Source organism: Phyllobates terribilis, unplaced genomic scaffold (assembly GCF_046119375.1).
Source record: "Phyllobates terribilis strain yellow unplaced genomic scaffold, ASM4611937v1 Scaffold_7__3_contigs__length_470593459, whole genome shotgun sequence".
Classification (NCBI taxonomy): domain Eukaryota; kingdom Metazoa; phylum Chordata; class Amphibia; order Anura; family Dendrobatidae; genus Phyllobates; species Phyllobates terribilis.
The window spans coordinates 112,637,987-112,926,344 of NW_027362767.1; the positions used below are offsets into that span (position 1 = coordinate 112,637,987).

Below are 288,358 nucleotides of genomic sequence, written 5' to 3' on the forward strand. Positions count from 1 at the left end.
TTAGTTGGCATTTTTTGTGCCAAATTCAACATAATGGCACACTTGATTCATTAATTTGGCGCAAAGTAAAAAAGTTCAAGTAATTTAAAGGGATAGCGCCCCCTTACTATAGCCATCATTTAAAGGGATAGCACCTACTTAGTATAAGCCTCATTTAAAGGGATAATGCCCTCTTAGCAAAGGGATAGCATCAACCTAGTATAAACATCACTTAAAGGGATAGTGCTCACCTAGTATAATCATCATTTAACTTAGTGGCCTTATAGTATAGCCATCATTTAAAGTGATAGCATCTGCTTAGTAGTTATTTGAAGAAATCGTGCCTACTTAAAATGAACCTTACATACGATACATGTTGCCCAATCTGTAGGCAGCATGTATCAGGTATTGACAACATCAGCCAGATATGTTTTACTCTGAAACGTTATGAGGTCACAAGCTGTCTATGGATTGAGCAACATGTATCAGGCGTCACGTTTACTTTAATATAAACATCATTTAATGGGATAGCACTAGTGATGAGCGAGCACTAAAATGCTCGGGTGCTCATTGCTCGAGTCGAGCAAATCGTAATGCTCAGGTGCTCGACCCGAGCAACGAGCCCAATGTACAGTACAGACCAAAAGTTTGGACACACCTTCTCATTTAAAGATTTTTCTGTATTTTCATGACTATGAAAATTGTACATTCACACTGAAGGCATCAAAACTATGAATTAACACATGTGGAATTATATACTTAACAAAAAAGCGTGAAACAACTGAAAATATGTCTTATATTCTAGGTTCTTCAAAGTAGCCACCTTTTGCTTTGATCACTGCTTTGCACACTCTTGGCATTCTGTTTCTGAAAAACATTTACCCCTGGAGGGTATACATGAACATACTGTATAATATACAGATTGTTAGAGGTAGGCCTCTATAAAAATTTCCTATGGGCATCATAAACACCCTTAAAATAAATTATGTGGGTGTTCCATCACGGTGTCACGGGTGTGTCAGGTGTAGTAGACAGTCGCTTTGGATCTGGCTGTAGAAGGTCACTGCGCTTGGCATTACAGACGCCTTCTTCCTTCCTTTAGGACCCAGCGGTGACCTGCCTTCTGCTGCTGATTGACACACCCTGGCCTGGGAGTTAAAAACACTCAGTTTGCTCCAGGGGGTGGGTAACATACAATGACTTGCGAAAGTATTCACCCCCTGTTGGAATTTTTCATGTTTTGCTACCTCACAGCCTGGAATTTCACAGTTTTTTTTGTTGGGTTTGCATCTGTTCATGTAAAGAACATGACTGCAACTGTGAACATTTGGTTTTCATTTTATTTTGAAGCAAACAACAAAATCTACAAAATAAATGAAAACTTTAGTGTGCACCCCCTCAAGTCAGTACTTTTTAGAGACTCCTTTTGTGGCCATTACAGCTATCAGTCGCTTTGGATAGGTCTCTATGAGCTTTCCACATCTTGCCAATGAGATTTTTGCTCATTCCTCAAGGCAAAACTGCTCCAGCTCATTTAAGTTAGACGGTTTATTCTGGTTAACAGTAATCTTCAAGTCTCACCCCAGATTCTCAATTGGATGAAAGTCTGGACTTTGACTAGGTCACTCCAAAACATTTACACATTTCCCCTTCAACCACTCGAGTGTTGCTTTAGCAGTATGCTTTAGGTCATTGTCTTGTTGGAAGGTGAATCTCTGTCCCAGTCTCAAATCCCTGACAGACTGAAGCAGGTTTTCCTCAAGAATATCTCTGTATTTCGCACCATCCATCTTCCCCTCGACTCTGACCATTTTCCCTGTCCTTGCTGCCGAAAAACATCCCCACAGCATGATGCTGCCACCATCATGTTTCACTGTGGGGATGGTGTTCTTGGGGTGATGAGCTGTGTTGGTTTGGTGCCAGACATAGCGTTTACCTTGGTGGCCAAAAAGTTAAATTTTGGTCTCATCTGACCACAGCACCTTCTTGCGTACATTTTGGGAGTCTCCCACATGTCTTTTGGTAAACTCAAAATGAGCTTTACAGTTTTTGTGTGTAAGTATAGGCTTTTTTCTGCCCACTCTTCCATGAAAGCCACCTCTATGGAGTGTATGGCTCATTGTTGTTGTATGGACAGATACTCCAGTCTCTACTTGGGAACTCTGAAGCTCCTTCAGGGTTACCTTTGGTCTCTGTGCTGCTTCTCTGATTATTGCCCTCCTTGACAGGCTGAGAGTTTTGGTGGGCGGCCCTCTCTTGGCAGGTTTCTTGTGGTACCATGTTCTTTCCATTTGAAGATAATGGATTTGATGGTGCTCTGGCGGATCATCAGAGATTGGCATATTTTTTTTTTCAGAACCCACCCCTGACTTGTACTTCTCAACAACTTTTTTTCTAACTTGTTTGGAGATCTCCTTGGTCTTCATGGTGTTTGGTTAGTGGTGCCTCTTGCCTAATGCTGTTGCAGCCTCTGTGGCCTTTCAAAAAAATATGTATATACTTACAGACATGTGACACTTAGGTCACACAGGTGGACTTCCTTTCACTAAGCATGTGACTTATGAAGATAATTGCTTGCACCAGAAATTTTTAGAGGCTACATTGGAAAAGTGGTGAATACATATGCACATGACAATTTTTACTTATTTATGCCTATATTTTTCTCACTTTTGATTATTTAGTGCTGATGCATCCCACACAAGCCGAATTACTAAAGTATTTAAACACAGTTTGTAATGTAACAAAATAGGTAAAAAGCCAAGAAGGGGGATTGAATACTTTTGCAACCAACTGTACATCAAAGGAGACACTGGGGGCACGTTGCAGGAAGGGCTGGGGGCATATACCTGGCAGGAGGGGCTGGGGGTATATACCTGGCAGGAGGGGCTGGGGGCATATACCTGGCAGGAGGGGCTGGGGGTATATACGTCACAGGAGGGTTAGTGGTGCCTCTTGCTTAATAGTGTTGCAGCCTCTGTGGCCTTTCAGGAAAGATGTGTATATACTGACAAACCATGTGACACTTAGATTGCACACAGGTGGTCTCCCTTCCACTAAGCATGTGCTTGTACCAGAAATTTTTAGGGGGCTTCATTGCAAAAGGGGTGAATAGATATGCACATGCCAATTTTTAGTTATTTATGCCTATATTTTTCTCATTTCACTTCATCAACTTAGACTATTTAGTGCTCATGCATCACACACAAATCGGATTAAAAAAATATTTAAACACAGGTTGGAATGTAACAAAATAGGTAAAAAGCCAAGGGGTGAATATTTTCACAATAAACTGTATATACAGTACCAGGATGGAGGACATTATATATACTAGGACGGGGACCTTACTAAATAATTGGGGGGGGGGGAGGCAACTCGTATGTCCTTATAGGATTTAGAACACTATAAGGCCCATACATCTGATGAACATACGGGGGGCGGGAGGGGGGTGGTTGTGTGTGTGGGGGGGGGGAGGTGTCCAAATTTTGCATCGGGGCCAATTGGACTTTAGTTACACCACTGGATAGCATCATCCATCTGCCCGACATTAAGTTGGAGGTGTAATGCCAGCCTTACAGTGCTGTGAGTTAATGCGTTATGTTTGTCACTTCGCCATGACATTGAAAATATATCCCTTATAATTATCGAATCAATACAAACCTCAATATTCATCACTGACCACTGGCTCCAAAGTGTCTGAGATAATTCCTTTTGAACAGAGGGAGCCCCTGCCTCTGGAATTGTGCTTCTCCAACTCTGAGTATACGAATGCTAGAGTTGGTGGCTGGCTGTCAGCAAATCCCCTGCTGTAATTACCTATTCATTGCAGGAGATCCTACTTCAATGGAGGTTGAAGTGTCATCTCTCTGTCTCACTTCCCCAGTTATAATTAATCCCATGTGTTCAATGTGAGGGTGATATGTCCACTCTCTGAAAATGTCTTTTTGGTTTTACAATTTTTCTCTACGACAATATGTAATTTTTACTTGCATAGAAATGTCATTGTCATTTGAGATAGTGTCTATTATAATTGTAATAATGTAAAAATTCATCATATGCATATTGATTTGGGAGGGTGGGGACTGTTAGTCGATAGTTTTGAATAATTTAATCAATAAAAATGGTCAAAATTTGTCTTCTAAACGGAGTTTTGTTTTCTTTACCTTTTAGTTCATGTTCCATTTGAGAAGATCGCCTTTTCTGCAGGTGTTTAACAACAGTCCAGATGAGAGTACCTACTATAGACATCACTTCATGTGTCAAGATCTTACCCAGCCCCTTATAATGATGCAGCCCATCCTTTATTCGTACTCTTTCAGTGGTCCTCCAGAGGTATGTCCAGGCATAGCTGATAACTACCATGTATTTTTTTCAGTTTATGTCATAGTGGCATTGGTATAAACCATGTTCAAATATGCAAATTCACAGTGATGGGGAAAAAAAGACACATCAAAGGCTTAAATCGCCTTGTGGGACTAAAACATGATAAATACAACATAAAAATACAGAAAGGTGTAGTTAAAACTTCATTCTAAATGATATATATTTACTGTATATTTATGTAAAGGATATGGAATGATGGAAATTAACTATGAAGTTAACTATACATTATAAATACTACATAAACCCATACATTACACATATAATTTGAATGGGTTTCAATGGGAAGATACTATACGGTTGCATCCATCATACATAGGGTCCCAGCATATAAATACCTATATCTTTACATGATTTTTTTTTAACCATGTACTGTTGAATGGAAAAGCGTAGTCTACTTAGCAATTCCATGTCTGCTGTGCTAATGAAATCCTAAGGGCATGTTTAGCGAGTATGTTATAACCTTTCCCAGTATATACGCTTCTAGTATAACAAATAGGAGGTGTGAACATAACCTTAACATGTTTCTTAACCTCTTCCCAACATTGGTCATTATGGGGTCTGCATGTAAGGAGTGGGGTCAGGACCTAAGCCCAGAGGTGTATTTAGGTCTTCTAGCACCCGGGGAAGAATTCAGTTTGGGGTCCCTCCCCGCTCCTTCCCCAGCACATGTGCGATTTGCACACTAAGGCCACCGCCCCACTATCAGTATTTTTTCTCAGGAGTGGGAGACAAAACCAGGAGTGGGTGATAATGCAGAATTGGTGACTTGTTTCTATTATACCTTTTCTCTGATTGTTCCTCACCTGGTTTTGTCTCCCACTCCCGAGATAAAATACTGACCGAATACTGTCCAAATACTGATAGTGGGGCCGTGGCCTTAGTGCCAACGAGCTGCTCTTCCTAATCCTCTCTGAGAGAAGCAGGAAGAGAAGCTCGTTGTCACATGAGTGAAGTGGCCGTGTGATGACTGATGGAACCTGCAAGCAGAGCTGAATCCCGACAGTGAGTATATTACACGCTGTCAGGATTGGCTACAGGGCTTCATTTTATAATTAATGGGCTTGTCCAGGTTTGAGATGAAAGTCACTCTATGTGACTGCAGGCTTCTGAATTCTCACAGCGCATGTGACTCGCCCCCTGGGCCGTGGGCACTCGGGACCGGGCTTCAGGGCAATGCTGGGAGTAGTGGTGGCGACCCGGTCCCGTGGCTCAGGGTGGTCAGACCAGTGGTAGTCTGCTATGTGCTGTAGGTAATGTCCGACTACGCCACCCATGGATTGCGGCTATTATGAACCGCCGCTGCAAGGCAGAACGCTGAGGCTGATGGTGTTTGCAGCTGAGGTAGTGTTACTCCCCACGAGAAGAGTGCAGCCCCAGGGCAGTGTAATGGATGGTGGGGGTGATGGTGCCGGGAGTCCCAGTACCGTTAGTGCTGGCGAAGCAAAAAGCACAAAGACAACGTGTTGCAGTCCAGGGTCTTTTACTCACAGTTCGTATATTCCCAGTCACTTCTGTCAGCAATGACCGCCCGAGCCGTGCTGCGTCCACCAGGTGAGGGGCTCGGTCAACCCCTAGGCAGTTCAGGAATATGGCACAGGACCCCCTTCCATCCTTTCTCTGGCCTGCCCCACCAGTGACCAACTTTTGTCCAGCTACCGCGGATCTGCGCGGGTAAACGTGGGCCCCGTTCCCCGCTGTCCTATATGGTGCCTTCCTAGCAGGTTTGGTGAGGTGTCGCACCAATAAATGATCACGACCTCCGGTCTTTGGCTGAGGGTAGTTTCTCCTCCACTAACTTGGGATCAGGTACCCTTAATCTGCCTGACCCTTCATCCGGTATTCTCATGGGCTCTTAGGATCCCTTCTGCCTTCTTGTTTCTGAGCCCTTCTACACTTTGGGGACTTCTCTTTTCTTTGCGGTTCCTTTCTGTTCCTTTCTGTTTCTGTTCCTTTCTTCTGGCTCTGGCCTTCACCCTAGGCCTGCCTCGTGGAGCTGGGCCCAGACTGAGCCACAGCCCCCTGTCAACCCTCTCTGGCTGAACTCCTTCTCTCACTTCTCTGACTGACCTTCTCCCAGAAGTAAGATGGTGCCCACCTTATATACCTTCCCCTAGTGTGTGAGCTCAGGTGACCAGCAACCAATGAGCTCCTACCTATGCTCCAGAAACCGTCCCCTCCTGCTCCTACATCACTGGGTTTTCCTCCCCCCTCTGTTATGATCTGCTACAGGGACTAAGGAAAGACAGGAGAACTGTACCTACAATAGAATTAAACTAGATCCCTACGATGTAACGGGGAACCTGATCCTGCGATCAGACCCGCTAAAGTCCTCGGCTAGTCTGAACGAAGACCTATAGATGTGAGGGAGGGATCCCTACAAGAACTAGGGACTGGGATAAGTTGGACACCTCCTAGCAGAAATAGTAGCAGTCAAAGACAAACACACAACAAAAAGCATAGAGGTCAGAAGACCTAGCAAAACTAACAGAGAACGGCAACAGAGCACCAAGCTAGCTCAAGAGTAGTAAATACAATGAAGTCCAGCAAGACCAGGAGGGCGGAGCCGGATTAAATAGGCAAAAATGGTCATGTGACCAGCAAACTAAAAAAAACCTAACAGGAGAGTTCTAACAGTACCCCCTCTTCTAAGAGGATCCTCCGGATCCCCTAGGCCCAGGCTTACCAGGAAACCTCCTGTGAAACGCTCTGACAAGTCTGGAAGCAGAAACATCATCCGCCCTCACCCATGAGTTATCCTCAGGTCCGAAACCCTTCCAAGCGACGAGATACTGCAAACTCCCTCTATACCGTCTAGAATTTAGGATGCGGGAAATTTCATATTCCCCGTCCTCCACCACCGGAGGAACAGTGGCAGAGGCGTCACCATCAGACACATCAGCTTTTTTCAACAGAGAAACATGAAACACCGGGTTAATCTTCCAGGACGTAGGAACCTCCAACCTAACAGCAGATTGGTTAACTATCTGAAGCACCTTAAAGGGCCCTACGAACTTGGGACCCAATTTTTTAGAAGGAATCCTCAATCGCAGATTCTTAGAGGACAACCAAACCATGTCACCAACAGCAAACAAAACCTCTTGCTGTTTCCTATCAAAGTACCTCTTAGATTTTTTGTTAGCCTCCTGAAGATTACCACGCACATCCGTCCAAACTCTCTCCAAATCACCGGAAAAACTCTCCTCCTCAGGCACAGCCGAAACCAATTTGGAGAATGACCCAAAAGACGGATGTCTCCCAGAGCAACAAAAAAAAGGCGAACACCCAGCAGAAGAGGATGTATGGTTGTTAAGAGCAAATTCAGCAAGTGGCAGAAACTCAGACCACCCCTCTTGATTGTCTGCCACAAAACAACGCAAGAACTGCTCAACATCCTGGTTCTTCCTTTCTGTCTGGCCATTAGACTCAGGATGATATCCAGATGAAAACGACAAATGAACTCCCAACCTGTCACAAAAGGCACGCCAAAAACGAGCCACGAACTGAGGTCCCCTATCAGAAACAATGTCAGTAGGAACACCATGTAGTCTGACAATTTCCTTCACAAAGGCCTTAGCGAGTGTCTTAGCGCAAGGCAGTTTGATGAAGGGAACCAAGTGACACATCTTGCTAAAACGGTCCACGACCACCCAGATGACCGTGAAACCTTCAGAGGGGGGAAGGTCAGTAATAAAGTCCATACCCAGATGTGTCCAAGGTGCACTAGGAACCTCCAGAGGGCAAAGCAACCCCGCAGCAGGAGCATGCGAAGACTTGGATCTAGCACACACAGTACATTGGCGCACCCACTTAATGACTTCCTTATGCCATCCAGGCCACCAAAAACTGCGACCCACAAGTCTCTTGGTCTCAGAAATTCCTGGATGACCTGCCAACCGAGACTCATGACACTCAACAAACAAATCTCTCCTAAAGGTCCTAGGCACAAACAACCTCCCATGGGGAGTGTTAGATGGGGCATTCTCCTGAGCTTTAAGAATCTCATCCTCCAAAACGGAGTCCAAAGCAGCAATCACAATACCTTCTTGTAAAATGTTCTCCTCTTCCTCCTCAACACCGACCATGGGAGAAAAGCTGCGAGACAAAGCATCCGCTTTAACATTCTTGGTACCCGGGATGTAAGTAACGGAAAAATTAAACCGCGAGAAAAAAAGTGCCCACCTAGCCTGACGGGCATTCAAGCGCTTGGCAGCATCAAGATAGATCAGATTTTTATGATCAGTGAAAACCTGAATGGGAAATTCAGCACCTTCCAAGAGGTGACGCCAGTGTTCAAATGCGAGTTTAATCGCCAGCAATTCCCGATTACCAATATCGTAATTAAGTTCAGTCTCAGAAAATTTTTTTGAAAAAAAGGCACAGGGATGTACTCCATCCTTGTTTTCCTGAGACAACACCGCACCGACCCCCACCGAAGAAGCATCAACCTCAACCAAAAACGGCTTAGTCACATCAGGCTGCATAAGGATGGGAGCAGAGGTGAACCTCTCCTTTAGAAACACAAAAGCTTCAATGGCCTCAGAAGTCCACTGAACCGCATTAGCACCTTTCCTGGTGAGATCGGTCAGCGGTTTGACAATAATAGAAATTTTTTTTATGAATTTTCTGTAATAATTGGCAAAACCCAAAAACCTCTGTATCAATTTCAAACCAATAGGCCTAGGCCATTCCTGCACAGCTTGAACTTTAACCGGGTCCATCTCAAAACCTTCACTGGAGATAATGTAGCCCAAAAAACTAATTCTCTGTACAGTGAACTCACATTTCTCCAGCTTAGCAAAAAGTGAATTGTCCATTAATAACTGTAATACCTCACGTACGCTCCACCAATGAGACTCCAGATCAGGCGAATAAATCAGAATGTCATCCAAATACACAACCACATTTTTGCCGATTAAAGATCTAAGGATGTCATTAATAAGATTCTGAAAAAATGCTGGAGCATTGGTAAGACCAAAAGGCATAACCAGATTCTCAAAATGACCCACAGGATTGTTAAAAGCAGTCTTCCATTCATCACCCTCCTTCATGCGCAACAAATTGTATGCCCCCCGGAGATCAATTTTAGAGAACCACTTGGCCCCCACTAACTGGTTAAATAAATCAGGAATCAATGGCAGTGGGTAAGGATTGCGTACAGTAATTTTATTAATCTCACGAAAGTCCAGACAAGGACGTAAACCGCCATCTTTTTTTTTTACAAAAAAAAATCCAACAGCCACAGGAGACTTGGAAGGCCTAATGTGACCGGCGGCCAAGCTTGTCTGTATGTATTCCTCCAAAGCCTTTCTCTCAGGAATAGTAAGATTAAATAAACGACTTTTAGGAAGAGTCGCTCCAGGGACAAATTCAATGGTACAATCATAGTCTCTATGGGGAGGCAAAATTTGTGACTCCTCCTCAGAAAAAACTCTCCAAAAATCCTGAATAGGTACAGGCAATTCCCCTCTATCCACAGCAGCAATACGTCCGTTACAACACTTGTCTTAACACTTAGGGCTCCAGGACTTAATTTCATTGGTAGACCAATCCAGTACAGGATTGTGCAATTTTAACCAGGGTAACCCCAATATTACTGGAGAAGGCAAATTATCCAATACTACCAAATCCAAATTTTCTTGGTGAATACCATTAATAGTGAGGGGAAATTCACAGACCTTATGAGTAACACTCTTCAAGGGAGAGCCATCAACAGAAACCACAGCAATAGGGGATGACAAAGTTTTAGGTTCTAATCTAAGTTTTTCCAAGAATCCCCCATCAATCACATTGAGAGTAGAACCACAATCCACAAATACCCGAAATTCAATTAATTCATCCTGAGCAGCAGTAGTGGCAGATAGGAATACTCCCTTAGAATTTAAACAGGCAATACGGGCATAACTGACCATTTTTTTTTTCTTTCTTCAAACGAAGCACACAGTTCTTAATAAAATGACCAGAATTTCCGCAATAGAAGCACAAGCCTTCAGAAAGCCTGCGATCTTTTTCCTGAGAGCGGGGTGTCATCGCTCCAATCTCCATCGGCTCTCCATTGTCAGCACAGACCCTCTCAAGACTCGGAGCTGACATAGCAGAGGATTTGCTCTCATTAACCCTTGCACGCAGTCTCCTGTCCACCCGTATAGCTAATTGCATAGCCTCCTGCAAGTTTCCAGGTGTGGGATAAGCAATCAGTAAATCCTTAACCCTTTTACCTAGCCCTGCAAGAAACAAGCTTTTCAAAGCTGAATCGTTCCACCCCACCTGGGCAGACCACCGACGGAAGTGAGAACAATATTTTTCCACATTACCTGATCCCTGCCTCAAACGTCTCAATTCAGACTCAGCAGATGAGACACGATCAGGATCATCATACAACAAACCCAAAGCAGAAAAAAAACTATCCACTGATCTAAAGCACGGATCACTAGGTTGGAGAGAGAAGGCCATCCCTGAGGATCTTTGCGCAAAAGTGACATTATGAACCCTATGCGCTGTGATTCATCACCAGAGGATCCGGGTCTCAAACGAAAATACAATAAACAAGCATTTTTAAAAGAAAAAAAATCTTGTTGTTCGCCAAAAAATAAATCAGGCAGACGTACCTTTGGTTCCACAAAATGTGCTCCAGAACAGCTACTCACGTGTTGTTGGAGCTTGGCCACCTCCAGAGAGAGTCCCTGCAAGCGTTGAGCCAAATCTTGAACCGAGACCATGATGGAAAACTGGAGGTCTTTTTTTTTCATTTAGGGCTGGACTTACTGTTATGATCTGCTACAGGGACTAAGGAAAGACAGGAGAACTGTCCCTACAATAGAACTAAACTAGATCCCTACGATGTAACGGGGAACCTGATCCTGCGATCAGACTCGCTAAAGTCCTCGGCTAGTCTGAACGAAGACCTATAGATGTGAGGGAGGGATCCCTACAAGAACTAGGGACTGGGATAAGTTGGACACCTCCTAGCAGAAATAGTAGCAGTCAAAGACAAACACACAACAAAAAGCATAGAGGTCAGAAGACCTAGCAAAACTAACAGAGAACGGCAACAGAGCACCAAGCTAGCTCAAGAGTAGTAAATACAATGAAGTCCAGCAAGACCAGGAGGGCGGAGCCGGATTAAATAGGCAAAAATGGTCATGTGACCAGCAAACTAAAAAAAACTAACAGGAGAGTTCTAACACCCTCCCCACTCCAGTCAGGGACATGGTCTGTCGTGCCTACATTACTGTACTAATGGGAGCACCGTTGAGCTGTCCCCCGGAAATGGGGTGTGTGTGATGCATTCAGCTAACTGGGCCCTGGTCCATACTCCATCCTTACCCAGGAGTGGAATATCACACCTCTGGCAGAGGTGCAATACCCCTGTAGCGGCCGAACCCTCGGGGCGCTACACATGCAGTGCACACATTTAGGATTCTCCATTGCCATGGCAAGAGTGGACAGTCATGTCACCACAAGTATGCGATTTGTATATGACGCGCCCCCTGGGCCGGGTGTGCAAGTGTGTGGGTTACCCGGAGCCGGGTCTCTGGGGTTTGTAGTCTCCGTGGCGGCGACCCGGTCCCGTGGCTCAGGGTGGTCAAACCAGTGGCAGTCCTTTATAGGAACATTCTAGCTTGAATGAGCTATAATTCTCAGGGTTTCTCTCTGTGGGCCGTAGTTTTCGGCTGGCGTAAGCGATTACCCGTTCTTTCCCCTGCTGGATCTGGGACAGTACGGCTCCTAGCCTGATGTTGCTCGCGTCCGTGTGGAGGATAAAGGGCTGGCTGTAGTCAGGGTACGCCAGGATTTCATCCCCCGTGAGGGCCATCTTCAGCTGGCGGAAGGACTCTTCTTCCAGCTTTTCCCACCTGAAGGGCGGCTTCTGTTTTTTGGCCTTCCTGGATTGACCTATCAGGAGGTCCTGCATATGAGCTGCCATTTTGGTGAAACCGGGAATGAATCTTCGGTAGTAGCCTACCAACCCGAGAAACTGCCGCACTTCCTTTATGCTGGAGGGTCTTGGCCAGTCTTTAATCACGGTGATCTTATCGGGGTCGGGAGCCACTCCGTCAGCACTCACCACGTGTCCCAGGTACTGCACCTTTGGTTTCAGCAGGTGACACTTGGAGGGTTTCACCTTTAGGCCGTAGCTTGCCAGGGCGTCAAACACTTCTGCCAGGTGTTTCAAATGGTCCTCGTAGGTCTTGGAATAAATGATGACATTGTCCAGGTATAACAAGACCGTCTCGAAATTCCGGTGTCCCAGACAGCATTCCATCAACCGCTGGAAGGTTCCTGGTGCGTTGCAGAGCCCGAACGGCATACAGTTGAATTCGCTGAGAGCCATCGGGGTGGTGAATGCAGTCTTCTCCTTGACTGCCTCTGCTACAGGAACCTGCCAGTACCCGCTAGTAAGATCCAAAGTGGAGAAGAAGTTAGCAGATTTTAATGCAGCTAAAGATTCTTCTATTCTAGGTAACGGGTACGCATCTTTGTGTGTGATACGTTTGACCTTTCTGTAGTCTACACACATTCTCATTGTGTTGTCCTTCTTTTTCACTAGAACTAGTGGAGCTGCCCAGGGGCTACAGCTGTCCCTGATTACCCCAGCCTCCTTCATGTCCCGCAACATCGCCTTTGCATGCTGATAGAGTGCAGGGGATACAGGTCGGTATCTTTCCTTTATGGGTGGATGGTCTCCTGTGGGGATGTGATGCTCTACCCCCTTTACTCGCCCAAAGTCTAGCAGGTGTTTACTAAAGACTCTTTCATACTCCTGAATCACCCGGTAGACTCCCTGTTTTTGGTGTGAGGGAGTGGAGTCAGTACCCAAATGCAGTTGCTGACACCAGCCCTCCATTTGTTTCTTAGAGCCGTTACCTTCCTCTGGTTGAGGTGGAGGCAAGGGTTCTACGGCCTTTACAGAATTTTGGTTTATGGTGAACAATTTGGCTAGCGTGGCATATCGGGGCAGGTGTACTTCTCTCTCCCCGATATTTACGATGCGGACAGGTACCCTCCCATGGCGTACATCGACAACTCCCCGTGCTGTCAAAATGGTGGGCCTACTGTCTGAGTAGACGGGCTCTACCATTGCTTGGTAGTCTCTACCTCTTAGACCAATAGCTGCCCGGCACCATATCATCATCTCACTTTTCGGGGGCATGGCAATAGGGAACGGGTCACACATTCTCACGCTACCAATCTCACCACCAGATAATTCCACCTGTTGCCGTTTCATCAGTGCCCGGATTTCTTTTTGGAGGACACGCTGCTGGCTGGAACTGGCGTTCTTGGCAACCTGCTGTAAAATGCACCTCTGCAAGACAATTTTCAATCACGTTAGTTCCCAAGGTTATTCTAGGGTGACTCTCATGACGGTCAATGTCCACAATAATCAGTCCTTGTGCCGCCAGTTCTACCTTACCGACCTTAATGGTCACCTCTTTGAACCCCACCTGCGGCATGGGCTGACCATTGCTGGCGATGATACTCAGGTCGTCATCTGGGTAGCGGGTTATGTCCGAGTCATTCCAGTACCGCTTAAAGAGCACGTACCGGATGGTAGTCACCTGTGACCCAGTGTCTAGTAGGGCACTCATAGGAATGCCATCCAGTACCACAGGCAAGACCGGACGTCCCCCTACGTATTTATTACGCCAGTTCGATGGGCCTGATGATCTTATGTCTGCGGGTTGGCCCTCTGCCCCAGGTTGTGCCCGTTTAAATGACAGTACCTTGCCATATGTCCGGGTTGATTGCAGCGGCTGCAGATGGGTTGTCCGTCCTCGTTGTATCTGTCGCTGGGTCTTCCTCTGGACGATGGGATCCTCCTCTGTCGGTGCCACGGGACGTCCTCCGGACTGGTGGCCAGCTTGATCCTTCCTGGAGGAGAGACCTGTAAAGACTGTACAGTTCGGGTTAGCGCGGCTACGCTTTTAGTTAGCTCTTGGACCTGATGGTGCAGGTCTGTAGCCGTGCTGTTGTCCAAAGCCTGCGCACCAGCTCTGCAGACAAGGGCGCCGCCTCCTGGTGATAGGTAATAGCAGGGCGCCGGTGGGTTGCAGCGCTACCCGGTGCCGGTTCTCTGAGCACCCGGATGGCCCTGTCTTTGAACTTTGCAAAGTCTAAACCAGGGTTCTGGAAGGCCATTGCACGTAACTGGGTTCGGTGGGCGTTGGACAGCAGACCCTCAATGAATTGCTCAGTTAACAGTTCATCTGCATTCCGTACACTGTCAGGGTCTGCCTGTTTAATGGCTCCCAGGGCCTCTTGCAAACTCAAAGCATAGTCTCTTATACTGTCTTGGGCCCACTGCTTGCACCCATAAAATCTCATTTTGATCTCGGCTGAGGTGCGGGTATCAAAAGTGTCCTTCAGACGGGCCAAGATCTTCTTTACGGTCTCCTTGTCCCAGTCTGACCAAGACTTTACTTCACGCTGGGCTGCGCCGATTAGCTGGCCTATCACTTTCTGGCCCTCCGTCAGGGGGTATACCTTAAATAGGCTATACAGTCTCTCTTTAAAGTCGCTTAGGGTATGCGACTCCCCTGAGTATTGGGGCAGCCAGGCCGCTCCGGGGATGTAAGGCATTGTAAATGGCATTACTGCGGCAGTGGCCGCACTGGTGGTAGAGGGTCCCTCCGTGTACGTCATCTTCCTCCCCCCTAGTTAAGTGTGGCCTACCTTCTGACGATCCTCTTCTGTAGGCCGCGGCTCCGCTGGTGCTGCTCCGGACGAGGACCTTGCGTCGCGTCCTGGTGACGTCAGCGTCGCTCTCTCTCCCTTCCATGACCTTGCGCAGCGTCGATGCGTGGGGCGGAGCTTCAGGTCTCGCGCGCTTTCGGCATCCACGCCCCTCTTCTTCCCACGCGGCGTCCCGAAGATGGCGTCCGATGGCGGGAAAACGACTGCGGATGGTGGGAAAACAGCTGCGGATGGCGGGAAACTTCTGAAGATGGCGGGAAACGGCTCCGGATGGCGGGAACCTTCACCACGGCAGGTATGACAGTCTTTTGAAGGCACGCAGTACCCGATGGTTGCGGGCACGAAATCCTGCCGACTACGCCAAAGTTGACGCGCCCCCTGGACCGGGTGTGCAAGTGTGTGGAGACCGGAGCCGGGTCTCTGGGAGTTGTAGTCTCCGTGGCGGTGACCCGGTCCCGTGGCTCAGGGTGGTCAAACCAGTGGCAGTCCTTTATAGGCTTTTAGGTTAATTGTCCGACTACGCCACCCATGGATTGCGGTCAGGGTGTACCGCCGCTGCGAGGCAGACCGCTGAGGCTGGTGTTGTATGCGCAGCAGAGAATGGGATGACTCCCCACGGGAGGAGTATAGCCTCAGGGCAATGAGTATGAATGATGGGAGTGATGGTGCACGAGCGCAGCAGGAACAACTCAGAGGCTTTACAGTGCAGTTCAGGGTCTTTACTGGTGATGATAAGGCAGACCCTCCCGGGAGTACTGGCTAGCATAAGAGGCTTGGTCAGTCTGTGAGCAAGCAGGAGTTCCCCTGGCCAGGTGGAGTTGTAGGCCTCCCCGTCTATCTGCACTCTTCCTGGCTACCTTGCTGTAAGCGAGTGGAAGTAGCCCATGTCCCTGAGTATACCGTGTGGTGCTCACCCATATGGCTGGTGACTTGGGACCTTCTGATAGCCTCCACTCCTCGATGGCGGTGCTGGTCCCTTCCTTGTGACTGAGCCTCTGGGCTTCTATGGCCAGAGGACCTGGAATCCCCTGCCGGCTGGTTTCTGCTGCTGGACTTAGAGGTTCCCACAGCCTCGGACTCCGTTGTCCGGTCATAGTCTCTTCAGCCAGGATGAGCAATATCTGCTTCCAGTCCCTGGCACTCAGCTCCTGCTCCTACAGAGCTCCTAGCTGATTCTCGCCCTGTGTCTGAAACTTCACTCCAGGCTCTGTCTGTCTAACCCCGCCCCAGACCCAGTTTATATAGGGCAGATTCCTCCCCTCCCAGGTCTGGGCAGGAGGTGTTGCATGCTTAAGGGCTCCTGACCAGGAAACCTCCCACTTGCTCTCAGACGTAATATTTCTATTACTGTGGTAACCAGACCCCTGGGGTGCCACATATACTTCTGGCCACATTCCGACTAGACGTGCCCGGCCTCGCTCAATTCATTTTCATTGAGTGAGGCCACGCATGTTTAGTCAGCACGTGACTGCATGTATACAAATCGCCAGCATGAGAGAATTCTGACAGCGTGCAGTGTGCACTGTGAGAATTCAGAAGTCTGCAGTCACATAGAATGACTGCAGACTCATCATAAATGTGGACAACATCTTTAATGCTACTAACATAAATAAAAAAAAAAAATGTCAGCATCATAAAAAACATTTACATCCAGGTACCTTATAGATGATGTCGCTGGAGGCATTCTCTTTCTTTTCTTCCTTTTGTTCAGATGCCATGATGACTTTTCTCATCCACAGCCGTCTCTGTAGACTTCCATCTTCTCCAGTCTTCTGCAGCACATCCCAACACGATGCCCTTAAAGATAGCAGTGTCATTAAAATGCCCCTGAATAAAAAATATCCGCCCTATGCTGAGCCCCTGAATAAATAACTGCCCCTCCCTATATTACCTGTACAAAATTTCACCCCCAAACTGTCCCTCTTATGGTACATGCTCTCTACACCACCCTTTCCTTTCCATACTGGGCCTCCTCTTCACACTGTCCTCACACTGTGTCCCGCCTATAGGGCTCAGTCTCTATACTGTGCCCCCTCATCACACTCACCCTCCTTAGCATACTGTTCTCTCCTGGCTGTGATCTTACACTATCCCCCCATGCTATTGCCCAACCACTACTCAGTCTCTATTGTGTGCCCACTCACACTTTTCTTCCCCCATACTGTGTCCTCACACTATTCCTCTCAATAGTCTTCTTACACGTTTCCCCCTACCTCCTAATATTTCCACCTCACACATCCCCCCCCAAATCCCCATACTGTGTCCGCACACATCCCATCACCCTTGCTTCCCATACTGTGTCCGCACACATCCCATCACCCTCGCTTCCCATACTGTGTCCGCACAAATCCCATCACCCTCGCTTTCCATACTGTGTCCGCACACATCTCATCACCGTCGCTTCCCATACTGTGTCCGCACACATCCCATCACCCTCGCTTCCCATACTGTGTCCGCACACATCCCATCACCCTCGCTTCCCATACTGTGTCCGCACACATCCCATCACCCTCGCTTCCCATACTGTGTCCGCACACATCCCATCACCCTCGCTTCCCATACTGTGTCCGCACACATCCCATCACCCTCGCTTCCCATACTGTGTCCGCACACATCCCATCACCCTCGCTTCCCATACTTTGTCCGCATACATCCCATCACCCTCGCTTTCCATACTGTGTCCGCACACATCCCATCACCCTCGCTTCCCATACTGTGTCTGCACACATCCCATAACTCTCGCTTCCCATACTGTGTCCTCACACATCCCATCACTCTCGCTTCCCATACTGTGTCCGAACACACCCCATCACCCTCGCTTCCCATACTGTGTTCGCACACATTGCAGGCGTAGGAATGTCTCAACCCGGCGGAGGACCAGGATCAAGAAGGCCCAGGAGCTTTAGAATGTGGCTCCCTAGCAAATGGGTCCCGGGGAGGATGCAGACGGAGCGGAGTACGCCACCTGTCCTCGCCTACCTGATCTATTCAGAGGGATTCCGGCTGCGAGAAGGGTACCGGCCCCCGACACCCGACCTCGCACTCTACGTCCAGGATGGGAAAGCCCGGTTAGGCCCTGAGGATCCCGCCGGGCGTCGGATGGAGAGGAATTGCCACCCGACCCCTACACCTGAGAGGAGCTCAGAGGGAGACCCGGCCTATCCACACACGCACAGACGGGAAAGGGTGAAGTCTGTAGTGCAGGAACACTCTGTTGTAGGGTCACTACCGAACACTGGACTTCCTCGGAGGTAGTCGAACCCCTGTCCCTGGTGGCCGCAGGACTCCGCGAGGAGCAGGGAGTCGCCTTCCCGCTAACAACTCTGAGTGAGTAAAGCCTTGGAAGTTCACCCCTATGGCCTACGGACTGTTCATTACGCGCCATACCACGCGACGCGGTGCCCGTACTCCCCGCGCTACTGCTACCCCCCTTCATCCTGTCTTGCCTGCCCTGAGGCCTTGCTCCGCCTGTGGGGAGCAATGAGAACTTTAACCGCCATGACACCAGGCCTCAGCGGACTGTAGCGGCGCTGGTGGCCCTTCACCAGACACCACTGGTGGCGTAGTCGTTAATCAGCCACTCAACCCGAAATAGCCCATACCATCTCTTTCTAATGTGACGGCCCTGAGCACGGGTCGGGCCCGGGCCACGGCTGCATCCCTTCTCTTCAACACAGGGCCCGACACCGAGTCCCCCAACACCCAGGGTAAAACACAGGCTTTCTGAGTAGAGGCGTCACAACCTGGCGTAGTCGGCAGGATCTCGTGCCCGCAGCAACGGAGAAGAGTGCCCATTGCTATCGGGTACTGTGGGCCTTACACCTTGAACTGTTGTTTTACACTTAAAATGGCGCCTGCCCAAGAAGAACAGGTGCCATAATGCTGTGAAAAGACTGTCTTTGAACGCCTCCCATCGTGGGCTGGGCTCCCGCTTGGCGCCAAAAATGTGGACTGCCCCTTCCATCAGAGACTGTTTTTCGGGGTAAGGCCCGTCAAACTGGATGGGCTGAATGAAAGCGGGCCTGTCAGCATTCCGCCCAGGAACCGCCCTGAAAGAGGAGGAAGAATAAAAGCAACAAGGTGCGGCCATAGCAGTCGGAGCTTGGCAGTCAACAGAGGCAGACATGGATGCCTCTGGGGAACAAGACCATGCGTCTGCTGAACCCGTTTCAGGCCCTTCACCCGGCAGAGAGCAAGGCGGCCGCGTATTGACCCAGGGAGATATTGAATTTCTCCATCGAGAAGCTCCGGAACTCGTAAGGAGGCAGAAAGAGGCCCAGGAGGCGGCGACGGCTGAGTAGCGGGAGGAGATGCTGCTGCGTATCCGAGACCGCCGCCAAGGAGCTGAGGTTCCAGGACCAGTCGACTCAGTGACAGAGGTCGAGGGTGACCTCGCGGCGGGTGAGTGTGCAACCCCTGCCCCGGCTGCAGAGCCAACAGAGACTATTCTGGACCTCATGGCGGAGTACTTAGTTCCCCACGCGGTCACCTGGGAGCAAGCGTTGGCTCCTGAGCTGCAATCGGCAGTCATCGGTGGGGACCTGCGATGCCACCCACATCCTGAAACGGAGGTGCCGGAAGCTGCGGAGGAGGCTACCGGCTCCAACCCGGACTGGTCCGCATCAATCGAGGACTCACAGCAACCCGTCCTCACCCTGCTACCTGCACCGGCAGTAACCTGGCCCGAGGCCGAGGAGTGGGCCTGGGAAAACCAGGGGGGCGACCTAATAAGCTTCCCTCGGGAGACCCGATCTGACGCGCGAAGGAGGAGCCAGTGGTGCAGCGACCAGATCTTTCAGCTTGCAAGGGAGCAACGTCAGCGGGAGCAGCACTACGAGCGCCTCGAGGTCAGGACCAAGGCTGCAAAGACTCAGGCGCGTCAAGAGGAGGCCACCCGTCCCAGCCCCCGGTACGAAGGCCAAGTCATCCGCTTTCATCATGAGGCGAGGTGGGGGTTCATCCGGTGTCCCCTGTTCCAGGACGATGTGTTCGTCAGTCGGCGGGACGCCTCAAGAAGGGACACCCCGGCCGGAACCTCCTCCCGGGCGACACAGTGACTTTCTCTCGCCACCAGGGGGAGCATGGGTGGTACGCCCTGTATTTCCACAAAGTGTCTGGGAGCGACGCCACCCCGTCCCCAGCCTCAGGTGACCGGCTAGCCTCCGTCGGGAGGAATGAGCCTTTTCCTAGACGGGAACCCGAAGTCTAAAGCAGCCCCCGGCTGCTGCAGTTGTTGTTAAAGTTTAGATGAATGCTGCTATTTTTGTGTTTTCCCTGTTTACAGAGACTTTGGTCCCTGCGGACTATGGCAGGCGGCGGACTGTGTGTATATAGTTATGCATCTATTTAGGTGCTTCCTATTGGTTTTATGCAAAACCGTGCCTCTTCTTCTACCTCAGACCTAAGAAGCAAAACCTATCTGGAGTGGCTTTTGTGGAGGTCCAACTCCGGATCTTCATGCCCTGCAGCCACCCCAGGGCCCACGTAGAGGGTTTAGGGCAGGTCCCTCTTGCTACTGAACTGACTGTCGCTACTTCTAAACAGTCTGCTGCCATTGTCAAAAGTCTCTTGTCCTAATTTATGGTTTATACTTTTATAATTTTATACTTTTGCACTTTTATACTTTTATACCTTGTTACGCAACGTTCAAGAAATGTGCCTCCCATAAAGGGATGATAGTTTTATTATTATAAAAAGAAAATTTCCTGGGTGTTACTTCCTTTGCAGCCCGCGGACGTGCTGTGTTTTACCAGGGGGGAATGTGGCGCCCCTGAGGGTTCGACCGCCACAGGAATGCTGCACTTCTTCAATGGAGTGTGGTGTTCCTCCTCTGAGGTAAGGCCAGTGTGATGGTAGTGATCTAGCCTTTTGCATCAAACACCACATTTCCACCAGAGGGAGCTAGTATGCACTAGGTGCTGCTCCCCTGGCTACAGGGAGACTGGGGAACACAAAGTGGTAGGAACCAGTTAGTGGGTGTGGGTGGAGGAACAGTTAGTCAGTTACACTTCTAATTTGATATTTAATAGAATGCCATCTTTGATCTTGGTTCTTCTGCTGGTTCGTTGGTCCTTTAGTTCTTCTGTGGTCTTTGGTGCATCTTGGCACACCCTGGCTAGTCGGCCTTGGTTGCTGTGTGCTGTCAAACTACTGTGTGTAATGTGACTTCCCTCCGGGAGCGCAGATCCTGTGTGGGCCTGCACCGGCAAGGGACACAGCCCTCGTACCCTGATCGTGGGATGAGAGGGAGGTTGCAGGCGTAGGAATGTCTCAACCCGGCCGAGGACCAGGATCAAGAAGGCCCGGGAGCTTTAGAGTGTGGCTCCCTAGCAAATGGGTCCCGGGGAGGATGCAGACGGAGCGGAGTACGCCACTTGTCCTCGCCTACCTGATCTATTCAGAGGGATTCCGGCTGCGAGAGGGGTACCGGCCCCCGACACCCGACCTCGTACTCTACGTCCAGGACGGGAAAACCCGGTTAGGCCCTGAGGATCCCGCCGGGCGTCGGATGGAGAGGAATTGCCACCTGACCCCTACACCTGAGAGGAGCTCAGAGGGAGACCCGGCCTATCCACACACGCACAGACGGGAAAGGGTGAAGTCTGTAGTGCAGGAACACTCTGGTGTAGGGTCGCTACCGAACACTGGACTTCCTCGGAGGTAGTCGAACCCCCGTCCCTGGTGGCCGCAGGACTCCGCGAGGAGCAGGGAGTCGCCTTCCCGCTAACAACTCTGAGTGAGTAAAGCCTTGGAAGTTCACTCCTATGGCCTCCGGACTGTTCATTACGAGCCATACCACGCGACGCGGTGCCCGTACTCCCCGCGCTACTGCTACCCCCCTTCATCCTGCCTTGCCTGCCCTGAGGCCTTGCTCCGCCTGTGGGGAGCAGTGAGAACTTTAGCCGCCATGACACCAGGCCTCAGCGGACCGTAGCGGCGCTGGTGGCCCTTCACCAGACACCACAGGTGGCGTAGTCGTTAATCAGCCACTCAACCCGAAATAGCCCACACCATCTCTTTCTAATGTGACGGCCCTGAGCACGGGTCGGGCCCGGGCCACGGCTACATCCCATCTCTTCAACACAGGGCCCGACACCGAGTCCCCCAACACCTAGGGTAAAACACGGGCTTTCTGAGTAGAGGCGTCACACCCATCACCCTCGCTTCCCATACTGTGTCCGCACACATCCCATCACCCTCGCTTCCCATACTGTGTGCGCACACATCCCATCACTCTCGCTTCCCATACTGTGTCCGCACACATCCCATCACCCTCGCTTTCCATACTGTGTCCGCACACATCCCATCACCCTCGCTTCCCATACTGTGTCTGCACACATCCCATAACTCTTGCTTCCCATACTGTGTCCGCACACATCCCATCACCCTCGCTTCCCACACTGTGTCCGCACACATATTCCCCCTCGCTAAATAAATATGCCCCCCCGTACAATTAATAAATATGCCCCTTGCACAATTAATAAATATGCCCCAAGCACAATTAATAAATAGCCCCCTGCACAATAGATACCCCCCTGCACAATTAATAACTAAGCCCCCCTGCACAATAAATACCCCCCTGCACAATTAATAACTGTGCCCCCACAAAATAAATACCCCCCTGCACCATAAATCAATACCCCCTGCACAATTAATAACTATGCCCACCGCACAATAAATACCCCCCTGCACAATTAATAAATATGACCCCCCGGTCTGAATCTTCAGTGTCTTCAGCTCCACAGGAGCACTTACCACCGTTGCTCTTCCCTTCTGTGGGCGCCGGCGAGTGACATCAGCAGCGGGATCACATGACCTGATCACACTGGTGACGTCGCTCTAAGCCGAAGGTCAGAGCTTCAATTGTACCTGTGTCTGCAAGACGCAAGTACAATCACTGGGAGCCGGCATGCTGCAGCTTCTCTGAGCGGGCTGTCTGTTTGATGCCCGCTCAGAGAACGGCCGAATGCCGGTCCGGGGGAGGCAAAATGCAGCCGCCAGGGGGAGGGGGGGGGACACCTCGGACCGCTGCATTAGGTGGCCCCACAGCGCCCCCCTGCCGCCCCTAGATACGCCCCTGCCTAAGCCTGCTCTATATCTGGCAGATGGTGGCTGTGGGCTTCCATCAGAATTGACCTAAGAGCACAACTAATAATGGAGCCTGCAGCTTAGTTTGACCCAACACAGGAAACTTGGGCGAGTCATGGAGAGGACTGACAAATGGAAATGACTCGCCCCCTGGGCCGTGGGGCACTCGGATCCGGGCAGTAGGGAACGAAGGGGGTAGTAGTGGCAACCCGGTTCCGTGGCTCAGGGTGGTCAGACCAATGGTAGTCTGCTACGTGCTGTTGGTATGTTCGACTACGCCACCCATGGATTGCGGTCAGTGCGGACCGCCGCTGCCAGGCAGACCGCTGGGGCTGATGATGTATGCAGCTGGGATAGTGTGACTCCCCACAGGAAGAGTGCGGCCCCAGGGCAGTATGATGGAAGATGGGGGTGATGGTGACGAGAGTCCCTGTGCCGTTAGTGCTGGAGGAGCAAGGAGCACACAGACAACAGGTTGCAGTCCAGGGTCTTTACTAGAACAGGTAAACTGACCCACAAACAGTCCCGGCTAGGAGGGGACCTGGATGTCTGAGAGCAATTGGGAAATTGGCCCTTGTCAGGGTGAGGGTGTAGGCCTATCGTGCTTTCTGCGCTCCTTCTGGCTATCTCCTCCTTATAGGGTAACAGCCCACGTTTCCGAGCTCTCCGTGTATTCTCGCATGTATGGCCTGCAACGTGGGTTCCTTTCTGCTCCCGGCCTGGTACAGCTTTGCTGGTCCCTTCTGTTGTGGCAGAGCCTCCAGGCTTCTTAGGCCAAGGAATATACTGTCCCCTGCGGACTGGTTATCTGCTGTAGGATGTGGAATCCTCCCAGCCTCAGACACCAAAGTCTGGTAGATTAAGTCCTTTATCTGCCAAGACAGGCTCACTTCGCCTCTTGTCTCTGGCTTGTGGCTCTCCTACTGCCACACTTCCTCTTAGGGTGCAATACAACTTTCTGTCCCTGCTCTTCTCTGGGACAAGTCTCAGTCCTGAGACAGGTCGTCGAGTTCTCCCTAACCCTGCCCCCAGTTCCAGCTTTTATAGGGGCAGCCGGCTCCCCCTACTGGCCTGAGACAGTAGGTATTGCATGCTAATGTTCCCCTGACTAGAGAACCTCCCCCTTGCTCTCAGACACAGCTTTATTACACTTGTGGCATCCAGGCCAGGGTGACACATTCCCCGCTAGTAAAATTTAGTACTCTGGGACTAAACAACAAACAAAGATAATATGCATGACTATAAAACATTAATAGACAAACGACGCACAGATTGAGTCCTTAAGGTCACAGTGTGGTCTGTGACTGGGTGTCCATATCACCAATACAATTGGGAGCCTTAACCAGGTGGGGGTCTGTCTTAGCCCCAAGTCCTTTACAGTCTTAGTTCATTCCTGGGTTAGGCTCCGAACGCAGTCCATACAAGGTCCCGGTTATAAAAAGTCCATAACATTTGAGTCCGTACGGTAACTGCAAGAAACTGAAACACGCTATTAATAATCATGCAGGTAACTTGGCAAACATTTCAACATTTGGCAACAGGGTTATTTACAATTTTAGTGCACCCTATATTCTCCAGCGAGCAGGTATCTGCCCCTTTGTGCTCCTGGTTGACCTCCTTAACCCACTGTCTGGTGGTGGACCGACTTGGCTTTCCCCACTAGCGTTAGGGGTACAGCTACCAGCTGGGTGTACAGGTAGGGCAGGCAGCTGTCTGCGGGTCCTTTGGCTTACCGCAGGCATGGCAGGCTCACTGTCAGCAGAGGGTTGACTCTCCTGGGCTGCTGGTACAGGCTCTTCTGCCTCTGGAACTGCTTGCTCCTCTTCACCTTCTGGCTCTGGTGTTGGTTGTTGCTGTGCCGGTTGCAGGAAATGCAGGACGGGTACCACTATGGCATTGTTTATTCGAGTCCAGGACTGAGGGAACTCTCTGAGAACGGTGCTGATCATTTCTTCCTTGTCCTCTGCGGGTTCAAGGTCACTCTGATCCTCTTCTGCACTACGGAGTTGCTCGGGGCACCTTTTGAGGTGGTCTCTGGAGATGGTACTAGTGGTTTCTCCTCCGTCCTTGGTGATCACGCACACCTTCGGGTTGTCGTGATCAGACTGCAGTACGGTGTAGGGTTCCCTTTCCCACTGGTCATCCAACTTATGTAGCCTTCTCTTCCGCTTCAGGACCTGCTCACCAGGTTCTAGGGGACCAGCAGGGGCGTGTTGGTTGAAGAGTCTTTCTTGCTGTTCTCTCACCTGGGCCAGGCTCCTCTCCACACTCTCCTGTACCTTCTTGTACTGCAGTTGCCTCTCCGCATCCCAGTCTGCATCCGGGGACGTGTCCTCAGGCGTTAGGACTCCCATCTCCAGGTCTACGGGCAGCTTACCTGGTCTGGCTCGCATCAGGTAAGCTGGGGTGCAGTTGGTAGCATTCACCGGGATATGGTTGTATAAGTCTATTAGATCCAGCAGTTTTTCTGGCCACAGGCTGCGTTCCTCCAGGGGCAACGTCTTCAGGAGATCAATGATTATATTGTTCATCTTCTCACACATCCCGTTGGTTTGTGGGTGGTAAGGCGTTGTCCGAATCTTCTTACAGCCATAGAGGTTGCAGAACTCTTGGAAGATTTCAGCCTCGAACGCTGGACCCTGGTCTGTCAGGACCTGTTCCGGATACCCGTGTGGACAGCAGAAGTATTGCTGGAAGGCTCTGGCCGCTGTTTGGGCTGTCAAACCCTTTACCGGGACCACCACTAGAAAACGGGAATAGTGGTCCACGATTGTCAGGGCATAGATGTATCCTGTCCGGCTGGGAGCCAATTTGACGTGGTCCAGAGCTACCAGCTCAAGAGGCTGCGTGGTGACGATGGGCCTCAAGGGTGTCTTCTGGCTGGCACGGTCCTTCCTCCTTAGGTGACAAGGGCCACAGTCTCTGCACCACTTCTCTACAGCCCCTCTCATGCCGACCCAAAATAACCGTCCTGTTAGCAGGAACTCCAGTTTCTTCCAACCGAAGTTCCCCGCTCTGTCATGGTAAGCCCCCAGGACCATAGCTGCATCCCGCCTTGGGACCACGACTTGCCAGGTCAGCTCGTGCATCCGGTGGTTGACAATCCTTCTGCACAGCTTGCCTTCGTAGAGGAACAGCTTGCTCTTCTCTTTCCATAGCTGCTTGGCTTCCTCTGGAGCATCCGGATCTATGCAGGCATCTTCCTGGGTCAGCAGATCTTTCACCAGGCGGATGGCAGGGTCACTATCTTGGGTCTCGGCCCAACTGTGGTGAGGTAGGGGATTGATCATCACGGTTGTTAGATCCTCCTCCATCACTCGGTGGGAGTATTGAGCGGCTCCATACCGGTGAAACGCGGGGAGTTCTACCTCCTCCAAGTCTTCTGGGTCTTCGTCACCTTCAGGTAAGTGAGGCATTCTCGATAGGGCGTCAGCGTTGGCATTGGTTTTGCCTGCCTGGTACTTGATCACGAAGTCATAGTTGGAGAGACGGGCCATCCAACGCTGTTCCAGGGCACCCAGTCTCGCATTGTCCAGGTGTGTCAACGGGTTGTTGTCCGTGTACACGGTGAACTTTGCAGAGGCCAGGTAATGCTTGAAGCGTTCCGTCACGGCCCACACCACCGCCAAGAATTCTAGCTTGAAGGAGCTGTAATTCTCCGGGTTCCTCTCGGTGGGCCTCAGCTTCCGGCTGGCGTACGCGATCACCCTTTCTCTGCCCTGTTGGTTTTGGGACAGTACGGCTCCCAGTCTCACATTACTGGCGTCTGTGTGGAGAATGAAAGGCTGACCATAATCAGGGTAGGCCAGGATCTCATCCCCTGTGAGGGCCATCTTTAGCTGGCGGAAGGACTCCTCTTCCGGTTTATCCCACTTGAAGGGTGGCTTTTGACTTCTGGACTTAGACTGTCCGATCAGGAGGTCCTACATAGGAGCTGCCATCTTAGTGAACCCAGGGATGAACCTTCGGTAGTAGCCTACCAACCCGAGAAACTGTCTCACCTCTTTGATGTTCGAGGGGCTTGGCCAGCTCTTGATTGCTGTGACCTTGTCAGGGTCGGGGGCCACTCCTTCCACGCTTACCACGTGCCCTAGGTACTGGACCTTTGGTTTCAACAGGTGACACTTCGATGGTTTCACCTTCAGGCCATAGCCTGCCAGGGCTTCGAGCACCTCGGCCAAGTGCTTTAGATGGTCCTCGTAGGTCTTCGAATAGACGATCACGTCGTCCAGGTAAAGGAGGACCGTCTCGAAGTTTCGGTGCCCTAGACAGCATTCCATCAGCCGCTGGAAGGTCCCTGGCGCGTTGCAGAGCCCGAAAGGCATACAGTTGAATTCGCTCAGTCCCATCGGGGTGGTGAAGGCGGTCTTCTCCTTGTCAGCCTCTGCCACAGGAACCTGCCAATACCCGCTAGTAAGCTCCAAAGTAGAAAAGAAGTTAGCGGATTCTAGTGCGGCTAAAGACTACTCTATTCTAGGCAGCGGATATGCGTCTTTATGGGTGATACGGTTGATTTGTCTATAGTCCACGCACATTCTCATGGTGCCATCTTTCTTTTTTACCAGAACCAAGGGGGCTGCCCAGGGGCTACAGCTATCTCTAATGACCCCAGCTTCTTTCATTTCCGGCAGCATACCCTTGGCGTTCTGATAATGTGCAGGGGGTACAGGTCTGTGTCTCTCTTTTATTGGTGGGTGGCTCCCTGTGGGGATGTGGTGTTCTATCCGTTTTACCCTGCCGAAGTCTAGCGGGTGCTTACTAAAGACTCTCTCGTACTCCTGTACCACCTGGTAGACTCCTTCTTTTTGGTGCAGGGGAGTGGAGTCAGCACTCACATGGAGTTTCTGGCACCAGTCCTCCTTTTGTTTCTGGGAGCCATTACCCTCTGCCTGTGGAGATGGAGGCAAGGGTTCCACGGCCCTGATAGCTTTGTGTTCGATAACAAACAGTTTGGCGAGTGTAGCGTACCTGGGTAAGTGTACTTCCCTCTCCCCAATGTTAAGGATGCGGACGGGCACCCTCCCATGACGGACATCAACCACCCCCCGGGCTGTCAAAATGGTGGGCCTGCTGTCCGAGTACACGGGTTCTACCATGGCTTGGTAGTCTCTACCTCTCAACCCGATTGCAGTCCGACACCAGATCATCATTTCACTTTTGGGAGGCATGGAAATGGGGAATGGGTCACTCAGTCTTACGCTACGGATCTCACCACCAGACAGTTCTACCTGCTGCCATCTCATCAGGGCTTTTATCTCCTTGTTGAGGACTCTCTGTTGGCTGGAACTAGCATTCACCGCCACCTGTTGTAGAATTACAATTACCTCTGAAAGACAATTTTCAATCACGTTAGTACCCACAGTTATTTTAGGGTGACTTTCACGACGGTCAATGTCCACAATAATCACTCCCTGTGCCGGCAGTTCAACTTTACCAATTTTAATGGTCATCTCCTTGAACCCCATCTGCGGCACGGGTAAGCCATTACTGGCGATGATGCTCAAGTTACTGTCTGGATACCGTGTGATATCAGCATCAGTCCAATACTGCTTAAAAAGTACATAAGGGATAGTGGTTACTTGCAACCCAGTATCCAGCAAGGTGCTCATGGGGATACCGTCCAGCACCACGGGTAAAACTGGGCGCCCCCCACGTACTTATCACGCCAATTATAAGGTCCTGGTGATCTTATACCTGGGGGTCGGCCCTCTGCCCCAGGTTGGACCCGTTTAAATTACAGTACCTGGAAATGTGTCCGGGCTGGTTGCATCGACGGCAAATGGGCTGTCCATCCTCTGCGTAGCGGTCTGTGGGCCTCCCTCGGAATGACGGGATCCTCCTCTGTCGACGCCACGGGACATCCTCCGGACTTGAAGCCAACTCGATGGGTCTTGACGGGTCCACTTGTAACGCCTGGACGGTCCTGGTCAACGCCGCGACGCTCCTGATCAGCTCCTGGACTTGGTGGTGCAGATCCTTCGACGGGGCTTGGTTCAGGGACTGTGCTTCAGCCCCCACAGAGTCCATAGGGGAGGGCGCTGCCTCCTGGTGGTAGGTGAGAGCAGGACGCCGGGGATTTATAGCGCCACTGGTTGCGGGTTCACGGAGCACCCTTATGGCCCTGTCCTTAAATTGGGCAAAGGTCAGATCAGGGTTCTGAAAGAACATGAGGCGCAGTTGGGCCCTGTGGGCGCTAGACAGCAGACCTTCTATGAATTGTTCTGTTAGTAGCTTATCCGTTTCCTGCACACTGCCAGGGTCAGTTTGTTGGATAGCCCTCAAGGCTTCCTGCAGATTTAGGGCATAGTCTCTGATGCTGTCCTGTGCCCGCTGCCTACATCCATAGAACCTCATTTTAATTTCAGCGGAGGTACGTGTGTCAAAGGTACCCCGCAGCCGGGCCAGAATACCCTTCATGGTCCTTTTCTCCTCAGTGGGCCATGACTTTACCTCCCTTTGGGCTGCACCAGTTAACTGCCCTGTTAGTATGCTGACCTTCCTTTCCTCTGTCAGGGGGTAGACTTGGAACAAACTGTACAGCCTTTCCTTAAAGTCAGTTAGGGCATGGAGCTCCCCTGAATACTTAGGCAGCCAGGCCGCTCCAGGGATGTAGGGCAGGGAAAATGGCATCACCGCTGCTGCAGCCGCGTTGGTGGTAGTGGGCGCCTCTGTGTCCGACATCTTCCTCCCCCCTAGTTAAGCGTGGCCTACCTTCCGACGATCCTCTTCTGTAGGCCGCGGCTCCGCTGATGCTGCTCCGGACGAGGACCTTGCGTCGCGTCCTGGTGACATCAGCGTCGCTCTCTCTCGCTTCCAGGACCTTGCGCAGCGTCGGTGCGTGGGGCGGAGCTTCGGTTCTCGCGCGGTTTGGACGTCCACGCCCCTCTTCTTCCCGCGCGGCGTCCTGAAGATGGCGCCCGATAGCGGGAAACCGGCTGAAGATGGCGGGAACCGGCGGAAGATGGCCGGAGATGGCTGGAAATGGCGGGAAATGGCCCCGGATGGCGGGAAACCTCTTTTCAGGTACGTGTACAGTCTCTTTCAGGAACGCAATACCCGTTTGTGGCGGGTTGGTTACAATCCTGCCGACTACGCCAAAGCTGACTCGCCCCCTGGGCCGCGGGGCACTCGAATCCGGGCAGTAGGGAACGATGGGGGTAGTAGTGCAACCCGGTTCCGTGGCTCAGGGTGGTCAGACCAATGGTAGTCTGCTTCGTGCTGTTGGTATGTTCGACTACGCCACCCGTGGATTGCGGTCAGTGCGGACCGCCGCTGCCAGGCAGACCGCTGGGGCTGATGATGTATGCAGCTGGGATAGTGTGACTCCCCACAGGAAGAGTGCGGCCCCAGGGCAGTATGATGGAAGATGGGGGTGATGGTGACGAGAGTCCCAGTGCCGTTAGTGCTGGAGGAGCAAGGAGCACACAGACAATAGGTTGCAGTCCAGGGTCTTTACTAGAACAGGTAAACTGACCCACAAACAGTCCCGGCTAGGAGGGGACCTGGATGTCTGAGAGCAATTGGGAAATTGGCCCTTGTCAGGGTGAGGGTGTAGGCCTACCGTGCTTTCTGCGCTCCTTCTGGCTATCTCCTCCTTATAGGGTAACAGCCCACGTTTCCGAGCTCTCCGTGTATTCTCGCATGTATGGCCTGCAACGTGGGTTCCTTTCTGCTCCCGGCCTGATACGGCTTTGCTGGTCCCTTCTGTTGTGGCAGAGCCTCCAGGCTTCTTAGGCCAAGGAATATACAGTCCCCTGCGGACTGGTTATCTGCTGTAGGATGTGGAATCCTCCCAGCCTCAGACACCAAAGTCTGGTAGATTAAGTTCTTTATCTGCCAAGACAGGCTCACTTCGCCTCTTGTCTCTGGCTTGTGGCTCTCCTACTGCCACACTTCCTCTTAGGGTGCAATACAACTTTCTGTCCCTGCTCTTCTCTGGGACAAGTCTCAGTCCTGAGACAGGTCGTCCAGTTCTCCCTAACCCTGCCCCCAGTTCCAGCTTTTATAGGGGCAGCCGGCTCCCCCTACTGGCCTGAGACAGGAGGTATTGCATGCTAATGTTCCCCTGACTAGAGAACCTCCCCCTTGCTCTCAGACAGCTTTATTACACTTGTGGCATCCAGGCCAGGGTGACACAGAAAGCTCAGCTCTGATTGCTGCTGTTAATCATTGACAGCAGCATTTCAATGACAATGATGTGAGCTCTGCATGCTGATGGGTTGACACAGCAGCCAGGGACTTTCTGAAGGCCACCATGGCTTCCATCTTAGTCCTCCTTCGAAGCCTAGCCCAGTGTATTCTTAAGATAATAATTTAGGTTATTAATGGAATGGGTAGACTGCAGTACCAAGACAGTACTTGTGTTAAACATCTGTCTCAGCCATCCCGGGCTTTGCTCCCTTCTCCCGGGTTCGCTGCCCTCTGTTGTGCTCCACGTCAGGTTTTGTAAGTTGCCCGGTGTGGATCAGTAACATCATCTCCATAGATCTATTTAAGGCCCATTGATACACACACACCTGTGTCTTGGGATTGAGTCTGAAGACTTTTGTTTGGTGTACTCGAGCTTCTGTGCTTTACCTTGCTTCCATCGCTGCTGGGTTCCATTGCATCTGTCCTACTACTCTCAAGATTCTTGTATATCCTAAGTCCTTGCTTCCCACATGCCTTCCTGCTTGCCGCACCCACACACCGGGGTCCTTGTGCCCACCCGGACCTGCGGCTTTGAGCGTCCATCTCACCTGTTGAGCCTAAACAACTTGGTGTTATTCAGTTTGAAACAGTGAAGGCTTAAGGGTGATCTTATTACAGTGTACAACGGTCAGCCGCAGCTGTCACTGCCTATTAATTACTTAACCATACGAAGGCGACGCCAGCTCTGATTGGGTGCCGGGCTCACGTGTGATAACAACCGCATGAGAGCCCCGGGACCACGAGTGACGACACTCCTGGAACGGCGCCAGCACTGGAGGTGAGTATAGGCTTTTTACTTAATTGGTGCCAAACATTTAGATCAAGAAGGGGTTATCCTAGTAGTGGACAACCCCTTAAAACTTAGAAACTTTATATGTGGTTGCCTAAGGATATGTGGAAACACATTTTGTAGGTTTTCAAAAACCGTGAGTCTTTCAAGAAAAACTGCTTCAGGAAACTCTCCTTATTTATATATTTTTTTAGAGGTTTATGAAGGAGTTTTTTTTGCAAAAAATCTTTGAAGAGTATTTTACCTGAAGCATTTGTTTGCTGCCTTTTGATGGCACAGTGCCCAGCTCAGCGAGGTTTCTTTCATACTTAAAGAAGTGATATGCACTTTTTTTCTTCCACCAGGCGTTTTCAAACCCTCTGAAGTAAAAAGGAGGATAAAAAATTCCTTATATGAATGCTCCAAAAACAGTGTGTGCCATTGCGCTGCCTGCTGGATTTAAAGTAACAGAAAGAACATAATGCAATACAAAGTATTCCAGTATATTATATAAGCACGCTGAGGATTTCCTCTTCACGTCAGCTAAAAATCCAAGTAGATTATCAATTTTTTTTTTCTTGTGCAACTTTCTTTTTTTCTGATAAAACGATAAAAAAGGAACCTAATTGGCATCGCTGCTTAAGTACCTTATTGTGATCTTTGGGAGGCAGAATGAACAAAGCACAGCAGTTCAAGACTTGCTTTCATTTTTATTTTTTTTACGCCATTCACCATACGGTAGAAGTGACAATTGTTTTTTGTTTTGTTTTTTACACTGTTCACCTTGTGGAAAAACTGATGTCAGCTTTGTTCTTTGGGTCATTATGATTACAGAGACACCACGTTTATATCATTTTGTTACATTTTGCTGCTTTTTCACACTAAAAACAATTTTATAGAAAAAATATTTTTTTTGCATCACCGTAGTCTTGAGAGGCATAGGTTTTTTTATTTTTCCACTGATAGAGCTGAGTGGAGGGTTACTTTTTGTGGGAGAAGATCTGCAACTTTATGATCCCATATTATTTCACTTTTTGTTTGATGGTAAAACATAATTTTTCCCAGCTTTTTTATTTATTTTTTTACAGTGTTCACTGTAGAAGTTAAAGTGTTACAGTGATCTAATTAAGGTTGTTTTGAACGCAGTGATCCCAAATATGTGTAGTTTTTACATAAAAATGCGCATTTATCATTGTAAGATTTTTTCATGATTTTTTTTCCATTCTTTATTTTGTGTTTACTTTTAATGTTTTTTATATTTCTTTTTACTTAGTCCCACTATGGGACTTTAACTTCTCTGATCACTGGTCTCATGCATTGCAGTGCCCATATATTGCAATGCATGAGACCTGTCAGATAACACTGGCAGAACACCTGTTAGATCCTGCTTCTGGCTGGATCTAACAGGCCACCGTAGCTGGCAGACTCGGAGGTCAATATTTGACCCCCGGTTGACAAGACTACTATCAGGTTCCCTCAATCATGTTGTGGGGATGTCAATGGGGTAAGAGAGTGAGCCCACTCCCTCTTAATACCTTGTAATCATTATTGCTCGCTGTAACATACCTGGCGGCGTCCTTGCATAGTGGTCCATCTCCCACTGTGCAAGAGCGCGCACTTGATCTCCAGTCCAGAATGTCTCTCTGGCTTCCCTCCATGCTGTCTGTTTGTGTCTGTTTCTGCTGCTTAAGGGCGGCGCCCGATCACTTCCTGCTTTTTGTACCTGCTGTGGGTCACACCCCTTGTGCGTCCTCAGCTATTGCTGTCTGTCACCTGGTATTTAACCCAGCTGCCCCAATCAATCCCTGCCTGAGCATTGTGTTTCATTCAGTGTGTGCTTGCACTCTGAAGGTGCCAGGTCCCGTTCTGTGTTCTCTTGTCTGCCTATCCTGGAGGCTGTATTTCCAGGCCTGTCTGAACACGCTCCTAGCCTGTTCCTCCCGCCTTCTAGGGGCCGATTACCTAGACCCGCTCCTGTATCTTGTCTGTCCTGTCTGAACTCGCTCCTAGCCTGTTCCTCCCGCCATCTAGGGGCCGATTACCTAGACCCGCTCCTGTATCTTGTCTGTCCTGTCTGAACACGCTCCTTGCCTGTTCGTCCCGCCTCTCTGGGGGCCGTATTCCCAGACCCGCTCCTGTATCCCGCTGCAGTGTCGGTCTCTTCCGTACACTCAGTTCCAGTCTGAACTCTCTCCTATCCTTTACCTGTTTTGCCTCTATGTCCGTTCCTTTCCTTTTTCTGCAGAGTCTGAACTCGTACCTAACTCCTGCTTGTTGTCTCTGTACTCCCGTTTGTGTGTTTGTGGTCCACTCGCTACTTCGCTGCAAGTTCCTTGTGGGTATCTGGCTCTGCCTTTCCCTTCCTGTCTGTTCCGTGTGAACAGAGCCCTGTTCCCCCTGCTCAGTCTCGCTCTGCTCCAGGCGGCCTCGTCCTGCTCTGACTCCTTGCTCACTGCTCCGGCAGTCTCGCTCAGCTCTGACCCTTTGCTCACCGCTCCTGGCGATCTCGTCCTGCTCTGCTCTTGCTCACCTCTCCAGGCGGTCTCGTCCTGCTCTGCTCTTGCTCACCGCTCCAGGCGGTCTCGTCCTGCTCTGCTCTTGCTCACCGCTCCAGGCGGTCTCGTCCTGCTCTGCTCTTGCTCACCGCTCCAGGCGGTCTCGTCCTGCTCTGCTCTTGCTCACCGCTCCAGGCGGTCTCGTCCTGCTCTGCTCTTGCTCACCGCTCCAGGCGGTCTCGTCCTGCTCTGCTCTTGCTCACCGCTCCAGGCGGTCTCGTCCTGCTCTGCTTTTGCTCACCGCTCCAGGCGGTCTCGTCCTGCTCTGCTTTTGCTCACCGCTCCAGGCGGTCTCGTCCTGCCCTGCTCTTGCTCACCGCTCCAGGCGGTCTCGTCCTGCCCTGCTCTTGCTCACCGCTCCAGGCGGTCTCGTCCTGCCCTGCTCTTGCTCACCGCTCCAGGCGGTCTCGTCCTGCCCTGCTCTTGCTCACCACTCCAGGCAGTCTCGTCCTGCCCTGCTCTCGCTCACCTCCCTGGGCGGCCTCACTCTGCTGTGTTTGTCCGCCACATCTGTGGTTCTGTTCCAGAGTCCCAGTGTGTACTGGGTCCTATCCCGCCTGTGTTCCTACCTGCTAGTGCCTTCCTGTCTGCACTCTAGCCGTGCTTGCCTGTACCCCCCTGCCTGCATACCCGCCTGCCCGCATACCAGTCGTGCCTGCCTATTCCCACCAGTCTGTGTGCCGGCCTAACCAGTCTGTTCCTGTATTCCCCTGTGTGGGTCAACAGCCGTGTCCGGGGTCTGTCCTGGAGTAGCACCTGGTCCCTCTGCTCGGTTCCTCCTGGGTGCACTGGCGTCGTATGCCGTCGTGCGACCCTGGTCGGATCGGGTGAATACCTAGTTACGCCCCTCCAGGCATTCACTCTCTGGCACGGTCCAGTGGAATCACACCACACGCCGCTCAGCCCGGGCGTGTGCATTACACTCGCGTCATCTAGAAAATAAGAAAGTTGTGGGGTTGACTTAAATGGGCCAATTAGCACAGATGATGTTGCCAGTTCAAGGCTGTGTTTAGCACTGGGATCCTGGACCACCCAACAGAAATTTACAACGGCGCTGTGCATCGCTGTCGGTGGTCATGAAGAGCTTAATATGGAGTTGATCCCTCATTTGCAACTTTAATGGCTTCCATTCTTCTATAAAATTTTGTTTTGTGTCTATGGGAATTGCTGTGGTTTCTAAAGATTTCCACTTTTCAATTTGCATAAGAAAAAAACAGAAACAGACAGCACATCCTTCATTAATAAAATGTCAGTGATTTAATTCATCTTTGCTAAAATCTGGCACAAGTGGTCCGGTGAACCAACCCGACGCGTTTCTGGCAATAAACTGCCCTCAATGATAGTAACACACTTAAATAGAAAACCTTATTTAAGAACGACATTGACAAATCACGTGCCAAAATGTAAAAGCATAATAATTAATAGGAGCAAAATAAGAAAAAAAAATCATTATTTTACACAATAATGACTGAGTGGCAAAATACTTAACAAATATACATAGTGTCGTTCCCGAAATTCATAACTTTGGGCTGTTTCATATCCAGAGCTAGAATTCAATGCATTTCTCCGAGGAACCAATTTCCTTCTCTTTTTGGTTCAGTAACCCTTTCTATACTTTAGAACACTAAACCATTTGTATCTTTAATCCATGTTCACACACTCAGTATTTGATCAGTATTTTACATCAGTATTTGTAAGTCAAAACCAGGAGTGGAGCAATCAGAGGAAAAGTATAATAGAAACACGTCACCACTTCTGCATTTATCACCCACTCCTGGTTTTGGCTTACAAATACTGATGTACAATCCTGACTAGTGTTGAGCCACCCCCGTAGTGTTCGAGTTCGGTTCGGTTCGTCGAACACCCGTGTGTTCGCCGAACTGTTCGTCGAACTGTTCGTCGAACACCTTCGAACACCGTTAAAACCAATGGCAGGCAAACAAAAACACATAGAAACACATAGAAAACACCTTCAAAGGTGTCCAAAAGCTGACAAACTGCTCAGAAGACACAACTAACACATGGAAAAGTGACAAGTACATATAGTCATGCGAAAAGAAAAGAGGTGGAGGAGTAAAAGGAGGGGGAGACACAGATATAGGCGTGTCATGCCCTTCTAAAATCCAAAAAGTGAGAAGCCGAGACGGCCAGTCCGCTCCTGCCCGTGCCACCTCCGTGTCGCCGGGTTTGTGCCAGAGCCGCGGTGAACCCTGACGGCCAGCCCCCCTCTCCCAATACTGGTGCCTGTCCGCTGGTGGGTCGAGAGAGCCCCCCTGTGGTGGAGGCAGCTCTAAGCTTTTTAATTTAAATTGTCCCTCTAATTTGAATGAATACACTTTAAATCCATTTACAAGGATCTATTGGAGGGCAAGTCTCATGCCAGCAGCCGCGTAATTCCAGCTCCAGTAGCGTCCACTAAAGCTGCTGCAGTTAAAAAGCTTTTATAAGGATCGAGCTCGGCTGTCCACCGCAAGGCATCCTAGTGCCAGTCCCAGCCCCTATGCCTTGGGGTGCCTCCTGATGCTCTTCACTAAGTATCCCGTGGTCCCGAAGCATTTCCTTTGAAAAAATTAAGTGTCCAAACTACAGGTGGTGTAGCTTGCTTAACAGCCGGGATAATCCGCTGACTAGCAGACACTGCTACTAGGCACAAAGTATTTCCTGGGCTAGATGCAGTTAAAAATTTGTAAGTAGATACTCTCGTTGGATGCTGAGAAAGCATTCCATAGAGTCTCCTGGCACGCCATATATGATTCTCTTAAAAAGCTTGGGGTAGGGGTCTAGGGGACCCTTTTATAGCCAAAATCACGGCCCTGTATCACAATACGTCACCTAGGCTGAAGATAAATGGAACTGTAGCACCGAGGGCTCGGTTGCTACAGACGTATTGCACCTCACCCAGAGGTGTGATATCTCACTCTCAGATAAGGATGGAGTGTGGATCAGGACCCGACACCTGCATGCATTACACCACATTGCCGTGGGGCAGGGCGACCAATATGCCCCTGAGATGGGCACGACAGTCCCTGTCCCTGGCTGGAGTGGGGGGAGGGAACACTGAGGAAGGGGAACCCTGCAGTGCAGGAGCAGGGAGGAAGCAGTTCCTGGGTGCATTGAGAAGGGAGTATAAAAGGTGGGCACCATCTTAGTTCAGTGCAGAGAAGTCTGAGCAGAAGTGGCAGGGAGCAGGGGCTCTGCATGAGCTCTGCTCCGGAGGCGGGCCTAGTAACAGAGGCCCAGGCCTGCAAGAGGGAGAAGGAAGGAAGAGGAGCGGAGAAGGCTCCAGGAACGAGGAATGAAGGGATCCCAGGGGTGCGGACGGGCGAGTCGCCACCGTACGCCCGAATCCACCTGCGTGGAGGGGTCAGGCCAAAGGGGGAGACCGGTCCCTGAACTAGTGGAGGCAGGAAACGACCCTCAGCTAGAAACCGGAGGCTCTGACATTTTATGTGGCGCAGCCCCTTGCTCCACCCGCTAGGAAGGCACCACATAGGGTCAGGGAAACTGGCGCCAAGTTTACCAAGAGGAGGCCCGAGGCAGCCGGACAGAAGTGTTGGTAAGAAAGGCCAGACAAAGGACACACAAAGGGGGTCCTGTGAAGCGCTCCAAAGTTATCTGGGAGTTGTCTGAGCCCCTCACCTGGTGAGCACAGTACGACGTGGGCAGCCGTTACCTGCAGACGTGGTCTGGATAATAAGAACTGTGAGTAAAGGCCCTGAACTGCATCACTGACTCCGTGTCGTTACTGCTGCTGCCCTGCACCATCACCCCCATCCTCCGCATACACTGCCCTGAGGCTATACTCCTCCCGTGGGGAGTTATGCTACGCTCTGCTGCACCCACAACACCAGCCTTAGCGGTCTGCCCTGTAGCGGCGGTTCACTCTGACCGCAATCCACGGGTGGCGTAGTCGGACATTTAAACATCAAAACCACATAAATAGTTCCGCCACTGGTTTGACCGCCCTGAGCCACGGAACCGGATCGCCGCCACGAAGACTACAACCACCAGCATCCACCAAAAAGGGTCCGGCTCCGGGTGTCCCAAGGCCCAGGGGGTGCGTCAGAACATTTTCATCACCTTTCACAATCACCAATGGGACAAGGCAGGGATGTCCTCTGTCCCCTCTCTTATACATCCTAGTGACGGAGCACCTGCTCTCATCAATTCGCCATAACCCCAATATTAGGTGGATTGAGGTGGGAGGCACCGAGTACAAGTGCTCTCTATTTGCTGATGATGTCCTAGTATATATCACTCAATCACATATATCCATCCCTGCTGTTATGGCTGAAATAGATCACTTTGTTACATGGTAAAATTTTAAAATCAATGCAGCGAAGTCTGAGGCCCTCGATGTCTCCCTCCCTAAATCCATATAGGATTCCATCCAGTCCAACTTTCCCTTTGCCTGGCCCTCACAGGGTATCAAATACTTAGGAATTCCTATTCATAGAGACCTCTCCCATCTATGTTATCTTAATTTTGGGCCCTTTATTGAACAATTCCATACAGACCACGGTTGGCAAGTTGGAACTGTGAGATTCACTACGTGCACCACTGGTATTTTGTGGAAAAGCACATGTAAGATTCTGCAACAGTCTCTGCTGATACTCCTGCATGCGTGCATCCCTTTCTATGGCAGGAATAATTTCTGCAAATTTACTTTTGTACCGGGGATCTAACAGTGTGGCAACCCAGTAGTCAGGATTATTTCTAATTCTCACAATTCGAGGGTCATGTTGCAGGTAGTGCAGCAAGAAGGCACTCATGTGTGTTGCGCATCCAGGAGCACCAAGTCCCTGTTGTGTTGGTGGCGAGGTAACAATCATGCTTCCTTCCTCTGTCCTCTCCCCCCAACCTCGCACAACAGAAATGTGATCAAGGTCTCCCTCATCTGATGAGTCTTCCATCAGTTCGTCCTCCACTTCTTCCTGGGCTCCTGCACCTTCCTCACTAGTTTGGCTGCTACCATGCGCCCTGGTTAAACCATCTCCCCCACCCTCACATGCCTGCCGCCTTGGTGCTGCCGACCGTCTGGACCTTGCAGATGTTAGCCCTTCCGCATACAACTCCTCCTCCTCTACTTCCTCCACCTCCTCTTGTGCCACCACCTGACTCCGAATTCTGTTTAACATGTGCTCCAGCATGTAAATGTTATGTTCTGCTACCAGAGCTAAGGAAAGAGAGGAGATCTGTCCCTACGATAGAACTCAGCTGAATCCCTACGATGTAACAGGGAACCTGATCCTGCGATCAGACCTGCTAAAGTCCTAAGCTAGTCTGTACGAAGACCTATAGATGTGGGGGAGGAATCCCTACAAGTACTAAGGACTGGGAGGAATATGGGACACCTCCTAACAGAAATAGTAGCAGACAGACGAACAAACAAAATATAAAGAACATAGAGGTCAGAAAACCAAGCAAACTAACAGAGCAAGACACAGAGCACAGGCTAGCTAGAAAGTAGATATACAATGAAGTCCAGCAAAGCCAGAAGGGCGGAGCAGGATTAAATAGGCCAACAAGGTCATGTGACCAGCAAAGGAAAAAACCTAAGAGCAAGGTTCTAACAGTACCCCCCCTTCTAAGAGGATCCTCCGGATCCCCTAGGACCAGGCTTATCAGGAAATCTCCTGTGAAACGCTCTGATAAGTCTGGACGCGGAAACATCATCTGACCTCACCCAAGAGTTATCCTCGGGTCCGAAACCTTTCCAGGCCACAAGATACTGCAAACTACCTCTATACCGTCTAGAGTCAAGGATGCGAGAAATTTCATATTCCCCGTCCTCCACCACCGGAGGAACAGAGGCAGAGGCGTCACCATCCGACACAACAGCTTTTTTTAACAGAGAGACATGAAAGACCGGATTAATTCTCCAGGAGGTAGGAACCTCCAACCTAACAGCAGATTGGTTGACAACCTGAAGCACCTTAAAGGGCCCTACAAACTTGGGACCCAATTTCTTAGAAGGAATCCTCAACCGCAGATTCCTAGAGGACAACCAAACCATGTCACCAACCGCGAACAAAACCTCCTGTCGTTTCCTATCAAAGTAGTCTTTAGATTTTCTGTTGGCCTCCTGAAGATTACCACGCACATCCGTCCAAACTCTTTCCAAATCACCGGAAAAATTCTCCTCCTCAGGCACGGCAGATCCCAACTTGGAGAACGACCCAAACGACGGATGTCTCCCAGAACAACAAAAAAAAGGCGAACAACCAGCAGAAGAAGATGTATGATTGTTCAGAGCAAATTCGGCAAGTGGCAGAAACTCAGACCACCCCTCTTGATTGTCTGCCACAAAACAACGCAAGAACTGCTCAACATCCTGGTTTTTCCTTTCTGTCTGGCCATTAGATTCAGGATGATATCCGGACGAAAACGACAAATGAATTCCCAACCTGTCACAAAAGGCACGCCAAAAACGAGCCACGAACTGAGGACCCCTATCAGAAACAATGTCAGTAGGAACGCCATGAAGTCTGACAATTTCCTTGACAAAGGCCTTAGCGAGAGTTTTAGCGCAGGGCAGTTTGATGAAGGGAACCAAGTGACACATCTTACTAAAACGGTCCACGACCACCCAGATGACAGTAAAACCCTCAGAGGGGGGAAGGTCAGTTATAAAGTCCATAGCCAAATGTGTCCAAGGAGCACTGGGGACCTCCAAAGGACAAAGCAACCCCGCAGCAGGAGTATGTGAGGACTTAGATCTAGCACATACAGTACATTGGCGTACCCACTTAATGACTTCCTTCTGCCATCCAGGCCACCAAAAACTGCGACCCACCAGTCTCTTGGTCTCAGAGATTCCGGGATGACCTGCCAACCGAGATTCGTGACACTCAACAAACAAATCTCTCCTAAAGGTCCCAGGCACAAACAACCTCCCATGAGGAGTGTTAGATGGGGCATTCTCCTGAGCTTTAAGAATCTCATCTTCCAAAACGGAGTCTAAAGCAGCTATCACAACACCTTCTTGTAAAATGTTTTCCTCTTTCTCAGCACCGACTATGGGAGAAAAACTGCGAGACAAGGCATCCGCCTTAACATTCTTAGTACCAGGGATGTAAGTAACGGAGAAATTAAACCGCGAGAAAAACAGTGCCCACCTAGCCTGACGGGCATTCAGGCGCTTGGCAGCGTCAAGATATATCAGATTTTTATGATCCGTAAGAACCTGAACGGGAAATTCCGCACCTTCCAAGAAGTGGCGCCAGTGTTCAAATGCGAGTTTAATAGCCAATAATTCCCGATTACCAATATCGTAATTCAATTCAGTCTCCGAAAATTTTTTTGAAAAAAAGGCACAGGGATGTAATCCATCCCCGTTATCCTGAGACAATACTGCGCCAACCCCCACAGAGGAAGCATCAACCTCAACCAAAAACGGCCTAGTAACATCAGGCTGCATAAGGATGGGAGCAGAGGTGAACCTCTCCTTGAGATACACAAAAGCTTCAATGGCCTCAGAAGACCACTGAACCGCATCAGCACCTTTCCTGGTGAGATCAGTCAGAGGTTTGACAATACTAGAAAAATTTTTTATGAATTTTCTATAGTAATTGGCGAAACCCAAAAACCTCTGTATCGATTTCAAACCAATAGGCCTAGGCCATTCCTGCACAGCCTGAACCTTAACCGGATCCATCTCAAAACCTTTGCTGGAGATAATGTAGCCCAAAAAACTAATTCTCTGTACAGCGAACTCACATTTCTCCAGCTTAGCAAAAAGCGAATTGTCCATTAATAACTGTAATACCTCACGCACGCTCCGCCAATGAGACTCCAGATCTGGCGAATAAATCAAAATGTCATCCAAATACACAACCACATTTTTACCGATCAAAGGTCTAAGGATGTCATTAATCAGATTCTGAAAAAATGCAGGAGCATTAGTAAGACCAAAAGGCATAACCAGATTCTCAAAATGACCCACAGGAGTGTTAAAAGCAGTCTTCCATTCATCACCCTCCTTCATGCGCAACAGATTGTATGCCCCCTTAAGGTCAATTTTAGAGAACCACTTGGCCCCCAATAACTGGTTAAACAGATCAGGAATCAATGGCAGTGGGTAAGGATTGCGTACCGTAATTTTGTTAATCTCACGAAAATCCAGACAAGGACGTAAACCGCCGTCCTTTTTTTTTACAAAAAAAAATCCAACCGCCACAGGAGACTTAGAGGGCCTAATGTGACCGGCGGCCAAACTTGTCTGTATGTATTCCTCCAAAGCCTTCCTCTCAGGAATAGTAAGGTTAAATAAACGACTTTTAGGAAGAGTCGCTCCAGGGACAAATTCAATAGAACAATCATAGTCTCTATGGGGAGGCAAAACCTGCGATTCCTTCTCAGAAAAAACTCTCCAAAAATCCTGAATAGGAACAGGCAATTCTCCCCTATCCAAAGCTGCAATACGCCCGTTACAACACTTGTCATAACATTTATGGCTCCAGGATTTAATTTCACTGGTAGACCAATCCAGTACAGGATTGTGAAATTTTAACCAGGGCAAACCCAATATTACTGGAGAAGGCAAGTTATTCAACACTACCAAATCCAATTTCTCATGGTGAACACCATTAATAGTGAGAGGAAATTCACTGACCTTGAGAGTAATATTCTTCAAAGGGGAGCCATCCACAGAAACCACAGCAATGGGGGATGATAAAGGTTCAGGTTTTAAATTGAGTTTTTCCACGAATCCCCCATCAATTACATTCAGTGTAGACCCGCAATCAACAAACACCCGAAATTCCATTAATTTTTCCTGAGCAATCGTGGAAGCAGCTAAAAATATACCCTTGGAATTTAAACAGGCAATACGGGCGTGACTGACCATTTTTTTTTCTTTCTTCATACGAAGCTCACAGCCTTTAATCAAATGACCAGATTTTCCGCAATAGAAACACAAGCCTTTCGAAAAACGACGGTCTTTTTCTTGAGAGCGAGGTGCCACCGATCCAATCTCCATCGGTTCACCACTGTTAGTACACACATTATCATAACCAGAAACTGACATAGCAGAGGATTTGCTCTCATTAACCCTAGCACGCAGTCTTCTATCCACCCGTATAGCTAATTGCATAGCCTGTTGCAAATCCTCAGGTGTAGGATAAGCAATTAGCAGGTCTTTAACCCTTTCACTGAGCCCAGCAAGAAATAGACTTTTCAGAGCAGAATCGTTCCACCCTGTTTGAGTGGACCAACGACGAAAATGTGTACAATATTTTTCGACATTACCTGATCCTTGTTTTAAACGTCTTAACTCAGTCTCAGCTGATGCGACACGGTCAGGATCATCATATAATAGTCCTAAAGCAGAAAAAAAACTATCCACTGATCTGAAGCATGTATCACTAGGTTGCAAAGAAAAGGCCCACTCCTGAGGCTCTTTGCGCAAAAGTGACATTATGAACCCTACGCGCTGGGATTCATCCCCAGAGGACTTGGGTCTCAAACGAAAATACAATAAGCAAGCATTTTTAAATGAAAAAAATTCTCGATGTTCACCAAAAAATAAATCCGGCAAACATACCTTAGGCTCCAAGAAATGTGCTCCAGAACAGTTACTCACGTGCTGACGGAGCTCGGCCACCTCCAGAGAGAGTCCCTGCAGGCGATGAGCCAAATCCTGAACCGACACCATGATGGAACAGAAAAATCTTTCCTTAGAGAATTTGCTGGCTGGACTTACTGTTATGTTCTGCTACCAGAGCTAAGGAAAGAGAGGAGATCTGTCCCTACGATAGAACTCAGCTGAATCCCTACGATGTAACAGGGAACCTGATCCTGCGATCAGACCTGCTAAAGTCCTAAGCTAGTCTGTACGAAGACCTATAGATGTGGGGGAGGAATCCCTACAAGTACTAAGGACTGGGAGGAATATGGGACACCTCCTAACAGAAATAGTAGCAGACAGACGAACAAACAAAATATAAAGAACATAGAGGTCAGAAAACCAAGCAAACTAACAGAGCAAGACACAGAGCACAGGCTAGCTAGAAAGTAGATATACAATGAAGTCCAGCAAAGCCAGAAGGGCGGAGCAGGATTAAATAGGTCAACAAGGTCATGTGACCAGCAAAGGAAAAAACCTAAGAGCAAGGTTCTAACAGTAAATCACCGGAATAGTCATGCTGATAATGGCATCGTCAGCACTAAACATCTTCGTCGCCATTTCAAAACTGTGCAGAAGGGTGCATAGGTCCCTGATCTGAGACCACTCCTCCAGCGTGATTTGCCCCACCTCTGAATCTCGTTGGCCCAGGCTATACGTCAGAACGTATTGCACCAGGGCTTGTCGGTGCTGCCACAGTCGCTGCAACATGTGCAGAGTTGAATTCCACCGGGTAGGCACATCGCATTTTAGCCGGTGAAGTGGCAGGCCCAACGACTTCTGTAGAGATGTAAGTCGCTGAGCTGCGGGATGCGAACTGCGGAAGTGAGCACACAGCGACCGTGCCCTCTGCAGAAGGCCATCTAGTCTGGGATAGTGGGCTAAAAATTGCTGGACAACCAGGTTCAACACGTGAGCCATACAAGGCACGTGTGTGACATTGCCCCGGCGAAGGGCCGCACCCAGGTTTGCAGCATTGTCGCACACGGCCTTCCCTGGTTTCAGGTCCAGTGGAGACAACCATTCATGAAATTGGTTCTCCAGAGCTGACCACAACTCCTCAGCTGTGTGACTCACATTTCCCAGACATTTCAATGTAAAAACCGCCTGATGACGTTGAGCCCTACTGCCAGCATAGTAAGGAGGTGTGCAGGATCCCTTCTGCGCAGTTAGAAAGCTTGTGGCATGACCAGACAGGCTTTGGGTGCAGGTGGAAGACCGAGAGGAGGTTGAGGAGGCAGAAGCAGTGGAGGAAAAATGACATAAAGAGGATTGACGCACAACTCGTGGGGACGGCAAGACTTGGACAGCAGCCCCTTGTCCTGCTGTCACCATAGTTACCCAGTGCCCAGTCAGCGACATGTAACGCCCCTGTCCATGCCTACTCGTCCAAGTGTCTGTGGTGAAATGCACCCTGTCACACACAGAGTTTCTCAAAGAAGCGGTGATGTTGTGTGCGACATGCTGGTGGAGCGCAGGCACACCTTTCTTTGAGAAGTAGTGCCGACTGGGCATCTGGTACTGGGGCACTGCGACGGACATAAGGTTTCGAAAATCCTCTGTGTCCACCAGGCGGAAAGGCAGCATTTCTGTAGCCAAGAGCTTGCAGATGGTGAAATTCAACCTCTTAGCTTTCTCATGGCTAGGAGGAAATGGTCTTTTACTTGTCCACATCTGAGGGACCGAGGGCTGGCTATTGTGCTTAGACGGGGTTGATAAGGGTGTCCCCGGCAAACTGCCGGTCTGTGAGGAAGATGCAGGCGGACATGTTAGGTTGCCTTGATCCAAAGGTGGTGCTATCGATGTCGGACAGCGCTCAAGACCAGCTGGTGTTACCACCTCCAAAGAAAATGATGACCTGCCAATCACGCTGGCTGTTGCGGGTAAAGAGGTGGCAGGTCTGCGCCCCAAAACAGGTGTGACTGCTGTCCCCCCAGTCACAGAGGATGAAGAGGCCGCGGATGCACAAGATATGGCAGACGGTGGTTGGCCCGGCCGGCTAGACCGCATTGTAGCACACTGAGCTTCCCACTGCAACTTATGCTTCATGTCCATGTGCCGGTTCATGCATGAAGTACTCAAACTATGTATTTTTTGGCCTCTACTTAGCTTTTGCTGACAAATGTTACAGATAACACGAGTTGGGTCATCTTTATCGATCTGAAAAAATGCCCAGGCTATGCAAGGCTTAGCACCCATGCGACCTGAAGAGCCACCACGACTTGTGGTGAGAGGCAGAGTTGTGTTTGAGGATGCAGTTGTTGACGTGCTTCCAGTACTACGTCTCTGTCCAGGAAGGCGCAACCTGACCTCGTCGTCACTAGCATCTTCCTCCACCTCCTCTGCTGACCTCATCTCTTGGCTGACTGTGGGTTGACAGTAAGTGGGATCTCCGACCTCATCATCATCACCCTGTGCGTTATCACACCCGTCGTCCTCAGAGCCAACCTGTTCCTGCCCTGAAAAAAAACTAAAGTTGTCGCTCCAATCAGGTATTTGAGTCTTATCATCGTCTTCCTCATTGTCTCCACCAACAGGAGTTACAGTTTGGGAATGAGGGTCTACATTATGGTCAGAACCTTCTGCGTCTGGTCCTGGATCCGACTCATAAAGATTCTGGGCATCAGTGCAGATCATTTCCTCGTCTGGATTCACAGAAGCGCTGGAGTCGACCTCTGATTCCCAGGCTATAGTATGAGTAAACAGCTCTGCAGACTCAACCATCTGTTCTACCTCATACTCAGACGGGCAGCTGGAGATTTGGGAGCTGTGAGGAAGCAAGTGCGATTTGGGTGACACCTTTGAGGACTGGAGTATTTGTGATGTTGAAGTTGATGTGGAGGAGAGCCCACTTAAAGGAGCACTTGATATCCGTTGAAGCACCTGCTGTTTTTGTGCCTCATCTGGAATTTGTAGCGATTGGCGTGGCCGTAAGAAAGGGATCTTATCACATTGTCCGCTAAAAGAAGTAGACATTTTAGTTTGGCTGGAAGATGGTCTTTCTTCTGCACCTACCCCACGGACACAACCTTTTTTCCCCTTCCCAACACGCCTATTCCCCTTTCCACCAGCAGCAGGCCTTTTTCCACTCATTTTGGTGGTTAACTAATTCACAACTCTGGAGTTGTTTGCACAAAAAAACAATGGATGGTAACCGAGCAGAGCTGAGTGGCCAAACTGTGGTATTAGGCCAAAACTATTGGCTGGGTTAGATGCAGAAAAAAATTATTTTTAATTTGCAACCTGATGGAGGTCAGTATAGATGGACTAATAGACCAAGTCCCACACACCGCTAGAAGCCCAAATATTTTTTCAGAGCTAGATGCAGAAAATTTTTTTATTCAATTTGCAACCTGATGGAGGTCAGTATAGATGGACTAATAGACCAAGTCCCACACACTGCTAGAAGCCCAAATATTTTTTCAGAGCTAGATGCAGAAAAAAATTATTTTTAATTTGCAACCTGATGGAGGTCAGTATAGATGGACTAATAGACCAAGTCCCACACACTGCTAGAAGCCCAAATATTTTTTCAGAGCTAGATGCAGAAAAAAATTATTTTTAATTTGCAACCTGATGGAGGTCAGTATAGATGGACTAATAGACCAAGTCCCACACACTGCTAGAAGCCCAAATATTTTTTCAGAGCTAGATGCAGAAAAAATTATTTTTAATTTGCAACCTGATGGAGGTCAGTATAGATGGACTAATAGACCAAGTCCCACACACCGCTAGAAGCCCAAATATTTTTTCAGAGCTAGATGCAGAAAAAAATTATATTCAATTTGCAACCTGCTGGACGTCAGTATAGAAGGACTAATAGAACAAGTCCCACACACTGCTAGAAGCCCAAATATTTTTTCAGAGCTAAATGAAGAAAAAAATTATTTTTAATTTGCAACCTGATGGAGGTCAGTATAGATGGACTAATAGACCAAGTCCCACACACTGCTAGAAGCCCAAATATTTTTTCAGAGCTAGATGCAGAAAAAAATTATTTTTAATTTGCAACCTGATGGAGGTCAGTATAGATGGACTAATAGACCAAGTCCCACACACCGCTAGAAGCCCAAATATTTTTTCAGAGCTAGATGCAGAAATTTTTTTTATTCAATTTGCAACCTGATGGAGGTCAGTATAGATGGACTAATAGACCAAGTCCCACACACTGCTAGAAGCCCAAATATTTTTTCAGAGCTAGATGCAGAAAAAAAATATTTTTAATTTGCAACCTGATGGAGGTCAGTATAGATGGACTAATAGACCAAGTCCCACACACTGCTAGAAGCCCAAATATTTTTTCAGAGCTAGATGCAGAAAAAAATTATTTTTAATTTGCAACCTGATGGAGGTCAGTATAGATGGACTAATAGAACAAGTCCCACACGCTGCTAGAAGCCCAAATATTTTTTCAGAGATAAATGAAGAAAAAAATTATTTTTAATTTGCAACCTGATGGAGGTCAGTATAGATGGACTAATAGACCAAGTCCCACACACTGCTAGAAGCCCAAATATTTTTTCAGAGCTAGATGCAGAAAAAAATTATTTTTAATTTGCAACCTGATGGAGGTCAGTATAGATGGACTAATAGACCAAGTCCCACACACCGCTAGAAGCCCAAATATTTTTTCAGAGCTAGATGCAGAAATTTTTTTTATTCAATTTGCAACCTGATGGAGGTCAGTATAGATGGACTAATAGACCAAGTCCCACACACTGCTAGAAGCCCAAATATTTTTTCAGAGCTAGATGCAGAAAAAAATTATTTTTAATTTGCAACCTGATGGAGGTCAGTATAGATGGACTAATAGACCAAGTCCCACACACTGCTAGAAGCCCAAATATTTTTTCAGAGCTAGATGCAGAAAAAAATTATTTTTAATTTGCAACCTGATGGAGGTCAGTATAGATGGACTAATAGACCAAGTCCCACACACTGCTAGAAGCCCAAATATTTTTTCAGAGCTAAATGCAGAAAAAAATTATTTTTAATTTGCAACCTGATGGAGGTCAGTATAGATGGACTAATAGACCAAGTCCCACACACCGCTAGAAGCCCAAATATTTTTTCAGAGCTAGATGCAGAAAAAAATTATATTCAATTTGCAACCTGCTGGACGTCAGTATAGAAGGACTAATAGAACAAGTCCCACACACTGCTAGAAGCCCAAATATTTTTTCAGAGCTAAATGAAGAAAAAAATTATTTTTAATTTGCAACCTGATGGAGGTCAGTATAGATGGACTAATAGACCAAGTCCCACACACTGCTAGAAGCCCAAATATTTTTTCAGAGCTAGATGCAGAAAAAAAATATTTTTAATTTGCAACCTGATGGAGGTCAGTATAGATGGACTAATAGACCAAGTCCCACACACCGCTAGAAGCCCAAATATTTTTTCAGAGCTAGATGCAGAAAAAAATTATATTCAGTTTGCAACCTGATGGAGGTCAGTATAGATGGACTAATAGAATGATGCTATGCCCAAAAGATTTTACTTCACTAGGTGCAGTAAAAAAATTGGTATTCTATACACAGGTGGTATATCTTGCAACACAGATAGGCTACTCCACTGACTAACACACTCTGCAATAGGCCAAAAAGGATTAGCTTTGCTAGATTCAGCCAAATGCTGTGAAAAAAACTTGCACAGCACTGGCACAGACCTGCCTGGCAAAAACTGATAGGAACTGATGTAACCTAGTCCTGAAAAGGACTCCAATTACAATTAGTCTTTACTCCCACAATCTATCTATTTAAGAGCACAGACCTGCCTGATAAAAGTCGTAGGAAATGCTGTAACCTAGTCCTTAAAAGGACTGCAATCACAACTATTCCCTACTCCCAAGCTATCTGTATATTTGTGCGAAAATTGGCTTGAAATTAACAAGGTATATCGTACACAGCAACAGCGGTGCCGTCTAACACGCAGCTGCAGCAGTGAGAAAATGGTGGCGACGGGGAAAATGGCTTGGTCTTATAGGGCAAGGACATGTGACATACACTGCCAATCACACATGCCCTTGCTTGTGTGAAAAAAAAGCACTTCGCTCCGTGTGTGCGCTGCTGATAGGCTGACAGATTGCACCTCCCCACTGTAAATGCGGGAAAGAGAAAAAAAAATGGAGATCTTCATTGTTCCTGCAGAGATCCATCCCCTGCCCCTCCCCCCGCCCCGCTGTACACTCAAACTGTGTATTAACATTAATTTTCATCATTACTGAGAAAAAATCCAGTTATGATTTTGGTGCACGAACAGTTATCGAACATAACCTCGAACAGCCGAATCTTTCTCAAATTGTTCGTGTTCGCCGACCGGCTCGAACACCGCCCAAAACAGATTGAGATTGGCGAACAGTTCGAGTAGAACAACGCTCATCTCTAATCCTGACCAAATACTGAACGTGTGAACATGGCCTTACTATGTTTATCGACAAAAGGTTTGCTGCCCTCAATGTGTTGTGGCCTTTGTTTTGTATAGCTGTTCTCCTTTTCGTTTTACTATTTACCATTCACAGTTGAATGTGAAAAATTTAGGGGAACTTTTATGAATTTGAACGCTGAGTTTTTTTAGTAAGGCCTCATTCACATGTTCATGATTAAACACGTATGTGAAAGAATGTTACCGGTGTCATCAGTGAATGGTCCGTGTGTCTGTTTTTCCTATTATTGTGTCGTCAGTGTTTTTCTCGGATAGATACATAAATTACAAAGTTCCTCTTCTTGGTAAAGTTAAACAGACAGCACATGGTCGGTACAATGAGGTCATCCGTGCGCTGTACGGATTTTTCACAGACGTGTATTGCCTCTTTTCATCCGTGATACCGGAAACAAATGGACATGTCTGTGAGTTTTGCATGGACACATCGTCTGTGAAAAAACACGGATATGTGAACTTCCCTATAGATTATAATGGTTACGTGTTGTATCCTTGAAAAAAGGCGGATACAACATGTATGTGCAACACTGACGTCTGAATAAGGCCTTAAGGGGGTTTTCCCATGAACAAAGGACATTTTAATCAATATAGTTTGGAATAATAAGTTCCACAATTGGATATGTTTAAATACAATGTTCCTGTGCTGAGATAATCTTATAAATGTGCCCCTGTTTAATGTCTGTGTCTGACCGGGTACAGAACATGGTCTGATCATACCACAGCTCCTGGGCAGAGGAGGAGGCAAAAGAGTATACAGACAGGACAGCCCGGGATCACAGCTGATTCTTCCTGTGAGGTAAAACATTGCTTACAACAGGCAGTGAATTGTTTTACCTCACAAAAGGAATCAGCTGTGATCCCGTGTCCAATCCAATTGTGGAACTTATTATTATTCAAAGATCTATTGATTAAAATGTTGATTAAGATTAATGTTGTTTATGGTAAAACCCGTTTAAGTAAAGGCTGACTGCAATGCTGAGTGCTTCATTGTAGGCCATTGTGGAAGTGGTAGAGATCAATAGGTTTGAACTAGAGGTCAGAAGCCCCCATAAACCAACCAACCACAGCATAATTTATATAAAAAGGCCTTTATTAAACTAATGGCAGATTAGAAGACTACAAACAACAAATACTAAAAACAGAACCTCACACCGTGAGGGACATCAGAATTCATAAACACCAATCAGGTTCCATATACATAGGGAAACAATCTCCATATAGTGTGTTTTGGCCTGACAGTATTACAATTACATACAAGTGTTAAATAGTACACGGCTCCTTCATGAGAGCTCCACCAAAATACATATATTTAGACATATCAGTGGCTGAAATATCATTTTCAACACATAATAAGCTGTATAACATACACAAAGTAGTCACCAAAAGACCATAATGTGGAGATATCTACCGCAGCCAAGGGCTGTACCGCAGGAGCACATGTAATGTTTGATGTCCCTTTTCCCCAACGCACGTTTCGTATGCTGTACTTCCTCAGGGGGCGTGGTAAACCGGGGGAATGTCAGTTCCTGATTTACCCAAACCCAGCCAATCCGGGGATATATGCGACGCTTCTTGCTTGCGCTTCATGGACCAGAGACCGGAAGGCATCAGATATGGGAGGTGGTGCTGGGGCAGGATGCGCCGTAGACGACGAGGCAATACAGCGAGCATGGGACATTTCACATGACCTCTAGTTCAAACCTACCCTATTGATCTCTATTGCTAGTATACACAGCATCTAAAAATATTTCAGGAAATATTTTTGATTGTAACCTTGTGAAAGGAGGACTGAATTGAAAACATGAATTCAATAATTATGATGTGTGTCCAGTGGTGTACCGCCAATAGCGGCAGGCCACATGACAGCTATGGGGTCCGTAGGGGGCCCAGAGCCAGTACTATCTCCCACCCCGTTCCTTTCCCATCATCACACTTTCATCCCGGATACCGATACAGTTGAAAACAATGATGCATCTGATGTCTCAGCGCAGCAGGCACGATGACGTCACTATAACGTGCCCGCTGTGCCGAGCAGTGCAGAGCTGCAGAAGACACGCTGAGGAGACCGGAGCAGCGGGGAATGGGGAGAGGTGAGGATTTAATTTAATTTTTTTCTTAGTCAAGTACTTATGGAGGCCATTATATTATATGGAGGGCAATATGGGGACCATGATATTTTATGGAGGGCTATGTGGGACCTAACATATTATATGGAAGACTATGTGGGGCCAATATATTACATGTAAGGCTGTGTGGGGCCCATTATACAGTTTGGAAGGCTATGTAGGGGAGGGGGACATTCTACGGTTTAGAGGGCTATGTGGAGGGTAGAGGGGCATTACTATTTGCAAGGCTATATGGGGGGTGGCATTACTGTTTGGAGGGCTATACGGGGGCCATTATTTTGTTGCAGGGCTATGTGGGGGTCATTATACTATTAGGAGAGCTATGTGAGGTCCATTATACTGTTTGGAGGGCTATATGGCAGCTATTATACTGTTTGAATGGCTACATGGGAGCTATTATACTGTTGGAGGGCTTTGTGGGGGGCATTAAACTGTTTGGAGAGCTAGTAGGGGCCATTATACAGTGTGGAGGTTTGTTTGGGGTCTGTCATTCTCTGGGGGCCATGATATTATTTGGATTGCTGTGTTGGGGTCACAGTTGGGGCATCATACTGTATTGGGGTCACCATACTTTTCCGGGTGGATACAGCAGGGTCATCATACTGTGCATCTGGAGGGTGCTGTGTGGGAATTCACTGTGTGGGAATTCACTGTGTGGGTATCATATTGTGCTTGGGGGTACTTTTATTGGCATCATACTTTAAGGAGGCAATGAAAGGGGAATCTAGAATCTAGGGCTTCAATAGGAGGAAAATTACTCTGTAAGGGCTGCAGAGTTGTGAGGTATGCTCTTCTGTGCCTCACCAAATTTTTTATTTTTTGGGGGGGGTTTAGAACTTCTCTTATAGGGCCCCATTATTTCTATGTACGCCCCTGTGTGTGTCCTAATATTTATGTCCATATAGTGTATAACTCTACTTAACATTTACAGTTAGGTCCATATATATTTGGACAGAGACAACAATTTTCTAATTTTGGTTCTAGACATTACCACAGTGAATTTTAAACAAAACAATTCAGATGCCGCTGATGTTATGATCTGCTATAGGGACTAAGGAAAGACAGGAGATCTGTCCCTACTACAGAACTAAACTAGATCCCTACGATGTAACGGGGAACCTGATCCTGCGATCAGACCCGCTAAAGTCCTCGGCTAGTCTGTACGAAGACCTATAGATGTGAGGGAGGGATCCCTACAAGAACTAGGGACTGGGATAAGTTGGACACCTCCTAGCAGAAATAGTAGCAGTCAAAGACAAACACACAACAAAAAGCATAGAGGTCAGAAGACCTAGCAAAACTAACAGAGAACGGCAACAGAGCACCAAGCTAGCTCAAGAGTAGTAAATACAATGAAGTCCAGCAAGGCTAGGAGGGCGGAGCCGGATTAAATAGGCAAAAATGGTCATGTGACCAGCAAGCTAAAAAAAAACTAACAGGTGAGTTCTAACAGTACCCCCTCTTCTAAGAGGATCCTCCGGATCCCCTAGGCCCAGGCTTCCAAGCGACGAGATACTGCAAACTCCCTCGATACCGTCTAGAATTTAGGATGCGGGAAATTTCATATTCCCCGTCCTCCACCACCGGAGGAACAGTGGCAGAGGCGTCACCATCAGACACATCAGCTTTTTTCAACAGAGAAACATGAAACACCGGGTTAATCTTCCAGGACGTAGGAACCTCCAACCTAACAGCAGATTGGTTAACTATCTGAAGCACCTTAAAGGGCCCTACGAACTTGGGACCCAATTTTTTAGAAGGAATCCTCAATCGCAGATTCTTAGAGGACAACCAAACCATGTCACCAACAGCAAACAAAACCTCTTGCCGTTTCCTATCAAAGTACCTCTTAGATTTTTTGTTAGCCTCCTGAAGATTACCACGCACATCCGTCCAAACTCTCTCCAAATCACTGGAAAAACTCTCCTCCTCAGGCACAGCCGAAACCAATTTGGAGAATGACCCAAAAGACGGATGTCTCCCAGAACAACAAAAAAAAAGGCGAACACCCAGCAGAAGAGGATGTATGGTTGTTAAGAGCAAATTCAGCAAGTGGCAGAAACTCAGACCACCCCTCTTGATTGTCCGTCATAAAACAACGCAAAAACTGTTTAACATCCTGATTCTTCCTTTCTGTCTGGCCATTAGACTCAGGATGATATCCGGATGAAAACGACAAATGAACTCCCAACCTGTCACAAAAGGCACGCCAAAAACGAGCCACGAACTGAGGTCCCCTATCAGAAACAATGTCAGTAGGAACACCATGTAGTCTGACAATTTCCTTCACAAAGGCCTTAGCGAGTGTCTTAGCGCAAGGCAGTTTGATGAAGGGAACCAAGTGACACATCTTGCTAAAACGGTCCACGACCACCCAGATGACCGTGAAACCTTCAGAGGGGGGAAGGTCAGTAATAAAGTCCATAGCCAGATGTGTCCAAGGTGCACTAGGAACCTCCAGAGGGCAAAGCAACCCCGCAGCAGGAGCATGCGAAGACTTGGATCTAGCACACACAGTACATTGGCGCACCCACTTAATGACTTCCTTCTGCCATCCAGGCCACCAAAAACTGCGACCCACAAGTCTCTTGGTCTCAGAAATTCCTGGATGACCTGCCAACCGAGACTCATGACACTCAACAAACAAATCTCTCCTAAAGGTCCTAGGCACAAACAACCTCCCATGGGGAGTGTTAGATGGGGCATTCTCCTGAGCTTTAAGAATCTCATCCTCCAAAACGGAGTCCAAAGCAGCAATCACAACACCTTCTTGTAAAATGCTCTCCTCTTCCTCCTCAACACCGACCATGGGAGAAAAGCTGCGAGACAAAGCATCCGCTTTAACATTCTTGGTACCCGGGATGTAAGTAACGGAAAAATTAAACCGCGAGAAAAAAAGTGCCCACCTAGCCTGACGTGCATTCAAGCGCTTGGCAGCATCAAGATAGATCAGATTTTTATGATCAGTGAAAACCTGAATGGGAAATTCAGCACCTTCCAAGAGGTGACGCCAGTGTTCAAATGCGAGTTTAATCGCCAGCAATTCCCGATTACCAATATCGTAATTAAGTTCAGTCTCAGAAAATTTTTTTGAAAAAAAGGCACAGGGATGTACTCCATCCTTGTTTTCCTGAGACAACACCGCACCGACCCCCACCGAAGAAGCATCAACCTCAACCAAAAACGGCTTAGTCACATCAGGCTGCATAAGGATGGGAGCAGAGGTGAACCTCTCCTTTAGAAACACAAAAGCTTCAATGGCCTCAGAAGTCCACTGAACCGCATTAGCACCTTTCCTGGTGAGATCGGTCAGCGGTTTGACAATAATAGAAAATTTTTTTATGAATTTTCTGTAATAATTGGCGAAACCCAAAAACCTCTGTATCGATTTCAAACCAATAGGCCTAGGCCATTCCTGCACAGCTTGAACTTTAACCGGGTCCATCTCAAAACCTTCACTGGAGATAATGTAGCCCAAAAAACTAATTCTCTGTACAGCGAACTCACATTTCTCCAGCTTAGCAAAAAGCGAATTGTCCATTAATAACTGTAATACCTCACGTACGCTCCGCCAATGAGACTCCAGATCAGGCGAATAAATCAGAATGTCATCCAAATACACAACCACATTTTTGCCGATTAAAGGTCTAAGGATGTCATTAATAAGATTCTGAAAAAATGCTGGAGCATTGGTAAGACCAAAAGGCATCACCAGATTCTCAAAATGACCCACAGGAGTGTTAAAAGCAGTCTTCCATTCATCACCCTCCTTCATGCGCAACAAATTGTATGCCCCCCGGAGATCAATTTTAGAGAACCACTTGGCCCCCACTAACTGGTTAAATAAATCAGGAATCAATGGCAGTGGGTAAGGATTGCGTACAGTAATTTTATTAATCTCACGAAAGTCCAGACAAGGACGTAAACCGCCATCTTTTTTTTTTACAAAAAAAAATCCAACAGCCACAGGAGACTTGGAAGGCCTAATGTGACCGGCGGCCAAGCTTGTCTGTATGTATTCCTCCAAAGCCTTTCTCTCAGGAATAGTAAGATTAAATAAACGACGCAGTCTCCTGTCCACCCGTATAGCTAATTGCATAGCCTCCTGCAAGTTTCCAGGTGTGGGATAAGCAATCAGTAAATCCTTAACCCTTTCACCTAGCCCTGCAAGAAACAAGCTTTTCAAAGCTGAATCGTTCCACCCCACCTGGGCAGACCACCGACGGAAGTGAGAACAATATTTTTACACATTACCTGATCCCTGCCTCAAACATCTCAATTCAGACTCAGCAGATGAGACACGATCAGGATCATCGTACAACAAACCCAAAGCAGAAAAAAAACTATCCACTGATCTAAAGCACGGATCACTAGGTTGGAGAGAGAAGGCCCATCCCTGAGGATCTTTGCGCAAAAGTGACATGAACCCTATGCGCTGTGATTTATCACCAGAGGATCCGGGTCTCAAACGAAAATACAATAAACAAGCATTTTTAAAAGAAAAAAAATCTTGTTGTTCGCCAAAAAATAAATCAGGCAGACGTACCTTAGGTTCCACAAAATGTGCTCCAGAACAGCTACTCACGTGTTGTTGGAGCTTGGCCACCTCCAGAGAGAGTCCCTGCAAGCGTTGAGCCAAATCTTGAACCGAGACCATCATGGAAAACTGGAGGTCTTTCCTTAGAGAAATTTTTTTTTTTTTTTTTTTTTTCTTTTAGGGCTGGACTTACTGTTATGATCTGCTACGGGGACTAAGGAAAGACAGGAGATCTGTCCCTACAATAGAACTAAACTAGATCCCTACGATGTAACGGGGAACCTGATCCTGCGATCAGACCCGCTAAAGTCCTCGGCTAGTCTGTACGAAGACCTATAGATGTGAGGGAGGGATCCCTACAAGAACTAGGGACTGGGATAAGTTGGACACCTCCTAGCAGAAATAGTAGCAGTCAAAGGCAAACACACAACAAAAAGCATAGAGGTCAGAAGACCTAGCAAAACTAACAGAGAACGGCAACAGAGCACCAAGCTAGCTCAAGAGTAGTAAATACAAGAAGTCCAGCAAGGCTAGGAGGGTGGAGCCGGATTAAATAGGCAAAAATGGTCATGTGACCAGCAAACTAAAAAAAACCTAACAGGAGAGTTCTAACAGCTGAAGTTCAGACTTTCAGCTTTTATTTGAGGGTATCCACATTAAAATTGGATGAAGGGTTTAGGAGTTTCAGCTCCTTAACATGTGCCACCCTGTTTTTAAAGGGACCAAAAGTAATTGGACAATTGACTCCAAGGCTATTTCATGGACACGTGTGGGCAATCCCTTTGTTATGTCATTCTCAATTAAGCAGATAAAAGGCCTGGAGTTGATTTGAGGTGTGGTGCTTGCATTTGGAAGGTTTTGCTGTGAAGTAAACATGCGGTCAAAGGAGCTCTCCATGCAGGTGAAACAAGCCATCCTTAAGCTGCAAAAACAGAAAAAAAACCATCCGAGAAATTGCTACAATATTAGGAGTGGCAAAATCTACAGTTTGGTACATCCTGAGAAAGAAAGAAAGCACTGGTGAACTCATCAATGCAAAAAGACCTGGGCGCCCACAGAAGACAACAGTGGTGGATGATCGCAGAATAATCTCCATGGTGAAGAGAAACCCCTTTACAACCTCCAACCAAGTGAACAACACTCTCCAGGAGGTAGGCGTATCAATATCCAAATCTACCATAAAGAGAAGACTGCATGAAAGTAAATACAGAGGGTTCACTGCACGGTGCAAGCCACTCATAAGCATCAAGAATAAAAAGGCTAGACTGGACTTTGCTAAAAAAACATCTAAAAAAGCCAGCACAGTTCTGGAAGAACATTCTTTGGACAGATGAAACCAAGATCAACCTCTACCAGAATGATGGAAAGAGAAAAGTATGGCGAAGGCGTGGTACAGCTCATGATCCAAAGCATACCACATCATCTGTAAAACACGGCGGAGGCAGTGTGATGGCTTGGGCATGCATGGCTGCCAGTGGCACTGGGTCACTAGTGTTTATTGATGATGTGACACAGGACAGAAGCAGCCAAATGAATTCTGATGTCTTCAGAGCCATACTGAGTGCTCAGATCCAGCCAAATGCAGCCAAACTGATTGGTCGTCGTTTCATACTACAGATGGACAATGACCCAAAACATAAAGCTAAAGCAACCCAGGAGTTTATTAAAGCAAAGAAGTGGAATATTCTTGAATGGCCAAGTCAGTCACCTGATCTCAACCTAATTGAGCATGCATTTCACTTGTTAAAGACTAAACTTCAGACTGAAAGGCCCACAAACAAACAGCAACTGAAAACCACCGCAGTGAAGGCCTGGCAGAGCATCAAAAAGGAGGAAACACAGCGTCTGGTGATGTCCATGAGTTCAAGACTTCAGGCAGTCATTGCCAACAAAGGGTTTTCAACCAAGTACTAGTAATGAGCATTTTATTTACAATTATTTAATCTGTCCAATTACTTTTGGTCCCTTTAAAAACAGGGTGGCACATGTTAAGGAGCTGAAACTCCTAAACCCTTCATCCAATTTTAATGTGGATACCCTCAAATGAAAGCTGAAAGTCTGAACTTCAACTGCATCTGAATTGTTTTGCTTAAAATTCATTGTGGTAATGTCTAGAACCAAAATTAGAAAAATGTTGTCTCTGTCCAAATATATATGGACCTAACTGTATATACATTAAATACTATATATGCAGGAATTCCTAACATGCTTTTACTATCCCTCAGATATGATTTAAAAACAGGCAAAATGTAGTTTCTTATGGAAGACTGGGTCTGGTTGTGCATAGTGAAAGCGGATCTGTCAGCAATTGACATTACACTTTTACATTATTAGATATTTTAAGTGTGATACTTACTTTTTAAATCTACTTCAGACTGGCTTAATAATTCTGATGAGTAATTTATGAGTCCAGCTGTAGAATGAAATAGCTAATGAGTACAAGCATATGCACACTCCACCCACCCAACCTGACAGACAACTGCAGCTTGTACTTAGCAGTGTGAGGTTTCAGCAGCAGCAGGTGGACACGGTCAGTCAGGTTCAGTGGGCAGAGAACATATTAAACCTTCATAAAAGATTATGCAGCCATTCTGGCATACATCATCTTATAAGGTTTAGGTAATCTATTCAGTAACGTATGCAGTTTTGTATTAGGAAATCTGGTGATGGATCTGCTTGTCAAGTGCTCACTAGATGAAGTGGATCCTCGAAGACCAAGGTCCGGGTGGTCATACAATGCTGATCACCATTATTGGCACCCCTTCATTTTTTCATAGACTGTACAATATTTTCAGAAATAAATGGAAATGTACCAAAATTATGTCCTCAGGATTTTTTAATTAGTGGTCCTAAGTAATGCAACAATAAAACATTGTTTTTCAACTTCCATGTTGCAATTTCAAAGAAGAAACAGAATAAACAGCATGTGCAGCAATAAAAGCATCCCTAAATAATACTTGGTTGCATCCCCTTTGGCATTGCTGACAGCCTCCAAACGTTTCTTGTAGCCATCTATAAGCTTCTTACACTTCCCAGCTGGAATTTTTTTTCCACTCCTCCTTTGCAGTTTGCTCAAGCTCTTGAATGTTTGCAGGGATCTTTTTCCCAATGGCAGATTTCAGCTCACCCCAGATTTTTAATGGGATTGAAGTCAGGACTCATTTCTGGCCATTTTAAAACAGTCCATCTTCTCTTTTTCAACCATTCCTGTGTACCTTTGGATGTTTGCTTTGGGTCATTGTCTTGCTGGAGGACCCATGACCAAGTTTTCGTATACTGAGTAGGACATTTCACTCTAAAATTCTTGATAATGATCCGATTTCATGATTCCTGTGATACGGTCAAGGCCTCCAATACCACAGCATTATGGATCCTCCACCATGCTAGACTGTTGGTAATTTGTTCTATTCCTTATAAGCTTCCCATTGCGCCATCTGTAAACAAACTGTTGCTTTGCATTGCCAGAAAGCTCTATTTTTGTTTCATCTGTCCATAGAACATTTTCCCAGAAGGATTGTGGTTTGTCAAGGTACTCTTTGGCAAAGATTGGTCATTCCTTTTTATGCCTTTTCTTCAGCAATGGTTTCTTCCTTGCCCTTCACCCATAAAGCTCTGCTTGGTTTAGTGTGCGGCGTATGTTACTTGTTGAAACCATGACCCCAGACCGTTCCAGGTTGGCCTTCAGGTCTTTGGATGTTTGACGTGGTGGTTTTTTTCCACCATTCGCACCAACCTTCAAAGACATCTCGTCAATTTTCCTTTCCCCCTCCCCGTCCAGAGAGGTACTTGATGGTTCCATGCTTGGCAAACTTCTTAATAACATTGCGCACTGTTGAAACTGGGATACCAAGGTCTTTGGAGATGGCCTTATATCCTTTGGAAGTCTTGTGTTTGCTAATAATAGCAGTTCTGATGTCCTCAGACAGCTCCATTGTCTTCACCATTGTGACAAAGGAACAGGGCCTACCATGTGGCCTTTTAAAACACTGAAGTCATCATTCATTGGCTAATTCATGTCACATGGGCACCAACAATTAATCACAGGTAAATCTCTTTTGTGATTTACCACAGGCGAGTCAAAATGTGTTTCCATACTAAATTAATGTAAAGGGTGCCAATACCAGTGACACAGCAAGCTTTAGGTTTTCCTATTTTCCCTCCCATTGGTTTTTGCTTTAAATTATTGTTTATCATTTGCTCTTTTGCATTAAACACGAGTCTATATACAAAAATACTGTTTCAGTTTATTCATTTTTTTCAGGAGATATTCCACATTATGTACTTAAACTTCATGGGTGCCAATACCGATGAGCAGGACTGTAGGGGTCACAGGCATCAGTGCAGCAGGCAGTTGAAACACGCAGGAAATGCAGACAGATAGCAGAGGTACTGGAAGCCACAGGCAGAGAGGAGACATCCTGGTGAACGCAGACAGCAGATGCCATAGAAGACTTTGAACAAGTAACAGAGGTTCTGGAAGCTGCAGGCATACAGGAGACATCCTGGAGACCAGAGACAGAGAGCTGTGCATAGACAAAGTAAAATTCTTAATACCAAGACACAGGGTGTGTTTATTGGTAGGCCTTATATAGGCCTAGGAAATTCAACACATGGGAGCACGTCAGGATACTTGCAAAGCTCAACATGCAGAACAAGAAAGTTTAGCGCACCTGGGGTGTAAGAAGCAGAGTCCAGACCTGGGACAGGTGTGTAACACTGTTTTAAAGAAGCCCTCCCATGAAGGTTTTTTTTTAACTAAATCTGTGTATGTAGTGTAGTTTGTGTGTTAATATACTCACCTAAAGCCACCTTCTCTGGCCTCCAGCGCCGTTCCGCTCCTATTCTCAGTGATGTTACTGCTCTGCAAGCTCTCCGGCTCACATTGAGCTCTGCGTGACACGGAAGTGGCTTTTACAATGTAAGCCTATGGAGTGTCAGAATGCTTCCTTTATAAAAGAGAGTTCTGTCTCATACATAGAGATGGAATAAGCCGGAGAGTCTGAAGTATGAAGTGACGTCGCTGAGAAGAAGAGCAGAACCGATCTGTAAGCTGAATACCGCAGAAGGTGGCGATTGGTGACATCACTGAGAAGAGGAGCAGAATGGAACTGGAAGCTGGGGAAGGTGGCGATAGGCGAGTATATTAATACACTCACACTACATTACATGCATATATACACACATTTAGTAAAATAATTAACGGGAGTGCATCTTTAATATACACTGTATATGTAATGTATCAAGTTTCTTGAAAACTCATTCATGCAAATAAATGATTCCTTGTTTTTACAGCCTGTATTGCTCGATAGCACCAGCATTCTACCAGATAGGATCCTTCTGATGGACACATTTTTCCAGATCCTTATTTATCATGGTGAGGTAAGTTTGACTCTTGTCATATGCAGTAATGGAATATTTTTGCATCTATCAGTTTTGTGTTTAATTCATATTGTTAATATTTTTAGTTAACTTCTTCTCCTTGTCCTGGTTTAATCTAGACTATTGCACAGTGGAGGAAAGCAGGCTATCAAGATATGCCTGAGTATGAGAATTTCCGACATTTGCTTCAGGCCCCTGTTGACGATGGACAGGAGATCCTTTACTCTCGTTTCCCCATGCCTCGTTACGTTGATACAGAACATGGAGGAAGCCAAGTAAGTGCTGATATAAATATAAGGCTTTAACAGGGAGAAATACACTAAAATGAGTTGTCTGGGCACATGATATTAATGATCATAGAAGGGTGGGTGGTCCAACTTAAGGCACCCCCACCGATCAGCTCTTACAAGGTCAGGCCGAAGCCAGATGTAGACATAGAAAGGAGTTGAACATATCAACTACATTCAATGTGTAGAACGTGCTTTGAGGTTCTGAAGATAAATTCCTAGTAGCTGATAACAGCTGATTACTGGGGGTGCTGGAAAGTGGACCCCCATCCTTCTGATATGGAGGACCTATTCATAGATGAGCAATACCATATTCCCAGACATCTCCTTTAAGGACATACAGTCATCTAAGTTTTCATAACATTGTAAAGGCAGTCACATTGCATGGGCAATTACTCCTCACTCTATACCAGGATCAGGCCCCTACTTTTTCATAGCCTACTTTTGATATCATTTTCATTGCTGAAGTGCAAGGCGAGGGGTGGAGGAGCCATCACTTAGTGTGCGTTATGGGGATGTTCACAGAGACTTTGTGTGCGGCAGAAAAATCCAGTATGTTTTTTTTTTTTTTTTTTAGAGAAATCAATATTCCATGTATTTTTTTGGATAAGATTTTCAGATCTAACTCAGTTTTTGAAGTGATTTGAAGATAGTTTTAAGCGTTTTTCCAAGGTTCCTACATGTTTTTTGCATCCTTTTGACTTGACAATGTCAGGTTTGGAGTGGATTTTGACAGCTGTATGAAGCGCATAGTCTGCAGCTATCATTGCGTCCAGGATAAAAGCGGGACTCACCGATAGAGAATAGACCACAATTCCAGCCTCTGTTGCTTCACTCCAGCCTCCAGTCTCCATCTGGACCGTGTTGGTAAAGAGGCCTTCAAGAAACAATGTCACATTGGTCCTACTCCAAGGATTGATGTAAGTTGTGGGGTGGCACAATGTGTCTTCATGCTCCTGCCACACTTCTTGTGGGATTTTGGACATTGTAAATCTGCTCCTCTATCCATTTACACAATGACCTTGATGGACCAACATACAGTATATGTTATGGCTTCACTGTTTATCAGGTAGACAATGAACTTACTAGCACAATTTTCAGATGAATCTATATGGCATCCATATGGCATTCACATATGAGCAGTACTGTTTTGTGTACTTAAGCCTCAAAATTGTTTTATTACAATTGTATTTTCTTACCCAATTAAAAAAAAAGGAACCTGTTGCTTGGAGACACATTATTGCTGATTGTTAAACCTCTTTTGGATACAAATTTACAGCCATTTTCTATATTTGTGTAAGGACAGGATCTGTATGTAAAATCAAGAAATGTTTCCTAATTACATCCACTACCTGATAGTAGTTACAACTATATTGTGTCAGAAAAAAACACTGTTTTATTTCCTTTATAATTCTTAAGACTCCAATCCCTATAACGGTCACAAGTACTGTGTCTTATTTTTGGAATCATTCACCTGTTTTGCTGGAGCAAGGATTTTTTTCAGAATATCCATGTGCTCCCGGCCTGGAATCAATCCCAGCACATTCCGATTCACAAATGTCAGAATTTGTATAAAATACACAAACTTGTATATATTCTCCTACTGGAAGATTGCATAAAACATCATCTACGTGACGACTGGTGCCGGCAAAAAGCCGGGTCCCACTGTCTGTTCTTCTCTGATGGCACTGCTGGACATCTTCAGATTTTGAAGGGATATAAGCAATCATAATGTGTTTTTCACCTGCTACACTAAGTTTTCTAGGCTGACCACTGCGCCTATGGTGACCAAATTCTTGGTGCTTCTTCAAAAGAGCTTGATCCGCACATTCTTAAACCTGACTCTTTTGAAATCTTTGCCTGGGAGAGATCTTAAGTACAAAGCAAGGCGAGGGGAGAAGGGTGCCATCACTTAGTTTGCATTAAATAGGTTGTCCACTACATTAACATTGATGGCCTACCCTTAGGATAGGTCATCAATGTCTGATCGGCCAAGGTCCAACACCCGGCAACCCTGCCGATCAGTTGTTATCGGTGGCAGCGATGGCCGCCGGCCGGATGTATTCACTTGCCAAGCTTCACTATCTACTTGTAGTGGCTGCTGCAGGGTTCTGCATATCCTCCTCCTATTCAAATCAATAGGAGGCAGATGTGCAGTACAAGCACCAGTCATGACAAGTAGATGGAGCAGCTCTGCAAGTGAGAACTTCCGGCTGGCGGCCATCGCCGCCCACCACTAACAGCTGATCGGTGGGGGAGCCAGGTGTTGGACCTGTGTCGGATCTGACATTGATGACCTATTCTTAGGATGTAAAATTAGTGGACAACCTCTTTAAGGGTTGCTGATGCAGTATAATTACCTTGTGTCTTGTTGCGGTGTTCAATCTTACTATGGTGTATGACCTGCGTGACATGAAACTGTTTTCCACAACCTCACCTTTGTTAGCTGTTCCTCACCCAGTGTTAAGACTCTTATACAGCTATCTCTGTTTCAGTTAATGATTTTCTTTCACCCTATACATAGAAAGTATCATTGTCACCTGTTTGGTATAATTGGTTAGTTATACAATTAACTATAATCCTTCAAAACTTCTGATTTTGCGCAAGTGTATTTAGAAGAATTGATATTGTTTTGAAGGTAAAGGGCGGTGACACCAAATAATCATTTCATTTTAAGTTTATTCACTTTACATTTTGTTAATTGATAAAAATAAACTATTAACATTTCTATTTTTGAAAGCCTCTTACTTTGAAGCTTTTTTCCATGATTGGCTAAAACTTGTGTACAGCAAAAGTTTGGGTTTTATATACACGTGATCAAGATTTACATATAATGTGACCACAATGATATAATCCTTTGATGTGTAGCTATGTTTTTATTCTGTTGTGGTTTACAAATAGACTAGGAGAAGGGATGAAATTAATAGTAGGTATCTTATTTCCCACATGTCCACTTTACATCAGCATCATTTTTGAAACATAACTCTTCTAACTTCCCAACAAAGAAAAAAATTAAGAGTTAATCAGCAATTCCCCTCCCCCCAAAAAAAAAAAAATTAACAAAACCATTTTCTTTTGAGAGACCACATCATATTTGACGTGCCTGTCTTTTTTAGAGCCCACATCACCCCCGTGCCTGTCATCATCCTCCTGTGAATGCCGGCCCGTGGTAGATTTCTGCTATACACAGCAGTATATACAGCCCTTCTATGTATAGCGCAGCCGATCGGACGATCGCAGCTTCACGATTCCTAAGGGAAATATTAAATAAAGTAAAAAAAAAAAAGTTTAAAAGAATATAAAACAAAAGTTCAAATCACCCCCGCTTTACCCCATTAAAAATAACACAAAGAAAAAATACACAAATTTGGTATCACTACGTTCAGAAATGTCCTATCTATCAAAATATAACAAATTAATCTGATAGGTAAACGGCGTAACGGGAAAAAAGCTCAAAACGCAACACAATATTGTGATTCTATGTACAAACAACGACCAACATATCTTAAAGAAACAATGGCGGAGACCCCGGTAAATCCAGGGTCAGACAGAATAGACTACTCATATAGCATCTAGAACAGAAAAGACCATGAGCACAAAATGGCACAAAAAGTTAATAGATAGAGGAGACACCTTTGCCACCTGTCCCCCGCGTCCCCCTGGACCCCATATACAATTGTGATAAGCATCTGGTGAACCTGGGTTTGGGTTATACATTTTTCGGCGCTCCACTTGGAATATATAGCCTTATTCTAGCCAGTATATCTCTGGAAAGATACCGCACTATGTATATGGACTCTTTGTAGCTGGGGTATGATATGCCCTTGCAGGTGGACTGCGTTTTTCTTCCAGCACATTGCACTTTCTTGTCATGCATTATATTTATATTATGGATATATTAATGGAAGTTAGTTACAGATTGACTAAATAAAACTGTAACTTTTTATGCCATTTTGTACTCAGGTTTTTTTTCTGTTCTAAAAACAATATTGTAATTAGTCATGGCAATATTTTATTAAAGCTCAGGGCTCAAAAAATAAGCCCTCACCCAGCCCCATATCCTGAAAAATGAAAACGTTATAGGTCTCGGAAAATGGCCCGTGTCATTTGATTTCCTTCCTCAGGGCAGGGACACACGGGCCGTATAACTCGTGCGATGATGATCGCATCACACTGAATGGACTGACCTGAGTATGACAGCATGATGGATTTCTATGTAGCTGTCAAGCTTAGGTCAGGAGCGGTGCCGGCCAGTACCAGGTTTACCATGCCATCCTCGGATATGAAATACGGCAGTGTGTCCCTGCCCTTACTGTGCTATTGGCCCCTATTTAAATGGGTTTTTGTACACAATTGTACTTGGGTGCCATCTAGTGGCTATACCATATTACTACATTCAGATCTTTTGAATGAATTTTTATTTATGGATGACTAACTTTAAGCCATCTATTTAACTAAATCTTCTTTTGCTACCCCATTACCTATGACATTTAGGTGTCTTTCACGTTATCACATTTTTTGTGTCCTCACCATGTGACCTACTACAAATTTTTGGTCTGATTACTTATTGTAATGTTGCCTATTAATTCTTTTGACTTTTTCAATAAAATTACATTTTTAATTAAATAGGCTTTTTTTACTATTTCATATATATTTTGGGGTCAACATCCTCCATTTTTCGTCTTTTTGTTTCCTAACTGTATTGGGAGTTCTCCATATACCTTTTGGGATTATGGTCCCTGGTATTGTCCATATTTCTGGTATTTTTATATTCAGTACATGTTTGGTATCTATGCACTCGTATTGACCTAGAGAAGTAAATCTATATTAAGAGAAAAAACCCTTCCCTGGCTCCACATATGGCACTAGGGGCATTTTTTTAAATTAAATTAAACATTTTTACATTTGCTGGAACCAGAGAATTACAGGATCCGACTATCTATAATAATTCAGGTTTTATTGCCAACCACAACTCAGTTTGTAGGTCAGTTTGGGGGATGGGGGATGGTTAATTAAGTTGGGGAAAGAGGTGACAGAACGGCCAGTGATGAGCAATATAATGAATAATATCTTGAGAATGGATAACAAAAAACTGTCTATATATGTAACAATCGTGTAGAATGTGAAAGAAGGAAGCAAGGCGAACATCTTCCTCCCTGATTGCTAGACATGCAGGGTCGGACTGGCCTGGCGGGAAATCGTGAAATTTCCCGGTGGGCCCCGATATGCGAGTGAGGAAATTGGTGGCGGGGGCCCTTTAAAAGTGCTGGCCCTTTAAAAGTGCGGCTGAAGCAAATGTAGCGTCGCGCGCATGGGACATTCATTGGTGACAGCAGGCTTGCAGTGACGTGCATGCCGCATACTTACCACGTGAGTCCGTGACACTGAGAGGATGGAAGTTCTTTCTGGGCGGTGACACGCACCGCGCTCTGCTTTCCCGCTGGCTGGCAGACTGTGGTGTGGTGTCAGGTGACACTGACGCCGCTCTCTTCTGGCCTCTGATACGCCGCGCTCTGCAGTGCTCTCTCTCTGCTCCAGGGCCGGCCTCTGATACACCGGCGCCACCGAAGCCCACGTCTTGCTCTGCTCTCCCTGCTCCCAGGCTTCTTATACGGTCCCATCCCAGCTTCTTGCCTGCCCTGGCGTGCTCCCATGTAGTAACTCCGGCTCCCCTCCGGACTAGGTGGCGGCACCGGCGCACCGCCCTCTTCTCTCCTGCTCTGACTCGGCTTTTTTATACCTGCTCCGGGGCTGGATATGTGGAAGGTGACCTGCAGCACTCTACAGTTCAACTCTCCAACCAGGCCTGGAATTGGAAACAAGGCTGCAGGCCTACAGCTCTCACTGCTTCAATTTCAAGTCAAGTGCGCTGTGCCAGATATTCAATAAAGATTTTATGGGTGAGTGTTCCCAGCATTGGCCAACAATAATATAATTTATTTTATACATTATGCATTGCACTCTAGACCTCCTATATGAAATGTGGATCATACTCTTGGCCTCTTTATGACATATACAGTCTATATGTCATATAGGAGGCCAAGAGTGCGGTATACATTTTATATGAGGCCTAAAGTGTGGGCCTACATGATGTACAACACCCTCGGCCTCTTATATAAAGTAAAGTATAGACTATAGGAGGCAGAGAGTGCAGTATAAGTCATTTATGGAGTCACCGCCTATATGATCTATATATCGCACTCTCTACCTCCTATATGAAATATAGATCACACTCTTGGCCTCTTATAAGACATATATAGTCTATAAAGGGTCTTTAACACATCTGTGTCTCTAGTTCATGTGGTGACCGTTTCCACACCGGAAACACATACACACATAGACACATTAAAATGAATGGGTCTGTGCACATGTTAGTGCTTCAATGGGCCATATGTCCATGGGCAAAACATGCTGACATGTCAGTTTTTTTATACACTGCACAGGCCAAAAAACGTCCCACACACGTGCACACTGATGACACACAGATGACATGCGTGTGTCGTCCGTGTGACACATACCGGCTCCTGGGAATCAGCGGTACAGTTCATGCTGTTCCCAGGTGCTTAAGGAATCACTCATCATTGTCCCCTGCCGGCACTGCCATCAGTGATAGCAAGGGACAATGTTGAGAGTAGTGGGTTCACCTCCCGATGTCGCCAAAACCTGTAAATATAATAAAAAAAACATACTCACCTGGCTTGAGGCAACCACACACGCTGAGGAGAATGACTCCCTGCAGCGAGCTGGCCCCTATGCTGAGCTCACTGAGTGACAGGACATCGCTCACTGTGCTCAGCACAGGTCGGGGGCCCGTTCGCTGCAGCAAGTCATTCTCCTCCGCTCCTCAGCGTGTGTGGTCACTTCAAGCCAGGTGAGTATAATGTTTTTTTTTATTTTAGTATTATTTTTACAGGTTTTGGAGACATTTGAGGGTGAATACTACTCTCAACATTGTCTCTTCATTGTCCCTTGCTAACACTGATTGCAGCGCCGGCAGGAGACACTGATGAGCGATTCCTTCAGCACCTGGTGCCTGGGAACAGCACAAACTGTACTGCTGATTCCCAGGCGCCGGTATGGTATGTGTGATCCTGATGCAGCACACGTATGCCACACAGACACGGATATCTCCGGTACTGTTTTTTCCAGTACAGGAAATATCTGGATGTGTGAAAGAGCTCTATGCCATATAGGAGGCCAAGAGTCTGTATGTCACATAGGAGACCAAGAGTTTGGTATAGGTTATATATGGGGCCTATATGACATAATAGATCACACTCTCTACCTCCTATGTGAAATATAGATCACACTCTTGGCCTCTTATGACATATATATACAAATTTTTACGAAGGTGTGTGGTGATCAGCAAGTAAAAAAAAGGAGTAACAAAGGGAATATTAAAATGAATATTTTATTTGAGACATATATAAAAATAAAAATTAAAAATAAAAGATAAAAGGAAAAGGTACCAATCAAGGGAAGACACAATAGGAGCTTTTTAATGCTTGGGAGGATATTAGATGAAAAAATAATGCAAATAGGGCTAAAATTGTCCTTAATCAAAATTTCATGATGACAAATATCTGCTCAGCAGCGCTCTTTGTGAATATAATTGATAACATTCCAAAAAATGATTCAATCAATCCAATGAAAAACAAAGAAGCACCCGTAGTTGACCTATATGTTCCACATGACGGGACAAATCACCGACAGCAGCATATCAGGTGAGGGAAACAATAGTGCTCTCGTGCCTTGAGCACATAGAATAACACTTCCAAAATATACAAAGTTCCCCTCTGACTGATATGCCAATTGCCAAAGCGAGTCCTCCAATGAAAAGTGGAATATCAAAAAATCAACACCAAATAGACAGTTTACAATAAAGTCATCAAAAAATATATCTATATCCCATACCAATGTGATCGCTCCTGCTTCCTGCCCCGACGCGCACGTTTCGCATTAGCTTCTTCTGGAGGTGTGCCAAAGTGGGGGGCGTGTGTGTTTTTATGTAACTAAGGGCCAATCAGACGGTGATGGGAGGGGAAAAGAGTAGAGTCACGCAAGCATGTGGATCCAATGGCGCATGAGTGGGTGGAGGCTGCTGCTGATGAATGAGTCCCAATACTAGCGGTCAAGTGCTGAATGACGCGCTGGCCTCCAGCTGACAAGCGGAAGCGAGGCGTGAACAGCACTAATAGACCACGGTATACGGAACTTAGCTTTGCGACAACCCGCGCATGCGCGCCAACCACAGGAAAGAGGTGGACAGCCAACACTGTATTTATGATCACTGACTAAGAAAAATGGAAAGGACAAGGAGAAAAAAGGAAAAGAGGTAAGTAAAAAAGAAGAAAAGGAAGAGGAAGAAAATAGGAATGAAAAACAAATGCAAGGTGCCAAAGGAAAATAAATATTATCCGAAAGAACTACATGATTGGTCAGTAAGAAAATAATAATGAGGTGTATTATCCTAAAAATATTTTTTTATATAAAGAGTAATAACTAAACTTTAGTTAAAGAAGCACTCCTCCTCCCTTCAAAATTTCTATCCTCTTAATATATTACAATTATCATATTATATAGCGCTGTGTACTTACAATTGCTCATTTTGCCTTTTTACCCAGTTAATTCTACTCTTTTCTCTGCTCTATGACAATAGCAGGAAGTCTCTTGTCCCTGCAGGACTCCTTCCCCTCTTCAGCTCCTGACCCAGCTGATCCCTTCTCTGTCCAGGGACTTTTGCAGTGACTCATGACTTATGCAGGGAAAATTGACCTCCTGTTTCTACATAGACCTTAGAATGATTTAGCTAGCCAGATTTTAATCACATGATGCCATAGACCTAACGGAAAGGAGAAGAATTAACTGGGTAGAAAGGCAAAATGAGCAATTGTAAGTACACAGTGCTTTAAAATATTCTGACTGTAATATATTAAGAGGATAAAAACTTTGAAGGGAGGAGGAGGAGTGCTTCTTAAATAAAGCTTAATATCCAACTGCCATTTCAGTAAAATTTTCAGTGGCATGTCTGTTTTTGATTTCAGCTATTTCTAGCTCGTCCCTCCTCCTTCCCTTTTTTATGGAAAAATAAAATGACGGTTCCCCTTTAAGAAAAGGTTAGATACGTTGAAAAGGTTGTCCGGGACTTGAACATTAGAGACTTACCCTTAGAATACAGGTCATCATTGTCTGATTGTTGTGGTGCGGCACCGCTGCCTATTAAAGAAGTTGTCCACTACTTTATATGAACCCCCAATGTATGCCCCCGGAGCCCAGAAGTGTTTTTGTAAATACCTTTTCTGCCTGTGAGTGGCGCTATCGCTGGCCGCTCAGAGGGATCACGTGACCCGTCACTGATGTCACGTCAAGTGAGGCGTGACATCAGTGATGTGTTCCCCGCGGTGGACGCTGGGCTGTTGACGGGATTACCCAGGATGTCACACCCAGTATCCACCGCTCGCTTTCCCAATGAATGGGGAGAGGCAGAGCGCGCGGTGGATGCCGGCTGTGACGTGCTGGGTAACCCCGCCCACAACCCAGCAGCCACCAGTGGAACGCGGAAGAGGGACCTTCGGCTGCAGTCTGGACTTGTCGTGACGTCAGCGGATGTCAGCGCCGGCTGCAGCCGGGGATCACGTGATGCCTGTGAGCGGCCAGTGATAGCGCCGCTCACAGGCAGAAAAGGCACCACAAGGTATTTAGAGAAATACTTTTGGGCCCTGGGGGAATACATTGGGGGATCATATAAAGTAGTGGACAACCCCTTTAAAGTGTTTATTCAGGACTTAGTTTTTAAACCCATAGTAAAAAAAAAACAAAAACAGGCAGATAGTTGCTCACTACTTGCCTGTTCTACCCGGCATTGGCACAGAGCGATCACTGACTGCTCCTGGTGGAAATTCAGTTCCTCAACTTCAAAAGAGCATTTTTCCCTCTTCCGCACTGTTGACAGGGCGTGACTGGTGACGTCATACTGATCGATAGCTGGCTCCCTGCAATTAGGCAGAGGGGAGCCGGATGTCAATCAGCATGATGTGGGCAGTCACGTTCTGTCAACAGAACAGAGTGAAAAAGAAGCCGCTGCTCTGTCAACGTGACATCAGGGGAAGCTGCTGAATAACCGGTAGGAGCGGTGTGTGACTGCTCTGTTCTGGCAGAGATAAGCACCGGGCACAAGAGGCCGCTAGGTAGCTCCTACCTGCCTGTTAATTTTTAGGCCCATAGTTAAAAAAAAAATAGTCTTGGATAAACCCTTTAACTGTCCCCATTGGAATTAATTGGGGCGGATGTGCAGTACCTGACTGAGGCCATTATTCCATTGACAGAGCTGAGCAGTACCGGCCGCTGCCAATGTTGAGAACAGCTGATCGGCGTGGGTGCCAGGTAATAAATGACCTATTCTAAGGATAGGCCATTAATGTTAAAGTCCCGGACACCCCCTCTAAGGTTAAAGCAAATTTCTAAGCATATGAGAAATTGAGAGAGATTTCTTGAATCGTGACAGTGTTCAATGTGCATTTACTGTTACGTATCCGGGTGGTGGAACCTCTGTGCTGCGGTGCAAGGAGGGGCGTGACTAAGTATCAACTCGGTCCGACCAAGGTCGCACGGCGGCTCAGTCGACTCCGTGAACCAGGGAGGAACAGAGCAGAGGGAACAGGTGCCACTCTTGTACCGACCTTGTATGAGAGCAGGTGACTCCCACAGGTGAGAAGGCAGGAACTGACCGGTACAGCGGATGAGCTTTGGCTGGCAGACTGACGGGTGGTCCGGGTAGACAAGCAGGCTGATTAGGCAGATAGATAGTCAGGCGAGTGTTTTGGGTAGGCAAGCTGGCGGCACAACTGATAGCTGGCTGGTGCTTCCAGGTAAGCAGGCGGGCAGAGCCCATAGACAGACTGGCGGACTGGACTGTAGACAGACTGTTGGGCTGAAGAGAAGACAGGCTAGCGGACTGAGCAGAAGATCAGGCTGGTGAACAGGCCTGATTTGCAGAGGACCTGGGGGCTGAAGCAAAGTAAGAATCACAAAGCAACAACCTTGCACGTGCACCTCCATATTGGAGGAGGTGGCTCTTGTAGGGAAAGCCCTCCGGTGATTGGCCGGGGACATTTTAGGATGGCGCACGCGGCCTCCTCAAGAGGGAGGGAGTGCGCGCACCCTAAGCACAGAGCCAGGGAAGCTGTGTGCACCAGCAGCAGCTGCAGGGAGGCCGGAAGACGCTGGAGCAGGACCACGGCTGTAAGGGGGACGGCGTCTCTGTCTGGCAGGGGGCAGAGACGCCGATGCTACATTCACATTTCCAATGCCAATAGTCACACATTTTTTCTATTGAGAGAAACAGATGAGAATCTAAATCAGCTTGTGGCCACACCCAGACGGGAACCTACCAAACGTGCACTGACAGGTAAAGTGGATCACCATTGGGCCCACAGATGAGCTTGTTACCTGCTCTCACACATCATCCACTTTGTCTGCCAGTAACTGCCTGATCCTGTCTGAGGTACCTATTTTATGTTTTACTTATTGTCCATTCTCCCGAGGATTGTAAAGTTTGGCACCTAATTTACATAAGAATATATATGTTATATTTTGTTGCATACAGTAGTAAGTACTATATCATTTACTTTGCCTTGATGTTATAGCTTTAATCTTCAATTATTTAACTGGAGCAATTTTTTCTCTGTCTGAAGTGAATCTATGTATACTTATTGAAGTTTTTTACCCCATTTATCACCCACTGGCAAAGGGACAGTATCTCTTACAAAGGGAGAGATGAAGGGTGGCTAGATACAAATTCACATAGAAGCTAAGATAGCTAGTGGAAACTTTGTTTTACTTATGTTCATTTCTGGTAACTATACTTTGTCTTTGTTGTACACAGTATCACTGTACTAAATGTTCTTTGTTGATAAGTATAGACCGTATTGATATACGTGTTAGGAGTAAAAAATTAGAACTTGTTTAAATAAGATTTAAGGTAAAGTTAAATACAGAGTGTGAAATCTTGATATAAGTATTTAATTAAGTCTGTGTATTGTACTTTCTGTATTAAGTGTAAGGCGGCGGTGTTCACACCATGCAGTAACTGAGGCAGTGACCCAAGCAAGTCCAACATAAACAGCTTTTATTCAGCAACTCACGGGTAAACAGAAAGTCCTCCGGTTCCGGGTTAACATGAGTCCATAAACAACGGTTGCCGGGGACAACGGCCGCGCCGGCCGCTCAGAGCCTGACAGGTGCAGAGGGTTCCCAGGCAGGGGTTCAGCCACCCTCAATCCTGCTGAGCTTCCCTGCTCTGCTCCTAGCAGGCTCCAACATAGAACAACACTAATCCTTAGTGCAGGGATTTTAAAGGACCTGTGGCAAAAGCCACTGGAAAACCCGGGTCGGAGGGAGGAGGCCGCCCCACTGCCTCCTGTGACCTCCTCCAAGAAATGAAGGCCCTGCCGGGTTTTACTAATCTGCCTTAGCCAGGTAGTCTGACCAGGTCATTGCTCACCTTCATTCCTACATTGCAGCCGCAGCTGTGTCTGTGACTGCAATGCACTCCAATGGACTTAATAGGTCTCTGTACACATTCTGGGGGATATATACCACCCCTCGTATACGATCCCGGTCACTGCCTCACATAAGTAATAGTGACCATAGGTATAAATAAGATAGAAGCAGAATATTGTAAAACCCATAGGTTGGTCTGACAAGACCCAAATTTGTTTTGCTTCCATCGATAATATACAGATCGGTGAATTTACCTAGTACTTGTAAGGAGTCAAAAGATTCCTCATAATAGGAAACTAAATGTGTACAATATTCTGAAGGGAGTCAGATGATATATATGATTAATACCTATGGTAAATCTCAATATATGGAATAGAAGGAGATCTATTCTACCACATCTAACTGGGAAAAGCATACCAGATGTAAAATTGCTAAACAGTATCTCTCCTTGTAGAAATGAGTAAGAGAGAACAATGCATTGTGCCTGGTTAGAAGAAGTGTATCTGAACCAGTAATTATTCCCCCTCTACCTACTACTTTACCATCATATGGTATCATTAATAGAACTACATTCCTGAATATGATGGATTGTGATGAACAGATGCTGGCCTGGGTGGCCTAAAGTGTACTCTGGCATACACATGCTGCAGCAGCTGAAGCAGCTGGGGCAGATGGTTTACAGCAGACTCGTCACAATCTGGGCAGCAGGGGAGTTTTATTTGGCAGCGAAACCAAAAGCACCACCCCTATTTGTGGCCATTATACTGTACGGAGGACTATGTGGGGCCATTATTCTGTATGGACGACTATGTGGAGCCCATTATACTGTATGGACGACTATGTGGGGCCATTATTCTGTATGGAGGACTATGTGGGGCCATTATTCTGTATAGAGGACTACGTGGGGCCATTATTCTGTATGGACGACTATGTGGAGCCCATTATACTGTATGGAGGACTATGTGGGGCCATTATTCTGTATGGAGGACTATGTGGGGCCATTATTCTGTATGGAGGACTATGTGGGGCCATTATTCTGTATGGAGGACTATGTGGGGCCATTATTCTGTATGGAGGACTATGTGGGACCATTATACTGTATGGAGGACTATGTGGGGACATTATTCTGTGTGGAGGACTATGTGGGGCCCATTATATTGTATGGAGGACTATGTGGGGCCCATTATTCTATATGGAGGACTATGTGGAGCCCATTATACTGTATGGAGGACTATGTGGGGTCTTTATTCTGTATGGAGGACTATGTGGAGCCCATTATACTGTATGGAGGACTATGTGGGGCCATTATTCTCTATGGAGGACTATGTGGGGTCATTATTCTGTATGGAGGACTATGTGGAGCCCATTATACTGTATGGAGGACTATGTGGGGCCATTATTCTGTATGGAGGACTATGTGGGACCATTATTCTGTATGGAGGACTATGTGGGGCCATTATTCTCTATGGAGGACTATGTGGGGTCATTATTCTGTATGGAGGACTATGTGGAGCCCATTATACTGTATGGAGGACTATGTGGGGTCTTTATTCTGTATGGAGGACTATGTGGGACCATTATTCTGTATGGAGGACTATGTGGGCCCATTATACTGTATGGAGGACTATGTGGGGACATTATTCTGTGTGGAGGACTATGTGGGGTCCATTATATTTTATGGAGGACTATGTGAGGCCATTATACTATATGGAGGACTATGTGGAGCCCATTATACTGTATGGAGGACTATGTGGGGCCATTATTCTGTATGGAGGACTATGTGGGGCCATTATTCTGTATGGAGGACTATGTGGGCCCATTATACTGTATGGAGGACTATGTGGGGACATTATTCTGTGTGGAGGACTATGTGGGGTCCATTATACTGTATGGAGGACTATGTAGGCTCATTATTCTGTATAGAGGACTATGAGGGGGCCATGATTCTGTATCGAGGACTATTTGGGGGCCATGATTCTGTATGGAGAACTATGTGGGGCTCATTATACTGTATGGAGGACTATGTGGGCCCATTATACTGTATGGAGGACTATGAGGGGGCCATTATTCTGTATGGAGGACTATGAGGGGGCTATTATACTGTATGGAGGATTATGTGGGGCCATTATACTGTATGGAGGATTATGTGGGGCCATGATACTGTATGGAGGACTATGTGGGGGCTATGATTCTGGATGGAGGACTGTGGGGGCCATTATTCTGTATGGAGGATTATGCGGGGGCCATTATTCTGTATGGAGGACTATGCGGGGCCATTATTCTGTATACTGGTTGACCCGCGTCTTTGGCCAAGTTTTTCACTTTGGCCCTCTGTGTGTTTGAGATTGACATCCCTGGTTTACAGCCTATAAGGACTAAGTCACCTCCACCATTTACTATTAAAGATGATAATGATGGCATTAGTCCATAAAGAACTGGCTGATTATGTCCCCGAAACAAAGAAACCATTGATTGATGATACATATACTAATGTAAGTGCATCTAACATCATACGGGGTCAGACCAGAGCTAGTAAGGGGAACACCAGAATCCCATACACAAAGGGTATAACTTATGCAAGACATACTGGGCCAAGAGGACAGTCGCGGAAGATGAAAAAGCCGTGTGCATGGATTTAGCTTTTTGAAATTAACAGGTTGGGGATTATAAGAAGAATCCGAGAAAATCATGGGATCCGATTAATCACCTCTTTCACACCTAACAAATGTACGGCCAAGCTACAATGTAAGTATTACACAATGTATTCATGCCTGATGATGTAATATCCTATTTGAGAACATTGATTATGCCAACACCAAGATTTATCATTGAAAATGTAACAAATTTGTGAAGATCTGAGGTTGTGGGTTGTAATAATCAACTAGGCAAGTTAACGATGCAACAATATTTTATTCCTTACAACAACTCCAGGTAAATGGCCCCATCTTGTCTCAGTCCACAAGATTCCCTCAACAGGGCGGTAGTTCCACTGCCTTTGTACCAGGCGATATTCACTGTCTCCCAACTTTTGGTTGGCCCACAGATTTCGTATCTCCAGCCAGTATAGTCTGTATTCATATTCCACGATCCTCCAGATGACAGATAAAACGATAGAAGCACAGGTATCTAGTAACAACAGTCCTTTTAAGAAAGTTTAAATCCAAATGACAAATCCCACAACTGTAGCACGTTTATCCACCCCAGTCGATAACTGATCTCCAACACTCCATAAGCCATCCATCCATCGGTTCCAGGTCCTCAGCCTAGATCCTATCCCTTCAATGTCAAACCCCCAACTCTATGACTAAACATGTGGTTTATCCCTCCCTCCCTGGGATCAGCCTCCTGAATGGGCAGAAGTGTTCACACCCTCTCTCATAAACATTTGATTTTAGCTCAAAAAGTGAAAAATATTTCAGAAGCCCATCACTGGTGACTGCATGTGAGACCCCCTATGGTGACGGCTCCCCTGGGTCTACCATTCCCATCATGTGACTAGTGGCTGTTAGAACAATGGCTTAAGGCTCCTGCACATACTGACGAGCAAGTAGAACATTAATAAAACACAGCAAGCAAATCTCTAATAAAACACAATAAGGTCGATGGAACCGGTGCTCCGTGCTGGAAAAAGTCTCCCTCAGAGCCGTGGCATCATGTGCAAAGCACATCAGGATTACCATTGCAATAGCTGGCAGACCGATTACCAAGCGTTTTCACTGCATTTCTGCTCGGAAAAACCGCCGTGAATACGCATCAAAAACGCTACGTGTGCACTTAACTATAAAGTGATCCTCAACCTTTGAACGAACCTAAGTGATCCGTTCGGAAGAGGAGTAATTTCTTCTCTTTACTCACTTTCAATTCTCCACCAGGAAATTGTACGGCTAAATTCATGGGACAGTGAGAGGACGATCTAATGCTTACAATGTCACTAGAACAATGGCAGCACTGTTGTGATCCATTATATAAAGGAAGTAATCAGACATCCTTGTCAGAAACTTCTCTCAAAGTCTTACACAGAGCTTATTTCGTACCAGCTAAACCTAATAAAATATACCCTAAAGTATCAGACAAATACTTTAGAGGGTGCAATATATTGGGAGACATGAAACATATCTGGTGGATGCAGGTTAAGGCTCTAGTCTCGAGGGTCTCGGGAAAGTCCATTACATGTAGCCCTACTGTCATGTTACTCGGAGACAAGCCAGTGGAATTTCCAATAAAACTTTTCGTCTAATACATTTTATTACCATGGCAGCCAGAATTCATATAGCATCACAATGGAAATCTACAGCTTTGTCAATAAATATGGTTAAAGATAGAATAAATACAATAATGCTATATGAAAGAATTGATGCTACCAAAACGGACTCTCTAGAAACTTTTTTGAATACATGGACTCCATGGATGGACTCACAACATGATCAGAACGTAAGTCAGGCTATAATTATATCTCCATGACCATGCTAACTTTAGCGATTGATCTTTCCTATATACTTACCAATTTATTTTGATTAAGGAATAATTGATTGGTAATGCTATATTTATCCTCTATTCTTGTCTCCCTTTCTTTTTTTCGATCCCTCCCCTTAGAATGTGTTAATCTTCTGTTTTATAATGAACCTCACAAAAAATATTCATATTTTATGTACAAGAATATATCTTGACCCCCTGCGCGGGGATTATGTTTTGCTCATTGGCAACTATGTTTGTTAAAGTTAAAATTAATAAAACACTTTTGAAACTAAAATATATATATATTTATGTAAAAGGAATCCAAAATGATTTCATTCTGAAGAGTTAGCCTGCGCATCCTGCCTTTGGTAATATAAGCCACATTCATAGCCATAGAGATGGGTTAGCACCATCTATAGAGCATGTTGATGTTGCACTATGCAGGGGCATTATGGCATCAAGGCCATTTTAATTGTCCCAGTAGGACGGCTCTAGATATTCTAAATGTTCTTCAGTACTCCAGCAATCACAATGGCTGATGAGTTCTGCTGCTTTGTGTCCCGGGACATTGTTGTTATTGATGTCCATCTCTTCCATGATGGATCACTCATTTCTTTACTCTTCGGTACCTGCTTTGCTCCTAACTTCTTCTCATTTCTGGTTCTGTCCATCTTCCAGAAGAAGTGCATCTGCGGGGCCATTCTGGTACCATGAGTGGTATTCAACAATTGACTTTGTAATTTCCCATCACATTACAAAATTGATGGTAATTTTGATCCGTGCAGATAACCACAGTGACCTACATGTAAATGGCCAGCTTCTGTGGAATCACCCGCTCCTTGTCCTGCTGTAGGTCTTAGGGGTCAGGTCTTCATTTCCCTTCATCCGACTTGCAGGAAGATGTTATGATCCAGCACAGATGGTTTGAGTTGTCTTTGTGTCGTTCCAGCCATAGTTCTTACCCTTTGGACTTTATACGGGCATTTTGAAGGCCTGGTTCTTTTCCCTTAGACAGATGGTGACACCTTCTCGGGAGATCTTTAAAGACAAACTCTAAGGAAAAGAAGAAAATACATTTATTATTAGAAATCATTGAACTGTGGCATCTCTGTCATCATCTATTTTATATAAGCAATTGAATTTTTCAATGTAACAAATCTTTAACTGAAACAGTTTTGGTGCTTATAAGACCTTCACACGTCATTTACTCACCTGGAAATCGGTATAATTTGTAAGTTGGTGCATTACCAGGCCGACTAATCCTGTCCACTCAGCTATCATGCCGGTCATATAGAAGATCTGCAGAAGAGAGAGAACGTTATTACCTGACTATACTCACCAATGCATCTGTCTGGCATGGAATGAGATGGAAGGATGACTTGTACACCGAGAGTTTATCATTTACTTTTACACAGGACACTAGTGAATTATGCAAAATGGTGAAACGTGAAATAAACTTACCGCCATACAGAGGCCATTGCATAGCTGGAAGAAGATGGCGCACAGATTTACAGCAACTGGAAGGACTTGTTAAGAAAAGTACCAGAATGTTGTTGTTATAGTGTTTCCTATAATCATGACTGACCAATGAAATAATGGTCACAATGGAGCACACCTTACCCACCTAAACACACTGAATTATTTAGAAAAGGATACGTATAAGCAATGACAGAATTGTCATCAAAGTTGCTGCCAGTCTAAAGTGGCAGATGCACCGGCTGCTGAAGGATCTCTTGTACAGGTACACAGATTGACATAAGTTGTACATGGCAAGAAGAAAAAAAGCCATTCCTGCACCGATCCTGTGGGCTGTAGGGTTGGTTTTCACCTACGAAAATAAATATGAGTGTCATTAACCCCTTAATAACATCTGACGTACTAATACGCGTCTGTGCCCTGGGACTTAAGAGCCAGACCCGTATTAGTACGTCATCGCGATCGCGCGCGCACACAGGCTGTGCGGGCGCGATCGCCGCCGGGTGTCAGCTGATTGTCACAGCTGACACCCAGTACTATGTGCAGGGAGCGGTCCTGCACCGCTCCCAGCACATTAACCCCCGCGATGCTGCGATCGAAGTCGATCGAAGTCGATCGCGGCATTGCGGGGGCAAGGGGAGGTGATCGGCGATACTCACCTCCTCTTCCGGCTTCCAGCGCAGTCTGCAAAGGCTTCCCGGGTGTTGCCATGACGACCCGATGTCGTCATGACAACATCCGGGTCACCAGAGAGCAGGAAGATTGCTTGGACATGCGCAGTGCATCTCCAAGCAATCTTCACACTGAGCACTTCTGACAGCCTTCATGGCATAGGGATGGTGCTCCATTCCTGTGCCATGCAGGCGATCAGAAAAAAAAAAGTGAAAGTCCCAGAGTGGGATAAAGTAATAAAGCGTATAAACTGTGTGAAAGTGGAAAAAAAAAAAAAAATGTGCAAAAATATTATAAAAAAATAAAAAAAATAATACACCAAAAATAAAAATATAATGTACCCATCAATAAATATTATTATAAAAAAAAAACAATAAAAGTACACATATTTGGTATCGCCGCGTCCGGAACAACCTGACCTATAAAACTGTCCCACTAGTTAACCCCTTCAGTGAACACGGTAAAAAAAAAAAAAAAAAAACGAAGCAAAAAACAATGCTTTATCACCATACCGCCAAACAAAAAGTGGAATAACACGCGATCAAAAAGATGCATATAAATAAAAATGATACCACTGAAAACATCATCTCGTCCCGCAAAAAACAAGCCACCATACAGCTCCATCAGCCGAAAAATAAAAAAGTTATAGCTCTCAGAATAAAGCGATACTAAAAAATATTTTTTTCTATAAAATAGCTTTTATTGTGTATAAGCGCCAAAACATAGAAAAATGATACAAATGTGGTACCGCTGTAAACGTACTGACCCGAAGAATAAAGCTACCTCATCAATTTTACCACACGCGGAACAGAATAAAAAAATTAAAAAAAAAACAATTCCTGAATTGTTGGTTTTTGTTTATTCTGCCTCCCAAAAATCGGAATAGAAAGCGATCAAAAAATGTCACGTGCCTGAAAATGGCACCAATAACAACGTCAAGTCATCCCGCAAAAAACGAGCCGTCACATGACTGTCTGCCAAAATCTGGAAAAATTATAGCTCTCAAAATATGGCGATGCAAAAAACTAGATTTTACAAAAAATGCGTCTTTTAGTGTGTGACAGCTGTCAGTCATAAAAACCCCATATGATTCTGGCATTGCTGTAATCACACCGACCCGAAGAATAAAGTCGTCTAATCACTTATACCGCACAAGGAACGGCGTCAAAAATAAACTCTTGGGTTAGGATTGGGCTAGGGTTAGGGCTGGGTTTGGGGCTAGGGTTGTGCTGGGGCTAGGGTTGTGCTGGGGCTAGGGTTGTGCTAGGGTTAGGGCTGGGGTTGGGATTTTTTTCAAAAGTAAGAAAAAAAGATGACTATATGGCGACTAGTGTTGAGAGCAAGTGCTCGCTACTTGAGTTTGCATCGGGTGCTCTGGTATGCATTGAGTATCGTGGGTATTTGAGTGACATGCTCGAGTCTCTGCCCCATATGCTTCGCGGCCAAAAAACTTTACGGGGATTGCCTGCCATGCACGAGCGATCCCCGTATGTTTTTTTTTGGGTGTCTAATAACCGTGAAACATGCGGAGCAGGGACTCGAGCATGTCACTCGAGCACACGCTGTACATGGTGCATACCTGAGTACCCGATGCAAACTCAAGTAGCGAGCACTTGCGCTCAAGAATAATGACAACTTATTCAATATGATGACCTAATGTAAACAAATAATGTGCCGTACCTCTGGGTTCAAAATGTTCACTATACACCTTAATAAAATCCTTGAGGGGTATAGTTTCCAAAATGGGGACACTTGTGGGGGAGCTCCACTGTTTAGGCACATCACGGGCTCTCCAAAAGCGACATGGTGTCCGCTAACAAATTGAATGGAAAATCGGCTCAAATTGTTAGCGGACGCCATGTTGCGTTTGGAGAGCCCCTGTGTGCCCAAACATTGGAGCTCCCCCACAAGTGACCCCATTTTGGAAACTAGACCCCCCAAGGCACCTATCTAGATGCATAGTGAGCACTTGGAACCCCCAGGTGCTTCACAAATTGATTCGTAAAAATGAAAAAGTGAAAAAAAAAACACTTTTTCATTTTTATGAATCAATTTGTGAAGCACCTGGGGTTCCAAGTGCTCACTATGAATCTAGATAGGTGCCTTGGGGGTCTAGTTTCCAAAATGGGGTCACTTGTGGGGGAGCTCCAATGTTTGGGCACACAGGGACTCTCTAAATGCAACATGGTATCCGCTAACAAATTGAATGGAAAATCGGCTCAAATTGTTAGCGGACACCACATTGCGTTTGGAGAGCCCCTCTGTGCCCAAACTTTGGAGCTCCCCCACAAGTGACCCCATTTTGGAAACTAGACCCCCCAAGGCACCTTTCTAGATGCATAGTGAGCACTTGGAACCCCCAGGTGCTTCACAAATTGATTCGTAATAATGAAAAAGTGAAAAAAAAAACACTTTTTCATTTTTATGAATCAATTTGTGAAGCACCTGGGGTTCCAAGTGCTCACTATGAATCTAGATAGGTGCCTTGGGGGGTCTAGTTTCCAAAATGGGGTCACTTGTGGGGGAGCTCCAATGTTTGGGCACACAGGGACTCTCCAAATGCAACATGATATCCGCTAACAAATTGTCGGCTCAAATTGTTAGCGGATATCATGTTGCATTTGGAGAGTCCCTGTGTGCCCAAACATTGGAGCTCCCCCACAAGTGACCCCATTTTGGAAACTAGACCCCCCAAGGCACCTATCTCGATGCATAGTGAGCACTTGGAACCCCAGGTGCTTCACAAATTGATTCCTAAAAATGAAAAAGTGTTTTTTTTTTCACTTTTTCATTATTACGAATCAATTTGTGAAGCACCTGGGGGTTCCAAGTGCTCACTATGCATCTAGAAAGGTGCCTTGGGGGGTCTTGTTTCCAAAATGGGGTCACTTGTGGGGGAGCTCCAAAGTTTGGGCACAGAGGGGCTCTCCAAACGCAATGTGGCGTCCGCTAACAATTTGAGCCGATTTTCCATTCAATTTGTTAGTGGATACCATGTTGCATTTAGAGAGTCCCTGTGTGCCCAAACATTGGAGCTCCCCCACAAGTGACCCCATTTTGGAAACTAGACCCCCCAAGGCACCTATCTAGATGCATAGTGAACACTTGGAACCCCTAGGTGCTTCACAAATTGATTCGTAAAAATGAAAAAGTGTTTTTTTTTTCACTTTTTCATTATTACGAATCAATTTGTGAAGCACCTGGGGGTTCCAAGTGCTCACTATGCATCTAGAAAGGTGCCTTGGGGGGTCTTGTTTCCAAAATGGGGTCACTTGTGGGGAGCTCCAAAGTTTGGGCACAGAGGGGCTCTCCAAACGCAATGTGGTGTCCGCTAACAATTTGAGCCGATTTTCCATTCAATTTGTTAGCGGATACCATGTTGCATTTAGAGAGTCCCTGTGTGCCCAAACATTGGAGCTCCCCCACAAGTGACCCCATTTTGGAAACTAGACTCCCCAAGGCACCTATCTAGATGCATAGTGAGCAGTTGGAACCCCCAGGTGCTTCACAAATTGACTCATAAAAATGAAAAAGTGTTTTTTTTTTCACTTTTTCATTGTTACGAATCAATTTGTGAAGCACCTGGGGGTTCCAAGTGCTCACTATGCATCTAGATAGGTGCCTTGGGGGGTCTAGTTTCCAAAATGGGGTCACTTGTGGGGGAGCTCCAATGTTTGGGCACACAGCGGCTCTCCAAACGCAACATGGTGTCGCTAACAATTTGAGCCAATTTTGCGTTAAATTTGTTAGCGGACACCATGTTGCATTTAGAGAGCGGCTGTGTGCCCAAATATTGGAGCTCCCCCACAAGTGACCCCATTTTGGAAACTAGACCACCCAAGGCACCTATCTAGATGCATAGTGAGCACTTGGAACCCTCAGGTGCTTCACAAATTGATTCATAAAAATGAAAAAGTGTTTTTTTTTTCACTTTTTCATTGTTACGAATCAATTTGTGAAGCACCTGGGGGTTCCAAGTGCTCACTATGCATCTAGATAGGTGCCTTGGGGGGTCTAGTTTCCAAAATGGGGTCACTTGTGGGGGAGCTCCAATGTTTGGGCACACAGGGACTCTCTAAATGCAACATGGTGTCCTCTAACAAATTTAACGGAAAATCGGCTCAAATTGTTAGCGACACCATGTTGCGTTTGGAGAGCCGCTGTGTGCCCAAACATTGGAGCTCCCCCACAAGTGACCCCATTTTGGAAACTAGACCCCCCAAGGCACCTATCTAGATGCATTGTGAGCACTTGGAACCCTCAGGTGCTTCACAAATTGATTCATAAAAATGAAAAAGTGTTTTTTTTTTTCACTTTTTCATTGTTACGAATCAATTTGTGAAGCACCTGGGGGTTCCAAGTGCTCACTATTCATCTAGAAAGGTGCCTTGGGGGGTCTAGTTTCCAAAATGGGGTCACTTGTGGGGGAGCTCCAAAGTTTGGGCACACATGGGCTCTCCAAACACAACATGGCGTCCGCTAATTATTCAAGCAAATTTTACAATCAAAAAGTCAAATGGCGCTCCTTCCCTTCCGAGCCCTGCCGTGCGCCCAAACAGTGTTTTTTCCCCAAATATTGGGTATCTGCGTGCCCAGGGGAAATTGCACAACAAATTTTGGGGTCCATTTTTTCTTGTTACCCTTGTGAAAATAAAAAAAATTGGGTCTAAATTAACATTTTTGTGAAAAAAGTTAAATGTTCATTTTTTTCTTCCACATTCAAAAAATTCCTGTGAAGCACCTGAAGGGTTAATAAAGTTATTGAATGTGGTTTTGAGCACCTTGAGGGGTGCAGTTTTTAGAATGGTGTCACTTTTGGGTATTTTCTGTCATAAAGACCTCTCAAAGTGACTTCAAATGTGATGTGGTCCCTAAAAAAATGGTTTTGTAAATTTTGTTGGAAAAATGAGAAATCGCTGGTCAACTTTTAACCCTTATAGCTCCCTAACAAAAAAAAATTTTGGTTCCAAAATTGTGCTGATGTAAAGTAGACATGTGGGAAATGTTATTTATTAACTCTTTTGTGTGACATATCGCTCTGATTTCAGGGCTTAAAAATTCAAATTTTGAAAATTGCAAAATTTTAAAAATTTTCGCCAAATTTCCATTTTTTTCACAAATAAACGCAAGTGATATCGAAGAAATTTTTCCACAATCATGAAGTACAATATGTCACGAAAAAACATTCTCAGAATCAGGGGGATCCGTTGAAGCGTTCCAGAGTAATTACCTCATAAAGTGACAGTGGTCAGAATTGTAAAAATTGGCCCGGTCATTAACGTGCAAACCACCCGCGGGGCTTAAGGGGTTAATAAGGTCATCTTGGAGATGTGAGAATACATAAGAGCAAGGTCCGCCCCACTGTAATATACTGGACTCCAGGTAGTCACCATAGTATGTGTTATACTGAACCTGAGGTCCTGAGTATTACTGGAGACTTTATATAAAACCTAATAACTAACCGAATATACAGCATTAACCGCGGTCCCAATGCACACGATCCATCCAACGATGAGAAGGATTTTCTGGCAGATGATATACCGCTTCTCCGATGGCTCAGACTGAATAATCATGAACCTATACTGGATGTAAGCGATGCCAGCTCCTGAAATACACAAAGCAAGTTATCAACCAGATATTTCTATACCACTGCTGTAGAAAACCTGATCTTAATGCACCAATGATTGTTAGAGGTTTAAAAATATTTAGATTTGAGAGTCCTCAGTGGTTGATACCTTTTAATGGCTAACTGAAAAGATGGTAACAAATTGCAAGCTTTCCAGACTACTCAGGTTTCTTCATCAGGCATAGTATAACACAGAATCTGAAGAGTCACATATTTATACACGAAAAAAGAATAGATCTACCTGTGGCCAAACATTTTTGTATCCCTGATCACAGCATCAAGGACATGAAATTACTGGTATTAAAAGGTAATTTAAAATTTCAGAGAGACAGAAAACTTTGGGAATATAAACTCATGACAACCTTTGACACCTTCAGAGCAGGAATGAATGTGTTGCATGGATTTATGGCATTCTACATCAACTAAGGAATGTGGTCCTCAGACCTGTGGGGTCATCACAACCCTGGACCAGACCTAAATCACAGGATAATAAAACTTTCACACTCCTTATCTATGAACTATTCCAATATTTATGGCCACAACTGTGTTTATCTCTCTCCAATAGTAATAACTCTGCTTTATGTCACTTGTCTCATCTATTACATTATTTCTGTGTTATACTATGCTTGATGAAGAAATCTGAGTAGTTTTGAAAGCTTGCAATTTGTTACCATCTTTTCAGTTTGCCATTTAAAGGTATCAACCACTGAGGACTCTCAAATCTAAATATTTTTCTATCTACTGGCTAACACGGTACAAAAATATATTTTTCCTGTTAGAGGTTTAGAGATTTAAAGGAGTTATCTGGGACTTTAATAGACTATCCTTATATCAAATTGATGGATTATAAAAGTTAATAATTATTTAAGGGAGTCCACAGAACTTTCACTGCTTATCAGGCACAGATCCTTAGTTTTGATGGGGGTTGTACCTGGTATTACAGCTGTGTCTAATATACTTTACTGGGACTGAGCTGCCAAAACCGTCAGTACCAGTAATTACCACTGGCAAAAGAATGAAAAGACCCCTTAAATCAGGTAAACAGCGGAGTATCAGACCCAGAAGCCCACCTATCTGATATTAATGGGCTATCAATCTTCTAGTCCCCGAGAACCCCTTTAATGTCACCTCTGAGCACAGAGGTGACATTAAAGCTTTCCATGATGATTTATTCCTACAGGATGCAGCATTTACTTACCAAGAATGGAATTAATCATGAAAATGACTGTGTAGATCACAGATTCTGGGTATTGTTTTCCCGTATCACTGCAAAAGATAAGGGAAATATTAAGAATAATTAGAACACAAGTGGAGTAATTGTCATGTATAATTGTCCTAAATTATATGTTTTGACCAGACACAAATTGAAGCCAAGGGTACATGAGAGGAAAGGTATCAGACTGAATGCAGTAAAAACATCAGATGATCAAGTCTCCTGGAGGAGACTGAAGTTTTAAAAAATATAAAAATGTAAAAAAAAACAAAAATTCAAATTATTTCCATTTTCCCTTATTAAAAAAGGTTATTAAGAAAATAAACATATTTTGTATTGTGCGTCCGTAAAAGTCAAATGTTTCAAAATATGAAATTAATGAAACTGATCGGTAAATACCACAAAGAGAAAAAAAATTGAAACACCAGAAATAGATCAAAAATATCAATTGAAGGCCTCATACAGCATAATCAGTGGGAAATTTCTAAAGTCATGGATCTCAACAATTAGCGACACAAACGGGGAAAATGTTTGCAACACTAAAATAATAAAGAAATTGGACAAGGTCATTTTTACCACACAATGAATGCTGTAAAAACAAAACAAAAAACTACAAAAACACTTTTTCCCGCAGTATCAGTACACTTGAATATTTTTTCTGTATTCTTTTACATTATATAGTAAAGTTAATGGCGTCATTCACAAATACGATTCATCCGGCTATAAACAATCCCTCATATGGCTGAAGGGGTTAATAATGTACTAATTATAATGCAATAAGAACATTCCAGGAAATAATAATAATATAATTAGAACATTCCATGACTTAATACAAAAATAATATAAAATGATACTACAGAACTATTTCCCAGTACCCTCTTACCTGATGTAAGGATATTTATTGTGCCCTGAGATTATAGTCAGGGCAGCTAGGACACAGAGGCCCAATAGCGTCCATAAGATCCACAAGATGGGCAATAATGCCAAACCCCGGATCTCCATGATGGAAGATGATTAGCCAAGCGAAAGCTTCTACTCTCTCTATCTCTCTCTCTCTATCTCTCTCTCTATCTCTCTCTCCGTCTGTTCCTTTCTCTGTATTCACAGATAAGAAGGCTGAGGTAGTATCAGCCAGAGGTTTAATAGGCTTAGAACTTGATGATGTCACAAGGCTTCTGTGATGTCATGGGTGATCACCTCATTGTTGCATCATCACTCAGGCAGCCTGGATCTGATTGCTGCTTGGTATTGTAGATTTTTTCACAATTTACATATTCTATGAGTATATCCAGCACATTGTAGTGTAATAACTCCTATTATTCTATTAATTTACAAGATTCCATATTACCACCAGATATGTATTGAGAGGATGTTACAAGTTTCCCAACAAGAGTGCAGCTCCAGTATCCGGCGCCTTCACAGACACTTTCTGCTCTTTAAAACCCTCGTTTAAATCTACTCGGTCCCAATTCATCATTTGCGGTTTTTAACTTTCCTTTTATGTTCTGGGATATTAGTTGGCATTTTTTGTGCCAAATTCAACATAATGGCACACTTGATTCATTAATTTGGCGCAAAGTAAAAAAGTTCAAGTAATTTAAAGGGATAGCGCCCCCTTACTATAACCATCATTTAAAGGGATAGCACCTACTTAGTATAAGCCTCATTTAAAGGGATAATGCCCAATTAGTAAAGGGATAGCATCAACCTAGTATAAACATCACTTAAAGGGATAGTGCTCACCTAGTATAATCATCATTTAACTTAGTGGCCTTATAGTATAACCATTGTGTCACCCCAGGCCTGGATGCCACAAACAATAATCTGTGTCTGAGAGCAGGAGGGAGGTTCCCTGGTTAGGGACCATTAGCATGCAGCACCTCCTGTCCTAGGCCAGTAGGGGGAGCTGGCTGCCCTATAAAAGCTGGAACTGGGGCAGGGTTAGAGGGACCAGAACCCACTTCTGAAGTGTCCAGAAGGGTTCTCAGAGAAGAGGGACAGGTCAGCAGCAGCTGAGGAGTCCATGAGGCAGAGGAGAGACTGCGAGCCAGGGACAGAGGCGACGAGAGCCGGTCCTGGCTGAGAGAAGCACACAACCAGACATTGGGGTCCGAGGCTGTCAGGGTTGCAAGCCCAGCAGCAGAGAACCAACCCGCGAGGGATTTCAGGTCCCTTGGCCTAAGAAGCCTGGAGGCTCCACCACACAGAGGGACCAGTACAGCAAGGAGAAGCAAAAGGTACCTAAGGCCCGAGTCGCAAGCCATACAGGCGAAGTACACGGCCAGCTCAGGGATGTGGGCTATTACACCACGAAAAGGGGGATAGTCAACAAGAGCATAGAGAGAACGGTAGGCCTACATGCTCACCCTGACCAGTGTGGCTCGCCCAAATGCTCTCAGATACCCAGGCCCATTCCTAACCGGTACTCCTGTTGGGTCCGTAATAACATCTGCAATAAAGACCCTGGACTGTTTGAAGCGGACTCTGAACTCTTACTATTGCGGCCTGCACTATCACCCCCAGCAATCACATACGCTGCCCTGAGGCTGCACTCTTCCCGTGGGCAGTTATCCTATCTCTGTGCTGCACACCAACACCAGCCTCAGCGGTCTGCATTGCAGCGGCGGTCATCCCTGACCGCAATCCACGGGTGGCGTAGTCGGACATTCCAAATCACTGATAAATAGTCTGCCACAATTTGGTCTGACCACCCTGAGCCACGGCATTGGGTTGCCACTACTACTCCGAGCATCGTACAGAAGCCCGGTTCCGGGTGCCCCACCGCCCAGGGGGCGAGTCAGCTTTGGCGTAGTCGGCAGGATTGTGACCAACACGCCACAATCGGGTATTGCGTGCCTGAAAAAGACTTTATACTTACCTGAGTGAAGTTTCTCGCCATTCGGGGCCATTTCCCACCAATCGGAGCTGTTTCCCGCAATCGGGCGCCATCTTCGGGACGCCGCGCGGGAAGAAGAGTGGCGTGGATGTCAAAAACGCGCAAGACCTGAAGCCCCGCCCTACGCTGAGACGCTGCGCAAGGTCCTGGAAGGAGATCCAGCGGACGCCGACGTCATCACCGAGTGACGCAAGGTCCTCGCCCAGAGCATCGCGAGCGGAGCTGCTACCTACAGAAGAGGATCGCCGGAAGGTAGGCCACGGTTAACTAGGGGGGAGGAAGATGTCGGACGCGGAGGGACCCTCTACCATCAGCGTAGCCGCTGCAGCTGTGATGCCGTTTTCCATGCCCTATATCCCCGGAGTGGCCTGGCTGCCACAGTATGCCGGCGAGTCACATACCTTGGGCGACTTTAAAGAAAGGCTGTGTAGCCTGTTCAAAGTTTATCCCCTGACAGAAGAACAGAAAGTAAGCATACTGATAGGGCAGTTAACTGGTGCGGCCCAGAGGGAGGTAAAGTCTTGGACAGCTGAGGAGAAAAGGACTGTAAGGGGGGTTCTGACCCGTCTACGGGACACCTTTGATACCCGTACCTCAGCAGAAATCAAAATGCGGTTCTATGGATGTAAGCAGCGAGCTCAAGATAGCATCAGAGATTATGCCCTAAATTTACAGGAAGCCTTGGGGGCAATTAAGCAAGCTCACCCTGGCAGCATGCAGGATCCAGATAAACTATTGACTGACCAGTTCATAGAAGGTCTGCTGTCCAGCGCCCACAGAACTCAGCTGCACCTCATGGCCCTACAGAACCCCGATTTGACTTTTGCACAGTTCAAAGATAGGTCCATCCGGGTGCTCCGAGAACCTGCGCCGGGTGGCGCTGTAGCTTCCCGGCGCCCTGCCATCACTTACCACCGGGGGGCGGCGCCCTACCCCACAGACCTTGTGGGGGCTGATATGCAGGCCCTAAACCCATCCCCGCCTGCAAACCTGCACCATCAGGTCCAAGAACTAAAACAGAGTGTTGCTGCGTTGACCAGGACCGTACAGTCATTACAGATGGACCCGTCAGGACCAATCAAGCTGGCTTCCAGTCCGGAGGATGTCCCGTGGCGTCGACAGAGGAGGATCCCATCGTTCAGAGGGAGGCCCACCGACCGTTAAACTGAGGATGGACAGCCGATTTGTCGCCGATGCAGCCAGCCAGGACACGTAGCCAGGTACTGTACTTTAAATGGGTCCGACCTGGGGCAGAGGTATTCCCATGAGTGCACTGCTGGATACCGGGTCACAAGTAACTACCATCCCCTATGTACTTTTTAAGCAGTATTGGAGTGACACTGACATAACCCACTATCCAGACAATGACATGAGCATCATCGCCAGCAATGGCCAGCCCGTGCCGCAGGTGGGGCTCAGAGAAATGACCATTAAGATTGGTAAAGTTGAACTGCCGGCACAGGGAGTGATCATTGTGGACATTGACCGTCGAGAAAGTCACCCTAAAATAACCTTGGGTACTAACGTGATTGAAAATTGTCTTTCAGAAGTAATAGTAATTTTGCAGCAGGTGGCGATGAATGCGAGCTCCAGCCAACAGAGGGTCCTCCAGAAAGAGATAAGATGGCAACAGGTAGAACTGTCTGGTGGTGAGATCGGTAGCGTGAGGATGAGCAACCCGTTCCCCATTGCCATGCCTCCCAAAAGTGAAATGATGGTGTGGTGTCGGACTGCAATCGGGTTAGGAGGGAGAGACTACCAAGCCATGGTAGAACCCATGTACTCAGACAGCAGGCCCACCATTTTGACAGCCCGGGGGGTGGTTGATATCCGCCATGGAAGGGTGCCCGTCCGGATCTTAAACATTGGGGAAAGGGAAGTACATTTGCCCCGGTATGCTACATTAGCCAAATTGTTTGCTGTCGAACACAATGCTATCAGGGTCGTGGAACCCTTGCCTCCATCTCCCCCGGTGGAGGATAATGGTTCCCAGAAACACAAGGAGGACTGGTGCCAGAAACTCCATGTGGGTGCTGACTCTACTCCCCTGCACCAAAAACAAGGAGTCTACCGGGTGGTTCAGGAGTACAAGAGAATCTTTAGTAAGCACCCGCTAGACTTCGGCCAAGTAAAGGGAGTGGAACACCACATCACCACAGGGAGCCACCCACCAATAAAAGAGAGACACAGACCTGTACCCCCTGCACATTATCAGAACGCAAAGGGCATGCTGAGAGAAATGAAAGAAGCTGGGGTCATTAGAGATAGCTGTAGCCCCTGGGCAGCTCCCTTAGTTTTGGTAAAAAAGAAAGACGGTACCATGAGAATGTGCGTGGACTATAGAAAGGTCAATCGTATCACCCATAAAGACGCGTACCCGTTACCTAGGATAGAGGAGTCTTTGGCCGCATTAAAATCAGCTAATTTCTTCTCTACTTTGGACCTTACTAGCGGGTACTGGCAGGTTCCTGTGGCAGAGGCTGACAGGGAGAAGACTGCCTTCATCACCCCGATGGGATTGAGCGAATTCAACTGTATGCCATTCGGGCTCTGCAACGCACCCGGGACCTTCCAGAGGCTGATGGAATGCTGTCTAGGGCACTGAAACTTCGAGACGGTCCTACTTTACCTGGACGACGTGTTTGTCTATTCGAAGACCTACGATGACCATCTAAAACACCTGGCAGAGGTGTTCGAAGCCCTAGCAGGCTATGGCCTGAAGGTGAAACCCTCAAAGTGTCACCTGTTGAAACCGAAGGTACAGTACCTAGGACACGTGGTGAGTACAGAAGGAGTAGCCCCCGACCCCGACAAGGTCACAGTAATAAAGAGCTGGCCAAGCCCCTCTAACATCAAAGAGGTGAGGCAATTCCTCGGGTTGGTAGGCTACTACCGAAGGTTCATCCCCGGGTTCACGAAGATGGCAGCTCCTATGCAGGACCTCCTGATAGGCCAGTCTAAATCCAGAAGTCACAAGCCGCCCTTCAAGTGGGACAAGCCGGAAGAGGAGTCCTTCTGCCAGATGAAGATGGCCCTCACGGAGGATGAGATCCTGGCCAACCCCGATTATGGCCAGCCTTTTATCCTCCACACAGACGGCAGTAATGTGGGGCTGGGAGCCGTACTGTCACAGAACCAACAGGGCAGAGAAAGGGTGATCGCGTACGCCTGCCGGAAGCTGAGTCCCACTGAAAGAAACCTGGAGAATTACAGCTCCTTCAAGCTAGAATTCTTGGCAGTGGTGTGGGCCGTCACAGAACGGTTTAAACATTACCTGGCCTCCACAAAGTTCACCGTGTACACGGACAACAACCCGTTGACACACCTGGACAATGCAAGACTAGGTGCCCTAGAACAGCGGTGGATGGCCCGGCTATCAAATTATGACTTCACAATCAAATACCGGGCAGGCAGAACCAACACCAACGCAGACGCCCTATCAAGAATGCCCCACCTACCCGAAGGAGAAAAAGACTCGGAAGAGCTGGAGGAAGTAGAGCTCCCTGCGTTCCACCGGTATGGGGCCACTCAGTATTCTCACCGGGTAAGAGACAAAGACCTAACCACCGTCATGTTCAACCCCTTACCCCACCACGGCTGGGCTGAAACGATAATGACCCTGCAATACGCCTGGTGAAAGACATGTTAACCCAGGCAGACGCTAGCCCTGGCCCAGATGCTCCAGAGGAAGCCAAGCAGTTATGGAAGGAGAAAAGCAGGCTATTCCTCTACGAGGGTAAGCTGTGCAGAAGGCTTGTCAACCACCGGACGCACGAACTGACCTGGCAGGTAGTGGTCCCAAGGCGAGATGCAGCAATGGTCCTGGAGGCCTACCATGACAGAGCGGGACACTTCGGGTGGAAGAAACTGGAGTTCCTACTGAGAGAGCGGTTCTACTGGATCGGTATGAGAGGGGCCATAGAGAAGTGGAGCAGGGACTGCGGCCCATGTAACCTCAGAAGGAAGGATCGTACCAGCCAGAAGACTCCTTTGAGGCCGATTATCACCAGGCAGCCTCTTGAGGTGGTAGCACTAGACCATGTGAAGTTGGCTCCAAGCCAGTTCGGCTACATCTATGCCCTCACGATTGTGGACCATTACTCCCGGTTCTTGGTGGTGGTCCCGGTTAAAGGCTTGACAGCCCAAACGGCGGCCAGAGCCTTCCAACAACACTTCTGCCGTCCACACGGGTATCCGAAACAGGTCTTGACAGATCATGGTCCAGCGTTTGAGGCGGATGTCTTCCAGGAGTTCTGCAACCTCTACGGCTGTAGGAAGATTCGGACAACGCCTTACCACCCGCAAACCAACGGGCTGTGTGAGAAAATGAACAATATCGTCATTGATCTCCTCCACGCGTTGCCCCGGGAAGAACCCAGCCTGTGGCCGGAGAAGCTGCCAGACCTGATCGACCATATCCCGGTGAATGCTACAAATTGCACCCCGGCTTACCTGATGCGAGCAAGACCAGGTAAGCTGCCTATGGACCTGGAGATGGGAGTCCTGACACCCGAGGACACCTCCCGAGATGCGGACTGGGATACGGAACGGCGGCTACAGTACAAGAACGTACAGGAGAGTGTGGAGAGGAGTCTGGCTCAAGCGAGAGAAAAGCAAGAGAGGCTCTTCAACCAACATGCCCCTGCTGGTCCCCTGGAACCTGGTGAGCAGGTCCTGAAGCGGAAGAGAAGGCTTCACAAGCTAGATGACCAGTGGGAGAGCGACCCGTACACAGTACTGCAGTCCAACCACAACAACCCGAAGGTATGTGTAATTACCAAGGATGGAGGAGAAACCACTAGCACCGTCTCCAGAGACAACCTAAAACTGTGCCCCGAGAAACTGCAGAGTCCAAGTGAAGATCAAGATGACCTTGAGCCCGCAGTGGACAAGGAAGAAATGGTCAGCACCGTTCTCGGAGAGTTCCCCCGGTCCTGGACTTGGATAAACGATGCCATAGTGGTACCCGTCCTACACTTCCTTCAACCTACCCAGCAGGAGCCTACAGGAGAGCAGGAAGAACAAGAGGAACAAGCAGCCCCGGAGGCAGAAGAACCCATGCCAGCAGCCCAGGAGAGTCCACCCTCTGCTGACAGTGAGCCTGCCATGCCTGCGGTAAGCCAAAGGACCCGCAGACAGCTGCCTGCACTGCCTGTAAACCCAGCTAGTAGCTGTACCCTAAATGCTAGTGGGGAAAGCCAGGTTAGACCACCACCAGACAGTGGGTTACGCAGGTCAACCCGGAGCACTAGGGGTCAAATACCAGCTCGCTTGAGAATCTAAATGCAAAGTATATATTTACCTGTATATTGCAAATGTTTTATGTTTGTTACCTGGTTATTAATAATGTTTTTCCAGTTTTCCTAGTACAATGGACTGACAGGTCATGGACACTGAATGGCCGGAACTGCCTTGTAGATAGTTGCACTTGGTGCCCTCTTGCGAAGATGGCCACAGAAGAAAAACCTGTCCGGCGTGGCCCTCTTGTGGCCCAAAGTAGGTAGCTCAGCCTTGTCGCCACGCCCAAGGCCAGGAACTTGGGGTTTATGGAGACAGGTCCCCGCACCGTTCAAGACTTCACCTAGTTGGGTGACATGGACACCCGGTCGCGGAAGCGCCGTGACTAGTGTTGAGCGATACCTTCCGATATCAGGAAATATCGTATCGGATTGGATCGGACCGATACTCAAAAGGTATCGGATATCACCGATTCCGATACCGGAAACCAATGCAAGTCAATGGGACACAAATATCGGAATGAAAATAAACCCTTTCTTTCCTTGTAGGTTAATTCTACATGAAGTAAAACAATATATTTTTTATTTCATATTACACATATTAAGAAAAAATGGGTATAGCAGCCAGACAAATTGTGGGTAAAAGGTGACCAATAGTAAACACACTAATACTCAGATATAAGTACTCAATATCAGAAAATCTAGTAATAATATTGCACGCTAGCCCAAGGCAAAATATCCATCAAAAAATAGTGGAAGCCATTAAAGTGCCATGTATATAAGGTAATGCAGGCAATCCACTTTACAAAACATTAAATAATGCTCTTATTAAAAAAAAGAGAAAAAAGATATCGCCATATGTCAAGGGGGCGTACCACCAGTAACCCGATATCGGAATAAGGAGGGAGTATGATGATATAAGGTGTGTTTACCTGTAATAGAGTTCTCACAAACAAGGTGGAGAGGAGGGTGAGAGTAAGAGCGGGTAGTAGTGCCTCAAAGCCCGACGCGCGTTTCGCGGGAAAACCGCTTTCTCAAGGGCAGGTCATAGGTAGTAGGTGCCCGCTGAACATATATATATGTGTCTAAATGAGTCACAAATGGCGAAAACATATGTGACGGCATCCAGATGAGCCGACAATGAACTCAGCTCACCTCATGCACGTCACTGACAGCGTGGGAGAATTCTCCTGCACTCAGCGCTTCAGCGTGAGAATTTTCCCACGCTGTCAGTGACGTGCATGAGGTGAGGTCATGTCCAATGAACTCAGCTCACCTCATGCACGTCACTGACAGCGTGGGAGAATTCTCACACTGAAGCGCTGAGTGCAGGAGAATTTTCCCACGCTGTCAGTGACGTGCTTGAGGTGAGCTGAGTTCATTGGACATGAACTCGGCTCATCTGGATGACGTCACAGCGAGACACTGAGGAGCGCAAGCATGCCTGCGCTTCTCAGTGTCTGCGGGATGACAGGCTGGATGGCAGCGTTCTGCTGCGGTCCAGCCTGTCATCTCGATGTAGCAGAGCTGAAGCTGTCGTGGGATCCATGGGAAGGTAAGGATGAGGTTGGTTTATTATTTTTCTTTTATTGCAGGAGATAGTTGGCTTCAGCTGGAATGGGCGTGATGGTAGGTATGGTTTAATTTAGAACAATAAAGAATTGTGTGTTTATTTTCAATTTTTTCTGGGTGTTGTGGTTTTTTTAAATACTTTACTAGAAATTCATGGTGGTCATGTGTAATATTGGCGTGACCCCATGAATTTCGGGCTTAGGGCCAGCTGATAATGCCAAGCTGGCCTTAACCCCTTTATTACCCAGTGAGCCACCGCACCAGGGCCCTGGATGAGTTGGGTACAGCGCCAGAAGATGGCGCTTCTATGAACGTGCCATTTTCCGGGGCGGCTGCGGACTGCAATTTGCAGCGGGTGGGGCCCAGAAAGCTTGGGCCTCCCTGCGCTGCAGATTCCAGCTCCCAGCTGCCTAGTTGTACCTGGCTGGACACAAAAATAGGGCGAAGCTCCACGTATTTTTTTTTTAAATTATTTCATGAAATTCATGAAATAATTAAGAAAAAAAGGGCTTCCCTATATTGTTGTGTCCGGCCAGGTACAAATAGGCAGCTGGTGGTTGGGGGCAGTCCGTTCCTGCCTGCTGTACCTGGCTGGACACAAATATAGTGCGAAGCCCCACGTCAATTTTTTTTAATTATTTCATGAATTTCCTGAAATAATTAAAAAAAAATTGACGTGGGGCTTCGCACTATATTTGTGTCCAGCCAGGTACAGCAGGCAAGATCGGGCTGCCCCCAACCACCAGCTGCCTATTTGTACCTGGCCGGACACAACAATATCGGGAAGCCCTTTTTTAAAAAAAATATTTCATGAAATAATTTAAAAAAAAAATACGTGGGGCTTCTCCCTATTTTTGTGTCCAGCCAGGTACAACTAGGCAGCTAGGGGATGGAATCTGCAGCGCAGGGAGACCCAAGCTTTCTGGGCCTCCCCCCCACTGCAAATTGCAGTCCGCAGCCACCCCAGAAAATGGCGCGTTCATAGAAGCTGGATGCTGTACCTGGCTGGCATACAAAAATATGGCAAAGCCCACGTCAAAATTTTTGGGAAAAATTAATTAAGAAATAAATAATAATTTAGGGACTGCATCTTTATTAACTCCTCAAATGTCATTTAGTGTTAAAATAAAGGATTTATTTAAAAAAAAAATTGGCGTGGGGTTCCCCATAATTTTAGTCTCTAGCGGAGGTTAAGCAGACGGCTGGGGCAGATGTTTGAAGCCTGGGAAGGGGGTAATAACCACGGAGCTTCCCAGACTACTAATATCAGCCCCCAGCTGAATACCTAGCCTTTACTAGCTATTAAAATGGGGGACGCCCGCAAAAAAATGACGTGGGGTCCCCCCTATTTTAATAGCTAGCAAAGGCTAGGCAGACAGCTGGGGGCTGATATTAATAGCCCAGGAAGGGTGCCATGAATATTGGCCCCCTCCCAGGCTAGAAACACCAGCCGTCAGCCGCCCCAGAAATGGCGCATCCATAGGATGCGCCAATTCTGGCACTTAGCCTCGCTCTTCCACGCTGCCCTGGTGCGGTGGCAGGGGGTAATGGGGCTGGGGTTCATGTCAGCGCCAGCTGCCATGAAGCCCAGGTTAGTAATGATGGGCGTCTATAAGACACCCCCATTACTAACCTACAAAGTGTTAAAAAGAAAACACACACTATACCCAGAAAAAAATAATTTATTTGAAATAAAACACACCATTTTATTTAATTCTTAGTTTACTAAAAAAAGATAGCTACCTGTCCACATTCCTGCGCTGATCTCCCATGCACAGCTGTCACATCTGGAGATGGTGACAGCTGTGCATGGCTGCTGTAAGCTCACGCTGCCGGGAACACGTCCGCTCCCGGCAGCGGGAGCCACTGACTGAGGTCACCGGAGTGCATTCAGGCAGCGCACTGAACTCAATTTCTCACGGTACAGCAGGGCCGTAAAGGAGCTAACCGGAGCAGCGCTGCCTGAACTCCGGCGAACCCGCTTATGCAATGACGGGGCTGCTTTACGGCCCCGTCATTCTAGCGGCGGCAGCGGTTCAGAGCGGTCACATTCTATGTGGCTGCTCTGAACTGGAGATCATCGTGGGACACTCGTGGACTACTACGGAGGGGTAAGGATAAGGTTGTGGTTTATTATTTTATATTTTATTACAGGAGATCGATGGCTTCGGGGAATTAGGTGTCTAGGTGAGTATAGGTGTAGTTTTTTATTTTTTACTTTATTTTAGGTGGCGATCGGCGGGGACAGGTAATGTATGAACTAATTTATTGTAGGTAACCACTGGCCACCAATGACATGTATTTAAAATTTATTGGGGACACAGTAGGGCAATTTAAATAGCAGGATCAGGCTGATGGGAACTACTGCTCCCATCGAGCTGATCCTGCTGGCACGAGTGGACGGGGGACAGACATAGGCCGATGGGAGTAGTAGTGTCACATCGGCCTATGTCTGCCTGCACGCACACACCCCCAGACATCGCACAGACACCGCACACACCCGCAGACATCGCACAGACACCGCACACACTCGCAGACATCGCACAGACACCGCACACACCCGCAGACACCGCACAGACACCCCACACACCGCGCACACCCGCACAGACACCCACACACACCAATCATGACCGGTCTGGGAGGTGAGGCTGACCTGTGCGGCCGTGGGAAAGTTCATGTGAGTTCATGCAATGCAGTCAAGCATGAACTCACATGAACCCTCTGAGGGCACCGCGGCGACTTCAAATGAACAGCTGATTGGCATCACCTGATACCTCAGCTGTTCATTTGAAATAACCGGCGGGAAAGCGCAGCACAGAACGGGAAAGCCGGCGGTGAAGTCTTTTCACTGCCGGCTTCCCCGCCCGGGTTCTTCGCTCCCCGCTCGGTCCTAACTTACGATCGGGATGGGAGGTGGCGAGGGGAGCAGAGGATCAGGGTGGGAGGCTGCGGGGAAGCAGTATGGGGCTGTGTGATTGTTTAAAAGCCGGCGGCTTTTTACCGCGCGCCGGCTTTTAAACAATCAGGAGAATTCTCCCACGCTGGGATGGCATTCTGATGACAGGCTGGATCTCAGCTGAGCGCTGCCATCCAGCTTGTCATCCTTCAGAGACACTGCAGAGCGCAGGCATTATGGGAACTTCCGATTCCGGTATTCGATATTGTAAAAGTATTGGAATTAAGTATCGGAATTCCGATACTGAAATATCGGGTATCGGCCGATATTCGCGGTATCGGAATGCTCAACACTAGCCGTGACCTCAAGGACAAAATGTACTTGTATATATGTTATGTTATCATTTATACCCTGTATTTGTGTTTCCTGTTTAGTCCGGAGTACTAAATTTTACTAGGGGGGAATGTGTCACCCCAGGCCTGGATGCCACAAACAATAATCTGTGTCTGAGAGCAGGAGGGAGGTTCCCTGGTTAGGGACCATTAGATTGTAGCACCTCCTGTCCCAGGCCAGTAGGGGGAGCTGGCTGCCCTATAAAAGCTGGAACTGGGGCAGGGTTAGAGAGACCAGAACCCACTTCTGAAGTGTCCAGAAGGGTTCTCAGAGAAGAGGGATAGGTCAGCAGCAGCTGAGAAGTCCGTGAGGCAGAGGAGAGACGCGAGCCAGGGACAGAGGCGACGAGAGCCGGTCCTGGCTGAGAGAAGCACACAACCAGACATTGGGGTCCGAGGCTGTCAGGGTTGCAAGCCCAGCAGCAGAGAACCAACCCGCGAGGGATTTCAGGTCCCTTGGCCTAAGAAGCCTGGAGGCTCCGCCACACAGAGGGACCAGTACAGCAAGGAGAAGCAAAAGGTACCTAAGGTCCGAGTCGCAAGCCATACAGGCGAAGTACACGACCAGCTCAGGGACGTGGGCTATTACACCACGAAAAGGGGGATAGTCAGCAAGAGCATAGAGAGAACGGTAGGCCTACACACTCACCCTGACCAGTGGGGCTCGCCCGAATGCTCTCAGTTAGCCAGGCCCATTCCTAACCGGTACTCCTGTTGGGTTAGTAATAACATCTGCAATAAAGACCCTGGACTGTTTGAAGCGGACTCTGAATTCTTACTATTGCGGCCTGCACTATCAACCCCAGCAATCACATACGCTGCCCTGAGGCTACACTCTTCCCGTGGGGAGTTATCCTATCCCTGTGCTGCACACCAACACCAGCCTCAGCGGTCTGCCTTGCAGCGGCGGTCTTCCCTGACCGCAATCGTGCCTACTTAAAATGAACCTTACATACGATACATGCTTATTTTTATAATTCTCAACTGGTGCATATTAAATGTTGAATGAAACAGAATCACTCACACCTGAGGATGCTAGTGAGGGTAAATCGCCACCCATACAGACTCTTAGAAGAAAAAAAGCTATCAAGATCACCCAAAAGAGTATTTTTTAATATAAAACACAAATTTTATTATATAAATATAAAATGCAAAATGTAATACACATGCTTGGCAAAAATGGTGCAAATACACACACTATAAAAAATCCATCGTAATGTAGGACCAGCGGGGTCCGTTCTGTGAGAGTCACAACGGCTCAGTGGCCATGTGCACTATCATTAAGTGACCCACATAACCATATTAAAGTCCAAATAAGTATGCAAATATTTAAGGATGTTGAAGAAAATAACATTAATCTATAATAGAGAGTTCATTAAATCGTTACCAAAAGAGTTAAACATCAAAAATATCAGCAACAAATGAATGTATGGACAATTAGTTCATACCTGGACCTAGACCTAAATGGTGTGGGAGCTCACAGAGGGGCCACACGGCCACCCCAACGCGCGTTTTGGCGCTGCCTTCTTCAGGGAGCGTAAACCATCTCAGGAGGTGTGGCTCTTTAAGTGATAGCCCAGCCAATGGGTGAAGATGGGAGGACCATGGGTGACGCATGTAGCATCGCGGTTACTGGGTCGACCCGTGACGTCGACGTCATGCGGCGGATCACGCGGAAGTCACGTGGGCCCACGTGACTCCGCAGGTCCTTGCAGATAGACGCCGAACACCACGGGGCGCTGTGCCAGACCGCGAGGCACATGCGTTCAGGTCCTGTCGGCCCCAAATACCATCCCGGTGCACAGAAAATGCAATAGAGTACAAAGAGCATATCTCCCAACGTTACACCTCACCTTATCACAATTTTACAATGTGATCAAAAGGTCAGTTTAATAATACATTGCAGTCTGGATAGTAATACATGATTATATAATATATCATCGAACAGTGTGCTGCCTACCTGGCGCTCGAGACCCGCACATCGCTGATCGGGTTGACAGATTACTGGGAGGGGCTGGTGAGGACCCAGCGGTCATGGTGCACATTGGCAAAAATGACTAAGTTAAAGGTAGGTGGAAGGTCCTTAAAGATGATTTCAGGGAATTAGGCTGCAAGCTGAAAGCAAGGACCTCCAAGGTGGTATTCTCTGAAATACTACCGGAACCACGTGCCACGCGAGAGAGGCAACGGGAGATTAGGGAGATAAATAAGTGGCTCAAGAACTGGTGTAGGAAGGAGGGATTTGGGTTCCTGGAAAACTGGGGCGACTTCTCAGTTGGCTACAGACTCTACGCTAGGGACCGGCTGCACCTTAATGGGGAGGGTGCAGCTGTGCTGGGGGAGAAAATGGCTAGAAGGTTGGAGGAGTGTTTAAACTAGGGATTGGGGGGGAGGGTATTCATTTTATAGGTGGGGAAGATAGTGCAGATAGTGACCTGGGCACAAATAAAGAAATTGGGGGTGGGGTTAGAACAGTCAATAATGTAAGAAGGAATAGAGGTACAGAGAGATACATAAAATGCATGTACACTAATGCCAGAAGCCTCACCAACAAAATGGAGGCATTAGAATTAATTTTGTTGGAAAATAATTATGATATGGTAGGGATATCTGAGACGTGGCTGGACGAGTGCCATGACTGGGCTGTTAATTTACAGGGCTATAGTCTGTTCAGAAATGACCGTACAAACAAGAGAGGGGATGGGGGGGGGTGTTTATATGTAAAATCATCCTTAAATCCCGTCTTGCGGGAGGATATATGTGAATCTAATGAAAATGTAGAGTCCCTGTGGGTGGAGATAAGGGGAAGGGGAAAAGATAATAAATTACTGATAGGAGTTTGTTATAAGTCTCCAAAAATAATGGAAGTAGTGGAGAATATCCTCGTAAAGCAAATAGACGAAGCAGCGACTCAAGGAGAAGTCATTATTATGGGAGACTTCAACTACCCTGAAATACATTGGGGGACAGAAACATGTAGTTCAAGCAAAGGTAATAGGTTTTTGACAACTATGAGAGACAATTACCTTTCACAACTGGTTCAGGACCCAACAAGAAGGGGGGCACTGCTAGACCTAATATTAACCAATAGGCCAGACCGCATATCAAATATACGAGTTGGGGGTCACTTGGGTAATAGTGGTCACAAAATAATACATTTTCATGTATCCTTTAATAAGATGTGTAGTAGAGGGGTTACAAGGACACTAAACTTCAGGAGGGCAAACTTCCAACAGTTGAGAGATGATCTTAGTGCAATAAACTGGGACGATATCCTGAGACATAAAGCTACACAAAGCAAATGGGAGACATTTATTAACATCCTGAATAGGACCTGTGCACAATATATACCCTTTGGGAATAAACATGCTACAAATAGGAGGAAACCAATATGGCTAAATAGAGCTGTAAGGGGCGCAATAAGTGACAAAAAGAAAGCATTTAGAGAACGAAAGCAAGTAGGTAGTGATGAGGCATTAAATAAATATAGAAAATGAAATAAATTATGCAAAAAACAAATCAAGGTAGCAAAGATTGAGGCAGAGAGAATCATTGCCAGAGAAAGTAAAAATAACCCCAATATATTCTTTAACTACATAAATAGTAAAAAAACTAAAAAATGATAGTGTTGCCCCCCTTAAAAATAGTCTGGGTGAAATGGTGGATGAGGATGAGGAAAAAGCCAATATGCTAAATGATTTTTTTTTCAACCGTATTTACACAAGAAAATCGCATGACAGAAAACATGATTAGTGATAACAAAAATTCTCCATTAAATGTCACTTGCTTAACCCAGCAGGAAGTACCGCGGCGTCTAAAAATCACTAAAGTTGACAAATCCCCGGGCCCGGATGGGATACACCCACGAGTACTGCAGGAATTAAGTAACGTCATAGATAGACCATTATTTTTAATCTTTAAAGATTCCATAATAACAGGGTCTGTACCACAGGACTGGCGTATAGCAAATGTGGTGCCAATATTCAAAAAGGGGACAAAAACTGAACTTGGAAATTATAGGCCGGTAAGCTTAACCTCTACTGTGGGTAAAATCCTGGAGGGTTTCCTAAGAGATGCTGTAATAGAGTATCTGAAGAAAAATAACCTCATGACTAGTGTTGAGCGAACATGCTCGACACTGCTCGGTACTTACCCGAGCATCACGCTACTCGGGATGTTCGGCGAGCACCGAGCATTTCCGGGTTACTCGGGTGGGAGCTCGGGTCTCCGCCCTGCATGTTTGGCGCTCTTTACAGAGCCAATGAACATGCAGGGATTGCCAGCCAGTCACTGTAATGCCGCAGCCATGTTGTTTGTGGGCATTACAGTGATTGGCTGGCCGCACAGCGTCACCTCGAGTATTTAAAACCGGGCGCCGCCATCTTGGACACAGTCGCTCCGGATCAGACAGTGTAGGGACAGCGCTGCTGATTTAAGGAGAGATATATCCTGCAAAATAGTTAGTGTAGGGTCTGTAAAGGCTGCCAGATCAAACAAACAGTCCTTCTCAGGACTAATATCCATCCCAGGTATATCAGGCAGGCAGGCAGCCAGGCTGTATAGGAGACGCAATGGTTATACCAGCAAACGCTGCATTACAGTCCTGTGTGCTGCTCCTGTTGCTGAAATTGCTGGACTTAGCTCCAGGTCCCAGGGGCCAGGAAAAATCCTTTTTTTTATCTAAATCCTCTTTTTTTTTTCCTCCTTCACAATGTACAAATACCCATCTTATTAACCTTTTGGTGTCAGTCCCCCCCCCCAAAAAAAAAGTGTGCCTCTGATTTTTCAGACACAAATATATCTGTTGAAAATAGTCTGGTGTAGGCCAGAGAAATAGGAGTGTGGTTTTGCAGTTCTATGGGCCATTTGTATCTAAAAAAACAGTTTGAGTGTGTCGCTCACTGTTCAGCCGCAAATATATATATATTTTAAAAAGCCTGGTATACACCAGTAAATTATTACTGTGGTTTTGATGTTCCACAGTAAAACATCTCTATTATCCTGTTTTTGGCATTTTTTGCTGTATAAAAATAATAATAGTGTCTCCCTGATTTTTCAGACACAAATATATCTGTTGAAAATAGTCTGGTGTAGGCCAGAGAGACAGAAGTGTGCTTTTGCTGTTCCACTGTAAAAAATCTCTATTATCCTGCTTTTTGCATTTTTTGCTGTAAAAAAAAAAAAAATAGTGTCTCACTGATTTTTCAGACACAAATATATCTGTTGAAAATAGTCTGGTGTAGGCCCGAGAAATACAAGTGTGGTTTTGCAGTTCCACGGTACAAACCTCTGTATTATCCACTTTTGGGCCATTTGTATCTAAAAAAAACAGTTTGAGTGTGTCGCTCACTGTTCAGCCGCAAATATATATATATTTTAAAAAGCCTGGTATACACCAGTAAATTATTACTGTGGTTTTGATGTTCCACGGTAAAACATCTCTATTATCCTGTTTTTGGCATTTTTTGCTGTCTAAAAATAATAATAGTGTCTCCCTGATTTTTCAGACACAAATATATCTGTTGAAAATAGTCTGGTGTAGGCCCGAGAAATACAAGTGTGGTTTTGCAGTTCCACGGTACAAACCTCTGTATTATCCACTTTTGGGCCATTTGTATCTAAAAAAAACAGTTTGAGTGTGTCGCTCACTGTTCAGCCGCAAATATATATATATTTTAAAAAGCCTGGTATACACCAGTAAATTATTACTGTGGTTTTGATGTTCCACGGTAAAACATCTCTATTATCCTGTTTTTGGCATTTTTTGCTGTCTAAAAATAATAATAGTGTCTCCCTGATTTTTCAGACACAAATATATCTGTTAAAAATAGTCTGGTGTAGGCCCGAGAAATACAAGTGTGGTTTTGCAGTTCCATGGTACAAACCTCTGTATTATCCACTTTTGGGCCATTTGTATCTAAAAAAAACAGTTTGAGTGTGTCGCTCACTGTTCAGCCGCAAATATCTCTATTTAAAAAAGTGTGGTATACCCCAGTAAACAATAACTGTGGTTTTCCTCTTCCACAGTTCTAATCTACTCTTTATTACCCTTTTTCCATTGATAGTGCAAGTGTAAGCTATTTTACTTCATTTACAATGGGCAAGGCGCGTGGCAAGGGACGTGGAAGTGGACGTTCTGGTGATGGTTCGTGCAGAGGACGGGGCCGTGGCCAAGGTGAAAATGTGCCACAACCAACAGCCACATCTTCTCGCTCCCACTTCTTGACCGAATTACTAGGGAAGCACAGAACACCACCAGTATTGAGAACTGATCAGTGTGAACAGGTTATTAATTGGATAGCAGACAATACTTCCAGTTACCTGGGCACTACCACCTCCGGTCTGTCTTCCACACGGTCAACTCTTAGTAGCCGTGAGTCTCGACTGCATACTCCTCCTCACCCTGATGCTCCTTCCTCCCACCATGCCGAGTGTCGTCAGACAGCAAGTGATCCCACACTTGGACACTCTGAAGAGCTGTTCACTGGTCCATTTCCATATTTGGGCCCCTCGCCTGATACGCTTGAAGTGGTGGAAGAGGAGATCCCATGTTGCGATGCCCAAATATTTGAACAGCCACGGCCACAGGAAGTCGACGTTGGCAATCTGTCACAAGAGGTGGACGATGACGAGACACAATTGCCAGGAAGTGAGGAGGAGGATCGTGGTGCGCAAGTGGAAGAGGATGAGGTGGTGGATGATCTAGTAACTGACCCAACGTGGAAGGAGGACATGCAGAGTGAGGCCAGCAGCACACAGGGGGAGGGAGGCAGAGTACCCCAACAGGCAGGAAGAAGCATTGTGGTGGCTGCAGACAGAAGGCAGGCAACCGTTCCCCGTAACACCAACACGAGGGACGTTGCCAGTACAAGCGGTAGGTCTTCCAGAGTCGGGAATTGTTTTAAAGACTCTACTGATAACCCCAAAAAGGCCATATGTTCCACCTGCCATGCCAGCATCAGCAGGGGTGACAAAACTACCAGCCTGACCACCACCAGCATGATCAGGCACATGGCAGCAAAGCACCCGACTTTGTGGGGCGAAACCCAGGGTCCACGACCAGTGTCAGCGGGTGTCACCACTGCTTCTTCCACTGTTGTGCGTGCAATAGAACCCCCTGTTGTGTGTGCAAGGCAATCCCCTGTCCATACTGCATGTAAAGATGCCCCCTCCTCTCAGTCTTCACTTGTTATGGCAGTTTCTCAAGAAACAACATCAACGTCCACGTCCCCCTGCAGCGTTCAATTGTCCATATCCCAGACCTTTGAACGAAAGCGGAATTCGCAGCTAACGCCCCACAGGCCACAGTCCTAAATTCGCACATTTCACGACTGCTTGCATTGGAAATGCTGCCTTTTAGGCTGGTGGAGACGGAATCCTTCCGTAATCTTATGGCGGTGGCCGTCCCTCGGTACTCGGTCCCCAGCCGATACTATTTTGCCCGGTGTGCCATCCCCGCACTACACAAGCACGTGTCCCAAAGCATCTGCCGTGCCCTCAACAACGCAGTTACTGGGAGAGTCCACCTGACAACGGACACGTGGACAAGTGCTTGTGGCCACGGACGGTACATCTCTCTGACGGCACACTGGGTAAACATAGTGGAAGCCGGGACCCAGTCGGACCTTGGGACGGAACACATCCTCCCCACACCGAGGATTGCGGGCCCTATGTCAGTCAGAGTTGCCCCCACAGTGTACAGCTCCTGCGCATCCTCCTCCTCCTCCTCCTCATGTTCAGCCTCCATCTCAGATATCACCACATCAGTTACAAGCTGGAAGCATTGCAGTACTGCCTCTGCCAAGCGGCAACAGGCTGTGCTGAAACTCATAAGCTTAGGTGATAAACCTCACACTGCTTGTGAGTTGTGGACAGCTGTGAAAGAGCAGGCAGATCTGTGGCTGAGACCGCTGAACCTACATCCCGGCATGGTCGTGTGTGACAATGGCCGCAACCTGGTGGCGGCTCTGAGGCGAGGTGAGGTGAGATCACACACGTACCATACCTGGCTCATGTGCTTAACCTCGTGGTTCAGCGGTTTCTTAAATCGTACCCCGAGTTGCCAGATCTGCTCGTGAAAGTACGCCGCCTGTCAGCTCATTTTCGCAAGTCGGCTACAGCTTCCGCCGCCCTTGCTGTGTTGCAGCAGCGTTTGCAGCTTCCGGCACACCGACTGGTGTGTGATGTCCCCACACGTTGGAACTCTACCCTCTACATGTTGCAAAGGATTTGTGAGCAGAAGAGAGCAGTTGTGGAGTACCAGCTGCAACAAGGCCGTCGATATTCAGGTCAGACTCCACACAAGACCTCAGGAGTGGACCTGGATGTCTGACATATGTACCATCCTGACAAACTTTGAGGAGGCCACCAAGATGGTGAGTGGCGATGACGCCATCATTAGTGTCAGCATCCCACTTGTCTGTCTTTTGCAACGCTCTCTGCAGAGAATTAAAGAGGAGGCATTGCAGCCAGAGTATGATGAGATGGATCAAGAAGCCGTAGCGGACGATTACACACAGCCCAGCCTCATCTCATCCCAACGTGCATTGGGGGACAATGAGGGAGAGGAGGAGGAGGAGGAGGAGGAGGAGGAAGAACAGGAGCTGCTATCATGCGTTGTAGACGGTAGTACCTGTACAAGTGTCATACCGTCGGTTCAGCGTGGGTGGCCTGAGGATAGGGGGGAGGAGGAAGAGGAGGAGAGCATAGTCAGTCGTCATCTAGGTGAGGACACGGAAATCTTGCCCGTTACCAGTCTGGCACGCATGGCTGACTTTATGTTACGCTGCCTTAACCGTGACCCTCGCGTTGTCAAAATGTTGGGTGACAGTCATTACTGGTTGGTGACACTTATAGACCCCCGCTACAAGGAGAACTTTCACTCTCTTATTCCTGAGGTGGAGAGGTCTACAAAAATGGGGCAATACCAGAAGGCCCTTGCTGCAGAACTCTTAAAAAAATTCCCATCTGAACACGCTAGCGGCAGAGGTCACAGTTCGTTGCCCAACCAAGGCATACAGGCGAGAGAGATGCAACTCCAATCCAGCAGAGGAAGGGGAACACTGTCAACGTTCTGGGACAGTTTTCTGACACCCGCCCAGCTTACAGGCCCTGAGGCGCGGGGTACTCTCACAAGGAGTGTAAAGTTTCAAAAGATGGTGAGGGAGTACCTTGCCGATCGTACCAGCGTCCTCCGTGATTCCTCTGTGCCTTTTAATTATTGGGTATCCAAGCTGGACACTTGGAATGAACTCGCTCTGTACGCCTTGGAGGTCCTGGCCTGCCCTGCCGCTAGCGTGTTATCGGAGCGTGTTTTTAGTGCCGCTGGGGGAATTATAACTGATAAGCGCACTCGCTTGTCAACTGACAATGCTGACAAGCTGACCCTTATCAAAATGAACAAGGGCTGGATTGAGCCAGACTTGTCATCACCACCAAATGACAGCAGAGTAACAAAGTCAAATCCACTGTGCTATTTCTGGAGGTGTATTCCCATGCATCGCTTCACACCCACACATGGGTATACGCTTCCTCGTTTCGGCTGTTTAATCTTCTTCTCCTTATCCTCAGCCTCCACCACCACTATACCACCAGGGTGCCAGCATTGCAAGTTCCTCCGTCCTAATTTTTGGCAGCTTTTGCTGGGAAAGCATAAGCAAATACCATGGGACACCCACTCCTCAATAATAGGACTTATGTTTGTAATATGCTGTACTGCATGGCTCTTGTAAGGGGCATTGCAAGTTGCTCCGTCCTAATTTTTGGCAGCTTTTGCTTGCAAGGCATAAGCAAATACTATGGGACACCCACTCCCCAATAATGGGACTTATGTTTGTAATATGCTGTACTGCATGCCTCTTGTAAGGGGCATTGCAAGTTGCTCCGTCCTAATTTTTGGCAGCTTTTGCTGGGAAAGCATAAGCAAATACTATGGGAGACCCACTCCCCAATAATGGGACTTATGTTTGTAATATGCTGTACTGCATGGCTCTTGTAAGGGGCATTGCAAGTTGCTCCGTCCTAATTTTTGGCAGCTTTTGCTTGCAAGGCATAAGCAAATACTATGGGACACCCACTCCCCAATAATGGGACTTATGTTTGTAATATGCTGTACTGCATGTGACGTGCCCCCTGGGCCGTGTGTACACGTGTATGGGATACCCGGTGCCGGGTCTCTGGGGTCTGTAGTCTCCGTGGCGGTGACCCGGTCCCGTGGCTCAGGCTGGTCAAACCAGTGGCAATCTTTCTTAGGTTTTGAGGTTAATTGTCCGACTGCGCCACCCGTGGATTGCGGTCAGGGAGTACCACCGCTGCGAGGCAGACCGCTGAGGCTGGTGTTGTGTGCGCAGCATAGAATGGGATAACTCCCCTCGGGAGGAGTATAGCCTCAGGGCAGTGAGTGTGGATGATGGGGGTGATGGTGCACGAGCGCAGCAGGAATGACTCAGTCTTTGCAGTGCAGTTCAGGGTCTTTACTGATGATTATAAGGTACACCCTCCCGGGAGTACTGGCTAGCATAAGAGGCCTGGTCAGTCTGTGAGCAAGCAGGATCTTCCCCTGGCCAGGTGGAGTTGTAGGCCTCCCCGTCTGTCTGCACTCTTCCTGGCTACCTTGCTGTAAGCGGGTAGAAGTAGCCCACGTCCCTGAGTGTACCGTGTAGTGCTCACCCGTATGGCTGGTGACTTGGGGCCTTCTGTTAGCCTCCGCTCCACGACGGCGGTGCTGGTCCCTTGCTTTGGACTGAGCCTCCGGGCTTCTATGGCCAGAGGACCTGAAATCCCCTGCCGGCTGGTTTCTGCTGCTGGATATATAAGTCCTCACAGCTTCGGACTCCTGTGTCCGCTTCCTATTGTCTTCTGCCAGGGCGAGCTCTGCTCAGCTTCCAGCCCCTCGTCTTTAGCTCCTAGCTCCTACAGAGCTCCTTGCTGTTACTTTCCCTTGCTCTCACTCTGACTCTGACTGTTCTCTGACTCACTCAACCCCGCCCCAGATCCAGTTTATAAGGGCAGAATTCTCCCCTCCCAGGACTGGGGCAGGAGGATGTTTCATGTTTAAGGGATCCTGACCAGGAAACCTCCCACTTGCTCTCCGACGTAATATCTCTATTACTGTGGTGACCAGACCCCTGGGGTGCCACACATGGCTCTTGTAAGGGGCATTGCAGTTCCTCATAATTTTTGGAAAGCCTTCCATTCACTGCTTAGGCCAACAGTGCACGGGAGACCCAGTTGCTATAAATCGAAAAAAAAGGTTTAGTTAACGCCCTCTGACCTCCATGTCATTTCCAAGGGGCATTGGAGTGGCTCGAAATTTTTGGTAGGCATTGCATTCACTGTATGCCCTATAACTGTGTAGCCGAACCGCTCCTTTTGGTACAGAAACATATCCTACAAGACATATCTGGTTGACTGGCCTGATATTTATGTGAATGGTCCCTGTTCCTCCTGCTCTTTCTCCTTTGCCACCACCTCATCCATCATTAATCACCTGAAGCTTTGTTTTAACGGGAGTCATAGAACTGGGATAGTAGCAGGAAAACATCCAGCAATCCTCGGAGGAGGTAGGATATGCGCCAAAACGTGGACCACCTCAGGCCTAGCCGCTACTACATACATGCGCTTGCATTCCAAGAAAACAAAGCAGATGCTAACTTCTATCATCATCATCATGCTCCTCACCTAGGCACTCTCAACTCCCCTGATGGAGAAGCCAGGGCCCACCGGAGGAGTCTGGTTCTCTGGTGGGCTCGTCCAATGCTGTCCTAAAGCAGGCCAGGCTAAGAAAAGTGTGGGGGAAGGTGACAGGAGAAATCTGGGTGGCTGGGGACCGAGTATGGACACCTGGCCGCCACCTGGCGGCTGGGGACCGAGCGTGGACACCCGGCCGCCGGGCGGCTGGGGACAGAGTATGGATACCTCGCTGCCGAAGCGGCCATGAGGTAGTGGCCAGCTTCGGCCTCCTCCAAGCTAAAAGGCCCCATTTCAAGTGAAAGCTAGCAGTATGGTATTGCAGCCTGCGGGTGGGTGGGTGGTTGGCTGCATATTTTCGCTTGCATTGCAAGGAATGGGGGAGGTACAATTGAACACTGCCCTGGGACAAGGACTTGCACGGGGATAGTTGCAAGTCTGCATCTTCTGATGCGGCAAAGATCACTTCTGATGGGCACACTTTTAGGCAGTGACCTGGGTGTCAGAGATGCTTCCAGGGGTCTTACCCATGCTGTTCCCATGTCTTTTTAGCACTGTATGCATGTGTCACACAGCACATGGCCAGATAAGGTTGTAAAATGTTAAAATGACATTTCCCGGTGAATGCATTTGTCACGGTTGAAAGCAATACAAACGTGCAAAAACGCATAAAAAATGCTACTTGTGAACATAGCCCAAGGTGTGGAGGAGTGTTTTTGATTATTTATTTTACCTTATACACAAGTCTTTACCCTGGAAAGGATGTTCCTTAACCCCTTTCCGACCTAGTCAGTAATAGTACGCACCAGGTCGGGAAGGCCGGTTCAGCGGGGGCTCCGGCGGTGAGCCCGCACTGAAGCGAGCACATGTCAGCTGATTATTGGAATCGCAATCCACCTGCGGCTGTTAACATGTTAAATCTCTGACAGTGGCATTTAACTCGCGCTTCCAGGAGTCCTAAGCCCCGCCCATCAGTGACCCCGTCACGTGATCGCGGGTCACCAATGGGTGGGAATGACAACTCAGGGTCTGCAGCAGACGCCTGTGGTTGTCATGTCTCAATTGCTATGAGCGCCACCTAGTGGTCAGCGCTCATAGCAAGTGAGCATTTCTCCTGCATACAAGCGATCTGCTCATCGCTTGTATGCAGTAGAAGCAATCAGAAAACTGCTGCTTCTAGTCTCCTCTGGAGACTATAGAAGCAAGCAGAAAGTGTAAAAAAAAAGTTTTTAAAAAAATTTAAAAAATAAAAAATATATAAAAGTTTAAGTCACCCCCCTTTCGCCCCATTCATAATAATATATATATATATATATATATATATATATATATATAAAAAAAAACACATACACATATTTGGTATCGCCGCGTTCAGAATCGCCCGATCTATCAATATAAAAGAAGAATTAATACAATCAGTAAACGGCGTAGCGAGAAAAAAATTTTAAACGCCAGAATTAAGTTTTTTTGGTCGCTACAACTTTGCAATAAAATGCAATAACGGGCGATCAAAACATCGGATCTACCCCAAAATGGTATCAATAAAAATGTCAGCCCGGCACGCAAAAAATAAGCCCTCACCTGGCCCCAGATCCCGAAAAATGGAGAAGCTAAGGGTCTCGGAAAATGGCGTCATTTTTTTTTGTTTTTTTAGCAAGCTTTGGATTTTTTTTTCACCACTTAAATAAAAAAGAACCTATACATGTTTGGTGTCTATGAACTCGTAACGACCTGGAAAATAATGATGGCAGGTCAGTTTTAGCAATCTGTGAACGTGGTAAAAAAAGGACCCAAAAAACAACTGTGGAATTGCATTTTTTTTGCAGTTTCACTGCACTTGGAATTTTTTTCCCATTTTCCAGCACACGATATGGTAAAACCAGTGATGGTGTTTAAAAGTACAACTCGTCCCGCAAAAAATAAGCCCTCACATGGCCATATTGAACGAAAATTAAAAAAGTTCTGGCTCTGGGAAGAAGGGGAGCAAAAAAGGAAAACACAAAAACAGAAAGACCCATGGTCGTTAAGGGGTTAACATATTTCACAGGAAAGCACTTTCACTTTCGTTTTTGAACGTTTTATTGTGAGCCTGTAAAAGTGGCTTAATACCTCTGACCACGTTGTTGACAGCAGTGACCTGGGGGTCAGAAATGCTTCCAGGGGCGATCCCCATGCTGTCCCCATGTCATTTGAGCACTGTCACTATCGTTTTGGGCACTTTTTAGGCTTTCTACAGACTGCCGGGGGAGCCGCCGCAAAAATGTTCGGGTCTCCCATAGACTAACATTGGGCTCGTTGCTCGGGTCGAGCACCCGAGTATCACAGTGAGCTCGGCCCGAGCTTCGAGCACCCGAGCATTTTAGTGCTCGCTCAACACTACTCGTGACCCAATATCAACATGGGTTTACGAGGGACCGTTCCTGTCAAGCTAATCTGTTCAGTTTTTATGAGGAGGCAAGTTCTGGACTGGACCAAGGAAATGCAGTGGATGTTGTGTATATGGACTTTTCAAAAGCTTTTGATACGGTTCCACACAAAAGGTTGATACATAAAATGAGAACAATGGGGATAGGGGAAAATATATGTATGTGGGTTAAGAATTGGCTCAGTGATAGGAAACAAAGGGTGGTTATTAATGGAAAACACTCAGACTGGTTCTCAGTTAACAGTGGGGTACCACAGGCGTCAGTATTGGGCCCCCTTCTTTTTAACATATTTATTAATGACCTTGTAGGGGGCATACAGAGTAATATTTCAATATTTGCAGATGACACTAAACTCTGCAGGGTAATCAATACAGAGGAGGACAATTTTATATTACAGGAGGATCTATGTAAACTAGAAGCTTGGGCTGATAAATGGCAAATGAGCTTCAATGGGGATAAATGTACAGTCATGGCCAAAAGTATTGAGAATGAGACAAATAGTAATTTTTCCAAAGTTTACTGTTTCATTTTTTGTAATGGCAATTTGCATATACTCCTGAATGTCAAAGAGTGATCAGCTTAACAGCAATTACTGTACTTGCAAAGTCAATATTTGCCCAGAAAATGAACTTTAACCCCCAAAACACATTTCAACATCATTGCAGTCCTGCCTTAAAAGGAGCAGCTAACATCGTTTTAGTGATTGATCCATTAACACAGGTGTGGGTGTTGATGAGGACAGGGCTGGCGATCAATCAGTCATGATTAAGTAAGAATGACATCACTGGACACTTTAAAAGGAGGCTGGTTCTTGGTATCATTGTTTCTCTTCAGTTAACCATGGTTATCTCTAAAGAAACATGTGCAGCCATCATTGCACTGCACAAAAATGGCCTAACAGGGAAGAGTATCGCAGCTACAAAGATTGCACCTCAGTCAACAATCTATCGCATCATCAAGAACTTCAAGGAGAGAGCTTTCATTGTTGTCAAAAAGGCTCCAGGGCGCCCTAGAAAGACCAGCAAGCGCCAGGACCGTATCTTAAAACTGTTTCAGCTGCGGGATCGGACTACCAGCAGTGCCGAGCTTGCTCAGGAATGGCAGCAGGCTGGTGTGAGTGCTTCTGCACGCACTGTGAGGCGGAGACTCTTTGAGCAAGGGCTGGTTTCAAGGAGGGCAGCAAAGAAGCCACTTCTCTCCAGAAAAAACATCAGGGACCGACTGATATTCTGCAAAAGGTACAGGGAGTGGACTGCTGAGGACTGGGGCAAAGTCATTTTCTCTGATGAATCCCCTTTTCGATTGTTTGGGACATCTGGAAAACAGCTTATTCGGAGAAGAAGAGGTGAGCGCTACCACCAGTCTTGTCTCATGCCAACTGTAAAGCATCCTGAAACCATTCATGTGTGGGGTTGCTTCTCAGCCAAGGGAATCGGCTCACTCACAGTCTTGCCTAAAAACACAGCCATGAATAAAGAATGGTACCAGAATGTCCTCCAAGAGCAACTTCTCCCAACCGTCCAAGAGCAGTTTGGCGCCCAACAATGCCTTTTCCAGCATGATGGAGCACCTTGCCATAAAGCAAAGGTGATAACTAAATGGCTCATGGAACAAAACAGAGATTTTGGGTCCATGGCCTGGAAACTCCCCAGATCTTAATCCCATTGAGAACTTGTGGTCAATCATCAAGAGACGGGTGGACAAACAAAAACCAACAAATTCTGGCAAAATGCAAGCATTGATTATGCAAGAATGGACTGCTATCAGTCAGGATTTGGTCCAAAAGTTGATTGAGAGCATGCCAGGGAGAATTACAGAGGTCTTGAAGAAGAAGGGGCAACACTGCAAATATTGACTTGCTGCATTAACTCATTCTAACTGTCAATATAACCTATTGGTACTCATAATATGATTGCAATTATATTTCTGTATGTGATATAAACATCAGACAAACACTAATAAAAACTAGAGGCCAGCAGATCATGTGAAAATATAATTTTGGTGTCATTCTCAATACTTTTGGCCATGACTGTAAGGTAATGCACTTGGGCAGAGGAAATAAAATGTATAATTATATGCTTAATTGTAAAACACTGGGCAAAACTGTCACTGAAAAAGACCTGGGTGTATTAGTGGACAACAAGCTCACGTTTAGTGGCCAGTGTCAGGCAGCTGCTGCTAAGACAAATAAAATAATGGGATGCATTAAAAGAGGCATAGATGCTCATGAGGAGAACATAATTTTACCTCTATACAAGTCATTAGTGTGACCACACTTAGAATACTGTGTACAGTTCTGGTCTCCGGTGTATAAGAAAGACATAGCTGAACTAGAGCGGGTGCAGAGAAGAGCGACCAAGGTTATTAGAGGACTGGGGGGTCTGCAATACCAAGACAGGTTATTACAGTTGGGGTTATTTACTGTGGAAAAAAGAAGGCTTAGGGGTGATCTTATTACTAGAGATGAGCGGTGTTCGACTAGAACTGTTCGCCAATCTCAAATTCGAGCTGTTTTGGGCGGTGTTCGAGTTGTTCGACGAACCCGAACGATTTGCAAAAAATTCGGCTGTTCGAGGTTATGTTCGATAACTGTTCGTGAACCAAAAGCGTGTCCTGCATGTCTGGCGCTATTTAGAGAACCAATCATGCAGGGATTGTCTGCCACTCACAGTAATGCCACAGCCATGGTGGTTGTGGCATTACAGTGATTGCCCAAATCGATGGGAACAGTGCTCACAGTGAAACATGAAAAGCCGGCAATTCAGCAGCGGCATACACCGGTACCCGACAATTTAGAACCGAAAGAATAGAGTATCACACATAGATTAGATGGATAGAAACATGTCAGTCACATATATATGAAGTACAGTGACAGTGTTGGTTACTGTACTTGTTATTTAGTGTTAAAATAAAGGATTTATTAAAAAAAAAAAATAGTGTTTTCATGCACCGTCTCTTTAAAAAAGCCGGCCGGCAATTCAGCAGCGGTACCCGACAATTTAGAATAGAAGGAATAGAGAATCACACATACATTAGATAGATAGAAACATGTCAGTCACATATATATGAAGTACAGTGACAGTGTTGATTACTGTACTTGTCATTTAGTGTTAAAATAAAGGATTTATTAAAAAAAAAATTGGCGTGGGGTTCCCCGTAATTTTAGGCTCTAGCGGAGGTTAAGCAGATGGCTGGGGCAGATGTTTGAAGCCTGGGAAGGGGTATTACCCATGGAGCTTCCCAGGCTACTAATATCAGCCCCCAGCTGAATACCTAGCCTTTACTAGCTATTAAAATGGGGGACCCCCCCAAAAAATGACGTGGGTCCCCCCTATTTTAATAGCTAGGCAAGGCTAGGCAGACAGTTGGGGGCTGATATTAATAGCCCAGGAAGGGTGCCATGAATATTGCCCCCCTCCCAGGCTAGAAACACCAGCCGTCAGCCGCCCTTGAAATGGCGCATCCATAGGATGCGCCAATTCTGGCACTTAGCCTCGCTCTTCCCACTGCCCTGTAGCGGTGGCAGTGGGGTAATAGGGCTGGGGTTGATGTCAGCTTATAATGCCAGCTGACATCAAGCCCAGGTTAGTAATGGAGAGGCGTCTATAAGACACCCCCATTACTAACCCCATAGTCAAAGTTAAAAAAACACAAACACCCAGAATAAAGTCCTTTAATTGAAATAAAGACACAATTCTTTATTGTTCTAAATTAAACCATACTTACCATCACGCCCATTCCAGCTGAAGCCAATGTCTTCTGCAATAAAAATAAAATAGTAAAGCAACATCATCCTTACCTTTCCATGGTTCCCACGACAGCTTCAGCTCTGCTACATCGAGATGACAGGCTGGACCGCAGCAGAACGCTGCCATCCAGCCTGTCATCCCGCAGACACTGAGAAGCGCAGGCTTGCTTGCGCTCCTCAGTGTCTCTCTGTGACGGCATTCATTGGACATGAGCTCACCTCATGCACGTCCCTGACAGCGTGGGAAAATTCTCACGCTGAAGCGCTGAGTGCAGGAGAATTTTCCCACGCTGTCAGTGACGTGCTTTCAGCCCCCCCCCCCCCCCGCTGCAAATTGCAGTCCGCAGCCACCCCGGAAAATGGCGCGTTCATAGAAGCGCCATCTTATGGCGCTGTACCCAACTCATCCATGGCCCTGGTGCGGTGGCTCACTGGGTAATAAAGGGGTTAGGGCCAGCTTGGTATTATCAGTAGGCCCTAAGCCCGAAATTCATGGGGTCACGCCAATATTAGACATGACTACCATGAATTTCTAGTAAAGTATTTAAAAAAAACACAACACCCAGAATAAAGTCCTTTAATTGAAATAAACACACAATTCTTTATTGTTCTAAATTAAACTATACTTACCATCACGCCCATTCCAGCTGAAGCCAACGATCTCCTGCAATAAAAGAAAAATAATAAAGCAACATCATCCTTACCTTTCCATGGTTCCCACGACAGCTTCAGCTCTGCTACATCGAGATGACAGGCTGGACCGCAGCAGAACGCTGCCATCCAGCCTGACATCCCGCAGACACTGAGAAGCGCAGGCATGCTTGCGCTCCTCAGTGTCTCGCTGTGACGGCATCCAGATGAGCTGAGTTCACGTCCAATGAACTCGGCTCACCTCATGCACGTCACTGACAGCGTGGGAAAATTCTCCTGCACTCAGTGCTTCAGCGTGAGAATTCTCCCACGCTGTCAGTGACGTACATGAGGTGAGCTGAGTTCATTGGACATGAGCTCACCTCATCCACGTCACTGACAGCGTGGGAAAATTCTCCTGCACTCAGCGCTTCAGCGTGAGAATTCTCCCACGCTGTCAGTGACATGCATGAGGTGAGCTGAGTTCATTGGACATGAGCTCACCTCATGCACGTCACTGACAGCGTGGGAAAATTCTCACGCTGAAGCGCTGAGTGCAGGAGAATATTCCCACGCTGTGAGTGACGTACATGAGGTGAGCTGAGTTCATTGGACATGAGCTCACCTCATGCACGTCCCTGACAGCGTGGGAAAATTCTCACGCTGAAGCGCTGAGTGCAGGAGAATTTTCCCACGCTGTCAGTGACGTGCATGAGGTGAGCTGAGTTCATTGGACATGAGCTCACCTCATGCACGTCACTGACAGCGTGGGAAAATTCTCACGCTGAAGCGCTGAGTGCAGGAGAATTTTCCCACGCTGTCAGTGACGTGCATGAGGTGAGCTGAGTTCATTGGACATGACCTCGGCTCATCTGGATGCCGTCACAGCGAGACACTGAGGAGCGCAAGCAAGCCTGCGCTTCTCCATGTCTGCGGGATGACAGGCTGGATGGCAGCTTTCTGCTGCGGTCCAGCCTGTCATCTCGATGTAGCGGAGCTGGAGGTGTCCTGGGAACCATCGACAGGTAAGGATGATGTTGCTTTATTATTTTTCTTTTATTGCAGGAGATCGTTGGCTTCAGCTGGAATGGGCGTGATGGTAAGTATGGTTTAATTTAGAACAATAAAGAATTGTGTGTTTATTTCAATTAAAGGACTTTATTCTGGGTGTTTGTGTTTTTTTTAACTTTGACTATGGGGTTAGTAATGGGGGTGTCTTATAGACGCCTCTCCATTACTAACCTGGGCTTGATGTCAGCTGGCATTATAAGCTGACATCAACCCCAACCCTATTACCCCACTGCCACCGCTACAGGGCAGTGGGAAGAGCGAGGCTAAGTGCCAGAATTTGCGCATCCTATGGATGCGCCATTTCTGGAGCGGCTGACGGCTGGTATTTCTAGCCTGGGAGGGGGCCAATATTCATGGCACCCTTCCTGGGCTATTAATATCAGCCCCCAGCTGTCTGCCTAGCCTTTGCTATCTATAAAAATAGGGGGGACCCCACTTCATTTTTTTGGGGGGGTCCCCCATTTTAATAGCTAGTAAAGGCTAGGATATCAGCTGGGGGCTGATATTAGTAGCCTGGGAAGCTCCATGGGTATTACCCCCGTTCCCAGGCTTCAAACATCTGCCCCAGCCATCTGCTTAACCTCCGCTAGAGCCTAAAATTATGGGGAACCCCACGCCAATTTTTTTTTTAATAAATCCTTTATTTTAACACTAAATGACAAGTACAGTAACCAACACTGTCACTGTACTTCTTATATATGTGACTGACATGTTTCTATCTATCTAATCTATGTGTGATTCTCTATTCCTTCTATTCTAAATTGTCGGGTACTGCTGCTGAATTGCCAGCCGGCTTTTTTAAAGAGACGGTGCATGAAAACACTATTATTTTTTTTAATAAATCCTTTACACTAAATGACAAGTACAGTAAGCAACACTGTCACTGTACTTATTATATATGTGACTGACATGTTTCTAGGTATCTAATCTATGTGTGAAGCTGTATTCTTTCTGTTCTAAATTGTCGGGTACCGCTGCGGAATTGCCGGCCGGCTTTTTTAAAGAGACGATGCATGAAAACACTGATATTTTTTTTAATAAATCCTTTACACTAAATGACAAGTACAGTAACCAACACTGTCACTGTACTTCTTATATATGTGACTGACATGTTTCTATCTATCTAATCTATGTGTGATGCTCTATTCCTTCTTGTCTAAATTGTCGGGTACCGGTGTATGCCGCTGCTGAATTGCCGGCCGGCTTTTTTAAAGAGAGCGTCTTCTGAGCAGTTTGTCAGCTTTTGGACACCTTTGTAGGTGTTTTCTATGTGTTTTTGTTTGCCTGCCTTTGGTTTTAACGGTGTTCGATGGTGTTCTACGAACAGTTCGACGAACAGTTCCTCGAACATCCCGGTGTTCGACGAACCGAACCGAACCCGAACACTTTGGGGGTGGCTCAACACTACTTATTACTATGTAAAAGTATATGAGGGGACAGTACAAAGACCTTTCTACTGATCTTTTTACTCTGAGGCCTGAGACGGTGACAAGGGGGCATCTTCTACGTCTGGAGGAAAGAAGGTTTAATCATAATCACAGACGGGGATTCTTTACTGTAAGAGCAGTGAGACTATGGAACTCTCTGCCGCATGATGTTGTAATGAGTGATTCACTGTTAAAATTTAAGAAGGGCATGGATGCCTTTCTTGAAAAGTATAATATTACAGGTTATATATACTAGATTCCTTGATAGGGCGTTGATCCAGGGAACTAGTCTGATTGTTGTATGGAGTCGGGAAGGAATTTTTTTCCCCAATGTGGAGCTTAGTGTTTGCCACATGTTTTTTTTTTGCCTTCCTCTGGATCAACATGTTAGGCTATGGGTTGACCTAGATGGACTTAGTCTTCCTTCAACCTTAAAAACTATGTTACTATGAATATATTATAATTAATAGAAAAATTTCATATATTAACCCCTTAACAACATTTGACGTACTAATACGCGTCTGTGCCCTGGGACTTAAGAGCCAGACCCGTATTAGTACGTCATGGCGATCGCGCGCGCGCACACAGGCTGTGCGGGCGCGATCGCCGCCGGGTGTCAGCTGATTGTCACAGCTGACATCCGGTACTATGTGCAGGGAGCTGTCCTGCACCGCTCCCAGCACATTAACCCCCGCGATGCTGCGATCGAAGTCGATCGCAGTATTGTGGTGGTAAGGGGAGGTGATCGCAGATACTCACCTCCTCTTCCGGCTTCCAGCGCTGACTGCCGTGGCTTCCAGGATGTTGCCATGACGACCCGATGTCGTCATGACAGCATCCGGGTCACCAGACAGCAGGAAGATTTTTTTGGACATGCGCAGTGCATCTCCAAACAATCTTCTCCCTGTCCAGCGCTGACAGCCTGCATGGCACAGGGATGGTGCTGCATTCCTGTGCCATGCAGGCGATCAGAGAAAAGAAAGTGAAAGCCCCACAGTGGGACAAAGTAATAAAGTATAAAAACTATCAGAAAGTGAAAAAAATATATATATATATAATGTACCCATCAATAAATATTATTATAAAAAGAACAAAAAAAAAAACAATAAAAGTACACATATTTGGTATCGCCGCGTCCGGAACAACCTGACCTATAAAACTGTCCCACTAGTTAACCCCTTCAGTGAACACGGTAAAAAAAATAAATAAAAAACTAAGCAAAAAACAATGATTTATCACCATACCGCCAAACAAAAAATGGAATAACACGTGATCAAAAAGACAAATATAAATAAAAATGGTACCGCTGAAAACGTCATCTCGTCCCGCAAAAAACAAGCCATGATACAGCTCCATCAGCCGAAAAATAAAAAAGTTATAGCTCTCAGAATAAAGCTATGCTAAAAAATATTTTTTTATATAAAATTGCTTTTATTATGTAAAAGTGCAAAACATAGAAATACGATATAAATGTGGCACCGCTGTAAACGTACTGACCCAAAGAATAAAGCTGCCTTATCAATTTTACCACACGCGGAACAGAATAATAAAAAAAAAAAAACAATTCCTGAATTGTTGGTTTTTGTTTATTCTGCCTCCCAAAAATCAGAATAGAAAGCGATCAAAAAATGTCACGTGCCTGAAAATGGCACCAATAACAACGTCAACTCATCCCGCAAAAAACAAGCCATCAAATGACTGTCTGCCAAAATCTGGAAAAATTATATCTCTCAAAATATGGCGATGCAAAACTAGATTTTACAAAAAATGCGTCTTTTAGTGTGTGACAGCTGTCAGTCATAAAAACCCCATATGATTCTGGTATCGCTGTAGTCTCACCGACCCGAAGAATAAGGTCGTCTAATCACTTATACCGCATGAGGAACGGCGTAAAAAATAAACTCTCAGGTTAGGGTTGTGCTAGGGTTAGGGTTGTGCTAGGGTTAGGGTTGTGCTACGGTTAGGGTTGTGCTACGGTTAGGGCTGGGGTTGGGGTTGTGATGGAGTTAGGATTTTTTTCAAAAGTAAAAAAAAAAGATGACGATATGGCGACTAGTGTTGAGCGCAAGTGCTCGCTACTTGAGTTTGCATCGGGTGTTCTGGTATGCATTGAGTATCGTGGGTATTTGAGTGACATGCTCGAGTCTCCGCCCCATATGCTTCACGGCCCAAAAAACTTTGCGGGGATTGCCTGCCATGCACGAGTGATCCCCGCATGTTTTTTTTTGGGTGTCTAATAACCTTGAAACATCCGGGCGGGGACTCGAGCATGTCACTCGAGCACACGCAGTACATGGTGCATACCTGAGTACCCGATGCAAACTAAAGTAGTGAGCACTTGCGCTCAAGACTAATGACAACTTATTCAATATGATGACCTAATGTTATCAAATTCTGTGTCGTACCTCTCGGTTCAAAATGTTCACTATACACCTTAATAAAATCCTTGAGGGGTATACTTTCCAAAATGGGGTCACTTGTGGGGGAGCTCCACTAATTAGGCACATCAGGGGCTCTCCAAACGCGACATGGTGTCTGCTAACAAATTGAATGGAAAATCGGCTCAAATTGTTAGCGGACGCCATGTTGCGTTTGAAGAGCCCCTGTGTGCCCAAACATTGGAGCTCCCCCACAAGTGACCCCATTTTGGAAACTAGACCCCCCAAGGCACCTATCTAGATGCATAGTGAGCACTTGGAACCCTGAGGTGCTTCACAAATTGATTCATAAAAATGAAAAAGTGTTTTTTTTTTCACTTTTTCATTTTTACGAATCAATTTGTTAAGCACCTGGGGGTTCCAAGTGCTCACTATGCATCTAGATAGGTGCCTTGGGGGGGTCTAGTTTCCAAAATGGGGTCACTTGTGGGGGAGCTCCAATGTTTGGGCACACAAGGACTCTCCAAATGCAACATGGTGTCCGCTAACTAATTGTGGGCTCAAATTGTTAGCGGACACCATGTTGCGTTTGGAGAGCCCATGTGTGCCCAAACATTGGAGCTCCCCCACAAGTGACCCCATTTTGGAAACTAGACCCCCTAAGGCACCTATCTAGATGCATAGTGAGCACTTGGAACCCCCAGGTGCTTCACAAATTGATTCATAAAAATGAAAAAGTGTTTTTTTTTTCACTTTTTCATTTTTACGAATCAATTTGTGAAGCACCTGGGGGTTCCAAGTGCTCACTATGCATCTAGATAGGTGCCTTGGGGGGTCTAGTTTCTAAAATGGGATCACTTGTGGGGGAGCTCCAATGTTTGGGCACACAGGGGCTCTCCAAACGCAACATGGTGTCCGCTTACAAATTGAGCCGATTTTCCATTCAATTTGTTAGGCGACACCATGTTGCATTTGGAGAGTCCCTGTGTACCCAAACATTGGAGCTCCCCCACAAGTGACCCCATTTTGGAAACTAGACCCCCCAAGGCACCTATCTAGATGCATAGTGAGCACTTGAAACCCCTAGGTGCTTCACAAATTGATTCGTAAAAATGAAAAAGTGAAAAAAAAACCCACTTTTTCATTATTATGAATCAATTTGTGAAGCACCTGGGGGTTCCAACTGCTCACTATGCATCTAGATAGGTGCCTTGGGGGGTCTAGTTTCCAAAATGGGGTCACTTGTGGGGGAGCTCCAATGTTTGGGCACACAGGGGCTCTCCAAACGCAACATGGCGTCCGCTAATTATTCAAGCAAATCAAAAAGTCAAATGGCGCTCCTTCCCTTCCGAGCCCTGCCGTGCGCCCAAACAGTGTTTTTTTCCCACATATGGGGTGTCTCCGTGCCCATGCGAAATTGCACAACAAATTTTTGGGTCCATTTTTTCTTGTTACCCCTGTGAAAATAAAAAAAATTGGGTCTAAAGTAATATTTTTGTGAAAAAAGTTAAATGTTCATTTTTTTCTTCCACATTCCAAAAATTCCTGTGAAACACCTGAAGGGTTAATAAACTTATTGAATGTGGTTTTGAGCACCTTGAGGGGTGCAGTTTTTAGAATGGTGTCTCTTTTGGGTATTTTCTGTCATAAAGACCTCTCAAGGTGACTTCAAATGTGATGTGGTCCCTAAAAAAATGGTTTTGTAAATTTTGTTGGAAAAATGAGAAATAGCTGGTCAACTTTTAACCCTTATAGCTCCCTAACAAAAAAAATTTTGGTTCCAAAATTGTGTTGATGTAAAGTAGACATGTGGGAAATGTTATTTATTAACTCTTTTGTGTGACATATCTCTCTCTAATTTAAGGGCATAAAAATTGAAATTTTGAAAATTGCTAAATTTTCAAAATTTTCGCCAAATTTCCATTTTTTTCACAAATAAACGCAAGTGATATTGAAGAAATTTTACCACAATCATGAAGTACAATATGTCACGAAAAAACTATCTCAGAATCAGGGGGATCCGTTGAAGCGTTCCAGAGTAATTACCTCATAAAGTGACAGTGGTCAGAATTGTAAAAATTGGCCTTGCCATTAACGTGCAAACCACCCTCAGGGGTTAAGGGGTTAACCAACCCAAAGATTGCATGTACACACTATATAATGTCTTAATTCACATGAATATAGATAGTTAGCATATCAGTGTGGGGACAATAGCTCACATATGATGAAAATGACATACATCACAACCACTTCAGACCTCACACCCAAATAATCTACACATGTGAAGCAGTCATAGAATCCAAAATATGTATATGGACATGCACTACATCCCACAAGAATATAAAGTCCCTGTAGGGGAACGTGTGCACACCCAAAGACATGGACACAGTAACATAAGCAGGAGGTGTCCATACCTTGCACGGCCAAGACCCACAAGGAGTCCGTGCATGACCCAACGTGGACAACCCCTGTACTGCGTAAGACATATGGCCAACTGCAAGAAATAAGCTCTTATACAATGGATATAAACAAATCACAATAACAACAGGTCAAAAAAAACAATCAATGCACAGAGAGGCACTTGACATTCTCGGACCAAGTAAATTTTCCTCTCCACCCATGGTCGAAGATAGATGGCATCAGAAGAGAAGTAACAAAGCCACATCAATCCCAAGATGATTTGGCAACAAATATAGATGGATACACACTGTGAAAAATAAAATCAAAATTAAAAACAAATTAAAAATAATATAGTTGCATATTGCGGGCAGAGAGCGATCAGAGAAAAGGGACAAAACTGAGGTTCTCATGTAATCCATTTGGATGTACCGTACCTAAATTCCAAATCCAACGTGTCTCTAGTTGAGCCAAACGTTGACTAAGTTTACCTCCACGAATTCCATACTTGAGTGAGTCAATCCCTCTAATCCTTAATAGGGAGCTATCACAGCTGTGACAAAGCTTAAAATGTCTTGGTATTGTCCTGAGTGTGGAAGTGTCCACGCAGTCGGTGGCTGCCAAAATACCCAACACATGTTACCTTACTCTCACTTTCAATTGGTGCGTAGTTAGGCCAATATAAATTAGTCCACAAGGACAAGTAGCATAATAGATGACATAGCGAGAGGTACAGGTAATGTGGCTCCTGATTTCGTATGTCTTAGTACCGGCTGCATTAGTGAAGGTATTGACTCTTTCCACGTTAGGGCAGGCAACACAGCGACCGCAAGGAAAACTTCCACACACAGGACTTGGGGCACCCAAAATTGTAGTCACGGATTCAGTTTGATAATGGCTGTGTATTAAATGGTCCTGTAAGTTCTTGGAGCGACGTACAGTGATGGATGGACGATCAGGGAAAATTTTTGATAGCGTGGGATCTGTCAATAAGATTGGCCATGCCTTAGTCAAACATTCCCTCACACGTCCAAACTGCCCATGATAGTTTGTTATAAACCTCACTTTGTCCTCCATCCTGGGGCTCTTTTTTTATATAATAATTCACGTCGACTAGATTATTTAGCACGATGGTATGCTCTTTTTACCATGCGTCTGCTGTAGCCCCTTTCAAAGAATCTATTTTTCAAGTCTTCTGACTGTCTGACAAATTCCATCTCATCAGAACAAATCCTACGCAAACGAAGGAATTGGCCTGTAGGTACAGCCTGAATCATGTGAGGGGGATGAGAAGATGTCGCATGGAGTTGCATACTTGTGGAAGTGTCTTTCCTATAAATACTAGTCTGTAAGAAATTATTACAATCCCCAGTAAGGACCACATCTAAGAAATTAATCACATTCCTATCCCACGTATATGTGATAAAAATGTTCATATCATTCTTATTGAGGGATTCCATGAACTCAAATAAAGCTTCGATAGTACCCTGCCAGATCAGCAGGATATCATCGATGTACCGCATCCACAATGGGACGCAGTCCATTGATGCCCGCCGATACATGTTGCCCAATCTGTAAGCAGCATGTGTCAGGTATTGTCTGTGCAACATCAGCCAGATATGTTTTACTCTGAAACGCTATGAGGTCACAAGCTGTCTATTGATTAGGCAACATGTATCAGGTGTCACGTTTACTTTAATATAAACATCATTTAACCCCTTAACCCCCGAGGGTGGTTTGCACGTTAATGACCAGGCCAATTTTTACAATTCTGACCACTGTCACTTTATGAGGTAATTACTCTGGAACGCTTCAACGGACCCCCCTGATTCTGAGACAGTTTTTTCGTGACATATTGTACTTCATGATATCACTTGCGTTTATTTGTGAAAAAAACGGAAATTTGGCGAAAATGTTGAAAATTTTGCAATTTTCAAAATTTTAATTTTTATGCCCTTAAATCAGAGAGATATGTCACACAAAAGAGTTAATAAATAACATTTTCCACATGTCTACTTTACATCAGCACAATTTTGGAACCAAATTTTTTTTTTTTAGGGAGCTATAAGGGTTAAAAGTTGACCAGCGATTTCTCATTTTTCCAACAAAATTTACAAAACCATTTTTTTAGGGACCACATCACATTTGAAGTCACTTTGAGAGATCTTTATGACAGAAAATACCCAAAAGTGACACCATTCTAAAATCTGCACCCCTCAATGTGCTCAAAACCACATTCATTAAGTTTATTAACCCTTCAGGTGCTTCACAGGAATTTTTGGAATGTGGAAGAAAAAAATGAACATTTAACTTTTTTCACAAAAATGTTACTTTAGACCAAATTTTTTTTATTTTCACAAGGGTAACAAGAAAAAATGGACCCCAAAATTTCCCCTGGGCACGCAGATACCCCATATGTGGGGAAAAAACACTGTTTGGGCGCACGGCAGGGTTCGGAAAGGAAGGAGCGCCATTTGACTTTTTGATTGTAAAATTTGCTTGAATAATTAGCGGACGCCATGTTGCGTTTGGGCATACAGGGACTCTCCAAACATTGGAGCTCCCCCACAAGTGACCCCATTTTGGAAACTAGACCACCCAAGGCACCTATTTAGATGCATAGTGAGCAGTTGGAACCCCCAGGTGCTTCACAAATTGATTCGTAAAAATGAAAAAGTGTTGTTATTTTTCACTTTTTCATTTTTACGAATCAATTTCTGAAGCACCTAGGGGTTCCAAGTGCTCACTATGCATCTAGATAGGTGCCTTGGGGGGTCTAGTTTCCAAAATGGGGTCACTTGTGGTGGAGCTCCAATGTTTGGGCACACAGGGACTCTCCAAATGCAACATGGTGTCCGCTAACAAATTGAATGGAAAATCGGCTCAATTTGTAAGCGGACACCATGTTGCGTTTGGAGAGCCCCTGTGTGCCCAAACATTGGAGCTCCCCCACAAGTGACCCCATTTTAGAAACTAGACCCCCCAAGGCACCTATCTAGATGCATAGTGAGCACTTGGAACCCCCAGGTGCTTCACAAATTGGTTTGTAAAAATGAAAAAGTGAAAAAAAAAAACACTTTTTCATTTTTATGAATCAATTTGTGAAGCACCTGGGGGTTCCAAGTGCTCACTATGCATCTAGATAGGTGCCTTAGGGGGTCTAGTTTCCAAAATGGGGTCACTTGTGGGGGAGCTCCAATGTTTGGGCACACAGGGGCTCTCCAAACGCAACATGGTGTCCACTAACAATTTGAGCCAACAATTTGTTAGCGGACACCATGTTGCATTTGGAGAGTCCCTGTGTGCCCAGACATTGGAGCTCCCCCACAAGTGACCCCATTTTGGAAACTAGACCCCCCAAGGCACCTATCTAGATGCATAGTGAGCACTTGGAACCCCCAGGTGCTTCACAAATTGATTCATAAAAATGAAAAAGTTTTTTTTTTTTACTTTTTCATTTTTACAAATCAATTTGTTAAGCACCTGGGGGTTCCAAGTGCTCACTATGCATCTAGATAGGTGCCTTGGGGGGTCTAGTTTCCAAAATGGGGTCACTTGTGGGGGAGCTCCAATGTTTGGGCACACAGGGGCTCTCCAAACGCAGCATGGTGTCCGCTAACAACTTGAGCCGACAATTTGTTAGCGGACACCATGGTGCATTTGGAGAGTCCCTGTGTGCCCAAACATTGGAGCTCCCCCACGGGTCTGGCTCTTAAGTCCCAGGGCACAGACGCGTATTAGTACGTCAAATGTTGTTAAGGGGATAATGGGATAGCACTAGTGATGAGCGAGCACTAAAATGCTCGGGTGCTCATTGCTCGAGTCGAGCAAATCGTAATGCTCAGGTGCTCGACCCGAGCGACGAGCCCAATGTAAGTCTATAGGAAACTCGAGCATTTTTCTGGCAGCACCCCCGGCAGTCTGCAGAGGGCCTAAAAATTGCCCAAATCGATGGGACAAGTGCTCAAATGACATGGCAACAGCATGGGGAAGACTCCTGGAAGCATCTCTGACTCCCAGGTCACTGCTGTGTACAATGTTGTCAGAGGTATTACGCCACTTTTACGGACTCACAATAAAACATACGAAAACTAAATCAAAATGGATTCTCCTGGAAAAAAAATGTTAAGCAACATCCTTTCCAGGGTAATGACTTGTATATAAGGCAAAATAAATAGCCCTCCCAAAAATGCTCCTCCACACCTTGGCCTATGTTCACACATAGCGTTTTTTCACTTTTGCATTGCTTTCAACGGTGAAAAATACATTCACTGGTAAATGTCATTTTAACATTTTACTACCTTATCTGCCCATGTGGTATGTGAGACATGATCAGACACATCCTGTTTCATTTATGAAGGAGGAACTCTGAATGTCACAAAGCCTATTTTTATAGGGCCATCAGGCGGCTCTTACTATTGTTAAAGGGCCAGCAGTCCACTCTCACTATTGTTAGAGGGCCATCAGCTGGCTATGCTTTTTTGCTCCCATTATTAAGAAGTGGGTTCCCTATACTGTTATTGCATATGCTATAACTGCAAGGCCTGTCTAAAATTTGAAAAAAAAAACCAATATACCTTTGAACAGACATAGAGGAGGGCCTCATTTAAGGAGTGGGTCTCCTACAGTGGTAATGCCCATGCAGTGACTGCAAGGGCTGCCAAAAAATTGGACACACTAATACCCCTCTGAAGAGACGTAGAGGAGGTCCTCATTAAAAAATTGTTACCATTGTTAAGGAATGGGTCTCCTATACTGGTAATGCCCATGTAGTGACTGCAAGGGCTGCCCAAAAATTGGACGCACTCCAATACCCCTTTGAAGAGACATAGAGGAGGTCCTCATTAAAAAACATTGTTAAAATTGTTAAGGAGTGGATCTCCTATACTGGTAATGCCCATGCACCAAGTTCATGGGCTGAAAAACATTTACCCCTGGAGGGTATACATGAACATACTGTATAACATACAGAATGTTAGAGGTAGGCCTCTAAAAAATTTCCTACGGGCATCATAAACACCCATAAAATAAATTATTTGGGTGTTGCATCACGGTGTCACGGGTGTGTCAGGTGTAATAGACAGTCGCTTTGGATCTGGCTGTAGAAGGTCACTGCGCTTGGCATTACAGACGCCTTTTTCCTTCCTTTAGGACCCAGTGGTGACCTTCCTCCTGCTGCTGATTGACACACCCTTGCCTGGGAGTTAAAAACACTCAGTTTGCTCCAGGGGGTGGGTAACATACAATGACTTGCGAAAATATTCACCCCCTGTTGGAATTTTTCATGTTTTGCTACCTCACAGCCTGGAATTTCACAGTTTTTTTGTGGGGTTTGCATCTGTTCATGTAAAGAACATGACTGCAACTGTGAAATTTGGTTTTCTTTTTATGGTGAAGCAAACCACAAAATCTACAAAATAACTGAAAACTTCAATGTGCACCCCCTCAAGTCAGTACTTTTTAGAGACTCCTTTTGTGGCCATTACAGCCATAGGCGGATTATAATGAGGGCAATCCGGGCTACCGCCCGGGGCCTCGGGCCTCCAGGGGGCCTCTGGCCAGATTGCCCTCATTATATGTGCGGCGCTGCGGCACATACTGGCAGACAGTGGCGGGGGCCCCCGGACTGCTCCCCTAGCAGCTGCGCACGGACGCTGCTTCTTCTCCGGCCGGGCCAGCACTGCAGCTGTTAACTTCCCTGTGCTGGCCCGGCCGCGTAACTGCTAGGAGACACGGCCTTATGCGCAGCCGTGTCTCCTAGCTGTGATGTCACGCAGTGCGCGCCCGGCCTGCACTGCTACTTACCACCGGAGAGGAGCAGGAGCCAGGAGGACTGGAGCAGAGCTGGGGGATGGAGAGTCTGTGTGTGTCTGTGTGTGTGTCTGTGTGTGAAAGTGTGTGTAAGAGAAAGTGTGTATGAGAGAGAGTGTGTGTGTGTGAGAGAGTGTGTATGTGTGAGAGTGAGTGTGTGTGTGCAGGCAGATATCATTGTGTGATATCTGTTTATATGTATTTTTGTGTTTCAAATGTGTTTATACGTGTATGTATATGTCTGTATATGTTTGTGTGTGCGTGACTGCGTGCGGCCTCCCGCTGTTTCTGGGGGGGGCGCGGTGCGGCCTCCACCTGTGTATAGATGGTGCTGTGCGGCCTCCTGCTGTGTATAGATGGCACCATGCGGCCTCCTGCTGTGTATAGATGGCTACGTGCGGCCTCCCGCTGTGTATAGATGGCGCCGTGCGGCCTCCCGCTGTGTATAGATGGCTACGTGCGGCCTCCCGCTGTGTATAGATGGCTACATGCGGCCTCCCGCTGTGTATAGATGGCTACGTGCGGCCCCCCGCTGTGTATAGATGGCACCGTGCGGCCTCCTGCTGTGTATAGATGGCGCCGTGCGACCTCCCGCTGTATATAGATGGCGCTGTGCGGCCTCCCGCTGTGTATAGATGGCGCCGTGTGGCCTACCACTGTGTATAGATGGCGCTGTGCGGCCTCCTGCTGTGTATAGATGGCTACGTGTGGCCTCCCGCTGTGTATAGATGGCTACGTGCGGCCTCCCGCTGCATATAGATGGCGCTGTGCGGCCTACCGCTGTGTATAGATGGCGCCATGTGGCCTACCACTGTGTATAGATGGCGCTGTGCGGCCTCCTGCTGTGTATAGATGGCTACGTGTGGCCTCCCGCTGTGTATAGATGGCTACGTGCGGCCTCCCGCTGTGTATAGATGGCTACGTGCGGCCTCCCGCTGTGTATAGATGGCTACGTGCGGCCTCCCGCTGTATATAGATGGCTACGTGCGGCCTCCTGCTGTGTATAGATGGCGCCGTGTGGCCTCCTGCTGTGTATAGATGGCTACGTGTGCTCAATATTGAGTCATACAATTAATGTAAGGCTATGTGCCCACGATGCAGAAATGCTCCGGATTTTTTTTGAGCGTTTCTGCATCTCCCTGGTAGAAAAAACGCATGCGGATTTTACATGCGTTTTTCCTGCCAGGGACATACGGATGTGAAGTGTTCTTCACATGCATTTCGGCATGCGGGTTATCAAGCACTTTTCCAAGCAATTTTAGCATCACTTGGAAAGTACTTGACAACTTGGTCACACTATATAAATCCATGCAACCGGCATGGATTTATATAGTGTGACCGTAAAAGAATGGTAAAAAATAAAGAATAAATATATAATTACCTTCTGATGACCTGTCGACGTCAGCGGTCGCGTGACCCGTCACATGACTAAATGACGTCACGGCTGGTCCTTTTCAGACCATCGTGAGCTGCCGGCAAGCCAGGACGCATTGGATAAAGACACCGGGGGCCATCAGAAGGTAAGTATGATAATCATTTTTTAATTTATTCTTTTTTTTTTACAGGTACTATGGTACCTGGGTCTGGAGGAGAGTCTCCTTTTCTCCAAACCCGGGTACCATCCGTACATTGAAACACATGGAATCTGCATGTACAGATGCAGTGATGCGGATTCCATGCGCTCCAATGCAAGTCAATGGCGGCGAAAACGCCGCGCTTCCGCAAAATAATTGGTAATGCTGCGGATTTTTCCAGAATGATATTCCGCAGCGGAAATTTCCGCAGCATGTGCACAGCACATGCAGATTATCATTGGGGAACATGGCAGACCTTCTACCAAGCGTTTTTTAAGCGTTTCTGCAGCGGAATTGCTTAAAAAACGCATAGTGGGCACACAGCCTAAAAAAAATTATTATAATTAATATTGTGCCAAATTAATTTCACGTGAACTATCATATGATCTATCACAGGGGATCATGTGACATGTGATACATCACGAGTGGGGGTAGGGGTCCCACGCCTTCTAAACTGCCCGGGGCTCTTGCTACTCTTAATCCACCCCTGATTACAGCTGTAAGTCGCTTTGGATAAGTCTCTATGAGCTTTCCACGTCTTGCCAATAGGATTTTTGCTCATTCCTCAAGGCAAAACTGCTCCAGCTAATTTAAGTTAGATGGTTTATTCTGGTTAACAGTAATCTTCAAGCCTCACCCCAGATTCTCAATTGGATGAAAGTCTGGACTTCGACTAGGTCACTCCAAAACATTTACACATTTCCCCTTAAACCACTCGAGTGTTGCTTTAGCAGTATGCTTTAGGTCATTGTCTTGTTGGAAGGTGAATCTCGGTCCCAGTCTCAAATCCCTGACAGACTGAAGCAGGTTTTCCTCAAGAATATCTCTGTATTTCGCACCATCCATCTTCTCCTTGACTCTGACCATTTTCCCTGTCCTTGCTGCCGAAAAACATCCCCACAGCATGATGCTGCTGTAGCACCCCGAGGGCTCGGCTGCTACAGGGGTATTGCACCTCAAACCAGAGGTGTGATATTCCACTCCCGGGTAAGGATGGAGTGTGGACCAGGACTCGGTAGGCTGCATGTGTGTCACCCTGGCCTGGATGCCACAAGTGTAATTAAAGCTGTGTCTGAGAGCAAGGGGGAGGTTCTGTAGTCAGGGGAACATTAGCATGCAATGCCTCCTGTCTCAGGCCAGTAGGGGGAGCAGGCTGCCCCTATAAAAGCTGGTACTGGGGGCAGGGTTAGCGAGAACCTGAAGGCCTGTCTCAGCTCTGAGACTGGTCCCAGAGCAGAGCAGGGACAGACAGTTGCACTGCACCTAAGAGGAAGTGTGGCAGGAGGAGAGCCACAAGCCAGAGACAAGAGGCGAAGAGAGCCTGTCTTGGCAGAAAGAGGACTTAATTTACCAGACTTTGGTGTCTGAGGCCGAGAGGATTCTTCATCCTCCAGCAGATAACCAGTCCGCAAGGGACTGTATATTCCTTGGCCTAAGAAGCCTGGAGGCCCTGCCACAACCGAAGGGACCAGTAAAGCCGTACCAGGCTGGGAGCAGAAAGGAACCCACGTCGCAGGCCATACAGGCGAGAATACACGGAAAGCTCGGAAACGTGGGCTGTTACCCTATAACGAGGAGATAGCCAGAAGGAGCGCAGAAAGCACGGTAGGCCTACACCCTCACCCTGACCAGGGCCAATTTCCCCGTTGCTCTCAGACATCCAGGTCCCCTCCTAGCTGGGACTGTTTATGGGTCAGTTTACCTGTTTCAGTAAAGACCCCGGACTGCAACCTATTGTCTGTGTGCTCCTTCGCGCCTCCAGCACTACCGGTACTGGGACTCTCACCACCATCACTCCCACCATCCACTACACTGCCCTGGGGCCGCACTCTTCCCGTGGGGAGTCACACCATCCCAGCTGCACATATCATTAGCCCCAGCGGTCTGCCTTGCAGCGGCGGTTCCTAATGACCGCAAATCCACGGGTGGCGTAGTCGGACATAATCAACAACACGTAACGGACTACCACTGGCCTGACCACCCTGAGCCACGGAACCGGGTTGCCACTACTACTCCCATCGTTCCCCCTATTGCCCGGATCCGAGTGCCCCACGGCCCAGGGGGCGAGTCAGCTTTGGCGTAGTCGGCAGGATTTCGTGCCCGCAACCACCGGGTACTGCGTGCCTGAAAAAGACTTTTGTAACTTACCTGTGGCGAAGTTTCCCGCCGTCCGGAGTCGTTTCCCGCCATCCGGAGCCGATTCCCGCCATCAGACGCCATCTTGGACCGTTTCCCGCCGTCTTCTGCCGTCTTCCCGCCATCCGCAGCTCCTTCCCGCCATCGGACGCCATCTTCAGGACGCCGCGCGGGAAGAAGAGGGGCGTGGACGTCAAAACCGCGCGAGATCTGAAGCTCCGCCCCACGCACCGACGCTGCGCAAGGTCCTGGAAGGGAGAGAGAGCGACGCTGACGTCATCAGGACGCGACGCCAGGTCCTCGTCCAGAGCAACAGTAGCGGAGCCGCGGCCTACAGAAGAGGATCGTCGGAAGGTAGGCCACGCTTAACTAGGGGGGAGGAAGATGTCGGACACAGAGGCGCCCACTACCACCAATGCAGCTGCAGCAGCGGTGATGCCCTTTTCCCTGCCCTACATCCCTGGAGCGGCCTGGCTGCCCAAATACTCAGGGGAGCCCCATGCCCTAACTGACTTCAAGGAAAGACTATACAGTTTGTTCCACGTTTACCCCCTGACAGAGGAACAGAAGGTCAGCATATTAACAGGGCAGTTAACTGGCGCAGCCCAGAGGGAGGTAAAATCATGGCCCACTGAGGAGAAAAGGACTGTGAAGGGTATTCTGGCCCGGCTGCGGGGTACCTTTGACACACAAATATAAATTTAAGTAGCAATATTTTGAATTACATTAGAACCAACCAATATATGTATAAGATATTTAAATAATTCTGTTTCTGTATGAATTTGATATTTAATTTTATTTTCTTATATTTCCTTAGAGGTTTCATTCCAAAGCAGGATTTGATCAAACAACTCTAAAATGGATTTATTTCTTTATTCACACAGGAAGTGGAAAAATTGCATGATTTTATGTGTATAACATTTTAAAATAATAACAATATATCTAGTTGGACTATAATATATATGTAATACTTATTAATTATTTTGTGTTGCTAATATTTTCTGTGCATGAAGTGTTCGTGCAAATTAAAGTAGCTTTCCAGCATGACGTGTGACAGCTGCGGCCTTTGAACTTTGAGCTAATAGTATAGATCCCATTCATTCTATTTCCAGCTGATGTAACTTAAAACCTGGCAGCCAGTGAGTAAAAAAAAAAAAAAAAAGGAACCTAAGGACATTTCTATTTTTGCAAGACAAAAGAAAAAAAAAGACATCCCATCACCCTCGCTTCCCATACTGTGTCCGCACACATCCCATCACCCTCGCTTCCCATACTGTGTCCGCACACATCCCATCTCCCTTGCTTTCCATACTGTGTCTGCACACATCCCATCACCCTCGCTTCCCATACTGTGTCCGCACACATCCCATCACCCTCGCTTCCCATACTGTGTCCGCACACATCCCATCACCCTCGCTTTCCATACTGTGTCCGCATATATCCCATCACCCTCGCTTTCCATACTGTGTCCGCACACATCCCATCACCCTCGCTTCCCATACTGTGTCCGCACACATCCCATCACCCTCGCTTTCCATACTGTGTCCGCATACAACCCATCCCCCCCAACTCCCCATACTGTGTCCGCACACAACCCATCACCCTCGCTTCCCATACTGTGTCCGCACACATCCCATTGTGTCACCCCAGGCCTGGATGCCACAAATATATAATAAAGCTGTGTCTGAGAGCAAGGGGGAGGTTCCCTGGTTAGGGACCATTAGCATGCAGCACCTCCTGTCCCAGGCCAGTAGGGGGAGCAGGCTGCCCCTATAAAAGCTGGAACTGGGGGCGGGTTAGAGAGGACTGGACGACCTGTCTCTGAGGAAAGAGGCGTCCTAGAGCAGGGACAGAAAGTCGTGTTGTAGCCTAAGAGGCCGTGTGGTAGTAGGAGAGCCACGAGCCAGGGATGGAAGGCAAAGTGAGCCTGTCCTGGCAGAGAGAGAAACTAATCTACCGGACTTTGGTGTCCGAGGCTGTTAGGATTCCAAGTCCTACAGCAAATAACCAGTCCGCAGGGGACTGTATGTCCTTTGGCCTAAGAAGCCCTGAGGTTCCGCCACAGCAGAAGGGACCAGTGAAGCCGCACCAGGCCAAGAGTAGAAAGGGACCCAAGTCGCCAACCATACTGGCGAGAAGACACGGTGAGCTCAGAAACGTGGGCTATTACACCACGAGGAGGGAAATAGCCAGAAAGAGCGCAGAGAGTACGGTAGGCCTACACCCTCACCCTGACCAGAAGGGCTTCCCACTTGTTCGCAGACATCCAGGTCCCCCCTCCTAGCTGGGACTGTTTATGGGTCGTTTTACCTGTTCTAATAAAGACCCTGAACTGTTCAAGAGGCCTCCGTTTCCTGGCTATTGCGGTCGGAATCATCCCCTCCATCATCCACTTACACTGGCCTGGGGCTACACTCCTCCTGTGGGGAGTTATACTACTGTTAAATAATTAATAGTGGATATTCATTTTATTCTCAAATTTTGAGTTTTATACACTGCACAAGGATTGCATCAGCCATCGTGTCTAGTTGACATGCGCTATTTGTGTGTGTATTTTTGGTTCACTACCATATGTAGAACAGGTGTGCCATACGACTGGCTATAAAAGCCCATGGTACAGAAAGGGGGGACTCTCTTGCTCTGCCCACCCCACAAGACACAGAAGAAGAATCTTCATGCTGAGAAACAGATGACATGTAGGCCTGGACACGTGCTGGACAAAGACATGATTTACCAGCCAGGATCCAAGGAAAGATGGGTGAATCTCAACAATTAAGCTAATTATGGACAAATGGACAATTACTTTATAACTAATTATTGTATGTACCTGCTGCAATCTGATTCTTTTTAATGGACAATCCAAGAATAAATAGATACATTTTTTATAAGAATATCGTGATATTGATACTTTGAGAAGTCCTCAGTAGAAAAAATAATACAGAAAGAGTATTATTTTACAATGGTGAGCCAGCCAGTCCTGTTTTTTCGTTTTTTAAATTAAGTGAATTTCTTCCGTGAACAAGGGGGGAAGTCCTGACGAGCTGAACAGCTGTTGTTCACGTGTCAGTAAATTCACTAGTTTGTCACGAGAAGCAGAAAGAATCTACAGACTGAGGACTGACAGGAAGCAGAGGTACTAACAAGGAACAGAATCACACAGAAAAAGAATCAGACGAACTGAAGACAGGACGTGCTGATAAAGAGAAGCTAAGGAATCTTAAGGTAAGCAAAATATGGATATAATTTCTTCTTTTGCTAAACAAAGTAATATTAATCTCAAAGTTAATGTAGGAGATGACATATATGTTTTGTGGCTCAGTTTATACAAAGAATGTGAATTGCAGAATTTACAGTTAACTTCTAAATTGGTAAATAGAGAGAAACACAAATTGCGGAATATTCTACATCTTGTACAGGTATTTCATAATTTTGTACTTGAGATTTCTAAGCAGGAAAATAGTGTAGAAGAAGTGTCAGATGGTGACAATGATTCTGACTGTAATGTGGAAATTGAGCAAGAAGTAAGACACGTGTCTGTAATTGAAGGTGACCTTGGGTCTGACCAAGAGACGGACATACAGAAACCTGACATGGGAGGAGACATGACTGACATACGAGAAACTGACATACTAGGTTATGTGGGAGGAGACGTGAGTGACGTAGGAGGAGCGGACGTACAAAAGCCACTAAAAATATCAGAGAATTCAGGAATTACCCAGGCTCAACTACAAATTAAAATGAGGAAAAATTTGCTGAAATTATACAAAATCATGCCAAAATATGATGTCAAAATCCATGCCTGTAGAAATTCAGAGACATTTGAGAGCTTCTCTGATAAGTTTGATTTATCCAATGAGGAGAGGAATCAATTATTTAAAATATGGATTCCTGTCACATTGTCCAGACGTTTACATTTAATGCCCTGTGAAAATGACTCTCCTAATGGATGGGAAAATGATTCGGACAGATTAAGATATTTGATTTATTGTGTCACAAAGGATTTTCCCAACATAGAAGATCTGCAGAAACTAAGGATTGGTAGGAAGGAATGTACATATACATTCATGTCCATATTTGAACGGTTGTACAAAGCTCTCATCAAAAATGGAAAAGTACAACAAATGATAACAACTTTTGTACAAAAATTCAAATTCCTAGATCCAGTATCTAGAGTTATAGCGTCACAAAAAGAATCCCTATTCAAATGTGCGCAGTTGCTGGATTCTGTTAGAAAACATGAGAATCGTGAAAAGAAAATAAATCAAGTTAAATTTATAAAACCAGAGAAGGTAAAATCTTACCAAAAGCCAATATCAAACTCTCCTAGACTGAGTCACCCCCATAGTGAACTCTATCAAATACGCAGGAGATTTCATATCGGTTATAAGCCATATCAGCCAGTGCAAAGGTCCATCTCTTCACAGAATGAGTTAATTCTCAGTCAGAACTGTGATTCTCTAAAAAGGAAAATGGCTGAAACTGATGGACAGAGTCAGGTGAGACGACCAGCTCACAGTGACGTCATGGAATGTGGACAGAAGGACAGGCAGTTCTCTGAGGTTTTGAAGGATAGTAAAATGTCTTTCCTAAATAGGGCGTTCCTGGCGATATTTGAGAGAGACAGAAGATTTGGTTTAGGGAGTGGCTAAGAAAAAAACTGTAATTGTAATATAGCATAGAAGTGTTACAATGTCTCAATATTTATTTATAATCTTATACTGTAAAATTGTAGCTACATAGTTTCTATATATATATATATATATATATATATACACTTGTCTAAGTAGAGATTGTGTATAATTGTATATATATATATATATATATTTATAAAAAAAAAAATATATATATATATATATATTAATTAATAAATTAGAATTTCACATATAAATTTAAGTAGCAATATTTTGAATTACATTAGAACCAACCAATATATGTATAAGATATTTAAATAATTCTGTTTCTGTATGAATTTGATATTTAATTTTATTTTCTTATATTTCCTTAGAGGTTTCATTCCAAAGCAGGATTTGATCAAACAACTCTAAAATGGATTTATTTCTTTATTCACACAGGAAGTGGAAAAATTGCATGATTTTATGTGTATAACATTTTAAAATAATAACAATATATCTAGTTGGACTATAATATATATGTAATACTTATTAATTATTTTGTGTTGCTAATATTTTCTGTGCATGAAGTGTTCGTGCAAATTAAAGTAGCTTTCCAGCATGACGTGTGACAGCTGCGGCCTTTGAACTTTGAGCTAATAGTATAGATCCCATTCATTCTATTTCCAGCTGATGTAACTTAAAACCTGGCAGCCAGTGAGTAAAAAAAAAAAAAAAAGGAACCTAAGGACATTTCTATTTTTGCAAGACAAAAGAAAAAAAAAGACATCCCATCACCCTCGCTTCCCATACTGTGTCCGCACACATCCCATCACCCTCGCTTCCCATACTGTGTCCGCACACATCCCATCTCCCTTGCTTTCCATACTGTGTCTGCACACATCCCATCACCCTCGCTTCCCATACTGTGTCCGCACACATCCCATCACCCTTGCTTCCCATACTGTGTCTGCACACATCCCATCACCCTCGCTTCCCATACTGTGTCCGCACACATCCCATCACCCTCGCTTCCCATACTGTGTCCGCACACATCCCATCACCCTCGCTTCCCATACTGTGTCCGCACACATCCCATCACCCTCGCTTCCCATACTGTGTCCGCATATATCCCATCACCCTCGCTTTCCATACTGTGTCCGCACACATCCCATCACCCTCGCTTCCCATACTGTGTCCGCACACATCCCATCACCCTCGCTTTCCATACTGTGTCCGCATACAACCCATCCCCCCCAACTCCCCATACTGTGTCCGCACACAACCCATCACCCTCGCTTCCCATACTGTGTCCGCACACATCCCATTGTGTCACCCCAGGCCTGGATGCCACAAATATATAATAAAGCTGTGTCTGAGAGCAAGGGGGAGGTTCCCTGGTTAGGGACCATTAGCATGCAGCACCTCCTGTCCCAGGCCAGTAGGGGGAGCAGGCTGCCCCTATAAAAGCTGGAACTGGGGGCGGGTTAGAGAGGACTGGACGACCTGTCTCTGAGGAAAGAGGCGTCCTAGAGCAGGGACAGAAAGTCGTGTTGTAGCCTAAGAGGCCGTGTGGTAGTAGGAGAGCCACGAGCCAGGGATGGAAGGCAAAGTGAGCCTGTCCTGGCAGAGAGAGAAACTAATCTACCGGACTTTGGTGTCCGAGGCTGTTAGGATTCCAAGTCCTACAGCAAATAACCAGTCCGCAGGGGACTGTATGTCCTTTGGCCTAAGAAGCCCTGAGGTTCCGCCACAGCAGAAGGGACCAGTGAAGCCGCACCAGGCCAAGAGTAGAAAGGGACCCAAGTCGCCAACCATACTGGCGAGAAGACACGGTGAGCTCAGAAACGTGGGCTATTACACCACGAGGAGGGAAATAGCCAGAAAGAGCGCAGAGAGTACGGTAGGCCTACACCCTCACCCTGACCAGAAGGGCTTCCCACTTGTTCGCAGACATCCAGGTCCCCCCTCCTAGCTGGGACTGTTTATGGGTCGTTTTACCTGTTCTAATAAAGACCCTGAACTGTTCAAGAGGCCTCCATTTCCTGGCTATTGCGGTCGGAATCATCCCCTCCATCATCCACTTACACTGGCCTGGGGCTACACTCCTCCTGTGGGGAGTTATACTACTGTTAAATAATTAATAGTGGATATTCATTTTATTCTCAAATTTTGAGTTTTATACACTGCACAAGGATTGCATCAGCCATCGTGTCTAGTTGACATGCGCTATTTGTGTGTGTATTTTTGGTTCACTACCATATGTAGAACAGGTGTGCCATACGACTGGCTATAAAAGCCCATGGTACAGAAAGGGGGGACTCTCTTGCTCTGCCCACCCCACAAGACACAGAAGAAGAATCTTCATGCTGAGAAACAGATGACATGTAGGCCTGGACACGTGCTGGACAAAGACATGATTTACCAGCCAGGATCCAAGGAAAGATGGGTGAATCTCAACAATTAAGCTAATTATGGACAAATGGACAATTACTTTATAACTAATTATTGTATGTACCTGCTGCAATCTGATTCTTTTTAATGGACAATCCAAGAATAAATAGATACATTTTTTATAAGAATATCGTGATATTGATACTTTGAGAAGTCCTCAGTAGAAAAAATAATACAGAAAGAGTATTATTTTACAATGGTGAGCCAGCCAGTCCTGTTTTTTCGTTTTTTAAATTAAGTGAATTTCTTCCGTGAACAAGGGGGGAAGTCCTGACGAGCTGAACAGCTGTTGTTCACGTGTCAGTAAATTCACTAGTTTGTCACGAGAAGCAGAAAGAATCTACAGACTGAGGACTGACAGGAAGCAGAGGTACTAACAAGGAACAGAATCACACAGAAAAAGAATCAGACGAACTGAAGACAGGACGTGCTGATAAAGAGAAGCTAAGGAATCTTAAGGTAAGCAAAATATGGATATAATTTCTTCTTTTGCTAAACAAAGTAATATTAATCTCAAAGTTAATGTAGGAGATGACATATATGTTTTGTGGCTCAGTTTATACAAAGAATGTGAATTGCAGAATTTACAGTTAACTTCTAAATTGGTAAATAGAGAGAAACACAAATTGCGGAATATTCTACATCTTGTACAGGTATTTCATAATTTTGTACTTGAGATTTCTAAGCAGGAAAATAGTGTAGAAGAAGTGTCAGATGGTGACAATGATTCTGACTGTAATGTGGAAATTGAGCAAGAAGTAAGACACGTGTCTGTAATTGAAGGTGACCTTGGGTCTGACCAAGAGACGGACATACAGAAACCTGACATGGGAGGAGACATGACTGACATACGAGAAACTGACATACTAGGTTATGTGGGAGGAGACGTGAGTGACGTAGGAGGAGCGGACGTACAAAAGCCACTAAAAATATCAGAGAATTCAGGAATTACCCAGGCTCAACTACAAATTAAAATGAGGAAAAATTTGCTGAAATTATACAAAATCATGCCAAAATATGATGTCAAAATCCATGCCTGTAGAAATTCAGAGACATTTGAGAGCTTCTCTGATAAGTTTGATTTATCCAATGAGGAGAGGAATCAATTATTTAAAATATGGATTCCTGTCACATTGTCCAGACGTTTACATTTAATGCCCTGTGAAAATGACTCTCCTAATGGATGGGAAAATGATTCGGACAGATTAAGATATTTGATTTATTGTGTCACAAAGGATTTTCCCAACATAGAAGATCTGCAGAAACTAAGGATTGGTAGGAAGGAATGTACATATACATTCATGTCCATATTTGAACGGTTGTACAAAGCTCTCATCAAAAATGGAAAAGTACAACAAATGATAACAACTTTTGTACAAAAATTCAAATTCCTAGATCCAGTATCTAGAGTTATAGCGTCACAAAAAGAATCCCTATTCAAATGTGCGCAGTTGCTGGATTCTGTTAGAAAACATGAGAATCGTGAAAAGAAAATAAATCAAGTTAAATTTATAAAACCAGAGAAGGTAAAATCTTACCAAAAGCCAATATCAAACTCTCCTAGACTGAGTCACCCCCATAGTGAACTCTATCAAATACGCAGGAGATTTCATATCTGTTATAAGCCATATCAGCCAGTGCAAAGGTCCATCTCTTCACAGAATGAGTTAATTCTCAGTCAGAACTGTGATTCTCTAAAAAGGAAAATGGCTGAAACTGATGGACAGAGTCAGGTGAGACGACCAGCTCACAGTGACGTCATGGAATGTGGACAGAAGGACAGGCAGTTCTCTGAGGTTTTGAAGGATAGTAAAATGTCTTTCCTAAATAGGGCGTTCCTGGCGATATTTGAGAGAGACAGAAGATTTGGTTTAGGGAGTGGCTAAGAAAAAAACTGTAATTGTAATATAGCATAGAAGTGTTACAATATCTCAATATTTATTTATAATCTTATACTGTAAAATTGTAGCTACATAGTTTCTATATATATATATATATATATATATATATACACTTGTCTAAGTAGAGATTGTGTATAATTGTATATATATATATATATATATTTATAAAAAAAATATATATATATATATATATTAATTAATAAATTAGAATTTCACATATAAATTTAAGTAGCAATATTTTGAATTACATTAGAACCAACCAATATATGTATAAGATATTTAAATAATTCTGTTTCTGTATGAATTTGATATTTAATTTTATTTTCTTATATTTCCTTAGAGGTTTCATTCCAAAGCAGGATTTGATCAAACAACTCTAAAATGGATTTATTTCTTTATTCACACAGGAAGTGGAAAAATTGCATGATTTTATGTGTATAACATTTTAAAATAATAACAATATATCTAGTTGGACTATAATATATATGTAATACTTATTAATTATTTTGTGTTGCTAATATTTTCTGTGCATGAAGTGTTCGTGCAAATTAAAGTAGCTTTCCAGCATGACGTGTGACAGCTGCGGCCTTTGAACTTTGAGCTAATAGTATAGATCCCATTCATTCTATTTCCAGCTGATGTAACTTAAAACCTGGCAGCCAGAGAGTAAAAAAAAAAAAAAAAAGGAACCTAAGGACATTTCTATTTTTGCAAGACAAAAGAAAAAAAAAGACATCCCATCACCCTCGCTTCCCATACTGTGTCCGCACACATCCCATCACCCTCGCTTCCCATACTGTGTCCGCACACATCCCATCTCCCTTGCTTTCCATACTGTGTCTGCACACATCCCATCACCCTCGCTTCCCATACTGTGTCCGCACACATCCCATCACCCTTGCTTCCCATACTGTGTCTGCACACATCCCATCACCCTCGCTTCCCATACTGTGTCCGCACACATCCCATCACCCTCGCTTCCCATACTGTGTCCGCACACATCCCATCACCCTCGCTTCCCATACTGTGTCCGCACACATCCCATCACCCTCGCTTCCCATACTGTGTCCGCATATATCCCATCACCCTCGCTTTCCATACTGTGTCCGCACACATCCCATCACCCTCGCTTCCCATACTGTGTCCGCACACATCCCATCACCCTCGCTTTCCATACTGTGTCCGCATACAACCCATCCCCCCCAACTCCCCATACTGTGTCCGCACACAACCCATCACCCTCGCTTCCCATACTGTGTCCGCACACATCCCATTGTGTCACCCCAGGCCTGGATGCCACAAATATATAATAAAGCTGTGTCTGAGAGCAAGGGGGAGGTTCCCTGGTTAGGGACCATTAGCATGCAGCACCTCCTGTCCCAGGCCAGTAGGGGGAGCAGGCTGCCCCTATAAAAGCTGGAACTGGGGGCGGGTTAGAGAGGACTGGACGACCTGTCTCTGAGGAAAGAGGCGTCCTAGAGCAGGGACAGAAAGTCGTGTTGTAGCCTAAGAGGCCGTGTGGTAGTAGGAGAGCCACGAGCCAGGGATGGAAGGCAAAGTGAGCCTGTCCTGGCAGAGAGAGAAACTAATCTACCGGACTTTGGTGTCCGAGGCTGTTAGGATTCCAAGTCCTACAGCAAATAACCAGTCCGCAGGGGACTGTATGTCCTTTGGCCTAAGAAGCCCTGAGGTTCCGCCACAGCAGAAGGGACCAGTGAAGCCGCACCAGGCCAAGAGTAGAAAGGGACCCAAGTCGCCAACCATACTGGCGAGAAGACACGGTGAGCTCAGAAACGTGGGCTATTACACCACGAGGAGGGAAATAGCCAGAAAGAGCGCAGAGAGTACGGTAGGCCTACACCCTCACCCTGACCAGTAGGGCTTCCCACTTGTTCGCAGACATCCAGGTCCCCACTCCTAGCTGGGACTGTTTATGGGTCGTTTTACCTGTTCTAATAAAGACCCTGAACTGTTCAAGAGGCCTCCGTTTCCTGGCTATTGCGGTCGGAATCATCCCCTCCATCATCCACTTACACTGGCCTGGGGCTACACTCCTCCTGTGGGGAGTTATACTACTGTTAAATAATTAATAGTGGATATTCATTTTATTCTCAAATTTTGAGTTTTATACACTGCACAAGGATTGCATCAGCCATCGTGTCTAGTTGACATGCGCTATTTGTGTGTGTATTTTTGGTTCACTACCATATGTAGAACAGGTGTGCCATACGACTGGCTATAAAAGCCCATGGTACAGAAAGGGGGGACTCTCTTGCTCTGCCCACCCCACAAGACACAGAAGAAGAATCTTCATGCTGAGAAACAGATGACATGTAGGCCTGGACACGTGCTGGACAAAGACATGATTTACCAGCCAGGATCCAAGGAAAGATGGGTGAATCTCAACAATTAAGCTAATTATGGACAAATGGACAATTACTTTATAACTAATTATTGTATGTACCTGCTGCAATCTGATTCTTTTTAATGGACAATCCAAGAATAAATAGATACATTTTTTATAAGAATATCGTGATATTGATACTTTGAGAAGTCCTCAGTAGAAAAAATAATACAGAAAGAGTATTATTTTACAATGGTGAGCCAGCCAGTCCTGTTTTTTCGTTTTTTAAATTAAGTGAATTTCTTCCGTGAACAAGGGGGGAAGTCCTGACGAGCTGAACAGCTGTTGTTCACGTGTCAGTAAATTCACTAGTTTGTCACGAGAAGCAGAAAGAATCTACAGACTGAGGACTGACAGGAAGCAGAGGTACTAACAAGGAACAGAATCACACAGAAAAAGAATCAGACGAACTGAAGACAGGACGTGCTGATAAAGAGAAGCTAAGGAATCTTAAGGTAAGCAAAATATGGATATAATTTCTTCTTTTGCTAAACAAAGTAATATTAATCTCAAAGTTAATGTAGGAGATGACATATATGTTTTGTGGCTCAGTTTATACAAAGAATGTGAATTGCAGAATTTACAGTTAACTTCTAAATTGGTAAATAGAGAGAAACACAAATTGCGGAATATTCTACATCTTGTACAGGTATTTCATAATTTTGTACTTGAGATTTCTAAGCAGGAAAATAGTGTAGAAGAAGTGTCAGATGGTGACAATGATTCTGACTGTAATGTGGAAATTGAGCAAGAAGTAAGACACGTGTCTGTAATTGAAGGTGACCTTGGGTCTGACCAAGAGACGGACATACAGAAACCTGACATGGGAGGAGACATGACTGACATACGAGAAACTGACATACTAGGTTATGTGGGAGGAGACGTGAGTGACGTAGGAGGAGCGGACGTACAAAAGCCACTAAAAATATCAGAGAATTCAGGAATTACCCAGGCTCAACTACAAATTAAAATGAGGAAAAATTTGCTGAAATTATACAAAATCATGCCAAAATATGATGTCAAAATCCATGCCTGTAGAAATTCAGAGACATTTGAGAGCTTCTCTGATAAGTTTGATTTATCCAATGAGGAGAGGAATCAATTATTTAAAATATGGATTCCTGTCACATTGTCCAGACGTTTACATTTAATGCCCTGTGAAAATGACTCTCCTAATGGATGGGAAAATGATTCGGACAGATTAAGATATTTGATTTATTGTGTCACAAAGGATTTTCCCAACATAGAAGATCTGCAGAAACTAAGGATTGGTAGGAAGGAATGTACATATACATTCATGTCCATATTTGAACGGTTGTACAAAGCTCTCATCAAAAATGGAAAAGTACAACAAATGATAACAACTTTTGTACAAAAATTCAAATTCCTAGATCCAGTATCTAGAGTTATAGCGTCACAAAAAGAATCCCTATTCAAATGTGCGCAGTTGCTGGATTCTGTTAGAAAACATGAGAATCGTGAAAAGAAAATAAATCAAGTTAAATTTATAAAACCAGAGAAGGTAAAATCTTACCAAAAGCCAATATCAAACTCTCCTAGACTGAGTCACCCCCATAGTGAACTCTATCAAATACGCAGGAGATTTCATATCTGTTATAAGCCATATCAGCCAGTGCAAAGGTCCATCTCTTCACAGAATGAGTTAATTCTCAGTCAGAACTGTGATTCTCTAAAAAGGAAAATGGCTGAAACTGATGGACAGAGTCAGGTGAGACGACCAGCTCACAGTGACGTCATGGAATGTGGACAGAAGGACAGGCAGTTCTCTGAGGTTTTGAAGGATAGTAAAATGTCTTTCCTAAATAGGGCGTTCCTGGCGATATTTGAGAGAGACAGAAGATTTGGTTTAGGGAGTGGCTAAGAAAAAAACTGTAATTGTAATATAGCATAGAAGTGTTACAATATCTCAATATTTATTTATAATCTTATACTGTAAAATTGTAGCTACATAGTTTCTATATATATATATATATATATATATATATATATATATACACTTGTCTAAGTAGAGATTGTGTATAATTGTATATATATATATATATATATTTATAAAAAAAAAATATATATATATATATATTAATTAATAAATTAGAATTTCACATATAAATTTAAGTAGCAATATTTTGAATTACATTAGAACCAACCAATATATGTATAAGATATTTAAATAATTCTGTTTCTGTATGAATTTGATATTTAATTTTATTTTCTTATATTTCCTTAGAGGTTTCATTCCAAAGCAGGATTTGATCAAACAACTCTAAAATGGATTTATTTCTTTATTCACACAGGAAGTGGAAAAATTGCATGATTTTATGTGTATAACATTTTAAAATAATAACAATATATCTAGTTGGACTATAATATATATGTAATACTTATTAATTATTTTGTGTTGCTAATATTTTCTGTGCATGAAGTGTTCGTGCAAATTAAAGTAGCTTTCCAGCATGACGTGTGACAGCTGCGGCCTTTGAACTTTGAGCTAATAGTATAGATCCCATTCATTCTATTTCCAGCTGATGTAACTTAAAACCTGGCAGCCAGTGAGTAAAAAAAAAAAAAAAAAGGAACCTAAGGACGTTTCTATTTTTGCAAGACAAAAGAAAAAAAAAGACATCCCATCACCCTCGCTTCCCATACTGTGTCCGCACACATCCCATCACCCTCGCTTCCCATACTGTGTCCGCACACATCCCATCTCCCTTGCTTTCCATACTGTGTCTGCACACATCCCATCACCCTCGCTTCCCATACTGTGTCCGCACACATCCCATCACCCTTGCTTCCCATACTGTGTCTGCACACATCCCATCACCCTCGCTTCCCATACTGTGTCCGCACACATCCCATCACCCTCGCTTCCCATACTGTGTCCGCACACATCCCATCACCCTCGCTTCCCATACTGTGTCCGCACACATCCCATCACCCTCGCTTCCCATACTGTGTCCGCATATATCCCATCACCCTCGCTTTCCATACTGTGTCCGCACACATCCCATCACCCTCGCTTCCCATACTGTGTCCGCACACATCCCATCACCCTCGCTTTCCATACTGTGTCCGCATACAACCCATCCCCCCCAACTCCCCATACTGTGTCCGCACACAACCCATCACCCTCGCTTCCCATACTGTGTCCGCACACATCCCATTGTGTCACCCCAGGCCTGGATGCCACAAATATATAATAAAGCTGTGTCTGAGAGCAAGGGGGAGGTTCCCTGGTTAGGGACCATTAGCATGCAGCACCTCCTGTCCCAGGCCAGTAGGGGGAGCAGGCTGCCCCTATAAAAGCTGGAACTGGGGGCGGGTTAGAGAGGACTGGACGACCTGTCTCTGAGGAAAGAGGCGTCCTAGAGCAGGGACAGAAAGTCGTGTTGTAGCCTAAGAGGCCGTGTGGTAGTAGGAGAGCCACGAGCCAGGGATGGAAGGCAAAGTGAGCCTGTCCTGGCAGAGAGAGAAACTAATCTACCGGACTTTGGTGTCCGAGGCTGTTAGGATTCCAAGTCCTACAGCAAATAACCAGTCCGCAGGGGACTGTATGTCCTTTGGCCTAAGAAGCCCTGAGGTTCCGCCACAGCAGAAGGGACCAGTGAAGCCGCACCAGGCCAAGAGTAGAAAGGGACCCAAGTCGCCAACCATACTGGCGAGAAGACACGGTGAGCTCAGAAACGTGGGCTATTACACCACGAGGAGGGAAATAGCCAGAAAGAGCGCAGAGAGTACGGTAGGCCTACACCCTCACCCTGACCAGAAGGGCTTCCCACTTGTTCGCAGACATCCAGGTCCCCACTCCTAGCTGGGACTGTTTATGGGTCGTTTTACCTGTTCTAATAAAGACCCTGAACTGTTCAAGAGGCCTCCGTTTCCTGGCTATTGCGGTCGGAATCATCCCCTCCATCATCCACTTACACTGGCCTGGGGCTACACTCCTCCTGTGGGGAGTTATACTACTGTTAAATAATTAATAGTGGATATTCATTTTATTCTCAAATTTTGAGTTTTATACACTGCACAAGGATTGCATCAGCCATCGTGTCTAGTTGACATGCGCTATTTGTGTGTGTATTTTTGGTTCACTACCATATGTAGAACAGGTGTGCCATACGACTGGCTATAAAAGCCCATGGTACAGAAAGGGGGGACTCTCTTGCTCTGCCCACCCCACAAGACACAGAAGAAGAATCTTCATGCTGAGAAACAGATGACATGTAGGCCTGGACACGTGCTGGACAAAGACATGATTTACCAGCCAGGATCCAAGGAAAGATGGGTGAATCTCAACAATTAAGCTAATTATGGACAAATGGACAATTACTTTATAACTAATTATTGTATGTACCTGCTGCAATCTGATTCTTTTTAATGGACAATCCAAGAATAAATAGATACATTTTTTATAAGAATATCGTGATATTGATACTTTGAGAAGTCCTCAGTAGAAAAAATAATACAGAAAGAGTATTATTTTACAATGGTGAGCCAGCCAGTCCTGTTTTTTCGTTTTTTAAATTAAGTGAATTTCTTCCGTGAACAAGGGGGGAAGTCCTGACGAGCTGAACAGCTGTTGTTCACGTGTCAGTAAATTCACTAGTTTGTCACGAGAAGCAGAAAGAATCTACAGACTGAGGACTGACAGGAAGCAGAGGTACTAACAAGGAACAGAATCACACAGAAAAAGAATCAGACGAACTGAAGACAGGACGTGCTGATAAAGAGAAGCTAAGGAATCTTAAGGTAAGCAAAATATGGATATAATTTCTTCTTTTGCTAAACAAAGTAATATTAATCTCAAAGTTAATGTAGGAGATGACATATATGTTTTGTGGCTCAGTTTATACAAAGAATGTGAATTGCAGAATTTACAGTTAACTTCTAAATTGGTAAATAGAGAGAAACACAAATTGCGGAATATTCTACATCTTGTACAGGTATTTCATAATTTTGTACTTGAGATTTCTAAGCAGGAAAATAGTGTAGAAGAAGTGTCAGATGGTGACAATGATTCTGACTGTAATGTGGAAATTGAGCAAGAAGTAAGACACGTGTCTGTAATTGAAGGTGACCTTGGGTCTGACCAAGAGACGGACATACAGAAACCTGACATGGGAGGAGACATGACTGACATACGAGAAACTGACATACTAGGTTATGTGGGAGGAGACGTGAGTGACGTAGGAGGAGCGGACGTACAAAAGCCACTAAAAATATCAGAGAATTCAGGAATTACCCAGGCTCAACTACAAATTAAAATGAGGAAAAATTTGCTGAAATTATACAAAATCATGCCAAAATATGATGTCAAAATCCATGCCTGTAGAAATTCAGAGACATTTGAGAGCTTCTCTGATAAGTTTGATTTATCCAATGAGGAGAGGAATCAATTATTTAAAATATGGATTCCTGTCACATTGTCCAGACGTTTACATTTAATGCCCTGTGAAAATGACTCTCCTAATGGATGGGAAAATGATTCGGACAGATTAAGATATTTGATTTATTGTGTCACAAAGGATTTTCCCAACATAGAAGATCTGCAGAAACTAAGGATTGGTAGGAAGGAATGTACATATACATTCATGTCCATATTTGAACGGTTGTACAAAGCTCTCATCAAAAATGGAAAAGTACAACAAATGATAACAACTTTTGTACAAAAATTCAAATTCCTAGATCCAGTATCTAGAGTTATAGCGTCACAAAAAGAATCCCTATTCAAATGTGCGCAGTTGCTGGATTCTGTTAGAAAACATGAGAATCGTGAAAAGAAAATAAATCAAGTTAAATTTATAAAACCAGAGAAGGTAAAATCTTACCAAAAGCCAATATCAAACTCTCCTAGACTGAGTCACCCCCATAGTGAACTCTATCAAATACGCAGGAGATTTCATATCTGTTATAAGCCATATCAGCCAGTGCAAAGGTCCATCTCTTCACAGAATGAGTTAATTCTCAGTCAGAACTGTGATTCTCTAAAAAGGAAAATGGCTGAAACTGATGGACAGAGTCAGGTGAGACGACCAGCTCACAGTGACGTCATGGAATGTGGACAGAAGGACAGGCAGTTCTCTGAGGTTTTGAAGGATAGTAAAATGTCTTTCCTAAATAGGGCGTTCCTGGCGATATTTGAGAGAGACAGAAGATTTGGTTTAGGGAGTGGCTAAGAAAAAAACTGTAATTGTAATATAGCATAGAAGTGTTACAATATCTCAATATTTATTTATAATCTTATACTGTAAAATTGTAGCTACATAGTTTCTATATATATATATATATATATATATATATATACACTTGTCTAAGTAGAGATTGTGTATAATTGTATATATATATATATATTTATAAAAAAAATATATATATATATATATTAATTAATAAATTAGAATTTCACATATAAATTTAAGTAGCAATATTTTGAATTACATTAGAACCAACCAATATATGTATAAGATATTTAAATAATTCTGTTTCTGTATGAATTTGATATTTAATTTTATTTTCTTATATTTCCTTAGAGGTTTCATTCCAAAGCAGGATTTGATCAAACAACTCTAAAATGGATTTATTTCTTTATTCACACAGGAAGTGGAATAATTGCATGATTTTATGTGTATAACATTTTAAAATAATAACAATATATCTAGTTGGACACTAATATATATTTGTAATACTTATTAATTATTTTGTGTTGCTAATATTTTCTGTGCATGAAGTGTTCGTGCAAATTAAAGTAGCTTTCCAGCATGACGTGTGACAGCTGCGGCCTTTGAACTTTGAGCTAATAGTATAGATCCCATTCATTCTATTTCCAGCTGATGTAACTTAAAACCTGGCAGCCAGTGAGTAAAAAAAAAAAAGAAAAAGGAACCTAAGGACATTTCTATTTTTGCAAGACAAAAGAAAAAAAAAGACATCCCATCACCCTCGCTTCCCATACTGTGTCCGCACACATCCCATCACCCTCGCTTCCCATACTGTGTCCGCACACATCCCATCACCCTCGCTTCCCATACTGTGTCCGCACACATATTACCCCTCGCTACCAATAATGTGTCTGCACCCACTCCCCACTTGCTCCCCACAGATTAAATCTCCCCTCCACACGGAATAAATATGGCCCCTGCACAATAAATAAATATGCCCCCCCTGTACAATTAATAAATATGCCCCCTGCACAATTAATAGCCACCTGCACAATTAATAGCCCCAAGCACAATTAATAAATAGCCCCCTGCACAATTAATAGGCTTCCTGCACAATTAATAAATAGCCCCCTGTACAATTAATAGCCCTCCTGCACAATTAATAAATATGCCCCCCTGCACAATTAATAAATATGCCCCCCTACACAATTAATAGCCCCAAGCACAATTAGTAAATAGCCCCTGCACAATAAATACCCCCTGCACAATTAATAACTAAGCCCCCCTGCACAATAAATACCCCCTGCACAATTAATAACTATGCCCACTGCACAATAAATACCCTCCTGCACAATTAATAAATATGCGCCCCCCGGTCTGAATCTTCGGTGTCTTCAGCCCCACAGGAGCACTTACCACCGTTGCTCTTCCCTCCTGTGGGCGCCGGCGAGTGACAGCAGCAGCGGGATCACATGACCTGATCACGCTGCTGACGTCGCTCTAAGCCGAAGGTCAGAGCTTCAATTGTACCTGTGTCTGCAAGACGCAAGTACAATCACTGGGAGCCGGCACGCCGCAGCTTCTCTGAGCGGGCTGTCAGTTTGATGACCGCTCAGAGAACGGACGAATCCCGGTCCGGGGGAGGCAAAATGCAGCCGCCGGGGGAGAGGGGGACACCTCGGACCGCTGCATTTGGCGGCCCGACTGCGCCCCCCTGCGACATGCCCCGCCTTCCACCCCTAGATACGCCCCTGCCTAAGCCTGCACTATATCTGGCAGATGGTGGCTGTGGGCTTCCATCAGAATTGACCTAAGAGCACAACTAATAATGGAGCCTGCAGCTTAGTTTGACCCAACACAGGAAACTTGGGCGAGACATGGAGAGGACTGACAAATGGAAAGCTCAGCTCTGATTGCTGCTGTTAATCATTGACAGCAGCATTTCAATGACAATGATGTGAGCTCTGCATGCTGATGGGTTGACACAGCAGCCGGGGACTTTCTGAAGGTCACCATGGCTTCCATCTTAGTCCTCCTTTGAAGCCTAGCCCAGTGTATTCTTAAGATAATGATGTAGGTTATTAATGGAATGGGTAGACTGCAGTACCAAGACAGTACTTGTGTTAAACATCTGTCTCAGCCATCCCGGGCTTTGCTCCCTTCTCCCGGGTTCGCTGCCTTCTGTTGAGCTCCACGTCAGGTTTTGTAAGTTGCCCGGTGTGGATCAGTAACATCATCTCCATAGATCTATTTAAGGCCCATTGATACACACACCTGTGTCTTGGGATTGAGTCTCAAGACTTTTGTTTGGTGTACTTGAGCTTCTGTGCTTTACCTTGCTTCCATCGCTGCTGGGTTCCATTGCATCTGTCCTACTACTCCCAAGATTCTTGTATGTCCTAAGTCGTTGCTTCCCACATGCCTTCCTGCTTGCCGCACCCACACACTGGGGTCCTTGTGCCCACCCGGACCTGCTGCTTTGAGCATCCATCTCACCTGTTGAGCCTAAAAAACTTGGTGTTATTCAGTTTGAAACAGTGAAGGCTTAAGGGCGATCTTATTACAGCGTACAACGGTCAGCCGCAGCTGTCACTGCCTATTAATTACTTAACCATACGAAGGCGACGCCAGCTCTGATTGGGTGCCGGGCTCACGTGTGATAACAACCGCATGAGAGTCCCGGGACCACGAGTGACGACACTACTGGAACGGCGCCAGCACTAGAGGTGAGTATAGGCTTTTTACTTTATTGGTGCCAAACATTTAGATCAAGAAGAGGTTGTCCTAGTAGTGGACAACCCCTTAAAACTTAGAAACTTTATATGTGGTTGCCTAAGGATATGTGGAAACACATTTTGTAGGTTTTCCAAAACCGTGAGTCTTTCAAGCAAAACTGCTTCAGGAAACTCTCCTTATTTATATTTTTTTTTAGAGGTTTATGAAGGAGTTTTTTTTTGCAAAAAATCTTTGAAGAGTATTTTACCAGAAGCATTTGTTTGCTGCCTTTTGATGGCACAGTGCCCAGCTCAGCGAGGTTTCTTTCATACTTAAAGAAGTGATATGCACTTTTTTTCTTCCACCAGGCGTTTTCAAACCCTCTGAAGTAAAAAAGGAGGATAAAAAATTCCTTATATGAATGCTCCAAAAACAGTGTGTGCCATTGCACTGCCTGCTGGATTTAAAGTAACAGAAAGAACATAATGCAATACAAAGTATTACAGTATACTATATAAGCACGCTGAGGATTTCCTCTTCACGTCCGCTAAAAATCCAAGTAGATTATCAAATTTTTTTTTTTCTTGTGCAAGTTTCTTTTTTTCTGATAAAACGATAAAAAAGGAACCTAATTGGCATCGCTGCTTAAGTACCGATCTGCGCCTTATTGTGATCTTTGGGAGGCAGAATGAACAAAGCACAGCAGTTCAAGACTTGCTTTCATTTTTATTTTTTTTACGCCATTCACCATACGGTAGAAGTGACAATTGTTTTTTGTTTTCTTTTTTACACTGTTCACCTTGTGGAAAAACTGATGTCAGCTTTGTTCTTTGGGTCATTATGATTACAGAGACACCACGTTTATATCATTTTGTTACATTTTGCTGCATTTTCACACTAAAAACAATTTTATAGAAAAAATATATTTTTTGCATCACCGTAGTCTTGAGAGGCATAGGTTTTTTTATTTTTCCACTGATGGAGCTGAGTGGAGGGTTACTTTTTGTGGGAGAAGATCTGCAACTTTATGATCCCATATTATTTCACTTTTTGTTTGATGGTAAAACAAAAAAATCAAAGAGTATACAGACAGGACAGCCCGGGATCGCAGCTGATTCTTCCTGTGAGGTAAAACATTGCTTACAACAGGCAGTGAATTGTTTTACCTCACAAAAAGAATCAGCTGTGATCCCGTGTCCAATCCAATTGTGGAACTTATTATTATTCAAAGATCTATTGATTAAAATGTTGATTAAGATTAATGTTGTTTATGGGAAAACCCGTTTAAGTAAAGGCTGACTGCAATGCTGAGTGCTTCATTGTAGGCCATTGTGGAAGTGGTAGAGATCAATAGGTTTGAACTAGAGGTCAGAAGCCCCCATAAACCAACCAACCACAGCATAATTTATATAAAAAGGCCTTTATTAAACTAATGGCAGATTAGAAGACTACAAACAACAAATACTAAAAACAGAACCTCACACCGTGAGGGACATCAGAATTCATAAACACCAATCAGGTTCCATATACATAGGGAAACAATCTCCATATAGTGTGTTTTGGCCTGACCGTATTACAATTACATACAAGTGTTAAATAGTACACGGCTCCTTTATGAGAGCTCCACCAAAATACATATATTTAGACATATCAGTGGCTGAAATATCATTTTCAACACATAATAAGCTGTATAACATACACAAAGTAGTCACCAAAAGACCATAATGTGGAGATATCTACCGCAGCCAAGGGCTGTACCGCAGGAGCACATGTAATGTTTGATGTCCCTTTACCCCAACGCACGTTTCGTATGCTGTACTTCCTCAGGGGGCGTGGTAAACCGGGGGAATGTCAGTTCCTGATTTACCCAAACCCAGCCAATCCGGGGATATATGCGACGCTTCTTGCTTGCGCTTCATGGACCAGAGACCGGAAGGCATCAGATATGGGAGGTGGTGCTGGGGCAGGATGCGCCATAGACGACGAGGCAATACAGCGAGCATGGGACATTTCACATGACCTCTAGTTCAAACCTACCCTATTGATCTCTATTGCTAGTATACACAGCATCTAAAAATATGTCAGGAAATATTTTTGATTGTAACCTTGTGAAAGGAGGACTGAGTTGAAAACATGAATTCAATAATTATGATGTGTGTCCAGTGGTGTACCGCCAATAGCGGCAGGCCACATGACAGCTATGGGGTCCGTAGGGGGCCCAGAGCCAGTACCATCTCCCATCGCGTTCCTTTCCCAGCGTCACACTTTCATCCAGGATACCGATACAGTTGAAAACAATGATGCATCTGATGTGTCAGCGCAGCAGGCACGATGACGTCACTATAACGTGCCCGCTGTGCCGAGCAGTGCAGAGCTGCAGAAGACACACTGAGGAGACCGGAGCAGCGGGGAATGGGGAGAGGTGAGGATTTAATTTAATTTTTAGTCAAGTACTTAAGGAGGCCATTATATTATATGGAGGGCAATATGGGGACCATGATATTTTATGGAGGGCTATGTGGGACCCAGTATATTATATGGAAGACTATGTGGGGCCAATATATTACATGTAAGGCTATGTGGGGCTCATTATACTGTTTGGAAGGCTATGTAGGGGAGGGGGGCATTCTACGGTTTGGAGGGCTATGTGGAGGGGGCTATGTGGAGGGTAGGGGGGCATTACTGTTTGCAAGGCTATGTGGGGGCTGGCATTACTGTTTGGAGAGCTATACGGAGGCCATTATTTTGTTGCAGGGCTATGTGGGGGCCATTATACTATTTGGAGAGCTATGTGAGGTCCATTATACTGTTTGGAGGGTTATATGGCAGCTATTATACTGTTTGAATGGCTATGTGGGAGCTATTATACTGTTGGAGGGCTTTGTGGGGGGCATTAAACTGTTTGGAGAGCTAGTAGGGGCCATTATACAGTGTGGAGGTTTGTTTGGGGTCTGTCATTCTATGTGGGGGCCATGATATTCTCTGGATTGCTGTGTTGGGGTCACAGTTGGGGCATCATACTGTGTTGGGGTCACCATACTTTTCCGGGTGGATACAGCAGGGTCATCATACTGTGCATCAGGAGGATGCTGTGTGGGAATTCACTGTGTGGGTATCATATTGTGTTTGGGGGTACTTTTATTGGCATCATACTTTAAGGAGGCAATGAAAGGGGTATCTAGAATCTAGGGCTTCAATAGGAGGAAAATTACTCTGTAAGGGCTGCAGAGTTGTGAGGTATGCTCTTCTGTGCCTCACCAAATTTTTTATTTTTTGGGGAGGATTAGAACTAGAGATGAGCGGTGTTCGAATCAAGCTGTTCGCCAATCTCAAATTCGAGCTGTTTTGGGCGGTGTCCGAGCCTTTCGACGAACCCGAACGATTTGAAAAAAATCCGGCTGTTCGAGGTTATGTTCGATAACTGTTAGTGCACCAAAATCGTAACTGGATTTTTTTCACAGTAATGCTGATAATCAATGTTAATACACAGTTTGAGTGTACAGCGGGGGCGGGGGGAGGGGCAGGGGATGGATCTCTGCAGGAATAATGAAGATCTCCATTTTTTTTTCTCTTTCCCGCATTTACAGTGGGGAGGTGCAGTCTGTCAGCCTATCAGCAGCGCACACACGGAGCGAAGTGCTTTTTTTCACTCAAGCAAGGGCATGTGTCATTGGCTGTGTATTTCACATGTCCTTGTCCTATAAGACCCAGCCATTTTCCCCGTCGCCACCATTTTCTCACTGCTGCAGCTTAGTGTTAGACGGCACCGCTGCTGCTGTGTGCGCGCTATACAGTATAACTGTGTGAATTGCAAGCGAATTGTATCTGAAATAGACAGATAGCTTGGGAGTAGGGACTAGTTCTATTTGCAGCCCTTTTGAGGGCTAGGTTACAGCATTTCCTACGACTTTTAGCAGGCAGGTCTGTGCTCTTAAATAGACAGATAGATTGGGAGTAGTGACTAGTTGTAATTGCAGCCCTTTTGAGGGCTAGGGTACATCGGTTCCTATCACTTTTTGCCAGGCAGGTCTGTTTTAGTGCTGTGCAAGTGTTTTTCACAGCATTTGGCTAAATCTAGCTAAGCAAATCCTTTTGGGCCTCTTGCAGTGTGTGTTAGTCAGTTGAGTAGCCTATCTGTGTTGCAAGCTACACCACCTGTGTATGTAATACAAATTTTTTACTGCACCTAGCCAAGTAAAACCTTTTGGGCATATTAGCAGTGTGTGGTACTCATTCTATTAGGCCATCTATACTAAGCTCCACCAGCTTTCAAATTACTAATAATTTTTAGCTGCATCTTGCCTGGAAAATAATTTTGGGCATAGTAGCAGTGTGTGGTGCTCATTCTATTAGGCCACCTATACTAAGCTCCACCAGCTTTCAAATTACTAATAATTTTTAGCTGCATCTTGCCTGGAAAATAATTTTGGGCCTGTAGCAGTGTGTGGTGCTCATTCTATTAGGCCATCTATACTAAGCTCCACCAGCTTTCAAATTACTAATAATGTTTGTTCTCTCTGAACATGTGTTCAGCGCTGCTGGTGGTGTGCTGACAGACAAGCGCACGCGGCTGTCCACTGACAATGTAGATAGACTCACATTCAAAAAGATGAACAAATCATGGATCCGCAAGGACTTTTCTACCCCTGTGTCATCCTGGGGAGAGTAAAAGCTTGAGGATTTGTTAAAATCACCTCACCAACCGTTTTAAGCAACTCTGGGGCAATTGATGCCACTTAAGTGGTGTCTGTGCCACAAATTTTTGGAAAAAATGGAGACTCTTTTTGGAGTCCCCTTGCTGTGTTTTACGTGACGTTGGCATCGTCAATTACAGGTGGGTTGGGTCTCCCCTCCCCCCCTTTTAACCGTAAGAAACTACATACACTATGGCTTGGGGTAACACAGATGGTTGAGTCTGAAGAGCTGTTTACTCAGATGTCTGCTCCAAATCTTCAGTGTCTGCTAGTCAGCGTAGTAACCCAGCTGCGAAGCAAGCTGCACCGCCTGTGTATCTAATAATGATTTTTAACTGCATCTAGCCTAGGCAGACTGTGGTGACCCCCAACCAAACCCAGACGCTCAGCTCCCTACCGCCCCTCTTTCATTGACAATACAATCATGTAACTCTTACAACTGGATGGGTGAGGATCGGTCACAGCTTTATTAACTGTTTATACTCATTACATTAGAAAGGCATTTTATTTCTAAAATAATTCAGCTTTTTGCAGCATGCCCTGTGTCTCCAGTCTCCACAACGGCAAGTTGGCCAACAAGTGTAACTCTCCAACATGTCCTTTCTATTTCCAGGCCACGAAGGATCCTGCGTACTCGTATGCAGGACTCTGACCCCCATCCATCACTCTTAACTCTTGTTCCACTCCATCCTGGAGTCCTGACAGGAATATGTCCAGTCCAATATCCATTAAGTGAACACAGTCGGGCCGTATGAGGCCTGCTTTATCTCCCTCCAGTTGTCCGCCTCTGTCTCTTATAAATTTTGGCATCCAAATATTTATTAGCCGCCTTGTCCATTCGATGGCCGTGATGTCTCGGGCACCTTGCCATACCGCGCTCGGCACAATCTCTGACTATTTTTGTGAAAAATTCTCTGAAGCACTCAGTGTCTAGTTTCATTATTGCCATTAGTTAAGCGCTCTTGTGATGACCTAGGTTGTTTCCCCTGGCCTGTATAACTAAGATGACCGGACCTCTTGCCTCTCTCCCTACCTTGATTACCTCCATTAGTACCTGTGGCCATAGCAGGCCTCTAATACCTCTCCAATTCAAATATGTGTTATGAAACTCAAATTTTCTCCCGCCTGGGCAGACTTTCGCCCTTTTTTCTGCACAATATATATACGAGTGGCCTATCACCCACACTGTTGGCTTAGCGTCACTAGGTAAATTAAACTAACCACGTTAGGATAACAAGTCCGGTGTTATGTATCTCGCCAAACACATGGATTGCCATCTCCCTATCCTCTGAACTTCCGTTTGTGACAGTCCTGCTCTTGCTGCTTCCATGGCCGCACCTATGCGGAATGAGTGTGTCCCATAATCTTTGGGGTGGTTTCCTGCCGATGTTATGCATTTATTAAATATAGCTTGGAACTGGTATCTTGATAATGGCGTTCCATCAATGTGTGATAGGAAGAAATTACTTAGTGATCTGATGATTATATATGTTTTTACTATTGTTACCCGACTCAGCGTACCGTTTGTCGGTTGTAGAAGTATCCAAGTGCCCCTGCCCGCTGGAACCGTTTTCGATTTGCGTATGCGTAGACGTATTGCTTTATTGGCTATGACTACGTCCTGGTGTAATAAGCCTCCACTGGTGGTAATTTTGGATTGAGGGACTAATTCGCTTATGCATAGAGCCCCGAAGAAGGCGATCGCAAATACAGTAGACAGTAGTGTTGCTTCGAATTGTGAGTATCATGTTAATGGTGTTAGGGATATGATGTGAGAAATCAGTTTTAGTAACACGGGACGGAACGTCTACACTCCTGACTTGGCTGACCCCTTTTCCACCCTTTTATGGATTGTCTGATGATGAATCTCTTTGTCACATGCCCCCAATTCAGTAGTTGGAAGTGAAATGCTACTCCTGTCAGCCACCGCTGCGCTGACGCCCGTGATATGCCCCTCATCATTAGCTGGTGGAGAAATTCTATGGTGACTTGTAATCTGGCTTGTTGACATTGGTCAACCCGTCTGCCTGCTACTAGTCATGTCCACTGTTCCCATGCCTTACCGTATGCTTGCCACATCGATGGGGCAACTGACGCTCTGATTAATGGCATCAACTATTCTCCAATAGATCCCATAGGGAGGCTGGGCAACTGTTGCCCGATGGGTGGGCGTTGGGGAGGAGCTCTGTGAAAATCTGCCAATTGAATTGTGATAAAGCGTTAGACCCCTCAGCATCGTGCCTAGCACGGACCCATACATTGTGTTTTAGGCACAGGAATGCTAGCCGGCGAAGTAGGCCTAGCACTGGGAGAGACGATGATGCCATATTATTAATGAAGTGCGCTAGGCTGGTGTTTTTTGTTATGAAGAGTATATTTTTGTTAGCAAGGCGCGCGCCCCATATTTCTATTGCTACCACTATTGGAAACAGTTCCAGGACTGTCTTTTTTTGTCAGCACTTGTTCTGCCCAATACGGAGGCCATAAGCTTGTGCACCATTGGTTATTTAGTATCGCTGCATATCCGCCTGATTCTGCTGCCCCGGTGAATAATCTTAGTTGAATGTTGGACTGCTCTGCTGACATAAATAACGTGTGACCGTTGAATGATTATAAGAAGGTTTTCCACACCTCTAAGTCCGCCCGTAGCTGCCTGCTGATTCTGATTGTATGACTCGGTTTAGATGCCCCTTTTGTTGCGGGCGATAAATGAAGAGAAAAAACCCTTCCGACTGGCATCACCCGGCTCGCAAACACGAGGAGACCTAGTAATACTTGCATCTGCTGTAGTGTTACTTTCCATACTGTGCAAAAAACCTAGATCAGGTGTAATGTTTTGGTATTTTTTCCCATGGGAGGCGGAACAACCTTGCTGTGGTGTCGATTTCGATGCCTAAGAACGATTTTTTTTAGTTGTGGGGCCTATGTTTTTGGTTGGGCATAATGGGACTCCAAACCGACGGGAGATGTTTGTGAACTCGTTGAGTAAGGGGCAGCGAAAGTGGATAACCAATTGCCACATGGCAGAAAAAGAAAGGAAAAAATCAGCTCACCCACCTAGAAGATCAACAGCACGGAGCCAGGAGTGCTACCAGATGAACATGAGGAACCAGGAAGATCCAGCTGAACAAATTTTCTAAAATCCACTTTTTATTGGATAATACAAAAAATATTTTAAAAGTCCACCTTGGAGAAGAACAGCAAATGCGTTTCGAACTAAAGGTTCTTAATCATTGCATAGCAAAAAAACAGCAAGGAAGTGGTATTTATATGTCATGTCTTGCTATGCACCTGTTCAAGGCTGAGTTAATCTTAAATTTAAACACACATACCATGTTAAAATCGTATAGCATAGAAACAATGCATATAAATGTAAATAATCCAAAAGAAAAGAAGAAAAAAGGAACATATATACAGTACAGACCAAAAGTTTGGACACACCTTCTCATTTAAAGATTTTTTTTTGTATTTTCATGACTATGAAAATTGTACATTCACACTGAAGGCATCAAAACTATGAATTAACACATGTGGAATTATATACTTAACAAAAAAGTGTGAAACAACTGAAAATATGTCTTATATTCTAGGTACTTCAAAGTAGCCACCTTTTGCTTTGATGACTGCTTTGCACACTCTTGGCATTCTCTTAATGAGCTTCAAGAGGCAGTCACCGGAAATGGTTTTCACTTCACAGGTGTGCCCTGTCAGGTTTAATAAGTGGAATTTCTTGCCTTATAAATGGGGTTGGGACCATCAGTTGTGTTGTGCAGAAATCTGGTGGATACACAGCTGATAGTCCTACTGAATAGACTGTTAGAATTTGTATTATGGCAAGAAAAAAGCAGCTAAGTAAAGAAAAACGAGTGGCCATCATTACTTTAAGAAATGAAGGTCAGTCAGTGCGAAAAATTGGGAAAACTTTGAAAGTGTCCCCAAGTTCAGTTGCAAAAACCATCAAGAGCTGCAAGGAAACTGACTCACATGAGGACCGCCCCAGGAAAGGAAGACCAAGAGTCACCTCTGCTTCTGGGGATAAGTTTATCCGAGTCACCAGCCTCAGAAATCGCAGGTTAACAGCAGCTCAGATTAGAGACCAGGTCAATGCCACACAGAATTCTAGCAGCAGACACATCTCTTCAACAACTGTTAAGAGGAGACTTTGTGCAGCAGGCCTTCACTGTAAAATAGCTGCTAGGAAACCACTGCTAAGGACAGGCAACAAGCAGAAGAGACTTGTTTTGGCTAAAGAACACAAGGAATGGACATTAGACTAGTGGAAATCTGTGCTTTGGTCTGATGAGTCCAAATTTGAGATCTTTGTTTCCAACCACTGTGTCTTTGTGCGACGCAGAAAAGGTGAACGGATGGACTCTACATGCCTGGCTCCCACCGTGAAGCAAGGAGGAGGAGGTGTGATGGTGTGGGGGAGCTTTGCTGGTGACACTGTTGGGGATTTATTCAAAATTGAAGGCATGCTGAACCAGCATGGCTACCACAGCATCTTGCAGCGGCATGCTATTCCATCCGGTTTGCGTTTAGTTGGACGATCATTTATTTTTCAACAGGACAATGACCCCAAACACACCTCCAGGCTGTGTAAGGGCTTTTTGACCAAGAAGGAGAGTGATGGGGTACTACGCCAGATGACCTGGCCTCCACAGTCACCAGACTTGAACCCAATCGAGATAGTTTGGGGTGAGCTGGACCGCAGAGTGATGGCAAAAAGGCCAACAAGTGCTAAGCATCTCTGGGAACTCCTTCAAGATTGTTGGAAGACCATTTCCGGTGACTACCTCTTGAAGCTCATCAAGAGAATGCCAAGAGTGTGCAAAGCAGTCATCAAAGCAAGAGGTGGCTACTTTGAAGAACCTAGAATATAAGACATATTTTCAGTAGTTTCACAGTTTTTTGTTAAGTATATAATTCCACATGTGTTAATTCATAGTTTTGATGCCTTCAGTGTGAATGTACAATTTTCATAGTTATGAAAATACAGAAAAATCTTTAAATGAGAAGGTGTGTCCAAACTTTTGGTCTGTACTGTATAATAATAATCTATAAATGATCACTCTGTTATGCACACGCCCGGGCTAAGCGGCGTGTGCGTGTGATTGGTAGTGATTCCACTGGACCGTGCCGGAGAGTGAATGCCTGGAGGGGCGTAACTAGGTATTCACCCGATCCGACCAGGGTCGCACGACGGCATACGACGCCAGTGCACCAAGGAGGAACCGAGCAGAGGGACCAGGTGCTACTCCAGGACAGACCCCGGACACGGCTGTTGACCCACACAGGGGAATACAGGAACAGACTGGTAGGCTGGCACACAGACTGGTGGGTATAGGCAGGCACGACTGGTATGCAGGCAGGCGGGTAAGCAGGCAGGGGGGGTACAGGCAAGCACAGCTAGAGTGCAGACAGGGAGGCACTAGCAGGTAGGAACACAGGCGGGATAGGGCCCAGTACACACTGGGACTCAGGAACATTACAGGCAGAGGGGTACAGGCAGGGCAGGACAGGACTGCCGGAGCAGCGGGCAGAAGCAGGGCAGGACAGGACTGCCGGAGCAGCGGGCAGAAGCAGGGCAGGACAGGACTGCCGGAGCAGCGGGCAGAAGCAGGGCAGGACAGGACTGCCGGAGCAGCGGGCAGAAGCAGGGCAGGACAGGACTCTGTTCACACGGAACAGACAGGAAGGGAAAGACAGAGCCAGACACCCACAGGGTACTTGCAGTGAAGTAGCGAGTGGACCACAAACTCACAAACGGGAGTACAGAGACAACAGGCAGGAGTTAGGTACGAGTTCAGACTCTGCAGAAAAAGGAAGGGAACGGACATAGAGGCAAAACAGGTAAAGGATAGGAGAGAGTTCAGACTGGAACTGAGTGTACGGAGGAGACTGACACTGCAGCGGGATACAGGAGCGGGTCTGGGAATACTGCCCCCAGAGAGGCGGGACGAACAGGCAAGGAGCGTGTTCAGACAGGACAGACAAGATACAGGAGCGGGTCTAGGTAATCGGCCCCTAGAAGGCGGGAGGAACAGGCTAGGAGCGTGTTCAGACAGGACAGACAAGATACACAGAAAGGACTCAGTTCAGACACGGGAACTAATACCGCAAAGCAGGAGACATACAGGACTCAGTTCAGACACGGGAGCTGATACCGCAAAGCAGGAGACATACAGGACACAGTTCAGACACGGGAGCTGATACCGCAAAGCAGGAGACATACAGGACTAAGTTCAGACAGGCCTGGAAATACAGCCTCCAGGAAAGGCAGACAAGGAAACAAAGACGGGACCTGGCACCTTCAGAGTGCAAGCACACACTGAAGGAAACACTATGCTCAGGCAGGGATAGAAGGGAGCTGCTGAGCTATATACCAAGTGTCAGACAGCAATAGGCTGAGGACGCACAAGGGGTGTGACCCACAGCAGGTACAAAAAGCAGGAAGTGATCGGGCGCCGCCCTTAAGCAGCAGAGACAGACACAAACAGACAGCATGGAGGGAAGCCAGAGAGACATTCTGGACAGGAGATCAAGTGCGCGCTCCTGCACAGTGGGAGATGGACCACTATGCAAGGACGCCGCCAGGTATGTTACACACTCATAATGATACATCAAATCATGTCTGATGTTTAAACCCGCTGGTACACGTGTATTTAAAGTATAAATCCACCAACTTTCTCTATTAAGGAGCTTTCTCCTATAATCATCCACCAAATCTCCACCAATCGCCATGGCCCACGGAGGGGCCACCACAGTCAGTGAATCCTTCCTTATTTAGTATAGAGTCTACCAATACTTTTGGCGTATTAGCCCAACTGCGAAGCAAGCTGCACCGCCTGTGTATCTAATAATAATTTTTAACTGCATCTAGCCTAGGCAGACTGTGGGAACCCCCAACCAAACCCAGATGCTCTGCATCTAACCCAGCCAATCATTTGATAGTATTGCTAGTAGCAGAGTCGCATGGGCTCTAAACCTTGCATAGCCTGTGCATTTTTTCAGATCGATAAGGATGACCCAACTCGTGTTATCTTAATCATTTGTCACCAAAAGCTAAGTAGAGGCCAAAAAATCCATAGTTTGAGTACTTCATGCATGAACCGTCACATGGATATGAAGCATAAGTTGCAGTGCGAAGCTCACTGTGCTACAATGCGGCCTAGCGGGCCGGGACAACCACCATCTGCCCCACCTGTGTCATTCTGGGGAGACTAAAAGCTTGAGGATTTTGGAAAATCACCTCACCAACCATTTTAAGCAACTCTGGGACAATTTATGCCACTTAAGTGGTGTCTGTGCCACAATTTTGGGAAAAAAATGGAGACTCTTTTTGGAGTCCGCTTGCTGTGTTTTACATGACGTTGCCATCGTCAATTCCAGGTGGGTCGGGTCTCTCCCCCCCCCCCCCTTTTAACCGTAAGAAACTACATACACTGTGGCTTGGGTTAACACAGATGGATGAGTCTGAAGAGCTGTTTACTTATACTATAGCCTGGGAATCAGAGGTCTGCTCCAAAGCTTCAGTGTCTGCTAGTCAGCGGAGTAGCCACCGCCTGTAGATCTAATTACAATTTTTTTTTTCAAATTCAAGTTTTTTTTTATTTTTGTGTTGAAAAAGTACAAGAAAATACAATATACATAGTAAAAGGGGTAGTATAACTATAAATCTATGCATAACGACAGTACATTGGGGGGTACAGGGAGGGTTTTCCATCAATATCCAGATCAAGCATGTATTTTTCCATATGAAAGATAGAGAGAGAGGGAGCGGACCACGGCAGACCACCAATCAATAGAGTGTGATTATGATCATTGTTGTGCCGACATCACAGATAACTTTAGTTGGGGGCTAGATGGTAGGCGTCAGTTTTGCAAATCAATCCAATCCCTCCAAATCACACAGTATCTATCACCATCAGCCGGTGAGATGGCAATCAGATGCTCCATCCTATTAAGGAGGGAGATCTCCGCAAACCATTCCTCCACAGTGGGTGGGTCTCTGCTTTTCCAGGGTCGTGGAATGACACTCTTAGCCGCATGTATTAGGTAGCCTATTGATGACCTTTTATAACTACGTTTACTTATTGGTAACATTGATAAAAGGAGGGCTTCTGGCGTATTAGGGATAGTCAAACCAGTTATTTTCTCAATCATGGGAACCAGCTTTGCCCAAAATGCATTTATTATAGGGCATGCCCTCCATATGTGTGACATTGTCCTTTCCCCCTCCCCACATCTCCAACATCTATCTGAGACCACTGTATACCATCTATGAAGGACTGCTGGTACCCGGTAATATCTAGAGATAATTTTGAAGGAGGTTTCCTGAGCTTTGGACACTATTGAGGTTTTATGTGTTAGGAAGAAACATTTGTCCCATTGTGAGTCAGAGAAGGACTTCCCCAGTTCCCTTTCCCATGCACCGCAGAATCCTGGCCTATTGTCAGTTACGTGGGCAATGAGGAGATTATACAGTAGGGAGATGGAGTGTGTAGGGTGTGACAATGATAGGCTTAATTTTTCAAAGTTTGTGAGATCTCTATGAAGATGTGTGCGCTTCTTCACAGTTGAATAGAAGTGTTGTAACTGGCTATATTCAAAATTAGCCTTCGGGGAAGTGGCTCTTCCCTGTAACAAGTCATTGAGGGGGAGCAGCGAAGTATTGGAGATGACATGAGAAAATAATATCGGATGGGATTTATTTGAACCGAGAAATCTATTTGCAGATAGTCCTGGTGGGAAATCTGGATTATTTGAAATCGGGAGCAAGGGGCCCTGGGGGTCGATTGAGGATAAGCTTTTTTTTTTGGGATCTCAAAGCCAAAGCAGTGGCATAAGTACTATATGACATGAGGCCAAGAGAGTGGACAATTAAATGGGCGCACCATGGGAGAGTGGTAAGAGCTTTAGGACAAATGGATTGAGCTATTTTGACCCACAATTTCCCCTTCGAATGATGGAAGAAGTCCAGGATTCTAGCGTGTACTGCTGCCATGTAATACCTTCTACAATCCGGAAGGCTAAGGCCCCCCTTTTGTTTGTGTCTGATCAGAATGTCCCCCCGAATGCGTGGACGCCCACTTGCCCAGATAAATCTGCAAAAGCTACTGCGTAGTCTTTTCCAAAAATTTGAGGGAATTACCACGGGAATGGTTTGGAAGAGGTATAAGAGTTTAGGTAGGACGTTCATTTTTAGTATATTTATTCTGCTGAACCAGGAAAAATCCTTCACCGTCCAAGAAGTAAGATCTCTATGGAGTTGTTCATAAAGGGCCCAAAATTAAGATAAAATAGACGGGAGAGGTCTCTATGAATACGAATTCCTAAGTATTTGATACCCTGTGAGGGCCAGGCAAAGGGAAAGTTGGACTGGATGGAATCCTGTATGGATTTGGGGAGGGAGACATCGAGGGCCTCAGACTTCGCTGCATTGATTTTAAAATTTGACCATGTACCAAAGTGATCTATTTCAGCCATAACAGCAGTGATGGATATATGTGGTTGAGTGATATATACTAGGACATCATCAGCAAATGCAGAGCACTTGTACTCGGTGCCTCCCACCTCAATCTCCTTAATATTGGGGTTATCGTGAATTGATGAGAGCAGGTGCTCCATCACTAGGATGTATAAGAGAGGGGACAGAGGACATCCCTGCCTTGTCCCATTGGTGATTATGAAAGGTGATGATAATGTTCCATTTATCTTCAGCCTAGCTGACGGATTGCGATACAGGGCCATGATTTTGGCTATAAAAGGATCCCCTACTCCAAGCTTTTTAAGAGAATAATATATGGCGTGCCAGGAGACTCTATGGAATGCTTTCTCAGCATCCAACGTGAGTATCTAATTACAAATTTTTAACTGCATCTAGCCCAAGCAATACTTTGGGCCTAGTAGCAGTGTCTGCTAGTCAGCGGATTAACCCAGCTGTTAAGCAAGCTACACCACTTGTAGTTTGGACACTTAATTTTTTCAAAGGAAATGCTTCGGGCCCCTGGGACACTCAGTGAAGAGCATCGGGGAGGCACCCCAAGGCACAGGGGCTGGGACTGGCGGTAGGACGCCTTGCGGTGGACCGCCAAGCTTGTTCCTTATAAAAGCTTTTTAACTGCAGCAGCTTTAGTGGACGCTACTGGAGCTGGAATTACCGCGGCTGCTGGCATGAGACTTGCCCTCCAATAGATCCTTGTAAAAGGATTTAAAGTGTACTCATTCAAATTAGAGAGACAATTTAAATTAAAAAGATTAGACCTGCCTCCACCGCAGGGGGGCTCGCTCGACCCACCAGCGGACAGGCACCAGTATTGGGAGAGGGGGACTGGCCGTCAGGGTTCACCGCGGCTCTGGCACAAACCCGGCGACACGGAGGTGGCACGGGCAGGAACGGACTGGCCGTGTCGGCTTCGCACTTTTTCGGTTTTAGAAGGGCATGACATGCCTATATCTGTGCCTCCCCCTCCTTTTACTCCTCCACCTCTTTTCTTTTCGCATGACTATATGTACTTGTCACTTTTCCATGTGTTAGTTGTGTCTTCTGAGCAGTTTGTCAGCTTTTGGACACCTTTGAAGTGTTTTCTATGTGTTTTCTGTGTGTTTCTATGTGTTTTTGTTTGCCTGCCATTGGTTTTAACAGTGTTTGAAGGTGTTCGACGAACCGAACCGAACTCGAACACTACGGGGGTGGCTCAACACTAATTAGAACTTCTCTTATGGGGCCCCATTATTTGTATGTACGCCCCTGTGTGTGTCCTAATATTTATGTCCATATAGTGTAGAACTCTACTGAACATTTATATACATTAAACACTATATATGCAGGAATTCCTAACATGCTTTTACTATCCCTGAGATGATTTAAGAACAGGCAAAATGTAGTTTCTTATGGAAGACTGGGTCTGGTTGTGCATAGTGAAAGCGGATCTGTCAGCAATTGACATTACACTTTTACATTATTAGATATTTTAAGTGTGATACTTACTTTTTAAATCTATTTCAGACTGGCTTAATAATTCTGATGAGTAATTTATGAGTCCAGCTGTAGAATGAAATAGCTAATGAGTACAAGCATATGCACACTCCACCCACCCAACCTGACAGACAACTGCAGCTTGTACTTAGCAGTGTGAGATTTCAGCAGCAGCAGATGGACACGGTCAGTCAGGTTCAGTGGGCAGAGAACATATTAAACTTTCATAAAAGATTATGCAGCCATTCTGGCATACATCATCTTATAAGGTTTAGGTAATCTATTCAGTAATGTATGCAGTTTTGTATTAGGAAATCTGGTGATGGATCTGCTTGTCAAGTGCTCACTAGGTGAGGTGGATCCTTGAAGACCAAGGTCCGGGTGGTCATACAATGCTGCTCACCATTATTGGCACCCCTTCATTTTTTCATAGACTGTACAATATTTTCAGAAATAAATGGAAATGTACCAAAGTTCTGTCCTCAGGATTTTTTAATTAGCGGTCCTAAGTAATGCAACAATAAAACATTGTTTTTCAACTTCCATGTTGCAATTTCAAAGAAGAAACAGAATAAACAGCATGTGCAGCAATAAAAGCATCCCTAATTAATACTTGGTTGCATCCCCTTTGGCATTGCTGACAGCCTCCAAACGTTTCTTGTAGCCATCTATAAGCTTCTTACACTTCCCAGCTGGAATTTTTTCCCACTCCTCCTTTGCAGTTTGTTCAAGCTCTTGAATGTTTGCAGGGATATTTTTCCCATTATCAGATTTCAGCTCACCCCAGATTTTTAATGGGGTTGAAGTCGGGACTCATTTCTGGCCATTTTAAAACAGTCCATCTTTTCTTTTTCAACCATTCCTGTGTACTTTTGGATGTTTGCTTTGGGTCATTGTCTTGCTGGAGGACCCATGACCAAGTTTTCTTATACTGGGTAGGACATTTCACTCTAAAATGTCTTGATAATTATCTGATTTCATGATTCCTGTGATAGGGTCAAGGCCTCCAATACCGCAGCATTATGGATCCTCCACCATGCTAGACTGTTGGTAATGTGTTCTATTCCTTATAAGCTTCCCATTGCGCCATCTGTAAACAAACTGTTGCTTTGCATTGCCAAAAAGCTCTATTTTTGTTTCATCTGCCCACAGAACATTTTCCCAGAAGGATTGTGGTTTGTCAAGGTACTCTTTGGCAAAGATCGGTCGTTCCTTTTTATGCCTTTTCTTCAGCAATGGTTTCTTCCTTGCCCTTCGCCCATAAAGCTGTGCTTGGTTTAGTGTGCGGCGTATGTTACTTGTTGAAACCATGACCCCAGACCGTTCCAGGTTGGCCTTCAGGTCTATGGATGTTTGATGTGGTGTTTTTTTTCCACCATTCGCACCAACCTTCAAAGACATCTCGTCAATTTTCCTTTTTCCCCCACGAGAGAGAGAGAGGTTCTTGACGGTTTCATGCTTGGCAAACTATTTAATAACATTGCGCACTGTTGAAACTGGGATACCAAGGTCTTTGGAGATGGCCTTATATCCTTTGGAAGTCTTGTGTTTGCTAATAATAGCAGTTCTGATGTCCTCAGACAGCTCCATTGTCTTCACCATTGTGACAAAGGAAAAGGGCCTACCATGTGGCTTTTTAAAACACTGAAGTCATCATTCATTGGCTAATTCATGTCACATGGGCACCAACAATTAATCACAGGTAAATCTCTTTTGTGATTTACCACAGGCGAGTCAAAATGTGTTTCCATACTAAATTAATGTAAAGGGTGGCAATACCAGTGACACAGCAAGCTTTAGGTTTTCCTATTTTCCCTCCCATTGGTTTTTGCTTTAAATTATTGTTTATCATTTGCTCTTTTGTATTAAACACGAGTCTATATACAAAAATACTGTTCAATTGATTCATTTTTTTCAGGAGATATTCCACATTATATACTTAAACTTCATGGGTGCCAATAACGATGAGCAGGACTGTAGGGGTCACAGGCATCAGTGCAGCAGGCAGTTGAAACACGCAGGAAATGCAGACAGATAGCAGAGGTACTGGAAGCCACAGGCAGAGAGGAGACATCCTCGTGAACGCAGACAGCAGATGCCATAGAAGACTTTGAACAAGTAACAGAGGTTCTGGAAGCTGCAGGCATACAGAAGACATCCTGGAGACCAGAGACAGAGAGCTGTGCATAGACAAAGTAAAATTCTTAATACCAAGACACGGGGTGTGTTTATTGGTAGGCCTTATATAGGCCTAGGAAGTTCAACACATGGGAGCACATCAGGATACTTGCAAAGCTCAACATGCAGAACAAGAAAGTTTAGCGCACCTGGGTTTTAGGAAGCAGAGTCCAGACCTGGGACAGGTGTGTAACACTGTTTTAAAGAAGCCCTCCCATGAAGTTTTTTTTTTTTTTTTTTTAACTAAATCTGTGTATGTAGTGTAGTTTGTGTGTTAATATACTCACCTAAAGCCACCTTCTCTGGCCTCCAGCGCCATTCCGCTCCTATTCTCAGTGATGTTACTGCTCTGCAAGCTCTCCGGCTCACATTGAGCTCTGCGTGACACGGAAGTGGCTTTTACAATGTAAGCCTATGGAGTGTCAGAATGCTTCCTTTATAAAAGAGAGTTCTGTCTCATACATAGAGATGGAATAAGCCGGAGAGTCTGAAGTATGGTGACGTCACTGAGAAGAGGAGCAAAACCGATCTGTAAGCTGAATACAGCAGAAGGTGGCGATTGGTGACATCACTGAGAAGAGGAGCAGAATGGAACTGGAAGCTGGGGAAGGTGGCGATAGTAGAGTATATTAATACACTCACACTACATTACATTCATATATACACACATTTAGTAAAAAAATTAACCGGAGTGCATCTTTAATATACACAGTATATGTAATGTATCAAGTTTCTAGAAAACTCATTCATGCAAATAAATGATTCCTTGTTTTTACAGCCTGTATTGCTCGATAGCACCAGCATTCTACCAGATAGGATCCTTCTGATGGACACATTTTTCCAGATCCTTATTGTAACGCAATGGACCCCTTTTATATACAACATAGGATGATTTCTTATTTATCCGGACAATTTGGTATTTTGTGGCGAACTCGTAATATGCCACTCATGGGTTAAGTTCTTACAATCTAGCTGGACACTATTTTGTATACCCATTGTTTCTAGAGTCTTGTTGATGTTGGTAATATTGACCTAGGTAATGCAATTATGAATTTAATCCTGTTAGAATGCCATTGTATTACCATGTGGATTGTTGACTCTATGTAAATTGACTCAGCCATCATTGTTCTAATGTCATAACTTGCAAACCAAATGTCTCCTACTAGCATTCCATTGTAGGAGTATATCAACCAGTATGTGGTTCTCCCTTGCCTGGACTGAAATACGACCAAAAATGGTTATATGGGACTTGAGATCCAGCCAATGAAAAGACAGTCTTCTTCCACCAATCGTGAAGTCCCCGGTATCCTGCAATGAGGGCTGAGGGTATATCAGGAGGACTGTTCAGTTGACCGGGAGATTTTTGCCTACTGCCCTCAGCCTAGGGATGTCGGTCCCGACTGCAGGTGCACTAGCTTGAAGACAGGCAGCTAATTTAGGATCTTCGGAATCAAATGGGAGAACAATGATCGCCTAGGACGGAACCCAGGTTGGGACATTCCGGTCACCTGGTTACAGACTTTGCCGTGCTGTCTCAGTTCCAAACTCCGGCATTATTTCTCTCTGGGCGGGTGCCTGCCAAAAGAAGGGGACCACTGGTTTGGAGTACATAGTCCTGGAAGATCTGAGATACTAAGAATCTAAAACACTGGGGAGCCAGCGGAAGGGTGAGACTCTGTTGCCTGTTACAATTTGTGCTGTGCTGGTTATGTGTTATATGCTGTTAGTTGTTGGGGATCCAATAAAGCCTTAATATTGTGATTCCTTCACCCTGTGTTATCCGAGTAGTGTTCCGCCCACGGTTGAGGAGTTCGGGCGTTCAGTTGGGGATGAGCCCTGGTCCATGTTGTCTTTCTAAAGGCGGCTGGGCCAGTGGACGAGAGCACCCACTGACCCCGTGTCTTCACAATTGGTGGCAGCGGTGGGATACTACTCAGCCTGGTTTATCCAGGAGAGCTGCAGGGGACAGGTGTTCGTGGACACCGTCCAGGGGCTCAACAACCAGGGAGGCATATAAGCATATCCAGCAAGCCATAGGTGAAGCATTCAGGTTTCGGACACTGCCATGTCCAACCCCACCAGCTCAGCCATGGGACAAGGGCCGGAGAGGAGATACGACCGCAGCAGTAAATGGATGCTACAGGATATGTGCCAGAGACGAAATGTTGAATACAGAAGCGCTGACACCTGGGCGGCTTTGATCCAGAAATTGGTCGATTGGGAGATCCAGAATGAGGTGGAGGACGATGAGGACCCCGTCGACGTTGTACCCGAGGATGCCCACCATGTGCCTCATCCTGGGTCCCGTGACAATCTGGAAACCACCCATTCCCCAGCAGAACAAGCCAAGGAATGGTTGGCTGCCTTGGGGCCTGAAGCTTCAAGAGAAGAAAGGGCTGGTGTTTTACAAGCAGTGCTTGGAGCTCCAATTTCCTTACCACCAGTGCCCACCTCCACAATAGACCACCACCAAGGAAGTCATCTTCGCTACAGTGACATACCAGTGATGAATGAATCCAGCACGGAGATTGATTTACACTTGCAAAACTTTGAGGTGATGAGTATGCACAGGGTGCCCACAGCTGAGTGGCCCAGATACCTGTGGACAAGTTTGCCTGGTCGGGCCCAGGAGGCTGTCCGATCACTTGGGCCTCAGGATTGCTTGGACTATGGAATTATTAAGGACAATCTGTTGACCTTTTTTGCCATAACCCCTGAGAGATATCGCATTAAGTTCCGGACTATGCCTCGCCAGGGTGTCTCCTACGTTGAATTTGGCAGTCAGCTCCGACGACACTGTAACTGCTGGCTCGATGGTCGGTCTACCCACTCTGCTGCTGCCCACCGGGACATGATAGTACTCGAACAGCTTATGGAGAAGATGGACCCGGAAATACGAGAATGGGTGGCGGACCGGAAGCCTGACACCCCCGAGCAAGCAGCGCGATTGGCTGACGAATTTACAGCCAACCGACCCAGCTGGAGACCCAATAGACTCACTGATCCCAGGAGATTCCTCAACCATGGATCCCAGCGACCTCCAGACTCCCGTGCTGGACTAACTCACTATGCCACAGAAGCCCCAACAGGGAAAAGGCTTACCAACAGGGCCCGTGATTTGCCTAACCCACGACGCTGTTATACATGTGGGCGCCTTGGACACATGGCCAAAGAGTGTCTTCAAAACCGGGGCCCCATGCCTGGAGCCCGTCTGCCAGCTCAACCAGTCAACATATGCAGAGATGAACCAGCGAGGCCTGGAGGATACTACCCCCACGAAACACCAGCAGCTGAGGAGGTGATTTACCCGATCCACACCTTGCGGCAGTCGGACACCGTACACCAGCCAACCTCGATCGCCACATACAGACGGTTAAGGTTGGTGGAATACCGGCTCAGGGACTTCGAGACACTGGATCCTCAATCACCCTGGTTAGCCCAGATATTGTTCCCGCCGAACATCATTTACCAGGCCGCCAAGTGACCATCTCCCTTGCTGGGGGCCAGCGATCAAACATCCCTCTGGCACGAGTTGCAGTTGGACTGGGGAACTGACCAGGGAGAGGTTGAAGTGGGGCTCATGGACGGCCTCCCAACCCCTGTCCTTTTGGGAAACGACCTGGGACAAGGATTATCCAGCCAGTTCGTCACCGCCATCACCCGCAGCCAAGCCAAGAATCAACCGTGTGCAGATCTTTCTACCAACCCATCCGAGGATAACCCACCCCCGCCGTCTTCAGCCTCCTCTTCTGAGCCAACAAATGTGAGTACATCAAACCAAACTGTGGCCATTGACTGGGGGGAGATAGATCGTAAGGAATTCAGGGAAGCCCAACTGATAGACCACACCCTAGAGAATATCCGTAGTGCGGCTGCCCAACCTGGGGGAGGAAATCAGGGGGAGGTGTATAGATGGGAAAGAGGCCTTTTATATTGGGAAAAGCCCGCATCCTGCCCAGAAAGACCTTGGACCCGTGTACATCAGCTTGTGGTACCCCAGCAATACCGACCTCAACTACTGCGCTTAGCTGATGATGTTCCCGCAGCTGGGCACATGGGGACCAAAAAGACCAGGGTCCGCCTGTTGCGTAGGTTTTTTGGCCAAGGGTCACTCAAGAAGTGAAGAACTACAGAGCCTCTTTTCCAGTGTGTCAACGTATGGGCGGAGCCCCATTTCGGGCCCCACTCCAACCCATGCCTTTGATAGGGGAGCCGTTCCAGAGAATTGCAATTGATTTAGTAGGCCCCTTAGCCATCCCCAGCCGCAGCGGGAAAAGATTCATCCTCACCCTGGTAGACTTTGCCACCCGCTACCCAGAAGCCACTGCCTTGACTTCCATAGATGCAGAACATATGGCTCAAGCTTTACTGGACATCTTTAGCCGAGTAGGGTTTCCACAGGAAGTATTAACTGACCAGGGGCCACAGTTCCAAAGCAAACTGATTCAGACCCTCTGGGAGAAACATGGAGTCCGCCCCATGCGCACAACCCCCTATCATCCTGAAACAAATGGATTGTGTGAGCGCTTCAATGGAACCCTGAAACAGCTCATTAGCCATTATGTAGAGGCCAAGGGAGGGGACTGGGAGAAAAACCTGCAGCAGCTCCTTTTTGCTTACCGGGAGGTGCCACAGGACTCCACTGGGTTCTCCCCTTTCGAATTGCTGTACGGTCGAAAAGTACGGGGCCCCTTAGAGCTGGTACGAGAAAGTTGGGAGGGCACCTTCCCCACAGAAGAGGTTCCCATCCTAGATTATGTTCAAAAATTTAGGGAAAGGATGAGGCACCTCATGGCATTAGCCCACGGGAACTTAGAAGTGGCTCAGGAAAGGCAAAAACAATGTTATGACCGTGCTGCCCGACTCCGAAAATTTGCCTGTGGACAGAAGGTCCTAGTACTCGTACCGGTACGAAAAAACAAACTGCAAGTCATGTGGGCGGGTCCATTTACCATTACCAGGAAATGTGGCAATACTAACTACACCGTGGCCTTGGACTGAGCAGGGGTTCGTGAGCGTACCTACCATGTTAACAGGCTAAAAGCTTATGAGGAGAGAGAGGTCACCAACTTAGCAGTTTTTTGTCCCGATTTAGATGACCCTGATATAGACCAGATCCCAGACCTATTAGTGGACTTCAAAAGGGACATGGGGGTAAAAGATGTATCACTGGGGGAACAGCTGTGTCCATCACAGAAGCAACAGTTATCAGACGTACTCAGCCCCTATGAATCCCTGTTCACGAGCTTGCCTGGTCGAACACCTCTGGTCCGGCATCATGTCAACACAGGGGTATCCACTCCACTACGCCAACCTGCCTACCGAGTGACACCACCGGTGTTGACAATGATGAAGGCCGAGGTGGATGACATGTTAAACATGGGAGTCATAGTCCCCTCCCAAAGCCCATGGGCTGCCAGTGCTGTGCTGGTGCCAAAAAAGGACAAGAGTACTCGTTTCTGTGTGGACTATAGACGGCTCAATGAGATCACAGTTACAGATGCCTACCCCATGCCCCGGGTGGATGAACTACTAGATCGGTTGGGGGGATCTCGGTTTATATCCACCCTTGATCTGAGCAAGGGATACTGGCAGATCCCACTCACAAGAGAGGCTCAATAGAAATCAGCTTTCATAACCCCTTTTGGCCTATATGAGTTCACCAGCATGCCTTTTGGGATGAAGAATGCCCCGGCTACCTTCCAAAGGATGGTGGACCATTTACTAGAGGGATGTCAGGGGTATGCCCAGGCCTATTTGGATGACATCGCTATCTTCAGCGACACCTGGGAAGAGCATCTTCAGAACGTGTCCCAGGTGCTGCAAAGGGTAGCCAAAGCCCAGCTCACCATCCGACCTGACAAATGCCAAATGGGGATGGCCGAGGTGTTATACCTGGGACATCGGGTGGGAAGTGGGTGCATTCGTCCAGAACCAGCAAAGGTAGAAGCAATTACCCAGTGGCCGCGCCCAGTCAACCAAAAACAGGTCCGCGCATTTTTGGGCACCGCAAACTATTATAGAAAATTTATCCCCAATTACAGCACTGTAGCAAAACCGCTCACCGACCTCACAACGAAAAAATATGCCCGCAACCTTATCTGGACCCCAGAATGTGAAGCTGCGTTCCTCCAGTTGAAAGACCGGCTAGCCCAGAGCCCAGTTCTGACTGTGCCTGACTTCCAACGTAGGTTCATTGTCCAAACCGATGCATCAGACAAAGGACTAGGAGCGGTACTTAGCCAAGTGGGGACTGACGGCGAGGAACATCCGATAGTTTCTCTCTCCCGGAAACTGTTGGACTGAGAGAGGGCCTACACCACCATAGAAAAGGAATGCCTGGCCATAGTCTGGGCCCTAATAAAAATGGCAGCCCTACCATTTTGGCAATGAATTTACAGTCCTCACTGACCACAATCCATTGAGTTGGCTAAACCGCACTGCTGGGGACAACGGGCGATTGCTTAGGTGGAGAGTCTGGCGTTACAATCCTACAATTTCTCCATCGCACATAAACAAGGCAAGAACCATGGAACTGCGGATGGACTGTCCCGACAGGTGGAGAAGGATGATCGGAAGCCTATCATGTCTGGCTAAATAAGAAGGGGGAGGAATGTAACGCAATGGACCCCTTTTATATACAACATAGGATGATTTCTTATTTATCCGGACAATTTGGTATTTTGTGGCGAACTCTTAATATGCCACTCATGGGTTAAGTTCTTACAATCTAGCTGGACACTATTTTGTATACCCATTGTTTCTAGAGTCTTGTTGATGTTGGTAATATTGACCTATGTAATGCAATTATGAATTTAATCCTGTTAGAATGCCATTGTATTACCATGTGGATTGTTGACTCTATGTAAATTGCCTCAGCCACCATTGTTCTAATGTCATAACTTGCAAACCAAATGTCTCCTACTAGCATTCCATTGTAAGACTATATCAACCAGTATGTGGCTCTCCCTTGCCTGCACTGAAATACGACCAAAAATGGTTATATGGGACTTGAGATCCAGCCAATGAAAAGACAATCTTATTCCACCAATTGTGAAATCCCCGGTATCCTGCAATGAGGGCTGAGGGTATATCAGGAGGACTGTTCAGTTGACCGGGAGATTTTTGCCTACTGCCCTCAGCCTAGGAATGTCGGTCCCGACAGCAGGTGCACTAGATTGAAGACAGACAGCTAATTTAGGATCTTCGGAATCGAATGGGAGAACAATGACCGCCTAGGACGCAACCCAGGTTGGGACATTTCGGTCACCTGGTTACAGACTTTGCCGTGCTGTCTCAGTTCCAAACTCCGGCATTATTTCTCTCTGGGCGGGTGCCTGCCAAAAGAAGGGGACCACTGGTTTGGAGTACATAGTCCTGGAAGATCTGAGATACGAAGAATCTAAAACCCTGGGGAGCCAGCGGAAGGGTGAGACGCTGTTGCCTGTTACAATTTGTGCTGTGCTGGTTATGTGTTATATGCTGTTAGTTGTTGGGGATCCAATAAAGCCTTAACGGTTGTGTTGTGTTCCGCCCACGGTTGAGGAGTTCGGGCGTTCAGTTGGGGATGAGCCCTGGTCCATGTTGTCTTTCTAAAGGCGGCTGGGCCAGTGGACGAGAGCACCCACTGACCCTGTGTCTTCACACTTATTTATCATGGTGAGGTAAGTTTGACTCTTGTCATATGCAGTAATTGAATATTTTTGCATCTATCAGTTTTGTGTTTAATTCATATTGTTAATATTTTTAGTTAACTTCTTCTCCTTGTCCTGGTTTAATCTAGACTATTGCACAGTGGAGGAAAGCAGGCTATCAAGATATGCCTGAGTATGAGAATTTCCGACATTTGCTTCAGGCCCCTGTTGATGATGGACAGGAGATCCTTTACTCTCGTTTCCCCATGCCTCGTTACGTTGATACAGAACATGGAGGAAGCCAAGTAAGCGCTGATATAAATATAAGGCTTTAACAGGGAGAAATACACTAAAATGAGTTGTCTGGGCACATGATATTAATGATCATAGAAGGGTGGGTGGTCCAACTTAAGGCACCCCCACAGATCAGCTCTTACAAGGTCAGGCCAAAGCCAGATGTAGACATAGAAAGGAGTTGAACAGATCAACTACATTCAATGTGTAGAACGTGCTTTGAGGTTCTGAAGATAAATTCCTAGTAGCTGATAACAGCTGATTACTGGGGGTGCTGGAAAGTGGACCCCCATCCTTCTGATATGGAGGACCTATTCATAGATGAGCAATACCATATTCCCAGACATCTCCTTTAAGGACATACAGTCATCTAAGTTTTCATAACATTGTAAAGGCAGTCACATTGCATGGGCAATTACTCCTCACTCTATACCAGGATCAGGCCCCTACTTTTTCATAGCCTACTTTTGATATAATTTTCATTGCTGAAGTGCAAGGCGAGGGGTGGAGGAGCCATCACTTAGTGTGCGTTATGGGGATGTTCACAGAGACTTTCTGTGTGGAGGAAAAATCCAGTATGTTTTTTTTTTTTTTTTTTTTTTTTTTTTAGAGAAATCAATATTCCATGTATTTTTTGGATAAGATTTTCAGATCTAACTCAGTTTTTGAAGTGATTTGAAGACAGTTTTAAGCATTTTTGCAAGGTTCCTACATGTTTTTTTGCATCCTTTTGACTTGACAATGTCAGGTTTGGAGTGGATTTTGACAGCTGTATGAAGCGCATAGTCTGCAGCTATCATTGCGTCCAGGATAAAAGCGGGACTCACCGATAGAGAATAGACCACAATTCCAGCCTCTGTTGCTTCACTCCAGCCTCCAGTCTCCATCTGGACCGTGTTGGTAAAGAGGCCTTCAAGAAACAATGTCACATTGGTCCTACTCCAAGGACTGATGTAAGTTGTGGGGTGGCATAATGTGTCTTCATGCTCCTGCCACACTTCTTGTGGGATTTTGGACATTGTAAATCTGCTCCTCTATCCATTTACACAATGACCTTGATGGACCAACATACAGTATATGTTATGGCTTCACTGTTTATCAGGTAGACAATGAACTTACTAGCACAATTTTCAGATGAATCTATATGGCATCCATATGGCATTCACATATGAGCAGTACTGTTTTGTGTACTTAAGCCTCAAAATTGTTTTATTACAATTGTATTTTCTTACACAATTAAAAAAAAGGAACCTGTTGCTTGGAGACACATTATTGCTGATTGATAAACCTCTTTTGGATACAAATTTACAGCCATTTTCTATATTTGTGTAAGGACAGGATCTGTATGTAAAATCAAGAAATGTTTCCTAATTACATCCACTACCTGATAGTAGTTACAACTATATTGTGTCATAAAAAAACACTGTTTTATTTCCTTTATAATTCTTAAGACTCCAATCCCTATAACGGTCACAAGTACTGTGTCTTATTTTTGGAATCATTCACCTGTTTTGCTGGAGCAAGGATTTTTTTCAGAATATCCATGTGCTCCCGGCCAGGAATCAATCCCAGCACATTCCGATTCACAAATGTCAGAATTTGTATAAAATACACAAACTTGTATATATTCTCCTACTGGAAAATTGCATAAAACATCATCTACGTGACAACTGGTGCCGGCAAAAAGCCGGGTCCCACTGTCTGTTCTTCTCTGATGGCACTGCTGGACATCTTCAGATTTTTACGGGATATAAGCAATCATAATGTGTTTTTCACCTGCTACACTAAGTTTTCTAGGCTGACCACTGCGCCTATGGTTACCAAATTCTTGGTGCTTCTTCAAAAGAGCTTGATCCGCACATTCTTAAACCTGACTCTTTTGAAATCTTTGCCTGGGAGAGATCTTAAGTACAAAGCAAGGCGAGGGGAGAAGGGTGCCATCACTTAGTTTGCATTAAATAGGTTGTCCACTACATTAACATTGATGGCCTACCCTTAGGATAGGTCATCAATGTCTGATCGGCCAAAGTCCGACACCCGGCAGCCCTGCCGATCAGTTATCGGTGGCAGCGATGGCCGCCGGCCGGATGTACTCACTTGCTAAGCTTCACCATCTACTTGTAGTGGCGGCTGCAGGGTTCTGCATATCCTCCTCCTATTCAAATCAATAGGAGGCAGATGTGCAGTACAAGCACCAGTCATGACAAGTAGATGGAGCAGCTCTGCAAGTGAGTACTTCTGGCTGGCGGCCATCGCCGCCCACCACTAACAGCTGATCGGTGGGGGAGCCAGGTGTTGGACCCGTGTCAGATCTGACATTGATGACCTATTCTTAGGATGTAAAATTAGTGGACAACCTCTTTAAGGGTTGCTGATGCAGTATAATTACCTTGTGTCTTGTTGCTGTGTTCAATCTTACTATGGTGTATGACCTGTGGCATGAAACTGTTTTCCACAACCTCACCTTTGTTGGCTATTCCTCACCCAGTGTTAAGACTCTTATACAGCTATCTCTGTTTCAGTTAATGATTTTCTTTCACCCTATACATAGAAAGTATGATCATTGTCACCTGTTTGGTATAATTGGTTAGTTATACAATTAACTATAATCCTTCAAAACTTCTGATTTTGTGCAAGTGTATTTAGAAGAATTGATATTGTTTTGAAGGTAAAGGGCGGTGACACCAAATAATCATTTCATTTTAAGTTTATTCACTTTACATTGTGTTAATTGATAAAAATAAACTATTAACATTTCTATTTTTGAAAGCCTCTTACTTTGAAGCTTTTTTCCATGATTGGCTAAAACTTGTGTACAGCAAAAGTTTGGGTTTTATATACACGTGATCAAGATTTACATATAATGTGACCACAATTATATAATCCTTTGATGTGTAGCTATGTTTTTATTCTGTTGTGGTTTACAAATAGACTAGGAGAAGGGATGAAATTAATAGTAGGTATCTTATTTAACCCATTCACCCCAAAGCCTGATTTCATCTTATTGACCAAGCCAAATGTTTCAGTTCTGACCACTGTCACTTCATGAGTTAATGATCTGGAACGCTTCAACAGATCCCGGTGATTCTGAGACTTTTTTTGTGACACATTGTACTTCATGCTAGTGGTAAATTTAGGTTGATATGATTTGCATTTATTTATTTTAAAATAATTAAATTTGATGACAATTTTGAAAAATTAGCAATTTTCGAAATTTGAATCTTTTTGCCCTAAAAACAGATAGTGATAGCACTAAAAATAATTAATAAATATTTCCCACATGTCCACTTTACATCAGCATCATTTTTGAAACATAACTCTTCTAACTTCCCAACAAAGAAAAAAATTAAGAGTTAATCAGCAACTCCCCCCCCCAAAAAAATTAACAAAACCATTTTCTTTTGAGAGACCACATCATATTTGACGTGCCTGTCTTTTTTAGAGCCCACATCACCCCCGTGCCTGTCATCATCCTCCTGTGAATGCCGGCCCGTGGTAGATTTCTGCTATACACAGCAGTATATACAGCCCTTCTATGTATAGCGCAGCCGATCGGACGATCGCAGCTTCACGATTCCTAAGGGAAATATTAAAGTAAAAAAAAAGTTTTAAAGAATATAAAACAAAAGTTCAAATCACCCCCGCTTTACCCCATTAAAAATAACACAAAGAAAAAATACACAAATTTGGTATCACTACGTTCAGAAATGTCCTATCTATCAAAATATAACAAAATAATCTGATAGGTAAACGGCGTAACGGGAAAAAAGCTCAAAACGCAACACAACATTGTGATTCTATGTACAAACAACGACCAACATATCTTAAAGAAACAATGGCAGAGACCCCGGTAAATCCAGGATCAGACAGAGTAGACTACTCATATAGCATCTAGAACAGAAAAGACCATGAGTACAAAATGGCATAAAAAGTTAATAGATAGAGGAGACACCTTTGCCACCTGTCCTCCGCGTCCCCCTGGACCCCATATACAATTGTGATAAGCATCTGGTGAACCTGGGTTTGGGTTATACATTTTTCGGCGCTCCACTTGGAATATATAGCCTTATTCTAGCCAGTATATCTCTGGAAAGATACCGCACTATGTATATGGACTCTTTGTAGCTGGGGTATGATATGCCCTTGCAGGTGGACTGCGTTTTTCTTCCAGCACATTGCACTTTCTTGTCATGCATTATATTTATATTATGGATATATTAATGGAAGTTAGTTACAGATTAACTAAATAAAACTGTAACTTTTTATGCCATTTTGTACTCATGGTCTTTTCTGTTCTAAAAACAATATTGTAATTAGTCATGGCAATATTTTATTAAAGCTCAGGGCTCAAAAAATAAGCCCTCACCCAGCCCCATATCCTGAAAAATTAAAACGTTATAGGTCTCGGAAAATGGCCCGTGTCATTTGATTTCCTTCCTCAGGGCAGGGACACACGGGCCGTATAACTCGTGCGATGATGATCGCATCGCACTGAATGGACTGACCTGAGTATGACAGCATGATGGATTTCTATGTAGCTGTCAAGCTTAGGTCAGGAGCGGTGCCGGCCAGTACCAGGTTTACCATGCCATCCTCGGATGTGAAATACGGCAGTGTGTCCCTGCCCTTACTGTGCTACTGGCCCCTATTTAAATGGGTTTTTGTACACAATTGTACTTGGGTGCCATCTAGTGGCTATACCATATTACTGCATTCAGATCTTTTGAATGAATTTTTATTTATGGATGACTAACTTTAAGCCATCAATTTTACTAAATCTTCTTTTGCTACCCCATTACCTATGACATTTATGTGTCTTTCACGTTATCACATTTTTTGTGTCCTCACCATGTGACCTACTACTAATTTTTGGTCTGATTACTTATTGTAATGTTGCCTATTAATTCTTTTGACTTTTTCAATAAAATTTAATTTTTAATTAAATAGGCTTTTTTTACTATTTCATATATATTTTGGGGTTAACATACTCCATTTTTCATCTTTTTGTTTCCTAACTGTATTGGGAGTTCTCCATCTACTTTTTGGGATTATGGTCCCTGGTATTGTCCATATTTCTGGTATTTTTATATTCAGTACATGTTTGGTATCTATGCACTCGTATTGACCTAGAGAAGTAAATTGCCAGATCAGTTTTACCATATATTGAACATGGTAAATAAAAAAAACCAAAAAACATTGTGGAGGTGCAATTTCACTGCACTTGGAATTTTTTTTCCCTGTTTTCCAGTACACTATGTGGCAGAATGAAAGTTAAAAAAAAGTTATGGCTCCTGGAAAAAAAGGGAGGATAAAACGAAAACGGAAAATCGCCAGGGGGTGAATGGGTTAAAATAAAATGGTGCTGCCGGCTCTCATCTTTTGCAGTGATCGTCCCCCCTGATTTGCTGCTCTAGACCACATATAGCTCTATATTAGGGGAAAAAACCCTTCCCTGCCTCCACATATGGCACTAGGGGCATTTTTTGAAATTAAAATAAAAAATTGTTACATTTGCGGGAAGCAGAGAATTACAGGATCCGACTATCTATAATAATTCAGGTTTTATCGCCAACCACAACTCAGTTTGTAGGTCAGTTTGGGGGATGGGGGATGGTTAATTAAGTTGGGGAAAGAGGTGACAGAACGGCCAGTGATGAGCAATATAATGAATAATATCTTGTGAATGGATAACAAAAAACTGTCTATATATGTAAGAATCGCGTAGAACATGAAAGAAGGAAGCAAGGCGAACATCTTCCTCCTGATTGCTAGACATGTATATTATTATCTGACCCACGCTTTGTGTTTTAACTTGACACTTTTTCACAGATAATGATACCCAAGAAAACACATGATTATAAAATACTATATTGGACTTCTGATCTACTTTTGTTTTATTTTCCAGGCACGCTTTCTGCTTTCTCATAAGTGAACCCTTCCCAGACTCATAGCAATATGTATGGCTGGGGACAGGTCAGTATTTATGCAGATCTGTGATTTTTTTTATTCGTCCAGTGAATAATATTTTAGTGTATTAAAGGGAACCTGTGAGCTGATACATGCTGCCCACCGCCCCGGCAGCACGAGTCCCAGACCAGCTACTGCACTACAAACATATGTTTTACTCTAAAAGAATAACATAGTATAAAACATGGCCGAGGACAAGGTGATTAGTCCAAGAGGCATGTCCTCTCAGGTTTCTCTGGCTAGATTGACAGGTCTATTCTGCATCATGTCAGTCTTGTAAGGTAGGCGGTTTTGGCAGCACGAATCAGCTGACAAGTTCCCTTTAACAGGTATTTTCACCAGACATTGATGGCAGGTCCACAGGACCTTCAACTATCTCTGTAATGGGAACCCCTCTTCCTGCCTGGCGGGGGCAGCTCATAGGCATCACATGAAGGTTAAGAATAAATAAAGAGATGTCTGCACATGTCGAGCATGCTTGTGGATAAGCAATAAGGCTTGGGTAGATGGCGATTTTGCCCACTGCACGGGTCATATGGCCAAATTTTGCTTTGTGCGGCTGCTAAATTGCAGCATAATGTGGATGCACCACAACTAACAAGTCACAAAAAATCCAACTGGTCCTTACTATTAGCTTGATAGAGTAGTCTTGTCGCAGTACAGCCACACTCACCTGCATTATGCTGCAGCGTAGAATATTTGGCCGCTCAATCTGTGTCATGGAAAAAGACTGTCTAGCCACAGCTTTACTGTCTAGAGCTAGAATCTCTTTTTAAATAATGTTACATATAGCAAAATTTCTGCAACAATGAGTAAAGTTAAAGGAATGCTATGTTTGTAATTACTTTTTTTATTTTATTTTTTGATATATATAAAGAGTAATAGCTAAGCTTTAGTTAAAGAAGCACTCCTCCTCCCTTCAAAGTTTCTATCCTCTTAATATATTACAATCATCATATTATATAGCGCTGTGTACTTACGATTGCTCATTTTGCCTTTTTACCCAGTTAATTCTACTCTTTTCTCTGCTCTATGACAATAGCAGGAAGTCTCTTGTCCCTGCAGGACTCCTTCCCCTCTTCAGCTCCTGACCCAGCTGATCCCTTCTCTGTCCAGGGACTTTTGCAGTGACTCATGACTTATGCAGGGAAAATTGACCTCCTGTTTCTACATAGACCTTAGAAGGATTCAGCTAGCCAGATTTTAATCACATGATGCCATAGACCTAATGGAAAGGAGAAGAATTAACTGGGTAGAAAGGCAAAATGAGCAATTGTAAGTACACAGTGCTATAAAATATGACGATTGTAATATATTAAGAGGATAAAAACTTTGAAGGGAGGAGGAGGAGTGCTTCTTAAATAAAGTTTAATATCCAACTGCCATTTCAGTAAAATTTTCGGTGGCATGTCTGTTTTTGATTTCAGCTATTTCTAGCTCGTCCCTCCTCCTTCCCTTTTTTATGGAAAATAAAATGACGGTTCCCCTTTAAGAAAAGGTTAGATAAGTTGAAAAGGTTGTCCGGGACTTGAACATTAGAGACTTACCCTTAGAATACAGGTGGTCATTGTCTGATTGTTGTGGTGCGGCACCGCTGCCTATTAAAGAAGTTGTCCACTACTTTTTATGAACCTCCAATGTATCCCCCCGGGGCACAGAAGTGTTTTTGTAAATACCTTGCGGTGCCTTTTCTGCCTGTGAGTGGCGCTATCGCTGGCCGCTCAGAGGGATCACGTGACCCGTCACTGATGTCACGTCAAGTGAGGCATGACATCAGTGATGCGTTCCCCGCGGTGGACGCTGGGCTGTTGACGGGATTGCCCAGCATGTCACACCCAGTATCCACCGCGCGCTTTCCCAATGAATGGGGAAAGGCAGAGCGCGCGGTGGATGCCGGCTGTGACGTGCTGGGTAACCCCGCCCACAACCCAGCAGCCACCAGTGGAACGCGGAAGAGGGACCTTCGGCTGCAGTCTGGACTTGTCGTGACGTCAGCGGATGTCAGCGCCGGCTGCAGCCGGGGGTCACGTGATGCCTGTGAGCGGCCAGTGATAGCGCCGCTCACAGGCAGAAAAGGCACCACAAGGTATTTAGAGAAATACTTATGGGCCCTGGGGGAATACATTGGGGGATCATATAAAGTAGTGGACAACCCCTTTAAAGTGTTTATTCAGGACTTTTTTTTTTACTATGGGTTTAAAAACTAACAAAAACAGGCAGATAGTTGCTCACTACTCGCCTGTTCTACCCGGCATTGGCACAGAGCGATCACTGACTGCTCCTGGTGGAAATTCAGTTCCTCAACTTCAAAAGAGCATTTTTCCCTCTTCCGCACTGTTGACAGGGCGTGACTGATGACGTCATACTGATCGATAGCTGGCTCCCTGCAATTAGGCAGAGGGGAGCCGGATGTCAATCAGCATGATGTGGGCAGTCACGTTCTGTCAACAGAACAGAGTGAAAAAGAAGCCGCTGCTCTGTCAACGTGACATCAGGGGAAGCTGCTGAATAACCGGTAGGAGCGGTGTGTGACTGCTCTGTTCTGGCAGAGATAAGCACCGGGCACAAGAGGCAGCTAGGTAGCTCCTACCTGCCTGTTAATTTTTAGGCCCATAGTTAAAAAAAAAATAGTCTTGGATAAACCCTTTAACTGTCCCCATTGGAATTAATTGGGGCGGATGTGCAGTACCTGACTGAGGCCATTATTCCATTGACAGAGCTGAGCAGTACCGGCCGCTGCCAATGTTGAGAACAGCTGATCGGCGTGGGTGCCAGGTAATAAATGACCTATTCTAAGGATAGGCCATTAATATTAAAGTCCCGGACACCCCCTCTAAGGTTAAAGCAAATTTCTAAGCATATGAGAAATTGAGAGAGATTTCTTGAATCGTGACAGTGTTCAATGTGCATTTACTGTTACGTATCCGGGTGGTGGAACCTCTGTGCTGCGGTGCAAGGAGGGGCCAGAGGGGCGTGACTAAGTATCAACTCGGTCCGACCAAGGTCGCACGGCGGCTCAGTCAACTCCGTGAACCAGGGAGGAACAGAGCAGAGGGAACAGGTGCCACTCTGGGACTGACCTTGTATGAGAGCAGGTGACTCCCACAGGTGAGAAGGCAGGAACTGACCGGTACAGCTGATGAGCTTCGGCTGGCAGGCTGACCGCTGGTCCGGGTAGACAAGCAGGCTGATTAGGCAGATAGTCAGGCGAGTGTTTTGAGTAGGCAAGCTGGCGGCACAACTGATAGCTGGCTGGTGCTTCCAGGTAAGCGGGCTGGCAGGCACGGCAGGTAACAGGCGGGTGCTTCCAGGTAAGCGGGCAGGCAGGCACGGCAGGTAACCGGCAGGTGCTTCCAGGTAAGCAGGCGGGCAGAGCCCATAGACAGACTGGCAGACTGGACTGTAGACAGACTGTCGGGCTGAAGAGAAGACAGGCTAGCGGACTGAGCAGAAGATCAGACTGGTGAACAGGCCTGATTTACAGAGGATCTGGGGGCTGAAGCAAAGTAAGAATCACAAAGCAACAACCTTGCACGGGCACCTCCATATTGGAGGAGGTGCCTCTTTGTAGCATCGGCGTCTCTACCCACTGCTAGGCAGAGACACCGTCCCTCTCATCTTCCCGCTCCTGGCGCGGCGTCCTCCAGCGCTCCCCTCCTCGCTGCTGCCGGCGCGCGCTCCTTCCCGGGCACTGTGCTTAGGGCGCGTGCGCGCGCGCTCCACCTCTCTTAAATGGACCGTGCGCGCCGTCCTAAGGAGTCCCCGGCCAATTGCCGGAGGACCTCCCATATATAAAGCACCTCCTCCAAAATGGACGTGCCCGAGCAAAGTTGTTGCACAGTATATTACCTCTGCTTCAGCCCTCAGGTCCCGTTGCCAGCCTGACTTCTGTTCCAGTCCGCCAGCCTTCCTACTCTCCAGCCCGACAGTCTGCCTTCCGCTCTACCCGCCAGTCTGTCTATGGGCAAGCCCGCCTGCCTACCAGGAAGCACCTGCCAGTTACCTGCCTGCTACCTGCCGTGCCTGCTAGCCTGCTCACCTGGGAGCACTCACCTGCTACCTGCTAGCCTACCTGGAGGCTCTTGCTGTCACTTGCTGTGACCACCCGTCGGCTAAACCTAGAGACTTCTGCCTGCTTGGCAGTCACTTGCCGTGACCACCTGATAGCCTACCTGGAGGCTCCTGCTGTCACTTGGCGTGACCACCCGTCTGCTAACCCAGAGACTTCAGCCTGCTCTGCCATCACGTGCCGTGACCACCTGTCAGCTAACTCAGAGACTTCTGCCTGCTTGCTGTGTCCATCCGTCATACGGGTCAGTCTCAGCCATCTGACCCGTGGGAGCCACCTGCTCTCTACAAGGTCGTCCCCAGAGTAGCACCTGGTCCCTCTGCTTGGATCCTCCCTGGTCACGGAGTCGTTAGCCGCCGTCCGACCAGGGTCGGTTCGGGTTGATACCTAGTTACGCCCCTCTGGGTCCCTCCTTGCACCTCGGCACAGAGGTTCCACCACCCGGACCCGTTACACTCTTATAGGGAAAGCCCTCTGGTGATTGGCCGGGGACTTTTTAGGACGTCGCTCGCGGCCTCTTTAAGAGGGAGGGAGCGTGCGCGCCCTAAACACAGAGCCAGGGAAGCTGTGTGCACCAGCAGCAGCTGCAGGGAGGCCGGAAGACGCTGGAGCAGGACCGCGGCGGTAAGGGGGACGGCGTCTCTGCCTGGCAGGGGGCAGAGACGCTGATGCTACATTTACATTTCCAATGCCAATAGTCACACATTTGTTCTATTGAGAGAAACAGAACAGCTTGTGGCTGCAAGTGTGCCATTTTTGTGATCAACCATTTGTATTGGCTTTCTGCAATGTGCAGTCACACAGTGACTGCAGAAATTTCTCTTGAGCCTGGAAAATGCCATTAAGCTTCAGTTCAGTAAAAATTATTTTTAAAATGTACTATACATGCTACATGTAATTATTTCTGTCAATACATTATATGGATGCTTTTTACAAAATGATATATTCTTAAATAAATTTCATTGCAGGAAACTAGGGCCCCTATTCTCACAGATGATGTCAGTTTACAAGTTTTTATGGATCACCTGAAGAAATTAGCGGTTTCCAGTGCAGCCTAGATGTTTAAAAAGACATTATGGAGCAATCTTTGTTGATACACTCCTGCATTACATTGGATAATGATACGTTTTAATAAATCTATATAGGCGATATACCTTTAGATATCTTTTTTATTGCACGATTCAACCTTTAAATCAGAAAACTGTCTTTCCCACAGTATGATCTTGTAAAGCGACTCATTAACAACCGTAACGAATACTTTTACAATGCCAAAAAAGGAGTCAAATATATTATACTTTAGAGGATACAAAGACCAATTGCTTTTATAACAAAACAAAATCAACATAATTAGACTTGGGTTTATTACCCTGAAATGAACTGTCTTTCTTTTATCTTCTTTGCAACAGCCCTGTTCGTTGTAGTTTCAGTTTAACAATTTGCTTCATTCTGATTGTTTTTCTGCTAAATGTCTGATTTGGATTAGTTCTGTAGTGACCACCTATCATCCCGCTTTATTATTCCTTTTTCCTATAAGAATAAACACTTGCCACAATGGGACATTTCTGTTCTATTAATGATCAGAGCTCTTATTGCCATAATGAGCTTTCTTTAAAATTATAGAAAGTTGCTGCGGCATCCTTGAGAGATTGAAAAGTTATTCTGTATTAAATGGTGCCGAAACCCAGGATCTCGGCCACACCCAGATGGGATCCTACCAAACGTGCACTGACAGGAAAAGTGGATCACCATTGGGCCCACAGATGAGCTTGTTACCTGCTCTCACACATCATCCACTTTGTCTGCCAGTAACTGCCTGATCCTGTCTGAGGTACCTATTTTATGTTTTACTTATTGTCCATTCTCCCTAGGATTGTAAAGTTTGGCACCTAATTTACATAAGAATATATATGTTATATTTTGTTGCATACAGTAGTAAGTACTATGTCATTTACTTTGCCTTGATGTTATAGCTTTAATCTTCAATTATTTAACTGGAGCAATTTTTTCTCTGTCTGAAGTGAATCTATGTATACTTATTGAAGTTTTTTACCCCATTTATCACCCACTGGCAAAGGGACAGTATCTCTTACAAAGGGAGAGATGAAGGGTGGCTAGATACAAATTCACATAGAAGCTAAGATAGCTAGTGAAAACTTTGTTTTACTTATATCCATTTCTGTTAACCATACTTTGTCTTTGTTGTACACAGTATAACTGTACTAAATTTTCTTTGTTGATAAGTATAGACCATATTGATATACGTGTTAGGAGTAAAAAATTATAACTTGTTTAAATAAGATTTAAGGTAAAGTTAAATACAGAGTGTGAAATCTTGATACAAGTATTTAATTAAGTCTGTGTATTGTACTTTCTGTATTAAGTAATAGTGACCATAGGTATAAATAAGATAGAAGCAGAATATTGTAAAACCCATAGGTTGGTCTGACAAGACCCAAATTTGTTTTGCTTCCATAGATAATATACAGATCGGTGAATTTACCTAGTACTTGTAAGGAGTCAAAAGATTCCTCATAATAGGAAACTAAATGTGTACAATATTCTGAAGGGAGTCAGATGATATATATGATTAATACCTATGGTAAATCTCAATATATGGAATAGAAGGAGATCTATTCTACCACATCTAACTGGGAAAAGCATACCAGATGTAAAATTGCTAAACAGTATCTCTCCTTGTAGAAATGAGTAAGAGAGAACAATGCATTGTGCCTGGTTAGAAGAAGTGTATCTGAACCAGTAATTATTCCTCCTCTACCTACTACTTTACCATCATATGGTATCATTAATAGAACTACATTCCTGAATATGATGGATTGTGATGAACAGATGCTGGCCTGGGTGGCCTAAAGTGTACTCTGGCATACACATGCTGCAGCAGCTGAAGCCACTGGGGCAGATGGTTTACAGCAGACTCCTCAAAATCTGGGCAGCAGGGGAGTTTTATTTGGCAGCGAAACCAAAAGCACCACCCCTATTTGTGGCCATTATTCTGTATGGAGGACTATGTGGAGCCCATTATTCTGTATGGAGGACTATGTGAGGCCATTATTCTGTATGGAGGACTATGTGGGGCCATTATTCTGTATGGGGGACTATGTGGGGCCATTATTCTGTATGGAGGACTATGTGGGGCCATTATTCTGTATGGAGGACTATGTGGGGCCATTATTCTGTATGGAGGACTATGTGGGGCCCATTATTCTGTATGGAGGACTATGTGGGGCCCATTATTCTGCATGGAGGACTATGTGGGGCCCATTATTCTGCATGGAGGACTATGTGGGGCCCATTATTCTGTATGGAGGACTATGTGGGGCCCATTATTCTGTATGGAGGACTATGTGGTGCCCATTATTCTGTATGGAGGACTATGTGGGGCCCATTATTCTGTATGGAGGACTATGTGGGACCCATTATTCTGTATGGAGGACTATGTGAGGCCCATTATTCTGTATGGAGGACTATGTGGGGCCCATTATTCTGTATGGAGGACTATGTGGGGCCCATTATACTGTATTGAGGACTATGTGGAGCCCATTATACTGTATGGAGGACTATGTAGGCTCATTATACTGTATGGAGGACTATGAGGGGGCCATGATTCTGTATGGAGGACTATTTGGGGGCCATGATTCTGTATGGAGGACTATGTGGGGCTCATTTTACTGTATGGAGGTCTATGTGGGCCCATTATAATGTATGGAGGACTATAAGGGGGCCATTATTCTGTATGGAGGACTATGAGGGGGCCATTATTCTGTATGGAGGACTATGTGGGGCCATTATACTGTATGGAGGACTATGTGGGCCCATTATACTGTATGGAGGACTATGTGGGCCCATTATACTGTATGGAGGACTATGTGTGGGCCATGATTCTGTATGGAGGACTATGTGGGGGCCATTATTCTGTATGGAGGGCTCTGCTTGGCCATTATTCTGTATAGTGGTTGACCATCGTTTTGGCCAAGTTTTTCATTTTGGCCCTCTGTGTGTTTGAGATTGACATCCCTGGTTTACAGCCTATAAGGACTAAGTCACCTCCACCTTTTACTATTAAAGATAATAATGATGGCATTAGTCCATAAAGAACTAGCTGATTAGGTCCCCGAAACAAAGAAACCATTGATTGATGATACATATACTAATGTAAGTGCATCTAACTTCATACGGGGTCAGACCAGAGCTAGTAGGGGGAACACCAGAATCCCATACACAAAGGGTATAACTTATGCAAGACTTATTGGGCCAAGAGGACAGTCGCGGAAGATGAAAAAGCCGTGTGCATGGATTTAGTTTTTTGAAATTAACAGGTTGGGGATTATAAGAAGAATCCGAGAAAATCATGGGATCCAATTAATCACCTCTTTCACACCTAACAAATGTACGGCCAAGCTATAATGTAAGTATTACACAATGTATTCATGCCTGATGAAGTAATATCCTAGTTGAAAAAATTGATTATGCCAACACCAAGATTTGTCATTGAAAATGTTATAAATTTGTGAAGATCTGAGGTCGTGGGTTGTAATAATCAACTAGGCAAGTTAACGATGCAACAATATTTTATTCCTTACAACAACTTCAGGTAAATGGCCCCACCTTGTCTCAGTCCACAAGATTCCCTCAACAGGGCGGTAGTTCCACTGCCTTTGTACCAGGCGATATTCACTGTCTCCCAACTTTTGGTTAGCCCACAGATTTCGTATCTCCAGCCAGTATAGTCTGTATTCATATTCCACGATCCTCCAGATGACAGATAAAACGATAGAAGCACAGGTATCTAGTAACAACAGTCCTTTTAAGAAAGTTTAAATCCAAACGACAAATCCCACAACTGTAGCACGTTTATCCACCCCAGTCCATAACTGATCTCCAACACTCCATAGGCCATCCATCCATCAGTTCCAGGTCCTCAGTCTAGATCCTATCCCTTCTATGTCATTCCCCCAACTCTATGACTAAACATGTGGTTTATCCCTCCCTCCCTGGGATCAGCCTCCTGAATGGGCAGAAGTGTTCACACCCTCTCTCATAAACATTTGATTTTAGCTCAAAAAGTGAAAAATATTTCATAAGCCCATCACTGGTGACTGCATGTAAGACCCCCTATGGTGACGGCTCCCCTGGGTCTACCATTCCCATCATGTGACTAGTGGCTGTTAGAACAATGGCTTAAGGTTCCTGCACATACTGACGAGCAAGTAAAACATTAATAAAACACAGCCAGCAAATCTCTAATAAAACACAATAAGATCGATGGAACCGGTGCTCCGTGCTGGAAAAAGACTCCCTCAGAGCCGTGGACTTGGCTCCACGTGCTTTGGTTTAATCATTTTAGAACGAGGCCAGCTCCTCAGAAAATGTATTATAATTACAAAGAAGGGATTCTAAAAACAGGTGAAAAATTGAAAACAGTAGGCGTTACTGGGTGTCCAAATTCTCTTACTTTAACAGGTTCAGCCATGGTAACTATTGATCCCATAACTACTGAACAATCTTTTTTGTTATCAGCAGATGCCCTGATAAATCTTCTGGGACCGGACTGTTGTGTAAGCTAAACTGTACCATCTATTGCACCCCTGATGGAGTACATTTACAAACAAACCATAAATTGGGCCTCCATAAGTAACATCCAACAGGGGTCTACAGAATCTGTTAAGAGAATATCATCACCAATTCTGTCAATTCGTAAAAGATCAAAGTGGTGAGAAAGATTTGCTTTAAGTGCCTTTAGTTGTTACAATACTTGAACAAAGTAATAGATGGGTTAACCAAGCATCTGAGGGCCTAATTAGCTACCCAGGTGCTGCACTGGAAACAATTGGAGTTCAGAGCCATTTTACATGCGCTTTACTTTCATGAGAAAAATATTGAGTAAGTACGTAAATGAAGGGAGTAGAAATTAATGCAATTACAGTTTGCAGCTACTGAACTCACTGTTACGAGAGCGCAATCCGCTCCATCCTCACAGTCCTCTTCAACTAGGGGTAAATGGGGGACTAATGATCTTATAGGTTATAATTGTAACAAGAAAGGACATATTGCAAAATACTGTAGAAAACATGGGGAAGAAATGGTAGAGGGTGCAGCAGAGCAGGATCCACTAGAGGTAAATGAATTAATCATGTGTACTCCTGATTTTTTTTTTTTTTTTTTACAAATGTCTGAATCATCAAATGTAATTTGATATTTTTAACTACTCTTATACGCCTTTTCAAATGTGGACATGAATGTAAAGGAACAAACATTTTGGCCAATTCTAATTTGTTTAGAATTTCAAGGTTTGGAAAACTTGTCATTGGTTGTGTTCCAGATCAACTTTTTTCATCTATCAGTATCCGTACAGTGGTGGCCAAAAGTATTGGCACCCCTGCAATTCTGTCAGATAATACTCAGTTTCTTCCTGAAAATGATTGCAATCACAAATTCTTTGGTATTATTATCTTCATTTAATTTGTCTTCAATGAAAAAAACACAAAAAGAATTGTCCTAAAGCCAAATTGGATATAATTCCACATCAAACCTAAAAAAGGGGGTGGACAAAAGTATTGGCACTGTTTGAAAAATCATGTGATGCTTCTCTAATTTGTGTAATTAACAGCACCTGTAACTTACCTGTGGCACCTAACAGGTGTTGGCAATTATTAAATCACACTTGCAGCCAGTTAACATGGATTAAAGTTGATTCAACCTCTGTCCTGAGTCCTTGTGTGCACCACATTGAGCATGGAGAAAAGAAAGAAGACCAAAGAACTGTCAGAGGACTTGAGAAACCAAATTGTGAGGAAGCATGAGCAATCTCAAGGCTACAAGTCCATCTCCAAAGACCTGAATGTTCCTGTGTCTTCCGTGCGCAGTGTCATCAAGAAGTTTAAAGCCCATGGCACTGTGGCTAACCTCCCTAGATGTGGACGGAAAAGAAAAATTGACGAGAGATTTCAACACAAGATTGTGCGGATGGTGGATAAAGAACCTCGACTAACATCCAAACAAGTTCAAGCTTCCCTGCAGTCCGAGGGTACAACAGTGTCAACCCGTACTATCCGTCGGCGTCTGAATGAAAAGGGACTGTATGGTAGGATACCCAGGAAGACCCGACTTCTTACCCTGAGACATAAAAAAGCCAGGCTGGAGTTTGCCAAAACTTACCTGAGAAAGCCTAAAACGTTTTGGAAGAATTTTCTCTGGTCAGATGAGACAAAAGTAGAGCTTTTTGGGAAAAAGCATCAACATAGAGTGTACAGGAAAAAAAAAGAGGCATTCAAAAAAAAGAACACGGTCCCTACAGTCAAACATGGCGGAGGTTCCCTGATGTTTTGGGGTTGCTTTGCTGCCTCTGGCACTGGACTGCTTGACCGTGTGCATGGCATTATGAAGTCTGAAGACTACCAACAAATTTTGCAGCATAATGTAGGGCCCAGTGTGAGAAAGCTGGGTCTCCCTCAGAGGTCATGGGTCTTCCAGCAGGACAATGACCCAAAACACACTTCCAAAAGCACTATAAAATGGTCTGAGAGAAAGCACTGGAGACTTCTAAGGTGGCCAGCAATGAGTCCAGACCTGAATCCCATAGAACACCTGTGGAGAGATCTCAAAATGGCAGTTTGGAGAAGGCACCCTTCAAATATCAGGGACCTGGAGCAGTTTGCCAAAGAAGAATGGTCTACAATTCCAGCAGAGCATTGTAAGAAACTCATTGATGGTTACCGGAAGCGGTTGTTCGCAGTTATTTTGGCTAAAGGTTGTGCAACCAAGTATTAGGCTGAGGGTGCCAATACTTTTGTCTGGCCCATTTTTGGAGTTTTGTGTGAAATGATCAATGATTTGATTTTGGCTTCATTCTCTTTTGTAATCATTTTCAGGAAGAAATGGAGTATTATCTGACAAAATTGCAGGGGTGCCAATACTTTTGCCCACCACTGTATCATGTAACCACTAATTTGACTTCCTCTCATAAGGCATTTTTAACACTCAACGTTGGGAAATAATTGCAGGAAGCCACAATTGTTTTTGTTTAATGTGAATAATTTTTGTAATTTTAAATGAAACTGGGCTTCTGTGATTTGTAACCTGTGTTTTTGGTGATTTTCTTTTTACTGTCTCACGCTAGGACTCATTCACACGTCCTTGTTTAAACATATATGTGAAACAATGCTACCATGTCATCAATGTCCATATTTACCATCAGTGTGTGGTCAGTCTGTCTGTTTTTACCATCAGTGTGACATCAGTGTTTGGTCAGTGTGACTTCAGTGTTTTCACAGATGGATAAATTATAAAGCTTCTCAATGTTAAATACGGAAAGCACACGGATGTCACACAAATGCCTTCCCTGTGCTGTACTTCTTTTACCATGGACACATATACTTGTATTGGCATTTTTCATCCATGATACCGAAGAAAAATGGACATGTGACTAGCACCATAGACTATAATGGGTACGTGTTGCATCCATTAAAAACACTGATAGAACACACATGTGCAACATGGACGTCTGAATGAGGCCTTAGTAGACACAATGACACATTCAGCAGAGACTACAGAAGCATGTCTCACATCATCGGGCTGGATCCCTACATTACTTGCAATATCACTAGTAGGTACATAATAATCGTAGCTGCAGAAGGTGTAACTGCGACCTGGGGCCCGCCGACACCAATTTCACCTGGATGTGCATCCTTGGAAGCACATTCAGGTGAAATGTATTGCAGCGCAGGCAGTGACGTCATGTGCTGCCCGTACTGGCATGCCGATGTCATGACGCCACACAGCGTGGGAGAAGGTGAGTAGAATAGTTTATTTTTAAAATGTGCTGAAGAAGAACAGAAGGGGCCCAGCATGGGGGGACATTATACCGGGACAGGGGACAATATGCTGGAACGGAGGACTTTATACCAGCATGGGGGACATTATACCGGGACAGGGAACATTATACCAGGACGGAGACATTATACCAGCATGGGGGACATTATACCAGGATGGTGGACTGTGAAGAATATTCAAGATATAATCCCAGGTCAATCATTGTGCCTTGTTTGGCGGGGGATTATAGTGGTCTACAATGTACAGCTGTAATCGGACACTTCTGCAGCTAAAGAAGAAGGGAGGTGGCGGAGAGACAGTGAGTGACAAAACCCCCACCTTCTGCTGTGGAGCTGCCACAGGAAGACCCCCTGTGGACCCCAGCCATGCTTCATGTCCTTTGTTTCAGACAAGTATAATTCAATACAGAGTTATGGGAATACGATACATCCCAGCAATACACCAAATAGATTTTTGTAATCACACAAACATTAGAAATGTCACCCTAGCTTCCAGTACAGTCTAGCGCGTAGGGTTTGGGAGATACACGACACAGCCTTTCGGAAACCCCTAGGGCCACTGTGTTTGGTCTCCCTGCGTAGCAGGGGCCAGGCTGGATCCGATGACGCCAGAACCGGCTCCCTAGGACTGTCCAGTAAGTAAGTATAGCCCATTTTAGTTTTTGGAGATTTTAGTTGAGAGACCAGGGGTGGAGATTTAGGTTCAGCCAGGGGTCAGGAGGGGGAGTGACCCAGAGAGGTTAAGAGCTCCAGCAGCCATAGCCCAGTGTCTTTTTCCTGGGTGGTTGTGACAACACATCGTGTGAGAGAAGTCCTGCAACAAAGGGGACCACCAGCCTCCCATGTGGCAGCCCCTCTCCCACAAGCCAGGCCTTCCATCTGAGTGGTAACTGACTCTTAATAACTGCTTATATCTTTAGTACCACTACTATTGTGTTTGCATCTCTGACCATTATGTATGTATAACCCTTATGTATATAGTGTATTGTTTAGTGTGCCCTTAAGGCGATTAAATATATATTTTAACCTTGGGCTGCTCTTTTATCTCGATCCACGAACTCTCACGTTCGTGGTTCGGTCCAACGAACACACTACCGGGCTGGTTTCTGGCCAGATATCCTTCGGTCCTAGCGGAAACTATATCTAATAGAAACTGGTGGCAGCTCTAGCAGGCCAACAAGGTTCCGCTTGACTGGGGTAAGTGAAAGGGTCTCTCAGGGGTGTGAGCAATTATGATGGCACGTCAGTGACTGAGTGGGCCACCTCTTCTCACTCCCGGTGCATTCCTTTACCCATGTGGACAGGAGGTGTCTGTGTAGAACGGTACTAATCTGACCGTACGCATCCTCGAGGGGGTGCAGAACGCCACGTTAGTACAAAGGGCAGATCCATATCACGTGATCCGTCTGACGTCATTGTGACGAGGTGTGGATCCTTCACAAGTGGTGGCAGCGGTGGGATTCTGCGGGGTCTCTCTGGTGCCATTCCTCACAGGGACATTATAGCAGGATGGGGGATATTATATCAGGAAGGGTCCAGGACGGGGGGAAATATTATAGCATGGGGCCCAGGATTGGGGGCATTATTACTGGAAGGGGCCCAGGATGGGGGAGGTTATTACAAAGAGCCAGGACAGGGGACATTACTATAGAAGTTTATTGAATGGTCATGAAGTAACTATTGCAGGAAAATACAAACTACGTGAAAAAGTTGCAGGAAAAGAGTCAATTAGTCCATTTTCATTCCATACTGAATACCAGGAAATATCAAAAACAAAGCGGCTTTATTTTAAACATGACATACCAAAGAGAGACAAAAACTGGGCATCAAAAACGTGATAAAACACATGTAAAAAGAGAAAAGAAAGTTAATCTACTTAATTGGTGCAGAAATGATGCAGAAAATCTGCAGCATCAAAACCTCACCAAATACTCATCATGGCAACTTAACCTGATACTGTTTTCATTTAGATTTATAGATCGTTTTTATGCATTTTACCTATTTTTTTGTTTTGAGGATCGGACGTGTTTTCTTCCATTATCTGATCATCAAAGGAAGAAATCCAGCCTTTTGTGTGTTCAGTAATGTGTATCTCCATATTTGGTTTGTGACTTCCCAACTTTTTCACAGCTTACTTCTCCTCTTCAGACGATCCATTGCTCCCAATGCTAAAACAAAACATAGAATATTCAGTATTAGGAACATGTGAGTATTTCCTTATATATCTCAGATCTGTCATTGATTTATCATACAGAGGGTGGGGTCTGTACCTGAGTTGCCAACTTGAAACTTACAGATAATCTGTAAAAAGCAGGTATTTTTCTTCTGCCATCCATTGTGGCCAGCAGAAAAAAAGCACAATCTGTGATTTTTAACATTTTTTCCCGCAGTGTGCACTGCGCATGCACTAAGGAGGCTGCCATGTGCAGTACAAACAGTACATCTGCCTCTGAAATGTGTGTGTGTCTATAACTGACTGTGATATATATTATATGCTGCGAACTCCACACTATATAGTATATATACATATTATGGAGGCTGTATACAGGGGCTGATGAGCGATATACTGCATATGGAGGCTGTACACAGGGGCTGAGGAGTGATATACTGCATATGGAGGCTGTACGCAGGGGTTGAGGAGTGATATACTGCATATGGAGGCTGTACACAGGCTGAGGAGTGATATACTGCATATGGAGGCTGTACACAGGCTGAGGAGTGATATACTGCATATGGAGGCTGTACACAGGCTGAGGAGTGATATACTGCATATGGAGGCTGTACACAGGCTGAGGAGTGATATACTGCATATGGAGGCTGTACACAGGGGCTGAGGAGTGATATACTGCATATGGAGGCTGTACACAGGGGCTGAGGAGTGATATACTGCATATCGAGGCTGTATAAAAGGACTGAGGATTGATATACTGCATATGGAAGTGAAGGGCAGATAAGTGATTTACTACTTATGGAGGCAGTATACAGGAGCTGAGGAACATGTACTACATATGGAGACTGTATACCGGGGCTGAGGAGTGATATACTGCATATGGCGGCTGTATACAGAGGCTAAAGCTAAGAGGCTAAGGAGTGATGGACTACATATGTAGGCAGTATAAAGTGGCTGATGAGTGATTGTATTGTATATGGAGGCTGTATACAGGGGCTGTGGATAATTTGGAAGAAGATTTTGGAAGGGCAAAAACAGAATAGTTACATAAGTGAGGTGAGGCGATGGGCCAGTCTATAGAAGTGCATTTTTAGGGCACGCTTAAAACTGGGGGTATTGGGAATTAATCAAACTGTTCTGAGTAGTGCATTCCAGATAACTGGCGCAGCTTGCAAAAAGCTCATCTCCCGGCTGCATCGCCGCTGACCTCTGTGCAGAGCGGTGTTTAAACTTGGCGACCGCGACCAATCAGCGAACCGTGTTAGTGAGGACTGGAGAGCGTGTTTAAATTTGGCGCCAATATCGCGGCCGCGACCAATCAGCGAATCGTATTACTGAGGACCAGGCAGCGGAGCTGCCTGTGCGGGTACTTCCGCTGCGAGGAGCCAGGAGATGGTCGGCTGCTCGCAGCTGAAGTATCCCGACCGGCGGCGCTGGTCCCCGGTCCTCCCTTCACACTTGCCGTCAGGAAATCAGCGGCCCAAGACGGTAGCCGCATGGAGGTCAGTGGCGCCGCCCGTCGGGGTACTTGCGCTAGCGCCGCTCATCTCCCGGCTGCATCGCCGCTGACCTCCGTCCGGCAGATGAGCCGCTAACTACCGCCATCTTTTTCTGAAATCCAGCATCGCTGATTGGCCGCGGCCGGACCAATCAGCGACGCGGGGTTTCCTGGACAGAAGGACAGACAGACACACGGTATAAGCCAATTATATACAGTACAGACCAAAGGTTTGGACACATCTTCTCATTTAAAGATTTTTCTGTATTTTCATGACTTTGAAAATTGTACATTCACACTGAAGGCATCAAAACTATGAATTAACACATGTGGAATTATATACTTAACAAAAAAGTGTGAAACAACTGAAAATATGTCTTATATTCTAGGTTCTTCAAAGTACCCACTTTTTGCTTTGATGACTGCTTTGCACACTCTTGGCATTCTCTTGATGAGCTTCAAGAGGTAGTCACCGGAAATGGTCTTCCAACAATCTTGAAGGAGTTCCCAGAGATGCTTAGCACTTGTTGGCCCCTTTGCCTTCACTCTGCGGTCCAGCTCACCCCAAACCATCTCGATTGGGTTCAAGTCTGGTGACTGTGGAGGCCAGGTTATCTGGAGTAGCACCCCATCACTCTCCTTCTTGGTCAAATAGCCCTTACACAGCCTGGAGGTGTGTTTGGGGTCATTGTCCTGTTGAAAAATAAATGATAGTCCAACTAAACGCAAACTGGATGGAAGAGCATGCCGCTGCAAGATGCTGTGGTAGCCATGCTGGTTCAGTATGCCTTCAGTTTTGAATAAATCCCCAACAGTGTCACCAGAAAAGCACCCCCACACCATCACACCTCCTCCTCCATGCTTCACGGTGGGAACCAGGCATGTAGAGTCCATCCGTTCACCTTTTCTGCGTTGAACAAAGACACGGTGGTTGGAACCAAAGATCTCAAATTTGGACTCATCGGACCAAAGCATAGATTTCCACTGGTCTAATGTCCATTCCTTGCGTTCTTTAGCCCAAACAAGTCTCTTCTGCTTGTTGCCTGTCCTGAGCAGTGGTTTCCTAGCAGATATTTTACCATGAAGGCCTGCTGCACAAAGTCTCCTCTTAACAGTTGTTGTAGAGATGTGTCTGCTGCTAGAACTCTGTGTGGCATTGACCTGGTCTCTAATCTGAGCTGCGATTAACCTGCGATTTCTGAGGCTGGTGACTCGGATAAACTTATCCTCAGTAGCAGAGGTGACTCTTGGTCTTCCTTTCCTGGGGCGGTCCTCATGTGAGCCAGTTTTTTTGTAGCGCTTGATGGTTTTTGCAACTGCACTTGGGGACACATTCAAGTTTGCCCAATTTTTCGGACTGACTGACCTTCATTTCTTAAAGTAATGATGGCCACTCGTTTTTCTTTACTTAGAATTTGTATTATGGCAAGAAAAAAGCAGCTAACAGTCTATTCAGTAGGACTATCAGCTGTGTATCCACCTGACTTCTGCACAACACAACTGATGGTTCCAACCCCATTTATAAGGCAAGAAATCCCACTTATTAAACCTGACAGGGCACACCTGTGAAGTGAAAACCATTTCCGGTGACTACCTCTTGAAGCTCATCAAGAGAATGCCAAGAGTGTGCAAAGCAGTGATCAAAGCAAAAGGTGGCTACTTTGAAGAATCTAGAATATAAGACATATTTTCAGTTGTTCCACACTTTTTTGTTAAGTATATAATTCCACATGTGTTAATTCATAGTTTTGATGCCTTCAGTGTGAATGTACAATTTTCAAAGTAATGAAAATACAGAAAAATCTTTAAATGAGAAGGTGTGTCCAAACTTCTGGTCTGTACTGTATATTAGATTGCTGTAAATTTGTATCCAAAAGAGGTTTATCAATCAGCAATAATGTGTCTCCAAGCAACAGGTTCCTTTTTTTTAATTGGGTAAGAAAATACAATTGCAATAAAACAATTTTGAGGCTTAAGTACACAAAACAGTACTGCTCATATGTGAAAGCCATATGGATGCCATATAGATTCATCTGAAAATTGTGCTAGTAAGTTCATTGTCTACCTGATAAACAGTGAAGCCATAACATATACTGTATGTTGGTCCATCAAGGTCATTGTGTAAATGGATAGAGGAGCAGATTTACAATGTCCAAAATCCACAAGAAGTGTGGCAGGAGCATGAAGACACATTATGCCACCCCACAACTTACATCAATCCTTGGAGTAGGACCAATGTGACATTGTTTCTTGAAGGCCTCTTTACCAACACGGTCCAGATGGAGACTGGAGGCTGGAGTGAAGCAACAGAGGCTGGAATTGTGGTCTATTCTCTATCGGTGAGTCCCGCTTTTATCCTGGACGCAATGATAGCTGCAGACTATGCGCTTCATACAGCTGTCAAAATCCACTCCACACCTGACATTGTCAAGTCAAAAGGATGCAAAAAAACATGTAGGAACCTTGCAAAAATGCTTAAAACTATCTTCAAATCACTTCAAAAATGAGTTAGATCTGAAAATCTTATCCAAAAAATCCATGGAATATTGATTTCTCTAAAAAAAAAAACCATACTGGATTTTTCTGCCACACAGAAAGTCTCTGTGAACATCCCCATAACGCACACTAAGTGATGGCTCCTCCACCCCTCGCCTTGCACTTCAGCAATGAAAATTATATCAAAAGTAGGCTATGAAAAAGTAGGGGCCTGATCCTGGTATAGAGTGAGGAGTAATTGCCCATGCAATGTGACTGCCTTTACAATGTTATGAAAACTTAGATGACTGTATGTCCTTAAAGGAGATGTCTGGGAATATGGTATTGCTCATCTATGAAAAGGTCCTCCATATCAGAAGGATGGGGGTCCACTTTCCAGCACCCCCAGTAATCAGCTGTTATCAGCTACTAGGAATTTATATTCAGAACCTCAAAGCACGTTCTACACATTGAATGTAGTTGATATGTTCAACTCCTTTCTATGTCTACATCTGGCTTCGGCCTGACCTTGTAAGAGCTGATCGGTGGGGGTGCCTTAAGTTGGAGCACCCACCCTTCTATGATCATTAATATCATGTGCCCAGACAACTCATTTTAGTGTATTTCTCCCTGTTAGGCTGTGTGCCCACGATGCGTTTTTTAAGCGTTTCCGCAGCAGCAAAAAAGCTGCAGAAACAGTTTAAAAACACATGGTAGAAGGCCTGCCATGTTCCCCAATGATGATCCGCATGCGCTGGGCACATGCTGCGGAAATTTCCGCTGCGGATTATCATTGCGGGAAAAAAAGCAGCACTACCAATTATTTTGCGGAAGTGCTGCATTTTCGCCGCCATTGACTTGCATTAGATCGCATGGATTACGCATCACTGTATATGTAGATGCGCATTCCATGCGTTCTTATGTGCGGATGGTACCCGGGTCTAGAGGAGAGGAGACTCTCCTCCGGACCTGGGTACCATAGAAAAGTGTAAAAAAAGAATAAAATAAAAAATAAATATATACTTACCTTCTGGCGGCCCGCGCTGCGCTCCTCCTTGCTTGCCGGCAGTTTGTGATGTACTGAAGGACCTGCGCTGACGTCAGAGTCATGTGGCGGGTTACGCGACACTGACGTCGTCAGGTCCTTCAATCTACCGCTGCCGGCAGCCGGTGAAGCAAGACAGCGCGGGCCATCGGAAGGCAAGTATAGATTTATTTTTTTATATTCTCTCGGGTCACACTATATAAATCCATGCTGTTTGCATGGATTTATATAGTGTGACCAAGTTGACAAGCACTTTCCAAGTAATGCTAAAATCGCTTGGAAAGTGCTTGTCAACCCGCATGCGGAAATGCATGTGAAGAACGCTTCACATCCGCATGTCCCTGGCAGGAAAACGCATGTACAATCTGCAAGTACAATCCGCATGCGTTTTTTTCTGCCAGGGAAATGCAGAAACGCTCAGAAAAAAATCCTGAGCATTTCTGCATCGTGGGCACATAGCCTAAAAGCCTTATATTTATATCAGCACTTACTTGGCTTCCTCCATGTTCTGTATCAACGTAACGAGGCATGGGGAAACGAGAGTAAAGGATCTCCTGTCCATCGTCAACAGGGGCCTGAAGCAAATGTCGGAAATTCTCATACTCAGGCATATCTTGATAGCCTGCTTTCCTCCACTGTGCTATAGTCTAGATTAAACCAGGACAAGGAGAAGAAGTTGACTAAAAATATTGACAATATGAATTAAACACAAAACTGATAGATGCAAAAATATTCCATTAGTGCATATGACAAGAATCTAACTTACCTCACCATGATAAATAAGGATCTGGAAAATGTGTCCATCAGAAGGATCCTATCTGGTAGAATGCTGGTGCTATCGAGCAATACAGGCTGTAAAAACAAGGAATCATTTATTTGCATGAATGAGTTTTCAAGAAACTTGATACATTACATATACAGTGTATATTAAAGATGCACTCCCATTCATTTTTTTACTAAATGTGTGTATATATGCATGTAATGTAGTGTGAGTGTATTAATATACTCGCCTATCACCACCTTCCCCAGCTTCCAGTTCCATTCTGCTCCTCTTCTCAGTGATGTCACCAATCGCCACCTTCTGCTGTATTCAGCTTACAGATCCGTTCTGCTCCTCTTCTCAGCGACGTCACTTCATACTTCAGACTCTCCGGCTTATTCCATCTCTATGTATGAGACAGAACTCTCTTTTATAAAGGAAGCATTCTGACACTCCATAGGCTTACATTGTAAAAGCCACTTCCGTGTCACGCAGAGCTCAATGTGAGCCGGAGAGCTTGCAGAGCAGTAACATCACTGAGAATAGGAGCGGAACGGCGCTGGAGGCCAGAGAAGGTGGCTTTAGGTGAGTATATTAGCACCCAAACTACACTACATACACAGATTTAGTTTAAAAAAAAAAAAAAAACTTCATGGGAGGGCTTCTTTAAAACAGTGATACACACCTGTCCCAGGTCTGGACTCTGCTTCCTACACCCCAGGTGCGCTAAACTTTCTTGTTCTGCATGTTGAGCTTTGCAAGTATCCTGACGTGCTCCCATGTGTTGAACTTCCTAAACCTATATAAGGCCTACCAAGAAACACACCCCGTGTCTTGGTATTAAGAATTTTACTTTGTCTATGCACAGCTCTCTGTCTCTGGTCTCCAGGATGTCTCCTGTATGCCTGCAGCTTCCAGAACCTCTGTTACTTGTTCAAAGTCTTCTATGGCATCTGCTGTCTGCGTTCACCAGGATGTCTCCTCTCTGCCTGTGGCTTCCAGTACCTCTGCTATCTGTCTGCATTTCCTGCGTGTTTCAACTGCTTGCTGCACTGATGCCTGTGACCCCTACAGTCCTGCTCATCGTTATTGGCACCCATGAAGTTTAAGTACATAATGTGGAATATCTCCTGAAAAAAATGAATCAATTGAAACAGTATTTTTGTATAGAGACTCGTGTTTAATACAAAAGAGCAAATGATAACCAATAATTTAAAGCAAAAACCAATGGGAGGGAAAATAGGAAAACCTAAAGCTTGCTGTGTCACTGGTATTGGCACCCTTTACATTAATTTAGTATGGAAACACATTTTGACTCGCCTGTGGTAAATCACAAAAGAGATTTACCTGTGATTAATTGTTGGTGCCCATGTGACATGAATTAGCCAATGAATGATGACTTCAGTGTTTTAAAAAGCCACATGGTAGGCCCTGTTCCTTTGTCACAATGGTGAAGACAATGGAGCTATCTGAGGACATCAGAATTGCTATTATTAGCAAACACAAGACTTCCAAAGGGTATAAGGCCATCTCCAAAGACCTTGGTATCCTAGTTTCAACAGCGCGCAATGTTATTAAGAAGTTTGCCAAGCATGAAACCGTCAAGAACCTCTCTGGACGTGGGGGAAAAAGGAAAATTGACGAGATGTCTTTGAAGGTTGATGCGAATGGTGGAAAAAAAACACCACGTCAAACATCCAAAGACCTGAAGGCCAACCTGGAATGGTCTGGGGTCATGGTTTCAACAAGTAACATACGCCGCACACTAAACCAAGCAGAGCTTTATGGGCAAAGGGCAAGGAAGAAACCATTGCTGAAGAAAAGGCATCAAAAGGAACGACCGATCTTTGCCAAAGAGTACCTTGACAAACCACAATCCTTCTGGGAAAATGTTCTGTGGACAGATGAAACAAAAATAGAGCTTTTTGGCAATGCAAAGCAACAGTTTGTTTACAGATGGCGCAATGGGAAGCTTATAAGGAATAGAACACATTACCAACAGTCTAGCATTGTGGAGGATCCATAATGCTGCGGTATTGGAGGCCTTGACCGTATCACAGGAATCATGAAATCAGATAATTATCAAGACATTTTAGAGTGAAATGTCCTACCCAGTATAAGAAAACTTGGTCATGGGTCCTCCAGCAAGACAATGACCCAAAGCAAACATCCAAAAGTACACAGGAATCATTGAAAAAGGAAAGATGGACTGTTTAAAAATGGCAAGAAATGAGTCCCGACTTCAATCCCATTAAAAATCTGGGGTGAGCTGAAATCTGCCATTGGGAAAAAGATCCCTGCAAACATTCAAGAGCTTAAACAAACTGCAAAGGAAGAGTGGGAGAAAATTCCAGCTGGGAAGTGTAAGAAATTTATAGATGGCTACAAGAAACGTTTGGAGGCTGTCAGCAATGCCAAAGGGGATGCAACCAAGTATTAATTAGGGATGCTTTTATTGCTGCACATGCTGTTTATTCTGTTTCTTCTTTGAAATTGCAACATGGAAGTTGAAAAACAATGTTTTATTGTTGCATTACTTAGGACCACTAATTAAAAAATCCTGAGGACATAACTTTGGTACATTTCCATTTATTTCTGAAAATATTGTACAGTCTATGAAAAAATGAAGGGGTGCCAATAATGGTGAGCAACATTGTATGACCACCCGGACCTTGGTCTTCGAGGATCCACCTCACCTAATGAGCACTTGACAAGCAGATCCATCACCAGATTTCCTAATACAAAACTGCATACGTTACGGAATAGATTACCTAAACCTTATAAGATTATGTATGCCAGAATGGCTGCATAATCTTTTATGAAAGTTTAATATGTTCTCTGCCCACTGAACCTGTCTGACCGTGTCCACCTGCTGCTGCTGAAACCTCACACTGCTAAGTACAAGCTGCAGTTGTCTGTCAGGTTGGGTGGGTGGAGTGTGCATATGCTTGTACTCATTAGCTATTTCACTCTACAGCTGGACTCATAAATTACTCATCAGAATTATTAAGCCAGTCTGAAATAGATTTTAAAAGTAAGTATCACACTTAAAATATCTAATAATGTAAAAGTGTAATGTCAATTGCTGACAGATCCGCTTTCACTATGCACAACCAGACCCAGTCTTCCATAAGAAGCTACATTTTGCCTGTTCTTAAATCACATCTCAGGGACAGTAAAAGCATGTTAGGAATTCCTGCATATACAGTCATGGCCAAAAGTATTGAGAATGAGACAAATAGTAATTTTTCCAAAGTTTACTGCTTCATTTTTTGTAATGGCAATTTGCATATACTCCTGAATGTCAAAGAGTGATCAGCTTAACAGCAATTACTGTACTTGCAAAGTCAATATTTGCCCAGAAAATGAACTTTAACCCCCAAAACACATTTCAACATCATTGCAGTCCTGCCTTAAAAGGAGCAGCTAACATCGTTTTAGTGATTGATCCATTAACACAGGTGTGGGTGTTGATGAGGACAGGGCTGGCGATCAATCAGTCATGATTAAGTAAGAATGACATCACTGACACTTTAAAAGGAGGCTGGTTCTTGGTATCATTGTTTCTCTTCAGTTAACCATGGTTATCTCTAAAGAAACACATGCAGCCATCATTGCACTGCACAAAAATGGCCTAACAGGGAACAGTATCGCAGCTACAAACATTGCACCTCAGTCAACAATCTATCGCATCATCAAGAACTTCAAGGAGAGAGCTTCCATTGTTGTCAAAAAGGCTCCAGGGCGCCCAAGAAAGACCAGCAAGCACCAGGACCGTATCCTAAAACTGTTTCAGCTGCGGGATCGGACTACCAGCAGTACCGAGCTTGCTCAGGAATGGCAGCAGGCTGGTGTGTGATTCTGCACGCACTGTGAGGCGGAGACTCTTTGAGCAAGGGCTGGTTTCAAGGAGGGCAGCAAAGAAGCCACTTCTCTCCAGAAAAAACATCAGGGACCGACTGATATTCTGCAAAAGGTACAGGGAGTGGACTGCTGAGGACTGGGGCAAAGTCATTTTCCCTGCTGAATCCCCTTTTCGATTGTTTGGGACATCTGGAAAACAGCTTATTCGGAGAAGAAGAGGTGAGCGCTACCACCAGTCTTGTCTCATGCCAACTGTAAAGCATCCTGAAACCATTCATGTGTGGGGTTGCTTCTCAGCCAAGGGAATCGGCTCACTCACAGTCTTGCCTAAAAACACAGCCATGAATAAAGAATGGTACCAGAATGTCCTCCAAGAGCAACTTCTCCCAACCGTCCAAGAGCAGTTTGGCGCCCAACAATGCCTTCTCCAGCATGATGGAGCACCTTGCCATAAAGCAAAGGTGATAACTAAATGGCTCATGGAACAAAACAGAGATTTTGGGCCCATGGCCTGGAAACTCCCCAGATCTTAATCCCATTGAGAACTTGTGGTCAATCATCAAGAGACGGGTGGACAAACAAAAACCAACAAATTCTGACAAAATGAAAGCATTGATTATGCAAGAATGGACTGCTATCAGTCAGGATTTGGTCCAAAAGTTGATTGAGAGCATGCCAGGGAGAATTACAGAGGTCTTGAAGAAGAAGGGGCAACACTGCAAATATTGACTTGCTGCATTAACTCATTCTAACTGTCAATATAACCTATTGGTACTCATAATATGATTGCAATTATATTTCTGTATGTGATATAAACATCAGACAAACACTAATAAAAACCAGAGGCCAGCAGATCATGTGAAAATATAATTTTGGTGTCATTCTCAATACTTTTGGCCATGACTGTATAGTGTTAAATGTATATAAATGTTCAGTAGAGTTATACACTATATGGACATAAATATTAGGACACACAAAGGGGCGTACATAGAAATAAGGGGGCCCTATAATAGAAGTTCTAATCCCCCCAAAAAATAAAAAAATTGGTGACGCACAGAAGAGCATACCTCACAACTCTGCAGCCCTTACAGAGTAATTTTCCTCCTTTTGAAGCCCTAGATTCTAGATTCCCCTTTCATTGCCTCCTTAAAGTATGATGCCAATAAAAGTACCCCCAAACTCAATATGATACCCACACAGTGAATTCCCACACAGCACCCTCCAGATGCACAGTATGATGACCCTGCGGTATCCACCCGGAAAAGTATGGTGACCCCAATACAGTATGATGCCCCAACTGTGACCCCAACAGAGCAATCCAAACAATATCATGGCCCTCACAGAGAATGACAGACCCCAAACAAACCTCCACACTGTATAATGGCCCCTACTAGCTCTCCAAACAATTTAATGCCCCCACAAAGCCCTCCAACAGTATAATGGCTCCCACATAGCCATTCAAACAGTATAATAGCTGCCATATAGCCCTCCAAACTGTATAATAGACCTCACATAGCTATCCAAATAGTATAATGACCCCCACATAGCCCTGCAACAAAATAATGGCCCCCGTATAGCCCCCCAAACAGTAATGCCACCCCCCACATAGCCTTGCAAACAGTAATGCACCCCTACCCTCCACATAGCCCTCCAAACCGTAGAATGCCCACTTCCCTACATAGCCTTCCAAACTGTATAATGGGCCCCACATAGCCTTACATGTAATATATTGGCCCCACATTGTCTTCCATATAATATGTTAGGTCCCACATAGCCCTCCATAAAATATCATGGTCCCCATATTGCCCTCCATATAATATAATGGCCTCCATAAGTACTTGACTAAGAAAAAAATTAAATTAAATCCTCACCTCTCCCAATTCCCCGCTGCTCCGGTCTCCTCAGCGTGTCTTCTGCAGCTCTGCACTGCTTGGCACAGCGGGCACGTTATAGTGACGTCATCGTGCCTGCTGCGCTGACACATCAGATGCATCATTGTTTTCAACTGTATCGGTATCCTGGATGAAAGTGTGATGATGGGAAAGGAACGGGGTGGGAGATAGTACTGGCTCTGGGCCCCCTACGGACCCAATAGCTGTCATGTGGCCTGACGCTATTGGCGGTACACCACTGGACACACATCATAATTATTGAATTCATGTTTTCAATTCAGTCCTCCTTTCACAAGGTTACAATCAAAAATATTTCCTGAAATATTTTTAGATGCTGTGTATACTAGCAATAGAGATCAATAGGGTAGGTTTGAACTAGAGGTCATGTGAAATGTCCCATGCTCGCTGTATTGCCTCGTAGTCTACGGCGCATCCTGCCCCAGCACCACCTCCCATATCTGATGCCTTCCGGTCTCTGGTCCATGAAGCGCAAGGAAGAAGCGTCGCATATATCCCCTGATTGGCTGGGTTTGGGTAAATCAGGAACTGACATTCCCCCGGTTTACCACGCCCCCTGAGGAAGTACAGCATACGAAACGTGCGTAGGGGTAAAGGGACATCAAACATTACATGTGCTCCTGCGGTACAGCCCTTGGCTGCGGTAGATATCTCCACATTATGGTCTTTTGGTGACTACTTTGTGTATGTTATACAGCTTATTATGTGTTGAAAATGATATTTCAGCCACTGATATGTCTAAATATATGTATTTTGGTGGAGCTCTCATAAAGGAGCCGTGTACTATTTAACACTTGTATTTAATTGTAATACTGTCAGGCCAAAACACACTATATGGAGATTGTTTCCCTATGTATATGGAACCTGATTGGGATTTATGAATTCTGATGTCCCTCACGGTGTGAGGTTCTGTTTTTAGTATTTGTTGTTTGTAGTCTTCTAATCTGCCATTAGTTTAATAAAGGCCTTTTTATATAAATTATGCTGTGGTTGGTTGGTTTATGGGGGCTTCTGACCTCTAGTTCAAACCTATTGATCTCTACCACTTCCACAATGGCCTACAATGAAGCACTCAGCATTGCAGTCAGCCTTTACTTAAACGGGTTTTCCCATAAACAACATTAATCTTAATCAACATTTTAATCAATAGATCTTTGAATAATAATAAGTTCCACAATTGGATTGGACACGGGATCACAGCTGATTCTTTTTGTGAGGTAAAACAATTCACTGCCTGTTGTAAGCAATGTTTTACCTCACAGGAAGAATCAGCTGTGATCCCGGGCTGTCCTGTCTGTATACTCTTTTGCCTCCTCCTCTGCCCAGGAGCTGTGGTATGATCAGACCATGTTCTGTACCCGGTCAGACACAGCCATTAAACAGGGGCACATTTATAAGATTATCTCAGCACAGGAACATTTTATTTAAACATATCCAATTGTGGAACTTATTATTCCAAACTATATTGATTAAAATGTCCTTTGTTCATGGGAAAACCCCTTTAAGGCCTTATTCAGACGTCAGTGTTGCACATACGTGTTGTATCTGCCTTTTTTCAAGGATACAACACGTAACCATTATAATCTATAGGGAAGTTCACATATCCGTGTTTTTTCACAGACGATGTGTCCATGCAAAACTCACAGACATGTCCATTTGTTTCCGGTATCACGGATGAAAAGAGGCAATACACGTCTGTGAAAAATCCGTACAGCGCACGGATGACCTCATTGTACCGACCATGTGCTGTCTGTTTAACTTTACCAAGAAGAGGAACTTTGTAATTTATGTATCTATCCGAGAAAAACACTGACGACACAATAATAGGAAAAACAGACACACGGACCATTCACGGATGACACATTGATCCAAAACACTGATGACACCGGTAACATTCTTTCACATACGTGTTTAATCATGAACATGTGAATGAGGCCTTACTAAAAAAACTCAGCGTTCAAATTCATAAAAGTTCCCCTAAATTTTTCACATTCAACTGTGAATGGTAAATAGTAAAACGAAAAGGAGAACAGCTATACAAAACAAAGGCAACAACACATTGAGGGCAGCAAACATTTTGTCGATAAACATAGTAAGGCCATGTTCACACGTTCAGTATTTGGTCAGGATTGTACATCAGTATTTGTAAGCCAAAACCAGGAGTGGGTGATAAATGCAGAAGTGGTGACGTGTTTCTATTATACTTTTCCTCTGATTGCTCCACTCCTGGTTTTGACTTACAAATACTGATGTAAAATACTGATCAAATACTGAGTGTGTGAACGTGGATTAAAGATACAAATGGTTTAGTGTTCTAAAGTATTGAAATTGGTTCCTCGGAGAAATGCATTGAATTCTAGCTCTGGATACAAAACAGCCCAAAGTTATGAATTTCGGGGACGACACTATGTATATTTGTTAACTATTTTGCCACTCAGTCATTATTGTGTAAAATAATGATTTTTTTTTTCTTATTTTGCTCCTATTAATTATTATGCTTTTACATTTTGGCACGTGATTTGTCGATGTCGTTCTTAAATAAGGTTTTCTATGCAAGTGTGTTACTATCATTGAGGGCAGTTTATTGCCAGAAACGCGTCGGGGTGGTTCACCGGACCACTTGTGCCGGATTTTAGCAAAGATGAATTAAATCACTGACATTTTATTAGTGAAGGATGTGCTGTCTGTTTCTGTTTTTTTCTTTTGCAAATAAAATAGTGGGACTAAGTAAAAAGAAATATAAAAACATTAAAAGTAAACACAAAATAAAGAATGGAAAAAAATCATGAAAAAATATTACAATGGCCGCCGGCCGCGACCAATCAGCGAATCATATTACTGAGGACCGGGTAGCGGCGCTGCCTTTGCGGGTACAACCGCTGCAAAGAGCCGGGAGATGGTCGGGTGCTCGCAGGTGAAGTATCCCGACCGGCGGCGATGGTCCCCGGTCCTCCCTTCACACTTGCCGTCAGGAGATCAGCGGGCCAAGCCGCTGATCTCCCGATGGTAGACGCATGGAGGTCAGCGGCGCCGCCCGTCGGGGTACTTGTGCTGCCAACAGCCGGGAGATCAGCGGCTAGCACAGCTCATCTCCCGGCTGCATCGCCGCTGACCTCCATCCGGCAGATGAGCCGCTAACGGCCGCCATCTTTTTCTGAAATCCCGCGTCGCTGATTGGCCACGGCCGGACCAATCAGCGACGCAGGATTTCCTGGACAGAGAGATGGGATAAGACGATTATATATATTAGATACTGTAATACTTTGTATTGCATTATGTTCTTTCTGTTACTTTAAATCCAGCAGGCAGCGCAATGGCACACACTGTTTTTGGAGCATTCATATAAGGAATTTTTTATCCTCCTTTTTACTTCAGAGGGTTTGAAAACACCTGGTGGAATAAAAAAAGTGCATATCACTTCTTTAAGTATGAAAGAAACCTCGCTGAGCTGGGCACTGTGCCATCAAAAGGCAGAAAACAAATGCTTCAGGTAAAATACTCTTCAAAGCTTTTTGCAAAAAAACCTCCTTCATAAACCTCTAAAAAAATATATATAAATAAGGAGAGTTTCCTGAAGCAGTTTTGGTTGAAAGACTCACGGTTTTTGAAAACCTACAAAATGTGTTTCCACATATCCTTAGGCAACCACATATAAAGTTTCTAAGTTTTAAGGGGTTGTCCACTACTAAGACAACCCCTTCTTGATCTAAATGTTTGGCACCAATAAAGTAAAAATCCTATACTCCCCTCCCGTGCTGGCGCCGTTCCAGGAGTGTCGTCACTCGTGGTCCCGGGGCTCTCATGCGGTTGTTATCACACGTGAGCCCGGCCCCCAATCAGAGCTGGCGTCGCCTTCGTATGGTTAAGTAATTAATAGGCAGTGACCGCTGCAGCTGACCATTGTACGCTGTAATAAGATCGCCCTTAAGCCTTCACTGTTTCAAACTGAATAACACCAAGTTGTTTAGGCTCAACAGGTGAGATGGATGCTCAAAGCAGCAGGTCCGGGTGGGCACAAGGACCCCAGTGTGTGGGTGCGGCAAGCAGGAAGGCATGTGGGAAGCAAGGACTTAGGACATACAAGAATCTTGGGAGTAGTAGGACAGATGCAATGGAACCCAGCAGCGATGGAAGCAAGGTAAAGCACAGAAGCTCGAGTACACCAAACAAAAGTCTTCAGACTCAATCCCAAGACACAGGTGTGTGTGTATCAATGGGCCTTAAATAGATCTATGGAGATGATGTTACTGATCCACACCGGGCAACTTACAAAACCTGACGTGGAGCACAACAGAGGGCAGCGAACCCGGGAGAAGGGAGCAAAGCCCGGGATGGCTGAGACAGATGTTTAACACAAGTACTGTCTTGGTACGGCAGTCTACCCATTCCATTAATAACCTAAATCATTCTTTCAAGAATACACTGGGCTAGGCTTCAAAGGAGGACTAAGATGGAAGCCATGGTGGCCTTCAGAAAGTCCCCGGCTGCTGTGTCAACCCATCAGCATGCAGAGCTCACATCATTGTCATTGAAATGCTGCTGTCAATGATTAACAGCAGCAATCAGAGCTGAGCTTTCCATTTGTCAGTCCTCTCCATGTCTCGCCCAAGTTTCCTGTGTTGGGTCAAACTAAGCTGCAGGCTCCATTATTAGTTGTGCTCTTAGGTCAATTCTGATGGAAGCCCACAGCCACCATCTGCCAGATATAGAGCAGGCTTAGGTAGGGGCGTATCTAGGGGTGGCAGGCAGGGCATGTCGCAGGAGGGCGCAGTCGGGCCGCCTAATGCAACGGTCCGAGCTGTCCCCCCCTCCCCCGGCGGCTGCATTTTGCCTCCCTCGGACCGGGATTTGGCCGTTCTCTGTGCGGGCTGCAGCGGGGTATTTATTGTGCAGAGGGTATTTATTGTGCAGGGGTGGTATTTATTGTGCAGGGGGGGTATTTATTAATTGTGCAGGGGGCATATTTATTAATTGTACAGTGGGGGGCATATTTATTTATTGTGCAGGGGGGGCATATTTATTCAGCGTGGAGGGGAGATTTAATCTGTGGGGAGCAAGTGGGGAGTTGGTGTGGACACAGTATGGGAAGCGAGGGTGATGGGATGTGTGCGGACACAGTATGGGAAGCGAGGGTGATGGGATGTGTGCGGACACAGTATGGGAAGCGAGGGTGATGGGATGTGTGCGGACACAGTATGGGAAGCGAGGGTGATGGGATGTGTGCGGACACAGTATGGAAAGCGAGGGTGATGGGATGTGTGCGGACACAGTATGGGAAGCGAGGGTGATGGGATGTGTGCGGACACAGTATGGGAAGCGAGGGTGATGGGATGTGTGCGGACACAGTATGGGAAGCGAGGGTGATGGGATGTGTGCGGACACAGTATGGGACGAGAGGGTGATGGTGTTATGTTCTGCTACCAGAGCTAAGGAAAGAGAGGAGATCTGTCCCTACGATAGAACTCAGCTAAATCCCTACGATGTAACAGGGAACCTGATCCTGCGATCAGACCTGCTAAAGTCCTAAGCTAGTCTGTACGGAGACCTATAGATGTGGGGGAGGAATCCCTACAAGTACTAAGGACTGGGAGGAATATGGGACACCTCCTAACAGAAATAGTAGCAGACAGACGAACAAACAAAATATATAGAACATAGAGGTCAGTAGACCAAGCAAACTAACAGAGCAAGACACAGAGCACAGGCTAGCTAGAAAGTAGATATACAATGAAGTCCAGCAAAGCCAGAAGGGCAGAGCAGGATTAAATAGGCCAACAAGGTCATGTGACCAGCAAAGGAAAAAAGACCTAAGAGCAAGGTTCTAACAGTACCCCCCCTTCTAAGAGGATCCTCCGGATCCCCTAGGACCAGGCTTATCAGGAAATCTCCTGTGAAACGCTCTGATAAGTCTGGACGCGGAAACATCATCCGACCTCACCCAAGAGTTATCCTCGGGACCGAAACCTTTCCAGGCCACAAGATACTGCAAATTACCTCTATACCGTCTAGAGTTAAGGATGCGAGAAATTTCATATTCCCCGTCCTCCACCACTGGAGGAACAGAGGCAGAGGCGTCACAATCCGATACAACAGCTTTTTTCAACAGAGAGACATGAAATACCGGATTAATTCTCCAGGAGGTAGGAACCTCCAACCTAACAGCAGATTGGTTGACAACCTGAAGCACCTTAAAGGGCCCTACAAACTTGGGACCCAATTTCTTTGAAGGAATCCTCAACCGCAGATTCCTAGAGGACAACCAAACCATGTCACCAACAGCGAACAAAACCTCCTGTCGTTTCCTATCAAAGTAGTCTTTAGATTTTCTGTTGGCCTCCTGAAGATTACCACGCACATCCGTCCAAACTCTCTCCAAATCACCGGAAAAATTCTCCTCCTCAGGCACGGCAGATCCCAACTTGGAGAACGACCCAAACGACGGATGTCTCCCAGAACAACAAAAAAAAGGCGAACAACCAGCAGAAGAAGATGTATGATTGTTCAGAGCAAATTCAGCAAGTGGCAGAAACTCAGACCACCCCTCTTGATTGTCTGCCACAAAACAACGCAAGAACTGCTCAACATCCTGGTTTTTCCTTTCTGTCTGGCCATTAGATTCAGGATGATATCCGGACGAGAACGACAAATGAACTCCCAACCTATCACAAAAGGCACGCCAAAAACGAGCCACGAACTGAGGACCCCTATCAGAAACAATGTCAGTAGGAACGCCATGAAGTCTGACAATTTCCTTGACAAAGGCCTTAGCGAGAGTTTTAGCGCAGGGCAGTTTGACGAAAGGAACCAAGTGACACATCTTGCTAAAACGGTCCACGACCACCCAGATGACAGTAAAACCCTCAGAGGGAGGAAGGTCAGTTATAAAGTCCATAGCCAAATGTGTCCAAGGAGCACTGGGAACCTCCAAAGGACAAAGCAACCCCGCAGCAGGAGTATGTGAGGACTTAGATCTAGCACATATAGTACATTGACGCACCCACTTAATGACTTTCTTCTGCCATCCAGGCCACCAAAAACTGCGACCCACCAGTCTCTTGGTCTCAGAGATTCCGGGATGACCTGCCAACTGAGATTCGTGACACTCAACAAACAAATCTCTCCTAAAGGTCCCAGGCACAAACAACCTCCCATGAGGAGTATTAGAAGGGGCATTCTCCTGTGCTTTAAGAATCTCATTTTCCAAAACGGAGTCCAAAGCAGCTATCACAACACCTTCTTGTAAAATGTTCTCCTCTTTCTCAGCACAGACTATGGGAGAAAAACTGCGAGACAAGGCATCCGCCTTAACATTCTTAGTACCAGGGATGTAAGTAACGGAGAAATTAAACCGCGAGAAAAACAGTGCCCACCTAGCCTGACGGGCATTCAGGCGCTTGGCAGCATCAAGATATATCAGATTTTTATGATCCGTAAGAACCTGAACGGGAAATTCCGCACCTTCCAAGAAGTGGCGCCAGTGTTCAAATGCGAGTTTAATAGCCAATAATTCCCGATTACCAATATCGTAATTCAGTTCAGTCTCCGAAAATTTTTTTGAAAAAAAGGCACAGGGATGTAATCCATCCCCGTTATCCTGAGACAATACTGCGCCAACCCCCACAGAGGAAGCATCAACCTCAACCAAAAACGGCCTAGTAACATCAGGCTGCATAAGGATGGGAGCAGAGGTGAACTTCTCCTTAAGATACACAAAAGCTTCAATGGCCTCAGAAGACCACTGAACCGCATCAGCACCTTTCCTGGTGAGATCAGTCAGAGGTTTGACAATACTAGAAAAATTTTTTATGAATTTTCTATAGTAATTGGCGAAACCCAAAAACCTCTGTATCGATTTCAAACCAATAGGCCTAGGCCATTCCTGCACAGCCTGAACCTTAACCGGATCCATCTCAAAACCTTTGCTGGAGATAATGTAGCCCAAAAAACTAATTCTCTGTACAGCGAACTCACATTTCTCCAGCTTAGCAAAAAGCGAATTGTCCATTAATAACTGTAATACCTCACGCACGCTCCGCCAATGAGACTCCAGATCCGGCGAATAAATCAAAATGTCATCCAAATACACAACCACATTTTTACCGATCAAAGGTCTAAGGATGTCATTAATCAGATTCTGAAAAAATGCAGGAGCATTAGTAAGACTAAAAGGCATAACCAGATTCTCAAAATGACCCACAGGAGTGTTAAAAGCAGTCTTCCATTCGTCACCCTCCTTCATGCGCAACAGATTGTATGCCCCCTTAAGGTCAATTTTAGAGAACCACTTGGCCCCCATTAACTGGTTAAACAGATCAGGAATCAATGGCAGTGGGTAAGGATTGCGTACAGTAATTTTGTTAATCTCACGAAAATCCAGACAAGGACGTCAACCGCCGTCCTTTTTTTTTACAAAAAAAAATCCAACCGCCACAGGAGACTTAGAGGGCCTAATGTGACCGGCGGCCAAACTTGTCTGTATGTATTCCTCCAAAGCCTTCCTCTCAGGAATAGTAAGGTTAAATAAACGACTTTTAGGAAGAGTCGCTCCAGGGACAAATTCAATAGAACAATCATAGTCTCTATGGGGAGGCAAAACCTGCGATTCCTTCTCAGAAAAAACTCTCCAAAAATCCTGAATAGGAACAGGCAATTCTCCCCTATCCAAAGCTGCAATACGCCCATTACAACACTTGTCATAACATTTATGGCTCCAGGATTTAATTTCACTGGTAGACCAATCCAGTACAGGATTGTGAAGTTTTAACCAGGGCAATCCCAATATTACTGGAGAAGGCAAGTTATTCAACACTACCAAATCCAATTTCTCATGGTGAACACCATTAATAGTGAGAGGAAATTCACAGACCTTGAGAGTAATATTCTTCAAAGGGGAACCATCCACAGAAACCACAGCAATGGGGGATGATAAAGGTTCAGGTTTTAAATTGAGTCTTTCCACGAATCCCCCATCAATAACATTCAGAGTAGACCCACAATCGACAAACACCCGAAATTCCATTAATTTTTCCTGAGCAATCGTGGAAGCAGCTAAAAATACACCCTTGGAATTTAAACAGGCAATACGGGCATGACTGACCATTTTTTTTTCTTTCTTCATACGAAGCTCACAGCCTTTAATCAAATGACCAGATTTTCCGCAATAGAAACACAAGCCTTCAAAAAATCGACGGTCTTTTTCTTGAGAGCGAGGTGCCACCGATCCAATCTCCATCGGTTCACCACTGTTAGTACATACATTCTCATAACCAGAAACTGACATAGCAGAGGATTTGCTCTCATTAACCCTTGGACGCAGTCTTCTATCCACCCGTATAGCTAATTGCATAGCCTGTTGCAAATCTTCAGGTGTAGGATAAGCAATTAGCAGGTCTTTAACCCTTTCACTGAGCCCAGCAAGAAATAGACTTTTCAGAGCAGAATCGTTCCACCCTGTTTGAGTAGACCAACGACGGAAATGAGTACAATATTTTTCCACATTACCTGATCCTTGTTTTAAACGTCTCAACTCAGTCTCAGCTGATGCGACACGGTCAGGATCATCATATAATAGTCCCAAAGCAGAAAAAAAACTATCCACTGATCTGAAGCATGTATCACTAGGTTGCAAAGAAAAGGCCCACTCCTGAGGCTCTTTGCGCAAAAGTGACATTATGAACCCTACGCGCTGGGATTCATCCCCAGAGGACTTAGGTCTCAAACGAAAATACAATAAGCAAGCATTTTTGAATGAAAAAAATTCTCGGTGTTCACCAAAAAATAAATCCGGCAAACATACCTTAGGCTCCAAGAAATGTGCTCCAGGACAGTTACTCACGTGCTGACGGAGCTCGGCCACCTCCAGAGAGAGTCCCTGCAGGCGATGAACCAAATCCTGAACCGACACCATGATGGAACAGAAAAATCTTTCCTTAGAGAATTTGCTGGCTGGACTTACTGTTATGTTCTGATACCAGAGCTAAGGAAAGAGAGGAGATCTGTCCCTACGATAGAACTCAGCTAAATCCCTACGATGTAACAGGGAACCTGATCCTGCGATCAGACCTGCTAAAGTCCTAAGCTAGTCTGTACGGAGACCTATAGATGTGGGGGAGGAATCCCTACAAGTACTAAGGACTGGGAGGAATATGGGACACCTCCTAACAGAAATAGTAGCAGACAGACGAACAAACAAAATATATAGAACATAGAGGTCAGTAGACCAAGCAAACTAACAGAGCAAGACACAGAGCACAGGCTAGCTAGAAAGTAGATATACAATGAAGTCCAGCAAAGCCAGAAGGGCGGAGCAGGATTAAATAGGCCAACAAGGTCATGTGACCAGCAAAGGAAAAAAAAACTAAGAGCAAGGTTCTAACAGATGGGATGTGTGCAGACACAGTATGGGAAGCGAGGGTGATGGGATCTGTGCGGACACAGTATGGGAAGCGAGGGTGACGGGATGTGTGCGGACACAGTATGGGAAGCGAGGGTGACGGGATGTGTGCAGACACAGTATGGGAAGCGAGGGTGATGGTATGAGTCTGGACACAGTATGGGAAGCGAGGGTGATGGGATGTGTGCGGACACAGTATGGGAAGCAAGGGTGATGGGATGTGTGCGGACACAGAATGGGAAGCGAGGGTGATGGGATGTGTGCGGACACAGTATGGGAAGCGAAGGTGATGGGATGTGTGCGGACACAGTATGGGAAGCGAGGGTGATGAGATGTGTGCGGACACAGTATGGGAAGCGAGGGTGATGAGATGTGTGCGAACACAGTATGGGGAGTTGGTGGGGATGTGTGAGGTGGAAATATTAGGAGGTAGGGGGAAACGTGTAAGAAGACTATTGAGGGGAATAGTGTGAGGACACAGTATGGGGAAGAAAAGTGTGAGTGGGCACACAATAGAGACTGAGTAGTGGTTGAGCAATAGCCTTGGGGGGACAGTGTAAGATCACAGCCAGGAGGGAACAGTATGCTAAGGAGGGTGAGTGTGATGAGGGGGCACAGTATAGAGACTGAGCCTTATAGGGGGGACACAGTGTGAGGACAGTGTGAATAGGAGGCCCAGTATGGAAAGGAAAGGGTGGTGTAGAGAGCATGTACCATAAGAGGGACAGTGTGGGGGTGAAATTTTGTGCAGGGAATATAGAGAGGGGCAGTTATTTATTCAGGGGCTCAGCATAGGGTGGATATTTTTTATTCTGGAGCATTTTAATGACACTGCTATCTTTAAGGGCATCGTGTTGGGATGTGCTGCAGAAGACCGGAGAAGATGGAAGTCTGCAGAGACGGCTGTGGATGAGAAAAGTCATCATGGCGTCTGGACAAGAGGAAGAAAAGAAAGAACGACTCCAGAGACAACGTCATCTATAAGGTACCTGGATGTAAATGTTTTTTATGATGCTGATTTTTTTTTTTATTTATGTTAGTAGCATTAAAGATGTTGTCCACATTTATGATGAGTCTGCAGTCATTCTATGTGACTGCAGACTTCTGAATTCTCACAGTGCACACTGCACGCTGTCAGGATTCTCTCATGCCGGCGATTTGTATACCTGCAGCCACGTGCTGACTAGACATGCGTGGCCTCACTCCATGAAAATGAATTGAGCGAGGCCGGGCACGTCTAGTTGGAATGTGGCCAGAAGTATACAAATCGCATACTTGTGGTGACATGACCGTCCACTCTTGCCACGGCAAGGGAGAATCCTAAATGTGTGCAGTACATGCGCTGTGAGAATTCAGAAGCCTGCACTCACATAGAGTGACTGCAGACTTTCATCTCAAACCTGGACAAGCCCATTAATTATAAAATGAAGCCCTGTAGCCAATCCTGACAGCGTGTAATATACTCACTGTCGGGATTCAGCTCTGCTTGCAGGTTCCATCAGTCATCACACGGCCACTTCACTCATATGAGATTTTCATACTTACGGTCATGTGACAACGAGCTTCTCTTCCTGCTTCTCTCAGAGAGGATTAGGAAGAGCAGCTCGTTGGCACTAAGGCCACGGCCCCACTATCAGTATTTGGTCAGTATTTGGTCAGTATTTTATCTCAGGAGTGGGAGTCAAAACCAGGTGAGGAACAATCAAAGAAAAGGTATAATAGAAACAAGTCACCAATTCTGCATTATCACCCACTCCTGGTTTTGTCTCCCACTCCTGAGAAAAAATACTGATAGTGGGGCGGTGGCCTTAGTGTGCAAATCGCACATGTGCTGGGGAAGGAGCGGGGAGGGACCCCAAACTGAATTCTTCCCCGGGTGCTAGAAGACCTAAATACACCTCTGGGCTTAGGTCCTGACCCCACTCCTTACATGCAGACCCCATAATGACCAAAGTTGGGAAGAGGTTAAGAAACATGTTAAGGTTCTGCTCACACCTCCTATTTGTTATACTAGCAGCGTATATACTGGGAAAGGTTATAACATACTCGCTAAACATGCCCTTAGGATTTCATTAGCGCAGCAGACATGGAATTGCTAAGTAGACTACGCTTTTCCATTCAACAGTACATGGTTAAAAAAAAATCATGTAAAGATATAGGTATTTATATGCTGGGACCCTATGTATGATGGATGCAACTGTATAGTATCTTCCCATTGAAACCCATTCAAATTATATGTGTAATGTATGGGTTTATGTAGTATTTATAATGTATAGTTAACTTCATAGTTACTTTCCATAATTCCATATCCTTTACATAAATATACAGTAAATATATATCATTTAGAATGAAGTTTTAACTACACCTTTCTGTATTTTTATGTTGTATTTATCATGTTTTAGTCCCACAAGGCGATTTAAGCCTTTGATGTGTCTTTTTTTCCCCATCACTGTGAATTTGCATATTTGAACATGGTTTATACCAATGCCACTATGACATAAACTGAAAAAAATACATGGTAGGTATCAGCTATGCCTGGACATACCTCTGGAGGACCACTGAAAGAGTACGAATAAAGGATGGGCTGCATCATTATAAGGGACTGGGTAAGATCTTGACACATGAAGTGATGTCTATAGTAGGTACTCTCATCTGGACTGTTGTTAAACACCTGCAGAAAAGGCGATCTTCTCAAATGGAACATGAACTAAAAGGTAAAGAAAACAAAACTCCGTTTAGAAGACAAATTTTGACCATTTTTATTGATTAAATTATTCAAAACTATCGACTAACAGTCCCCACCCTCCCAAATCAATATGCATATGATGAATTTTTACATTATTACAATTATAATAGACACTATCTCAAATGACAATGACATTTCTATGCATGTAAAAATTACATATTGTCGTAGAGAAAAATTGTAAAACAAAAAAGACATTTTCAGAGAGGGGACATATCACCCTCACATTGAATACATGGGATTAATTATAACTGGGGAAGTGAGACAGAGAGATGACACTTCAACCTCCATTGAAGTAGGATCTCCTGCAATGAACAGGTAATTACAGCAGGGGATTTGCTGAGAGCCAGCCACCAAGTCTAGCATTCGTATACTCAGAGTTGGAGATGTACAATTCCAGAGGCAGGGGCTTCCTCTGTTCAAAAGGAATTATCTCAGACACTTTGGCGCCAGTGGTCAGTGATGAATATTGAGGTTTGTATTGATTCAATATTTATAAGGGATATATTTTCAATGTCATGGCGAAGTGACAAACATAGCGCATTAACTCACAGCACTGTAAGGCTGGCATTACACCTCCAACTTAATATCGGGCAGATGGATGATGCTATCCAGTGGTGTAACTAAAGTCCGATTGGCCCACGATGCAAAATTTGGACACCCCCCCCCCACACACACAACCACCCCCTCCCGCCCCCCATATGTTCATCAGATGTATGGGCCTTATAGTGTTCTAAATCCTATAAGGACATACGAGTTGCCCTCCCTCCCCCATAATTTAGTAAGGTCCCCCATCCTGGTATATGTATGTCCTCAATCCTGGTATATACAGTGAATTGCGAAAATATTCACCCCCTTGGCTTTTTACCTATTTTGTTACATTCCAACCTGTGTTTAAATATTTTTTTAATCTGATTTGTGTGTGATGCATCAGCACTAAATAGTCTAAGTTGATGAAGTGAAATGAGAAAAATATAGGCATAAATAACTAAAAATTGGCATGTGCATATCTATTCACCCCTTTTTCAATGAAGCCCCCTAAAAATTTCTGGTGCAAGCACATGCTTAGTAGAAGGGAGACCACCTGTGTGCAATCTAAGTGTCACATGGTCTGTCAGTATATACACATCTTTCCAGAAAGACCACAGAGGCTGCAACACTTAAGCAAGAGGCACCACTAACCCTCCTGTGACGTATATACCCCCAGCCCCTCCTGCCAGGTATATACTCCCAGCCCCTCCTGCCAGGTATATGCCCCCAGCCCCTCCTGCCAGGTATATGCCCCCAGCCCTTCCTGCCAGGTATATGCCTCCAGCCCTTCCTGCCAGGTATATGCCCCCAGCCCCTCCTGCCAGGTATATAGCCCCAGCCCCTCCTGCCAGGTATATGCCCCCAGCCCCTCCTGCCAGGTATATGCCCCCAGCCCCTCCTGCCAGGTATATACCCCCAGCCCCTCCTGCCAGGTATATGCCTCCAGCCCTTCCTGCAACGTGCCCCCAGTGTCTCCTTTGATGTACAGTTGGTTGCAAAAGTATTCAATCCCCCTTCTTGGCTTTTTACCTATTTTGTTACATTACAAACTGTGTTTAAATATTTTAGTAATTCAGCTTGTGTGTGATGCATCAGCACTAAATAATCAAAAGTGAGAAAAATATAGGCATAAATAAGTAAAAATTGGCATGTACATATGTATTCACCCCTTTTCCAATGTAGCCCCTAAAAATTTCTGGTGCAAGCAATTATCTTCATAAGTCACATGCTTAGTGAAAGGAAGTCCACCTGTGTGCAATCTAAGTGTCACATGTCTGTAAGTATATACACATTTTTTGAAAGGCCACAGAGGCTGCAACAGCATTAGGCAAGAGGCACCACTATCCAAACACCATGAAGACCAAGGCGATCTCCAAACAAGTTAGAAAAAAAGTTGTTGAGAAGTACAAGTCAGGGGTGGGTTATAAAAAAAATATGCCAATCTCTGATGATCCGCCAGAACACCATCAAATCCATTATCATCAAATGGAAAGAACATGGTACCATTAGAAACCTGCCAAGAGAGGGCCGCCCACCAAAACTCTCAGCCTGTCAAGGAGGGCATTAATCAGAGAAGCAGCACAGAGACCAAAGGTAACCCTGAAGGAGCTTCAGAGTTCCCAAGTAGAGACGGGAGTATCTGGCAATACACTCCATAGAGGTGGCCTTCATGGAAGAGTGGGCAGAAAAAAGCCTTTACTTACACACAAAAACTGTAAAGCTCGTTTTGAGTTTACCAAAAGACATGTGGGAGACTCCCAAAATGTACGCAACAAAGTGCTGTGGTCAGATGAGACCAAAATTGAACTTTTTGGCCACCAAGGTAAACGCTATGTCTAGCACCAAACCAACACAGCTCATCACCCCAAGAACACCATCCCCACAGTGAAACATGATGGTGGCAGCATCATGCTGTGGGGATGTTATTCGGCAGCAAGGACAGGGAAAATGGTCAGAGTCGAGGGGAAGATGAATGGTGCGAAATACAGAGATATTCTTGAGGAAAACCTGCTTCAGTCTGTCAGGGATTTGAGACTGGGACAGAGATTCACCTTCCAACAAGACAATGACCTAAAGCATACTACTAAAGCAACACTCGAGTGGTTTAAGGGGAAATGTGTAACTGTTTTGGAGTGACCTAGTCGAAGTTCAGACTTTCATCCAATTGAGAATCTGGGGTGAGACTTGAAGATTACTGTTAACCAAAATAAACCATCTAGCTTAAATTAGCTGGAGCAGTTTTGCCTTGAGGAATGAGCAAAAATCCCATTGGCAAGATGTGGAAAACTCATAAAGACTTATCCAAAGCGACTTACAGCTGTAATGGCCACAAAAGGAGTCTCTAAAAAGTACTGACTTGAGGGGGTGCACACTGAAGTTTTCAGTTATTTTGTAGATTTTGTGGTTTGCTTCACCATAAAAAGAAAACCAAATGTTCACAGTTGCAGTCATGTTCTTTACATGAACAAATGCAAACCCCACAAAAAAACTGTGAAATTCCAGGCTGTGAGGTAGCAAAACATGAAAAATTCCAACAGGGGGTGAATACTTTCACAAGTCATTGTATGTTACCCACCCACTGGAGCAAACTGAGTGTTTTTAACTCCGAGGCAAGGGTGTGTCAATCAGCAGCAGGAGGGAGGTCACCACTGGGTCCTAAAGGAAGGAAGAAGGTGTCTGTAATGCCAAGCGCAGTGACCTTCTACAGCCAGATCCAAAGCGACTGTCTATTACACCGGACACACCCGTGACACCGTGATGCAACACCCAAATAATTTATTTTAAGGGTGTTTATGATGCCCGTAGGAAATTTTTTTTAGAGGCCTACCTCTAACATTTATGTTATACAGTATGTTCATGTATACCCTCCAGGGGTAAATGTTTTTCAGCCCATGAACTTGGTGCATGGGCATTACCAGTATAGGAGATCCACTCCTTAACAATTTTAACAATGTTTTTTAATGAGGACCTCCTCTATGTCTCTTCAAGGGGGAATTGGAGTGCGTCCAATTTTTTGGCAGCCCTTGCAGTCACATTGCTGGGCATTACCAGCATAGGAGACCCCATTCCTTAATAATGGGAACATTTTTTTTAAATGAGGCCCTCCTCTATGTCTGTTCAAAGGTATACTGTTTTTTTTTTCAAATTTTAGACATGCCTTGCAGTTACAGCATATGCAATAACAGTATAAGTTACCCACTCCTTAATAATGGGAACAACAAAGCATAGCCAGCTGATGGCCCTCTAACAATAGTGAGAGTGGACTGCTGGCCCTTTAACAATAGTAAGAGCCGCCTGATGGTCCTATAAAAATAAACTTTGTGACATTCAGAGTTCCTCTTTCATAAATGAAACAGGATGTGTCTGATCATGTCTCATGACTAGCCCAGGGGAATGGGGATGACTCGGTACCCGGGCCTTTAGCCTGGCCTTTAGGGATGTCGCGGTGGTCGGCTCCCAGGCCCGTACCCTGGGGTCGAACTTTAAAAAGGGGGTTGATATTTGTAAAGTTTATAAAAGAGAGTTCGTGACGCCACCTGTGGCTTCTGGTGAGGATAACCAGCGCTGCGCAGTCCACTGAGGCTGGTGATAATGCAGCTGGATGGTATAGCTCCCCACAGGTAGAGCTAGGCCTCAGGGCAGTATAGGAACGGGGATGCAGGACAAAGAGACTCCGCCGGGCCAGAGCAAGAACAGGGACGGACACGATAGTTACTTCAATACCTTTTACTGGTGGAATTTCAGGCACTCCCCGGAGCACTGTAGGGTGAAGGGTGTATGTCCGGATCCTCCCCAATGAGCAGGTTTTGGGCCTCCAGGTTCTTGCTTCTGCGTAGTAAGTTTCTGACCTGCCTGAAGCTAGGCCTAACTTTGTCTCTGTCCTGCGCTGGCTGACCTTGTGGTAGGGCATTCTCTTGGATTACACGCTCCCGACTTACGGGGCCTATGTGTCTCCTGGCTCTGGTACGTATCAGCACTTTAGCGATCCTGGGACCTGTAGTTCTCCAGGGATTCCGGTTTATCTTACTGGGTCGTGGAGATCCCGGCAAGCTTCGGACCCGGTGTCCGGTAACTACTTCTTCGGGGTGAGCTAATTAAGCTCCTCTGCCCCCTATGAACTAACTCTCTACTCCTTTTGCCTTCGGCCTACTCGGACCCTCAATAGGCTACTCACACTAACGGCAGCGTGCCGCGTTTCACCGATCTTATGGCGCCGGCACACCTAAAGCTCACTATTCTGAGCTACAACCGAGTCTGGACTCCACTCTGTATTCAGGCTTGCACCAACTGAACTCTCAGAGGAATTGCTGAGTCACTGAGCTCCACTGCAGACTGACCTGTTTCTGTGTCTCGCTCTGCAGGAACTCATCAACAGACTAACTGCTCTCTGTCGACTCTAGTCTAGACTCACTGCTGCCTGGCTCCACCTTCCCTTATATATCTCCCTAACGGGCTCCCTCTGGTGGTCTGAGGTGGAGATGTGTGAATGGTATGGGGGCCTCTTGTGGAGGAATCCTTCAATACACCCTTCTGGGATTTGTGATACCAAGCACAGCTGGGCTTCACATCTCACATACCACATGGGCAGATAAAGTAGTAAAATGTTAAAATGACATTTACCAGTGAAAGTATTTTTCACCATTGAAAGCAATGCAAAAGTGAAAAAACGCTATGTGTGAACATAGGCCAAGGTGTGGAGGAGCATTTTTGGAAGGGATATGTATTTTGCCTTATATACACTGTAGCATCGGCGTCTCTGCCCCCTGTTAGGCAGAGACACCGTTCCTCTCACCTCTCTGCTCCGTGCTCGGAATCCTCCTCCCGCGCTGCTGGCAGGCACTGTGCTTAGGGCACGAGCGCTCCGTCTCTCTTAAAGGGGACGCGCGCGCCATCCTAAGGAGTCCCCAGCCAATTGCCGGAGGATCTCCCATATATAAGGCACCTCCTCCAAAATGGAGGTGCCCGAGCAAAGTTGTTTGCACTGTGTCTTCCTGTGCTTCAGCCCTCAGGTCCTGCTGCTAGCCTGACTTCTCGTCCTGCCTGCCAGCCTGTTATCCGCCAGTTACCTGCCTGTTACCTGCCTAGTCTGTCAGACCGCTCACCTGGGAGCGTCCACCAGTTACCTACCTGTCACCTGCCTCGTCTGTCAGCCCGCTCACCTGGGAGCGCCCGCCAGTTACCTGTCAGGTATCCGCCTCGTCTGTCTGCTCGCTCTCCTGGGAGCACCTGCTTGCTTTCTGCCAGCCTGCCTGGAGATCCTGCCGTCACTTGCCGTGACCTCCTGCCTGTCTACCCAGAGACTGTCCCCGTCACTTGCCGTGACCACCTGCCTGTCTACCCAGAGACTGTCCCCGTCACTTGCCGTGACCACCTGCCTGGCTACCCAGAGACTGTCCCCGTCACTTGCCGTGACCACCTGCCCGTCTACCCAGAGACTGTCCCCGTCACTTGCCGTGACTACCTGCTTGCCTTCCTTATAAGGACTTCCCCTTTGTATTGCAGATCAGAGGTTCCACCTCAGGGACCCGTTACAGTTTGCTCGGGCCATGGAACCCGGTGGCACCCAAGCTCCTTCACTCTCGGACCTATGCCATGAACTATCCGGTCAGAGGTCCCAACAGGAGTCCATCCTGAGTCACCTGCGTAGTGTTAACTCCCGCCTGGACACACTGACTGCCTCATCGGGAGCTGCTTCCACTCGCACAACTACTACCCCGGCAGCGTCGCTGCCCATCAATACCATGGCATCCCTTCATGGTCCCCGCCTTTCCGCCCCGCTTTGTTTTGGTGGAGACCCCGGCCTGGCTGGGGGCTTCATTAACCAGTGCACCCTGCACTTCGAACTTTTGGCACACCAGTTCACCACCGACCGAGCCAAGGTGGCCTTCATCATGTCCCATCTCACTGGGGAGGCACTGGCCTGGCTAAATCCTCTATGGGAGAGAGGAGACCCCTTGGTGTCCAACTTGCCAGCCTTTCTCACGGCTTTCCGGAAAGTCTTCGACGAACCAGGACGAAAGACCTCTTCTGCCTCCTCTCTGCTACGCCTCCGCCAAGGTTGTCTCACCGTGGGCCAATATGCCATACAGTTCCGTACCCTTGCTTCCGAGCTTGCCTGGGATAACGAGGCCCTGGTGTCCGTCTTCTGGGAGGGCCTATCCGGCCGGATTAAGGATGAACTTGCCGGTCGGGACATTCCAACCACCCTGGATAACTTGGTGACACTTGCCACCCGGATTGACATCCGGTTCCAGGAGCGTACCAAAGAGGTCACCCGTGAGAGGAAGTTTCCCCGCCTTGCTCCTACTTTCCAGAGACCCGTCTCTTCATCTGTAACTCCCCGGGCGCACTCGCCAGAGCCCGTGCAGGTCAACCAGACCAAGATGGTCAAAACCCGTCAAGAGTCACGCCGTGCCGAGGGGAGCTGTTTCTACTGTGGCAGTAAGGAGCACCAGATCCGTGCCTGCCCAGAGAGGCCGGGAAACGCCTGTGTCTAGGATCGCTCAGAGAGGTCGTCCTAGACAAGAGTAAACCCTCTCCATCTCTGATGCTGTCGGTCTCTATCATCTGCGGGGAGAACCGTTACTTTGAACTAGCTCAACTTGATTCTGGAGCTGCCAGAAATCTCATTTCTCAGTCCCTGGTAGAGAAATACCGCATTCCCACTAAACCTCTGGCTGAACCCTTATCTGTCACATCCGTGAATGGGGGTCTCTTACCACAACCCATCCAACTCATCACCGAACCCATAACGCTGCAGGTGGGAATGCTGCACTCGGAGAGCATCTTCTTCCATGTTCTACCGGGACTCTCTCTCGCCCTTTTGTTTGGCCTACCTTGGCTCCAGAGACATGCACCTGTGCTGAATTGGCAGACCGGAGAAGTTCTACGCTGGGGGCAGGACTGCCATAAGACTTGTTTAGTTCCTGTTCGTCCTGCTCGTCCCTCTCCTTCTCCAGCCAATCTACCCGGCCTACCGGTCCCTTATTGGTCTTATGCTGATGTTTTCAACAAGAAAGAAGCAGAGACATTACCCCCTCATAGACCATAAAATTGCCCAATCGACCTGGTACCCGGCGCTACTCCACCCCGTGGGCGTATTTACCCGTTGTCCGCTGCCGAGACCCGGGCCATGTCTGAATACATCGAGGAAAATCTGGCCCGGGGATTTATCCGGAAATCTACCTCCCCGGCGGGAGCAGGCTTCTTCTTCGTTAAAAAAAAAAAGATGGTTCACTCCGTCCCTGTATTGACTATAGAGGTCTTAACCAGATCACAGTGAAGAATAAATACCCCCTTCCGCTCATTCCTGAATTATTTGACCGTCTGAGGGGTGCCAGAATCTTCACCAAGCTGGATCTCCGTGGGGCGTATAACCTGGTCCGTATCCGTCAGGGGGATGAATGGAAGACGGCATTCAACACCCGGGATGGCCACTATGAATACCTCATAATGCCCTTCGGCCTCTGTAATGCTCCTGCCGTCTTTCAAGAGTTGGTCAATGACATCTTCCGTGACCTTCTCTACTCCTGCGTGGTGGTGTACCTGGACGACATCTTGATCTTCTCTCCGGATCTTCCCACACACCAGAGGGACGTTCGTCAAGTCCTGCTCAGGCTCAGGCAAAACCACCTCTACCCAAAATTTGACAAGTGCCTCTTTGAGCAGACCTCTCTTCCATTTCTGGGCTACGTCATCTCCCAGACCGGCCTACGAATGGATCCTGAGAAACTTTCTGCCATCCTGAAGTGGCCCCGACCGAAGGGGTTGAAGGCTATTCAGCGGTTCCTGGGCTTCGCCAACTACTACCGCCTCTTCATTCCGCACTTATCTTCCAGGACTGCCCCTATCTCTGCTCTCACCTGTAAGGGCGCTAGTCCCAAAGAATGGCCGCCTGAGGCAGAGGAGGCCTTCCTTTCTTTGAAACAAGCTTTCTCCTCCGCTTCTGTGCTGCACCGTCCGGACTGCAACAAACAATTCTTCTTAGAAGTAGATGCTTCCTCCTCCGGAGCCGGAGCGGTACTCACCCAAAAGTCGTCATCCGGGAGAATGGTAACCTGCGGCTTCTTCTCCAAACTCTTCTCCTCGTCTGAGCGCAATTATTCTATAGGAGACCGAGAATTGTTAGCCGTTAAGTTGGCACTGGAGGAGTGGCGTTACTTGCTCGAGTGGGCTCTTCATCCGGTAATAATTTATACGGACCACAAAAACTTGGCTTACCTCCAGAGTGCCCAAAGACTTAACCCGCGCCAGGCCCGATGGTCCTTGTTCTTCGCCCGCTTTGATTTCATTCTTCATTTCCACCCGGCAGACAAAAATATCAAAGCCAATGCCTTGTCCCGATCCTTTCTGTCCTCCGATCTTGAGGAGGAGGCAAAGCACATCATCGACCCCGCCAAGGTAATGCAGGTGGCCCCCGTAGATCTGAATCGTCTTCCACCCGGTAAGACGTTCGTGACAGTACCTGATCGTGAGAAGGTTCTGCACTGGGGACATTCGTCTAAGCTAGCCGGCCATGCTGGCCAGAAGAAGACCCTCCAGCTTATTACCCAGCATTACTGGTGGCCTACCCTGCGCAAGGAGGTAATAGACTTTGTCTCGGCCTGTGCGTCCTGCGCTCGCAACAAGGTTCCTAGACATCTGCCAGCCGGCCGCCTTCTGCCTCTTCCCGTACCTGCTGCCCCGTGGCAGCATATAGCCATGGACTTTATAACGGATCTCCCTGTCTCTGCTGGATGTACGGTCATTTGGGTGGTCGCTGACCGCTTCTCTAAGATGGCTTACTTCATTCCCCTGCCGGGTCTTCCGTCGGCATCTGAGTTGGTTAAGGACTTTATTCATCATATTTTCCGTCTCCATGGTCTTCCTCTCCACATCGTGTCCGATCGAGGGGTTCAGTTCACCTCTCGCTTCTGGAGAGCCACGTGTAAATTGCTGGGGGTCACCTTGGACTTCTCTTCTGCTTATCACCCACAGTCCAATGGTCAAGTAGAGCGGATCAACCAAACCAGTTACCTCCGGCACTTTGTTAATGCCCATCATTCCGACTGGGTGGATTTTTTACCATGGGCCGAATTCTCCTATATTAATCACGAGAGTGAATCCTTTTCCAAATCCCAGTTTTTTACAGTCTACGGTCAAAATCCCCGGATCCCGTTTCCTGTCTCCACCTCCGTGGACAACCCGGCCGCGGAGTCTCTTGTTAGCAAATTCTCCTCCATTTGGGAGAGTACCAGATCCGCACTTCAGTCCTCCGAGCGGATGAAGAAACAAGCTGACAAAAGACGTCTGGATCCGCCCCAATTCCGTCCTGGAGATAAAGTCTGGCTCTCGTTCAAATATGTCCGGCTCAAGATTCCTTCCTACAAGTTAGGGCCCCGGTTCATCAGCTCACTGGAAGTTATCAAGCAAATCAACCCGGTGGCCTATAAATTGAAACTCCTGGCCAACTTGCGGATCCTCAACGCCTTCCATGTATCTCTCCTCAAACCCGTGGTACTTAACTCTTTTTCCAAGTCTACAGGTACGCCTCCTGCTCCGGTCTCCGCTGAAGATGAGTTTGAGGTAGAGAGCATTCTGGCCATCAAGAGGGTAAGAGGAAAGACCTTTTTCTAGTGGATTGGAAGGGGTTTGGTCCTGAGGAGAGAACATGGGAGCCCCGGGAGAACATCCATGCCCCGCTCATCCTTGATAAATGTCTCTCTGGCCTAAGAAAGGGGGGGCCTAAATGGGGGGCACTGTAGCATTGGCGTCTCTGCCCCCTGCTAGGCAGAGACGCCGTTCTCGTCACCTCTCTGCTTCGTGCTCGGCGTCCTCCTCCCGCGCTGCTGGCAGCACGCGCTGCTTCCCAGGCACTGTGCTTAGGGCGCGCGCGCACTCCCTCTCTCTTAAAGGGGCCGCGCGCGCCGTCCTAAGGAGTCCCCGGCCAATTGCCGGAGGATCTCCCATATATAAGGCACCTCCTCCAAAATGGAGGCGCCCGAGCAAAGTTGTTTGCACGGTGTCTTCCTGTGCTTCAGCCCTCAGGTCCCGCTGCTAGCCTGACTTCTCGTCCTGCCTGCCAGCCTGTTACACGCCAGTTACCTGACTAGTCTGTCAGACCGCTCACCTGGGAGCGTCCACCAGTTACCTACCTGTCACCTGCCTCGTCTGTCAGACCGCTAACCTGGGAGCATCCACCAGTTACCTGCCTGTTACCTGCTGTCTCCGTCAGCCCGCTCACCTGGGAGCGCCTGCCAGTTACCTGTCAGGTATCCGCCTCGTCTGTCTGCCCGCTCTCCTGGAAGCACCTGCTTGCTTTCTGCCAACCTGCCTGGAGATCCTGACGGCACTTGCCGTGACCTCCTGCCTGTCTACCCAGAGACTGTCCCCGTCACTTGCCGTGACCACCAGCCTGTCTACCCAGAGACTGTCCCTGTCACTTGCTGTGACCACCTGCCTGTCTACCCAGAGACTGTCCCCGTCACTTGCCGTGACCACCTGCCTGTCTACCCAGAGACTGTCCCCGTCACTTGCTGTGACTACCTGCTCGTCTACCCAGAGACAGTCCCCGTCACTTGCTGTGACTACCTGCTTGCCTTCCCCGGGAGCCACACGCTTCCTTACAAGGACTTCCCCTTTGTATTGCAGCTCAGAGGTTCTATCTCCCGGACCCGTTACATACAAGTCATTACCCTGCAAAGGATGTTACTTAACATCTTTTTCCAGGAGAATCCATTTTGATTTAGTTTTCGTATGTTTTATTGTGAGTCCGTAAAAGTGGCGTAATACCTCTGACAACATTGTTCACAGCAGTGACCTGGGAGTCAGAGATGCTTCCAGGAGTCTTCCCCATGCTGTCCCCATGTCATTTGAGCACTGTTCCCATCGATTTGGGCAATTTTTAGGCCCTTTGCAGACCGCCAGGAGTGCTGCCAGAAAAATGCTCGAGTTTCATATAGACTTACATTGGGCTCGTTGCTCGACTCGAGCAATGAGCATTTTAGTGCTCGCTCAGCACTAGTGCTATCCCATTAAATGATGTTTATATTAAAGTAAACGTGACACCTGATACATGTTGCCCAATCCATAGACAGCTTGTGACCTCATAGCGTTTCAGAGTAAAACATATCTGGCTGATGTTGCACAGACAATGCCTGATACATGCTGCCTACAGATTGGGCAACATGCATCGTATGTAAGGTTCATTTTAAGTAGGCACGATTTCTTCAAATAACTACTAAGCAGATGCTATCACTTTAAATGATGGTTATACTATAAGGCCACTAAGTTAAATGATGATTATACTAGGTGAGCACTATCCCTTTAAGTGATGTTTATACTAGGTTGATGCTATACTTTTACTAAGTGGGCATTATCCCTTTAAATGAGGCTTATACTAAGTAGGTGCTATCCCTTTAAATGATGGCTGTAGTAAGGGGGCGCTATCCCTTTAAATTACTTGAACTTTTTTACTTTGCGCCAAATTAATGAATCGAGTGTGAATTTGGCACAAAAAATGGCAACTAATATCCCAGAACATAAAAGGAAAGTGAAAAACCGCAAATGATGAATTGGGGCCGAGTAGATTTAAAGAAGGGTTTTAAAGAGCAGAAAGTGTCTGTGAAGGCGCCGGATACTGCAGCTGCACTCTTGTTGGGAAACTTGTAACATCCTCTCAATACATATCTGGTGGTAGTATGTAATCTTGTAAATTAATAGAATAATAGGAGTTATTACACTACAATGTGCTGGATATACTCATAGAATATGTAAATTGTGAAAAAATCTACAATACCAAGCAACAATCAGATCCAGGCTGCCTGAGTGATGATGCAACAATGAGGTGATCAACCATGACATCACAGAAGCCTTGTGACATCATCAAGTTCTAAGCCTATTAAACCTCTGGCTGATACTACCTCAGCCTTCTTATCTGTGTATACAGAGAAAGAGACAGACGGAGAGAGAGAGAGAGATAGATAGAGAGAGAGAGAGTAGAAGCTTTCGCTTGGCTAATCATCTTCCATCATGGAGATCCGGGGTTTGGCATTATTGCCCATCTTGTGGATCTTATGGACGCTATTGGGCCTCTGTGTCCTAGCTGCCCTGACTATAATCTCAGGGCACAATAAATATCCTTACATCAGGTAAGAGGGTACTGGGAAATAGTTCTGTAGTATCATTTTATATTATTTTTGTATTAAGTCATGGAATGTTCTAATTATATTATTATTATTTCCTGGAATGTTCTTATTGCATTATAATTAGTACATTATTAACCCCTTCAGCCATATGAGGGATTGTTTATAGCCGGATGAATCGTATTTGTGAATGACGCCATTAACTTTACTATGTAATGTAAAAGAATACAGAAAAAAAATTCAAGTGTACTGATACTGCGGGAAAAAGCGTTTTTGTAGTTTTTTGTTTTGTTTTTACAGCATTCATTGTGTGGTAAAAATGACCTTGTCCAATTTCTTTATTATTTTAATGTTGCAAACATTTTCCCCGTTTGTGTCGCTAATTGTTGAGATCCATGACTTTAGAAATTTCCCACTGATTATGCTGTATGAGGCCTTAAATTGATATTTTTGATCTATTTCTGGTGTTTGAATTTTTTTCTCTTTGTGGTATTTACCGATCAGTTTCATTAATTTCATATTTTGAAAGATTTGACTTTTACGGACGCACAATACAAAATATGTTTATTTTCTTAATAACCTTTTTTAATAAGGGAAAATGGAAATAATTTGAATTTTTATATTTTTTTTACATTTTTATATTTTTTAAAACTTCAGTCTCCTCCAGGAGACTTGATCATCTGATGTTTTTACTGCATTCAGTCTGATACCTTTCCTCTCATGTACCCTTGGCTTCAATTTGTGTTTGGTCAAAACATATAATTTAGGACAATTATACATGACAATTACTCCACTTGTGTTCTAATTATTCTTAATATTTTCCTTATCTTTTGCAGTGATACGGGAAAACAATACCCAGAATCTGTGATCTACACAGTCATTTTCATGGTTAATTCCATTCTTGGTAAGTAAATGCTGCATCCTGTAGGAATAAATCATCATGAAAAGCTCCACAATTCTGTGCTCAGAGGTGACATTAAAGGGGGTCTCTGGGACTAGAAGATTGATAGCCCATTAATATCAGATAGGTGGGCTTCTGGGTCTGATACTCCGCTGTTTACCTGATTTAAGGGGTCTTTTCGTTCTTTTGCCAGTGGTAATTACTGGTACTGACGGTTTTGGCAGCTCAGTCCCAGTAAAGTATATTAGACACAGCTGTAATACCAGGCACAACCCCCATCAAAACTAAGGATCTGTGCCCGATAAGCAATGAAAGTTCTGTGGACTCCCTTAAATAATTATTAACTTTTATAATCCATCAATTTGATATAAGGATAGTCTATTAAAGTCCCAGATAACTCCTTTAAATCTCTAAACCTCTAACAGGAAAAATATATTTTTGTACCGTGTTAGCCAGTAGATAGAAAAATATTTAGATTTGAGAGTCCTCAGTGGTTGATACCTTTTAATGGCTAACTGAAAATATGGTAACAAATTGCAAGCTTTCCAGACTACTCAGGTTTCTTCATCAGGCATAGTAAAACACAAAATCTGAAGAGTCACATATTTATACACATCAGGACACAGAAATAATGTAATAGATGAGACAAGTGACATAAAGCAGAGTTATTACTATTGGAGAGAGATAAACACAGTTGTGGCCATAAATATTGGAATAGTTCATAGATAACGAGTGTGAAAGTTTTATTATCCTGTGATTGAGGTCTGGTCCAGGGTTGTGATGACCCCACAGGTCTGAGGACCACATTCCTTAGTTGATGTAGAATGCCATAAATCCATGCAACACATTCATTCCTGCTCTGAAGGTGTCAAAGGTTGTCATGAGTTTATATTCCCAAAGTTTTCTGTCTCTCTGAAATTTTAAGTTACCTTTTAATACCAGTAATTTCATGTCCTTGATGCTGTGATCAGGGATACAAAAATGTTTGGCCACAGGTAGATCTATTCTTTTTTCGTGTATAAATATGTGACTCTTCAGATTCTGTGTTATACTATGCCTGATGAAGAAACCTGAGTAGTCTGGAAAGCTTGCAATCGGTTACCATCTTTTCAGTTAGCCATTAAAAGGTATCAACCACTGAGGACTCTCAAATCTAAATATTTTTAAACCTCTAACAATCATTGGTGCATTCTTAAGATCAGGTTTTCTACAGCAGTGATATGGAAATATCTGGTTGATAACTTGCTTTGTGTATTTCAGGAGCTGGCATCGCTTACATCCAGTATAGGTTCATGATTATTCAGTCTGAGCCATCGGAGAAGCGGTATATCATCTGCCAGAAAATCCTTCTCATCGTTGGATGGATCGTGTGCATTGGGACCGCGGTTAATGCTGTATATTCGGTTAGTTATTAGGTTTTATATAAAGTCTCCAGTAATACTCAGGACCTCAGGTTCAGTATAACACATACTATGGTGACTACCTGGAGTCCAGTATATTACAGTGGGATGGACCTTGCTCTTATGTATTCTCAGATCTCCAAGATGACCTTATTGATGACACTCATATTTCTTTTCGTAGGTGAAAACCAACCCTACAGCCCACAGGATCGGTGCAGGAATGGCTTTTTTCCTTCTAGCCATGTACAACTTATGTCAATCTGTGTACCTGTACAAGAGATCCTTCAGCAGCCGGTGCATCTGCCACTTTAGACTGGCAGCAGCTTTGATGACAATTCTGTCATTGCTTACAGGTATCCTTTTCTAAATAATTCAGTGTGTTTAGGTGTGTAAGGTGTGCTCCATTGTGACCATTATTCCATTGGTCAGTCATGATTATAGGAAACACTATAATAACAACATTCTGGTACTTTTCTTAACACGTCCTTCCAGTTGCTGTAAATCTGTGCGCCATCTTCTTCCAGCTATGCAATGGCCTCTGTATGACGGTAAGTTTATTTCACGTTTCACCATTTTGCATAATTCACTAGTGTCCTGTGTAAAAGTAAATGATAAACTCTCGGTGTACAAGTCATCCTTCCATCTCATTCCATGCCAGACAGATGCATTGGTGAGTATAGTCCGGTAATAACGTTCTCTATCTTCTGCAGATCTTCTATATGACCGGCATGATAGCTGAGTGGACAGGATTAGTCGGCCTGGTAATGCACCAACTTACAAATTATACCGATTTCCAGGTGAGTAAATGACGTGTGAAGGTCTTATAAGCACCAAAACTGTTTCAGTTAAAGATTTGTTACATTGAAAAATTCAATTGCTTATATAAAATAGATGATGACAGAGATGCCACAGTTCAATGATTCCTAATAATAAATGTATTTTCTTCTTTTCCTTAGAGTTTGTCTTTAAAGATCTCCCGAGAAGGTGTCACCATCTGTCTAAGGGAAAAGAACCAGGCCTTCAAAATGCCCGTATAAAGTCCAAAGGGTAAGAACTATGGCTGGAACGACACAAAGACAACTCAAACCATCTGTGCTGGATCATAACATCTTCCTGCAAGTCGGATAAAGGGAAATGAAGACCTGACCCCTAAGACCTACAACAGGACAAGGAGCGGGTGATTCCACAGAAGCTGGCCATTTACATGTAGGTCACTGTGGTTATCTGCACGGATCAAAATTACCATCAATTTTGTAATGTGATGGGAAATTACAAAGTCAATTGTTGAATACCACTCATGGTACCAGAATGGCCCCGCAGATGCACTTCTTCTGGAAGATGGACAGAACCAGAAATGAGAAGAAGTTAGGAGCAAAGCAGGTACCGAAGAGTAAAGAAATGAGTGATCCATCATGGAAGAGAGATGGACATCAATAACAACAATGTCCAGGGACACAAAGCAGCAGAACTCATCAGCCATTGTGATTGCTGGAGTACTGAAGAACATTTAGAATATCTAGAGCCGTCCTACTGGGACAATTAAAATGGCCTTGATGCCATAATGCCCCTGCATAGTGCAACATCAACATGCCCTATATATGGTGCTAAATCATCTCTATGGCTATGAATGTGGCTTATATTACCAAAGGCAGGATGCGCAGGCTAACTCTTCAGAATGAATTCATTTTGGATTCCTTTTACATAAATATATATATATTTTTTAGTTTCAAAAGTGTTTTATTAATTTTAACTTTAACAAACATAGTTGCCAATGAGCAAAACATAATCCCCGCGCAGGGGGTCAAGATATATTCTTGTACATAAAATATGAATATTTTTTGTGAGGTTCATTATAAAACAGAAGATTAACACATTCTAAGGGGAGGGATCGAAAAAAAGAAAGGGAGACAAGAATAGAGGATAAATATAGCATTACCAATCAATTATTCCTTAATCAAAATAAATTGGTAAGTATATAGGAAAGATCAATCGCTAAAGTTAGCATGGTCATGGAGATATAATTATAGCCTGACTTACGTTCTGATCATGTTGTGAGTCCATCCATGGAGTCCATGTATTCAAAAAAGTTTCTAGAGAGTCCGTTTTGGTAGCATCAATTCTTTCATATAGCATTATTGTATTTATTCTATCTTTAACCATATTTATTGACAAAGCTGTAGATTTCCATTGTGATGCTATATGAATTCTGGCTGTCATGGTAATAAAATGTATTAGACGAAAAGTTTTATTGGAAATTCCCACTGGCTTGTCTCCGAGTAACATGACAGTAGGGCTACATTTAATGGACTTTCCCGAGACCCTCGAGACTAGAGCCTTAACCTGCATCCACCTGATATGTTTCATATCTCCCAATATATTGCACCCTCTAAAGTATTTGTCTGATACGTTAGGGTATATTTTATTAAGTTTAGCTGGTATGAAATAAGCTCTGTGTAAGACTTTGAGAGAAGTTTCTGACAAGGTTGTCTGATTACTTCCTTTATATAATGGATCACAATAGTGCTGCCATTGTTCTAGTGACATTGTAAGCATGAGATCGTCCTCTCACTGTCCCATGAATTTAGCCGTACAATTTCCCGGTGGAGATTTGAAAGTGAGTAAAGAGAAGAAATTACTCCTCTTCCGAACGGATCACTTAGGTTCGTTCAAAGGTTGAGAATCACTTTATAGTTAAGTGCACACATAGCGTTTTTGATGCGTTTTCACTGCGGTTTTTCCGAACTGAAATGCAGCGAAAACGCTTGGTAATTGGTCTGCCAGCTATTGCAATGGTAATCCTGATGAGCTTTGCACATGATGCGGAAATTTCTGCTCAGGATTACCACTGCGTTTTAAAATGCAGCATGTCCTTTCTATGCAGCGTTTCCCGCACATTGACTTTAATTGAATCGCAGCAAATCCGCAGGTAAAATAGTTATAGCTGTGGATTTGCTGCAGTTCAATTATAGTCAATGGGCTGCGGAAAAGCTGCAAAAAAGCTGCATAGAGTGGTACCCGGGTCGGCTGGGGAGGACTACTACTCCCCTCATCCAACCTCCGCTCCCGCTGATAACAGAAAGAGCGGTCTGGCTGAGGGGAGTAGTAGTCTTCCCGGCTGAGGGAAGTAGTAGTCTTCTCAGCCGAGCCGGGACTGCGAACTGTGGTAAAAAAATAAAAATAAACACTATGCTCACCTGTCTGGCACCGCCGGTCCTCGTGATGTCCCCCGGCGATGTAATCCTCCCCGGCGGTACACTGCCGGGAGCGCGCTCACTCCCAGCAGTGTACATCGCTACGCTGCCAGGACCTGCGGTCACAAGAACTTTCAGCTGAAGTTCACCTGTGAGCTCATGTGACCTTACTTTATGGCACCGGTGCTGCGTGGGAACATTCTCAAGAATGTTCCCACCAGTACTGATGCTGAGGTCACCAGGGCTGATCAGCTGATCTTCAGCTGATGAACCCCAGTGACCTCACTCCTGCAGCAGCATGTACACTCACAGTAGTGATTTTACACCCCTGTCAGTGTAAATGTAAAGGACTACGTCGTGACGGCGGACAGGTGAGGGATATGGTTGTTTTTTATTTACATTTTTTTTCAGGAGATGAAGCCTTTGACAGGATGGAGCAATCTATGGGTCCCATACAGGATGGAGCCCATACAGGACGGAGCAATATATGGGGCCCATACAGGATGGGGCTCATACAGGATGGAGCAATATATGGGGCCCATATAGGATGGGGCTCATGCAGGATAGAGCATTATATGGGGCCCATACAGGATGGAGCCCATACGGGATGGAGCAATCTATGGGGCCCACATAGAATGGAGCCCATACGGGATGGAGCATTATATGGGGCCCAGCCTGCATGGAGCATTATATGGGTGCCAGTATTCTGTATGGAGCAATATATAGTGACCATAATACTGTATGGAGGACTATGTGATGCCCATAATACTGTATGGAGGACTATGTCCGGCCCATTATACTGTACGGAGGACTATGTGGGGCCCATTATACTGTATGGAGGACTATGTGAGGTCATTATTCTGTATGGAGCAATATATGGGGCCCATAATACTATATGGAGACGATACTGTCCGGTCTGCACTGTGCGCTGCGAGGATTTGCCGGTTTCTGAGCTATTGTAGAATTTACAATAAATATCACTCATGTAATGTAAGAAGTCAGTGAAATCTTTGGCCTTGTAGCATATATATATTTCTCTGCTGTATCTTTGCATCATGAATCGTGGTATGTGTTAAAGGGGCCCACTGAGACTCTTTCGCCCAGGGCCCACGAAAACCTGGAGCCGGCCCTGGCTACAGGGCAGTGGGAAGAGCAGAGTTTAAGCACCAGATTTGGCGCATCTTATGGATGCGCAATTTCTGGAACTGCTGAGCGGTGATATTATTAGCCGCGGAGGGGGCTAGTATTCATGGTCCCTTCCCTGGCTATTAATATCAGCCAGCAGCTGTCTGTTTAGCCTTTTCTGGTTAGATTTTATAGGGGGACCTATGTCAATTTTTTTCTGGGGTCCCCCTGTAATCTAGTAAAGGCTAAACAAACAGCTGTGAGCTGATATTAATAGCCAGGGAACATTGTTGGTTAATGGCCCCTTTCCTCGGCAACTAATATCAGCCCTCAGCGGTTGGCTTTCCCTCTGCTGGTTATAAAAATCACGCAGGAGCCGACGCAATTTTTTTTTTTTAATTTTAGGCTTTGTGCCCACGATCTGGACGTAGTGGCGCTTTGGATCCAGCATATTTTTGCTTCATCCAAAATGTTGCATTCTATTGAACGCAGGTAAATCCTCATGTGGATTTATAGCATTCAATACTTTCTAGTGGTCAAATTTCTGTTGCGGAGACTAGCAAAAAGACTCACTTTATAATTTTCCGTTTTGAATTTAAAGCCTCCAATGTCTGGATGGTTTCTAATAGCATCCGCCAGAGGTTCCATGGCAATAGCGAACAAAGCTGGTGAAACAGGACAGCCCTGTCTGGTACCTCTCTGTGAATAGGGAATGGATTAGGAGTTGGTAATGTTAAATATTCTGTCGGGGTATCATATAATAGTTGTAAAACTGAGATGAAGTTACCATTAAACCCAAGTTTATTTAATACTTGAAAGAGATATGGCCAAGAGATAGTGTCGAAGGCACATTAGTGTCTAATGTCAACATCATAAGTGGATTTTTGTTTAAGCTTGCTGAATGTATTATATTAATATTCCTTCTAATGTTGTCAGTGGCTTGTCGTGTCGGGATAAACCCAACCTGATCCAAATGGACCACTGTTGGGAGTAACTTATTAATTCGCTGTGCGATAATAGACGTAAATAATTTAAGATCGAGATTAAGGAGCGAGATGGGCCTATAATTTTTGGGCAATAACGGATCCCTTTTATCATTAGTGTCATAAAAGTATTACGGAAATATTAAGAATTTATCTCTCCAAGACCCCTCTTCATCCCCCCTCCCCTATAGTATTTGTCAAAGGAGAAGAGCTGAGACTTGGCCAGTGGCTCCATGCAAATTAGCCCACACAGCAGAAGTAGCTTGTAAGCAAATGCTAGCACAAAAGGTGCTACTGACCCAATTAACATGCGAGTGTAGTGTGAAGGCTGGAGTCCAGTGACTAGCCCAGGGGATGGGGATGACTCGGTACCCGGGCCTTTGCCTGGCCTTGGGAATGTCTCGGTGGTCGGCTCCCGGGCCCGTACCCTGGGGTCACTCTTTAAAAGGGTGGATATTTGTTAATTTTATAAGAGTTCGTGACGCCACCTGTGGTTTCTGGGGAGAATCACCAGCGCTGCGGCAGTCCACTGAGGCCGGTGATAAGGCAGCTTGATAGTACAGCTCCCCACAGGTGGAGCTAGGCCTCAGGGCAGCGTATGCAGAGGGGAATGCAGGACAGGCGAGACCCAGCCGGATCAGAGCAAGAACGGGGACGGACACAGTAGTCACTTCAGTACCTTTTACTGATGGAAATTCAGGCACATCCCGGAGCACTGTAGGGTGAAGGGTGCATATCAGGATCCTCCCCAATGAGCGGGTGTAGGGCCTCCTGTTTCTTGCCTCTGCGTAGGAGGTTTCTGACCTGCCTGGAGTTAGGCCTAACTTTGTCTCTGTCCTGCGCTGGCTGACCTTGTGGTAGGGCCTTTTCTTGGAGTATACGCTCCTCAGCTTGCGGGGCCTATGTGTCTCCTGGCTCTGTTACGTATCAGCACTTTAGCGATCCTGGGACCTGTAGTTCTCCAGGGATTCCGGTTGTACCTTACTGGGTCATAGAGATCCGGTAAGCTTCGGACCCGGTGTCTGGTAAATGCTTCGGGGTGAGCTGGTTAAGCTCCTCTGCCCCCTATGTACTAACTCTCCACTCGCCTTCGGCCTACTCGGGCCCTCACTAGGCTACTCACACTAACGGCAGCTTGCCGCGCTTCACCGATCTTATGGCGCCGGCACACCTAAAGCTCACTATTCTGAGCTACAACTCAACTGAGCTCGACTCTGTATTCAGATGTATACTCCCTGAACTCTCCAGAGGAACTGCTGAATCACTGAGCTCCACTGCAGACTGACCTCTCTTTGGCTCATCTTCTGCAGGAACTGAACTGCCTGGCTCCACCTTCCCTTTTTATCTCCCTAACGGGCTCCCTCTGCTGGTCTGAGGTGGAAGGTGGAGATGTGTGAATGTTTATGGGGGCCTCTTGTGGAGGAATCCATCAATGCACACTTCTAGGATCTGTGATACCAAGCGCAGCTGGGTGTCACACCAGCCCACGTGATGTTATCCCAGGGGTTGTGTGGGCAGGTCTCCCCCTAGGCATAAAAGACCTCACTGAGGATGGGTCAGTATTCATTGCCGGGGGTATAGAGACTATAAGCAAAGGATCACGTTCCATAACGGACAAATTGGGGCGCCTCCCCCTCCAGCTATACTGAGTCTCTGTGAACTTTATAGTAAGTTTCTTCTTTAATCCTGTTTTATTTGTGTAACTGTATATTCTGTACTGCATTGTCCCCTTTTGTAAAATATTTGTATATTTTTCCTAAACACTGCCTCCCTTTTGGATTAAATCTAAAATTTAATAGTTCTGTTTCTTTTGTTCTGCAATCTTTCCCTCCCCCAAAGCCTTATACTCTACCAGAAAGCAGGCGTCTGACCAGGCCTGTATTATATTTCAACGAAAAAACAAAGTAGCACTCTGTAACGCGGAGTATGTGAATATGAAATATGAATAGCATTACTGCTGTAGAAAATAGAAATAAATGAAAAATATTTGAAAATGTTAGCGCATGTAAATATGAAGTATGAAATATGATTAGCATTACTGCTGTAGAATATAGAAATAAATGAGAAATCTTAGCGCATAAATTGGCCAATTCATGTGTACCTGACAGCTGCGATTCAGGTGCACATGAATTGGCCAATTTATGCGCTAAGATTTCTCATTTATTTCTATATTCTACAGCAGTAATGATATTCATATTTCATACTTCATATTCACATACTCAGCGTTACAGAGTGCTACTTTGTTTTTTCATTGTATATGGAGGTAGCTCCTCTTAGTAAGCACCTGTTCACACCTATTTCTTATAGTGGAAGTGCCGTCATTTTCTTTGTTAATAGATTTAAGCTTTGACTGAGCACTCCACCTCCATGCCGCAGGTGGTTTTAATTGCATCAGGATCTTACTTTCCCACACATAAGGAGACGGATGTCCCTTAGAGAGGTATTCACATTGTTAGGTCCTGACATCGAGAAACGCTTATCACGGCTTCAGGTACACATGAATAGGCCAATTTATGCGCTAAGATTTCTCATTTATTTCTATATTCTACAGCAGTAATGCTATTCATATTTCATACTTCATATTTACATGCGCTAACATTTTTCAAATATTTTTCATTTATTTCTATTTTCTACAGCAGTAATGCTATTCATATTTCATACTTCATATTCACATACTCAGCGTTAGAGTGCTACTTTGTTTTTTCATTGTATATGGAGGTAGCTCCTCTTAGTAAGCACCTGTTCACACCTAATTCTTATAGTGGAAGTGCCGGTCATTTTCTTTGTTACTTGTATTATATTTCAAACTGGGTCGTTGGTGGCAGCGAATAATATTAATTGGGCTATTGTGAAGCTGGTGTATACACATATTCCATGCATGTGAATCCGGAGGTGTGTATGACATACAGTGTCTGCTCGCTTGCTGATAGCTATGTAGTGAGTAATCGGGATCGTGTGCGCACCAATCCCTGCTCAATACTGACAGAGTGACGGCAGGGGTGAGCTATTTTGTGATCTCCCCGGTGTCGTCCCTAACGGTCCTGACACTTAGGTATTACAGTTATATGGGCTATGTAAAACTCTGGAGGCATCTGTTCGCCTGTCATCAGTAGGTTACAATATACTTTAATATGGGAGAGTAGTAATTCATGGCATTTTTTATAATATATCGCAGTTAGACCGTCAGGGCCTGGAGCTTTACCTCTTTTAAGATGTTTGATTGTCGAAGAAATTTCTTCTTCCGTAATGGGGGATTGCAGTTGTTGGGCACCTGAGGTATTTATTTTGGGAATTCTAAAATTCTGTAGAAAGGAGTTTAGAAGATTAGAAAGAGCCGTCTTTGGACTTGAATTAAGCTGCTGATAAATTTCATTGAACAGGGCATAAATTCTATCTGGGTTTGGAGTAATTACCTTTGGAGTCTTCAAGTACAAAGAAAGAGTTTAACGATTCTCTCTCTTGTAATCTCCTCGCATTTTACCTAATTTATTGGCTTGCTTATAAAAAGTTTCTTGAGTCCACCGCAGTGCCCTTTCTGATCTTGTCATTAGTAAAGGAATCTAGTTGTAGTTTAGTTTCTTGTATGCGCTTGATTAAATAGATGGACATTTGGTTCGCCATTTCCAACTTCGAAAGTTGGGATTCCAAATTAGTCTGTAAAGCAGACCTCTCCTTCTTACTTTTAATGCTAAATTAATCAATGTTCCCTTGATAACCTTTTTATGAGCCATACTTCTCCAGTACAATTGTTTTGGAAATATTTTTCAATATTAGTTTTGACCATATCATTAATTAGTGGGTCAGTTAGGAGAGACTTGTTCAATCTCCATTTATATACCCGTGTTGAACATGGTAAGCACTGCGTCGTAATCTGACCATGATGATATCACATGGCGTGAGAATAGCACCGAGGGCAGAGTTGTGTTGGTGATAATCATGTCAATTCTGGAATATGTTTTATGTACTGGAGAGAAATATGATTATCCCCTAGTCATCCCATTGCATTCTCTCTGAGTGTCTGCAAGGAGATGTTATTTCATAAGATAATTCAATTTTTGTCTTTCTGATCTAGAAATATCTATATCTTCCTGCAACGTGCCCCCAGTGTCTCCTTTGATGTACAGTTGCTTGCGAAAGTATTCAATCCCGATTCTTGGCTTTTTACCTATTTTGTTACATTACAAACTGTGTTTAAATATTTTAGTAATTCGGCTTGTGTGTGATGCATCAGCACTAAATAATCAAAATTTGGTGAAGTGAGAGAAATATAGGCATAAATAAGTAAAAATTGGCATGTGCATATGTATTCACCCCTTTTCCAATGTAGCCCCTAAAAATTTCTGGTGCAAGCAATTATCTTCATAAGTCACATGCTTAGTGAAAGGAAGTCCACCTGTGTGCAATCTAAGTGTCACATGTCTGTAAGTATATACACATTTTTTGAAAGGCCACAGAGGCTGCAACAGCATTAGGCAAGAGGCACCACTAACCAAACACCATGAAGACCAAGGAGATCTCCAAACAAGTTAGAAAAAAAGTTGTTGAGAAGTACAAGTCAGGGGTGGGTTATAAAAAAAAATATGCCAATCTCTGATGATCCGCCGGAGCACCATCAAATCCATTATCATCAAATGGAAAGAACATGGTACCACAAGAAACCTGCCAAGAGAGGGCCGCCCACCAAAACTCTCAGCCTGTCAAGGAGGGCATTAATTAGAGAAGCAGCACAGAGACCAAAGGTAACCCTGAAGGAGCTTCAGAGTTCCCAAGTAGAGACTGGAGTATCTGGCCATACACTCCATAGAAGTGTCCTTCATGGAAGAGTGGGCAGAAAAAAGCCTTTACTTACACACAAAAACTGTAAAGCTTGTTTTGAGTTTACCAAAAGACATGTGGGAGACTCAGGTGCTGTGGTCAGATGAGACCAAAATTGAACTTTTTGGCCACCAAGGTAAACGCTCTGTCTGGCACCAAACCAACACAGCTCATCACCCCAAGAACACCATCCCCACAGTGAAACATGATGGTGGCAGTGACTCGCCCCCTGGGCCTGTGCTGGGAACCCGGAACCGGGCCTGTTGTAAGATACTGGGGGTTGTAGTCTCCGTGTGGCGGTGACCCGGTCCGTGCCCAGGGTGGTCAAACCAGTGGCAGTCTATTGGTATTGTAATTGTCCGACTACGCCACCCGTGGATTGCGGTCAGTGGGGACCGCCGCTGCGCTGCTGACCGCTGAGGCTGATGTTGTATGCGCAGCCAAGTATGGGATAACTCCCCACGGGAGAAGTATTGCCTCAGGGCAGCTAGAGTAGAAGATGGTAGTGATGGTGTGGGCGTCCCAGTACTAATGGTGCTGGTGCGGCGATGAAACACAGAGACGTGTGGTTGCAGTTTCCAATGCTTTACTCACAGTTCTCATCCAGGTCACTTGTGCACATGAGGGACCGCCTGAGCCGTGCTGCATTCACCAGGCAAGGGGCTCGACCATCTCCCAGGCAATTCCAGAGCGTGGCACAGGGCTCCCTTCTCTTCCCTTCTCTGGCCGTCCCCACCAGTGACCCACCTTTGTCCAGCTTCCTCGGGCCTTCTGTTGGCGAAACCTCTCTCCGGTTTCCCTGACCCTATGTGGTATGCTTTCCTGGTGGATGTAGTGAGGGGTCGCACCAAGATGTGGTCACAACCTCCGGTTTTGGCTGAGGATTAGTCGCCTCCACCAATTTGGGTTCCGGTACCCTGCTCTGCCAACCCTTCACCCGTTATCTCGTGGGTTCTTAGGGTTCCTTCTTCGCTCGTGTCTCTGGGCCTTTCTCTGTGTTCCTGTTCCTTGCTTCCTTTCTTACTGTCCTTTCTGTTCTTTCTCCTTTCTCTCTCTCTCAGGCTCCAGCCTCCTGACAAGGCCTGCCTGCGGAGCAGAGCCCATGCAGGGGCTCTGCTTCCTGTCTTCTCCTCTCACTCTTAGCTTCTTCTCTGCACTGCACTGAACCCTGTCCTAAGATGGTGCCCACCTTATATACCTCCTTCTGACACCCGAGCCCAGGTGACTAGCAACCAATGGGCTCCTATCTGCTCCTACACCACTGGGTGTACTTTCCCCTCCCCACTCCAGCCAGGGACAGATGCTGTCGTGCCTGCACTTCTGTCTAGTGGGAGCACCGTTGAGCTGTCCCTCGGAAATGGGGTGTGTGTGTGGTGCATGTGACTCGCCCCCTGGGCCGTGGGGCACTCGGATCCGGGCAATAGGGGGAACGATGGGAGTAGTAGTGGCAACCCGGTTCCGTGGCTCAGGGTGGTCAGGCCAGTGGTAGTCCGTTACGTGTTGTTGATTATGTCCGACTACGCCACCCGTGGATTTGCGGTCATTAGGAACCGCCGCTGCAAGGCAGACCGCTGGGGCTAATGATATGTGCAGCTGGGATGGTGTGACTCCCCACGGGAAGAGTGCGGCCCCAGGGCAGTGTAGTGGATGGTGGGAGTGATGGTGGTGAGAGTCCCAGTACCGGTAGTGCTGGAGGCGCGAAGGAGCACACAGACAATAGGTTGCAGTCCAGGGTCTTTACTGAAACAGGTAAACTGACCCATAAACAGTCCCAGCTAGGAGGGGACCTGGATGTCTGAGAGCAACGGGGAAATTGGCCCTGGTCAGGGTGAGGGTGTAGGCCTACCGTGCTTTCTGCGCTCCTTCTGGCTATCTCCTCGTTATAGGGTAACAGCCCACGTTTCCGAGCTTTCCGTGTATTCTCGCCTGTATGGCCTGTGACGTGGGTTCCTTTCTGCTCCCAGCCTGGTACGGCTTTAGTGGTCCCTTCGGTTGTGGCAGGGCCTCCAGGCTTCTTAGGCCAAGGAATATACAGTCCCTTGCGGACTGGTTATCTGCTGGAGGATGTAGAATCCTCTCAGCCTCAGACACCAAAGTCTGGTAAATTAAGTCCTCTTTCTGCCAAGACAGGCTCTCTTCGCCTCTTGTCTCTGGCTTGTGGCTCTCCTCCTGCCACACTTCCTCTTAGGTGTAGTGCAACTGTCTGTCCCTGCTCTGCTCTGGGACCAGTCTCAGAGCTGAGACAGGCCTTCAGGTTCTCGCTAACCCTGCCCCCAGCACCAGCTTTTAAAGGGGCAGCCTGCTCCACCTACTGGCCTGAGACAGGAGGCATTGCATGCTAATGTTCCCCTGACTAGAGAACCTCCCCCTTGCTCTCAGACACAGCTTTAATTACACTTGTGGCATCCAGGCCAGGGTGACACATTCCCCCCTAGTGAAATTTAGTACTCCGGGACTAAACAATAAACAGAGACAATATGCATAACCATAAAACATTAATAGACAGACGACGCACAGATTGAGTTCTTAAGGTCACAGTGTGGCCTGTGACCGGGTGTCCATATCACCAACACAACGGGGAGCCTTAACCAGGAGGGGGTCTGTCCTACCCCAAGTCCTTCACAGTCTTAGTTCATTCCTGGGTTAGGCTCCGAACGCAGTCCATACAAGGTCCCGGTTATAAAAGTCCATAACCTTTGAGTCCTTACGGTGGCTGCAAGAAACTGAAACACACTATTAATAAACATGCAGGTAACTTTGGCAAACAATTCAACATTTGGCAACAAGGTTATTTACAATTTAGTGCATCCTATATTCTCCAGCGAGCGGGTATCTGTCCCTTTGTGCTCCTGGTTGACCTCCTTAACCCACTGTCTGGTGGTGGACCAACCTGGCTTTCCCCACTAGCGTTAGGGGTACAGCTACCAGCTGGGTGTACAGGTAGGGCAGGCAGCTGTCTGCGGGTCCTTTGGCTTACCGCAGGCATGGCAGGCTCACTGTCAGCAGAGGGTTGACTCTCCTGGGCTGCTGGTACAGGCTCTTCTGCCTCTGGAACTGCTTGCTCCTCTTCACCTTCCGGCTCTGGTGTTGGTTGTTGCTGTGCCGGTTGCAGGAAATGCAGGACGGGTACCACTATGGCATCATTTATGCGAGTCCAGGACTGAGGGAACTCTCCAAGAACGGTGCTGATCATTTCTTCCTTGTCCTCTGCGGGTTCAAGGTCACTCTGATCCTCTTCTGCACTACGGAGTTGCTCGGGGCATCTTTTGAGGTGGTCTCTGGAGACGGTGCTAGTGGTTTCTCCTCCGTCCTTGGTGATCACGCACACCTTCGGGTTGTCGTGGTCAGACTGCAGTACGGTGTAGGGTTCTCTTTCCCACTGGTCGTCCAACTTATGTAGCCTTCTTTTTCGCTTTAGGACTTGCTCACCAGGTTCTAGGGGACCAGCAGGGGCGTGTTGATTGAAGAGTTTTTCTTGCCTCTCTCTCTCACCTGGGCCAGGCTCTTCTCCACACTCTCCTGTACCTTCTTGTACTGCAGTTGCCTTTCCGTATCCCAGTCCGCATCCGGGGAGGTGTCCTCAGGTATTAGGACTCCCATGTCCAGGTCTACGGGCAGCTTACCTGGTCTAGCTCGCATCAGGTAAGCCGGGTGCAGTTTGTAGCATTCACCGGGATATTGTTGTATAGGTCTATCAGGTCTGGCAGTTTTTCTGGCCACAGGCTGCGTTCCTCCAGGGGCAACGTCTTCAGGAGATCAATAACTATATTGTTCATCTTCTCACACATCCCGTTGGTTTGGGGGTGGTAAGGCGTTGTACGAATCTTCTTACAGCCATAGAGGTTGCAGAACTCCTGGAAGATTTCAGCCTCGAACGCTGGACCCTGGTCTGTCAGGACCTGTTCCGGATACCCGTGTGGACGGCAGAAATATTGCTGGAAGGCTCTGGCCGCTGTTTGGGCTGTCAAGTCCTTTACCGGGACCACCACTAGAAAACGGGAATAGTGGTCCACAATTGTCAGGGCATAGATGTATCCTGACCGGCTGGGAGCCAATTTGACATGGTCCAGAGCTACCAGCTCAAGAGGCTGCGTGGTGACGATGGGCCTCAAGGGTGTCTTCTGGCTGGTGCGGTCCTTCCTCCTCAAGTGACAAGGGCCACAGTCTCTGCACCACTTTTCTACAGCTCCTCTCATGCCGACCCAAAAGAACCTTCCTCTTAGTAGGAACTCCAGTTTCTTCCAACCGAAGTGCCCCGCTCTGTCATGGTAAGCCCCCAGGACCATAGCTGCATCCCGCCTTGGGACCACGACTTGCCAGGTCAGCTCGTGCGTTCGGTGGTTAACAATCCTTCTGCACAACTTGCCTTCGTAGAGGAACAGCTTGCTCTTCTCCTTCCATAGCTGCTTGGCTTCCTCTGGGGCATCTGGATCTAGGCGGGCGTCTTCCCGGGTCAGCAGATCTTTCACCAGGCGGATTGCAGGGTCACTATCTTGGGTCTCGGCCCAGCTGTGGTGAGGTAGGGGATTCATCATCACAGTTGTTAGATCCTCCTCCTTCACGCGGTAAGAGTGTTGAGCGGCTCCATACCGGTGAAACGCGGGGAGTTCTACCTCCTCCAGCTCTTCTGGGTCTTCGTCACCTTCAGGTAAGTGAGGCATCCTCGATAGGGCGTCAGCGTTGGCATTGGTTTTGCCGGCCCGGTACTTGATCACGAAGTCATAGTTGGAGACACGGGCCATCCACCGCTGTTCTAGGGCACCCAGTCTTGCATTGTCCAGGTGTGTCAACGGGTTGTTGTCCGTGTACACGGTGAACTTTGCGGAGGCCAGGTAATGCTTGAAGCGTTCCGTCACGGCCCACACCACCGCCAAAAATTCTAGCTTGAAGGAGCTGTAATTCTCCGGGTTCCTCTCGGTGGGCCTTTGCTTCCGACTGGCGTATGCGATCACCCGTTCTCTGCCCTGTTGGTTTTGGGACAGTACGGCTCCCAGTCCCACATTACTGGCATCTGTGTGGAGAATGAAAGGCTGGCCATAATCAGGGTAGGCCAGGATCTCGTCACCTGTGAGGGCCATCTTTAGCTGGCGGAAGGACTCCTCTTCCGATTTATCCCACTTGAAGGGCGGCTTTTGGCTCCTGGACTTAGACTGTCCGATCAGGAGGTCCTGGATAGGAGCTGCCATCTTAGTAAACCCGGGGATGAACCTTCGGTAGTAGCCTACCAACCCGAGAAACTGTCTCACCTCTTTGATGTTCGAGGGGCTTGACCAGCTCTTGATTGCCGTGACCTTGTCAGGGTCGGGGGCCACTCCTTCCACGCTTAACACATGCCCTAGGTACTGGACCTTTGGTTTCAGCAGGTGACACTTCGATGGTTTCACCTTCAGGCCATAGCCTGCCAGGGCTTCAAACACCTCGGCCAGGTGCTTTAGATGGTCCTCGTAGGTTTTCGAATAGACGATCACGTCGTCCAGGTAAAGGAGGACCGTCTCGAAGTTTCGGTGCCCTAGACAGCATTCCATCAGCCGCTGAAAGGTCCCTGGTGCGTTGCAGAGCCCGAAAGGCATACAGTTGAACTCACTCAGTCCCATCGGGGTGGTGAAGGCGGTCTTCTCCTTGTCAGCCTCTGCCACAGGAACCTGCCAGTACCCGCTAGTAAGGTCCAAAGTAGAAAAGAAGTTAGCTGATTTTAGTGCGGCTAAAGACTCCTCTATTCTAGGCAGCGGATATGCGTCTTTGTGGGTGATACGGTTGATTTGTCTATAATCCACGCACATTCTCATGGTGCCGTCTTTCTTTTTGACCAGAACCAAGGGGGCTGCCCAGGGGCTACAGCTGTCTCTAATGACCCCAGCTTCCTTCATTTCTCTTAGCATGCCCTTTGCGTTCTGATAATGTGCAGGGGGTACAGGTCTGTGCCTCTCTTTTATTGGTGGGTGGCTCCCTGTGGGGATGTGGTGTTCTATCCCTTTTACCCTGCCGAAGTCTTAGCGGGTGCTTACTAAAGACTCTCTCGTACTCCTGTACCACCCGGTAGACTCCTTGTTTTTGGTGCAGGGGAGTGGAGTCAGCACCCACGTGGGGTTTCTGGCACCAGTCCTCCTTGTGTTTCTGGGAGCCATTACCCTCCGCCTGTGGAGATGGAGGCAAGGGTTCCACGGCCCTGATGGCTTTGTGTTTGACAACAAACAGTTTGGCGAGTGTAGCGTACCTGGGTAAGTGTACTTCCCTCTCCCCAATGTTGAGTATGCGGACGGGCACCCTCCCATGACGGACATCAACCACCCCCCGGGCTGTCAAAATGGTGGGCCTGCTGTCTGAGTACACGGGTTCTACCATGGCTTGGTAGTCTCTACCTCTCAACCCGATTGCAGTCCGACACCAGATCATCATTTCACTTTTGGGAGGCATGGAAATGGGGAATGGGTCACTCATTCTTACGCTACCGATCTCACCACCAGACAGTTCTACCTGCTGCCGTCTCATCAGGGCTTTTATCTCCTTGTTGAGGACTCTCTGTTGGCTGGAACTAGCATTCACCGCCACCTGTTGTAAGATTACAATTACCTCTGAAAGACCATTTTCAATTACGTTAGTACCCACAGTTATTTTAGGGTGACTTTCACGACGGTCAATGTCCACAATAATCACTCCCTGTGCCGGCAGTTCAACTTTACCAATTTTAATGGTCATCTCCTTGAACCCCATCTGCGGCACGGGTAAGCCATTACTGGCGATGATGCTCAAGTTACTGTCTGGATACCGTGTGATATCAGCATCAGTCCAATACTGCTTAAAAAGTACATAAGGGATAGTGGTTACTTGTGACCCAGTATCCAGCAAGGCGCTCATGGGGATACCGTCCAGCACCACGGGTAAAACCGGGCGCCCCCCAACATACTTATTACGCCAATTGTAAGGGCCTGGTGATCTTATGCCTGGGGGTTGGCCCTCTGCCCCAGGTTGGACCCGTTTAAATTACAGTACCTGGAAATGTGTCCGGGCTGGTTGCATCGACGGCAAATGGGCTGTCCATCCTCTGCGTAGCGGTCTGTGGGCCTCCCTCGGAACGACGGGATCCTTCTCTGTCGACGCCACGGGACATCCTCCGGACTTGAAGCCAGCTCGATGGGTCTTGCCGGGTCCACTTGCAACGCCTGGACGGTCCTGGTCAACGCCGCAACGTTCCTGGTCAGCTCCTGGACTTGGTGGTGCAGGTCTTTCGACGGGGCTTGGTTCAGGGCCTGTGCATCAGCCCCCACGGGGTCCATAGAGGAGGGCGCCGCCTCCTGGTGGTAGGTGAGAGCAGGGCGCCGGGGGTTTATAGCGCCATTGGTTGCAGATTCACGGAGCACCCTTATGGCCCTGTCCTTAAATTGGGCAAAGGTCAGGTCGGGGTTCTGAAAGAACATGAGGCGCAGTTGGGCCCTGTGGGCGCTAGACAGCAGACCTTCTATGAATTGTTCTGTTAGCAGCTTATCCGTTTCCTGCACACTGCCAGGGTCAGTTTGTTGAATACCCCTCAAGGCTTCCTGCAGATTTAGGGCATAGTCTCTGATGCTGTCCTGTGCCCGCTGCTTACATCCATAGAACCTCATTTTAATCTCGGCGGAGGTACGTGTGTCAAAGGTACCCCGCAGCCGGGCCAGAATACCCTTCACAGTCCTTTTCTCCTCAGTGGGCCATGATTTTACCTCCCTCTGGGCTGCGCCAGTTAACTGCCCTGTTAATATGCTGACCTTCTGTTCCTCTGTCAGGGGGTAAACGTGGAACAAACTGTATAGTCTTTCCTTGAAGTCAGTTAGGGCATGGGGCTCCCCTGAGTATTTGGGCAGCCAGGCCGCTCCAGGGATGTAGGGCAGGGAAAAGGGCATCACCGCTGCTGCAGCTGCATTCGTGGTAGTGGGCGCCTCTGTGTCCGACATATTCCTCCCCCCTAGTTAAGCGTGGCCTACCTTCCGACGATCCTCTTCTGTAGGCCGCGGCTCCGCTACTGTTGCTCTGGACGAGGACCTGACGTCGCGTCCTGATGACGTCAGCGTCGCTCTCTCTCCCTTCCAGGACCTTGCGCAGCGTCGGTGCGTGGGGCGGAGCTTCAGATCTCGCGCAGTTTTGACGTCCACGCCCCTCTTCTTCCCGCGCGGCGTCCTGAAGATGGCGTCCGATGGCGGGAAGCAGCTGCGGATGGCGGGAATACGGCAGAAGACGGCGGGAAACGGTCCAAGATGGCGTCTGATGGCGGGAATCGGCTCCGGATGGCGGGAAACGACTCCGGACGGCGGGAAACTTTGCCACAGGTAAGTTACAAAAGTCTTTTTCAGGCACGCAGTACCCGGTGGTTGCGGGCACGAAATCCTGCCGACTACGCCAAAGCTGACTCGCCCCCTGGGCCGTGGGGCACTCGGATCCGGGCAATAGGGGGAACGATGGGAGTAGTAGTGGCAACCCGGTTCCGTGGCTCAGGGTGGTCAGGCCAGTGGTAGTCCGTTACGTGTTGTTGATTATGTCCGACTACGCCACCCGTGGATTTGCGGTCATTAGGAACCGCCGCTGCAAGGCAGACCGCTGGGGCTAATGATATGTGCAGCTGGGATGGTGTGACTCCCCACGGGAAGAGTGCGGCCCCAGGGCAGTGTAGTGGATGGTGGGAGTGATGGTGGTGAGAGTCCCAGTACCGGTAGTGCTGGAGGCGCGAAGGAGCACACAGACAATAGGTTGCAGTCCAGGGTCTTTACTGAAACAGGTAAACTGACCCATAAACAGTCCCAGCTAGGAGGGGACCTGGATGTCTGAGAGCAACGGGGAAATTGGCCCTGGTCAGGGTGAGGGTGTAGGCCTACCGTGCTTTCTGCGCTCCTTCTGGCTATCTCCTCGTTATAGGGTAACAGCCCACGTTTCCGAGCTTTCCGTGTATTCTCGCCTGTATGGCCTGCGACGTGGGTTCCTTTCTGCTCCCAGCCTGGTACGGCTTTACTGGTCCCTTCGGTTGTGGCAGGGCCTCCAGGCTTCTTAGGCCAAGGAATATACAGTCCCTTGCGGACTGGTTATCTGCCGGAGGATGTAGAATCCTCTCAGCCTCAGACACCAAAGTCTGGTAAATTAAGTCCTCTTTCTGCCAAGACAGGCTCTCTTCGCCTCTTGTCTCTGGCTTGTGGCTCTCCTCCTGCCACACTTCCTCTTAGGTGCAGTGCAACTGTCTGTCCCTGCCCTGCTCTGCTCTGGGACCAGTCTCAGAGCTGAGACAGGCCTTCAGGTTCTCGCTAACCCTGCCCCCAGCACCAGCTTTTATAGGGGCAGCCTGCTCCCCCTACTGGCCTGAAACAGGAGGCATTGCATGCTAATGATCCCCTGACTAGAGAACCTCCCCCTTGCTCTCAGACACAGCTTTAATTACACTTGTGGCATCCAGGCCAGGGTGACACACATGCAGCCTACCGAGTCTTGGTCCACACTCCATCCTTACCCGGGAGTGGAATATCACACCTCTGGTTTGAGGTGCAATACCCCTGTAGCAGCCGAGCCCTCGGGGTGCTACAGCAGCATCATGCTGTGGGGATGTTTTTCGGCAGCAAGGACAGGGAAAATGGTCAGAGTCAAGGAGAAGATGGATGGTGCGAAATACAGAGATATTCTTGAGGAAAACCTGCTTCAGTCTGTCAGGGATTTGAGACTGGGACAGAGATTCACCTTCCAACAAGACAATGACCTAAAGCATACTGCTAAAGCAACACTCGAGTGGTTTAAGGGGAAATGTGTAAATGTTTTGGAGTGACCTAGTCGAAGTCCAGACTTTCATCCAATTGAGAATCTGGGGTGAGGCTTGAAGATTACTGTTAACCAGAATAAACCATCTAACTTAAATTAGCTGGAGCAGTTTTGCCTTGAGGAATGAGCAATAATCCTATTGGCAAGACGTGGAAAGCTCATAGAGACTTATCCAAAGCGACTTACAGCTGTAATCAGGGGTGGATTAAGAGTAGCAAGAGCCCCGGGCAGTTTAGAAGGCGTGGGACCCCTACCCCCACTCGTGATGTATCACATGTCACATGATCCCCTGTGATAGATCATATGATAGCTCACGTGAAATTAATTTGGCACAATATTAATTATAATAATTTTTTTTAGGCTGTGTGCCCACTATGCGTTTTTTAAGCAATTCCGCTGCAGAAACGCTTAAAAAACGCTTGGTAGAAGGTCTGCCATGATCCCTAATGATAATCTGCATGTGCTGTGCACATGCTGCGGAAATTTCCGCTGCGGAATATCATTGTGGAAAAATCCGCAGCATTACCAATTATTTTGCGGAAGCGCGGCGTTTTCGCCGCCATTGACTTGCATTGGAGCGCATGGAATCCGCATCACTGCATCTGTACATGCAGATTCCATGTGTTTCAATGTACGGATGGTACCCGGGTTTGGAGAAAAGGAGACTCTCCTCCAGACCCAGGTACCATAGTACCTGTAAAAAAAAAAGAATAAATTAAAAAATGATTATCATACTTACCTTCTGATGGCCCCCGGTGTCTTTATCCAATGCGTCCTGGCTTGCCGGCAGCTCACGATGGTCTGAAAAGGACCAGCCGTGACGTCATTTAGTCATGTGACGGGTCACGCGACCGCTGACGTCGACAGGTCATCAGAAGGTAATTATATATTTATTCTTTATTTTTTACCATTCTTTTACGGTCACACTATATAAATCCATGCCGGTTGCATGGATTTATATAGTGTGACCAAGTTGTCAAGTACTTTCCAAGTGATGCTAAAATTGCTTGGAAAAGTGCTTGATAACCCGCATGCCGAAATGCATGTGAAGAACACTTCACATCCGTATGTCCCCGGCAGGAAAAACGCATGTAAAATCCGCATGCGTTTTTTTCTACCAGGGAGATGCAGAAACGCTCAAAAAAAATCCGGAGCATTTCTGCATCGTGGGCACATAGCCTTACATTAATTGTATGACTCAATATTGAGCACACGTAGCCATCTATACACAGCAGGAGGCCGCACGGCGCCATCTGTACACAGCGGGAGGCCACAAGTAGCCATCTATGCACAGCAGGAGGCCGCACGGCGCAATCTAAACACAGCAGGAGGCCACACGTAGCCATCTATATACAGCGGGAGGCCGCACGTAGCCATCTATACACAGCGGGAGGCCGCACGTAGCCATCTATACACAGCGGGAGGCCGCACGTAGCCATCTATACACAGCGGGAGGCCACACGTAGCCATCTATACACAGCGGGAGGCCACACGTAGCCATCTATACACAGCAGGAGGCCGCACAGCGCCATCTATACAGAGTGGTAGGCCACACGGCGCCATCTATACACAGCGGGAGGCCGCACAGCGCCATCTATATACAGCGGGAGGCCGCACGTAGCCATCTATACACAGCGGGAGGCCACACGTAGCCATCTATACACAGCGGGAGGCCGCACAGCGCCATCTATATACAGCGGGAGGTCGCACGGCGCCATCTATAAACAGCAGGAGGCCGCACGGCGCCATCTATACACAGCGGGGGGCCGCACGTAGCCATCTATAGACAGCGGGAGGCCGCATGTAGCCATCTATACACAGCGGGAGGCTGCATGGCGCCATCTATACACAGCGGGAGGCCGCACGGCGCCATCTATGCACAGCGGGAGGCCACACGGCGCCATCTATACACAGCGGGAGGCCGCACGTAGCCATCTATACACAGAAAGAGGCCGCATGGTGCCATCTATACACAGCAGGAGGCCGCACAGCACCATCTATACACAGGTGGAGGCCGCACCGCGCCCCCCCCCCAGAAACAGCGGGAGGCCGCACGCAGTCACGCACACACAAACATATACAGACATATACATACACGTATAAACACATTTGAAACACAAAAATACATATAAACAGATATCACACAATGATATCTGCCTGCACACACACACTCACTCTCACACATACACACTCTCTCACACACACACACTCTATCACACACACACTCTCTCTCATACACACTTTCTCTTACACACACTTTCACACACAGACACACACACAGACTCTCCATCCCCCAGCTCTGCTCCAGTCCTCCTGGCTCCTGCTCCTCTCCGGTGGTAAGTAGCAGTGCAGGCCGGGCGCGCACTGCGTGACATCACAGCTAGGAGACACGGCTGCGCACAAGGCCGTGTCTCCTAGCAGTTACGCGGCCGGGCCAGCACAGGGAAGTTAACAGCTGCAGTGCTGGCCCGGCCGGAGAAGAAGCAGCGTCCGTGCGCAGCTGCTAGGGGAGCAGTCCGGGGGCCCCCGCCACTGTCTGCCAGTATGTGCCGCAACGCCGCACATATAATGAGTGCAATCTGGCCAGAGGCCCCCTGGAGGCCCGAGGCCCCGGGCGGTAGCCCGGATTGCCCTCATTATAATCCGCCTATGGCTGTAATGGCCACAAAAGGAGTCTCTAAAAAATACTGACTTGAGGGGGTGCACATTGAAGTTTTCAGTTATTTTGTAGATTTTGTGGTTTGTTTCACCATAAAAAGAAAACCAAATTTCACAGTTGCAGTCATGTTCTTTACATGAACAGATGCAAACCCCACAAAAAAACTGTGAAATTCCAGGCTGTGAGGTAGCAAAACATGAAAAATTCCAAGAGGGGGTGAATATTTTCGCAAGTCATTGTATGTTACCCACCCCCTGGAGCAAACTGAGTGTTTTTAACTCCCAGGCAAGGGTGTGTCAATCAGCAGCAGGAGGAAGGTCACCACTGGGTCCTAAAGGAAGGAAAAAGGCGTCTGTAATGCCAAGCGTGTTATGCACACGCCCGGACTGACTGGCGTGTGCGGGTGTTGTGGTTCCACTGGACCATGGACCGAAGAGTGCCTGGAGGGGCGTGACTAAGTATCTGGCCGATCCGACCAAGGTGGCACGACGGCATACGACGCCAGTGCACCAGGGAGAAACCGGGCAGAGGGACCAGGTGCTACTCCAGGTCAAACTCCGGACACGGGGGTTGACCCACACAGGGATTACTGGAACAGGCAGGTTAGGCTGGCACAGACTGGTGGATGTAAGCAAACACGGCAGGTATGCAGACGGGTGGATACAGGCGAGTATGCAGGCAGGGAGGTACTGGCCGAAAGGACGGGCTGGAGCACAGAGAGGTTAAGACCCAGTACAGACTGGGTCACAGAACCGCAGATGCGGTAGACAACCACAGCAGAGAGGGAACGCCCGAAGCGGTGGGCAAGAATAGAGCAGGACGGGGCTGCAGGAGCAGCGAGCACAAGCAGGGCAGGACAGGACTGCCGGAGCAGCGGGCAGATGCAGGGCAGAGCAGAAACCGCAGGAGCGGCAAGCAAGGCAAGAGCAGAGTGAAAACCGCAAGAGCGGCAAGCTAAGCAGGAGCAGAGCGGACACCGCAGAACGGTAAACAAGGCAGGAGCAGAGCAGAAACCGCAAGAGCGGCAAGCTAAGCAGGAGCAGAGCGGACACCGCAGAGCGGTAAACAAGGCAGGAGCAGAGCAGAAACCGCAAGAGCGGCAAGCTAAGCAGGAGCAGAGCGGACACCGCAGAGCGGTAAACAAGGCAGGAGCAGAGCAGAAACCGCAAGAGCGGCAAGCTAAGCAGGAGCAAAGCGGACACCGCAGAGCGGTAAACAAGGCAAGGGGATAGGACTCTGTTCACAAAGAACAGACGGAGAAGGAAAGGCAGAACCAGAAGCACGCACAGTACTTACATAGAAGTAGCGAGCGTACACTAAATTCACAAAAGAGGTACAGAGACGACGAGAAGGAATTTAGTAGCGAGTTCAGACTCTGCAGAAAGACGCAGAAAACAGACATAGAGGGAAAAGGGAGACAAGGTTAAAGTAGAAACGAGGCACAGACAACAGGGAACAGAGGAACGGGAACAGAGACAGCAAGGCAGGAACACAAACAGGACTCTGTTCAGACGGGAACAGATACCGCAAGGCAGGAACACAAACAGGACTCTGTTCAGACGGGAACAGATACCGCAAGGCAGGGACACAAACAGGACTCTGTTCAGACGGGAACAGATACCGCAAGGCAGGGACACAAACAGGACTCTGTTCAGACGGGAACAGATACCGCAAGGCAGGGACACAAACAGGACTCTGTTCAGACGGGAACAGATACCGCAAGGCAGGGACACAAACAGGACTCTGTTCAGATGGGAACAGATACCGCAAGGCAGGGACACAAACAGGACTCTGTTCAGACGGGAACAGATACCGAAAGGCAGAGACACAAACAGGACTCTGTTCAGACGGGAACAGATACCGAAAGGCAGAGACACAAACAGGACTCTGTTCAGACGGGAACAGATACCGCAAGGCACAGACAGGCAGATCTAGGAATACGGCCCCTAGAAGGCGAAAGAACAGGCAAGAAGCGTGTTCACAAGAACAGACCACAGTTCAGACACAGAACTGGAAAACAGGCAGGAAAACAGGATAGGACCTGGCATGTCAGAGACAAAAAGCCAACTGACAAGAAACAATGCTCAGGCGCCATCTTGAGGAAGAAGGTGGTATAAATACCCAAAGATGGACAGCAATAGGCTAAAGGTGCAAAAGGGGCGTGTCCGCAGCAGGTACAAGAAACAGGAAGTTCAGCGGGCGTCGCCCTATGCAGCCAAAACAGACAAACAGACAGCAAGGAGGGAAGCCAGAGAGACATTCTGGACTGGAGATCAAGTGCGCGCTCTTGCACAGTGGGAGATGGACCACCATGCAAGGACGCCGCCAGGTATGTTACAAAGCGCAGTGACCTTCTACAGCCAGATCCAAAGCGACTGTCTATTACACCTGACACACCCGTGACACCGTGATGCAACACCCAAATAATTTATTTTATGGGTGTTTATGATGCCCGTAGGAAATTTTTTAGAGGCCTACCTCTAACATTCTGTATGTTATACAGTATGTTCATGTATACCCTCCAGGGGTAAATGTTTTTCAGCCCATGAACTTGGTGCATGGGCATTACCAGTATAGGAGATCCACTCCTTAACAATTTTAACAATGTTTTTTAATGAGGACCTCCTCTATGTCTCTTCAAAGGGGTATTGGAGTGCGTCCAATTTTTGGGCAGCCCTTGCAGTCACTACATGGGCATTACCAGTATAGGAGACCCATTCCTTAACAATGGTAACAATTTTTTAATGAGAACCTCCTCTACGTCTCTTCAGAGGGGTATTAGTGTGTCCAATTTTTTGGCAGCCCTTGCAGTCACTGCATGGGCATTACCACTGTAGGAGACCCACTCCTTAAATGAGGCCCTCCTCTATGTCTGTTCAAAGGTATATTGTTTTTTTTTTCAAATTTTAGACAGGCCTTGCAGTTATAGCATATGCAATAACAGTATAGGGAACCCACTTCTTAATAATGGGAACAAAAAAGCATAGCCAGCTGATGGCCCTCTAACAATAGTGAGAGTGGACTGCTGGCCCTTTAACAATAGTAAGAGCCGCCTGATGGCCCTATAAAAATAGGCTTTGTGACATTCAGAGTTCCTCCTTCATAAATGAAACAGGATGTGTCTGATCATGTCTCACATACCACATGGGCAGATAAGGTAGTAAAATGTTAAAATGACATTTACCAGTGAATGTATTTTTCACCGTTGAAAGCAATGCAAAAGTGAAAAAACGCTATGTGTGAACATAGGCCAAGGTGTGGAGGAGCATTTTTGGGAGGGCTATTTATTTTGCCTTATATACAAGTCATTACCCTGGAAAGGATGTTGCTTAACATTTTTTTCCAGGAGAATCCATTTTGATTTAGTTTTCGTATGTTTTATTGTGAGTCCGTAAAAGTGGCGTAATACCTCTGACAACATTGTACACAGCAGTGACCTGGGAGTCAGAGATGCTTCCAGGAGTCTTCCCCATGCTGTTGCCATGTCATTTGAGCACTTGTCCCATCGATTTGGGCAATTTTTAGGCCCTCTGCAGACTGCCGGGGGTGCTGCCAGAAAAATGCTCGAGTTTCCTATAGACTTACATTGGGCTCGTCGCTCGGGTCGAGCACCTGAGCATTACGATTTGCTCGACTCGAGCAATGAGCACCCGAGCATTTTAGTGCTCGCTCATCACTGGTGCTATCCCATTATCCCCTTAACAACATTTGACGTACTAATACGCGTCTGTGCCCTGGGACTTAAGAGCCAGACCCGTGGGGGAGCTCCAATGTTTGGGCACACAGGGACTCTCCAAATGCACCATGGTGTCCGCTAACAAATTGTCGGCTCAAATTGTTAGCGGACACCATGCTGCGTTTGGAGAGCCCCTGTGTGCCCAAACATTGGAGCTCCCCCACAAGTGACCCCATTTTGGAAACTAGACCCCCCAAGGCACCTATCTAGATGCATAGTGAGCACTTGGAACCCCCAGGTGCTTCACAAATTGATTCATAAAAATGAAAAAGTGTTTTTTTTTTTCACTTTTTCATTTTTACAAATCAATTTGTGAAGCACCTGGGGGTTCCAAGTGCTCACTATGCATCTAGATAGGTGCCTTGGGGGGTCTAGTTTCTAAAATGGGGTCACTTGTGGGGGAGCTCCAATGTTTGGGCACACAGGGGCTCTCCAAACGCAACATGGTGTCCGCTTACAAATTGAGCCGATTTTCCATTCAATTTGTTAGGCGACACCATGTTGCATTTGGAGAGTCCCTGTGTGCCAAAACATTGGAGCTCCCCCACAAGTGACCCCATTTTAGAAACTAGACCCCACAAGGCACCTATCTAGATGCATAGTGAGCACTTGGAACCCCTAGGTGCTTCAGAAATTGATTCGTAAAAATGAAAAAGTGAAAAAAAAACAACACTTTTTCATTTTTACGAATCAATTTGTGAAACACCTGGGGGTTCCAACTGCTCACTATGCATCTAAATAGGTGCCTTGGGTGGTCTAGTTTCCAAAATGGGGTCACTTGTGGGGGAGCTCCAATGTTTGGAGAGTCCCTGTATGCCCAAACGCAACATGGCGTCCGCTAATTATTCAAGCAAATTTTACAATCAAAAAGTCAAATGGCGCTCCTTCCTTTCCGAACCCTGCCGTGCGCCCAAACAGTGTTTTTTCCCCACATATGGGGTATCTGCGTGCCCAGGGGAAATTTTTGGGTCCATTTTTTCTTGTTACCCTTGTGAAAATAAAAAAAATTGGGTCTAAAGTAACATTTTTGTGAAAAAAGTTAAATGTTCATTTTTTTCTTCCACATTCCAAAAATTCCTGTGAAGCACCTGAAGGGTTAATAAACTTATTGAATGTGGTTTTGAGCACATTGAGGGGTGCAGATTTTAGAATGGTGTCACTTTTGGGTATTTTCTGTCATAAAGATCTCTCAAAGTGACTTCAAATGTGATGTGGTCCCTAAAAAAATGGTTTTGTAAATTTTGTTGGAAAAATGAGAAATCGCTGGTCAACTTTTAACCCTTATAGCTCCCTAAAAAAAAAAAATTTGGTTCCAAAATTGTGCTGATGTAAAGTAGACATGTGGGAAATGTTATTTATTAACTCTTTTGTGTGACATATCTCTCTGATTTAAGGGCATAAAAATTAAAATTTTTGAAAATTGCAAAATTTTCAACATTTTCGCCAAATTTCCGTTTTTTTCACAAATAAACGCAAGTGATATCATGAAGTACAATATGTCACGAAAAAACTGTCTCAGAATCAGGGGGGTCCGTTGAAGCGTTCCAGAGTAATTACCTCATAAAGTGACAGTGGTCAGAATTGTAAAAATTGGCCTGGTCATTAACGTGCAAACCACCCTCGGGGGTTAAGGGGTTAAATGATGTTTATATTAAAGTAAACGTGACACCTGATACATGTTGCCTAATCAATAGACAGCTTGTGACCTCATAGCGTTTCAGAGTAAAACATATCTGGCTGATGTTGCACAGACAATACCTGATACATGCTGCTTACAGATTGGGCAACATGTATCGGCGGGCATCAATGGACTGCGTCCCATTGTGGATGCGGTACATCGATGATATCCTGCTGATCTGGCAGGGTACTATTGAAGCTTTATTTGAGTTCATGGAATCCCTCAATAAGAATGATATGAACATTTTTATCACATATACGTGGGATAGGAATGTGATTAATTTCTTAGATGTGGTCCTTACTGGGGATTGTAATAATTTCTTACAGACTAGTATTTATAGGAAAGACACTTCCACAAGTATGCAACTCCATGCGACATCTTCTCATCCCCCTCACATGATTCAGGCTGTACCTACAGGCCAATTCCTGCGTTTGCGTAGGATTTGTTCTGATGAGATGGAATTTGTCAGACAGTCAGAAGACTTGAAAAATAGATTCTTTGAAAGGGGCTACAGCAGACGCATGGTAAAAAGAGCATACCATCGTGCTAAATAATCTAGTCGACGTGAATTATTATATAAAAAAAGAGCCCCAGGATGGAGGACAAAGTGAGGTTTATAACAAACTATCATGGGCAGTTTGGACGTGTGAGCAGGGGCGGAACTACCGCCCGTGCAGACGGTTCATTGAACGGGGGCCCCGAGGGAGAGGGGGCCCCTCCAGCCTCCAGCAGGGCCGCCATCAGGGCATGACTGCCCTGACTCCAGTATGGGGCCCAGCCGGTAGGGGCCCCCTTGGGGGCCCCCCTCTTGTGCGTCTCTCTCCTCATGGGGCCCCCGGCCCCATGCTAAGCGCCGGGTCCGGGACATATCAGCGCTGCGCTGCGCTCCTGCGGCAGCGCTTTCATGATTCCCCTGACTTCTGGTCATGTGACGGCGCCGTCACATGACCGGAAGTCAGGAGAACCTGGTGTCAGCGATTTGGACGAGCGCCAGGATTCTGCAGGGATCACATGGGGGTAAGTATAACAAGTTTTTTTTTTTTTAAATACAATTTACTAGGAGTGGGGGGAATGGGAGATGCACATGTGGGGGGGGATGAGAGATGCACATGTGGTGGAGGGGGATGAGAGAGGTGCACATGTGGGGGAGGCGGATGAGCGAGGTGCACATGTGGGGGAGGCGGATGAGAGAGGTGCACATGTGGGGGAGGGGGATGAGAGATGTGCACATGGGGGGGATGAGAGAGGGGCACATGTGGGGGAGGGGGATGAGAGATGTGCACATGGTGGGGTGGTGAGAGCTGCACATGGGGGAGATGAGAGCTGCACATGGGGGAATTGGGAGAAAATGAGCTGCACATGGGGGAATTGAGAGTAGGGGGATAATGAGCTGCACATAATGAATGTGGGGTGGGGGACAGTAAATGATAAATGATGATGGGGTGGGGAGAGCAGGACATGATATAATGAATTGGGGCAGGGGGTGCATGTAAATAATGAATGCGGGGAGCAGGAAGTATAGAGTAGAGAGCGTTGCGGATGCAGGAGTGTAACTGGTAACAAATTGGCGGAAAGAGTAGAGGTTCTAATTAAATTATATATTAAGTGCCTATTTACAGTTAATGGGGGCACCGTGGTGGATTACAATTTATATTTGGAATGGTAGGTTGCATAATAACTAACCATATATTGATGGTGGATGCACGTCTGTATTCAGCTGCGTAATGTAGAAGTTGGGGAATGTGCTCTAGATAACTGTGCTATTTTATGCAGAGACGAGTCCTGGCTGGAAGACGTGATGGCGGTCTGTGCTGGATGAAGGAGAAAAGCGTAGCTGAAGGACTTCACCTAGAGACGTCACCAGTGAGTCAGTGCATTACATGTACACTTACACTATATACTATGTACCGGGCTCCTGTGTATAATGTCACTGGTGATCACTGTATTACCTGTACACTGACACTATATACAGAGCTCCTGTGTATAATGTCACTGGTGATCACTGTATTACCTGTACACTGACACTATATACAGAGCTCCTGTGTATAATGTCACTGGTGATCACTAGATTACCTGGACACTTACATTATACACACCATGTATAGAGCTCCCGTGTATAATGACACTTATGGTAATATTAGTAATGTGGTGGTAATATTAGTAATGTGGTGGTAATATGTGGTCTGGTCATGGTGTGACAGTTTTTCTCCCTTCTGTGTGGTATTATTCGGTCACTATGTTGTGGTAATATGTGGTCTGGTCATGGTGTGGCGGTATTCCCTGTATGTGGTATTATTGGTCATTTAAAAAAAAAAATGTATATGACACATTCCCTTAAAGAAAACTAAATAAAAATATATCTAAAAAGAGTATTGGATATTTTAAGAAAATTTTAATAGGTTAGAGTAGGGCCCGGCCAGAAGAGTCTACCTTATCGTGGTGGCGGCTTTAAAAATCTTTTGGCCAAAACAAAAGCTGATGGCTATGCATGTGGCACCGTCACATGGCCGAACGTCAGGAGAGCCTGGTGGCAGCGACGTGGACGAGCGCCAGGATTCTGCAGGGATCGCATGGGGGTAAGTATAACAAGTTTTATTTGTTTTAAATACAATTAATTAACTAGGAGTGGGGGGGATGAGAGATGCACATGGGGGGGATGAGAGATGCACATGGGGGGGATGAGAGATGCACATGGGGGGGGGATGAGAGATGCACGGGGGGGGGTGAGAGATGCACCGGGGGAGTGAGCTGCACATGGGGGGGATGAGCGCTGCACATGGGAGGGCGAGAGATGCACATGGGGGGGTTATGTTTACATAACTTTGTTGTCTTATGAAGCGCAGGGGGGGGCCCCCAAAAATTTCTTGCACAGGGGCCCACTACAGTCTGTGTCCGCCCCTGCGTGTGAGGGAATGTTTGACTAAGGCATGGCCAATCTTATTGACAGATCCCACGCTATCAAAAATTTTCCCTGATCGTCCATCCATCACTGTACGTCGCTCCAAGAACTTACGGGACCATTTAATACACAGCCATTATCAAACTGAATCCGTGACTACAATTTTGGGTGCCCCAAGTCCTGTGTGTGGAAGTTTTCCTTGCGGTCGCTGTGTTGCCTGCACTAACGTGGAAAGAGTCAATACCTTCACTAATGCAGCCAGTACTAAGACATACGAAATCAGGAGCCACATTACCTGTACCTCTCGCTATGTCATCTATTATGCTACTTGTCCTTGTGGACTAATTTATATTGGCCTAACTACGCACCAATTGAAAGTGAGAGTAAGGTAACATGTGTTGGGTATTTTGGCAGCCACCGACTGCGTGGACACTTCCACACTCAGGACAATACCAAGACATTTTAAGCTTTGTCACAGCTGTGATAGCTCCCTATTAAGGATTAGAGGGATTGACTCACTCAAGTATGGAATTCGTGGAGGTAAACTTAGTCAACGTTTGGCTCAACTAGAGACACGTTGGATTTGGAATTTAGGTACGGTACATCCAAATGGATTACATGAGAACCTCAGTTTTGTCCCTTTTCTCTGATCGCTCTCTGCCCGCAATATGCAACTATATTATTTTTAATTTGTTTTTAATTTTGATTTTATTTTTCACAGTGTGTATCCATCTATATTTGTTGCCAAATCATCTTGGGATTGATGTGGCTTTGTTACTTCTCTTCTGATGCCGTCTATCTTCGACCATGGGTGGAGAGGAAAATTTACTTGGTCCGAGAATGTCAAGTGCCTCTCTGTGCATTGATTGTTTTTTTTGACCTGTTGTTATTGTGATTTGTTTATATCCATTGTATAAGAGCTTATTTCTTGCAGTTGGCCATATGTCTTACGCAGTACAGGGGTTGTCCACGTTGGGTCATGCACGGACTCCTTGTGGGTCTTGGCCGTGCAAGGTATGGACACCTCCTGCTTATGTTACTGTGTCCATGTCTTTGGGTGTGCACACGTTCCCCTACAGGGACTTTATATTCTTGTGGGATGTAGTGCATGTCCATATACATATTTTGGATTCTATGACTGCTTCACATGTGTAGATTATTTGGGTGTGAGGTCTGAAGTGGTTGTGATGTATGTCATTTTCATCATATGTGAGCTATTGTCCCCACACTGATATGCTAACTATCTATATTCATGTGAATGAAGACATTATATAGTGTGTACATGCAATCTTTGGGTTGGTTAACCCCTTAACCCCTGAGGGTGGTTTGCACGTTAATGGCAAGGGCAATTTTTACAATTCTGACCACTGTCACTTTATGAGGTAATTACTCTGGAACGCTTCAACGGATCCCCCTGATTCTGAGATAGTTTTTTCGTGACATATTTTACTTCATGATTGTGGTAAAATTTCTTCAATATCACTTGCGTTTATTTGTGAAAAAAACGGAAATTTGGCGAAAATTTTGAAAATTTTGCAATTTTCAAAATTTCAATTTTTATGCCCTTAAATTAGAGAGAGATATGTCACACAAAAGAGTTAATAAATAACATTTCCCACATGTCTACTTTACATCAACACAATTTTGGAACCAAAATTTTTTTTGTTAGGGAGCTATAAGGGTTAAAAGTTGACCAGCTATTTCTCATTTTTCCAACAAAATTTACAAAACCATTTTTTTAGGGACCACATCACATTTGAAGTCACCTTGAGAGGTCTTTATGACAGAAAATACCCAAAAGAGACACCATTCTAAAAACTGCACCCCTCAAGGTGCTCAAAACCACATTCAATAAGTTTATTAACCCTTCAGGTGTTTCACAGGAATTTTTGGAATGTGGAAGAAAAAAATGAACATTTAACTTTTTTCACAAAAATATTACTTTAGACCCAATTTTTTTTATTTTCACAGGGGTAACAAGAAAAAATGGACCCAAAAATTTGTTGTGCAATTTCGCCTGGGCACGGAGACACCCCATATGTGGGAAAAAAACACTGTTTGGGCGCACGGCAGGGCTCGGAAGGGAAGGAGCGCCATTTGACTTTTTGATTTGCTTGAATAATTAGCGGACGCCATGTTGCGTTTGGAGAGCCCCTGTGTGCCCAAACATTGGAGCTCCCCCACAAGTGACCCCATTTTGGAAACTAGACCCCCCAAGGCACCTATCTAGATGCATAGTGAGCAGTTGGAACCCCCAGGTGCTTCACAAATTGATTCATAAAAATGAAAAAGTGGGTTTTTTTTTCACTTTTTCATTTTTACGAATCAATTTGTGAAGCACCTAGGGGTTTCAAGTGCTCACTATGCATCTAGATAGGTGCCTTGGGGGGTCTAGTTTCCAAAATGGGGTCACTTGTGGGGGAGCTCCAATGTTTGGGCACACAGGGACTCTCCAAATGCAACATGGTGTCGCCTAACAAATTGAATGGAAAATCGGCTCAATTTGTAAGCGGACACCATGTTGCGTTTGGAGAGCCCCTGTGTGCCCAAACATTGGAACTCCCCCACAAGTGACCCCATTATAGAAACTAGACCCCCCAAGGCACCTATCTAGATGAATAGTGAGCACTTGGAACCCCCAGGTGCTTCACAAATTGATTCGTAAAAATGAAAAAGTGAAAAAAAAAACACTTTTTCATTTTTATGAATCAATTTGTGAAGCACCTGGGGGTTCCAAGTGCTCACTATGCATCTAGATAGGTGCCTTGGGGGGTCTAGTTTCCAAAATGGGGTCACTTGTGGGGGAGCTCCAATGTTTGGGCACACATGGGCTCTCCAAACGCAACATGGTGTCCGCTAACAATTTGAGCCGATTTTCCATTCAATTTGTTAGCGGACACCATGTCGCGTTTGGAGAGCCCCTGATGTGCCTAATTAGTGGAGCTCCCCAACAAGTGACCCCATTTTGGAAAGTATACCCCTCAAGGATTTTATTAAGGTGTATAGTGAAAATTTTGAACCGAGAGGTACGACACAGAATTTGATAACATTAGGTCATCATATTGAATAAGTTGTCATTAGTCTTGAGCGCAAGTGCTCGCTACTTTAGTTTGCATCGGGTACTCAGGTATGCACCATGTACTGCGTGTGCTCGAGTGACATGCTCGAGTCCCCGCCCGGATGTTTCAAGGTTATTAGACACCCAAAAAAAAAACATGCGGGGATCACTCGTGCATGGCAGGCAATCCCCGCAAAGTTTTTTGGGCCGTGAAGCATATGGGGCGGAGACTCGAGCATGTCACTCAAATACCCACGATACTCAATGCATACCAGAACACCCGATGCAAACTCAAGTAGCGAGCACTTGCGCTCAACACTAGTCGCCATATCGTCATCTTTTTTTTTTACTTTTGAAAAAAATCCTAACTCCATCACAACCCCAACCCCAGCCCTAACCGTAGCACAACCCTAACCGTAGCACAACCCTAACCTGAGAGTTTATTTTTTATGCCGTTCCTCATGCGGTATAAGTGATTAGACGACCTTATTCTTCGGGTCGGTGAGACTACAGCGATACCAGAATCATATGGGGTTTTTATGACTGACAGCTGTCACACACTAAAAGACGCATTTTTTGTAAAATCTAGTTTTGCATCGCCATATTTTGAGAGATATAATTTTTCCAGATTTTGGCAGACAGTCATTTGATGGCTTGTTTTTTGCGGGATGAGTTGACGTTGTTATTGGTGCCATTTTCAGGCACGTGACATTTTTTGATCGCTTTCTATTCTGATTTTTGGGAGGCAGAATAAACAAAAACCAACAATTCAGGAATTGTTTTTTTTTTTTTTTTTATTCTGTTCCGCATGTGGTAAAATTGATAAGGCAGCTTTATTCTTCGGGTCAGTACGTTTACAGGGGTGCCACATTTATATCGTATTTCTATGTTTTGCACTTTTACATAATAAAAGCAATTTTATATAAAAAAATATTTTTTAGCATAGCTTTATTCTGAGAGCTATAACTTTTTTATTTTTCGGCTGATGGAGCTGTATCATGGCTTGTTTTTTGCGGGACGAGATGACGTTTTCAGCGGTACCATTTTTATTTATATTTGTCTTTTTGATCACGTGTTATTCCATTTTTTGTTTGGCGGTATGGTGATAAAGCATTGTTTTTTGCTTAGTTTTTTATTTATTTTTTTTACCGTGTTCACTGAATGGGTTAACTAGTGGGACAGTTTTATAGGTCAGGTTGTACCGGACTCGGCGATACCAAATATGTGTACTTTTATTGTTTTTTTTTGGTTTTTTTTTATAATAATATTTATTGATGGGTACATTATATATATATATTTTTTTCACTTTCTGATAGTTTTTATACTTTATTACTTTGTCCCACTGTGGGGCTTTCACTTTCTTTTCTCTGATCGCCTGCATGGCACAGGAATGCAGCACCATCCCTGTGCCATGCAGGCTGTCAGCGCTGGACAGGGAGAAGATTGTTTGGAGATGCACTGCGCATGTCCAAAAAATCTTCCTGCTGTCTGGTGACCCGGATGTTGTCATGACGACATCTGGTCGTCATGGCAACATCCTGGAAGCCACGGCAGTCAGCGCTGGAAGCCGGAAGAGGAGGTGAGTATCTGCGATCACCTCCCCTTACCACCACAATACTGCGATCGACTTCGATCGCAGCATCGCGGGGGTTAATGTGCTGGGAGCGGTGCAGGACAGCTCCCTGCACATAGTACCGGGTGTCAGCTGTGACAATCAGCTGACACCCGGCGGCGATCGCGCCCGCACAGCCTGTGTGCGCGCGCGCGATCGCCATGACGTACTAATACGGGTCTGGCTCTTAAGTCCCAGGGCACAGACGCGTATTAGTACGTCAAATGTTGTTAAGGGGTTAATATATGAAATTTTTCTATTAATTATAATATATTCATAGTAACATAGTTTTTAAGGTTGAAGGAAGACTAAGTCCATCTAGGTCAACCCATAGCCTAACATGTTGATCCAGAGGAAGGCAAAAAAAAAACATGTGGCAAACACTAAGCTCCACATTGGGGAAAAAAATTCCTTCCCGACTCCATACAACAATCAGACTAGTTCCCTGGATCAACGCCCTATCAAGGAATCTAGTATATATAACCTGTAATATTATACTTTTCAAGAAAGGCATCCATGCCCTTCTTAAATTTTAACAGTGAATCACTCATTACAACATCATGCGGCAGAGAGTTCCATAGTCTCACTCTGTGATTATGATTAAACCTTCTTTCCTCCAGACGTAGAAGATGCCCCCTTGTCCCCGTCTCAGGCCTCAGAGTAAAAAGATCAGTAGAAAGGTCTTTGTACTGTCCCCTCATATACTTTTACATAGTAATAAGTAGTGTTGAGCCACCCCCAAAGTGTTCGGGTTCGGTTCGGTTCGTCGAACACCAGGATGTTCGAGGAACTGTTCGTCGAACTGTTCGTAGAACACCGTCGAACACCGTTAAAACCAAAGGCAGGCAAACAAAAACACATAGAAAACACCTACAAAGGTGTCCAAAAGCTGACAAACTGCTCAGAAGACGCTCTCTTTAAAATAGCCGGCCGGCAATTCAGCAGCGGCATACACCGGTACCCGACAATTTAGACAAGAAGGAATAGAGCATCACACATAGATTAGATAGATAGAAACATGTCAGTTACATATATAAGAAGTACAGTGACAGTGTTGGTTACTGTAATTGTCATTTAGTGTAAAGGATTTATTTAAAAAAATATCAGTGTTTTCATGCATCGTCTCTTTAAAAAAGCCGGCCGGCAATTCCGCAGCGGTACCCGACAATTTAGAACAGAAAGAATACAGCTTCACACATAGATTAGATACCTAGAAACATGTCAGTCACATATATAATAAGTACAGTGACAGTGTTGCTTACTGTACTTATCATTTAGTGTAAAGGATTTATTAAAAAAAATAATCGTGTTTTCATGCACCGTCTCTTTAAAAAAGCCGGCCGGCAATTCAGCAGCAGTACCCGACAATTTAGAATAGAAGGAATAGAGAATCACACATAGATTAGATAGATAGAAACATGTCAGTCACATATATAAGAAGTACAGTGACAGTGTTGGTTACTGTACTTGTCATTTAGTGTTAAAATAAAGGATTTATTAAAAAAAAAATTGGCGTGGGGTTCCCCGTAATTTTAGGCTCTAGCGGAGGTTAAGCAGATGGCTGGGGCAGATGTTTGAAGCCTGGGAACGGGGGTAATACCCATGGAGCTTCCCAGGCTACTAATATCAGCCCCCAGCTGATATCCTAGCCTTTACTAGCTATTAAAATGGGGGACCCCCCCAAAAAAATGAAGCGGGGTCCCCCCTATTTTTATAGCTAGCAAAGGCTAGGCAGACAGCTGGGGGCTGATATTAATAGCCCAGGAAGGGTGCCATGAATATTGGCCCCCTCCCAGGCTAGAAACACCAGCCGTCAGCCGCTCCAGAAATGGCGCATCCATAGGATGCGCAAATTCTGGCACTTAGCCTCGCTCTTCCCACTGCCCTGTAGCGGTGGCAGTGGGGTAATAGGGGTGGGGTTGATGTCAGCTTATAATGCCAGCTGACATCAAGCCCAGGTTAGTAATGGAGAGGCGTCTATAAGACACCCCCATTACTAACCCCATAGTCAAAGTTAAAAAAAACACAAACACCCAGAATAAAGTCCTTTAATTGAAATAAACACACAATTCTTTATTGTTCTAAATTAAACCATACTTACCATCACGCCCATTCCAGCTGAAGCCAACGATCTCCTGCAATAAAAGAAAAATAATAAAGCAACATCATCCTTACCTGTCGATGGTTCCCAGGACACCTCCAGCTCCGCTACATCGAGATGACAGGCTGGACCGCAGCAGAAAGCTGCCATCCAGCCTGTCATCCCGCAGACATGGAGAAGCGCAGGCTTGCTTGCGCTCCTCAGTGTCTCGCTGTGACGGCATCCAGATGAGCCGAGGTCATGTCCAATGAACTCAGCTCACCTCATGCACGTCACTGACAGCGTGGGAAAATTCTCCTGCACTCAGCGCTTCAGCGTGAGAATTTTCCCACGCTGTCAGTGACGTGCATGAGGTGAGCTCATGTCCAATGAACTCAGCTCACCTCATGTACGTCACTCACAGCGTGGGAATATTCTCCTGCACTCAGCGCTTCAGCGTGAGAATTTTCCCACGCTGTCAGTGACGTGCATGAGGTGAGCTCATGTCCAATGAACTCAGCTCACCTCATGCATGTCACTGACAGCGTGGGAAAATTCTCCTGCACTCAGCGCTTCAGTGTGAGAATTTTCCCACGCTGTCAGTGACGTGCATGAGGTGAGCTCATGTACAATGAACTCAGCTCACCTCATGTACGTCACTGACAGCGTGGGAGAATTCTCACGCTGAAGCACTGAGTGCAGGAGAATTTTCCCACGCTGTCAGTGACGTGGATGAGGTGAGCTCATGTCCAATGAACTCAGCTCACCTCATGTACGTCACTGACAGTGTGGGAGAATTCTCACGCTGAAGCACTGAGTGCAGGAGAATTTTCCCACGCTGTCAGTGATGTGCATGAGGTGAGCCGAGTTCATTGGACATGAACTCAGCTCATCTGGATGCCGTCACAGCGAGACACTGAGGAGCGCAAGCATGCCTGCGCTTCTCAGTGTCTGCGGGATGTCAGGCTGGATGGCAGCGTTCTGCTGCGGTCCAGCCTGTCATCTCGATGTAGCAGAGCTGAAGCTGTCGTGGGAACCATGGAAAGGTAAGGATGATGTTGCTTTACTATTTTATTTTTATTGCAGAAGACATTGGCTTCAGCTGGAATGGGCGTGATGGTAAGTATAGTTTAATTTAGAACAATAAAGAATTGTGTGTTTATTTCAATTAAAGGACTTTATTCTGGGTGTTGTGTTTTTTTTAACTTTGACTATGGGGTTAGTAATGGGGGTGTCTTATAGACGCCTCTCCATTACTAACCTGGGCTTGATGTCAGCTGGCATTATAAGCTGACATCAACCCCAGCCCTATTACCCCACTGCCACCGCTACAGGGCAGTGGGAAGAGCGAGGCTAAGTGCCAGAATTGGCGCATCCTATGGATGCGCCATTTCTGGGGTGGCTGACGGCTGGTGTTTCAAGCCTGGGAGGGGGCCAATATTCATGGCACCCTTCCTGGGCTATTAATATCAGCCCCCAACTGTCTGCCTAGCCTTTGCTAGCTATTAAAATAGGGGGGACCCACGTCATTTTTTTGGGGGGGTCCCCCATTTTAATAGCTAGTAAAGGCTAGGTATTCAGCTGGGGGCTGATATTAGTAGCCTGCGAAGCTCCATGGGTAATACCCCTTCCCAGGCTTCAAACATCTGCCCCAGCCATCTGCTTAACCTCCGCTAGAGCCTAAAATTACGGGGAACCCCACGCCAATTTTTTTTTTAATAAATCCTTTATTTTAACACTAAATGACAAGTACAGTAATCAACACTGTCACTGTACTTCATATATATGTGACTGACATGTTTCTATCTATCTAATGTATGTGTGATTCTCTATTCCTTCTATTCTAAATTGTCAGGTACCGCTGCTGAATTGCCGGCCGGCTTTTTTAAAGAGACGGTGCATGAAAACACTATTTTTTTTTTTTAATAAATCCTTTATTTTAACACTAAATAACAAGTACAGTAACCAACACTGTCACTGTACTTCATATATATGTGACTGACATGTTTCTATCCATCTAATCTATGTGTGATACTCTATTCTTTCGGTTCTAAATTGTCGGGTACCGGTGTATGCCGCTGCTGAATTGCCGGCTTTTCATGTTTCACTGTGAGCACTGTTCCCATCGATTTGGGCAATCACTGTAATGCCACAACCACCATGGCTGTGGCATTACTGTGAGTGGCAGACAATCCCTGCATGATTGGTGCTCTAAATAGCGCCAGACATGCAGGACACGCTTTTGGTTCACGAACAGTTATCGAACATAACCTCGAACAGCCGAATTTTTTGCAAATTGTTCGGGTTCGTCGAACAACTCGAACACCGCCCAAAACAGCTCGAATTTGAGATTGGCGAACAGTTCTAGTCGAACACCGCTCATCTCTAGTAATAAGATCACCCCTAAGCCTTCTTTTTTCCACAGTAAATAACCCCAACTGTAATAACCTGTCTTGGTATTGCAGACCCCCCAGTCCTCTAATAACCTTGGTCGCTCTTCTCTGCACCCGCTCTAGTTCAGCTATGTCTTTCTTATACACCGGAGACCAGAACTGTACACAGTATTCTAAGTGTGGTCACACTAATGACTTGTATAGAGGTAAAATTATGTTCTCCTCATGAGCATCTATGCCTCTTTTAATGCATCCCATTATTTTATTTGTCTTAGCAGCAGCTGCCTGACACTGGCCACTAAACGTGAGCTTGTTGTCCACTAATACACCCAGGTCTTTTTCAGTGACAGTTTTGCCCAGTGTTTTACAATTAAGCATATAATTATACATTTTATTTCCTCTGCCCAAGTGCATTACCTTACAGTCATGGCCAAAAGTATTGAGAATGACACCAAAATTATATTTTCACATGATCTGCTGGCCTCTAGTTTTTATTAGTGTTTGTCTGATGTTTATATCACATACAGAAATATAATTGCAATCATATTATGAGTACCAATAGGTTATATTGACAGTTAGAATGAGTTAATGCAGCAAGTCAATATTTGCAGTGTTGCCCCTTCTTCTTCAAGACCTCTGTAATTCTCCCTGGCATGCTCTCAATCAACTTTTGGACCAAATCCTGACTGATAGCAGTCCATTCTTGCATAATCAATGCTTGCATTTTGCCAGAATTTGTTGGTTTTTGTTTGTCCACCCGTCTCTTGATGATTGACCACAAGTTCTCAATGGGATTAAGATCTGGGGAGTTTCCAGGCCATGGACCCAAAATCTCTGTTTTGTTCCATGAGCCATTTAGTTATCACCTTTGCTTTATGGCAAGGTGCTCCATCATGCTGGAAAAGGCATTGTTGGGCGCCAAACTGCTCTTGGACGGTTGGGAGAAGTTGCTCTTGGAGGACATTCTGGTACCATTCTTTATTCATGGCTGTGTTTTTAGGCAAGACTGTGAGTGAGCCGATTCCCTTGGCTGAGAAGCAACCCCACACATGAATGGTTTCAGGATGCTTTACAGTTGGCATGAGACAAGACTGGTGGTAGCGCTCACCTCTTCTTCTCCGAATAAGCTGTTTTCCAGATGTCCCAAACAATCGAAAAGGGGATTCATCAGAGAAAATGACTTTGCCCCAGTCCTCAGCAGTCCACTCCCTGTACCTTTTGCAGAATATCAGTCGGTCCCTGATGTTTTTTCTGGAGAGAAGTGGCTTCTTTGCTGCCCTCCTTGAAACCAGCCCTTGCTCAAAGAGTCTCCGCCTCACAGTGCGTGCAGAAGCACTCACACCAGCCTGCTGCCATTCCTGAGCAAGCTCGGCACTGCTGGTAGTCCGATCCCGCAGCTGAAACAGTTTTAAGATACGGTCCTGGCGCTTGCTGGTCTTTCTAGGGCGCCCTGGAGCCTTTTTGACAACAATGAAAGCTCTCTCCTTGAAGTTCTTGATGATGCGATAGATTGTTGACTGAGGTGCAATCTTTGTAGCTGCGATACTCTTCCCTGTTAGGCCATTTTTGTGCAGTGCAATGATGGCTGCACATGTTTCTTTAGAGATAACCATGGTTAACTGAAGAGAAACAATGATACCAAGAACCAGCCTCCTTTTAAAGTGTCCAGTGATGTCATTCTTACTTAATCATGACTGATTGATCGCCAGCCCTGTCCTCATCAACACCCACACCTGTGTTAATGGATCAATCACTAAAACGATGTTAGCTGCTCCTTTTAAGGCAGGACTGCAATGATGTTGAAATGTGTTTTGGGGGTTAAAGTTCATTTTCTGGGCAAATATTGACTTTGCAAGTACAGTAATTGCTGTTAAGCTGATCACTCTTTGACATTCAGGAGTATATGCAAATTGCCATTACAAAAAATGAAACAGTAAACTTTGGAAAAATTACTATTTGTCTCATTCTCAATACTTTTGGCCATGACTGTACATTTATCCCCATTGAAGCTCATTTGCCATTTATCAGCCCAAGCTTCTAGTTTACATAGATCCTCCTGTAATATAAAATTGTCCTCCTCTGTATTGATTACCCTGCAGAGTTTAGTGTCATCTGCAAATATTGAAATATTACTCTGTATGCCCCCTACAAGGTCATTAATAAATATGTTAAAAAGAAGGGGGCCCAATACTGACGCCTGTGGTACCCCACTGTTAACTGAGAACCAGTCTGAGTGTTTTCCATTAATAACCACCCTTTGTTTCCTATCACTGAGCCAATTCTTAACCCACATACATATATTTTCCCCTATCCCCATTGTTCTCATTTTATGTATCAACCTTTTGTGTGGAACCGTATCAAAAGCTTTTGAAAAGTCCATATACACAACATCCACTGCATTTCCTTGGTCCAGTCCAGAACTTGCCTCCTCATAAAAACTGAACAGATTAGCTTGACAGGAACGGTCCCTCGTAAACCCATGTTGATATTGGGTCACGAGTAGTGTTGAGCGAGCACTAAAATGCTCGGGTGCTCGAAGCTCGGGCCGAGCTCACTGTGATACTCGGGTGCTCGACCCGAGCAACGAGCCCAATGTTAGTCTATGGGAGACCCGAACATTTTTGCGGCGGCTCCCCCGGCAGTCTGTAGAAAGCCTAAAAAGTGCCCAAAACGATAGTGACAGTGCTCAAATGACATGGGGACAGCATGGGGATCGCCCCTGGAAGCATTTCTGACCCCCAGGTCACTGCTGTCAACAACGTGGTCAGAGGTATTAAGCCACTTTTACAGGCTCACAATAAAACGTTCAAAAACGAAAGTGAAAGTGCTTTCCTGTGAAATATGTTAACCCCTTAACGACCATGGGTCTTTCTGTTTTTGTGTTTTCCTTTTTTGCTCCCCTTCTTCCCAGAGCCAGAACTTTTTTAATTTTCGTTCAATATGGCCATGTGAGGGCTTATTTTTTGCGGGACGAGTTGTACTTTTAAACACCATCACTGGTTTTACCATATCGTGTGCTGGAAAATGGGAAAAAAATTCCAAGTGCAGTGAAACTGCAAAAAAAATGCAATTCCACAGTTGTTTTTTGGGTCCTTTTTTTACCACGTTCACAGATTGCTAAAACTGACCTGCCATCATTATTTTCCAGGTCATTACGAGTTCATAGACACCAAACATGTATAGGTTCTTTTTTATTTAAGTGGTGAAAAAAAAATCCAAAGCTTGCTAAAAAAACAAAAAAAAATGATGCCATTTTCCGAGACCCTTAGCTTCTCCATTTTTCGGGATCTGGGGCCAGGTGAGGGCTTATTTTTTGCGTGTCGGGCTGACATTTTTATTGATACCATTTTGGGGTAGATCCGATGTTTTGATCGCCCGTTATTGCATTTTATTGCAAAGTTGTAGCGACCAAAAAAACTTAATTCTGGTGTTTAAAATTTTTTTCTCGTTACGCCGTTTACTGATTGTATTAATTCTTCTTTTATATTGATAGATCGGGCGATTCTGAACGCGGCGATACCAAATATGTGTATGTGTTTATATATATATATATATATATATATATATATATATATATTTTATTATGAATGGGGCGAAAGGGGGGTGACAAACTTTTATATATTTTTTATTTTTTTAAAAACTTTTTTTTTACACTTTCTGCTTGCTTCTATAGTCTCCAGAGGAGACTAGAAGCAGCAGTTTTCTGATTGCTTCTACTGCATACAAGCGATGAGCAGATCGCTTGTATGCAGGAGAAATGCTCACTTGCTATGAGCGCTGACCACTAGGTGGCGCTCATAGCAATTGAGACATGACAACCACAGGCGTCTGCTGCAGACCCTGAGTTGTCATTCCCACCCATTGGTGACCCGCGATCACGTGACGGGGTCACTGATGGGCGGGGCTTAGGACTCCTGGAAGCGCGAGTTAAATGCCACTGTCAGAGATTTAACATGTTAACAGCCGCAGGTGGATTGCGATTCCAATAATCAGCTGACATGTGCTCGCTTCAGTGCGGGCTCACCGCCGGAGCCCCCGCTGAACCGGCCTTCCCGACCTGGTGTGTACTATTACTGACTAGGTCGGAAAGGGGTTAAGGAACATCCTTTCCAGGGTAAAGACTTGTGTATAAGGTAAAATAAATAATCAAAAACACTCCTCCACACCTTGGGCTATGTTCACAAGTAGCATTTTTTATGCGTTTTTGCACGTTTGTATTGCTTTCAACCGTGACAAATGCATTCACCGGGAAATGTCATTTTAACATTTTACAACCTTATCTGGCCATGTGCTGTGTGACACATGCATACAGTGCTAAAAAGACATGGGAACAGCATGGGTAAGACCCCTGGAAGCATCTCT

At 45.7% G+C, this 288,358-nt stretch overlaps 1 protein-coding gene and 1 pseudogene across 1 annotated transcript; both read left to right on the plus strand.

The window, feature by feature from the left end:
* The first annotated feature begins 375 nt into the window (after positions 1-375).
* LOC141155371 (protein transport protein Sec23A-like) lies at positions 376-194,399 on the plus strand (annotated as a pseudogene).
* A 47,186-nt stretch (positions 194,400-241,585) lies between these two features.
* LOC141155372 (DNA damage-regulated autophagy modulator protein 1-like) lies at positions 241,586-245,036 on the plus strand. Its single transcript, XM_073642246.1, has 7 exons — positions 241,586-241,704; positions 242,535-242,602; positions 243,860-244,002; positions 244,181-244,352; positions 244,492-244,547; positions 244,710-244,796; positions 244,956-245,036. The coding sequence occupies exons 1-7, from the start codon at positions 241,586-241,588 to the stop codon at positions 245,034-245,036; spliced, it is 726 nt and encodes a 241-aa protein (XP_073498347.1).
* Positions 245,037-288,358: the final 43,322 nt, after the last annotated feature.

Bases quoted from the DNA above. Each gene is read 5' to 3' on its own strand.
- LOC141155372 (XM_073642246.1), top strand. From the start codon at position 241,586: ATGGAGATCCGGGGTTTGGCATTATTGCCCATCTTGTGGATCTTATGG. The intron at 242,603-243,859 runs GTAAGTAAATGC...TGTGTATTTCAG, and splicing joins CATGGTTAATTCCATTCTTG to GAGCTGGCATCGCTTACATC. The intron at 244,003-244,180 runs GTTAGTTATTAG...TTCTTTTCGTAG, and splicing joins CGGTTAATGCTGTATATTCG to GTGAAAACCAACCCTACAGC.